The following is a 288,358-nucleotide window of genomic DNA, read 5'->3' as shown; positions in this document are numbered from 1 at the left end:
ACTGGCTTTGTACCTTAAAGACATAATAAAAAAGGGTTGTACAAAAGTATCCATAGCCATGCTTTTTGTGGTGTCAAAAAAATTGGAAAATGATGAGGTGTCCCTTGGTTGGGGAATGGATGAACCAATTGTGGTATATGATGGTGATGGAATAGTATTGTGCTATAAGGAATGATGAACTTCTTGATTTCTGTATGAACTGGAAAGACCTCCATGAACTGTTGTGGAGTGAAATGAGAAGAACCAAGAGAACATTGTACACAGAAACAGAAACATTTTAAAACAATCAATCGTAATTGAATTTGCAATTAGTAGTAATGCAATAATCTAGGTCAATCCTGAGGGACTCATGGAAAAGAATGCTATCCTCATCGAGCAAAAGAACTGTGGGAATAGAAATTAAAAAAAACACATGATTTATCACTTATTTGTATGGGTATATGATTTGTGGTTTTTGTTTTAAAAGATTGCTCTGTTAAAATATTAATATGGAAATGGTTATCAAGTGATAATGCATGTATCACCCAATGAAATCGCCAGTCAGGTCTGAGAGGAAGGAGGAAAGAAGGGAGAGAGAGAAAATCATGGAAAATATTTGGCAAATATTAAAAATATATAAATGAATAAAAATTAAAAAGAAAAGGAAAAGAACTGATATATCTTTATTATGGGAAGGAACCGGAAATTCAGTTGGGGAATGGCTAAATAAACTGTGGCATATGATAGTATTGTACTATACTATAAGAATTGAAAATCAAGTTAATTTAAAAAAAGCATTGAAAAACTTACAGGAAACCATGAAGAGTGAAATGAGTAAAACCAAAAGATCATTATACATAATCTATACAAATATATATATAAATATATTCTTCAAACAATATATGACATCATATATTGTTTGAAGAATGAATTGTGTATGTTCATCTCCAAGAGAAAGGACTGATAAATAGAAACAAGCAAGACATAGTGTTTTATATGTGTGTGTGTGTGTGTGTATGTGTGTGCACGTGTTTGTCAAGTGATGCCTTCTTTAGTGTGGGACTGGGAGGAACTTAGAGAAAAATATACTTTATTGGAATTTTTATTGAAACAAACAAATAAATATTTAAGTTAAAGAATATTTGATAAAAAGGAAAAAGACATATGGAAATTCACTGAGGAAAAAGACTCCTTAAAAAGTAGATTTGAAAAGTATTGCAAGCAGCCAAAAAGCGACAACTTAAATATTATGGAGCTACAGTAAGGATAGCACAAAATTTAGCAGCTTCCACATTCAAGGATCAGAGGGACTGGAATTTAATATTCTCTGAGGTAAAGGAGCTAAAATTACCAGTAAGAATTATCTACCTATTAAAACTGAGCATAATCCTTCAGGGAAAGAAGGGCATTCAATCAAATAGAGGACATCAAGAGTCCCTAGTGAAAAGGTAAGTATTGAACAGAAAAACTCTCAAATACAAGACTTATGATAAATATAAAAGTGAATCATGAAAAAGTGATAATAAGAGATGCAATAAGGTTAAACTCTTTATATCCCTCAGTGATAAGACGGTACTTGTATTTCCTAAGAATTTTATCATTATTAGGTCAATTAGAAAAAGTATACATAGACAGAAAGCAAGACTATGAGTTTAATATGGAGGATATCTGAGAAAATAAAAGTTAGGAGTGAGAATAGGAAATACACTGGGAGAATGAGGAAAAGATTATTCATAGAATTTGGTAAACTATTTCACATAATAGATGACTGAAAAAGCTTTTGCAGTAGAGGGGAAGTTAGGGTACTAAAATGATTAACTGAATATTACTTAGCTATCCTCAATAATACAATGATTCAAGACAATTTCAAAGAAGCCATGATGAAAAAGCATATTTTCCCAAAGAAATGAATGTGTCTAAATCCAGACCAAAACATTCTATATTTCACTATCTCTCTTGATTTTTTTGTTTTTCTTCCACAAGAGGATTAATATGGAAAATGTTTTATATAATTGTATATATAAAGTCTATATAAAATTGCTTAATTCTCAGTGAGTGGGGAGGGCAAGGAGAGAGGGAGGTATAGAATATAGAACTAAATTTTAAATAAAATGATAATTATTATTTTATATATAAGTTGTGGAAAGTAAAATAATATCCAAAAAACAATTCATGTTATTTGCAATAGTAGTAGTCTCTTGGTAATGGAGGATGACGATTGTTTTTGTGCTCTTTCATCTATGATGTAGATGAGTGTGCACAAAAACACTTGTGTGTGAAGGAGATTTAAGTGGAAAAGTCGATGCACAGTGACAGTCCCACTCTCTCGGCGTTGGAAGCCTGGGTCCAGTGGTACAAAAAATTGTTACGTCTGGAGACTTCCTCAGCTGCATTGGATGGCCCGGTTGTCTTCTATGCTCCAACAAGCCCTAAGCACTCCACAGTGCTTTGCTGTATCGCCCTCTCAGCCATTGAACCTTCTTATTGGTTTCTTCCATCTGTTAGGCCGAAGCAGTCTTCACATGCTAGGTGAGCAAAGCCTTAGTTAACCAGGAGTCTATGACCCAATGGCCACCCTCACAAGGTTTAGTTGGCCTGTCGAAGCCATTGACCAGGGTGTGGCCTCTGCCACATGCTAGCAGCTACTGGGAGCCACAAGTGAGAGCTGGGTGTCAGGTGAGGGTCAGAGGTTGGAGAGCTGCGCTAGGAGGGCACAACAAGCCCTCCATACCAGAGATACTACTCCTCCCTGACCACCCAATACAGTATTTAAATGGTAAAAGGATATGAGCAAATGGTTCTCAGATGAAAAAATCAAAATTATCTATTGTTTTCTGAAAAAAATGTTCTAAATCACTATTGACTAAAAAAGTTCAAATTCAGACAGTTCTCATTACCATATTATATCTATCAGATTAACCATTATGACAAGCAGGGAAAATGGCAAATGTTGGGAAATTCCAGACACTAAAGTATTGTTGGTAAAATTGTCAACTGATCAGACTTTTCTGGAGAATATTTGGAACAATGCCCAAAAGTCTATAAAATTATGCCTCTTCTTTGACATTGCAATGCTACTACTAGTTCTGGATGGCAAAGAGATAAAGAAAAATGACCTATATATACAAAAAATATGTATAGTATCTCTTTTATAAGAGACAAAAAAATAAGAAAGTGAATGAATGTGCATCAGTGGTGGAATAGCTGAACAAGTTGTGGTATATGATGAAGCAATGGTACTGTGCTATAAAAATGATGCTTAAATACTTAAAAATACCTGCAAACTTAAATGAATAATTTAAATGTGAGGTGAGTAGAACAAGAATAGTTTACACAGTAACAGCAATACTGTATCATAATCAACAATGAATGACAGCTATTCTCAGCCATACAGTGATCCAATACAGTCTAGAAGGATTTATGATGAAAAATGCTATCTACTTCCAGAGAAATATCTGATGGAATTGAAATACAAATTGACATATTAAAACATACATAAATACTTTTCTTCATTTTTATTTGTTTTTGTTCTGTTTTCTTTCACCTTATGACTAATATGGACACAGTTTGAATTACTGTAATATGTGTGTGTAATTATTTGACATCTCAATGAAGAGGGGAGGAGAAAGAGGAAGGAGATAATTTGGAATTTAAAGTTTTGATAATGAATATTAAAGTTATTTGTATATATAAATAGAGTACATATTAAAAATAAGCATCATGTTAAATAATAGAGGTAATAATGGGCATCCTTATTTCTCTCCTGATCTTTTTGGGAATGCATCTAGTTTATCCCCATTGCAGATGATGTTAGCTGATTTTTAAAAAGCAAATTTATAAAGAGCTAAATCAATTGTACAATAAAACAAACCATTCTCCAATTGATAAATGAGCAAGGGATATGAACAGGCAGTTTTCAGCCAAAGAAATCAAAACTATTAATAATCACATGAAAAAGTGCTCTACATCTCTTATAATCAGAGAGATGCAAATCAGAACAATTCTGAGGTACCACCTCACACCTAGCAGATTGGCTAACATGACAGCAAAGGAAAGTAATGAATGCTGGAGGGGATGTTGCAAAGTAGGGACATTAATTCATTGCTGGAGAAGTTGTGAATTGATCCAACCATTCTGGAGGGCAATTTGGAACTCTGCCCAAAGGGCGATAAAAGACTGTTTGCCCTTTGATCCAACCATACACTTCTGGGTTTGTACCCCAAAGAGATAATAAGGAAAAAGACTTGAACGAGAATATTTATAACTGTGCTCTTTGTGTTGGCTAAAATTTTGAAAATGAAAGGATGCCCTTCAATTGTGGAATGGCTGAACAAATTGTGGTATATGTTGGTGATGGAATACTATTGTGCTCAAAGGAAAAATAAAGTGGAGGAATTCCATGTGAGCTGGAATGACCTCTAGGAAAGTGAAAGGAACAGAACCAGGAAAACATTGGACACAGAGACTGATACACTGTGGTACAATCAAACATAATGGACTTCTCCATTAGTGTCAATGCAATGTCCCTAAACATTCCACAGGGATCTAGAAGAAAAAGCACTAGCCACCAGCAGAGGACAAATTGTGGGAGTAAAAACACCAAAGAAAAGCAACTGCTTGACTACAGGGTTGGAGGGGACATGACTGAAGAGAGACTCTAAATGTACACCCTAATGCAAATACCAACAACTTGAAAATATGTTCGAATCAAGGACACATGTGATACCCAGTGGAATCATGTGTCAGCTATGGGAGGGGTGGGGGGGGAGAGGAAAAGAAAATGATCTTTTTTTTCCAATGAATAATGTGTGAAAATGACCAAATAAAATATTGTTTAAAAAAATAAGTATCAGCATTTGCTGTAGAGAAGTAGAAAAGTAGAAAAGAAACATAAATTGCTAGCTAGGCAATCAGATTCAATGTATACTATGAATTTAAATCTAGTTTAATATTATGGAAACTATTAACATAACAATCCATAATAATAATAAAATGCCATGTTAAAAATGCAGAAAAATCTTCTTAAAATGTAACAACAAATAAAAAATAATGTTTGACAAATGTTAATAGAAAACAATCAATTTTAGAATAGATTTAACTAATAAAGAATTGTTCATTAATGTAATGTAAATTTATAGTAGCATAAGAAATAATGAATTTAAGAGAGTGACAAAAATCTTGCATAACTTTATTGAACTGATGAGTTGTGAAAAGTAATGTATCCAATAATCACCTAATAATGTGAGAGGAAACAGCTATTTTAGACCTAAGATTTTTTTTTCAAAACAAACACAATGACTTCAAAAGACTGATAAAGAGTTCTCATCTCTAATAGATTTGAAGCATACCTACATGCATTATTTTCTATTGTGCTAAAGAATAAATAAAAATGTATTAAGTACCTACTTTATGCTAGACACTACATTTAATACTAGGTACACAAAAAGAGGCAAATTCAGACAAGTGCTTTTAAGGAATTTACAATCTACGGAGGGAGACAATGTGCAACAAATAAATAAAAATCAAGGTATATAAAGCATGACCAGAGTATAAGGAATAGAGGGAAGGTGGTAGAATTCACAGACTTTGGGAAAGGCTTTCAGGAACAGTAGTGTTTTTAGTTGTTAACTTAAAGTGAGGCAGAGAAGTCAAGATGTGGACCAGTGGGTGGAAAACTTTCCAGGCATGTGGAAATGCCAGGGAATCCTATATCTAGTACTTCCTGTGTGGCTGAGCAAACTATTCCATTTCCCTGCAATATTTCTAAATATTTTTACATTGCCCCCTCTCCAAAAACTCCCAAAATTCTTTGTATTAATTTATTCATATACTTATTGTATCTTCCCAATAGAAGGCAAGTTGATTGAGCATAAAACACTGTTTCTTTTGGTAATTAAATCACCAATCTGATTTTAACAGTACTTTTTATCAAGGAAAAAATTATTTTGTCTGTGTGTATGTGTATGTGTGTGTGTGTGTGTGTGTTGAATTTTGTAATATTATGTTTTAGTTTTATGTTACATTTTCTCACATAATAACCATGGTGTTTCTTTGATTTTTTTTTCCCTTGTGGATTGAAGGCTCTTTTTAAATTCAGTTGCTGTACTTACGTATCGATCATATCGGGACTTAATAGATTTATAAAAACAAATCTGTCAGATCTCCTTGTCTTGAAAACCAGAGACATATTGCTGGAGATAATCTAAGCAAGGCAATAAATAGTAAGACACTTAGAACCTTGATAACAGGGATCCCTAGATCTCTGGATGACATTAAACCTTTTTGAAAACAAACCTCTCAGAACTATACTTTACTACTTTGTAAAAGAATTCATTTACTATTTACTTTTCCTATGGGAACACTCTTGAGCCAAAGAAACCATTAATGTTTCCCAGGGTTTTTTTTCCAAGTATTAAACATGAATTGCAGAGGGTAATAAAGATTGAAACATCAAAAAAGGATCTTGACTCAGACCCCATTGGGAACAATGGGTATCTATAAATAAGGTTAACTCAACAAAAATGTAGCACAGGATAACACCAAATTCTGACAAGTGTTGTTGGAATGAAGAAGAAACCCCATATATCTGCTTCTCAGTTTCTATCTTTGGTAATGCGTTTTATAATAGACAACTTTGACAATTTTATAGACTTTTTTGTTCTCTCCACAATCATAGTAAAGTTGATATTTTTGAAATTAAATTAAATAACTAGAATTTCAAGAGTACTATTTTTATTTGAAATATCATCCATATGTGTACATTCATATATATATATATAAATTCACTCAAACACAAAAATAGACCCATGGACATTGGTGCATATATGCATTCACTTATTGTGATCTTATTTTGTGGCATATATTGCATTGTGTTTTAAACATACATCACTGCATGTGATGCATACATTGGTACGTGTATTTATTTTCCAAAGATTCTAGGTTAGTGGTTAAAAATAAATATATAAAATTTGTTTCAAAAAGATAATTTTCATGTGTTGAAGGGAAAAAAGCCAAAGGAAATATATAGGTAACTAAGTGGAATAGTCATCTAGTTTCTAACTGGGGCTTGGTAGCAGATGGATAATAGTGAATGAAGTTCTGAATTTGAACTCATGAAGAACTTTATTGAAATTCAACCTTATACAGTGATTTTGCTGTTTGAACTCAGGAAAATCACTTAAGTTAAACCTTTATTTTCTTAATTGTAAAATTAGGATAATAGGATCAAACTCCCAGGTTTGTTATGAGGAGCAAATTAAATTTGTAAATAGCTTAGCACACTACCAGGCACAGAGAAAGTACATAATAAATCATTTTTATCCTTCCTGCCTGCCGTGGAATCAGGAAGATATAAACTGAAATTACTGCCTTAGACAGTGAATAAAGTGCCTGGGCTAGAGTCAAAATGACCTGAGTTCTAGCTTCAGACACTTGATGTCTGTATATTCTGGGCAAGTCACTTAACTCTGTTTGCCTCAGTTTCCTCACCTATAAAATGAACTAGAGAAGGAAATGACAAGCTAGCTACTCCTGTAGTTTTTTCTAAAAAAACAAAACAAAACAAAACAAACAAACAAAACTCTGCAAATGGGACCACAAAGTCTGGGTAAAACTGACAAACAACAAGAACTTAAGGAATAATTTAAATATGTAGAATATATATATATATGTATATATATATATATATATATATATATACACACACAAGTACAAAATATTTCTTAAGAAAAACTGTTCAATTTACCTTGTACATGTCTTTCATGTGCAATATTTGTGGGGTTTTTTGATAATTTTTAAGATCACAATAAAAAGACTATCCAATTTACATAAGTAAGTGACAAGGGATGTCAAGATGAATTGTCTGCTTCAGGAATTGATTATTTGGAGATCTCTGGCAAATCAGCAAAGGAAGCAGAAAACAAACAAAGAGCTTCCTGAAAAGTAGACTCTTCCACTCCTTTTGCCTAGAAAAATAGAAATAAATCAAAGTTGAAAAATATTTGTATGAAATTGACCCTAGTGCCTGAAGGCAGGTAAGTGTTTGAATGTCTAAATTTTCCAACATTGTATTTAGGAGTAAAAAGTGTTATTTACATGCTACTCTCAACTGTCATGGGCAGGGTCCAGCCTCACTCATGACTCCAGGGTTCCCGGCAGTGGTGAATGATCAGTCCAAATAAATAAAACAAAATAAATAACATACAGAAGACAGCTTAATCATAAAAGCCATGGGATTGCTTTGCATCTCAGCTGCTTCAATATTCCCAGGCTTGGGATTTATTTTTATATCCATATTCTTGGCATGCAGATACACAAAATCAAAGAGAGATAATTGGAAAAGTGATACATTAATTTAACAAATCACTTGATTAACATTCTATATTTTTGTGTTGTGATTACAGACAGAATACAAGATAAATGATTTCGTCACATGTGGCTTACTAGGGAATTTGAGTTACTGATTTGTGTAATTGAGTCACTGAGGGATATTGAAGCTTAGTGTACCTGTACTGTACCTGTACATATTGTATGAGCCTCTATGATTGATTTGTGTGCTGGTTTCATGAGAAAGTTTTGGGCTTGGCCTGTAGCTGCAGTTTTGCTGGGAATTATATACCTAAGTAAAAGTTAACCAATGATAGTCTTTTTGGGATTGGGTTTAAGGGTCTTATCTTTTGGTGATGTTTTAGGGAATTAGGGTTCAGGTGTTTTTCTCTTGCATTATTTCTTTTGAGACTAAGGGGAATAATCATCATGTCAATTCATAGGTAATAGGTATTGATGAAAGAGGTCATGCAAGGGGGATAGAGTGGGCAGTCACATCTTGCCAAGGACCACTCTGTGCCAAGGACCAGCTACCACACATGACTCTGTCAAGGCCTCTTGGACTGATGGGCCCCAGCACTCAACACCTAAAAAGAATAGTGTCATCTTCAAAGACCAGTCACTAAGAAGACATAAAGAGAAGGAAGACTCTCTTGTTCATTTGGCTTGTGAGCATCATTCTTTTACACCTTTGAATAACCTGTTGATATGTAAAGAAAGGAAAGTGTTTTATAGATAAGTCAACTATGGCAAATTCAGCCTCATTCACTTTTGTACATGTGACATTTATTATTTGCTGATTTCCCTAGCACTAAGACAATGACATTTAGAATTTTTGTTGTTGTTGTTTATTTGTGTTTGTTTTTATTACCCCATATAATAAAGCAGACAGTGTACTATCAGAAAAGAGGTTTCCATCTTATTTCCCTCATTTTTCCTAGCAACAAATAGACAGCACACATCATAGCATCCCTTATTCCCTGGTACTGCACAATTTACTAATATCAATGCTGAGTTATTTCTTTCATTTCCTAGGTTTCCAAGTAATAATTATAGCATTGCATTCTTTTGAGGGCTTTGTGTCATCCTTTAAACCTACTCTAAAAATAGCCAAAGCATCTGTTCTATCTTTTACCAGACATTTGATGCTAGAGTATCAACAGTTTGAATGAAAGGAACAAATAACACCAAAGGCCTTTAACTTTCTCTTTTCTAAATTCATCTTTCTCATTAGGTTTGAAAAATGTCTTGGAACCCATCAGCTTAAGGGAGTTGACTAGATAAAATTGCACTTAGATAGTACAAAAAAGGAAGGTGAGACAAATTGCAATGATAAGGTATGTCAGCAGAGGGCTGATGTAGCAAGAATATGGTCTCTTTGTATCTGTATCCATTCATTAAATAGGGTTATGTCAGCAAAGTTGGCACAGAGAGAGATGAGTCTCCAATGTTCCCAATATCCTGAAAATAATTATGTTACACTGGTCCTCTGAAACTTCATTCTCTTGTTATATCTCAGTACTAATACATTTTCTTTGTATTTGCTTGAGAAAGTCATAATTTTTCTTTAGAACATTTTTAGTACAGACTTGAAAATATTTCATTAATCTTCTTTGGCTTATTCTTCACATCATCCAAAGGAAGTAATGCTACTACAAATAAATATGCTTATTTTATTTTTTAAAAGAACATTATTGCCCAAAAAGAAAAAAAAACACAACTTAAAAATAAATTTCCATGCTTTCTGCCTTTAACTACACATAAACAAAAATTGAAAAATATATCTGTAATATTCCAGAAGCCAGATTAGAAATAATGAATTTATCATTATCCCTATCATTAGAAGATCATTGTATGGATGTGTGAAGATAAGATAACCCACATAATATGTTTTGGAGGGATAGATTTCAGGTAAAGAATGAGGGAAAGGCCCAGTGGTTTGTATTGTCCAATATATTTACTATCTTGATTGCTGCATCTCTGTGTTTGGGAGTGAGAACAGTGTAACTACCAGGAAGAAAACAGTTGTTTGATTTGTGGTTCAATAATGTGAGCTTCTGTCATTTCCCTTCAAATCTGTTTCTATTCTATCTTCAGATATTGCACACTAGACTTTCTCTCCTGATTATTCTCAAGAATGAATACAGTTATCTTTTCTAAAATCAATACAATGAAATAGAAAGTATGTGAAATTTTCTGAGCTATCATAATTAGTTTTGGCCTTTTTACAAAATCTATCACTGTTAGAGAATCATTAACATAAATATTGACTTAAAAATAAAATGCTATGTTGAGAGCCTACATGAAGTTGTAAAAATACACATGGAATTATTAGGTGTCTTCCTCTAACTCCAGAACAAATGATTCAGATTGTTGGAATAATCCAGAACTGATTTACAACATGCTTGACAAAAAATGGATGGCCATAAGTCAGTGGGAAAGGGATCCCAGAATAGAGAATAGTGAAGAGTAAAATTTGTGGACTGAAGTAAAGTCATAGTAGTGGCAATGACTTGTGAAGATATTGAAAGACAGCAGGATTAGAGGTTTAGAGGAAATCAACAAATAGATTTGGTAGCAGTTCAACTTTGGAAGAAATGAAATGTTATGAGGTTAAAGTAAGATTAGAAGAATGCTATGGTTTTTAAAGAAGGGAATGGAACATTTTGAGTTAAATGGTGAGCTACAATGTGTGTCCATACATATCATATAATTGAGGTAATAAGAAGGAATAAGTCTTGGGACATAAGGAGCCAGAAATAGTCAGATTTAAATAAGTTTGAGGCTATATTGACATGGATCTCATTACTATTTCTGTGAGAATATAAGCAACAGAAAACTCTTCATGTAATAAATAAGAGATGGAAAGAAAATGTCCAACCTCCCTTTTCCCCCAGTTCTTTTACCTCAGTTCCTGATATCTCTAGGAGGAAACTTTTAAAAAAATGAACAAAGATAAAAAAGTTTCAGTTAAGGAAATAATTTTATTTCTTCCCAAACAGTTTATTGCAAACAGGTCATCAGTCAACATCATTATTCTTAGGTTATTAGCAGCATGCCTCAAGCACAAGTCAAAGGTCATCCATTACATGTGTCTCACCAACAAATATCCTACCATTATATCATGTTAAGTACGCCTCGGAAGGATAAATTCCTTTAACAACATTCAGATAAAGACTGATTCTTCAGAAACTTTAATAAAGTTACATTTTCTTTTTTTTAAATTAAAGTGGTATGAGAAAAGTAAATGAACAAAACATACTACATGTGGAGAGAGAATATTATAATATCTGAGAAGGTAACAAAACATATGATTTCTATATTTAATAAACTCTCAATGGAAGAATTTACTTCTATCTCTCCAATCAGATCTTTTCTCTTTTTTTAAAACCTTACCTTCCATCTTGGTGTCAATACTATGTATTGGCTCCAAGGCGGTAGAGTATAGGGTTAGGTAAGGGTTAGGCAATGGGGGTTAAGTGACTTGCCCAGGGTTACAGAGCTGGGATGTGTCTGAGGCCAGATTTTAACCTAGGACCTCCCATCTCTAGGTCTGACTCTTAACCAATGAGTCACCCAGCTGCCCCCCAACAAGATCTATTCTTTGCAATTTATAGTTTGACTCAATTTCCTCAAGTACTGATGGGTTTAAATGCCTTGCCTGAGTAATAGAGCCAGCAAGTGTCAAAGATAGGCCTTGGCCTTGAACTTTACCCAGCCTCAAGGCCATTCTCTATCAATATCTCCATACTGCTTCTCTCTGGAAACTATATATCACTGAAATTAAAATGACTTACCAATTTCTTATTCTTTTAGCACATTTTATGTGGTGGTGAAGAATAGGTTCATTTATTTGAAGCTTTAGGAGTTTCTTATCATTAGAAGAAAGAAAAAGATAAAATCCTATGTAAAAATTTCTGAACTTGAGCCTATCTTCCAAATTGATATTTAAAATTCTCTTGGGTGTTTTTGTGTACAAGCTGGTGGTAGGTTGAGAGAAGACACAGGAAAAAAAATTTTTTTTCAAAAAGTGATTTAAGCTAGTTAGAATGCTTTGTGCCTGGCCTAGTTAGCAACTTTTTGCTGAGGTAGCATTTGTTAGAGTGCTCATTCTTGCTCGTACATACTTTTATATTTATTCCCCAGGTCTTCATCATTGAACTTTTACATGTTTTCCTGCTATAATTCCTCTGGGAGGACCTGGCCTCCTTTGCAGACTAGGCTGCTACTGAAAGAGAGAGTAAGTAGCCACCTGCTCTCTGATAACTTACTCCCTGAGCTTTCATAAAAACAGCTAGAGGGCTCACATAGCAATAAAACACCAACAACCACAGGAGGATAGATTTCTTATGTTTTCATTTAACTAAGACTGAAGAGGAATCTTTGGTCTTGTTCTTTCTTGGAAATATCAGGAAATGGTATGTGTTGCAATAGGATTAAACTGTCTCCCATATTGACCTAGATACCTCCAAATCTCAGTTTTACAAATATTCAATAAACAATGGTTAGTGTAAGAATGTTCATAAATGCATAGAAAATATGTGCATATTAGGTAAGTGGGGCCTGAGGGTACTAGCACCTAGGATGGGGACAAGGGAAGCTATATGCAAAATAATATCCTTATTCTTATAGGAAGTCAATGATTCTAGAAGATACAATGTGAACATTAGAGACAGCCACTGCAAAGGAACAGTAATGTGAGATGGAGCCTCTTTTTGAAGGATATTAAGATCTTTCCTGGGCAGTTCAATGGTGCAATGACTATAGTACTAGACCTGGAGTCAGAAAACTCATCATCCTGAGTTCAAATCTGGCCTCAAACACTTACTAGTTGCATAACCCTGGGAAAGTGACTGAAACATGTTTGTCTCAGTTTCATCATCTGTAAAGTGATTTGGAAAAGGAAATGTCAGACCACTCCAGTATCTTTGCCAGGAAAACTCCATGCAGGGTCATAAAGAATTAAACACTGGAAGAAGTGACCAAACAACAAACAAAAGGTAAGTTTACATGGTTTCACTCTATTTGAAGAAGAGAAAAATGTTTTAAAGTTGGAAATATTAGTTAGGATAATGTTTTGAAGTGCTTTACATGCCAGACAGTGTAATATTTTTTCTTCTAGTGACAATGGAGAGAGAGCCAGTGGACTGCCATGAAAGAGGTTTAACATAGACCTCCCATTTATCAGCAAATCTTTGACAGTCATGTGGAAGATGGATTGTGTTTTATCAGAGGAGTCTCTCTCTTTCTCTCTTTGTCTCTGTCTCTGGCACTGGTTGTCCCTCTCCCTCTGTCTCTCTCTCTCCCCATATATATGTATATATATACATATATATATAATATACACAAATATAATATGAAAAATGGGCATATGGTAACTTTTGGATGGAAGATGCTATGAAGGTTTTAGTTAGGAGATTTAAGAGAGGAATGAATTCATTTCAATGCAGCTTGCCCACAAGTATTAAGGAAGCAAATGGAATACTATATGTAAGGTACAATAAGTATGATACTTCAGGGAAATGAAGAATTAAAATGGAAATTTGGAAATGAGAAAAAAATTAAAAAATTAAAGACAGGTGTCTTAAACTGTGTCATTTTTAAAAGGAATATATATGTGGCAAATAAATAAAGAAACTGAGTATTCTGTATATTGTCTTCACTCATATACAGAGAGCATCAGGAAAGGAAGGATGTTTAGGAGTTGTTTTGATAGGAAAGATAAAGTGGTAAAGCCTTTTGTTCTTTCTTTGTAATAACAAGAAGATTTTAGGTCTGCTACGAATGAAGAAAGTAAAAAACTCCTTCATCCATCTAATTTGAGATTCCTTTTTCATTTTTAAGTCAAATTTAATTTAATTTTTAATTCATTTTAATAAACATGATAGAAAAATTGAGAATCTTTATTGATAACTAAGTAGTTATTTTTTGTTGTCCCGAGTAATCTTGAATATTAGATAGCATAGGACTATACTTTCTTTTAAAGAGCTATATATATAAATTATGATAAAAATCCTTTATCTCTTAATATTGTTCTCTCTGAATCACCTTTGATTCACATCCTCCTCTTCCTTACCCCATTTGGGTTTTTCTTGGCAAAGGTACTGGTGAAGATACTGGAGTTGTTTTTCATATCCTTCCCCATTTATCTTAGCTATTCAAATAAGTACATATTGAATAAATTTGACATGCATTTTAATATATGTATTGATCCATGCACTTGGAAATAAAGATTATCTAATTCATATTTTAGATATTCTTTTTTAAGAAGATAGCTCAAATGCTTTATTCATTTAAACTAAAAAAACTTCAAGATGAATATTTAGGTATATAGTTAAAATGAATAGTCTCATGCTGAAAAAAATCACATAATATATATGTAATACAAAGAAGCTTGAAAAGACATATGAATTCATGCAAAGTTAAATAAGTGGTACTAAAAACAAATATTTAGAATGAGAAAAAGATTGCAACTAGAAAGGACAACTATCACTCAAGACACAAAACTTAACAAATTTTGCAAATTTAAAAAGAGAAAACTTCTCCAAAGAACAGATATGAGACAATACCTTTTCCTGCTTCTTGCCAAAGTGGAGACTTTCATAGGTTTGGAATATTGTACAAAATGTTAGATTGATTTTTTAAATTTATCAGTTTTGATGTTCCTTTCTTCCTTTACTTCTTGTTATATTAAAAAAATAACATTCTATAAAGTTTTGCTATCTATAAGAGAGAGGTATAAAATATATTAAAATAAATAAAAGAAAATCCATATCCAGGCTATTGTGTGGCAAAAAGGAGTGAAAACTGGTTCTGGAGTCAGGAAGATATAGGTTTATATTCCTCATCATATACTTACCAAATATGTGACCTTGGACAAGTTACTTAGCTTCAATTTCCTCCACTATGGGAAAATGGAGATAAATTCAGATAATAATAACTTCTCACTCACATAGTTATTCTGAAATAATTTTAATAAAGCACTTACTATGTGTCTTTCATCTATAAGGTGTTAAATAAATATTATTTATTATTATTATGTCAAAGAGAAAATTTAGTGTATTATGATAAGAATATTTTAATGATAATGAATCTAGGTAGAATCATCTGTGGAACTCAGAATATGTTCATAAATATACATGCATTTATGTGCAAATATACCTTTCATATGTATATATGTATATATAAACAGGAAGCAAGGTCTTTATGAAATAAAGGATTGTGAGAGAATTAGAGTAGAGAAAGTAGAGAATTTGTACAAAGTAATTTTTTAAATGATTTGGTTTTTCATAAAAGAAAATAATGCAATTAATATTTAAAGGGAAATATATTTCTGGGCAAAGAATTCCTTAAAATAAGCCTCTCATTTCTAAGATAAGTAAGGAATTGAATCAAATTTATAATAATAGTGGATTTCTCAATTAATAAATGTTTAAACAATAGGAAAACCAGGATTCAGAGAAAGAAGCCCAAGGTATCAATTTTCACATAAAAATTTTCCAATTCACTAATTATTAGAGGACCATGAAGTAAAGAAATACTTCAACTATAAAATAGAGAATAATAGTATATACTTTACAGAGTTTTTGTGAAGATCATATGATATTTTATATGCAAGATCATATCTAAGGTTTTTATTTCCTTCCTCAGTGGATTAAGGAAAACAGAAATTCTGTATATTGTCTAGGATTATAAAGCTAGTAAGAGGCTGAAACCAGATTTGAACTGAAATTTTCCTGATTCCAATCATTCTATCCACTGACATACCTACTTTTACCTATAAAATGAGTTAAAAGCAGTGGAGCATATTAGCCTTTCTATGCTCATGATTTATCATTTGGCAATTGATACAATATATCAAAATGCTGCCATAACTTTTTTTTAAATACCAAATTTCCTTGTATGCATGCAAATCATGCAGATTGGACTGAAATATGGAACAACAAAAAGACATTCATTCAATAATTCTTATTAATTTCAAGTTAGAGATAAACCAGGGAAATTTTCCAAAGGTACCTACCACAATCATAGGCTCTGTGAATTGACTCTCCTCTTGCCTATTTTTAAATGTAATAAACCACAATCAAGATACCCCATACATTAAGAAGTGTCTGACTACCCACAGGGGAGTGCTAAGCAAATTAAAAAACTGGAATTGGTCCCCATAAAGTGAAGGAAAGGAGAGGAAAGGATATGGAAAAAAGGATTATAAAAGCCCCAAACTTCCTGCCCAAATATATTTTCTCCTTTGGACTTTGCCTAGGAGGAGCTCTATCTTAAGACTTTGGTTTGGACTGGGATTCTGACTCTTGAATTGCTTGCTCTTGCTCGGTAAGGTTGCTCTTGGATATTTTCCCTTTGTATTACAGATTGGGTGAGTGAAATAAAAACTGATCTTCCTTTCCTGGCTTCTGGAGATATTAGCATCTGGAGAGGCCTCCTTCTCAGAGGAGGCCACATGTGTTAAATCGTCACTTAAATCTCCACTGGGCCTTCTGGCTGGGGTTTCTGGAGCTTTGACAGAGTGGATCCAGGTGCCAGAGCAAATATTTAGTGTGTTAAGTTAGGTATTTTCACTACCTACTTCTATATTTCTCTATTTTCCCACTTTGGGTAAATAAAGCTACTAAAAATTCATTTTGAATTGAGCTATATTAATTTTTAAATTGGTGACCACATTCTCTTATATTTAGTCCAAGCATAAATTTAATCTCTATATACCCCAACATCCCAAATGGAAGAGGAATCTAATATAGATTTTGAGATTTGTTGTAGGCTCCTATTTGTAGATGATCTAGTTCCTACTTTCACCAAACCTGAAAACACTGAATAGATTTATAAATGAAATCAGTAATTACACAAACTAGTTCCACATTGATACCATTTTAAGGGACAATACACAAGTAGTTACAGAATACTTTTTGCCCAGATTATTGATATAGTGATGGATTAGCAGTCTTTAAAATTAGACCATCAATAAATAATCACTTCTGGGGTACTCCTCATCCATTTCACACATACAAGTTGAGTATCTTCGGAGGAATTCAGAATATTCTCTCTGTCCATGCTATTGAAACTACAAATTATAAATTTCAGGTATTAATATCCTATTTCTCAGGCCAAAAATAATTAGTTAAAAGCAATAATATCTAATGATATGATAGAATTAGAAGAAAAGAAGCAATGAATATCTCTTCTATAAACATAGGATTCACTCTCCCACAAATGCATGCAGTAACAGTAGAGAAATTGGACATTCACAGTATTCACAAATAGGAGTACGAGAAAGACAAATTTTCCAAGGGTAATAGTATTTCTAGCAGTACTGGATCTAATTAACTGTAAAGATTAAAATTTAGGGGAGACTGGGGAGACTGAGACAGGTGAGGCAGGTAGAAATTAGTTTCTGCAAGAAGTATTATATTTTTTAGAGTTTTATTAAAGGTTAAAGATTAAAAAATATACAAGTAAGAAACATGTGCCTAGGCCAGAGGCCTAGACAAAATAACCTCATATCACGCAAGAGACGTGCCTGCTCCAAAATGGAAGTCCAAAAAGAGCCAAGAGAGAGCCTCTCAAAAGCCGTTGAATCAGCTAAAATACCTTCTTGATCTTGGCCCAGGTGAGATTACAAGGCATTCTGGGGAAGTGGAGCAAAGGCTAGTGGGGATTGTAGTCCTGTATTCGAGTCTATTTTTTACATAACCCATGTCTGATCATGATGATGGACAGTATTCCTTCTAGGCAAGTTGTTTTGATAGACTTCTTGGGCCTACTATAGCAATTATTTTACTACTCATTATTTTACTACTCATTAGTATTTGCACTATCTTGAATATCCAGAATAGAAAATGTATTATAATTTGCCATGTATATAATTTGCCAATATCGAATTTGCCATGGTCAGATATTTATTCATAATTTTCCTGTGAGTCAGAAAGCCATGATAACTCATTTTCACCATGTTCAGGATAATGAAGATAAATTGTTACATATTATAACATTTCATATTATATTACTGATTCCTAAAACAATTTAGATTCATTGAAAAGCATGTATTTCCATGTATGCCTATGCATCAGGAATACATTTTAAATAGATATTCTGGTAAATAGTCAAACCTTGGAATTCATCTATTTCAGACTTTGTCAAATTTGGTATTTGATGCATTTTCATAAGAAAAAAAATTTACAGTATTCAATGCCCTTGCTTGAACTTTTTGGCATTGTAATCTTCAAGAGTATATGCATACTTCATCCAAAACAAAGGACCACATGTAAGTTTAGGAGCATAAAGAAGAGCTCAACAATCAAGAGTGCAGGTATGTAAAAGGGAGCAGGGACAGTTAGTGGCCGGAGAGTTTTCTTCAGGTGAGGAGGAGGTAAAGGAGGATTTTCCAACTTTATTAATCAAGGAAATTTGTTCAAAATGGATGAAAGGGCAAGAATTTGATGAAAAATATGACACTGATAAATGTGTGGTAAATAACAAGAATAATTATAAATTTGTTAAATGACCAAACCAATTCCGATGTTTTGAAAGTCAGACAAAGACAAACATCATTGGATAGGTTTATTTTGAAGCTTACACCTGGAAAATCTCAAGTAGAGTTCAGTTGTATTAAGGGGCAGAAAAGAGAAAGAGAAAGAATTCCAGCAGGGCAGATGGCCTCAGATATTATGGAAGGGAACTCTTTTTCAAATCAATAAGTCTTCTCCTTTCCTCTCCTCCCCACCATCTCCTTAAGACCTGAACTTCTTATAATACAGGTAAAATAAGTTAAAATATTTTATTTAATCCAATCATTGCTTTTTTATTCATGTCTATATATTATTAATGCTTATTTAGTAAAACACAACTCCATTAATACATATCATGCCTTATAAAATCTAGATTTTCTGGGTGTCTTGAATGGATTAATTAAATTTATACAAAAAACAAATATTTTAAGGGAAAAATTCCTTTGTTAATGTCAACTAGAAAAAACACAGAACTATTAAATAGTCAAAATCACTCTTTAATCAAGGGAAAAGGGGTTAGCGCTACTAATAGGACAACAGAGCTGCTTCCATGACTGCACAGAGTCACTAGTCCCTGGAAGTGCCACTGACTCAGAATGGACTCTGAGGAACAAAAGAACTTGGGGAACCTATATACCCTTGGGAAATCCAGGGGCAGGGAAAGATGATTGACATCACTATGGCTACAGGGAAAATGGGAGTGTTCAAACTACACTGACAAGATACAATCAAACTAGGGAAAAGAATCATAGCTAGAGGCTAGGGTGTAAGAGAAAGGGGCTGCTTACAATAGATACTAAAGGATGATTCCTGTCCAGGTGTGGATCTTCCTAGGAAAGGCTACCTAAAACAAAAGAAAGTCCTTAGCATATGCTTATCTCACCCAAGCAGGATTATCATTTCCCTTTAGGGTAGATTCTCATGGGAACAGGGAACAAGTACAAGCTTTTGGGGCCTCCAATCTACAAGCTAAATCTAAACTTGGGGTTCATCAGATCCCACTAGGCCACAAGTTTGGGATTCCTAAATTCCATGTTGACAGTACTCAACCTGCCTCATGGAACAAATTAATGATGAGTACCAAGCTACTGGTAAATTAGCAAATACTTCTCTGACTTTATCTACCCTTCAATATATATTGAATAATTGAGAATTGACTACAATTAATTAATATTGACCTCCACCCAGAAGTCCCAGATGGAAGTCAATGGAAATGACAATCTTCTTAAGGTCATTAGTCTTTCTAAGCTTATAACATCCATGCTCAAAAGCCTTCCCTGTCTGCTGACTCACTTCTAACTACAATTGTGTGCTGACATTTTGATTTATAATAGTGTCAGACTATTGAATGCTATGTGGTAAATACCCAAGCAAACGGTACTTTGCTATTTTTTTTTTCTAGAGTTAAGTCCATTTGGACCTGAACTTTAGAAATTAGCAGAAAAATTATGTGTTTTAAGATGTCAATTAAAGCCTGGAATTGTCTGACATAAACGTGAGGAGTCTTTTCTAAACTCCAGATACTTGATATAGAAGGTATTCTATAAGACTGCAGGATTAAACTAGGAGATGGGTTTTAGCTTATTAAAATAACTTCAGCATCTGTAATAAAATGCAAACCACTATGTGACCCCCATTGCCTAGCCCTTACCACTCTTCTGCCTTGGAGCCAATACATAGTATTGACTCCAAGACAGAAGGTAAGGGTTTAAAAAAAATGCAAACCTAAGTTCATCTTAGAGGAGCCCTAAAATTCTAAATTACTCCTGAAATTACAGGGTTTTTTTTTTTTTGGAAAGTTCATTCTCCTTAATTAGAAGAGAAAAAATTGCTTTGTATTCATGATTTAAAAAAAATGTAGCATCTGGCAGTCTTATCTTCATCATATCCATAGGGAAAACTTATGATGCTTTGTTGTCTCAGCTCACCCACTTAGTTTGAAGGGTGTGACTCTACTTGGGTTGGGCATTGTTATTTCCTTAAGCAATCAGTAAACCATATCAATGCAGGTAAAGATTGCCAAGTAGATCTGTCAAGAGAGGACCAGTTTGAGCCTTGCCCTATCTACATGGAAATAAAATTCTGGATTTATTGCCTTTAATGAATCATCTAACCTAGCCCATGTTGTAGGGGAGAGAGTGTGAATGTTGGTGAGTACTATTATCTCACTCATATCTCCCTACTACCTTTTTTGGCTTTCTTTATGTCGCAACTAAAATCTCATGTTCAACAGGAAGCCTTTTCTACTCCCACTTAAATCTACTTATTTCCTTCACTTAATTATTTCCAGTTTTTTTTTCTATATAGAAAGGATTTACATTTACTAGAGGGAAATTATAGATTAAGGCTATTTAGAAGAAAAAAATCTAATCCTAAAGAATGAATGGGTCAAAGGACAGATCATAGGAACAATAAATAATTTTACTAAAGAAAATGACCACAATGATATAACATTACAAAATTTATTGGATACAGAAAATCAGTATGTAGGGGGAAATTTTTATCTCTAAATTAATGGAGGGACGGAGAGAGAAAATGAGAGAGAGAGAGAGAGAGAGAGAGAGAGAGAGAGAGAGAGAGAGAGAGAGAGAGAGAGAGAGATGATCAATGAATTGGGGAAGCAACTAAAAAAAACTAGAAATAGAACAAATTTAAAATATCCAGTTTATATTCAAACAAAAGATATAGACTACAGCATATGAAATAGAATCTTTGGATTTCATGAAGCTAAACTAATTACATTACCAATTGATTGAATAAAGTTTTTTTTTTAATGAATGTCTGTGCTTATGTATATATTCCTTGTCTCCTCCAATAGATTTTAAGCTCCTTGGGAGAAGGGAATGTTATTTGCCTTTCTTTGTATCCCCAGAACCTAATACAGTGTCTGACACATAGTAGATGCAATTTGGTGGCAGAGTGGATAGCATATTGGGCTTATAGTCAGAAATATTCATTTCCCTCAGTTCAAATATGGCCTTAGACACTTAATAGCTTTGTGACCCTGGGAAAGTTACTCAATTCTTTTTGCCTCAACTTATTCATCTATGAAATGAGCTAAAGGAGGAAATGTCAAAGTACTGCAATATTTTTGTCAAGAAAAGTCCAATGGGGTCATGAAGAGTTGTACAGGAATGAAAAACATTTGAAAAGTAAATGTTTATGAATGACTGTTCAATACAATATGAAGATATAGTTCAGTAATCATATTAACAATTTATAAGTATTCAAGTGGTTGCTAAGCAACTGCTTAATTCATTGAGAGGCTTGGTAAAAATCTGCATAGCTATGGGTCTAATCAACAATTACATACCTTCCAGGTCAATCTTGCTTCATGAAAATAACATGCAGGTGAAAGTTCAATAAGAAGTAAAGCATTGGTCATAGAAAATGTCTTCCCTCTTTTTTGCACTTGAATATCCCACAACATTACTATTCATTTGTACTATATCATCTGCAAATTTCTTGTGGTTTACCAGTTAGGTTTCCTTAGAGTTTCAGTGTGTTAGAGTTCATGGACAGTAATAGATATGGGAACAAGTTCTAACTGAAATATTTCATGATTTGTGTTTGTTTTCTTCCTTTTGACATTCCTGTGGTTAGAAATACCCTTTCCTAATTGTAGCTAATCGCACAGGAATCTGACTCAAATGTCACTTCTTGCATTATTTTTTTTTCCTGCTTACACAAAGCTCAGGTGATCTTTTTATATTCTGAATTGGTATAGCATTCATTCACTTTTCTACTCATAAGGTGGCTGTTGTTGTTGTTGTTGTTGTTGTTGTTGTTGTTGTTGTTGTTGTTGTTGTTGTTGTTGTTGTTGTTGTTGTTGTTATATACAGGCATCCTGAGAGAATATTGACCTTGGCTTCAGGAAGACTTTCACATCCAATATCAAACCTATAATACATATAATACATATAAAATATGTATCTCAGCATAGGTGATAACCTATCAAAACCTCAATTTTTTTTAATCTGTAAAAGTGGGATAGTAATACCACCAAATTTACAGTATTTCAGAAAGGATCAAATGAACTAATGCCTATATAATAGTCTACTAATCCTAATCTTGAATTATTATATCAATGTCAGCTCTACTATTCCTTAAATAAAACAGTGAATAAATTGATTAATTTCTTTGAGGTATAAGTTAAAATAGAAGATAATTCATATCATGTCACTGAGAAAAGATTGTATTATGGATCAAATGGGCTATCTATAAAACAATGGGATACCCTTTAAATCAAGACTTCCTATTCTGGGGCCCATGAACTTTTAATTTTATATTTTGACATAATTATTTCAATATAATTAATTTTCTTTGCATTTCTTATATTTTTTATTTCATGCATTTAAAAAAAACATCATTATGATTAGGGGTCTATAAGCTTTATAAGACTTTCATGAAAAAAGAAAACCATTTAAAAATCCATACTTTAGAGCATAGTCACTGAAAAATCAAGGACTTCAATTATTACATACAATAATCCATAATAGTGGCAATTATCACTTATTTAGCACTTTTAGACTCACAGAGCATTTTCATACATTACCTCACTTGATCCTCACAGACAACCTCAAGATTAAAAGACTTGACCAGGATCATATACCTAGTAAGTGTCTGAATCAATATCGGAACTCAACTCTCCCTGATACCAAGTCCAGTCTATTGTATTATATTATCTAATTAATTATACACAGTATAGATAGTGCTAATCATGGCATTTTATTGTACATATTTTGGATCTCATTAAATTATTTTAATAAAAAATATAAATATACACAAGTGCAACATGCTTTCTTCATTCTATAATAGGGATCTTCCCACATTCTTTCTTCATTCAATAATAGTGATCTTCTGAAAGGCAAAATGCTAAACATTTTTGCAAATTTCCAACTTATGTTAGGATTGGTTTTCATATTTGAACACCCCTCCTCTTTTGATATATATTTCTTATGGATGGAAGATGGAACATTAAGTGTACTATTATCACAGTTATAAATGTAAATTTTAAAATAATTCTCTAGGTAGATTAAAAATATATATAAGCATTTATATATATATATATATATATATATATATATATATATATACACATATACATATATATTTATAAAACTCCTTACACTTGTTTCCTGGTTCCCTCTACAGCATGTTTGCCTCCTGATACTCTACCATAAAGGTCACAGGCAAAAATCCTTAAAATCATGATTGTCATGGTAACTACCAGCTGCTATTGTACCAGTTCCACCAGTAATACAGCTTCATTTTAGAAATTTCAAGGCTGGCAATGTGAGAGAGGAAAGAAAATAACTTCCTGCTGTAGCAGGAGAAGCATTTTTCATAGTAATGGATTTTCTAAAAAGAGCAAAATGATTAGTGTTTGGCTATTTTATTTTTATTTTTAGCTTTCTGAACTATTATTAGCATGATAGGCATCAAAAATATTAAACAAAAATATAATATGTATGCTAAAAGAAATTATGGTTCCAAAGAACATCAGTTTTAATAAAGGCTTTTAACTGCCTCAGTATGGCAATAGTCTGCAATCTGGTTGATAAATATGCAGCAAGTGACAAATTAATATGTGTTGGCCCTCATCAACAATGGAGACAAATGTTATTATAATATTTTGGACTCTACTCAGTTTTGTCTGTCTGGGGAAAGGCTCTACCAGTGGTAGGGAATCCACAATTCAGAGGGATAAGGTGCCCTCTATGTGACAAGAGTATGAGCTGCAGCATATAACGTAAGTGAACGTTTACAAGATTTTGAAGGAAATGGATTTTCTTAAGCTGCCAAGTCTATTAATACCTTTAAGTATAAAAAAAGGAGTATAGTAATGATGTCCCACAAATACTCCTGAAGTCTCAATGGGAATGCAAAGGATTCAACACTTCTAGAGGTTAAGTAGTCAAGTGAATTGATAACATAGAAATTAGGAAGCTATAAACAGTTCTAAATGTGATTGCTAATCACAAATCAATACCTACTAAGTCAGAATTAACTCTTTTAAGTTACAGTATAATCTACGCACATTTTAATTTAAAATAATAAATCAATCAGATTAATCCAAGGATTTCTTTCATATTCAGATGATTCTGACTAGGTGATTTGCTCATATTCCAAACAAGGAAAAAATATTTCCTGTTTGCAGTATGGCAGAAAAGATTAGCACACACCTTATAACACTTCCTGAATATCTGGTGTTTAGAGAAGTTCAATTCATTGATTGCATAAAAAACACAAAACTGTTATATATAATACTTTTCTTGGCATCTATGATTTTTCTTTTTTTTTTGTTCTCTCCCTCTAGCCCATTTGTTCATTCAATAGATCATCATTCATCTCTCTTCACTCTTAGGATGTATTTTTCTTTTATATTAAAATCAAGAGCCATGATGGAAGAGTGGATAAAAAAAGTTGATAAGAGTCAGGAAAGTCTGAGTTTAAAAATTCTCTGATGTTGCTCTGCAACTGTCACTTATGTGACCCTGAGCAAATCATTTAAGTTTTCATTGTTTCAGGCAGCTTCTAGAGATAAAAATACCAGTGTGTAGTAAGAAAGGGAATATCATCACCAGGGTTAACAGATTCCAAAGAAGAGACAGGTCTGGTCTCCCTGTCTCCCCGCCCTTTCACAAAAAAAAAAAAATAATAAAGAAAACAAAAATAATTATTTGGATTAATTTATAACTTGTTGAAATTTTCTCTTATTGTTTATATTATATGAAGCAAGCCACTTTACCTTGCTACTTTTCATATATGTCTTCTGTAAAACAAGGAAATTGAAGTAAAGAATCATTAATATTTTTTTCTTTTTCATTATAATTTTAATGATAAGATGAGAAATGAAGATTGTAGGTAGATACCTAAGGAAAGCTATTATTGTTTTGTCATTTTTCAATCATGTCTAATTCACTGTTATATCTTTTGTGGGTGTTCATGGCAAAGATACTGGAGTGATTTGTCATATCCCACTCCAGTTAATTTTACAGATGAGGAAACTGTAGCAAACAGGATTAAGTGACTTGCCTAGAGTCTATAAGTGTCTGAGGCAGGATTTGAACTAAGTTTTTCCTTACTCTAGGCCTGTCACTTTATCAACTAAACCACCTAGCTTTCCCAAGCAAAGGATTTTGATGCCCAAAATATGGAAAGGAAAATATAAAAATAAAAATGTTTAAATACCCCCTCTTGTTTTTATATCTAAATATGTGGTTCAGATTTAAGAATGTCTAGGTTTGTGGTCTGGCTGATCTTATGTGGTATCAAACAGCCCTCTTCCTTGCTTTTTATTTTTTTAATAAGTGTAAAATGGAGGATAACACTTCTAAAATTCATCTATAAAGTTGTTCCAAGATTACACAGTACCAAGAAGTGAGAATTTAAATCAGGTGCTTGACTGAACATGGCAGAGCAATGGTATAATTTTTTGGTTCAGTGAATATCACCTGTTCTCTTGGAGGTCAGAGGAGAAGGCAACAGAAGGAATAGAAACAGAGCAAAATCAAAATATATCAAATATACTATTTTAAATAAAAAATATTTTGTTATTTTTAATATGTAATGAACTGAAAATTTTATGCAGAAGCCAAACAGGTTAAAAACCAATGGGAATATACAAAAATATTTATAATAGCAATTTTGATGATAAAAAAAACTGAAAAGGGCATGTATGCCCCTTGATTGTTGAATGAATGAACAAAGTTTTCCATGTGAAACAATAGAATGTTTTCATTGTACTCTATTGGTAAGTATGATGAATTTGGAGAAATTTGGGAAAACTTAAGTGAACTGACTCATAACAAAGTAAGCATAGCTATTTACCCAGTAGCTACAACAATGTAAATAAAAACTACTTTTAAAGTATTCAGTACTCTGATGAGTGTACTGACCAACCTTGATTTCAGACAATTTGATACTTAAACATGTATCTTTCCATAAAGAAGTAGAGAAGACTGGTGCAGAATGAATCATATATTTATTAGACCATTAGACCATAAATTTGTTACTTAACTCTTTTTAATAGGGATGAGGACAAAATTGGTAAAGTGGTCTATAAGAAAAGAACATGATCAATTCATGTTTCTAAAATAAAAAGAAACAAAGAAAGAAACAATGATAGAAACAAACAAAGAAATTAGGCAGATAGACAGTAGATGGTAGATGGGAAATTAATGGAGAGAAAGATAAATATGAATATTTAGATGTTGATATAAATGAATACATATATATTTGCATGAATGAGTACAAAATTATGATATATAGATATAGATACATATAGCTTACAAAGCTTCTTCCTTTACACTTAAAATGATTTGCCATCAAAAGTTGCCCATCGTTATTGAAGTAAAACTATGAAATAAAAACACAAAACATAAAAATAGAACATATAGCCAAATGAGATTTATCATCTTCAAAATTAACCCTTTCAGCAGGACATAGTTAAAATGTTGACATTAATGAAATATTTTTTAAATTCTTCCATTGAAATTTTCTTGAAATTCTGAAATTTTTTTCTACCATGTTGTAAAATTTTTCTGTGTTCATACATGTCATCTCTTCCCCACCATCTTCAGAGAGTGTTTTAACTCTCTGGATAATTGTCACTTGTGCTTTTAATATTATGTCCATTCTCCTCTGAGATAATTTTCTATTGATCTCTCATCTTCATTGCCTTATATTTTTGACTCTTTTTACTGCTGCCTAAAAGTGCATACATATTCAGCACTCCTAAATAAAAGAAATTATTTTGTTTATAATTCCTTCATAATTCAACATATATCTGAGTCTTGTTAAATTTAATTGTGGTTGTACTGGAATAGTTTGATTGATGGTCAACAGGTATTTAGTTTCTAAATCCCAAAATGAATTACTAAAATAAAATGTAATTTATGGTAGTTTATTTATAATAGAGGGAAGATTTTAAAGAAGTGAGAAAAGGGAGAGAAAACTCCAGCTCCCTCTTTGAGCCAGGTAGAAATTCTAAGGTCCTAATCAGGGAAAAAGAGTCTCAAGATGATGGGCCTTTCTCAGATGTTCACACCTCCAGAAAGGCAAGGAAACTAAGTCAGCTTTTCACTCACCAAGGAGACCCTCTAAAAGGAAAGCAGTCTGAGGTCTCCTGAACAGGCTCCTCCAGGGTCTAGTTCCACAGCCAAGTCTGAGTTTCTGTCTTCCAGTCTCTCATCAGAGTAACTATTCTTCACTCTAATTCAACTCCAAGTCAGAGGATCTTTGATCCCTCTTTCTTGTGTGCCTCCATTTCCTCTATTTAAGGATCTTTTTCTCTTGTATCATCTCCCTTAAATTTCACATATACCAATCATAGCAGACACTCTCTCCAGTAGTGACCACTCTTTAGTTCACACCTTCTTTGGTTAGATTATACCTTTTTTGGTTATATCGTATTTTTTGTAGTTACTTTGCACCTTAAGTAGTTAGTTTTCACCTTTAGTGATTAGTTACTTTTTTGTATATTAAAATGGGTAGATTTACTTCGAATATTGAGTTAATACTTTTGGGGATTAAAATCTAAAAATAGACTGGGGATTATAATTCAATCTTCCAAAGAGCTAAATACCTTCATTGTTACAATTTAATTTTCACAATCAAGGAAGCACTAAGTATCTTCATTGTTATAATCAGGATATAGCCAAATTCAATCTGCATAGTCTCTATTACTATCCTTCTTAGAAAGGGTATTCTAATTTTTTCTACCTCCAGTTCTTCTTGCCCATTAAGTTCTTAACTCCTATAGAATGAAAATGCTAAAATTCTCCCTCCATCCCTCTGTCTGTCTGTCTGTCTCTCTCCATCTTAGCGTTAGGGTACTCAAATAATTTTTAAAATATATCTCAACAATCCATTTTCCAGTTCAGTTGTCCTTCCAATGATATATTTTATATTCACCTTCTATTTCCTTCTTTTGATTTGATTTTATTGTTTCTTGGTGCCTCATGGAGTCATCAGCTTCCACTTGCCCAAGTCTAAATTTTAAGAAACAGTTTTCTTTATTAATTTTTTGTACCTTGGCCCTAGATTGATCACTCAACAGAGGTAATCTATTTGGTCTACTGTGTAAAGGTTTGCAGTTATTTTCTTCAATGAATTTTTGTACCTCTTTTACATTTGGCTATTTGTTCTTTTAAAAGAGGTCTTTTTGATGATTTTTTGTAATTTTTAAAATATATTTGACCTCATGTGTTTTAAGGTATTTTCCTCAGTATTTTTGCTTCCTCAGTGAAGAAAACAGTGACAGCAATTCAGCTCTACAAGATCTAGCTTCAGTGGGATTGGGCAGATGCTAACTTAACTCAATGTTAACAGTATCTCAACTGAACAGGTGTAAACCTCCACCCAGAAGGTCAACCAAACCTGAAAATAATACAAATTTTTTCTCTGGGTCTTTGCTTTATCTCATTGTCTTCTCTTGAGTTTTCATTTTGGTGTTCCCTGTTGCCATGGTTACTTTATATCTTTTGGTTCTTTTTTCAATATTTGCTCATTCCCCCCCAGAATATTTCTTGACTTAAAACAAAGTTGAATTTAAACTCTGCTCTCAGGGTATAGGAGGCATTTTAACAAGCTTCAATTTCTTCCTGCTACTGGGTTTAGAGGTAATTCTGGAGTCAGTAAGTTTCAATTCTTCCAAAGTGATACAGAAGGGTGTGGTTAATACTCTTCTGTCTTGTGCTCTGGTTTGAGCTATCTCAAACACTTTTTTCTATCTTGGAATTACTACAGATAACTCTTACCTATTTTCAAATTTGTCTTAAGCAGAAAAAAATGTATCTCCCCTATCCTTTTCTTTGTACTGCCACTACAGAATTCATTTTGAAGATTTAAAAAATATTTTTAGAGGTGAATTTGGGAGAGTTCGGGGGAATCCATACCTTTACTCCATTATTTTGACTTGTAACAGGCCCTGTTATAATTAAAATTAATCTTGGACACATGTTAAGTTTTAACTTTTTAATAGAAAAAGAGAGAAAGGAAGGAAGGAAAAAAGAAAGAAAGAAAGAAAGAAAGAAAGAAAGAAAGAAAGAAAGAAAGAAAGAAAGAAAGAAAGAAAGAAAGAAAGAAAGAAAGAAAGAAAGAAAGAAAGAAAGAAAGAAAGAAAGAAAGAAAGGAAGGAAGGAAGGAAGGAAGGAAGGAAGGAAGGAAGGAAGGAAGGAAGGAAGGAAGGAAGGAAGGAAGGAAGGAAGGAAGGAAGGAAGGAAGGAAGGAAGGAAGGAAGAAAAAGGAAGGAAGAAAAAGGAAGGAAGGAAGGAAGGAAGGAAGGAAGGAAGGAAGGAAGGAAGAAAAAGGAAGGAAAAAACTAAAAATATCATGTTTTCCCTAAATATCATAATCTATGGCCATTTTTGCATGTCTTTAGCTCCTGCTTCCCAATTAGAATGTGGCAGAGGGCCCAGAAAGTTAGACAAGCTAAATAAATAATTTAAAGCCAGAAAGACCAGCCAAAGAGATAATTTCTTCTCAGAAAGAGACTCAACAAAAAAGAAGACCCCTGCTACTGCTTGATCCAATCTTTTATATAGGTAATTACATTACTCTTATAGATTCTCTGATAGGACAGTCTGATTCACAAGTTGTCTCCAAGTAATTCATCTACCAGCCCCTTCAGGAGGTTGGGTCTTCAGGAGGACATGTGGTCTCCCCCATCATATGACTTGGTACTCTTTCTTAATGTGCATGTGCCAGGTAAGGGATTATATTTTTATACTAATTTCACCCAGCCCTTTGCAATGCCTCATTTTGTGTATCTTCTGATAATACAATATTTGTGATTATATCTCTTCCTAGCACTTAGGATTAAGAAATAAAAGATATATTTCTTCTTGAAAGGACATTATTCAGAAACATTGTGGAATTAGGCTTTTGAGATGAAAATATAGAGAGTAATCCTATAAATAGCCTCACAATGATGTCAAAATAAATATAGGTTCATAAAACCTATGAGAAGGGAAAAGAAACCCTTGGGGGAAAAAAGTACCAAATTTGAAATCCCCTGATAACCACCCCATCATTGAGGAGGAAATGCACTTATATCTTTGAGGAGAGTAATCATTCTGCTGATGTCATGATTTCTGGAAATAATTAAATACATTTAAAAATGAAAATGTTTCCTTTTAAAATGCAAAAATTTTAAAGCAGTAATATCTTTGTTGAGGAAAATATTTATTTATTGTCTAATACATTGATGAAAATGTACAGTCTTCTTTCCCTTTATAGTGCTCCTCCCCCCATTATTTTCCAGGGTACCTGTGGATTCAGTTTTTAATAATAATTTCCTGACAATTTGCTATCAATTTCCTTTTACTCTCCACCAAACACTTCCCCTCTTCAAGATGGGAGGTGAAATCACATAGATTATACATGAGTTATTATATAATACATATTTAAATGTCTATCATATTGGGGAATAATTGCACCATTTACATTTACTAGTACATTACTACTATTGTCAATTTGCATTTATAATATTAAACATATTTACAGTATTTACCATTACAATGACAATAGAGAAAAATTCATGAAGGCAATAAAGTGAAAAATTATGTGTTTAAAACAATTTAAACTCTGTAAATTCATTTTATGATAGTGAATATCTTTTTATTGTAATGAGTACCATTGAGTTTCCCAAATCCTTGGATTGCTGATCATATTTAACTCATTCATAGTTCATTGCCATGAAATTATTGCTATTACTGTGTACAGTGTAATCCTGGCTCTGTTCACTTCATTTTGAAATACTTCATATAATTCTTTAAAGGTTTTGTGTGATGATCTAATTTATTAATTCTTATGGCCTGATAGTATTGTATTACAATCATATCCCAGAACTTATTCAGCCACTACTCTATGTATATTCCCTCAGTTTCTAAATATTTGACACCACAAAAAAGACATTATAAATATTTTTATGTGTTTCCTTTCTCTCTATCTCTGATCTCTTTGGAATATAGACCTAAAAATGACTTGTCAATAGATATGCAGAGTTTTGTGGTTCTTTGGCCATAGTTCAAAATTTATTTTCAAAATGGTCCTATCAGTTCATACCTCCACCAACAGAGTATTAATAGTGTGTTCATTTTTCTACATATTGTCCAAAATTTATAATTTTTCATCTTTGTCATATTATCCTGTCTTATAGGTATGAGGCGGTACTTCATTGTACTTTTAATTTGCATTTCTACAATTAATATTGATTTGGAGCAATTTTACAATGTCTAATGATAATATTGATTTTGCATTCTTATAAATATGACTAAGTTCTTTACATATTTCAGAAATGAAGCCCTTGTTGAAGAAATTATTAAAAATCACCCCAATACTGTTAAGAAAATTCAAAGTATCACTCTTTTCTATTTAAAAAAAATTAAGTAGGTTTTACTGAAACCAAGTTAGGCATAAAGCTTGGAAATTTGACATCAAAATCTGTTGATTTCTTATTTAGTTGGACTTTCATGATTTGAGATTTGAAATAATGTGTAACTTCAAAGGGAAAGTCAAGAAATCAGACAAAAATGGGAAAGTAAAATCCTCAAAGCTCTCCATATTCCTCCCAAAGAATACAGAAGGAAAACTGCTCAAAAAGAGTACAGGGGGGAGGCAGAGACAAGATGGCAGCATAGAATTAGTGAAAATTCAGACCTCTGAAAACCCTTCCTTACCAATTACATACTGATGAGACTCCTATGGGACTGTAAATCAAACCTAACAATAAGACAGAGCCAAGGAACACTCCTGGACTCAATTCAAAATGTATGCCCCCCCCAAGCCAGAATTCAAGAACACTCAAATTTAAGGGGAAGGGAGAAGGAAGGTCCCAGGACCTCCCACCCCACTTAGAGCACTAAGCCTCAGTTGACATCTGGAACTTCTGGGTGGGCAGAGGCTCTGAACTGGAAGGAGTACCTTCTGGGCAAAGTTGTGCCCAGGCTCAGAGAGTCAAACACAGGTGGTGGGGAAGGAGTGCAGAGTGAGCAGCCTAATTGCAGCAGCAAAGACCCTCCATATTGTTCCCCACTTCCAGGACATTTTGGACTCAGGACACATTCAGCCCAAACCAGCTGGCCTTAATCCCATCAGAAGTCTTCAGAGGGTAGGGAAGCTCAGGCTCCAAAACCCCTCCCACACAGACTGCTGGACTTTAATCCAATCAAAGCCTCTAGAGGGCAGGGAAACAAAAGCTCCAATACCCCACCCCCACAGACTGCACTGAGAGTTCTACTGACAAAACCCCAAGAGGTAAGAGTGACAGAAAATACCAACCCCCCTCCCCCAAAATGAGAAGACCAAGAGCATAGACAACTGCAGGGGGTAAAGAAGGGTTAAATATGAGCAAAAAACAGAAAAAATAAAAAGAAATTACAATCAATAGCTTCTATACAGGCAATGGACGAAGAGCAAATGGAACAGAGGAGGAGGAAACACCAAGCAATAAAACAGAAAACCCAGTGAATTGGACACAGGCTTTGGAAGAATTCAAAATACAATTCAAAACACAATTAAAACAGGCTGGAGTAAATTGGGAAAAGAACTTAAAAACTAAGATAAGTCATCTGGAAACAGAGGCACTTGAACTAAAATGAGAAAATACTGTCTTGAAAGCCAAAATCAGCCAGATTGAAAGTGAGGCAATGAAGATAAAAGATGAGGTAAAAAGAGATGAAAGATGACCTCCAAAGAAAATCAGACCAGAAGGAGAAGGATGAACAAAGCCAGAGATGAAATCCAGTCTTTAAAAACCAAAATACAATAAATGGAATCAATCGACTTCACAAGGCAGCAGGACGCTATAAACCAAAATCAAAAGAATGAAAAAATTGAGGAAAATATGAAGCATCACATTCACAAAACATAAGATTTAGAAAATAGTTCCATGAGAGACAAATTAGGAATCATTGGTCTGCCAGAAGATCATGACAAAAGGAAAAGCCTGGATATCACACTATAGGAAATTATCCAGGAAAACTGACCTGATGTTCTAGAACAACTTCCTGTACTTAATCTCCAACTGGCAACAAATAGGAATATTATAGCCAAATTCAAGAACTATCAGACCAAGGAAAAAAATATTAAGATGCTAAGAAGAAGTCATTCAGGTACTATGGAACCACAGTGAGGATAACACAGGATCTGGTTGCTTCTACACTGAAGGACCCAAAGGCATGGAATATGATATTCCAGAAAGCAAGGGAACTAGGTCTACAATCAAGAATCAACTACCCAGCAAAACTTACTATATTCTTAAAGGGGAAAGTATGGTCATTTAAAAGAATACAAGAATTCCAAGCATTTTTAAAGAAAAGACCAGACCTGAACAGAAAATTTGATGCCCAAGAACAGAATTTAAGAGAATGATCAAAAGATAATTAAAAAAGAGGGAAAAAAGAAAAACAAAAAAAACAATTTTTATGAGACCCAATGAGTTAAAATTATATGTATCTTTATAACAAAAGAGGTCATTGTTAACTCTTAAAATATGTTATTTTCAACTGGACAGGTAGAAGTATACATAGAGGGAACAGTTACAAACTGTACAGAATGAAATGACAGGACATAAATATGCATATAGATATATGTATGCATATATACATATATATGTGTACATACATGTACACATATATACACACACACAACTAGAACTATATAAATAGTTTAATACTAAAAGAAATGGGAAAAGAAACTGAAGGGGATGAATTTATATGTCACAAAGAAGCACATGGTGGGAGGGGGGAGAATATCAATACACTGGAAGGTTAAAGAGGTTGGAGATAGGAAATACTCAACTTGTTTGTGCATTGAAATTGACCCAAAGAGGGAGGAACAAGCCAATCCATTAGGGTAGAGAATTGAATTGCATCCTATATGGAAATAGAAGCATAACAAACAGACTGGTGGGGAGGGACGCAGTACAAGGGAGGGAGAGAGTGGGGGTAGTATAAAAGGACTATAAAGAAAATAAAAGGGGAATAAGAAGGGAGAGGGGTAAAAAGGAAACTAAAATAAGGGTGGGAATTAGGGGAACTAATTAAAAACAAAACATTGATGTAGAAGGAAAATAGTGAAAGAAGAAAAGGCAGGATAAGAGTAGAAATCAAAATGCTAGGAAATACACAGCAGGTAACCATAAGTCTGAATGTGAATAGAATAAAACCCATAAAGCACAAGTGAATTGCAGAGTGGATTAGAATCTAAAACCATACCATATGCTGTCAAAAAGAAACACACATGAGGAAGGTAGATACACATACGGTGAAAGTAAGAGGATGGAGGCAAATCTATTGGGCATCAAGTGATAAAAAGAAGGCAGGCATCACAATCATGATATCTGACAAAGCCAAAGTCAAAATAGATCTGATTAAAAGGGAGAGGGAAAGTAATTACATCCTGATAAAAGGCAGTATAGACAATGAAGAAATATCAGTACTCAACATATATGCACCAAATGGCATAGCATCCAAATCTGTAATGGAGAAACTAGTGGAACTCAAGGATGAAATAGATAGAAAAAATATACTAGTAGGAGACCTGAACCTTCCTCTATCAGAACTAGATAAATAAAACCAAAAAATTAATAAGAAAGAGGTAAGAGAAGTGAATGAAATTTTAGAAAAATTAGTTAGTAGATATGTAGAGAAAAATAAATAAGGAAAAAAGGAATATACCTTCTTTTCAGTAGCACATAGTACATTCACAAAAATTGATCATGTCTTAGGGCATAAAAATTGCAAACAAGTGCAACAGAATAGAAAGAATAAATGCAACAGTCTCAGATAATAATGCAATGAAAATAATAATTAGTGAAGGTACATGCAGAGGCAAAAAAGACCTAATTGGAAATTGAACAATGTGATTCTCCAAAATGTATTAGTTAAAGAACAAATCACATAAACAGTAATTTCATTGAAGAAAATAGCAATTATGAGACAGTCTTTCAAAATCTATGGGGTGCAGCCAAAGAATTACTCAGGGGGAAATTTATATTCTTGAGTTCATATATTAACAAACCAGAGAGGGTCAATGAATTGGGCATGCAAATTAAAAAATTTAAAAGTTAACAAATTAAAAATCCTTAGATAAAGACTAAATTAGAGATCTTACAATTCGAAGGATAAATTAATAAAATTAAAAATCAAAGAACTATTTATTAAAAAATAATACTAGAAGTTGGCACTTTGAAAAAACAAATAAAATAGACAAAGGACTAGTCAATCTAATTTAAAAAAGGAAAGAGGAAAACCAAATAGACAGTATCCAAAATGAAAAGGAAGACCTCACCTCTAATGAAGAGGTAATTAAGGCAATCATTAAAAACTATTATGCCCAATTATATGGCAACAAATATGGCAATTTAGGTGATATGGATGAATATTTACAAAAATATGAGTTGTCTAGACTAACAGAGGAAGAAATAGATTACCTAAACAACCCCATATCAGAAAGAGCAATTGAACAAGCCATCAAAGAACTCCCTAAGAAAAAATACCCAGGTCCAGATGGATTCACAAATGAATTCTATCAAACATTCAAGGAACAACTAATCCCAATATTATACAAACTATTTAACAGAATAAGGAGAAGAGTTCTACCAAATTTCTTTTATGACACAAATATGGTATTGATTCCAAAACCAGGCAGGTCAAAAACAAAGAAAATTATAGACAGATTTCTTTAATGTATATAGATGCAAAAATCTTAAATAGGATGCTAGCGAACACGAGGTTATTCACTATGCCCAGGTAGAATTCATACCAGGAATGCAAGGATGTTTAAATATTAGGAAAACAATTCACATAATTGACCATATTAACAAGCAAACTGACAAAAATCACATGATTATCTCAAAAATACAGAAAAGGCCCTTGAAAAAATATAACACCCATTCCTATTGAAAACACTAGAAAGCATCGGAATGGAAGGGTCTTCCCTAAAACTAATAACCAGTATATATCTAAAACTATAAGCAAAAATCATTTGCAATGGGGACAAACTAGAACCTTCCCAATAAGATCAGGAGTGAAACAAGGATGCCCATTATCACCCCTATTATTTGATATTGTACTAAAACACTATCTGTAGCAATTAGAGAAGAAAAAATTGAATGTATTAAAATAGACAATGAGGAGACCAAGTTATCGCCCTTTGCAGATGATGTAATGGTCTACGTAAAAGGTCCTAGAAAATCAACCCAAAAACTAGTCAAAATAATCAACAACTTTACCAAAGTTGCAGGATAGAAAATAAACCCACGTAAGTCATCAGCATTTCTGTATATTGCCAAAACATTTCAGCAGTAAGAATTAGAAAGCAAAATTCCATTTAAGATCACCCTAGACAAAATAAAATACTTAGGAATCTATCTGCTGAGACAAATACAGGAACTATAGGAACACAACAACAAAACACTCTCCATACTCTTAAAACGAGATCGGAGCAATTGTATAAAAACATTGATTTCTCATTGGTAGGATGAGCTAACATAATAAAAATTATAATCCTACCCAAATTAATTTACTTATTCATTGCCATACCCATTGAACTACCAAAACACTTTTTTACTGAATTAGAAAAAAAATGACAAAGTTCATTTGGAAGAATAAAAGATCAAGGATTATCTTGGGAAATCATGAAAAGATAAATGTGAAGGAAGGATGACTTGCAGTCCCAGATATTGTCAAAACAATTTGGTACTGGCTAAGACAGAGAGGAGGACCAGTGGAATAAACTTGGGATAAATGACCTCAGCAACACAGTCTATGAAAAGCCCAAAGATCTGAGCTTTTGGGACCAAAACTCAATAGTTGATAAAAAGTGCTGGGAAAATTGGAAGACAGTATGGGAGAGATTAGATTTGGATCAATATCTCACACCCTACACCAAGATAAACTCAGAATGGGTGAATGGCCTGAATAAAAAGAAGGAAACTATAAGAAAAATAGATGAGCAGAATAGTGTACTTGTCAGATCTTTGGGAAAGTAAAAACTTTAAAAATCAAGTAAGATAAAAAACCACAAAATGTAAAATCAGTAATTTTATTACATCAAATTAAAACATTTTTGTACAAACAAAACTAATGCAACCAAAATTAAAAGGGAGGCAACCAATTTGCAAACATATTCATAACAAAAACCTGTGACAAAGGTCTAATTACTCAAATTTATAATGAGTTTAATCTATTGTACAAAAAATCAAGCCATTCTCCAATTGATAAATGGTCAAGGGACATAAATAGGCAATTTTTAGTTAAAGAAATCAAAACTATTAATAAGCACCATGAAAATGTGTTCTAAATCTCTTATAATCAGAGACATGCAAATCAAAACAACTCTGAGGTATCATCTCACACCTAGCAGACTGGTTAACATGACAGCAAAGGAAAGTAATGAATGCTAGAAGGGATGTGGCAAAGTTGGGACATTAATGCATTGCTGGTGGAATTGTGCATTAATCCAACCATTCTGGTAGAAAATTTGGAACTATGCCCAAAGGACACTAAAAGGCTGTCTGCCCTTTGATTCAGCCATAGCACTCCTGCATTGTACCCCAAAGAGATAATAAAGAAAAATGACTTTTACAAGAATATTCATAGCTGGGCTATTTGTGGTGGCCAAAAATCAGAAAATAAGGGGATGCCCTTCAATTGGGGAATGACTGAACAAATTGCGGTATATGTAGGTTATGGAATACTATTGTGCTAAGAGGAATAATAAAGTGGAGGAATTCCAAGGAAACTGGAAAGACCTCCAGGAATTGATGCAGAGCGAAATAAACAGAACCAGGAGAACATTGTATACAGAGACCAATACACTGTGTTACAATCTAATGTAATGAACTTCTCCATTAGTGGCAATGCAGTGATCCAAACAACTTGGAGCAAACTATGAGAAAAAAAACACTATCCACATTCAGAGGAGAAACTGTGGGAGTAGAAACACAGAAGAAAAAAAAACTGCTTCAATACATGGGTTGAGGGGTTATGGTTGGGGATGTAGACTCTAAATGAACATCCTAATACAAACACCAACAATGTGGAAATAGGTTTTGATCAAGGACACATGTAATATCCAATGAAATTGTGCTTCAGAATATTTTAGCTCTTCTTTTTGATATGGGAAAGAATTAGAAACTAATGGGATGCCCCTATATTGGGGAATGGCTGGTCAAATTGTGGTAATGATAGTGATAGAATCTATAGTACTATAAAGAATGATGAAGAGGATGATTTCAGAAAGAGTTGAAAAGTTTGATGTAGAGTGTAATAAGCAGAGCTCGAAAAACATTGTATGTACCCCCAAGTGAGCAAAAGATGGAGAATAAGACCAATGTAAGAAAAATTTTAGCAACAAATATGACCAAATTAAAGTCTCAGAAGAGGGAAACAATACTAAAATGAGAATGTATGAAACTTTAAAAGAAATTATGAAATGGTTTCAAGCACAAAATGAACCCCTGTTAGAATGAAAAAAGATAGAAAAATAAATAAAAGTTCTTTTTTTAAAATTATGAAATAAAATGATAGAAAAATCAAAATTTCAGAATAAAAACTTACTGAGGAAAACATTTTCCCCATAAAGGAAATATAATAATTCAATAGGAAAATAATTTCTAAAGAAAGTACACATCTTTCAAGAAAAAAGTGGTTCCCTAAAATTATAATTGGACAAATAAAAGCTAATGACTTCATTAAACAGAAAAAAAAAATAAAACAAATTCTGAAGAATTAAAAATATTGAAGAAAATTTGAAATTTCTCAATAGTTAAATAATTGACTTGAAAAAAATCAAGAAGAAATAACCTAAGAATCATTGTACTACCTGAAAGCTATGATCAGTTAATCAATCAATAAATCCTGCAGAATACATTGACAGTAATTATCAGAAAAAACCTGACCTAAGACCTGATGGTTATGAACATGAATGGAAAATACAAATGGAAAGAATTTGCTGTTCATCTCATGAAAGAAATCCCAAATTTCAAAATCCTGTGACTATTAAGGCCCAATTCTTGAATATCCAAAACAAGAATAAACTACTATACTACAAGAAAAATTCAAATATTGCAGAACCACACTCAGGTATACGCAGGACCTAGAAGTATCTACAGTAAAGGATTGGAAGACACAGAATATGATATTTGGCAAGGCAAAGGATCTAGGCCTAAAACCAAAAATCACCAACCCTCTTAAAATATGTATATTTTACTCCAGCTTAAGAAATAGATATTTAATAAAATATATGATGTCTAGGAATTAATTTTTTCTCTTGAATATTTTTATTTAATTAGTTAATATAGAATATTTTTCTATGTTTACAAGATTCATGCTCTTTCCCTCCTCTCCCCACCCCACCCCACCCATTGCCAACATGCAATTTCACTCTGTTTAAACTCTTCCAGGCATTTCTGACCAAAGGAACAGAGTTAAAAAGAAAATTCAATGATTAAATTTGATAATCAGAAGAAACATAAATCATAAACAAAAGACTCACAGTAATCAGTTGGGGTAAAATATTTACATCTCTATGTGGTAAAATGGTAACTAGGATTCTTAAGATAGTTATGCTACAAGAATATGTGTTACTTAATATTCTTTAAGGAAATCAGGGGAAAATGCAGTTGTTTATTAAATTACTGGTAAAAAAGGCAATACATAACATACTTAAGACATCTATGATACATGAAGTACCTAAGATACCTAGAGTACCTAAGATACTTAAATTACCAAAAGTACTTAAGAATTTTATCTCTCAGGGCAATAATAGAAGCATATATAGATGGAGAAAATGAATAACTTGTATATAATGCAATATTATTTTTTATAAAATCAAAGGATAAGAAAGGGTAACACACTAGGAAAAAGTGAAAAGGAGAAAAGTTGGGGGCAATTACCAAATGAGAAGATATATAAGAATTAGCATAGTTGAAGGGAATATGAGTAGCTTGAAGGCAAAGTTTAAACCTTCGTCTTTCAGAAAGGTACCAAAGTGGGAATAACATCCACACTCAGGTAAGGAAATATATATCTTATCCAACAGACCAGTAAGAAGAGAATTGGGAACAAAAATGGAAATGCAACAAAGGGGAAGGGCAACATTTCCAAGGAAGTGCACAAATAAAAGGAAAAAAATATTTGTGAAGAGGTACAAACTGAAAAGAGAGAAAGAGAAGGATAAATAGGGGAAAATAAGATGGAGGGAAATAGTGCTTGTGATCATAATCCTCAGATCACTGGATAACTTAAATCTTTCTCACTGTTTTTTCAACTTTGTTAGTGAGTTTTCTTCACAATTAGATTGCTTGTTTTTTTTTTTTTTGTTTTGTTTTTTTTAAACCATCAGAGCATAAACCTTAACCAAAACAAATATTTACATTTTGGAGAGGGTTACCTTACTACCTCATATTCTTATTACCATCTGTATATATAAATGTATGTATAAATGTTTTGACAAGCCTCTCTCTAAGACACCCTATGTTCCCATTCACTTCATAAAATAGGTTTTGTGTTTTATTTTGGTTTAATGCAATTCTAACCACCATCCAATGCAGACTTAAAGACATAAGCTGGCACATACCATATGTTGTCCTTTGGCTTTGGCAGAATGTCAGAGAAGAGTAAAGAAAAAATATTTGATGATGATGATGCTCTGAGGTCATATCTCTTTCCTGTGTGATTCTGGTAAAATTTGGATATGAAGGAAAATAAATTATTTTGGAGGTCTTTCTATTGAATATCATTTTTAAAAGAACAAATTGTGGGATTATATTCCATTCTAGGAAATGTGGAATTGGAAGGATGCAAGCATATGGGAGCAAGTTCAGAAAAAGAACATCAGAAGTAATTAAGTGAATGGAGAGTTTGATTTATGAGAAAAGATTAAAAGAGCTCAATCTGTTTAGCTTGGCTAATAGACAACTAAGTGGGGGATATAAAAATTGTTTACAAGTACTTATAAGATATAAACATCAAAGATGGAGGAGACATGTTCAGGGTGAAATTAGTTAATAAAAGGAAAATTTAGGTTAACTGTCAGCCAGCATCAGTGATAACAGATGCCTCTTAAGCAAAAATCCACTTTCAAGAAAAATGGTAAAAGCAAAATCTTTTGAGACATTTAAATTTTGAATAATATGTATTAATCAATAACTTATTCACATTAATCAAAGTTTTTCAAAAGGAATAAAAATTCTAATGTCAGGCATGGCAAGAGAGATTAAATGAATTATTATTTTTCCTATTTCCTATTTTATTTTCCCAATTATGTTCAATAAAAATATTTTACATGTGTTTTCTGAAAGAAAAATATCCAAATTGTCTCCCTCCCTCCATTTCCTCCTCCCTCACTGAGATGAAAAATAATTTGATTTGTATTATACAAGAATGATCATCCAAAATACAAAAATACAAAAATGATCATCCTGGAGGTCTTTAGAGACCACATGGAATTTCTCCAGTTCATCATTCCTTTCAGCACAATAGGATTTCATCACCATAAGATATCACAATTTATTCAGCCATTTCCCAATCAATGGACACCCCTCATTTTCAAAAAATTTACCATCACAAAGAGTATGGCTATAAACATTTTTGTACAAGTTTTCTTTTTTTTCTTACCTCTTTGGGATACAATCTCAAAAGTGTGATGACTGGTCCAAAGAGTAGGCATTCTTTTAAAACACTTTTGGCATAGTTGGAAATTGCCCGCCAGAATTATTGGACCAATTCACAACTTCACATGCAGAGTATTAACTTTTCAACTTTGCCACACCCCATTTACCATTTATCACTTTACTTTGCTGCCATATTAGACAGTCTGCTAGGTATAAGATGGTACCTCAGAGTTGTTTTAATTTTCATTTCTCTATTCATGAGGGGTTTAGAACACTTTTTCCTGTACTTATTAATAGTTTTGATTTCTTCACATGAGAATTGCCTATTTCATATCCCTTGATCATTTATCAATTGGGGAATGACTTGATTTTTTGTAAAATTGCCTTAGTTCCTTATACACATTTGGGAAATAAAACCTTTGGCAGAAAGTTTTGTTATAAAAATATTCTCTTGGCTTATTACTTTCCTTCTAATTTTGGTTGTTTTGCTTTTGTTTGTACAAAACCTTTTTAATTTAATACAATCAAAGACATGCATTTTACATTGTGCAATATTTTCTATCTCTGGCTTGGTCTTAAATTCCTTCCTTTCCCACAGATTGGACAGGTATACTGATCTATGATCACCTAATTTATTTATTATTTCACTCTGTATTTAAGTAATTTGCCAATTTTGAATTTATGTAGTTATAGGGTGGAAGATGTTGATCTAAACCTAATTTTTCTCATACTGTTTTCTAATTTTCCCAGAAGTTTTTGTCAAATAGTGAATTCTTTTCTCTGGAATCTTTGGGTTTATCAAACATTGCCTTGCTGAGGTCATTTACCTCTAGAATCAGAAAAAGAGATTGATTGATCCACCCTTCTGTCTCAGCCAGTACAATATTGTTTCGATGACCAATGATTTATTGTACAGTTTAAGATCTGTTATTGCTAGACCCCCATCCTTCACATATTTTTCATTATTTCTCTTGATATTCTTGATCTTTTGTTCTTCCAGAGGAATGCTGTTATATTTTTTTCAAATTATATAATTTTTTTTTTATAATTTGATAGGTATGGCACTGAATAAGTAAATTAATTTGGGTAGGATAGTCATTTTTATTATATTAGCTTGCCCTACCCATAAGCAATTAATGCTTTTCCAATTATTTATAAGCAGTTGTAATTGTGTGCAAAGTGTTTAATACTTGTGTTCATATAATTCTTGTGTTTGACTTGGCAGATAGATGCCTAAATATTTTGTATTATCTAGAGTTATTTTAAATGGAGTTTCTCTTTCCAATTCTTGCTGATGAGTTTTTTTGGAAATATAAAAATGATGATGATTTATATGGGTTTATTTTATACCCTGCAACTTGGCTAAAGTTGTTAATTATTTCTACTAGCCTTTTAGTTGATTTTCTGTGATTCTTTAAGTATACCATGACATCATCTACAAAGAGTGAGAGTTTAGTTTGCTTACTACCTACTTTAATCCCTTCTATTTTTTCCTCTCTAATTCCAATCTCTAGCATTTCTAAAATAGTATTAAACAATAGAGGTGATAATGGGTATCCTTGTTTCACTCCTGATCTTATTGGGAAGGCTTCTAACTAGTCCCCATTTGAGATGATACTTGCTGATGGTTTTAAATATATACAGCTTATTATTTTGAGAATTGTCCCTCCCATTCCTATACTTTCTAGTGGTTTCAATAGGAATGAGTATAGTATTTTCTCAAAGACTTTTTCTGAATCTAATGAAATAATCATGTGATATCTGTTGGTTTGATTATTGATATGATCAATTATGTGGATGGTTTTCCCAATATTAAGCTACCCTTGCTTTCCTGGTATAAATAACACTGCGTCATATAATATTGTATGGCCACTATTCTTATAAACTTGACTCAGTTCTCTATGTATTTCAAATGAGAAAGGAGGCCTTTCTCAGAGAACTTTGTCATAAATTTCACCCAGTTTTTTGTTTCCTTTCTAATTGTCAAGAGTGAATCAAATTATCTTTGTCTATAAATGAGCAACTTTCAAGTTAATCAAGCAAAACTGAAGTACCCCAACTTAGTACCTTACCACTCACTAAGTATGAAAGTGGAAGACAAATCCAGAGGTCACTGCTTCACCCCTGGGCAGGACTAAGAAAATTGAAAGACTGTGATTGGTTCCTTTATATTGAGGAAATAACAGGAAGTGACATGGAAAAAGGACTATAAAAAGTCCTGAACTTCCTGTCAAAGGGATTTCTCCTTTGAACTTCTTTGGATTTCAACTTTGGACTCTCTGAATTGGTAAACTGAACTGCAGGAGGATATTCTTTCCCTGGATCCTGCATCAGCTTCCAAGGTGAGTAGCTGGCCTTCCTTTCCTGGCTTCTGGAGAGATTGGTTCTGAAGAGGCCTTCCTTTCCTTGAGAAGGCTGATTTGTTGGAACCCTTGATGAAGACACCACTGAGACTTTTGGCTTAAGAGACAACCACTATTCTGCATGGAGATTCAAGACTTGAGAGTCCTTATTGGGTGGAGAGCTGGACTTATTTAGCAGAAATTACAGGGTATCTAGCTAGGCAATACTTTCTACTTCCTTTCTACATTCCTCTCTTTTACTATATCTCTAAACTAAACTAATTTGTTTAAACTACTTTTAAATTAAATTGTTAAGAGCAGCTAAAAGACTCGTGTCTTAAGTGTTATTTTTTTAATTGGCAACCACAAAATTACTTTAGAACTTTCATATTAGCATAAAATATTAATTTTAAATTCTTACATAATCTTGCTTGCATTTGTTTTGTTGATACAAATCCTTTTAAATTTGATGTAATCAAAATGTTTCATCTTTCCCATTGTATTAATTGGGTATTCCCCTCCATTCTATTTTGTCCTTTTGTTCCTGCTCTTTCTCTGATGTTTTGTTCTATCATTTCTAATCTATTTATTTTTTTTGATATTGACAAATATTTATTATATGCATAAAAAAAGCTTTTAGACAAGGTAAGGTATACTTCTTAAGGATCCTCAACTCACTCAAGGAACTTTTTTCTATGAATGAAGGAAGGGGAGGGCAGCAAATTTCTCAAGAGAAAGGAATAAAGGTGAGAATACTGGTGGTCTTCAGTGGATAAGAGTAGCTGGAGTGACTGAGTTAGTGTCAAAATGTAGGGAGATGAAATTCAAGGTAAACAGATTGAAGTTTATCCTTCAAGGTAATGGGAAACCTCAAAACCTATTGAAGTAGGATTGACAGTAGCAGTAAAGAAAGATCATGGGGAAGAGTAAGAATCAGGCTTCTATTTCTTAAAAGAGGTGGGTTGGAATGGACAGAAAAGAACTAGAACCAGTGAGCCAAGTTTTGGAGATCAGACAAGTTATTGTAATGAAAATTTCCAAATTTCTATTATAACAAAATATGATGGTTTGGAAGGCAGGTTCTTAGTCATAAAACATCTTCAAAGACAATGTGAATTACAACTTGTTGGGGACTTTTAATTTTTATTACTAATAAACACAAAAAGCCCTTCCAAACCTAAAACAAAATATGTAAACACAAAAAAGTGGACTTTATATGAAACGAGGAATGCTAGCTTCATACCATTTTCTTTAAGTATAAAATTCTTTACTTTCATTTCAAAACATTTGTCATGCTATTTGAACTTCTCTTCCTTTGTGTGAATTTACAATATTGCAATGGCCATTAAGACTTCATTATTGCTAAACCCAACCTCTCATTTCTCCTCCAAAAACAGTGTTGAGAGGATTTTTAACATCACCAAAATTAATCCCCATATTGCGATTAATCACCGTAGTCTGTCAAAAAAATATAGGTTTCTTTATCCATTCAAGTCCATCTCTTCTGTCTCAAAACTTGGTTGTCCAGTTTTTTCATTACTTTCAGCATTATTTCTCTTTACATTGTTGATTTTAATTCTTGATTCTGCTCATTTCACTCAGCATCAGTTCACACTACCAGGATTCTTTCTACATTTCTCTGGATTCCTTTGTTTCTATTCCAAACTTCACACTCAGTTCTGGTCTTTCCATCAAGAATGCCTGAAAATCTTCTACTGAATCAAATGTCCATTTTTTCCCATACAGGATTATGCCGAGTTTTGAAGTATACATTATTCTATGTTGTAAACCCAGGTCTTTTGCTTCTCTAAATATTGTATTCCAAGATCTCCTCTCATTTACTGTTGAAGCTGCAAAGTCTTGTGTGATCCTAATTGTAACTCCTTGGTATTTGAACTGTTTCATTCTTGATTCTTGAAATCTTTTCTCCTTGATATGGGAATTCTGAATCTTAACTATGACATTCCTAGGAGTTTTCATTTGAAGATTTCTTATAGGAGGTGACCTATGGATTCTTTCAGTTGTTTTTGATACCAGATATCTTACATTGTCTTCTTCCAGTTTTTCAATCTTTTGATTTTGTTCCAATATTTCTTGCTGTCTTGAGGAGTCATTGATTTCTGTTTGATCTATTCTTGCTTCCAAGAACTCTACTTTTTGGGCAAGGCTTTCCACATTCTTTTCTAAGCTATTTAATTTACTTCCAATTCTTTCCTCTAGGACTCGTATTTCACTTTTTATCTCTTCTTTCATTTGTTCTAAGAATTGATGAAATTCTTGTGGAAAATTTATTTTTCCTTATAGTCTCTAGTTAGAATTGTTATAGAGTTGCTCATTCCTTCATCTTGAGGATCTCTGGTTTTGATTCTGGATGTTGTTTTCATCTTTAATTTATTGGTCTCTCCAGGTTTTGTTTCTGAAATGGGATTTTCTCCTGGAACTGAGTTATGACACAGATAGACCTTCTGGGTATGTTGACTGCTTATGTTGGGTCTTATCTTGGAGCCCATGTGTTCTGGCACTGACCTCCACATCCTAAGATTAGGCTTCTTTGAATTTTTAAAAGTTCAGAACTGGATCTAAAGGATCTACTTGTCAGGAACCTCAGAGTTCTTGGGACTGGACTATACTGTTTTGATAGCTATGGACAGCTACTTTTCTCAGTAGAGTAGATAGTTTGAAATTCTACGACAGTTTGAATCCTAGATGACAACTTTTTGGAAATGTTCAAGAAAGACTTCTTGTCAAGAAATGAGATGATATCTTCCAACTATGATTCTAATTTCACACAGTAGAAGCCAGAATTCCAACTCAGGTTTTAAATTTGATTTCCAGTCCTTCATCCACTTTACCATGTACTTGCTTCTTGCCCTCTCATTTTATAGTGACAAAAAGCACTGTTATTCAAGAGAAGTCATAGCCCTAAAAGTTCCTCTTGGGTGTCACTGGAATTCCAAAATTCACTTCACTCAAGAATCAGTCTATTAATTTCTGCAAGATTAGTTCAAGATTTGGCTGTATAGGTATTTGTCTCATTCCTAATCTATTTATTTCTTTCTAACCACTGCCTACTCCAAATCCTCTGCCTCCTATTAGACCCTGTTTTCCCTTTTAATATCCCTCTCCTATTTTCCTATAGAGTTAATTAAATTTCTATACCCTTTCTCTGAGCCAATTTTGAAGAGAATAAGGCGTAAGCTTGAAACAGTGCTTCTGTCACCATAGAATTAGAGCCTAATTTTAACAAACTTTTTTATTGTCTTTGTTTCATTATATATTTTTTAAGTGGCAAGAAAAGAAAAAAGATAGAAAATGAGTAAACAATAAAAAGATGAACTTGACATAGAAAGGTATTTTGGCTTGATTAAATACCAAAAAGCAAATTTAGAAGACAAAAAATTTGAACCTTTTGCAATCAAAAGCTCAAAAAAATATAAAAAATGATCTGAAGGTCAAAAAGTATGAATAGAGCAGCTTCAAAAAATATATTTAAACCTCAATAAAAGTGATAGAAGAAAAAAATCTAGGAAAGAAATGAAAATGATACAAGAAAATCACAGATAAAAAGAGTCTGTAGTTTGATGAAGGAACAAAAAGATTAAAGAAAATAATACCTTCAAAATTTCTTCCAGGTGGTAAATGGATTCCTTAAAAACTAGAATTGGCCAAATTGGAAAAAAAATTCACTGAGGAGAAGAACTCTGTAAAAGAAATCCATTTGGAAAAAGATTTACAAAAATTTGCTGAGGAAAATAATAATAACGTATAATTGAAACAAATTGTGAAAATTAAAATTAATGTCAATAATAAAAATGTTATATTAAAGGGATTAATTCAATGAGAAAAAAAGAATAAAAAAGATACAAAATAAAGACCACATGCCCATGGCTGATTAGGCAGTTCAAATGCCTACCTTACCACCACCAAGTTCAGGACAGGAGTTAAAGAGGTGGGACCCTCCATGTCCCCACCTAATATCCCCTGTCTACAGGAAGTATGTAATGACAGGAAGTCAGTGGGCTCCCAGGAAATGTAGTTCTTCTTTTAGGGTAACAGATTTTCAATTATACAAAATGGAAAAGAAGCCATAAAAGCTCATTGAAGAAAATAATGTCTTAAATTTAAAGCTGGACAAATAGATGAGGCTAATGACTCAATGAGACTTAAAGGAAACAGTCAAAGAAATACAAAAAAAAATTTGAAGAAAATGTGAAACATCTCATTAGAAAAACAATTTATCTAGTAAATAAATCCAGGAGAGCTAATGTAAGAATATTGGACTACCTGAAAGTCAAAAACAAGCTTAGACATCATCCTTAAAGAATTTATAAAGGATCATTAATAAATTAAGTGAAAATAGAATATTATATCTGTCCGATCTGTGGGAAAGGAGGGAATTTAAGACCAAGCAAGAGATAGAAAACATTACAAAATGTAAAATGAATGATTTTGATTACATCAAATTTAAAAGGCTTTATACCAATAAAACCAAAGTTAGAAAAATTAAAAGGAAAGCAACAAATTGGGGAAAATATTTATAACAAAACTCTCTTACAAAGATTTAATTTCCAAAATATATAAGGAACTAAGTCAAATTGACAAAAAAAATCAAGACATTCCCCAATTGAAAAATGATCAAGAGATATGAATAAGTAGTTCTCAGATGAAGAAATCTAAGCTATCATTAATCACATGAAAAAGTGTTCTAAATTCCTCCAGATTAGAGAAATGCAAATTAAAATAACTCTGAGGTACCACTTTACACCTAGCAAACTGGCCAATATGGCAGAAAAGTAAATTGATAAATGTTGGAGGGGGTGTGGCAAAGTTGGGACACAAATACACTGCTGGTGGAGTTGTGAATTAATCCAAACATTTTTGAGGGCAATTTGGAACTATGTTGAAAGGGCTTTAAACAATAGCCTGCTCTGAACCAGCCATGCCACTGTTGACTTGTACCCCAAGGAGATTTAAGGAAAAAGACTTTAAAAATGTTTATAACCACACTCTTTGTGGTGGCAAAAAAAAATTTTTTTGAAAGCAGGGGGGGGGCAGTTTCCATCGATTAGGAAATGACTGAATAAATTTTAGTATCTGATGATGATGAAATATTATTGTGCTGTAAGGAATTATGAACTGGAAGATTTCTATGTGAACTGGAAAAACCTCCAAGAATTGATGCAGAGTGAAATGAGCAGAACCAGGAGAACATTGTACACAGAGACTGATACATTGTGATACAATGAAATATAATGGAATTTTCTACTAGTGTCAATGCAATGATGAAGGACAATCCAGAGGAACTTGGGAGATAGAACACTATACTCATCAAGAGAAAGAACTGTGGGAGTAGAAATGGAGAAGAAAAACTTATAATTGATCAAGTGATTTGATGAGAATATGTTTGAGGTATTGGTGTTAAAACATCATTTTATTGTAAATATGAATAATATGGAAATATGTTTTGAACAATGATACATGTATAACCCAGTGGAATCACTTCTCAGCTCTAGGAGGTGGGGAGGAAAGAGGGGTGGGAAAAATCATCGATCATGTAACCATGGAAAAATACTCTAAATAAATAAATGAATTGTATATTAAATAATTTATAAAGGAACACTGATCTGATATTCTACAACCAGAGTGTCAGATAGATATGGAAAGAATTTGCTAATTGCCTCCTGAAAGGGATCCCAAAAGCATAACCTCCAGGATGATATAGAAATTTGAGAAATCACAGGTAGATGAGAAAATATTGTAAGTAGGCACAGGAAAAAAAACAAATTCAAATATTATGGAGCAACAGTCAGAATAACATATGATTTAGCAGCTTCTAAATTAAATGATTGTAGAATCTGGCATAGAATATTCCAGAGGTCAAAGGAATTTGGGCTTCAACTAAGAATTAAGACTTTTAAAGAATTCTCTTCAGTGGGTTGCTTTTACGATTCTTGCATCACTTTCACTTCTTCCCCCCTCCCTTTTCCTCTGTCCATCTTATTTGATTTTCAAAATATCTTTAGAGCTCTTCCACAGTATGAGACCAATTTCTTTTTTTCTTTGAAGTTTTGTCCATAGATTCTTTTATCTTGTTTGCTTCTGAGCTTAGGATTTTGCTTCTCTTTGACTTCATAATAATATTCTATGGTTTTGCATTTTATATGTTTATTCATTTTTAATCATTTCCCTTCACTTTCATATTCATTTTAAGAGGTGCTCTCTGCCCAGGGAATAGGGGAACTCTCTTGAATGTTAGTATTGTCTTTCTGCTACCCTCAGATCTAGTTCTAATTGTTTGAAAATTTCACTTCTTCTAAGGTCATATGATGCCCTGTGCCCAAATAGCTCTGGAAGCTCCTTTCCACTGCTGATTTAACCTTCCTCAAGGCCTGATATTGATTTTCAAGGCTATGCACATTTTCAGGTCTCAGGGAAGGCTTGCACTAACCAGACCCATTGTCATCTGCAGAGTGTTTGTGCTTGTGACCTTACCACAGACCTCAGTGCAGGCTTGTACCGGCTGGCCACACTGAGATATTGTCCTGCAGTTCATAACTTTGAGGTATGGGGCCATGAATGGTCTTTTATTGACTTAGGCAGTGTCACAAGATCTCACTGTTGGTCTGGGCTCAAACTCAGAAATTTGAGCATTGGGGAAGGAAGTACCTCATTGTTAAACTGTGTCATTGAAAAGGCATAATTAGGGACTATACTCCCCTCTTACTCTAGTGAAAGAGTTCTTTTATTCCCACTCCTTTGTTGTTTTCTGCAAGAATGTTGTCTCATTCCACCCCTTTGTTGGTTTTATGACTACTTTTTTATTGACTCTTTAAAGTTGATTTGGAGATGTTTTCAGAGAGATTCAGGTTTTCCTGCCTTTACACAGTCATTTTGCCTCCATGTTTTAGATGAGTTATTCTTCAATGAAATTCCAAATATCAAATAAGAGTAATGAATGTTGATAAAAATTTAAGCAATGTTTTATAATAAATCTGTATATGATGAATGTAATTTTCTGGAAGCTAAATATTTTTGTTTTAAAATATCAATTTATTAAACTAGACTTCTCACTACAAACTAAAAATTCATGGGCTCCTTCCAGTCCAAACTGATGCCAGAGAATTTGCAGCTGGGTGAGATGCACATGTGACCAGCAGAGAGCCAAGCCAATCTTGAGCAGCTGGATCCATGCTTCTAAGAAAAGCAGAGAATAGACTCTAGTATGAGCAAAATGATTAGCTAAGCAGCTGAGCTGTGCAGGACAGCTGAGTTGGCCAAAAAATGGTTGACATCTTATAGCACTGGCACTATATCTCCCTTCTGGCATGATCGTCTAATCTTCCCCCAGGACATCCTACTATGTTTCTCTTTGGGCAAAATTCACATAGTAAAGTAACTCAAGAGACTTCCTCCCAGGAAGTAACAGGTCTTATAGACACCAAATCACCCTAATACATGGTGGGATTCTCCACAATATGGTGACTGCCTAATTGACTTCATTATTTAATCAAGTGCTTGTTTAAAGATAAATAATGGAGCTCTACTCTAACAGTATCTAAATCTAGACAAAAAAAGGGGAAAAATAATTTGAGGTTTTAACAAACAAATGAAACTCTTTGAGCTGTAAAAATCAAAAGGTTTTTGGAGGGCCAAAAAGGGGTACAAATTAATATTAACTTTTCACATATATTTTAATATAGATCTTAGTCTTTATATTATATATATATATATATACATACACATTTATACAGTTTAAATATTGTATAAAATAAACATTTTTTTTCATTTTAAGAACTACTAAAAACCAAATAAGAATACAGTATTTCCATAACATAAATTCTTAGATGTTTTAAAAAAATTATCTGAAGTTCTAAAATGGTAATAACATTAACATTTTCTCATACACTAGTAGAGGTGGAATTATAAAACAAGTCTTCCTGATTCTAAGGTCCTTCCTATATCAACAATACCATACTGCCTTTCAAAGGAATTCTATTATAATAGAAGAGGAAGAAGATTGTCTAATGAGAATTCAGTCTTTGGAGAATGCTCAGATCTGCCATTTTTGATGCGTTATACAAATGATATAGAGATATTTCCTGGCTAGTTCCAATGTATTATATAGTAGCTTGGAAGCCTATTTCTAGATATGTATTCTAGAGAGGTTTAAAATTCACAACCCTTCACCACCTGGCTGTCCTTATAAAATAGTAGAATTAAAGAATATTTGTGACTTCCTCTCTTGTTAAGAAAAATCATAGAAACAAAACATCTGGCAGTTTAACAGATAAGGGAAATCAGAAACAGAAAAGTTAAGTGATTTTTCCAAGATCATATATGTAATAAATATTTAAGGTAAGATTTAAACCTCTGAATTCACAAATCCTATTCTTGTGTCCTCTATCCTTTGCCTATGTTGCTTCAAATAACTCAAACACTTTTTGTCATTAAGCCATTTCAGTGTGATACTGCTTTCCCACCATCTATTTTTCATGTGGTTATCAAGGCTATAGAAAATATTAATATTTTATTTTTTATTTTTAATTTATTTACTTACTTAGAATATATTTTCTATAGTTACATGATTCATGATTCCCACCCCTCCCTTACTACCATCTCCTGGGGCTGAAAAGCAATTGCACTGGGTTATACATGTATCATTGTTCAAAACCCATTTCCATGTTATTCATATTTGCAGAAAAGTGATCTTTTAACATCAAAGCCCTAACCATATCCCCATTGAACCACATGATCAATCCTATGTTTTTCTTATGCATTTCTACTCCCACAGATCTTTCTCTGGATGTGAATAGTTTTGTTTCTCCTAAATTCATATAGATTGTCCTAGATTATTGCATTGATACTAGTAGAAAAGTATATTATATTTGATTGTATCACAATGTATCAGTCATTTGTGTACAATGTTCTCCTGATTTTACTCATTTCACTCTGCATCAATTCCTGGAGGTCTTTCCAGTTCACATTGAATTCCTCCAGTTTGTTATTCCTTTCAGCAGAATAGTATTCCATCACCATCAGATACCACAATTTGTTCAGCCATTCCCCAATTGAAAGGCATTCCCTCATTTTCTAAATTTTTGCTACCATAATGAGCATGGCTATAAATATTTTTGTACAAGTCTTTTCCATTATTATCTTTTTTGGGGGTACACCCCTTGCAGCAGTATGGATGGATCAAAAGGCTGATACTCTTTTAAAGTCCTTTCTACATAATTCTAAATTACCTTCCAGAATTATTGGATTAATTCACAACTGCACCAGCAGTGTATTAGCTTTGAGACTTTGCCACACCCCCTCCAACATTAATTGCTTTCCTTTGCTGCCATATTGACCAATCTGCTAGGTGTGAAGTAATACTTCAGGGTGTTTTTTATTTGCATTTCTCTAATCAGAAGGGATTTAAAACACTTTTTCATGTGTTTATTGGTAGTTTTTATTTCTTCATGTGAAAAATACCTATTCATGTCCCTTAACCATTTACCAGTCGAGGAATGGATTGATTTTTTTTTTTTTGTAAATTTGATTTAGTTTCTAATATATTTTGGGAAATTAAATATTTGTAAGAGAGTTTGATTATAATTTTCCCCCAATTTTCTGTTTTCCTTCTAATTTGGGTTTCAATGGTTTTGTTTATACCAAAATTTTAAATTTAACATTATCAAAATGATCTATTTTACATTTTGTAATGTTCTCTATTTTTTGTTTAGTCTTAAATTCCTGCCTTTCCAACAGATTGGACTGGTATACTATTCTATGTTTGCCTAATTTATTTATGATTTCACTCTTTATATTTCAGTCATTTTATCCATTTTGAATTTATCTTGGTATAGGGTGTAAGATGTTGATCTAAACCTGATTTTTTCCATACTGTTTTCCAATTTTTCTTACCAGTTTTTGTCAAATAGTGAGTTCTTGTCCCAAAAGCTGGAGTCTTTGGATTTATTGATCACTAGTTTGCTGAGGTCTCTTCCTAGCCTCTTCCACAGATCCACCCTTCTGTCTCTTAGCCTCTACCATATTGTTTTAATGACCACTGATTTATTGTACAGTTTAAGATCTGGTACCGATAGGCCCCATCCTTCACAATTTTTTTTCATTTTTCCCTTGATATTATTGATCTTTTGTTTTTCCAGATAAACTTTGTTATATTTTTCTAATTCTTTAAAAAGTTTTTTGGTAATTTGGTAGATATGGCAACAAATAAGTAAAGTAAAAAAAAGATTATCATTTTTCAATTGTATTAGCTTGTTCTACCCATAAGCAATCAATGTTTTCTAATTATTTAGAACCATTTTTTAATTGTGTTAAAAGTGGTTTTTTTAAGTATTCCAAATATTTTTATAAGAGTACTTTGCACAGAATTTAAAGCATCAATTTGTGAGGAAAAAAATCCACTGGGGAGAGAGAATACAGAACACAGCCCCGGAGCTGAGGAATTTTCTTCATCTTGAGCAGGATCTGAGAGTCTACCACTTTCTGATCACCCTTATGCTACTCTGTAATCTCATATTTCTCTTTTTCTGTGTCAAAAATCTGTCCTTCTTGGTTTTAAGTTTATGCAGTCTCTGCTTCTTGAAGTAAGCATGAGTAAGATGATTTGGAAGTTTTACACCAGAAAGGTTATCCTCAGTAGAGGTGGCAATAACTAACTTCTGATGGGCCCTTCGCAGAAGAATATGATTGATGGTCAAAAGTCTAGTGACCAGTAGCAATCCACTTGCCAACTGCTTCAGGAAAAACACTTGCTTGTGGTGGCCAGTAAGCATGATCAGAACTATTCTTAGGATAATGTTTGAAAGGAGACTCCTTACATGCTGGATGAAGGTTGTTTTTTTTTTTCTTTCCCCCATGACTTAGCAGATGTCTAGGCACATCCTCATAATACCTAGGCATTTTCTGAATCTTTACCCCACAGGTTTCAATTTGGGATTTTTGGTGCAGCATATTTCCACTTGTACATGGCTCTCCAGGAATATATGGCAAACCTATCCCTCCTGCCAGAACTAATGTTTTTGAGGCTTTTCACCACCTTTTCAGTCACATCTTCCTTTTTGTTTTTCCTTGCCTTCTTTTCCTTTTTGATTTTTTTTTCCTTTTGATCATTCTGGGTATTTTCATCTGCCATATTGAGAGAAAGAGCTCTGGAATAATTTTAAATGCAGTTTCTCTTTCTAATTCCTGCTGCCAGGATGTGTTGGAAATATATAGAAATGATGATAATTCGTGTGTGTATCTTGTACCCTGAAATTTTGCTAAAGTTTTAATTATTTCCACTAGATTTTTAGTTGGTTTTCTGGGGTTCGTTAAGTATATCATCATATCATCTGCAAAGAGTAATAGTTTAGTTTCCGAATTGCCTACTTTAATCCCTTCAATTTCTTTTTCTTCTCTAATTGCAATTGCTACTGTTTCTAGAACAATAAATAATAGAGGTGATAATGGACATCCTTCCTTCACTCCTGATCTTATAGGGTAGGCTTCTGGCTTGTTCCCCTTGCAGATGATAATTGCTGATGGTTTTAAATAAATACTGCTTATTATTTTGAGGAATTACCCTTCTATTCATATACTTTCTAATGTTTCCAATACAAATTGATATTGTATTTTCAAAGGCTTTTTCTGTATCTATTGTAATAATCATGTAATTTCTGTTGGTTTGATTATTGATATGGTCAATTATGTGGATGATTTTCCTAAAATTTAACCATCCTTGCATTCCTTGAATAAATCCTACCTGATTATAGATAATAATCCTCCTGATAAATGCTGGAGTCTTTTTTCTAGTATTTTATTTAAGATTTTTGAATCTATATTTATTAAGGAGATTGGTCTTTAGTTTCCTTTCTTGGTTTCTGATTTGCCTGTCTTTGGAATCAGTACCATATTTGTGTCAAAGAAAGAATTTGTTAAGTCTCCTTCTTTGCTTATTTTATCACATGATTTGTATAATATTGGGATTAGTTGTTCTCTAAATGTTTGATAGAATTCACTTGTGAATCCAATAGTTCTGGGGAATTTTTCTTAGGGAGTTCCTTAGTGGATGGTTAAATTTCTTTTTCTCATATAGAATTATTTAAGTATTCTATTTCTTCTTTTGTTAACTTAGATCATTTATATTTTTTTCCAAATATTCACTCATTTCTCCTAGATTGTCATATTTTTTGCCATATAATTGGGCAAAAGTGTTCTTAATTATTACCTTAATATCCTCTTCATCAGAGGTGAAATCACCCTTTGAATCTTTGATACTGCTAATTTGCTTCTCTTTTTTTCCTTTTCTTATTAGATTAACCAACATTTTATGTACTTTATTTTTTTCAAAATACCAATTTGTAGTCTTATTAAAAGTTCAATAGTTCTTTTACTTACAATTTGATTAATTTCTCATTAAATTATAGGATTTCCAATTTAGTTTTATCTGGGGATTTTTAATTTATTGTTTTTCTAATTTTTTAAGTTGCAAGCCTAATTCATTGAACTCTCCACTCTCAATTTTGTTGAAATAGGCTTTCAGAGATATAAATTATCCCCTGAGTACTATTTTCTTGTATCCCACAGATTTTTATATGTTGTCTCTCATTGTCATTCTCTTTAATGATGTCCATCCTTATTTATATTACATGTTTTTGATCCTTTGATTTTGAAAAATTAAATAATTTAGTTCCCTATTAATTTTAATTTTGACTTTTGTTAATTATATTTTATCATATTATGTCTTATTTATATTATATTATATTATTTATATTTATTAAATTTATTTCTTAGTTATGCATTATGATAAAGTATATATAATATGTAATAGATATTTATTGTATTATTATTTATGATATATAATATTTTCCCAAAAAGTTCTCCAAACTTATAAAAGCATATTATAATTACTCAGTTATTTGATTTTTATAATACAAATCTTTATATTATGCATTTTATAATATAATATATACAAAATTAGAAACGGATTTTTGAGTGGTGAATATGTATTTTACAGATTCTACTATATATCTAACTTTATACTAAGCATTTTATAAACATTATTTTAGAGAAATCAAATTACTTGCCTAAGATCAGGTTGAAGGGCAGAAATAAGTAAAAAATTATCACATACTTTTTGTCCTAAATAGCAATTCAAAAATTTTGTAAGGATATTCATTGTGTATGTGAAGACTAATTTATAATCTGGCCTCACCCCTTTGGGTTCTCTCTCTCTCTAACTTGCCCACTATGCTCCAGAAGCTTAAATATTGGCATAATCTCATCATCCAGTTTGGAATTCATCAGCTCTGGTTCTCTACTCCATAACTACCCTTTACATTCTTTATTAGAGGGTGAAATCTTTTTTGATTGACTTCTCAACTCTTCCTTTCCTTAACTTTTCTCCACCTTTGCCTTTAAGTTTCCTCTTATTTTTTACTTTTCTCCATTAAACTGTAAATTCTTTGTAAGAAAATGTCTTTCTTTTTCATGTTTTTCTCCAGAAGTTAACACAGTGCCTGTGACTATTGACCAAATATGAGAATGACATTCATAGAAGCTTTTTGCCCAATGCACAAATGGTTTTCCAGTTTACATATACATATGTGTTATTAAAAATATATTAGAATTATAGGGATAGATTGTATGAAGTCAAATTTCATTACTTTTACATTGATACCAGCAATAAAAAAGAAAGAAAGAAAGAAGAAATTGTGACTTCCTAAATCAGAACTTAGTAAGGCATCCCTTATTGCAGTATTTGCCTTTGATATATGTCCCTGAGTGCTTCTGAAAGCTTTAATTAGAAGAGAATAAAATTTTCTACTGGTACTTTTTGTACAGGGTTTATTGCATCTCTGCTTCAGTTGTATCTTTTTTTTTTTTTAGCACAATTATAGGTACTGCATCTTTAATATGGAAAGGAATATATAGTTTGTGTCTGGGTCACTCTTGAGATCACTCCTCTCTCTAATTAAAACCTTTCTAACATTTTAATTACTAATATGTTTATGCTTGAGTATATGCTTCTTACAGGAAATCCTTTATACAGGATTCAATGTTAGTAAAGTTCAGTTTTATGTTCAAAATTGTGGATTACTGTCTTAGAATTGGCATTGAGGTAAAATGCATCTTTATATCTTGTTAGGATTCTTTAATTTAAAAAGTAATTATAATTTTTTCCTAGAATTTTAATTTATTATAGTAAAAATATTTCACTCCATAGCATGGCAGTTATTTCAATGATCATGGTTTTGTTTACAAGAACCATGGTTAATTCATTCTTGAAAATAGTATTCTCTTGTCAGAAAGAAGACAAATTGAAATGTAGTTAGAAAGGAAAATGAATAATATAGATAGGCCAATTGTATAAATGCTATTGATACATACAAGTGCCATGTGACCAAGAGAACTTAGCTTCTGGTTTTCAAAACAAAGAAAATGAACAAAAGTCATTTTTGCTCTCATGTTTTACTAAGAAACCAGGAGAGTCTCTAAATGCAAAGTAGGGTATGTAAAATTGATTTTTTCTTAGACATTATAAGCGTTTTGTAATTTGGATGCTTGGAAATGGGTACTCAACATATTCCTAATATTAACAATCCATTTGCTCTCCCTTCTGTTATATCCTTGAGAGTCACTTCAAATAAGATTACCAAAAGAATTCATTCATTTCTTCAGAACTAAGGTTATGAATTTGAAGCTTCCCCATTACTTCCTTCCTGAGACTATTGCTATAATGCCCAATCAAAACTTGATTTATGTGGAATTGTTTATACAGCAAGATTGTATAAATTAGAGATTGTATAAAGAATTTTGGATGCAATCATCTAAATGAATAGAGAAAAAATATCATCATCTTCATCCCACTGGGAATAAAATAAAACTCTGATTTGGAAGAAAATAATGGTTGATCTATGAAACTGGATTGCTTCTTGCCTCTACCTGATCACTACTTAATTCTAAAAAAAATCAAGACTTTCCTCTCATGTGTGGGAATACATATATCACTTGGGAAAACCCATAATTGCACTGTTGGTGGTGAATTTCAAGGTGATTAAGGTGGCCACATTATCTTTAATGAGTATATGGTAAACTGGTTATTAGTCTATGATGCATAAGGGTCACATCTATATCAACAGAATTCAATTTTCATTTCATGAAATGAGTCACAAAGCATGCTTTCAAAACATTAGAATGAAATGTTTCAGATTTAGGTATTAATAATAAAAAATGAAAAAGGGGGCCAGATAGGAATAATGCTAAACATATACTCAATCTTCATCTTCTGATGGGGGTTGGGTGGAATCCCCCTGCATGTTTATTCAAATATCTATTTTGATGTATTCACATCTCCTGAGGAACTTGATTTAGATCATCCCATGTGGAAAATACAATTAGTGTCAATAGGCAATACATACTCATATATGTGTGTGTTTATAAATATGCATATATGTTTATATATGTGTGTATATGAAATATGTAAGGACAAGAATATATCCTTATATTTTTATCATTAGATATCTATACATAATTATGAATGAAAACTTAAGAATTGCCATGACTTATGGTCCAGTATTCAGAGTGCTGGACCTGGCATTAGGACAACTCCTTTTTGTGAGTTCAAATCTGGCTCAGAAAATTATGAACATTCCATCCTGGGCAAGTCATTAAGCCTTTGCTTCATTTCCTATTCCATAAAATGTGCTTGAGAAGTGTAATGTTTTGGAAGAGAGAAAATAGGAAAAGTCTGCAGGAGAGCTGGAGAAGACTGCTGAACTGTCAATAAAAGAGAACATTCTAATTGGAATGGTGACCAGGAAGGACAGTTAAAAATGAACAGACAAACTGAGGAACTTGGTCTCTTGCCCTTGGGACAGAAAGGACCTGCTTTCGGATTTCTCCCTACAATATACAAGTGACTGAATTTTCAAACCTGTTGGCTAATTTCCCAAAAATCTAAATTATTGCACCATCCTCCAACTTCAATTTAGGATTAGAGAAACATCAAACCTTCTCTCCTCTTAACTCCTCTACTTTTTCCCTTCTCCTAAATAAACCCCTTTTTTAAAGTTATTAAAGAGAATTATCTGCCAGTTATATTAAGATACTCGCTTAAAGCAGATTTCCAGTGATACCAACTGTAGAACTAATATGACAGGGGAAGGGAGGAGGGAGGGAGGAAAGGGAGGAGGTTGGTATATCTGATCCTTAATTCATCACCTCCTTCTCAGAATAATTCCCTAATACAATTTGGAACCCCAGATGGTACATATAAACAAAGATTTGAAGACCCAGATAGGTAAACTCTGTTCAGAAACACACTTAAAATGGAGAAATGTTATACCTCTTGCTTTGTTTAACATAAGAACTAGACCTAGAACTGATTTGCATATATCACCATTTGAAATGCTATATAGTCAACCACTTTGGCATGGTAGGACAGTAAAGCCATCATATCTGACCATGTTAAAAGGGGAATGTGTACTTCATGCGTACATAAAACAAAAACAAGATAGATTAAAAACACTAAGGAAACTTTCTTCAAAGAATACCATTAGATTTTTCACTGCATAAGATAAAACCAGGAGACAAAGTATTTGTCAAGAATTTCAATAGAGAATCTCCTACAGAACCAAGATGGATAGGACCTCTAACTTTTGTAATGGTCACACCGGCATCTGTAGAGGTTGATCAAAAAGATCCTTGGTTCAACACTTTGCATGCAAAATTGCATCACACCCAAGATTACCATCAATGAAGATGCACAAAAATGACATCTGAAATAAATATCCCTAGCCATAATCAACAATCCAAATAACCCTAGCAATGATTAAAAACAGTCCCTATGAATGGAAAAGCTATGAAAGAAAACATCAAGGAAAGCACACAAGACTAAAAAATTGGAACAAACAAGCACTGAAAAAGCAAATGAAATAGCTCCAGATAGAAAGATTGACAGTAAAACAGACAGACAGAAAAAGAGGCACTTTAGAATTAGCTTCAATGAAAAGTCTCTACAAAAAGTCTCTATAAAGCCTCTGACAACAATTGTAACCTCAATTGTAAAAACAAAGTAAAAGTAACAAAGTTATTTGACTAAGAAAACATAACTCTATAAACAAAATGAAATACATTATATCATCATTCTATCTCCAAGAAACCTCAAAAAGTCAACATATCTTAACATGAACAACAAAGAGAGCAAACAATAAAACCCCCTGTGAAAACTCAAACATCAAAAGATAAGAGAATATCAAATTCATAATCATAATATGCATCTAAGAACTTATGCTCTACAACCTACTACATATACCCACTCATGAATATAATCATATGAAAAACTTACTTCCATGCATGAAGAACAACTCATGAATATTGACCAGCATATATGAAGAATTCTTACCTTACTTCCATTCACAGTGAAAAAATTCAATCTCACATACATGCACATGTAAAATCTTACACACATGCATGTTCCTTAATGTTCCTAAATATTAAAGAAAAAAGGACTACACTCAAGAGCTGACAACATGCAACAAGTATACCCAGCACAGATGAAAAAAACAAGACACATATGTTTCTACAATCAACAACAACAGACATGGAAGGACATTGAAATTTTATACTTGTGGTCATGAGGTCATGTAAGAATGAGACATACATGTTAATTTCACATATACAAATATGTGTTACACATAAATATAATGTGGAAGGAAATTTCATGGTCTGGGTAAGTATGTATCACATGCATAATTGCAACACACAAAATTCATATTAATATATGTAAAATTTCTATGGAAAAGTCAACTAGACAAAGGCATTTCTTATCTGCATGAATTTGCACAGAAAGCACATTGCATTGCATTCTATATTTGTACATATGTAAATCTATACAGATACAAACATATGTACATATGTAAATACTAATGTACTTACAGACTATATTAGAGTAATTTATTAAGGTTCTAATCACTAACAACAGGGACAGCTTAGAAAAATTGTTTATATTCTTAGGGAATGTAGGGAAAGATATAGAATTAAGTATAGAAGTTAGATTACATAATAATATGAATAATAATTATTAGTCATAGAAACTTTTATTTAGTATAAGTTATAGACATTAGGAGATAAGACAGTTTACATGTTCAAAATACTGTTGAAATTGTTCAAATTGTTACATGTTTTACTATTATGTTCAAAACTATATTCATGTAAATTCCCTGTTACCTAAACCATTTCCCTATACCCAAACTTAGTATAGAGTTAGGTAGACAGAATAATTAAGTCAAATTATGATTTATTGTTTTGGGAGACTAAAGAAATATTTAACTTAGTATAAGGTTAAGAATTAGATAGGAATTGGTCAAGACAAACTTAAGAGGCAAGTAATGTCAATACAGGATACAGGCTGCAGGAGAGAAAATGGGAAAAGTCTGCAAGAGAGCTGGAGAAGCTAAGACTGCTGAACTGTCAATCAAAGAGAACATTCTAATTGGAATGGTGACCAGGAAGGACAGTTAAAAATGAACAGACAAGCTGAGGAACTTGGTCTCTTGCCCTTGGGACAGAAAGGAGGAAGGACAGAAAAGTTCCACTCTCTGGTTTCTCCCTACAATATACAAGTGACTGAATTTTCTAACCTGTTGGCTAATTGCCCAAAAACCTAGACTCTTGTTAAATTTAAATTGTGGTTGGACTCTTTATACTTATATTTGGTCATCACCATGGATTTAATTTCTAAATCCCAAAATGAATTACTGAAGTAAATGGAATTTATGTTAGTTTATTTACAATAGAGGGAAGATATTAAGGAAGAGAGATAAAGAGGAAACTCTGGCTTCTTCTTAGCCAGGTAGAAATAGTAAGGCACTAATCAGCAAAAAGAGTCTCAAGTTTATGGGCCTTTCTCCAAGGTTTACACCTCCAAGAAAGGCAGGGTCACTAAGTCAGTCTTTCACTCACCAATGGTGACCATCTGAAATGGAAAAGCAGTCTGAGGTCTCCTGTACAAGTTCCTCCAGGGGTCCAGTTCCTCCAGTCCAACTCAGAGTCAGAGAATCCTCCATCCAACTCGAATCTTGAATTGAATATTTCTTCTTCTGGCCTCTTTTCCTCTTTTTAAAGATCTTTTTCCCTTGTGTCACCTCCCTTAAATTTCATGTCTACCAATCACTGCAGATGTTTTACTCCATGACTGCCCAATCTTTAGTTCATACCTTCTTTGGTTAGATTATATCTTTTGGGGTAACAACACCTTTTTTGGTTAGTTCACCTTTTGTAGTAACTTAACACCTTTTTGTAGTTAAAAAGAGTAGATCTACTTAAAATACTGAGTTATCACATTTTGGGGATTAAAATCTAAGAATAGATTGTGGATTATAATTCAATTTTCTCAATAAAGGAAGAGCTAAGTACCTTCATTGTTACAATCAGGAGATAGCTAAATAGAATCTTCACACCCTATTCCACCATCCTCCAATTTAGGAATTATTTTAGGATTAGGGTAACCTCAAATCTTCTCTCCCCTCAACTCCCCTACTTTCCCCCTTCTCCTAAATAAGGTCCTTTTGTTTAAAGTTATTAAAGAGAGTTAGCTGTCTGTTATATTAAGATACTCACTCAAAACAGATTTCGAGTGATACCAACTGTAGAACTAATTTGACAGGGATAGGGAGGAGGGACGTAGGAGAGGAAGGAGGGAAGGAAGGGATACCCATATTTGTATATGCAAAACAGAAAGATTTGTGTTTCAGAAAACAAAAACAAATATGGGAAAAAGACAAATATTCAACTTTCTCAACTTTAATTCAATTCTATAAAACTCAAAATAATTGATGTTATAATCAGTGACATGGTTCAAAGAAATATTATGTGCTAATTCATGCTGTATCCACATATGTGATTCTAACACTCTTAAACTTTTTAAAAAAATTATAAAAGTACCAAAATACAATCTCTATACAAATAGAAGAGAAATATCAATAATCTCTTGTTTGGAGACTATTCAGGACATTTTATCTACATTAATATTAAGCATTATTAACATAACAGCATTAAATTGACTTCATAGCAATAATTAGGAGACAAAATTAAGACATCATCAGAGGATATCAAAATTTACAGAACACTGACAGAATTTCCACCTCATCTAGCAGTGTTGAAAAATTGGTTAAAATAAGAAGGGGAACAGAATGTATTCTTCTTTATTATGTGCCCTAACTAATAGTAAATTCTTCCTTGCTGGCCTGAGCAGGCTGGCTGAACCCCCTTTAGCAGTCCCATCACCATCAGACATAAGGTATTTAAATGTATTTCCATTCCAAAAATAAATTTTTCTTTTAAAATTGCCTTGCAGGGGGCAGGAATGGGGCTGAGTGGATTGAGTGCCCATTCTAGAGACAGTATGCCTTAGGTTCAAATTTTGCCACAGACACTTCCCATGTGACCCTGAGCAAGTCACATGAGACACATTTCCTAGCCCTTACTGCTTTTCTGCTTCGGAACCAATACACAGTATTGATTCTAAGAAATAAGGTAAAAGTTTCTAAAAAATTATCTTGAGTATAAATTTTGCTTTGCCACCTAGTATGCTCTCTCATCTTAAAAAAGACTCAAAAACTAATATTTATTGTCCTACCTAGTTGAATATAATAATTTTCTTGCAGAAACTGACATAGAATATATTACATAAAACAAACCACTGACAAAGTCATGAAAATATGTAAAAGTTATTGTGAATAAAATGACATGGGAACTTCTGGGTTAAGATGGATGTAGCACAGAAGCAGGACCCTTACTTAGTAAGGGTACATGGATAGATAAATCAAAAATTAATTGGAAATTAAACAATATGATTCTCCAAAACCAGCTAGTTAAATAACAAATCATAGAAACAATTTATAACTTCATTGAAGAAAATGACAATGGTGAGACATCATTTCAAAACCTATGGGATACAGCCAAAGCAGTACTCAGGGGGAAATTTATATCCTTGAGTTCATATATAAACAAATTAAGAAAGGTAGAGGTCAATGAATTTGGCATGCAAATTAAAAAACTAGAACGTGAACAAGTTAAAAACCCTCAGATGAAGACTAAATTAGAAATCCTAAAAATCAAAGGAGAAATTACTAACATTGAAAGTCAAAGAACTATTGATTTAATAAAAAAAGACTAGAAGCTGGTACTTTGAAAAAACCAATAAAATAGACAAAGTACTAGTCAGTCTAATTAAAAAAAGGAAAGAAAAAACCCAAATTGACAGTATCCAAGATGAAAAGGGAGACCTCACCTCTAATGAAGAGGAAATCAAGGCAATCATTAAAAACTACTATGCCCCATTATATGGCAAAAAATATGGCAATCTAAGTGATATGGATGAATACTTACAAAAATATAAATTGCCTAGACTAAAAGAAGAAGAAATAAATTACCTAAACAACCCCATATCAGAAAAAAGAAATTGAAAAAGCCATCAAAGAACTCCCTAAGAAAAAATCCCCAGGTCCAGACGGATTCACAAATGAATTCTATCAAACATTCAAAGAACAGCTAGCCCCAATACTATACAAACTATTTGACAGAATAAGCCAAGAAGGGGTTCTACAAAATTCTTCTTACGACACAAACATGGTACTGAACCCAAAGCCAGGCAGATTAAAAACAGAGAAAGAAAACTATAGGCCAATCTCCCTAATGAATATGGATGTAAAAATCATAAATAGGATACTAGCAAAAAGACTCCAACAAATCATCACAAAGGTTATTCACTATGATCAGGTAGGATTCATACCAGAAATGCAAGGATGGTTCAATATTAGGAAAACCATCCACATAATTGACCATATAAACAAGCAAACCAACAAAAATCACATGATTATCTCAATAGATGCAGAAAAAGCCTTTGACAAAATACAACACCCTTTCCTATTGAAAACACTAGAAAGTATAGGAGTAGAAGGCCTTTCCTAAAAATAATAAACAGCATATACCTAAAACCATCAGCAAATATCATCTGCAATGGGGAAAAACTCAAAGTCTTCCCAATAAGATCAGGAGTCAAACAAGGATGCCCATTATCACCTTTATTATTTAATATTGTACTAGAAAAACTAGCAGTAGCAATTAGAGAAGAAAAATAAATTGAAGATATTAAAATTGGCAATGAGGAGACCAAGCTGTCACTCTTTGTGGATGATATGATGATTTACTTAATGAATCCTAGGGAATCAACCAAAAAGCTAATCAAAATAATCAACAACTTTAGCAAAGTTGCAGGATACAAAATAAATCCACATAAGTTATCAGCATTTCTATATATCTCCAACCCAGTTCAGCAGCAAGAATTAGAAAGAGAAATTCCATTTAAAGTCACCCGAGAAAATGTAAAATACTTAGGAATCTATCTGCTGAGACAAACACAGGAACTATATGAATACAACTACAAAACACTCTCCGCATATTTAAAACTAGATCTAAACAATTGGAAAAACATTGATTTCTCATGGTTGGGATGAGCTAACATAATAAAAATGACCATCCTACCCAAACTTATATAACTATTTAGTGCCATACCCATTGAACTGCCAAAAAACTATTTAATGAATTAGAGAAAATCATGACAAAGTTCATTTGGAAGAATAAAGGGTCAAGGATATCCAGGGAAATCATGAAAAAAATACAAAGGAAGTTGGCCTTGCAGTCCCAGATCTCAAACTATATTACAAAGCAGCGATCATCAAAACAATTTGGTACTGGCTAAGAGACAGAAAGGAGGATCAGTGGAATAGACTTGGGGTAAATGACCTCAGTAAGACAGTCTTTGACAAACCCAAAGATCCCAACTTTTGGGACAAAAACCCAGTATTTGATAAAAACTGCTGGGAAAATTGGAAGACAGTGTGGGAGAGATTAGGTTTGGATCAACACCTCACACCCTACACCAAGATAAACTTAGAATGGACGAATGACTTGAATATAAAGAAGGAAACTATAAGTAAATTAGGTGAACACAGAATAGTATATATGTCAGACCTTTGGGAAGGGAAAGATTTTAAAACCAAACAAGACGTAGAAAGTGTCACAAAATAAAGAATTTTGACTACATCATATTAAAAAGTTTTTGTACAAACAAAACCAATGTAACTAAAATTAGAAGAAAAGCAACAAATTGGTAAACAATCTTCATAACAAAAAGCTCTGACAAAGGTCTAATTACTCAAATCTATAAAGAGCTAAACCAGTTGTACAAAAAATCAAGCCATTCTCCAATTGAAAAATGGGCAAGGGACATGAATAGGCAATTTTCAGTTAAAGAAATCAAGACTATTAATAAGCACGTGAAAAAGTGTTCTAGATCTCTTATAATCAGAGAGATGCAAATCAAAACAACCTGAGGTATCACCTCACACCTAGCAGATTGGCTTACATGATAGCAAAGGAAAGTAATGAATGCTGGAGAGGATGTGGCAAAGTAGGGACATTAATGCATTGCTGGTGGAGTTGTGAATTGATCCAACCATTCTGGAGGACAATTTGGAACTATGCCCAAAGGGCAATAAAAGACTGTCTGCCCTTTGATCCAGCCATAGCACTGCTGGATTTGTAACCCAAAGAGATAATAAAGAAAAAGACTTGTACAAGAATATTCATAGCTGCCCTCTTTGTGGTGGCCAAAAACTGGAAAATGAGGGGATGCCCTTCAATTGGAGAATGGCTGAACAAATTGTGGTATATGTTGGTGATGGAATACTATTGTGCTAAAAGGAATAATTAAGTGGAGGAATTCCATGAAGACTGGAATGACCTTCAGGAAGTGATGCAGAGTGAGGGGAGCAGAAGCAGGAGAACATTGTACACAGAGACTGACACATTGTGGTACAAGAGAACTTAATGGACTTCTCCAGTAATGGCTTTACAATGTCCCTGAACAACATGCAGAGATCTATGGGAAAAAAAAAAACTATCCTCAAGCAGAGGACAACTGAGGGAGTAAAAACACTGAGGAAAAGCAACTGCTTTACTACAGAGGTTGAGGGGACATGATCGAGGAGAGACTCTAAATGAGCACCCTAATGCAAATACCAAGAACAAGAAAATGTGTTCAGAGCAAGGACACATGATACCAAGAGGAATTGCTAGTCAGCTAGGGAAGGGGTCAGGGGGTTTGGGGAGGGGAGAGGAAAAGAAAATGATCTTTTTCCAATGAACAATGTATGAAAATGACCAAATAAAATATTTTAAAAACTAAAAAAAATAATTACAGTTAATAGACATATGGAGAAAAATAAATAGGGACAAAAAAATACACCTTCTTCTCAACACCACATGGCACATTCACAAAAATAGATCATATACTAGGTCACAGAAATATGGCGCTCAAATGAATAAAAGCAGAAATAATAAATGCAACCTTTGCAGATGATAATAAATATAATATAAAGCAATATAAATATTGATTAGTATGGGTACATGGAGAGCCAAATCAAAAATTAATTGGAAATTAAATAATATGAAACTCCAAAATTGGTTAGAAAGAGAAGAAATCATAGAAACAATTAATAATTTCATTGAGGAAAATGACACTGATGAGACATCCTTTCAAACCTTATGGGATGCAGCCAAAGCAGTACTTAGAGGAAAATTCATATCCATGAGTACATATATTAACAAATTAGGGAAGGCAGAGATCAATGAATTGGAAATGCAAATCAAAAACTTGAAAACGAACAAATTAAAAAACCCCAGAAGGAAACCAAACTAGAGATTCTAAAAATTAAGGGAGAAATTAATAAAATCAAAAGTGATAGAACTATTGAGCTAATAAATAAGACTAGTAGCTGATACTTTGAAAAAACGGACAAAATAGACAAAGGACTGGTCAATCTAATTAAAAAAAGGAAAGATGAAAGGCAAATTAACAGCATCAAGATGAAAAGGGGGACCTTACCTCCAATGAACAGAAAATTAAATTAATCATAAAAACTACTTTGCCCAACTATATGGCAATAAATGTACCAACCTAGGTGATATGGATGAACATTTACAAAAATATAAATTGCCTAGTCTAACAGAAGAAGAAATAGATTACTTAAATAATCCTATATCAGAAAAAGAAATCCAACAGGCCAACAAAGAACTTCCTAAGAAAAAATCCCCAGAGCCTGATAGATTCACCAGTGAATTCTATCAAACATTCAAAGAACAACTAACCCCAATACTATACAAACTATTTGACATAATAAGCAAAGAGGGAGTTCTACCAAATTCCTTTTATGACACAAACATGGTACTAATTCCAAAGCTAGGAAGGCCAAAAACAGAGAAAGAAAATTATAGACCAATCTCCCTAATGAATATAGATGCAAAAATCTTAAATAGGATACTAGCAAAAAGACTCCAGTATGTGATCAGAAGAGTCATTCACCATGATCAAGTAGGATTTATACCAGGGATTCAGGGCTGGTTCAATATTAGGAAAACCATCCACATAATTGACCACATCAACAAGCAAACCAAAAAATTCACCTGATTATTTCAATAGACACATAAAATCATTTGATAAAATATAACACCCATTCCTATTAAAAACATAGAAATAGGAATAGAAAGCATAGGAATAGAAGGGCCGTTCCTAAAAATAATAAACAGTCTATATCTAAATATCTATATCAACTAATATCATCTGCAATGGGGATAAAGTAGATGTATTCCCAATAAGATCAGGAGTGAAACAAGGATGCCCATTATCACCTCTATTATTTGACATTGTACTAGAAACACTAGCAGTAGCAATTAGAGAAGAAAAAGAAATTGAAGGCATTAAAATAGGCAAGGAGGAGACCAAGTTATCACTCTATGCAGATGACATGATGGTCTACTTAAAGAATCCTAGAGATTCAACCAAAAAGCTAATCAAAATAATCAACAACTTTAGCAAAGTTGTAGGATACAAAATAAAGCCACATAAGTCATCAGCATTTCTAAATATTTCCAACACAGTTCAGCAGCAAGAACTAGAAAGAGAAATCCCATTCAAAATTACCTTAGACAAAATAAAATACTTAGGAATCTATCTCCCTAGACAAACACTGGAATTATATGAACACAACTACAAAACACTCTCCACACAACTAAAACTAGACTTGAACAATTGGAAAAACATTAACTGCTCATGGGTAGGATGAGCCAATATAATAAAAATGACCATCCTACCCAAACTCATCTATCTATTTAGTGCCATACCCATGGAACTTCCAAAAATTTTTTTAATGATTTAGAAAAAAAAGCATAACAAAGTCCATTTGGAAGAACAATGGAACAAAGATATCCAGGGAAATAATGAATAAAAATGCAAAGGAAGGGGACCTTGCAGTCCCAGATCTCAGACTATATTACAAAGCAGTGGTCATCAAAATAATTTGGTACTGGCTTAGAGACAGAAAGGAGGATCAGTGGAATAGACTTGGGGTAAGTGACCTCAGTAAGACAGTCTTTGACAAATGCAAAGATCCCAGCTTTTGGGACAAAAATCCACTATTTCATAAAAACTGCTGGGAAAATTGGAGGACAGTGTGGGAAAGATTAGGTTTAGATCAACACCTCACACCCTATACCAAGATAAATTCAAAATTGGTGAATGACTTGAACATAAAGAAGGAAACTATAAGAAAATTAGGCGAACACAGAATAGTATACATGTCAGACCTTTGGGAAGGGAAAGACTTTAATACTAAGCAAGACTTAGAAAGAGTCACAAAATGCAAAATAAATAATCTGGAATATATCAAATTAAAAAGTTTTTATATAAACAAAACCAATGTAACTAAAATTAGAAGGGAAGGGACAATTTGGTAAACAATCTTCATAAAAACCTCTGACAAAGGTTTAATTACTCAAAATTACAAGGTGCTGAATCAATTGTACAAAAAATCAAGCCATTCTCCAATTGATAAATGGGCAAGGGACAAGAACAGGCAGTTCTCAGCCAAAGAAATCAAAACTATTAATAAGCACATGAAAATGTTCTAAATCTCTTATAATCAGAGAGATGCAAATCAAAACAACCCTGAGGTTTTACCTCACACCTAGCAGTTTGGCTTACATGACAACAAAGGAAAGTGCTGGAGGGGATGTGGCAAAGTAGGGACATTAATTCATTGCTGGTGGAGTTGTGAATTGATCCAACCATTCTGGAGGGAAATTTAGAACTATGCCCAAAAGGCACTAAAAGTCTGTCTGCCCTTTGATCCAGCCATAGCACTGCTGGGCTTGTACCCCAACGAAATAATAAGGAAAAAGACATGTACTAGAATATTCATAGTTGCACTCTTTGTGGTGGTCAAAAATTGGAAAATGAGGGGTTGACCTTTAATTGGGGAATGGCTGAACAAATTGTGGTATATGTTGGTGATGGAATACTATTGTGCTAAAAGGAATAATTAAGTGGAGGAATTCCATGGAGTCTGGAACAACCTCCAGGAAATGATGCAGAGCAAAAGGAGCAGAACCAGGAAATCATTATACAGAGAAACTGATACACTGTGGTACAATCAAAGGTAATGGACTTCTCCATGAGTGTCAATGCAATGTCCCTGAACAACCTGCAGGGATCTAAAAAACACTATCCACAAGCAGAGGATAAACTAAGGGAGTAAAAACACCGAAGAAAAGCAACTGCTTGACTCCAGGGGGAAAGGGGATACGACTGAGGAGAGACTCTAAATGAACACTAATGCAAATACCAACAATATGGAAATGGTTTCAATCCAAGAACACATGTGATACCCAGTGGAATTGTGCATCGGCTATGGGAGAGGCAGTGGGAAGGGGTGGAATGAAAAGAAAATGATCTTTGTTTCCAATGAATAATGTTTGGTAATAACCAAATAAAATAATGTTTAAAGTGGAAAAAAAGAGAAATTATCCATGAAAACTGCCCTGATGTTCATGAAAAAGATGGCAAAATAGACATTGAAAGATCCCATAGATTAACCTCTACACTCAATTGTCAAAGGACAGCCCCCAAGAATAAAATTGTCAAATTGAAGAGCTTCCAAGTTGAAGAGAAAATATTGCAGGAAGCCAGAAAGAGACAGTTCAGATATCAAGGAACACCAATTGGGATTACACGGGATCTCACAGCCTCTACAGTAAAGGTCCACAAGGCTTAGAATAGGATATTCAGTAAGGCAAGAGAATTGGGTCTACTGGGTCTACAACCAAAGATTACCTATCCATCAAAATTGACTATATACTTCCAGGGGAAAGTATACACATTCAACAAAATAGATTTCCAAGTATTTGTAAAGAAAAGATCAAAACTAAATGGGAAGTTTGACATCCAAACACAAAAATCAAGAGAAACATGAAAAGGTAAATAAGAAACAGAGGGGGAAAATTAAATTTTCTTCTTTAAGTACTTCAATAAGGTCAAATTGTTTATATTCCTATGTAGAAAAATATTATTTGTAACTCTCAAAAATGTATTCACTATTATAGTAATGAGAAGTATTATTGATCTAGAGATACATATAGGTTGGAGCACTAAGTGGTCTAAGATGATATAAAAAAAAAGGATGGAATACAAGATGGCACCAATAGGAACGTAAAGGAATAAGAAAAATAGGATAATCTATACCACAAAAAGAGGAGCTGAGAAGGGGAGGGGAAGAATACTATTATAAGAAGGAGAGGAAGTACTAATAGGCACTACTTAAACCTTACTCTCAGTGAAACCAATTCTGAGAGGGAAGAACATCTAAATTCATTGTGGTATCAAATTCTATCTTACCTGACAGGGAAAGTGAGAAGGGAAAAAACAAGAGGTGGAATTGGGTGGGGAGTAAAAAAAGGGTAGGGAAAGGGGAGTAATTTAATAGACCCTAAAAAATAGTAAGAAGGGAAAAAAAAGTAAGAAGGGAACAAAAAAAAGAAGGGGAAAAAAGTAAAAAGGGAACAAAAAAAGGGAGGGAGAAGAAAGGAGCACCCTAAGAAAAAATCTGCAGTATTAGATGGATTCACAAGAAAACTCTATCAAACTTTTAAAGAACAACTAATCCCAATAGTATATAAACCATATGACAAAATAAGCGAAGAAGGAGTTTTCCTTTTATGACACAAATGTGGTACTGATTCCAAAACCAGGTAGATCAAAAACAGAGAAAGAAAACTACAGACCAATTTCCTTAATGAACATAGATGGAGAAATCTTAAACATAATACAAGCAAAAAGACTTCAGCAAGTGATCACAAAGATTATTCATTATGATCAGGTGGGATTTATACAAGGAATGAAAGGATGCTTCAATACTAGGAAAACCATTCACATAATTGACATAATATCAACAAGCAAACTGACAAAAATCACATGATTATCTCAAAATATGCAGAAAAAGCCTTTCACAAAAGACAAAACCCATTCCTATAAAAATCACTAAAATGTATAGGAATAGAAGGGCCTTTCCCAAAAATAATAAACAGTATCTATCTAAATCCATCATCAAGCATCATCTGCAATGGGGTTAAATTAGAAGCCTTCTCAATAAGATCAAGAGTGAAACAAGGATGCCCATTATCACCTCTATTATTAAGATAGAAAGAGAAATTCCATTTAAAATCACCCTAGACAATATAAAATACATAGGAATCTATCTGCCAAGACAAACACAGAAATTATACAAACTCAACCACAAAACATTTTCCACACAATTAAAACAAGATCTAAACAATTGGAGAAACATTAATTGTTCGTGCATAGGATTATCTAACATAATAAAAATGACAATCCTACCCAAATTTATTTACTTATTAAGTGCCATGACCATCAAACTACAAAGAAACTTTTTTACTGAATAAGTAAAAAACATAACAAAATTCATTTGGAAGAACAAAGAATCAAGAATATCAAGGGAAATAATGAAAAAAATTGTGAATGAAGGTGGCCTAGCATATTTTAAACTGTTCTATAAGGCAGTGATCATAAAAACAATATGGTAATGGTTAAGAGACAGGATGGAGGATTAGTGGAATAGACTTGGTATAAGTGATGTCAGCAAGACAGTCCATGATAAGCCCAAAGATCCCAGCTTTGGGGAAAAAAACACTATTTGACAAAAACTGCTGGGAAAAATAGAAAACTATATTGGAGAGATTAAGTTTAGATCAATTTCTCATACCCTACACCAAGATAAATTCAGAATGGGTGAATGACTTGAATATAAAGAAAGAAACTATAAGTAAATTATGCAAACACAGAATACTGTACCTGTCAGATCTATGGGAAATCTAAGATTTCAAGACCAAGCAAGAATTAGAAAAAATTGCAAAATGTAAAATAAATAATTTTGATTACATTAAATTAAAAAGGTTTTGTAGAAACAAAAGCAATGCAACCAAAATTAGAAGGAAAGCAACAAATTGGGAATCTTCGTAACAAAATTGGGAATCTTCATTACCAAAACCTCTTACAAAGGTCTAATTACTCAAATATATAAGGAGTTAAACCAATTGTACAAAGAAATCAAACTATTCCCTAATTGATAAATGGGCAAGGGATATGAATAGGCAATTTGCAGATAAAGAAATCAAAACTATCAATAAAGACATGAAAAAGTGTTCTATATCTCTTATTAGAGAAATGCAATTCAAAACTACTCTGAGGTACCACCTCATACATAGAAAATTAGCTAACATGACAGCAAAGGAAAGTAATAAGTGCTGGAGGGGATGTGGCAAAATTGGGACATTAATGCATTGCTGGTGGAATTGTGAATTGATCCAAACATTCGGGATGACAATTTTGAACTATGTGCAAAGCTCATTGAAAGACTATCTGTCCTTTGATCCAGCCACACCATTGCTGGGTTTGTACTCCAAAGAGATCACAGAAAGACTTTTACAAAAATATTTATAGCCACGCTTTGTGGTGGCAAAAAATTCAAAAAATGAGGGGATGCCCTTCAATTGGAGAATGGCTGAACAAATTGTGATATCTGTTAGTGATGGAATACTATTGTGCTTAAAGGAATAATGAACTAGAGGAATTCCATGTGAACTAGAATGACCTCCAGGAATTCATATGGAATGAAAGGAGCAGAACCAAGAGAACATTATATACAGAGACTGATACTCTGTGATATGATAAAATGTAATAGACTTCTGTACTAGCAGTAATGCAATGATCCAGGACAATTCTGAGGGACTTATGAGAAAGAACACTATCCACATTCAGAGGAAGAACTGTGGGAATAGAAACACAGAAGAAAAACAACTGCTTGATCACACTGGTTGATTGGGATTTGATTGGATATATAGACTTTAAATGATCACTATAGTGCAATTATCAATAATATGGAAATAGGTCTTGATCAGTGAAACATTTAAAACCCAGTGGAAATGCATTTCACCTATGGGAGTGGTTGGGAAGACAAGTGGGAAAGAACATGAATCTTGTAACTGTGGAAAAATATTCTAAATTAATTAATTAAATAATATAGCATACCACCTATAATAGCATCTTGGAAATATTGACATATTGATATTGTATCCTATGTATTAATTTACCAGACTCGTGGCCATGTTACTTATTAATTATTTGTTGCCAAATCTTTAGTTGAAAGGATAAAAAGAATTCCTGAGCAGGATATTATTTGCCACATTGTTAGACCACATGCCTTACTAAGTCACAAGCTTGATTAGCCTCTTCCTCTTTGATTATGTGATTGTCAATTAAACCAATATTAAAATCTATTCCAGGTCAAATGTTCATTAGTTACCTTCCACTCCACATTCCTAAACTCTCAAATAAAAGTTTGACAGCACTTGTAGAGCCCTCTCTCAATTCCATCAAAGGGGCACAGCAAAATGTAGCCCATATTTTTTAACTCCTTATCTCTGAGTCTTTATTCCTTTGTCTCTCTCTCTCTTCTCTATCCATTTTCCCTCAGTTTCCAATCTCCTTCTCAAGTGTCTACCCATAGGAATTTTAAGATGTAACTACAGGATGTTACATTATGGTGTCCAACATGATATAAATCACCTGAGAGGATGTATTGGATTCAAGATTGGAGACGGATCAGCAGACCTGCATTTGGCCAGTGAGGTGAGTTGCTGTTCCATTCTAGAATATGGGTCAAAAACCTGTCTTTTCATACTGTGAAGTCTTTAAAACTAGGAATTAAGATCTCAGAAGTTTAGCTCCAGGCATTACTTAAAGGTATCTTGAAATGTTGTCCTAACTATCCAGAAGGAGAAGTCTTTACTAAGCAAGAATGGCATTTAATAGGGCAAGCTATGAAATGAAGTAAAACAAAACAAACAAAAATGCTGACAGAATATTACCAGCAATTTGGATCACATGGAATCTAGTCAGAATACTGCACAAAATGTGGGAGTTGAGCTATTTTTCAGTTTCCACCCCCACCTTTCACTAATTCTACTAACACTTACATATCACTATTGCTCTTTCAATTTTTTGGCTTTAACTGACTCTATCTATTCATTCTTTTCCCCCTTAATGGAGGCTGTTGCAGAAGCTGAGAGTAAGTCTGACCCTCCCTTACCTTAGGAGGATTTTCTTTGTCCTCCCTTCCCCCCACTCCTCCTGAATTTCAACCTCCAGCTCCAGGAAAACCTAATGCAGGATTACAATCATCCTAACTCTAGAGAAGAAAGCAGGTAAAACACTTCTCCAACAGAAATTAGAGATAATTCTGAGAATGCAGAAGTAAATTTAGAACAGCCCAATCATGTTGCATTCCTGACTTGTAAAAAGATCAAAAGCAGGGTAATCCACTATGTGAATAATGCTCCCATCACCGTGCAACTGCTGGACAAGATCAGCAAGTAATCTCTAAAGCCAGATCATTGGTATCAATTGAATCTAAGCTTATTACAGAAGCTTTCTTCACTTGAAAACTGTTATTTCAAAAGTTATGCAAGGAACAAGATAGAAAAAATAAGGAAATTCATGTGCCCATTACCTATGATGAATTAACTGGCACAGGTAAATTTAGAAGTCTTAGTAAGTAATTGTTATATTCAAAACAAACCTTGAATCACATTGGGCTAGCTGCTAAAAGAGCATGGCAATTTGTAACTAAACAATGTAATGTTAAAGAGTTCTTTGAGGAGACAATTCCTCACAAAAGGGCTATAAGAACATGCCAAGACATAAAAAACTTTAGACCACAGGAATCCAAGGGCAGCTCAATTTAAAAAGGAGAACACGTGTTTGCTTTGCCTAATGCAAAGCCGGACATTTTAAAAGATCGTGTCCCAAATGAAAGTCCAGATGATCTCCTGAATTTTTTCATAGTGTCCCACAGAACAGCATTGGGTCATACCATGTCTACTGTCAACTAGAAAAAACACAGAACTATTAAATAGTCAAAATCACTCTTTAATCAAGGGAAAAGGGGTTAGCGCTGCTACTAGGACAACAGAGCTGCTTTCCAAGACTGCACCGGAGTCAAGATGCTCTGGTCACCAGCCCCTGGGAGTGCCACCGACTCAGGATGGACTCCGAGGAACAAAAGAACTTAGAGAACCTATATACCACTCTAGATGACCTGGGGGCTTTAGGATTAGAGGGACAGTTGATTGACTTTACAATGGTGAGAAAGGAAAATGAAGAGTTCCAGACAGGAATAATAATGAGGGGCTGGTGCCCTACAATGGACACAAAAGGGAAAGACTCAGCCTAGGGCTGGGTCACCTTGGTCATGGACTTTAGCCTAGGGGGAAGAAACCATTGGGACAAAAGGGATGTTCAATATTGGATGGGATTAGCTGTTCCCACCCAAACTACCAGGAAGTTCACTGTCTGGTGAAGAGGGACCTTCCCTCAGGGGGAAACCTCTCCTGTGACAAGGTCAAAACCTGGGGTTTCTACACTCAAACTAAATAAACTGGGGATCTCTATATTTCCATGTTGACACTACTGAGACCACAGGCCTAATTTGAACATTGGCAGAATAATCCTGAGCCCCTTTAAAATTCAGGACACCAAAGAAAAGGCTAATGATCCCCAAAAAAGTTAGAACAGGCAGACATTTTGCTATCAAGGAAATAGCCAGAGCCACAGGCTTTTCTTTATCAACAAAGCTCAATGCAATTTTAGCATATTGAAAGGTGATCTGGGAGACTACAATGAATTTCTTTAAAATAGTCCCAGAGAATCTAGTATGACTATTGTTTAAAAGCAAAAGTATCATTCCTCAGAATTTACAAAAATCACAACTAAAGTTTTTCACATTTTTGCAATTTGTAAAACAAAACAAAACAAAAAAAGCATATACCTGATTTTTTAAACAGATCTTTGCTAAAAGATGGAGTTACTGTGAATGCAAACTTAAAATCAAATAGCTCTAATTTATATTGGACACAGCAAATTAAAAATAAATATCAGATTATATTTCTTTCTAAGGAAAATAAAACAATTTCTGATATTTTCATATAACATAGTCTCTTTGGACAAGAGATATTTTATCTGTAATGAATTTTAGTCTAAATTTTAGTATAACTTTAGGTTAAGTACCACAGTGGAAATATAATTTTTTAAAGCTTTTAATTAGAAATGAAACTACATTGACTGATCCAGCCATGTGACTTGCTTCTAAATCTATTTGGATCTTAAAAAGAAAATTACTCAAGCAGATTGATAAATTAATCCTGCCACATGGATGGCATAACACCTTCACCTTAGGTTAAAAGTTTTTAACACAAATACTGGAATTAGTCAACAGAAAAGTTAATACTCAGTACAATTGTTTAGATGACAAGCCTAAATTGGTCAATGTTTCAGAGAAATTTCAAAAATATCCAAATTTTAAATATATAGGGACAATTGTTTTTAAACAGGACATTAGGTCACCAAGAATAGAAATAAATGGAAATAATATAAAAAAAACACCTGAAAGTTTTTCAAAAACTTTATATGAGGCACATTGAATTAAGTATTTAAAAAAAATTAAACACAGGAGAACTAGTATAATCATTAGTTATTTTGAAGGAAAATTATGTACTCTCCTCCACTAGAAAACTTACAATGGAGGCTAAGAAAGAAATGCAAAAACTTGTTACAACTTTATCCAAAAGTAAATTATTTACAATTAATTATTCTCAAACTGATGTAGCCTCAATTTTAAAGATTAGACACACTCTTATTGATGGATGGCATCAAAGTGGACAACATTATTGGATGGATTCAAATTTTAACCAGTAGTTATTTATTAACTTTATTAATTTTTTTAACTATTAGAGTTATTTATTATTTGTTTAGAATTGGCAGAATTACTACTTACTCAAATTACAGACATTGGTCCTGATATTGATGTTAGTCTAAACCCAATGACAAGAATCCAATTTCAAATGTTACTTGTACAGTATCAAACTTGGCGATTGGATTTTGCAAAGTTTATAGGTAAAATTGATAATTCTATTCCTAGTACCAAAATCTTTTTAAGTTATGAATTTATATATAATTGTTTAAAAATAATAACATCATTGTACTTTGTTTATAATGCTATAAATACTTTCACTGAATCAGGAAAAAGCAGAAGGTATATATCAGACAGTCATGTAATATTGATTACATACACTGTATAGTTTTTTGCAGAAAGCAGAGTTGACTACAGTTAGACACATGCTTATGATCATAGCACAGACTTGTAAAATCATAAGTGATTCATTGTATGTTGTTTATGTGGTTATTTGTTTAAAAGATGAATATTAAACATCAATGAATATTATCTTGCAAAGTCGGAGTGAAAATTTTATAACACATGTTTACTCTGACATGAACCTCTCTTAACCTATCTATGAGGGAATTTCAAAAGTAAATGGACTAGCAGCCACTGCCTTTTAGCAAGCAGATAATTTGCACTCACTACTATATCAGATTGCCAGATCTATTGAACCTCAATATTCTAAACCAACAAGTGAAATTACTTGGCAGTGAAAATTTTGTGGACTATATAATGTCACTCCTTCACTTCAAAGAGGTAATTGCAGAATTTTAAGAACTGCACAATTTTGGCAAAGGGATGCATTACAATATGCTCCTGTTGTAAAAATTGAAAAATAATATGTGATTGGAGATAATTACTATCATGATGTATGAGCTAAAGTTCAAAATGAAAAAGTATGCAAAGTTATTGCACATCTTTTAAATAATCTTGCACATTTGGCCATTCCAAAACAGTTAAAAAATTGGAATAACAGTGCTTCTACCAGCAATAGATCGGCTAAGTTGGATAAATCATGGAACATCTCTCATAAGACTGATAATCCAGAAAATTGTTAAAAACAAGCAGTTGGAGAAAGGGCTCAAAGAAATTTAAAAACCCAAATTCAAAACCAAAAGAGGATATATTTTCAGTCACTTTCTAACTGAATAAGACCCAATAACTCTTTCATTTGGGGTCGAGATTTTGCTTCTATTTTTGTAGATACCAGAAATCCAATAAGAAAACCAAAGTCATCAAGCATTTCCAAAGAAAGCCAACCCAGAGAGTGGAGTAAGCAGATGTCTATACATCACCAACCACAGCACAACACAGAGGCCAGACACCAGAAAAAGCAGCAGATGAACAAACAAGGCACAACCATTGACTTAGGGACAGGTCTGATGCACTATCCACACAAATGAACTTTTACTGAGAGGTAGTTTATCTACAGAAGAATATCATTAATTTGCTTACGGACATTGTATTCTAAAAGTATATGTTTATTTGTTGTAAGATCATTTTTTCTCATGTACCTGAAGACTTCAAATTGTATTTGTACAATATATGTAACTTGCAATTATTTTATTGGAATTGTTCCATGTTATCCAAATTTGACCAAAAAACAAATTGTACAATTGGAAATGTTATAACAGTACATTGAATGCTGTTCAATTACAACAGAAATTGTTTATATTATCCAAAATGTATGTATGATAATTGTCTTAAATGGTTCATTTTATATTTGCAAAAAAAAATAATGTCTTTATTAGAATCAGACTTATTTAAAAACCAATTTAGCTGGAAATTGCATTTAAGCTTTTAAATGAAAAAAAAGGATGTATTCGTATTCCTAACCATCAATCACTTCTCCATCCCAGAAGGGATATTGGCTAACCCTATGCAATAATATTTCTAGTATAATGATAAGGAATACACTGTATATAGTAGCCCTGGATTTTGTTGAATATTACCAGGAGATAAAGACTATAGGGGACCAAGACCAAACAGAATGATAACATTGGGTCAAGGGTTTCCTTGTATTTCTACAGATAATGGAAACATCTGGACACCCACAAAGCATATCATACCATGTGACACACGATCAGGAAGAGAAGCAGATGAACAACACAGATAACATCGATCACCAGCAGACGAGGTGCATTTAAGATACACTTGACAAGATGCTCACTGGTGACTACAGATATGTCAAAGACTGACATTACCCTTCTCTTAATTATAATCACTATCATTATCCTGATGGACACTTGTCATGCTGACATCTATTGGTCTATTATACCTAAAACCCAATATTAAGAATGTTAACTTGTATGGACAAGCCCCTACTTATATATGTTAATGACACCAGATAGATCCCATACCCAATTTTAGCCAAAGACATTACCATGGAATCAGAAGGGATTAGCTACAATTATTGAAACACTATTGTATAACCTTCATTGTGTATGTCTAAGCTATGTACTGACAAAAGGAATTTATTTTGTATACCTTGTAAAATTCAAACTTGGATTGTAAGAAATGCTACTGCTAACAAGTATATAGGTGTTGGTGTGGCTGTCATAGGAAGAAGGGATAGAATTTATCAACCACAAAATAGACCTAGTAGCCTTGACAACAACTGAAAAATATTGTGTTTTAATCAGGTAGAGACACTGCACAGGGATTTATCATGGATAGATTGTCCTGGTCAAACTCCTAGAAAGGATGAGATGACAAGTAGAATAGAGTTGGAGACTTTTAATTTAGAACCTAAATTACTTAAACTGTCATCTAAATCAATGTATAGATTCTATTCATGGCAATACCTATATAGTTATTATGTACCAACCACCATTGGTGTGGTTACATGTTAATCTTACACACATGGGCATCTACTCCAACTGTTCATTTTGTCCACAAAGCATTTACTAACATTATGCATTACTCCAAATGCTTTATATTGACAATTATAGGAGCAGTAGTTTCAATTATTGCTATAATTACAGCAACAATTGTGTTCACTGACTATACAAAACCAAATTTTTATACAAGAGGTTGTATCTAATTTATCTGAACTTTGACACACACGCAAAGTCTTGACCTTGCTTTTAAGGATGAATTAGAAATCTTGAAAGATGCTGTACTTTGGCTAAGAAAAGAACTTGAAGCTTTACACACTAGAATTACTTGTCTATGTCATTTCAACCAAACAGGATATTGTATTACACCTTTAAAATATGATAATGTTAAATATAAATGACAATGGATAGTAAATCACATTAAAGATGCTTGGGCACATCACAAAAGCACATTGGATATTATACATTAACAAAAAGAAATTAATGTTAGACCAAATTGTCTATGAGCAAGAAACTGTAGAAATTGCTTCTAAAAGGAAAGAATCTTAAGCTTCTATTAACCCCCAAAAAGTTGGTTTATTTATACAGAAGACTTTTAAATAAGGCTTCTATCAGAAATATGCAGCCGGAAGTTACAATGTCACTTCATTCTCATCATTCTTATTGTTTAAAAATGATAGAGAGCAACAACCAATCACAATGTAATTTTTATGGGAATATTGGTACTTTTAAAAATTCACATTAATTGTTGTATTAATGTTTTGGTAAAGCTTTTCATAATGAAACATTTTATACGCTTACATTGTGAATCTTGGTCAACTTAAATTAGGGAAATAGAAATCATTTTGGAATGAAAATTCTTATATTACACATTGGCATAGCTAAAACAATGCCACATGAAATGTGAACCATGAATTTAAAATTTTGTATTAATTTTATTTTTATTTTCTCCTGATTATTTTTCAGATTATTTTTCCATATATTTTCTTTTTAGAACTAGAAATACATTGAAAGTAGTATTACTATTATGATCCTGAAGTATGAGTTAACAATATCTTTAAGCTTTACTATACATGCTTACCCCAAATCTTGAGACTGTAGGAACCTGCAAGAATTTGTTAAACCTCATGTGACTAATATGAGTTATTTTGCCTGATTGTAGAAGAAGGGATAGCAATTGATACATTACACTTTGCCAGGAGGCCTAAGACTTAGAGAGGCCTATAATCCATATGAGATGGATAAACATTGGTTGCTACGGTTGGAGATAAAAGGCCACAGTGTTTTGACACCCTCAAACAAAGATCAGCCTGGTACCAAAGTTCCCATCAAATATCTATGTGGCCTGGCTTCAATATCCCAAAGAATATACATGATCAGACCAAGGGAAAGGAGGGACTTCCCTCTCATCTCAAACAATAGTCACTTTCTTTAGATTTAAAAGTCTGGCAACTTCTTACAGTCCTGGCTGAACATGGGTAAAATATTATATTAATGTACCTGTCCTACAGGACTATGGGAATGATCACTTTAATTAATTCAGGATGACTAGTGAGTTAAGGTCATTTTCATTTTTATTATTGGTCTTACATAATTTTTATTTAATTTTGCTATTTGATTTAGAATTCATTTTATTTATTATTTTGCTATAATTATTATTTTTGTTGTTGTTTTGGTTTAGTTTATAATTTCTTTTTACCATTATACACTCTCATCTTAACTTTTAAACAAAAAGGGGGAAATACAATTTTTCAAATAAAAAAATCAAAGTATACAATCATCTGCTACTCTCCCCTAGGCCAGTCTGACATATTCTATGGGTTTCAATGTTAAAGTTCTCCCAGAACAAGTAAAAGAGATCAAAACTCCTTCAAAATAATACATGTAAGAGTACAAGAAACACTGTGGGTTTTTCATTCTATTTTGCTGGGTTCTTGAGATCAAGGGCTATAATGTCTTTGTATAATATCTTTGTAACTCTTACATCCCTGTAGCTCTAGGCATAAGTTGGTTGCTATCCACCATATTCAAGAAGGACAAAAATTACAGTATAATCTGGGTTGAATATTCAGTGAATCCACTTGTGACTGTTCAGATCTTTATGAACTCAAAAGGAGCTACCAAGGTTGGTTATAAACTGTTCATATAAATACAATAAAGATGCATCTAAATTTGCAGATCTCACATTGCTCTTGATGTACAATTCTGCTTGACTCACAGGGACATAATGCACTCTTTGATTTAGGCATACCAGTCTGGACAATCCTGTGCCTCTGACAGCCATGTCTCACAATTGATATAAAAAAATGTTCCTTAGAGAAATCTTTATCTTTGTATTATTACTTTTGACCTCTGTGTGAGCAATTCCCTTGCATGGGTTCTCCATAAAATTATTTTTTAAGCAAACAATGCTTTTGGCACTCAAACATTGTGAATAACCCACTGAATTTGACCATGACAGTAGAGTTTGAATGCTTCGCAGTTCATCTAAAGAAACGATTTCAATGTTCTTACCCTCCCAGATAATCCTCAAAATGTTAATTGAAATGAAAATTATTCAATTTCCTAGCATGGCACATGCATTCTGTCTAGGTTTCACAGATTTACAACAATGAGGTGAACAAAATAGATCAGAATTTCAATTTGTAGGCAACCTAATATTTCTTCTCCTACATGTTCCTTCCAAGCCTCCTAAATGTTTAGCTAACTATGGCAATATATGAATCAACCTCATTATCTTTTTTTAGCTATTCAATTTTTTTCCAGATTACACATAGATAAATCTTAATAATGGTTTTCTGAATTTTGGTGACACTTGTTCTTTCCTTCTTAAACCTCCCTTTACCTTGAGAAAGCATGCAATATCATATAGGTTGTATACATGTCATCAGGCAATACATATTACAATGTACTTCTTACTATGAAAGAAAACTCACATTACTTATAATAAAGGTAAATTCTAGAAAGAAATAATAGTGAAGTATGCAGTGAAGCAGTGAGGTGAAGTAAGTTTCAATGTGCATTCAGACTTCATCAGTTACTACTATGGTGGTGGAAAGTCTTTTTTTTACTATGAGTCCCTTAGAGTTTGTTTGGAGTCTTACATTGCTGATGATAGTGAAATCTTTCACAGTTGATCATCATATTATTACTATTAGTGTACACAATATTCTTTTGGTTTTTGCTCACTTCACTTTGCATCACTTCATAGAGGTGATTCTGGGTTTTTTGTGAATATCCTATTTGTCATTTCTTATAGCTCAGTAGTATTCTATCACTATTGTATGCATAACTAGTTCAGCCATTCCTCAATTTATGGCTGTTGCTTCAATTTCAAGTTCTTCACCACCATGAAAATACCTCCTATGAATATTTTTATACAAATAAGTCAATTTCTTCTATTTTTGATCTTCCTATTTTCTGGTTTATGTTGGTAGTACTCCCAAGTATTTTTATATTATTTACAGTTATTTTAAATGGGATTTCATTTTTATCTCTTGCTGTTAAACTCTATTTGTAATATAAAGAAATGCTGATGACTTTTGTAGGCACTGGCAACTTTGCTAAAGTTTTGAATTATTTCAGTGCAATAAGCCATCCGTGAATTACCTAAGAAAAAAGCTTGAGGGCCAGACCAATTCACAAGTAAATTCAATAAACAATTAAAGAGCAATGAATAAATGGAGGGGTAAGTCGAATACCAGTTCCATTTAATCTTGAAAATCTTCTCCAACCAACTTTAAAATATTACCATAAAATGAATACAGGAGTGAAAGAAGCAACAAGGAGACAGAGTGAAACAACCTTCAATAAAAGAAAAACCCAAAACATAGGCAGAGACCAGTTGGAGAACTAAGGTGTGAGGGTTGCACATCTAACAAAAGGCTAGAGTAAAGATGGAAGAACAAGCCAAGAGCAAACCACAACCCCACACAAACACTACTCCCACACCACATCTGCTGTCACAGGTTCCAAACTTAATCCCTAGCTAACAGTCAGACCCTGAGATCCTGCCTGGGCAAATAGTGGTCCAAGCCAACTCACTCCCCTTGAAATATGAAAGAGAAATTTTAAGACTCTAATTAAAGTCAAAATGTTTATAAGTATATATGGAAAGAGGATTTCCGTAATTTGCAAAAATTACTATATATAGTATAAATCAAGGAAAGGCTAACGTTTTAGAGGTTACCCCAACATCTCAAAAACAGAGCCTACCTATTATTGGATAGGAAAAATGAGCAAACCAAAAAAGCACCTAACTCTAAAGAATATTTATGGAGACAAAGAGCAAGGTACAGACGTAGAAGAGGATAGTGAAAGCAAAGGAAACACTCACAAAGTCCAAAACAGAAATCTGGATTGGACACAGAATCTGAAAGATCTCAAAAAGACTCTAAAAACCAATTAAGAGAGGCAGAGAAAAAGTGGGGAAGAGAATAAAATAGGAAAATCTTCACATATATCTATTAATCAGTACAATTTGTATCTATTTAGTGACTAATATTCCGATCATATGTAGACCATATGTCTCTTAATTTTTGTAAAGACAATGGCAAAGACATTGAAATGACTAAATCAAATCCAGATTTGATATTTTATAAAATAATGGTGGAGGCAGAGTCAAGATGGAGGCCTAGAAGGAGCAGAAGTTCAGACCTCTGAATACCCTTCCTTACCAATCACAAACTGAATGTTTCTAGGGGACTGAAAATCAAACCTAACAACAAGACTGAGTCAAGGAACCCTTCTGCTGGACAAAATTCAAAAGGTATGTCATGCCAAAAGCCAGAATCTGAGAACACTCGGGTTTAAGGGAAAGGCAGAATGAAGGTCCCAGGACCCCTCCCCCCACCCACCTAGATCACTGAGACTCTAGCATCAGCAGGAACTTCTGGGCAGGCAAAGGTACTGGTCTGGACAGTATACCTTATGGGCAGGGCTGTGTCAAGCTCAGAGAGTCGAACACAGATGGCAGGGAAGGAGCTAGGGAGGGAGCATAGAGATGACAGTCTGGCAAGAGCTGTGGAGATCCTCCATATTTACTCCAGCCTTACAGGAGGTGTAGGTCTCAGAGCATACCCAGCCCAAACAAGCTGAACTTAATCCCATCAAAAGTCTTCAGAACTCAGGGAAGTTTAGGCTCCACAAAGCTCCCATATTGACTGCTGGATTTTAATCCAATCAAAAGCCTCCAGAGGACAGGGTAGTTCAAACCCCCAATAAACCTCCCCCAGAGACTACACCAAAAGATCTTCTGTCAAAGATCCAACAGGGGAAAATAACAGAAGGCCCCAAAACCTAAATAATGAGAGGAGCAAGAGCACAGACAAATATGGGGAGCAAAGATGGGGTGGATATGAGCAAACAACAGAAAAAGAAGAAAGAAATTACAATAGATAGCTTCTATACAGTGAACTGAACAGGGGGGTAGGGATCAGCAAATGATGAATCAGAAATCCCAGGGAATTGAATATAGGCTTTGGAAGAACTCAAAATGAAATTCAAACCTCAATTAAGAGAGGTTGAAGACAACTCCAACAGCAAGAAGAGTCATCTGGAAACAGAAAACAGTGTCTTGAAAGCCAAAATTAATCAGCTGGAAAATGAGGCAAAGGATATGAAAGATGAGGTAAAGAGGATGAAAGATGACTTCCATAGAAAATCAGACCAGAAAGAGAAGGATGACCAAAAAGTGTGATAGTGAAATCACTTTTAAAGACTAATATATATTAATTTAAGATCACCAAGGAATTCACTTATAAAATTCCTAAATTAAACACTCAAGTCAGAATGGGGTTTATGGCAATTTAATTACAAAGGGGGTAAGAAGAAAAAGAGAGAGAGAAGGAAAGAAGGGGACAAGGAAAGAGGTTAACTCAACCTTCTTGCAGAGCCAGAGGGAGTCTAGGCCTTGGAAGGCCAAGGTAGAGAAGTAAATCAGTTCTTTGACTCATGTGACCAATCTGTAGGAAAGCTGCCTGTAGGTCTCCTCCCTGCTTGAGCTCCTAGAATAAACTGATGCCTAGCCCTGTCCCCAGGAAGTGAGCAAATTCCAGAGGCTGTTCTCTACCTCACTTCCTGCTCCTCACACCTACCAATGGTGGCTCAAGCTTGGCTTAGGACAGCCCAGGTGGGCAGTTAGTTATTTCTCATTTGCCATTAACTAGCACATTCCCGTGTAGTGTGGGTGTGCACAATTTTGTGTGCTAGACCAAGCAAGATGGAGATTTAAAAATCATAATCCCCCCTGAAGATGATTGGGAAACTAGTCTCCCCAATTGATCACTAAACATAAGCATACTGCACCCAAAAAAATTCTAACTGTCGTGTATATAAAATTTTACCCTCTAAGGGGAAAACTACAATAGTTATAGATAAGGGGAAATAGAGGAGATAGAAAGCAAAACCAATGTTTTGCTTGGTGAATTGACAAAAGCCAATTAGGGGGCAGTCCACTTTGGCATAAGAGTGTACATTAAAAATAAAAGTTCAATTAACAGCACCCCAAGATTCATTCTGGATCTTCTGTAGTGTAAGGGTTTAGGTATCTTTCTACAAACAGTTCATTCTCTGGATTCAGTTAGTTAGCAAGCTTCTTTTCTGAAAATCTATCTCAAACAAAATTTAAATCTTAGATTTTATGAAAATACAATCCCCCTGGAAGAAAGTGTTGAAAAAACACCCTGTCCAGCTGAGGATGCAAGGTTTAGTTATGGGGGTGCATGAGTTAATTCAAAAGAAAAACAAAAACAAATATGAAAAGAAAATTAAACAAAAAACAAAAAACAAAAGAAAAAAGGGGAAAATTAAGGAAAAAATATAAACCCTTTATATATATATATATATATATAAAATAAGAATTCAAAATCAGTATCAAAATATCAAAATCTATGTATGCAAAATTTTGAGAAAGCAAGAATAAATTTCTCACAGGCCCCTGTATTAGGGTCCAGTTAAGTAATTTCTAATCCTACAAGTCTGTAGGACAGAATGCAGTAATATTTCACTTACCCATTTGCAGCCAAGGCTACAGGAAGTTGCCATACTATAGGAGAGAGAAAATGACCATATTTTTATTTTAATAGGGAAGTGTCATTCCCTGGTCTGATTTTACCTTCATTCTCAGGGATAGAGGGAGCCAGGATGATATCCAACATTTGGTACTTGTCTGTAATTATTTTCAGGAAAAGTGTGGGTACAAGGAAGGCCTACATCTTAACATTTGTCAAGTGTTGCAACCTCAAGTCTCATGCTCAGTTCAAGTCCTTAGTCTTAGAAGTGCATCAATCCTATCCAGATTGGTTTTTGATTTGTAGCCCTGTGAGCTCTTTTGGAATTATTCAGGTTATCTCTGTGCTCCTTTTTGATCCCATTTTCTAGAATCAGACACAAGCATTAATCATAGTCCCATAACAATTATAAATAAATGGCAATTGTGCATAGTCTAAAGCTGTTTGGGTATGTATTAATAATAAAGCAAGTATATATATTTAAACTAATATTATTGTAGAATAAAAAATTAATATTGATTATATGTACATTGAGTACATAAAAGTAAAAAAAGAGAAAAATAAAATATTTAAATTTAAAAAATAATAAAATAAAGGAAAAAGAGCAAATGAAAAAAAATAAATTCAGGAATTCAATGTGTTAAAACAAAACACTTCCACTTGTCAATGGGTAATTATCTCCAATGTATGTGACAGGATACAGTCAATCAGTCTCAACAGAAGATGCTCTCTTTACATGTGAACAATGAATCCAAGAGTCCTTTTCTCCAACCTTTATAGATGCTGGAGTAGTTAACAATATTTGGAATGGTCCTTCCCAGGAAGGCTGAGCTGCTCCCATGCACTGGAAGTTCTTTATATACACATTGTCTCCTGGGTTTAGGTCTTGAAGTGAGAAGTCTAGTGGTCCAGCTTGTACTGTAGCTATGGATTCATGTAGTTCACGCAGTTTGTGCTGTAATTCCTATATATAGGAAGCAATAGTAGTATCTCCCCCTAATAGAGATGTATAAGCTGGGGAGAAAGGCTTAGCCTGTATAGGTGGATGTCCAAAAAGCATCTCAAATGGAGAGATATGTAAGTCTCCTCTAGGCCTGCTTTTAAGACAAAATATAGCCAGAGGGAGAATTTCAGGCCATTTTAAATGTGTCTAAGTGCATAATTTTCCAGTCATAGTTTTAAGTTCTTTATTCATCCTTTCAATTTGGCCTGAACTCTGGGGATGATATGGAACATGGAATTTGGGAGTTATCCCCAAGCAAGAATATATCTGATTTAGAACAGAATCAGTAAAATGACTTCCCCTATTGGAATCAATACATGCTGACAGGCCAAAGCAAGGAATAATTTATTTTAAAAGCACCTTAGCAACAAAAGCCACTGTGGCTTGGACTGTAGGTAATGCTTCTGGCCATCTGGTCAATTGGTCTACTATGACCAGACAAAATTTATATTGTCCAGCCTTTGGCATCATTATGAAATGTACCTATAGGTGCTCAAAAGGTATGTAAGCCAGAGGATGCCCACCAAAAGCTTTTCCATGAAAGGAGTTTTGGTTATATACTTGGCAGGTAGAGCAGGCTGAACACACTTTAGAGGCTATGGTAGTTATACCAATGGTTATCCACACTCTCTTAACAGACTTCATGATACCCTGGGTACCAAAGTGGCCATTATTATGAGCAGATTGGCAAATTTGGTGATATAAACTTCTAGGGAGAAGGGGTTTTCCTTCATATGACACCCATACTCCATTGATCTGTTTTGCTTTGAATTTTTGCTTCCATTTTTCCACTTCCTTTTCATTATAGGAAAGTGATAAATTTAAGTCATCAGTGGTTGTTAATGTTAAAATTAATTCAGACCCTTCTTTGGCTGCTAGCTTTGCAGCAGCATCTGCTCAGTCATTTCCCCTAGAGACAGGGTCAGTGCCACCTGTATGGTCAGAACAATGAACTACAGCTAGAGCTTCAGGCAGGTGGAGAGAAGAAAGAACTTCATTAATAATTTCTGCAATACCTATGGATTTTCCAGTTGAGATTAAAAATCCTCTCTGGAGCCATAGCATCCCAACTGAGTGACAAATGCCAAAAGCATATCTAGAATCCATAAAAAATGTAGCCTTTTTAATGTTGGCAATTATTCAGACATGTTTTAGAGCTATGAGTTCTGCCCCTTGATCACTAATGTTAGAGGGCAGTGAAGCTGACCATTCAGTGGTAAATTCTGTGACTACAGCAGCTCCACTGTAGCAGATGCCATCCCTCATAAAAGAGGAACCATCAGTAAATAAGACCAGGTCTGAGTTTTTTAAGGGAGTGTCCAAGAGATCATCCTGAGGCTTTTCTGCCATGGACACCAGTGTTTCACAACTGTGTAATGGTTCTCCTGAAGTTGGTAAATCTGGAAGCAAGGTGGCAGGATTAAGGATTGTACAGCATCTTAGAGTAATATTTTCATTGTTTAGCAAGGTTATTTCATACCTTTTAATTTGCTGATCAGAAAATGCCTGTGTTCTATGCCTTAGCAACAGTGCTTCTAACTCATGTGGGCACATAATTGTTAATGGGCATCCTAGATAATGGGCAATACTAGATCAATGGTTTTTGTCACTAGTAAAGCTGCAGCAGCCATGCCTCTAAGACATCGTGGTGCTCCTGAAGCTATTGGGTCCAGCTAGGCTGAATAATAAGCACCTGGGCACTGAGAAGGCCCCAAAGTCTGAGTTAAAACACCTGAAGCTACTCCTCTTTGCTCATGTACATACAAAGTAAATGGCTTGTTGTAATCTGGGATGCCTAGAGCAGGGTCAGACAGGATAGCCTGTTTTAAGTCTGACAGAGCTGACAGGTATTCTGGCTCTAGTTTAAGTGGTTCAGGGACTGAATCTCTTGTTAGTGCTATAAGGGGCTTGGTAATTTCCCCATAGCAAGGGATCCATTGTCTGCAAAACCCTGTTGCTCCCAGAATTGCACTTAACTGTTTCTTAGTTGTAGGAGCACTCAATTTTTGAATATTCTCAATTTGCTTGGGAGAAATAGAAAGGGCACCAGCAGTCAGAATGAACCCCAAATATTCTACTTTGGAGAGACAACACTGAACTTTACCCTTTGAGATCTTATGTCTGCTTTTGTGCAATTTCAAAAGAAGGTGTTCACTATCTTCCTGACATGCGTCTGCATCTGTGGAAGCCAAGAGTAGATCATCTACATATTTTATTAATTTGATGTTTTTAAATTTTATATTATCTGTATCTTGGCTCAAAATTTGTGTAAATAAGCTCAAGCTCTCTATATAACCCTAGGGCAAACGACTCCAGGAGAATTGGGAGCCATTCCAGGTGAAAGCAAAAATATGCCTGGATTTCTCATGTATGGATATGGAAACGAAGGCTGAGCACAAGTCCACTACTGTAAAGTATGTAGCTCTGCTAGGAATGGAGGAAATAACAGTATTGATATTGGAAACTACAGAGTCTATAATGTAGTTGTTCACAGCCCTCAAATCCTATTTGAATCTATAGAGTTGCTTGCCATCAGGCCCCCATTTTGGTTTTTTAACGGGCAGGATGGGCGTGTTGTATTCAGATTTACAAGGGAATATTATTCCCCGGTCAATTAATGAGTTTATTATCAGAGTAATGCCCTCCTTGTATCCTCCTTGGAGAGAGGATACTGAGGAATGCAAGGAGGTGGGCAGGATTTAGTTTTTATTTTCACAGGAACAGCTGATTTAAGTAAGACTACATCAGTAGAAGATGTGGCCCAAAGAGACCCCAGTATATCTGTAGGTATTTCAAAGTTGGGAGGCTCTTTTGCCTCCTGGCTCTCTGAGAGCAGTACAGGGAGTAATTTAAGGATTCCTCGGGCACTTCTAAGGACAGAGAGCCATCTGGGGTGCACATTATTGTGGCTTGTAATTTGCATAGTAAATCTTTCCCCTGCAAGTTTGTGGGGGATACAGGCATTAAAAGAAAAGAATGTTCAACAGTTAGGGGTCCTACACATACCATGTGAGAAGAAAGTTTTGGGACCTTTAACGGTGTTCCTGATACACCTACTACATTTAGGGAGCCAATAGAATGACATTTTTCATCTGGTTTGCTTACCAAAACTGACCTAGATGCTCCAGTGTCCAAAAGACAGTCATAGTATGAATTTCCCACCTTTAAAGTGACATGAAGTTCCTTATTATTTGTGGGGGAATATATAGGGATTATTGGCATTAAAATATCAGGGTCTGGAAAATCAAAGGTTTCATATTTTGATTCCAAGTCCCTCACCCCCCCCCCCTTCACACTTTCAGAAAGATGCTTGGGCAGTTTTTTGGGATCCTCCACGCTGTTGGGGGTATTCACCTTGAGTGTAGTATGGTTGAGCTACATTCCTTATATATTGTTGTTGGGCATTGCATTGGGTACTATCATTATCCACATTTGGAGCACTGTCATTATTTTGATTGGCATTGCTATTCCTGTAGTTATCATTCCTAAAGTTGATATTATTTCTTTTTTCCCCATTGCCAGCTCCTACATATCAACATTGCATAGCCTCTCTTCCCAAAGAAAAGGCATATTAAAGATTCATCTGTGGATTCCTGCAAAGCGACTATGGTCTCTCCCTTATTTTTTAATTGTTCCTGTAGCCTTTCAATTTCTGTCATTAAGTCATTCACTGACTTATTGTGAGTCTCAGATCTTTTTGCATGACCCTTATAAACATAGGTTGCTACTTTCCTCAATTCTTCGAGGTCCATAGAGTCCCAATCAGGACAGCTAGTTTTAAAGCAGTCTTTTACTACTGAACAACAATTCTTAATGAATTGCCTGTGTATATGTTTAAAGTTTATGTTTAACTAACCAGTTGTGTATTACAATCTACAGCACGCAGCTTTCTAACGTCAAAACTTTCAAGTACCTGGGCAGCACCATCACCAAGGATGGGTCCCTAGACCATGAGATCAATGACAGGATCCAAAAGGCCAGCCAGGCACTTGGGCGGCTGGGCTGCAAAGTCATCCAACACAGTGGTGTAAGCACTGCGACAAAGATCAAAGTGTATAACGCAGTGGTCCTCAGCTCGCTCCTGTAAGGTTGTGAGAAATGGACACTGTACCGGAAGCAAATGAAACACCAGTCAATCATGAGGATCTGATGACAGAACCAAATCACCAATCAAGAAGTCCTCAACAGAGCCAACTCCACCAGCATTGAAGTAATGGTCCTCAAAACCCAGCTACAATGGTCTGGACATGTCATCCACATGGACCCACAGTGAATACCAAGACAGGTATCCTATAGTGAACTGTCAGCTGGACTCAGGAAACAAGGCCAACCAAAGAGAAGATACAACGATCAGCTAAAGTCAAACTTGAAGTGGGCTGGCATTACACCAAAGCAATTAGAACTCACTGCCTCTGACAGAAGCAGCTGGCGAACCCACATTAACCATGCCTCCACCACTTTTGAAAATGAACAACGTCGATGTCTTGCCGCTGCTCATGAATACCGACACCAGGCCACAACCACACCTCCTGTAACAACTGGTGTTCCATGCCCCATTAGCCACAAATTTTGCGCCTCAGTCTTTGGACTTCAAAGCCATATAAGGGTACACCATAGATGAAAATGCACAAAGACAATTGTCATTCTTGGTCACCAAGAGACTACTATTACTATGTTTAATGTCCTTTTCTCTGGTCAAATGCAACACTGGGGTTCCAGTGTGGATCTAGAGTTGGCCAGTGGTGTGCTCCTTTACCTCTTTTCTGATTATCTAGAGAGATGATATTATTTTTCTCTCTCTTTGTCAGAAATGTATCTAAGAAATATTCCACATCCAACTAAGGGGTCAAAGGTTCTGAATATATTCTCTAATTTTTTTCTATAATTAATATTGGTTCTGCCTCAAATGATGGTACATTTTGTTTGGATTTTTCTAAATCATTAGGTTTAAAAGGTGTATAGTGTCTTACAGACACCAAGTTCCCATCTTTATTAAAAGTGGGTCCTTCTCTCAATGGAAAATAAACTTCTATCCAAATTATCTAGTGTTCCTGTTTCTAGGCTTCTTGCTCAGTTTTCAATGGGGCAAGTAAGAGAAGGGAAAGGGTTCAGATGGTTGGGTGTCGGGGCAAGGGAGTTGGGGATGGGAGCATGAGTGGGGGAGGGCTGAGGGGGCAACATAAAAGGCATGGGTGGAAAGGACTGGATCTGGGGGGGGTGGCAGGGGGCGGGACATATAGGGGACAGGCCTGTGGGGGTGGGACATGGGACAGGGACAGGGGATAGGGGGGCTGCTGGTTAGTCTCCTCTCTGCTCAAGATTCTAGAATGAACTGGCACCTAGCCCTGTCCCCAGGAAGTGAGCGAACTCCAGAGGCTTTTCTCTACCTCACTTCCTGTACCTCACAAGTGCCAATGGTGGCTCAAGCTTGGCTTAGATCAGCCCAGGTGTGCAGTTAGTTATTTCTGATTAGCCATTGACTAGCAAATGCCTGTGTAGTGTGGGTGTGCACAATTTTGTGTGCTAGACCAAGCAAGATGGAGGAGATTTAAAAATCACAAAAGCCAGGCATGAAATCCAGTTTTTAAGAACCAGAATAGAACAACTACAATTAAGTGATCTCACAAGGCAGCAGGACATTATAAAGCAAAACCAAAAGAATGAAAAAATTGAGGAAAATATGAAGCATCGCATTCTCAAAACAGAGGATTTAGAAAATCATTCGAGGAGTGACAATTTAAGAATCATTGGTCTACCAGAAGACCGTGACAAAAGAAAAAGCCTGCACACAATGCTATAGGAAATTATTCAAGAAAACTGCCCCAAAATCCTTGAACAAGAGGGAAAAGTGGAGATTGAAAGAATCCACAGATCACCTCCTGTACTTAATCCCCAACTGACAACACCCAGGAATGGTATAGCCAAAATCAAGAACTATCAGACCAAAGAAAAGATATTACAAGCTGCCAAGAAGAAGCCATTCAGATACCATAGAACCACAGTGAGGATAACACAGGATCTGTCTGAATCCACACTGAAGGACCCAAAGGCATGGAATATGATATTCCTGAAAGCAAAGGAACTACTTCCACAACTGCATATCAACTATCCAGCAAAACTGACTATATTCTTAAAGGAGAAAATATGGTCATTCAACAAAATAGAAGATTCCAAGAATTTTTAAAGAAAAGGTCAGACCCGAAAAGAAAATTTGACATCCAAGCAAAGAACTCAAGAGAATTATCAAAAGGTAATTAAAAAGAGGGAAAAAAGAAAAACAAAACAAAACAAAACAAAACAAAATTTTAAGAGACTCAATAAGTTAAAATGATATGTATCCCTATAAGAAAAGAGGTCATTGGTAATGCTTAAAAACTGTTGTTGTCACCTGGGCAGCTAGAAGAATTACACTAGGAGGGAACAGTGACAAAGTGTATATAATGAAAGGACAAGACATAAATATGTATATAGATATATGCATGAATAAATACATAAACATGTATATATATATATATATACACACATCTAGAGCTAAAAATGAGAGGTTAATACTAAAAGAAATGGGAAAAAAACAAATGGGGGTAAAATCATTTGTCACAAAGAAGATCATGGCAGGAGGGTGGAGAGCATCAATACACTGGAAGTGTAAAGAGGAATACTTTCACCCTGTGGGTATCAACCTTCATCATGTTAGGAAATAGATAGGAAATACTCAATTCTTATGTGCTTTGAAATTGACCTAAAGAGGGAAGAACAATCCAATACATTGGGGCAGAGAACAGATTTGTGCCCTATGTGGGAGTAGAAGGGTAATAAATGGACTGGTGGGGAGGGAAGTAGTACAAGGGAGGGAGAGGGTAGCTGGTAATTTTAGAAAGACTACAGGGAAAATAAGGGAGGAATAAAAAGGGAGGGGGTAGAAAGGGAAGTAAAATAAGGGTGAGAACTATGGGGACTGATTAAAAACAAGCATTGGTGTAGAAGGAAATAGTTAAAGAAGAAAAGACAGGATCAGGAGTAGAAATCAAAAGGCTGGGAAATACACAGCTAGTAATCATAACTCTGGATGTGAATGGAATGAACTCACCCATAAAACACAAGTGAATAGGAGAGTGGATTAGAAACCAAAACCCTATCATATGCTGTCTACAAGAAACACACATGAGGAAGGTTGATACCCATAGGATGAAAGTAAGAGAATGTAGCCAAATCTATTGGACATCAAGTGATAAAAAGAAGGCATGATATCTCACAAAGCCAAAGTAAAAATAAATCTAGTTAAAAGAGATTGGGAAGGTAATTACATCCTGATAAAAGGCAGACAATGAGGAAATATGTATACTCAGCTTGTATGTGCCAAATGGCATAGCATTCAAATTTCTAAAGGAGGAACTAGTGGAGTTCAAGGATAAAAAAGAAAGAAAAACTATACTAGTGGAGACCTGAACCTTCCTATATCAGAACTAGATCAAAACAAAAAAAAAGTAAGAAAGAGGTAAGAGAAATGAATGAAATTTTACAAACATTAGAGATAGTAAACATGTGGAGAAAAATAAGGTACATGGAGAGGTGAATCAAAAATTAATTGGAAATTAAACAATATGATTCTTCAAAACCGATTCATTAAAGAACAAATCTTAGAAACAATTAATAACTTAATTGAAGAAAATGGCAATGATGAGACATCCTTTCAAAATGTATGGGATACAGAAAAGCAGTACTCATGGGGAAATGTATATCCTTGAGTTCATATATTAACAAATTAAGAAGGGCAGAGGTCAGTGAATTGGGCATGCAATTAAGAAACTAGAAAGCAAATGAATTAAAAATCCTCAGATGAAGACTAAACTAGAGATAAAAAAAAATCAAAGGAGAAATTAATAAAATTTAACAAAGAACTATTGTTTTAATAAATAAGACTAGAAGCTGGTACTTTGAAAAAAAATAAAATTGACAAAGTACTGGTCAGTCTAATTAAAAAAAGGAAAGAAAAAAATGCAATTGACAATATCCAAAATGAAAAGGGAGGCCTCACCTCTAATGAAGAGAAATTAAGGCAACCATTAAAAACGATTAAGCCCAATTATACAACAAAAAATATGGCAATCTAGGTGATATGGATGAACACTAACAAAAATACAAATAGTCTAGACTAACAGAGGAAGAAATAAATTACCTAAAAAAAACCTGTATCAGAAAAATAAATTGAACAAGCCATCAAAGAACTCCCTGAAAAAATCCCCAGGTCCAGATGGATTTACAAATGAATTCTATCAAACATTCAAAGAACAACTATTCCCTATATTATACAAACTATTTGACAGAATAAGCAAAGAAGGAGTTCTACCAAATTCATTTTACAACACAAACATGGTACTGATCCCAAAGGCAGGCAGGTCAAAAACAGAGAAAGAATACTATAGAATAATCTCCTTAATTAATATAGATGCAAAAATCTTAAATAGGATGCTAGCAAAAAGACTCCAGCAAATGAGCATGAGGATTATTCACTATGACCAGGTTGGATTCATACCAGCAATGCAAGGATGGTTCAATATCAGGAAAACCATCCACATAATTGACCACATTAACAAGCAAACTGACAAAAATCACATGATTATCTCAATAGATTCAGAAAAAGCCATTGATAAAATAAAACATTCATTTCTTCTGAAAACACTAGAAGGTATAGGAATAGAAGGACTTTCCTAAAAATAATAAACTGTATATATCTAAAACCATCAGCAAACATCATCTGCAATGGGGACAAATTAGAAGCCTTGCCAATAAGATGAGGAGTGAAACAAGGATGACCATTATCACCACTACTATTTAACATTGCACTAGAAACACTCTCTGTAGCAATTAGAGAAGGAAAAGAAATTGAAGGTATTAGAATTGGCAATGAAGAGACCAAGCTATCACTCTTTGAGGATGATGTGATGGTTTACTGAGAATCAACCAAAAAGCTAGTTGAAACATTCCACAAATTTAGCAGAGTTGCAGGATAGAATATAAACCCTCATAAGTCATGAGTATTTCTATATATCTCCAACCCATTTCAGCAGCAAGAATTAGAAAGAGAAATTCCATTTAAAATCACTCTAGACAAAATAAAATACTTAGGAATCTATCTGCTGTGACAAACCCAGGAACTATAAGAACACAACTACAAAACACTCTCCACACAATTAAAACTAGATCTAAACAATTGGAAAAACATTGATTGCTCATGGGTGGGACGAGCTAACATAATAAAAATGATAATCCTACCCAAATTAATCTACTTATTTATTGCCATACCCATTGAATAGCCAAAAAAGTTTTTCAATTAATTAGAAAAAAAACATAGCAAAGTTCATTTGGAAGAACAAAAGATCAAGGGTATGCGGGGAAATAAAGAAAAAATAATGCAAAGGAAGGAGGACTTGTAGTCCCAGATCTCAAACTATATTATAAAGCATTGGTTATCAAAACAATTTGGTACTAGCTCAGAGACAGAAAAGAGTATCAATGGAATAGACTTGGGGTAAATGGTCTCAGCAAGACAGTCTATAAGTCCAAAGATTCCAGTTTTTAGGACCATATCCACTTTTTGATAAAAACTGCTGGGAAAATTGGAAGACAGTATGGGAGAGATTAGGTTTGGACCAATATCTCACACCCTACACCAAGATAAACTCAGAATGGGTGAATGACCTGAATATAAAGAAGGAAACTATAAGAAAATTAGGAGACCACAGAATAGACCACAGAATGTCAGATCTTTGGGAATGGAAAGACTATAAAACCAAGCAAGATATAGAAAGAGTCATAAAATGTAAAATAAATAATTTTGACTACATCAAATTAAAAAGTTTTTGTACAAACAAAACTAATGCATCCAAAATTAGAATGGAAGCAACAAATTGGGAACTAATCTTCATTACAAAAACCTCTGACAAAGGTCTAATTACTCAAATTTATAAAGAGCTAAACCAGCTGTAGAAAAATCAAGCCATTATCCAATTGAAAAATGGGCAAGGGACAGGAATATGCAATTTTCAGTTAAAGAAATCAAGACTATTAATAAACACACCGAAAATTGTTCTAAATCTCTTATAATCAGAGAAATGCAAATCAAAATAACTCTGAGGTATCACCTCACACCTAGCAGGTTGGCTAACATAACAGCAAAGGAATGTAATGAATGCTGGAGGGGATGTGACAAAGTTGGGACATTAATTCATTGCTGTTGGAGTTGTGAATTGATCTAACCATTCTGGAAGGCAATTTGGTTGTATGCCCAAAGGATGCTAAAAGACTGTCTGCCCTTTGATCCAGCCATAGCACTGCTGGGTTTGTACTCCAAAGAGATAATAAGGAAAAAGAAATGTACAAAAATGTTCATAGCTGGGCTCTTTGTGGTGGCAAAAAAATTGGAAAAGGAGGGGATGCCCTTCAATTGGGGAATGGCTGAACAATTTGTGATATATGCTGGTGATGGAATACTATTGTGCTCAAAGGAATAATAAAGTGGAGGAATTCCATGGAGACTGGAACAACCTCTAGGAATTGATGCACAGTGAGAGGAGCAGAGCTAGGAAAACATTATATGCAGAGACTGATACACTGTGGTAAAATTGAAGTAATGGACTTCTCCATTAGTGGCAATGCAATGACCCAGAACAACTTGGAGGAACCTATGAGAAATACCACTATCCACATCCAGAAGAAACACTGCAGATGTAAAAACACCAAAGAAAAACAATTGCTTGAATACATGGGTGGAAGGAATAGGGTTGGGGATGTAGACTCTAAATGAATATCCTAGTGTAAACAAAAACATTGAAATGGGTTCTGATCAAGGACACAATAATACCCAATAAAACTGCATGTTGGTGAGTAAGAGTGGGTGGAGGGAAGGGAGGGAAATAATGTGATTATTGTAACCAAGGAATAATGTTCTAAATTGAACAAATAAACTTATTCAAATGGAAAAAAACCAAATAATATAATGGTTAATGATGGGTACATTAAACTGAAAAGTTTTTGTACAAATAAACAATGTTTCCAAAAACAGAAAGAAGACAGAAAATTGGGAGAAGGTGGAGGAATATGTTCTCAGAGAGAAGGTTCACATCTAAATATAGAGACAGAACTTTGTGAAATTAATAAGAATAAGAGCCATTTTCTAATTGATAAATGAGCAAAATATGTGAACAGATCATTTTTGGATTAAAAAATAAAAGCCTTACATAAATATATGAAAAAAATGCTCTAATTCACTTTTGACTAGAGAAATACAAACAAAACAATTCTGAGATAACTTCTCAAACCCATTAGATAGACTAAAACTACTAAAGAAAAAAATAACAAATACTAGAGAGCATATGAAAATCACCATCAGCCCAGTGAAGATTGTTCGGAAAATATAAAAGTGAGACAGAAAGACACAATTAGAAGGCTATGGTAAAAGTCCAGGCAAGATAGGATGCAAGCCTTTATAACAATAGTGTATATATGAGAAGAGATAAAGGGGTCTGTATTAGTGTTGAGAAAAGACTTGACAAAAGATTAGATATGTGGAGGCAGTGATAATGAGAAGTAAAGATGAAACTGCAAATGCTAGCCTGGGTGTCTAGAAGATTACATTGCCTTTAAATGTAATAAGAAAATTGATAAAAGTAGATGATTTTGTGGGAAATATAATAAGTTCTATTGGTTACCCTGTTTAGTTTGAAAGAATACACTATCATTAGTGTTTAAATAATGATTTAGTATTTAGAACAATCATTTTAAATAGTATATAAATTGATCCTTATGATAGCCCTTTAGGTGGCATATATTACTTATCTTTTGTCATTTAGAAGAATGAGATAGACAGTGATTAGGTGTCTTATACAGTGTCAAAGGGATAGTAAATGTTTGAGGTTTGAATTTTTCTCAGGCCTTCCAGGTCTAGTGCAATATTCTATCCTCTGAGTCTGGTAGCTGTCTCCTTCAAGATGAGATATCCAAAAGAAAGTTTGTAAAACAAACATCAAGATCAAGGAGATAAAATCTGGAATTTCAACCTATATTCTATCACTCTATATTTAATACTCTTTATATTTTGCCATGCCTCTTCCGTTTGGTACTTTGAAACACTGACAAAATAGACTTTTTCATCCTCTTCAAATGATATCACCAAAATGACCGGTTTCTCTTTTAACATATTGCAGGAAAAGAAAAAAAAATCAATGAAATGTTCATTTTTAATATACTTGAGAATGTAATGTGTTCCTCCACTTCTAAAATAGGTATGTTTAAGTATTTGACCTTTCCAAATAGATAAGTTAGAAATATATGTATTCACCTATATATTTGTGTTTCAATTTACCTTAGAAAAGACTTCACAAGGAGATTCTTTTAAATATAAATTTCCATTTGCTTTAAAAATGGGATTTAATCTATAAGAAAATTAATTTACACAGAGACTTTTCAGTACCTATCTGTTTTACAAGAGGGATAAATTACATAAATATAAAATATTTTATGTTAAACCCTAAACCCAAAGATGTTTCCAGCATTTTTCATATTGCCTCAAAATTCAGATGTTCTGTGCCTTTTATGTGCTAATATACTTTAATATTTTATTTTAAGAAATTGATAGAATGAAAGGAAAATAACTGTTTCTATCTCTAGTTTGCTCTCAGATCCCACTCTTGTTTTGAATCATGAGTAACACTTCATTTAACAAAAAATTCCTAAATCAACATGGCAACAGCTGTTTCCAGTATTCCCAAAGGAAGCCTGGCTATGGCTTTTTTTTTCTTCTTTTTCTGCAACAGACCTTCCAAGCAATCTCTCCCTCAGGTGCCCCTTCAAGAACCTTTCTTAAAAGCTCGAGCAAACAAGAGGGAAAATGTCAGCTTCCACGGTTGGCAAGACAACAAGGCCTGAAGAGTAGGAAACAGCTTCTCAGCAGGCAGTCGAGATAAACAAGACAGAGTTGGGGAAAAGGAGCTTTGTTCAATTTCCAACAGGTGCAAAAGAGTTCTGAAATCTTAAAACTTTCCAGATCATTTGTATTCATCAAATGGTCTCCTGTTCTGCTTGTTATTGTGTATATTTCTCAAAGGTTAGAGGCAGGCGGAGTCAAAGAAATCAATAACATGGAAAGATAGGGAAATGCATTTATAAATATGTTTACTTAGGTGCTGCCAAATTATTTACTGAGGCATTTCTTATCTTGAGTTCAGCATGATTCGATCTTATTAAAATTCACAAGACTTGATCCAGAAACTCTTTACAATGAGATCTTTATAATGAGTTTGATGATACCATCTTGTTAGCATGTTTCTGGGAATAAACAACTAAGTGAAACTAATCCTTAGTTGAGAAACATTATATTAAGATTTTGTTGAGCTGATTACTAGTGGAAGAGGGGATACATTATGAAAAAGATCTTCAAAAGTAAAATGCCTAGAAACATTGTCATGAATTGTTTTTCACTAATAGAATATACATAAAAGAGAATCTATTGAAATGATCATCATCATTATCAGGTAATATTTCTATAGCACATCAATATTTTCAGAGGTCTTTAAATTCATTATATCATTTGAATCTTAGAGCAGTATTGGGCCAATTCCACTTTCCCTTTAAAGATTTTTTTTTTATTTTAAAAGACTGAAGAACTTGTACAATTTTGCAACCATTGATCGGAATTAATATATTTGACATTCTGATGATTGTTAATTTTATGGTTGGACAGAATATTTAGTTGGTCACCAGGTATTTAATTTCTAAATCCCAAAATGAATTACTAAAGTAAAATGGAATTTATGGTAGTTTATTTTACAATAGAGAGAAGATATTAAGGAAAAGAGGAGGAGAAAGATGGGGGGGGGCCTCTGGTTTCCTCTGACCTCAGTGGCAATTCTAAGGCCCCAACCAGGGGAAAGGAGTCTCAAGAAGATGGGCCTTTCACAGAGGCTCAAACCTCTAGAAAGGGCAAGGAAGTTAGCCCTTATACTCACCACAGTGACCAAATAAAAGGAAAGCACAAGCTTCTCCAGGGTCGAGTTCCACAGACAAGTGTCCCTCTTCACTCCGACTTCAAATATTTCTGTTTCCACTTTTAAAGACCTTTTTCTCTTGTGTCACTTCCCCCAAATTTTACATCTACGAATCACAGCTGATTCTCCACTCCAGTACTTCCCACTCTTTCACATATGGGTCACATACCTCCCAATCAATGTATGAAATGGGTTTTCACACCTTTTTGTGGTTAAAATCCAAAATGGGTAGAACTTTAAGTACTGTGCTTTACACATTGGGGATTAAAATCTAAAAATAGACAGTGGATTACAATTTAATCTTCACAATAAAGGAAGAGCTAAGTACCTTCATTGTTACAATCAGGGGAGTGCCAAATCCAGTCTTCACAATGCCCCCTGATGATAATTGGGAGAACAATTATTTAACATAATTATCTTGTACCCCTATAAAATTCTAACTATAGATTTATATAATATTTCACTTTCTAAGTGGAAATTACAATAGTTAGATATAAGTTAGAGATAAGAGGGAAAGAGAAAAGAGAGAAAGCAAAAACAATTCTTTTCTAGATGCATTGACAAAAAGCCAAATTGGGCATAAAAGTGTAAATTTATAATAAATATTCAATCCCCTTTTGTTCAAGTGATTATACCAAAAAGTTCAATCTGGATCTTATTGATGCAGTGTAGGTTTCTGCAACCATCTTTCTTCAAAGAGTTCATTCTCTGAATTCAAGGAGTTAGCAAACCTATTTTCCTATAATTCTTCTTAAAGAAAATTTTAAATCTTGGATTTTTTTATAAAAATACAATCCAATCCCCCCTGAAGAGGGTGTTCACCAATACCCACTTCAATTCAAAGTAGTTGAATTATGGGTATATGAGTCAATTATTTTAAAATAAAAAAATGCATAAAAGAAATATAGAGGAAAAAATTTTATAGAAATAAAAAAGTCAAAATCAGAATCAAAATATCAAAAACTACATGTATAAAATTTCTTTTTAATTTTTTTTAAATTTAAATTGATTTATTTAGTCAATTTATAACATTATTGCTTGGTTACAAGAATCATATTATTTCCCTCTCTCCCCTACACCCATCTTTACCATAGCTGATGCACAATTTCACTGAGTATTACATGTGTGCTTGACCAACAGTATTTCCATGTTGTTGGTGTTTACATTAGGATGTTCATTTAGAGTCTACATCCCCAACCATATGCCCTCATTCATGTATTCAAGCAGTTTTCTTTCTGTATTTCTACTCCCATAGTTTTCCCTCTGAATATGGATAGTCATTTTTCTCATAGATCCCTCCAAGTTGTTCAGGTTCACTGCCTTACCACTAATGGAGAAGTACATTACATTTGATTGTACCACAGTGTATCAGTCTCTGTGTACAATGTTCTACTGATTCTGGGCTTTTCACTCTGCATCAATTCCTGGTGGTTTTTCCCATTCACATGGAATTCCTCCACTTTATTTTTCCTTTGAACACAATAGAATTCCATAACCAACATATACCACAAATTGTTCCAATTTTTGGCCACAACAAAGAGCGCAGCTATTAATATTCTTGTACAAGTCTTTTTCCTTATTATCTCTTTGGGGTACAAACCCAGGAGTGCTATGCCTGGATCAAAGGGCAGGAAGTCTTTCAGCACCCTTGGCATAGTTCCAAATTACCCTCCAGAATGGTTGGATTAATTCACAACTACACCAGCAATACATTAAAGTCTCGACTTTGCCACATCCCCTTCAGCATTCATTAGTTTCCATTGCTTTTTGATTGATTCTCTATGATTCTTTCAATAGACCACCATATCATCTGCAAAGAATGATAACTTGGTCTCCTCATTGCCTATTTTAAAACCTTCAATTTCTTTTTCTTCTCTAATTGCTATAGCTAGAGTTTCTAGTACAATGTGAAATAATAGAGGTGATAATGGGCATCCTTGTTTCACTCTTGATTTAATTGGAAAGGCTTCTAGTTTATCTCCATTGACGATGATGCTTGCTTATGGTATTAGATATATACTGTTCATTATTTTAGGAAAGGTCCTTCTATTCCTATAGTTTCCAATGTTTTCAATAAGAATGTGCTTTGTATTTTGCCAAAGGCTTTTTCTGCATTATTGAGATAATCATGTGATTTTGTCAGTTTGCTTGTTAATACGGTCAATTATGAGGATGGTTTTCCTAATACTGAACCATGCTTGCATTCCTGGTATGAAACCTACCTGATCATAGTGAATAACTTCATGATCACTTGCTGGAGTCTTTTTGCTAGCATATTATTTAAGATTTTTTGCATCTATATTCATTAAGGAGATTGTCATATAGTTTTCTTTCTCTGTTTTTGACCTACATGACTTTGGAATCAGTACAATATTTGTGTCATAAAAGGAATTTGATAAAATTCCCTCTGCTTATTATATCAAATACTTTGTATAATATAGGGATTAGTTGTTCTTTGCATATTTGATAAAATTCATTTGTGAATCCATATGAACCTGTGGATTTTTTCTTAGGGAGTTCTTTGATGGCTTGTTCAATTTCTTTTTCTGATATAGGGTTGTTTAGGTAGTCTATTTCTTCCTCTGTTACTCTAGGCAACTTATATTTTTGTAAATATTGATCCATATCACCTAAATTGCCATATTTATTGCCATATAATTGGACATAATAGTTTTTAATGTTTGTCTTAATTTCTTCTTTATTAGAGGTGACTTCTCCATTTTCATCTTGGATACTGTCAATTTGGTTTTCTTCTTTTCTTTTTATAATTAGATTAACAAGTCCTTTGTTTATTTAATTTGTTTTTTCCAAGTACCAGCTTCTAGTCTTATTTATTAAATCAATAGTTCCTCGACTTTCAATTTTATTAATTTCTCCTTTGATTTTTAAGATCTCTAACTTTATCTTCATCTGAGATTTTTTATTTTTTCCACTTTTTACTTTTTTAATTTGCATGCCAAATTCATTGACCTATGCCTCTTTAATTCGCTAACATATGAATTCAAGGATATAAATTTTCCCTTGAGTAACACTTTGGCTGTATACCATAGATTTTGAAAGGATGTCTTATCATTGTAATATTCTTCAATGAAATTATTAATTGTTTCTATGATTTATTCTATAACCTATTCTGGAGAATGCTACTGATTCATTTCCAACTAATTTTTTATTTCCCTCTCCATATAACTTTACTAATTATTATTTTCATTGCATTGTGATCTGAGAAGATTGCATTCATTATTTCTTTTCTTTTGCACTTGCAAATTTCTTTTTTGCTTTAGTACATGCTCAATCTTTATGAATGTACCATGTGCTGCAGAAATGTGGTATATTCCTTATTGTCCCTATTTAATTTTTCTTCACATATCTACTAACTCCAAGTTTTCATTCACTTCTCTTAACTCTTTCTTATTTATTTTTTGGTTGGATTAATCTAGTTCTGATAGAGGAAGGTTCAGGTCCCCCACTAGTATAGTTTTTCTATCTATTACTTCCTTGAACTCCACTAGTTTCTCCTTTAGAAATTCAGATGCTATGCCATTAGTGCATACATGTTGAGTATTGATATTTCTTCAGTGTCTATACTGCCTTTTATCAGGATATAATTACCTTCCCTATCTCTTTTAAATAGATCTATTTTTACTTTGGCTTTGTCAGATATCATGATTGTGACTCCTGCCTTCTTTTTATCAGTTGATGCCCAATAAATTTGGCTCCATCCTCTTACTTTTACCCTATGCCTGTCTACCTCCCTCATGTGTGTTTCTTGTAGACAGCATATGGTAGGGTTTTGGATTCTAATCCACTCTGCTATTCTCTTGAGTTTTATGGGTGAGTCCATTCCATTCACATTCAGAGTTATAATTACCACCTGTGTATTTCCCAGCATTTTGATTTCTACCTCTAGTCCTGCCTTTTCTTCTTTCACTATTTCCATCTTTACCAGTTTTTTGTTTTTAAACAGTCCCCTAATTCCCACCTATATTTTATTTCCCTTTCTACCCCCCTCCCTTCTTATTCCCCTCTTATTTTCTTCACAATCTTTTTTACTACCACCCCACTTTCTCTCTCCCTTTTATTGCTTCCCTCCACTCCAAGGTATTTGTAATCCTTCTACTTCTCTATGGGGCTGAAATCATTTCTCTGCCCCAATGTACTTGATTATTCTTCCCTCTTTGAATCAATTTCAGTGCATGTAAGAGTTGAGTATCTCCTATCTCCAACCTCTTTATCTTTCCATTCTATTGACGTTCTTCCCCCTCCTAACATGAGCTTCTTTGTGACATATAAATTTACCCCATTTTGTTTCTTTTCACATTTCTTTTAGTTTATCCTCTTTTTAGCTCTCTTTGTATATATATACATATATACATTTGTATATATACATAAATACATATGCATGTATTTACACATATATATGTATTTATGCATACATATATCTATATAAATATTTATGACTTGGCATTTCATCCTATACAGTTTGTCACTGTTCCCTCTAAGTGTAATTCTTCTAGCTGCCTACATGATAATAACATTTTTAAGAGTTACAAATAACCTCTTTTATTATAGGAATACATATCATTTTAACTTATTTTTTCTCTTAAAAAATTCTTTGTTTTTTTGGGGGGGATTGTTTTTCTTTCTTCCCTGCTTTTTAAATTATCTTTTAATGATTCTCTTGAGTTCTGTGCTTAGGCATCAAATTTTATTTTCAGGTCTGGTCTTCTCTGTACAAATGCTTGAAATTTTTTTATTTTGTTAAATGTCCATACTTTTCCCTTTAAGAATATAATCAGTTTTGCTGGGTAATTGATTCTTGATAGAAGACCTAGTTCCCTTGCTTTCCAGAATATCATATTTCATGTCTTTTGCTTCTTCAGTGTAGATTCAGCCATTCTCTCTTATCCTCACGTGTGTTTCCATGGTATCTGAATGACTTCTTAGCAGCTTATAATATATTTAGCTTGGTCTGATAATTCTTGAATTTGGCTATAACATTCCTGGATGTTGTCAGTTGGGGATTAAGTACAGGAGGTAATCTGTGGATTCTTTCAATCTACACTTTTCCCAGTTTTCTTGGATGATTTCCTGTACTATGATGTCCAGGCTTTTTCTTTTGTCATGGTCTTCTGGTAGACCAAGGGTTTTAAAGTTGTCTCTCCTGGAATGATTTTCTAAATCTTCTGTTTTGTGAATGAGGTGCTTCATATTTTCCTTAATTTTTTTCATTCTTTTGATTTTGGCTTATGGTGTTTGTATTATATGGGTTTGTAGCTTTGTGAAGTTGTTTGCTTCTAGTTGTATTCTGGATTTTAAAGACTGGATTTCTACCCTGGATTTTTGGTCATCCTTCTCCTTCTTGTCTGATTTTCTTCGGAGGTCATCTTTCATCTTCTCTGCCTCATCCTTCATTTTCTTTGCCTTATTTTTAAGTTGATTAATTTTGGCTTTCAAGACACTGTTTTCTGTTTCCAGATGACTTATCTTGCTTTTTAAGTTATTTTCCCAATTGTCTTCAGCCTGTCTCTTAATTTTGTTTTGAATTGTATTTTGAGTTTTTTTTTTCCAAAGCCTGTATCCAATTCACTGGGTTTTCTGTTTTTTTTTCCCTTGGTGTTCCCTCATCCTTCTCTTTTCCATTTGCTCTTTTTCATTGTCTGTTTAGAAGCTGTTAATTATAATTTCTTTTTTTCTTTTTCTGTTGTTTGCTCATATTTACCCCTTCTTTACTCCCTGCAGTGGCCTGCACTTTTGCTCCTCTCTTTTTTTTTTTGTGGTATATGGGCTTTTCTCTCAGCCTTCAGCCTTGGAGCTTTATCAGCAAATCTCTTAGTGCAGTCTGTGGGGAAGGGGTGTTGGAGCTTGAGCTTCCCTGCCCTTTTAAGGCTTTGATGGGATTAAGTTCAGTTGCATTGAGCTGGATGTGCCCTGATGCTAAAACCTCTGGAGGGGAGTGCAATCAGAGTGTCTGTGCTGCTGCAACTAGGCTGCCCATTCTGAGCTCTGAGCTTCTTCTCTAACTGCTTTTCTACCACATGTCTTTGACACTCTGAGCCTGGCATAGCTTTTCCTGCAAGGTACTCCCTCCAGACCAGCACCCTCAACTGCCCATAGGTTCCAGCTGCCACTGGAGGCTTGGTGCTCTAGATTGGGGAGGCATCCCAGGATCTTCTTCATTAACATTAAATATGAGTATTCTCAAATTCTGGTTTTTGGGGGTTTACCTTTTAAGTTGAGTTCAGCTATATGGTTCCTTGGCTCTGTCTTGTTGTTAGGTTTGATTTTCAATCCCCTGGGAGCATTAAGTTTATAATCAGTAGGAAGGGTTTTCAGAGGTCTGAACTTTTGCTGCCTCTACACCACCATCTTGATTCTACCACCTCCTGTATATAAAATTTCTGAATTAAAAAAGAATAAATTCATAACAGGCCCTTGATTTATGGTCCAATTAAAGTAATTTTTATCCCACAAGTCTGTAGGACAGAATATAGTAATATTTCAGTTACCCATTTGCAGCCAAGATTATAGGAAGTTGCCATACTATAAGAGAGAATAAGGGACTAGATTTTTATGTAAAAAGGGAAGTATCATTCCCTGATCTGATTATTTCATCATTTCTCAGGGATAGGGGAGCCAGACTAGTCAATTGCTAGGTACTTTCATAGGAAATATTTTATAAGGAGTGTAGTTCAAGGAGTCCTGCATCTTAACATATATCAAGCATTGCAACCTCAACTCTCAAACTAGGTTCAAGTCCTTTCATATTGGCATAGAAGTTCATCAGTCCCACCTGGATTAGTTTTCTATTGACTTGTGAGCCCTTTGGGCATTTTTTCAGGATAAATCTATACTTCTATGGCACTATGTAGATCTAGTCGCTGATCTCTTTTTAAATTCCATTTCCTAGAATAAGATATAATCATAAATCATAGTCCCATAATATTTTTCAATAAAAGGCAGGTTTCCATAGTCTAAATATTTTAGGCATGCATTTTTATTCTAAACAAATAGATATCTTAGCATATTGCAAAAATCAAAAATAGTTAAAAGAAAAACTTTTCAATAAAATTACATGTGCTTCAAATGAAAAAAATGAGAGAAGGAAAAAGAAGAAAAAAATAAAATAAAATACAGTATTGCACAAATAAAGTGCAATAAAATAGTACAGATCCATCAATAGGGAAGTCTTATCATAGTCAACAGTTAAATGCAATCAATGTAGTAAATTATTCATTATCAAAAGAAGATTGTTACCGAGGTATTTCATTAAAATCCATTTCTTCTTCTTTCCTACTATTTGGAGGGGAGAAAAAATTGAAAAGGGTTAATACCAACAAAAACAATAGAGTCTAATGGGCACCACCTTCCGACCCACATGGAGTGTTATTAGCATCCTGAGTATTTTTTGGATGAGCTCCACTTACATTCTACTATTGTGGAGTTAGTTGGTTTGAGATAACATTTTCCTAATTTCTATTTCTATAATTTTGATTTCTAAAATTTTGATTCCTATAGTCATTATAGTTATTTCTCAGTTCTAAAGTTGTGATTTCTATGGTCATTGTTATAGTTATTACATATAAAGTTGTTATTATTTCTTTTTTCCTGAAACCAGTTCTTACAGACCATCATGTTATTGCCTCTTTCCACAGTAAAGACATATTATTGATTTACCTGTGGATTCCTGCAAAGGGGCTATGGTCTCTCCCTGATTGTTCAGTTTTCTTTTTAATATTTTAATTCCTTTCTATAAGACTTCCACTGGTTTACTATTTTCCTCATATCTTTCTGTATGGCCCTTATAAATGTAGACTGCTACTCTCCTCTGTTCTTCAAGGTCCATAGCTCAAGCAGCTAGTTTTAAAGTCATCTTTTACCACTGAACAGTAATTCTTAATGAATTGCCTATGTGTTTGTCTAATGTCTCTTTCTCTGGGTAGATCAAAGTCCATATATATGTTCCCCACATCAATCTGTCTGTCCACAAACTGAGAGTCTCATCTATTTCTCATTTGGTGCCTTTAAATTTAGACCATGAATTTGGCCTTATCAGAGCATGCTCTGATGGCTGTCACTAATGCTTCTTTGGCCTGGCTTAGTTTTGTATGATCTAGTCCAACTTTGGGGTTCCAATGTGGATTTTCAATTGACCAATAATTTGTTCCCCTACCTCACTTCTGATTAGCCAAAGAGATGACTTTATTTTCTCGCTGTCTGAATTTTTTCTAATAAATTTTTGACATCAATCCAAATGGGGACAAAGGTTTTGAATATATTCTTCAATCTTTTTATAATTAATATTGGCTCTTCCTCAAATGAGGGAAGGTCTTCCTTGAATTTATTTAAATCCTCTCGACTTAAAGGTGTATGTTGTCTTATAGATATCAAGTTCCATTTTTATTGAAAATTGGAATTTCCCTTAAAGGGAATAAACTTCTGTCTGAATTCTCTCCAGTTTCTGTTTCTAGGCTTCTTGCTCCATTTTCAATGGGTTAGGTAAGAAGAGGGGAAGAGGTAGGCAAGCTGAGGGGGAAATGTTGTGGGCCCATAGTGCTAGAAGGATGAGAGGTAGGGATAGTATGGGAAATGATTTGGGCAGAGTGAGAAGGAGGGGCAAAGGAAGAAGGGGTAGGGACTGGGGGTGAGGAGGCAGAGGGGTGGGGTAGGAGGCATGGGGAGGGGTTAGGGCAGAGGGGGTGGGGGATTCAGTATGTGTAAGGGGAGTAGCCTGGGCAACAGGGGCTGGGCTGGAGGCATCATGTGTCATGGTGGGGGCTAGGGTCAAGGGGGCTGAATAGGAGGCATGGGCAGGTGGAATTGCCAGGGCAGAGATATTGGGGCAGAAGGCATGAGTAGGGAGAGGGGCTAGGACAGAGGGGGAGGGACAGGAGGCATGGGCAGGGGGAGGAGTGGGTTGGGTAGTAAGGGGAGGAGGAAGTTGGGTATAGGAGGGGGAAATTTGAAAACTAGGAGACAAATTGTGTAGAGCAGGGTGGGACAGAGATTCCAGTAAGGATGAAGTGTGGAGAGATGAATCACTCCTATTCTGGGATGTTATTGAGTCCCTTTTAATGCTTTTCATAAAAGCTATGAGCTCTCCCAAACATTCCTCTATAAACTCAAGCAAGTATTTTGTACCACATATTGTAGAATAGTAGAAGGAACAATTGGTTGGTTTTGCTGGGGAATAAGTTTTACAAGGGGAGACTGACATAATTTTCCTATTTGATTCTCTAGTTTATGTATGGCATTTTCCAGGTTTCTCAGGGAAAAATAGATTCAATATTACAGCTCCAACATTTAAAATCAAAACCAAGAAGAGCACAGAGCTTACCCATTGTCATAATTCTCAGGAATTATGAAATATACAAAGAAAAATGATTGTCCAATTTTGGTTATTTTACTGAGAAGCCTGTTGTTAATTAAGTTGTGTACTGGCTCTACCCACATATTCCTAAAGTCAGAAATTAAGTTGCCTATAATTTTGTCTTTTGTCAGTAGATATTGGGTGTGGTCCTATTCACTGCCTTAATCCAATTAATTATTTTGGGTGAAAAGGCAGAGTGAGACAAGGCTAAAACTTTAATACAATTACTCTCTTTAGGAGGGCTACTTTTCCAGGTCTTTCTCACAGTTAGTTAAGAACACTCCAGTCAGTTAGTATTACCAGTGAGGGTCAGCTATTTGGGTTGTTTGTTCCCTAGGGCATGGGAGAATTGAAAACAGATTCCCCAGCTAGGACCTTAGGGTCCTGTTGCTAAGATTAAAAGGGCTTTTCTATTTAATTTAAAGAGAAAAGAAAAACTTGAACTTACCTCTACAGCTGATCAAAAATAAGCTATTAAAAGCTGACTTAAGGATAGTCAGAATGAGTTACACAGTCAGCTGGCCCTCTTCACTCCAATTCTGAGTGTCTCTATTTCCACTTTTAAAGACCTTTTTCTCTTGTGTTGCTTCCTCTAAAATTTACATCTACCAATCATAGCTGATGCTCCACTCCACAACTGTCCACTCTTTTACACGTGGGTCACAGACCTCCCAATCAATGTATGAAATGGGTGTTCACACCTTTTTGTGGTTAAAATACAAAATGGGTACAACTTGAAGTACTATGCTTTACACATTGAGGATTAAAATCTAAAAATAGAGAGGGGATTACAATTTAATCTTTACAATCAAGTAAGAGCTAAGTACCTTCAAAGTTACAATCAGGGGAGAGCCAAATCCAATCTTCACATTATACTCATAGTAACATTTTTCACACTCAATGTCATTAACACCTTATAAACAGTTTCTATTAAAATTTCATTTGTTTCATTATGCTATTTTGTTAATGGTAAAAATGGAGGTCAAAGGTAGAGAAAAGAAAGGAAGGTACTTGGAGGTCCCCCCTTGCTCTGGTAAGGAAATTAACCAGGCTTTTCTTTTTGGCTATAATTATGACAGGAAATCAAATTAAATCAAGCCAGACTCTAGGGATGGTTAGATAGGTTTATTTGGCCCAGGAAAATAAATGTTTTGGAATGCTAAGAAAAATTAGATCTCCATCCTCAGGATAAAAGGGTCTTGGGGAAAAAGAGTCTTCTGAAGAAAAGGCCTAGAAACCCATACTTCTCTCTTCTTTTATACTTTGTCTGAGGAAGTTGGGGTAGAGATGCCTGGGAGATGTAGTCTCTCATGGTTCACAGCCATTTTATAACATACATTTTCCTCTGTGATCCTTTGGGAGACCAGACTCCCCAGTGGATCAAAACAAACATAAATAAATTTACAATCACAATCAAAATAAAGAGTATATACATGAATACAAGGGGAAATAGCAAAAATTTTTACAACAAAAGAAAATTAAATATTTAGCATTTTTTATAAAATATACTATATATGTATAGAAAACAAATCAATTTTTGACAAAACAAATGAATTTTAAACCAAAAACAAGTGAAATTTTTAACCAAAGAAGTAAATTTCTAACCCCCCAAAGTTCAAATTTGTGCATCCAGGTTTTCTCTCAGGATCTCTTGTAGTAGTGTGAGGTCTTTATGTGGTCTCCACAGGCATCTCCATCTGGATTATGGGAGTCAGTAAATATCTTTTCCTAAAATGACTTAAAACTTTTCTTTCATATGAAATAAAAACAGATCCATCCCCCAGCCCCCCAGGGAGGATATCAAGAAACATTGAAATCACACAGGAAAACATGTCTGAGGCATGAGGCATATGAATCACTGCCAATTAAAAACATCAGAAAAATAGAACAAAAGAGTCAAATAATTATTGGATGAAATTTCTGAACATCCAATCCTAAATTTTATATGAAAATACAACAAGCTGGCCAGCAGCCACTACATAAAAGGGAATATCTACTGGATTATGATTTTGAGGAGGAGAAAGAAGCCAGAGAGAGGGTGATAAACTAAGGCAGACACACACACATCAAATTGTAGGGAGGAACCACACAGATGAGCTCCTGTTATCTTTCTTTGTAGGGTACACCGTGAAGAAAGATAAAAATAACCAACAATGTGTGAATCAGGTATGAGGATAGAGATCAGTTAAGAGAAATAACTAACCGCTAACAGATTGAGAGCCTAAGCTCTGAGTGCAGTTTGCACTGGCCTGCGGTCAGGTGAGAAGGAAGGAAAGATTAAAGAAAGAAGATCTTTAGAGAGAACAATGGGGCTCCATAGAGGGAGCAATTCCTTGGAGCCAAGTTCCAAGTAAGAGAAAAGAAAGTTAAGAGGCTATTCCTCCTTTTTTATTAGGATAATGAGGTAAGAGGTATGTAATGCATATGCAACAGCACACAGTGGATTGCCATTATTTCAAATGTAAATTATGACAAGTTCCAGGCATGGAGTATTCTAACCAGGTGAAGACAAAGAAGCCTGGATTCCTGACAGAATGTTAAGAATGCTGAGATCAAAGGCTGAGACCTTTACTGCCATGCACAGGTCTGACCATGTGTTTCTTAATACAATCTCATAGATAAAACATCTACCTTATACATACACATGTATGGACTGTTACAGAAAAAAAAAATTCTAAATAAGAAAAAACACAAAATATAACTTTGCATGATGCCCAATTAAAGTAATCCATATCCAGCATCATGCACTTACCCACTCAGCAGCCAGGATCACAGTTAACTCTCATAACAAGAAAGTTAGGAAAAAGGGATTCACTTTTTATTCCTTGGTTCGATATAGTTCTCATTTTCTTCTTTCATCATTTCTTCTCAGGGATAGAATATGGAGTCAGAATAGCCTATTGTTAGGTACTTAATATAAATTTCACACAGAATGTGGTACAAGGAGTCATGCATCTTTACATATATTAAGATCTACAACCATGGATTCTCACACTGGGTTCAAGTTCTTTATTTTTTTATTTAGTGTAGAAGTTTTAACAAGTCTCAGCAATCCTGGCAGGACTGGTTTCTCCCTCTCTTTCTCTCTCTCTTTTATTTTTGACCTGTGTGCTTTTTTGGCACAATTCAAGTTAAATATGTGCTTCTGTGGCAATGTGTAGATATCCGTGCTTCTTTGGCACTGTGTAGGTCAAGACTGTGATCCTTTTTTGTTCCCATTTCTTCAAATTAGAAATATGTACTAAGTCCCATAATATTCAAATAATAATGGTAGTTTCAGTAGTATAAGGCTTTTCGGGCAGGCAGTTATAGTTAAAACTAATGGACATAATAAACCTACACTAATGTAATAATCTAAAATCTTTCAATTTAGGTAGATGACATGTGCTAGGAAAATTAAATTGCATGTGCAATTATAAGAAATGTGATAAAATTACAAATACACACACACACACACACATATATATATATATATATGTCCAATAATCAGTGACAATCAGAAATATCTTATAATCTGTGTCACTTAAAGAGAGGTAGAATATAAAGTTTCTTACCCAAGAATTTAGATGCATTTTTTCTTACCTTCGCCATGGTACACAATGTGAGTGCAAATGAGGTATAAAACCAATGATACATTGAAAAAAATACAGGAATTGCAAATCAAGACAATACAGGTCATTAATACAAGTCACTAATGTAGTTTTTATGCAAGGTAAAATAGGTACAAAGAAAAAAGCAAATATTGAAAATTCACAAAATATAAGTTTTCAAAATTATCAATACAAGTTGTTATGGACTTCCAGAAAGGCACAAATAAAGATTAGAGTCAAATTTAGGACAGCACAAATAAAGTAAGGGGGTAAACATGTTCTTTTTTTGCTATGGTTAAGGGGAGACAAAACTGAAAAGGGTTAATAGAAATAAAACAACAAAAGCAATGGAGTTTTAAGGGGCACCACCTTCTGCCCCATGTGGAGGGACAGTAACACCCAGAGCAGTTTGTGGACAAGGTCCACCTAAGATATATTGTTGTGGTGTAATTTGTTTTGAGTTATCTGTCTGATTAATGTTTCCAGAATTATCATTCCTGAAACTGTGATTCCTGAAAGTACTCCTGTTATTATTCAGATGTTGTTGTTCCTGAAGTTATCATTGGTACTAGTATTATTATTCCAGTAGGTATTATTCCTGATTGCCTGGAATAGATTTCTATAGTTCATCATTACCCTTCCCTTCTTTTCACAGAAGTGGCAGGTCAAGGATTGAAAATTAGATTCTCAGAAAGGGGGAAGTGGTATTGGTGAAGTATCATGTCCTCTTTCCTATTTATTTATTTTATTACATAAAGATTTCAGGTCCTTTTGTTTTATTTCCAATAAATCATTAATTTCTGCCAGTTTATTTTTTCTTGCATGTCCTTTTGAGACATACACAGCAGTCCTTCAAAATTCTTCCAGATCCATTTCTGATCATTTAGGACTATGTGTTTTAAAATAGTCTTGGAACATCCTGTAAGAAATATTAACAAATTGATCCTGTATTTGTCTGATATCCCTTTTAGTAGAAAGGTCCAGATTGTGACAAGGAAATCACTTTAAAAGACTGATATATATTAATTTAAGGTCGCCAAGGAATTCAGCTATGTAATTCCTAAATGAAAACTCAAGTCAGCAGTCAACCTTTTATGGAGTTTTTAATTACAAACAGGAGGAAGAAAGGTATTAGAGAGAGACAGACAGAGAGAGAGAGAGAGAGAGAGAGAGAGAGAGAGAGAGAGAGAGAGAGAGAGAGAGAGAGAGAGAAAGGTGAGAGAAGGGAATAGGGCTTAAATAACCCCTCTGTTTAGGCTGGGCCAAAAGGCCCAAGCCCTTAGATAGCTGAGGCAAAGAAAGAGATTAGTCCCCATTACTCACATGACCAAAATGGAGAAACAGCCTCAGGGGCCTCCACCTCTAGCCTCCTTCAGAGCAAAACTTCTCAGAGCACAACCTCTCAGAGCAAAACCTCTCAAACTCTTCAGTCCTCAGACCCCGCTATCTTTAAGGAAACCCTCCCCTCAGGTCTCACATCTACCAATCACTGTCCATGTCTTCCCTGTGCCAATGGTGGCTCTAGCTTAACCCAGGACCGCCCAGAGGTCTGCCCCTTTGCACATGTCTGTTGAAGGTCATATTCTCAAATAATTAAATCTTGATCCTTGCTGCAGCCCTTTCTAAATCCTTTTACTCTGAGTAGGGTGGAGATTGTAGTTTCAAGACCTGGTTCTGTCATTCCAAGTATCTCTATTGTATCAATTCTAAAATCAATCATGATTCAAAGAACTTCCTGTTCTATGCTTAAGCATAGGACAAAGCCCTTTCCATTGTTTAGCAAAAGGTTTCTGTCCTAAAGTAGTCTTAGGTAGGGAGGAGAAGGATCCTCCCATGCCCGGGGATTTCACATTCCAATAGAGTTCTTACTATCAGTAGGAAATTTTTTCCAGTATGAGATTTCCCAATGGGGAAATTTCCAACATTCATAAGTCTAAGAAATTTTAAGGTTTACAAGATCCAGGTACCAACCTCCCAGACAAATTAGCCAATCAAGAACTTAGGAAGGTGTCTTGTCATCAGATTGTGTAAGGTGGCCAAATTTTGTCCAAATATTTGGTCTTTCAGTACATTCTTGCATTGCCTTCAGAATGGCTTCCCTAACATTGTTAATTGTAAGTATTCTATGAGAACATTATAGTTACAATGAGGATCTTGAAGTGGCCAATGCACTGCATTGTGCCCTTGGGCTTTGTTAACCTGAGAGATGATGTTATTTATCTCACTTTCTGTCAGAAAGGCCTGAAGTAATTTTTCAACATCCTTATAAGAAGGATTATATTGAAAGAATATATTGACCATCTTTTTCAATACGGCAACTGGTTCATCTTCAAAGCTAGACATATCACTTTTTTATAAGGGGAAATAATTTATTTTGAAGAATAGGTATCAAAATTTTAAAAAATCACCATTAAAGGTTTAGAATCCTTGATCTACATGGTCCCATTCATCTTAGAACTCTAAAATGGTTTTCTGGAATAAGGCTGGGTTTCAAATTCTGTGTTCCAAGACCATCCATTAGTCTATGATGATACTATCTGTGTGGGCCATGAAATTGGTCTGAAATTGACTCTGGAGGTGGCCATGCCTCCATTCTAAGGCAAGAATATTTTATTGTTCTTTTTTTAAATTTTTATTTGGTTATTTGCAAACATTATTCATTGGAAACAAAGATAATTTTCTTTTCTTCCCTTCCAACCCTCCCACCACCTCTCCCATAGCCCACGTGTGATTCCACTGGGTATCACATATGTTCTTGATCCAACCCATTTCCATGTTGTTGGTATTTGCATTAGTGTGTTCATTCCGAGTCTCTCCTCAGTCATATCCCCTCCACCCCTGTAGTCAAGCAGTTGCTTTTCATCGGTGTTTTTACTCCCAGTTTATCTTCTGCTTGTGGATAATGTTTTTTTAGATACCTGCTGATTGTTCAGGGACATTGCACAGCCACTAATGGAGAAGTCCATTACCTTCGATTGTACCACAATGTATCAGCCTCTGTGTACAATGTTTTCCTGTTTCTGCTCCTTTCGCTCTGCATCACTTCCTGGAGGTTGTTCCAGTCTCCATGGAATTCCTCCACTTTATTATTCCTTTTAGCACAATAGTATTCCATCACCAACATATACCACAATTTGTTCAGCCATTCCCAAATTGAAGGGCATCCCTTCATTTTCCAATTTTTGACCACCACAAAGGATGCAGCTATGAATATTCTTGTACAAGTCTTTGTCCTTATTATCTCTTTGGGGTACAAGCCCAGCAGTTCTATGGCTTATTAATAGTTTTGATTTCTTTGGCTGAGAACTGCCTGTTCATGTCCCTTGCCCATTTATCAATTGGAGAATGGCTTGATTTTTTGTATAACTGATTTAGCTCTTTGTAAATTTGAGTAATTAAACCTTTGTCAGAGGTTTTTATGAAGATTGTTTCCCAATTTGTTCCTACCCATCTGAATTTAGTTACATTGGTTTTGTTTATACAAAACCTTTTTAATTTGATGTAGTCAAAATTATTTATTTTACATTTTGTGACTCTTTCTAAGTCTTGCTTGCTTTTAAAATCTTTCCCTTCCCAAAGTTCTGACATGTATACTATTCTGTATTCACCTAATTTACTTATAGTTTCCTTCTTTATGTTCAAGTCATTCACCCATTCTGAATTTATCTTGGTGTAGGGTATGAGGTGTTGATCCAATCCTAATCTCTCCCACATTGTCTTCCAATTTTCCCAGCAGTTTTTATCCAATACTGGATTTTTGTCCCAAAAGCTGGGGTCTTTGGGATTGTCATAAACAGTCTTGCTGAGATCATTTACGCCAAGTCTATTCCACTGATCCTCCTTTCTGTCTCTTAGCCAGTACCAAATTGTTTTGATAACCACTGCTTTATAGTGTAGTTTGAGATCTGGGACTGCATGTCCTCCTTCCTTTGCATATTTTTTTTTTCATGATTTCCCTGGACATCCTTCCAAATGAACTTAGTTATGGCTTTTTTCTAATTCAGTAAAGAAGTTTTTTGGTAGTTCAATGGATATGGCACTGAATAAGGAAATTAATTTGGGTAGGATTGTCATTTTTATTACGTTAGCTCATCACACCCATGAGCATTCAATGTTTTTACAATTGTTTAGATCTAGTTTTAGCTGTGTGGAAACTGTTTTGTAGTTGTGTTCATATAGTTCCTGTGTTTGTCTCAGCAGATAGATTCCTAAGTATTTTATATTGCCTAGCGTGATTTTAAATGGTATTTCGCTTTCTAATTCTTGCTGCTGAGGTGGGTTAGAGATATATAGAAATGCTGATGACTTATGCGGTTTTATTTTGTATCCTGCAACATTGCTAAAGTTGTTGATTATTTCGAGTAACTTTTTGGTTGATTCTCAAGGATTCTGTAAGTAAACCATCACATCATTCTCAAAGAGTGATAGCTTGGTCTCCTCATTGCCAATTTTAATACCTTCAATTTCTTTTTCTTCTCTAATTGCTAATGCTAGTGTTTCTAGTACAATGTTAAATAATAGAGGTGATAATGGGCATCCTTGTTTTACTCCTGATCTTATTGGAAAGGCTTCTAGTTTACCCCCATTGCAGATGATGTTTAGTGATGATTTTAAATATATACTGTTTATTATTTTTAGAAAAGGCCCTTCTATTCCTATACTTTCTAATGTTTTCAATAGTAATGGGTGTTTTATCAAAGGCTTTTTCTGCATCTATTGAGATAATCATGGGTTTTTTGTCAGTTTGCTTGTTAATATAGTCAATTATGTGGATGGTTTTCCTAATATTGAACCATCCTTGCATTACTGGTATGAATCCTGCCTGGTCATAGTGGATGACCCTTGTGATGACTTGCTGGAGTCTTTTTGCTAGTATCCTATTTAAGATTTTTGCATCTATATTCATTAGGGAGATTGGTCTATAGTTTTCTTTCCCTGTTTTTGAACTGCCTGGCTTTGGGATCAGTACCATGTTTGCGTCATAGAATGAATTTGGTAGAACTCCTTCTTGGCCTATTCTGTCAAATAGTTTGTTTAATATTGGGATTAGTTGTTCTTTGAATGTCTGAGAGAATTCATTTTTGAATCCATCTGGACCTGGGGATTCTTTGATGTCTTGTTAAATTTCTTTTTCTGAAATGGGGTTGTTAAGGTAATTTATTTCTTTCTCTTTTAGTCTAGGCAATTTATATTTTTGTAAGTACTCATCCATATCACCTAGATTGCCATATTTGTTGCATATAATTGGGCATAGTAGTTTTTAATGATTGCCTTAATTTCCTCTTCATTAGAGGTGAGGTCTCCTTTTTCATCTTAGATACTGTCATTTTGGTTTATTTATTTCCTTTTTTTTTAAACATCATTTTATTTGGTCATTTTCATACATTGTTCATTGGAAACAGATCATTTTCTTTTCCTCCCCCCCAAGCCTCCCTACCCCTTCCCTAGCCAATGCACGATTCATCTGGGTATCACATGTGTCCTTGCTCTGAACCCATTTCCTTGTTCTTGGTATTTGCATTAGGGCTCTCATTTAGCTTCTCTCCTTGATCATGTCCCCTCAAACTCTGTAGTTAAGCAGCTACTTTTCCTCGGTGTTTTTACTCCCTCAGTTTGTCCTCTGCTTGAGGATAGTTTATTTTTTTTCTCATAGATGACTGCAGGTTATTCAGGGACATTGTAAAGACATTACTGGAGAAGTCAATTTCGTTCTCTTGTACCACAATGTGTCAATCTCTGTGTACAATGTTCTCCTGGTTCTGCTCTTCTCACACAGCATCACTTCCTGGAGGTTGTTCCAATCTCCATGGAATTCCTCCATTTTATTATTTCTTTTAGCACAATAGTATTCCATTACCAACATATACCACAATTTGTTCAGCCATTCTCCAATTGAAGGGCATCCCCTCATTTTCCAATTTTTGGCTACCACAAAGAGCTCAGCTATTAATATTCTTGCACAAATCTTTTTCCTCATTATCTCTTTGGGGTACAAACCCAGCAGTGCTATGGATGGATCAAAGGGCAGACAGTCTTTTATCACCCTTTGGGCATAGTTCCAAATTGCCCTCCAGAATGGTTGGATCAATTCACAACTCCACCAGCAATGCATTAATGTCCCTACTTTGCCACATCCCCTCCAGCATTCATTACTTTCCTTTGCTGTCATGTAAGCCAATCTGCTAGGTGTGAGGTGATACCTCAGGGTTGTTTTGATTTGCATCTCTCTGATTATAAGAGATCTAGAACACTTTTTCATGTGCTTATTAATAGTCTTGATTTCTTTAACTGAAAATTGCCTATTCATGTCCCTTGCCCATTTTTCAATTGGAGAATGGCTTGATTTTTTGTACAACTGGTTTAGCTCTTTATAGATTTGAGTAATTAGACCTTTGTCAGAGCTTTTTGTTATGAAGATTGTTTACCAATTTGTTGCTTTTCTTCTAATTTTAGTTACATTGGTTTTCTTTGTACAAAACCTTTTTAATTTGATGTAGTCAAAATTATTTATTTTACATTTTGTGACTCTTTCTAAGTCTTGCTTGCTTTTAAAATCTTTCCCTTCCCAACGTTCTGACATGTATACTATTTTGTGTTCACCTAATTTACTTATAGTTTCCTTCTTTATATTCAAGTCATTCTTCCATTCTGAGTTTATCTTGGTGTAGGGTATGAGGTGTTGATCCAAACCTAATCTCTCCCACACTGTCTTCCAATTTTCCCAGCAGTTTTTATCAAATACTGGATTTTTGTCCCAAAAGCTGGGGTCTTTGTGTTTGTTCAAAACTGTCTTACTGAGGTCATTTACCCCAAGTATATTCCACTGACCCTGCTTCCTGTCTCTTAGCCAGTACCAAATTATTTTCATGACCTCTGCTTTGTAATATAGTTTGAGATCTGGGACTGCAAGGCCACTTACCTTTGTATTTTTTTTTTATTATTTCCCTGGATATCCTTGAACCTTTATTCTTCGGAATGAACCTTGTTATGGTTTTCTCTAGTTCAGTAAAATAGTTTTTTGGTTGTTCAATGGGTGTGGCACTAAATAGATAGATAAGTTTGTGTAGGATGGTCATTTTCATTATGTTAGCTCGTCCCGTCCCACCCATGATGGTTTTAGGTATATACTGTTTATTATTTTTAGGAAAGGCCCTTCTATTCCTATACTTTCTAGTGTTTTCAATAGGTATGGGTGTTGTATTTTGTCAAAGGCTTTTTCTGCAGCTATTGAAATAATCATGTGATTTTTGTCTGTTTGCTTGTTTATATGGTCAATTATGTGACCATCAGCAAACATCATCTGCAATGGGGAAAAACTCAAAGCCTTCCCAATAAGATCAGGAGTGAAACAAGGATGCCCATTATCACCTTCATTATTTATTATTGTACTAGAAACACTAGCAGTAGCAATTAGAGAAGAAAAAGAAATTGAAGGTATTAAAATTGGCAATGAGGAGACCAAGCTGTCATTCTTTGTGGATAATATGATGATTTACTTAAAGAATCCCAGGGAATCAACCAAAAAGCTAATCAAAATAATCAACAGCTTTAGCAAAATTGCAGGATACAAAATAAACCCACATAAGTCATCAGCATTTCTATATATCTCCAACCCATTTCAGCAGCAAGAATTAGAAAGTGAAATTCCATTTAAAGTAACCTGAGACAATATAAATACTTCGGAATCTATCTGCTGAGACAAACACAGGAACTATATGAACACAACTACAAAACACTCTCCACACAATTAAAACTAGGTCTAAACAACTGGAAAAACATTGATTGCTCATAGGTGGGACGAGCTAACATAATAATAATATTAGCACCTTGGCTAGGGAAGGGTTGGGGGGGCTTGGGTGGGAGGAAAAGAAAATGATCTGTTTCCAATGAACAATGTATGAAAATGACCAAATAAAATAATGTTGTTTTTTTAAAAGATTGGATTTCATCTCTGCCTTTTTGGTCGTCTTTTTCCTTCTAGTCTGATTTTCTTTGAAGATTGTCTTTCATCCTCTTTACCTCATCTTTCATATCATTTGCCTCATCTTTCATCTCCTTTGCCTTATTTTCCAGCTGGTTGATTTTGGCTTTCAAGACACTATTTTCTCGTTTTAGTTCAAGTGACTCTGTTTCCAGATGACTTATCTTATTTTTTAAGTTCTTTTCCCAATTGTCTTCAGCCTCTCTTAGTTGTGTTTTGAGTTCTTCCACAGCCTGTGTCCAATTCGCTGGGATTTCTGGTTTATTGTTTGCTGATTTCTCCCACTCTGTTCCATTTGCTGAATAGTAGCTGTCTATTTAGTTTATTTCTTCTTTTTCTGTTTTTTGCTCAAATGCACCCCCTTCTTTACTCCCCATATTTGTCTGTGCTCTTGTTCCTCTCAGTTTCTTTATTTTTTGGGGACTTCTATCAGTCTAACCTCTTGGAGCTTTAAGAGAAGATGTAGTCTCTGGGGGAGGGTTGTTGGGGGTTTGAGCTTCCCTGTCCCCTGGAGGCTTTTGATTGGCTTAATGTCCAGCAGTCAATGAGGATGGGTGGGGAGCCTGGGCTTCCCTCTATTCTGGAGACTTTTGATGGGATTAGATTCAGCTGGTTCTTTCAGAAGACTATGCTCTCTAAGGGGAAAGGGGTTGTGGCCTCCCTGGGCTCTGAGGGCTCTTGATGGGATTATGTTCAGCTTCTTTGTACTGAATGAGCCCTAAAGCAAAAAACCTCCTCCTCCACAATCTGTGTTGAATGCCTAGAGACTGGCCCAGGTTGCTTTCAAGGTTAGCCCTTCGCCAGACCTGTTTCTATTCTTTCAGAAGCTCTGAGGGCTCCTGATGGGATTAGGTTCAGCTGGTGTCCTAAAGCTGGAAACTCCATTGAGACTCAGTTGGAATGACCTTGCCAGGGGGCTACAGGCTTCCACCTTCTCTCTATGTTTCCCTGCAGTCTGTGTTGGGCATCCTGGACACTGGCTCAGATTGCTTTCAAGGTGAGTCCTTCAAAATAGCCAGCTCTTGGGCCCTTTTGCTGACCCTGAAATTCCCACTGCTGCTGTGGGCTCAGCACTCTGGGTTGGGGGGGATGGGTCCTGGGACCTTAATTCTGCCTGCCCCTTAGATCCAAGTGATCTAGGGTTTTGGCTTTTGGGGGGCCTTACCTTTTGATCCAGGTCCAGGATGGGGGTTCCCCAGGTCTGTCCTGTTGTTCAGCTTGAATTTCGGTGTCCTAGGAGCTCTCAGTTTGGGATTGGTAAGGAAGGGTTTTTGAGGTCTGAACTTTTGCAGCTTCTAAGCCACCATCTTGACTGGAAGCTTCTTTCCTTTTTTTTAATTAGACTGACTAGTACTTTGTCTATTTTATTTGTTTTTTCAAAGTACCAGCTTCTAGTCTTATTTATTAAATCAATAGTTCTTTGACTTTCAATTTTATTAATTTCTCCTTTGAGTTTTAGGATCTCTAATTTAGTCTTCATCTGAGGGTTTTTAATTTGTTCACTTTCTAGTTTTTTTAATTTGCATGCCCAATTAATTGATCTCTGCCCTTCTTAATTTGTTAATATATGAACTCAAGGATGTAAATTTCCCCCTAAGTACTGCTTTGGCTGCATCCCATAGGTTTTGAAAGAATGTCTCATCATCAACATTTTCTTCAATGAAGTTATTAATTGTTTCTATGATTTGTTCTTTAACTAAGGAGAATCATATTGTTTAATTTCCAATTAATTTTTAATTTACCTCTCCATGTTCCCTTACTAATTATTAGTTTCATTGCATTGTCATCTGAGAAAGTTGCATTTATTATTTCTGCTCTTTTGTACTTGTTTGCAATATTTTTATACCCTAATACATGGTTAATTTTTGTGAATGTACCATATGCTGCTGAAAAAAGGTATTTTCCTATTTTGTCCCTATTTATTTTTCTCCACATTTCTACTAACTCTAATTTTTCTAAGATTTCATTCACTTCCCTTACCTCTTTCTTATCTATTTATTTTTTGGTTTGATTCATCTAGTTCAGATAGAGGAAGGGTCAGGTCTCCCACTAGTATAATTTTTCTATCTATTTCGTCCTTGAGTTCCTCTAGTTTCTCCTTTTCAAATTTGGATGTTATGCCATTTGGTGCATAGATGTTGAGTACAGATATTTCCTCACTGTCTATACTGCCTTTTATCAGGATGTAATTACCTTCCCTATCTCTTTTAATGAGATTTATTTTTACTTTGGCTTTGTCAGATATCATGATTGCAACTCCTGCCTTCTTTTTGTCAGTTGATGCCCAATAGATTTGGCTCCACCCTCTTACTTTCACCCTATGTGTATCTTCCTTTCTCATATGTGTTTCTTGTAGACAGCATATGGTAGGGTTTTGGCCTCTATTCCACTCTGCTATTCACTTGCGTTTTATGGGTTAGTTCATTCCATTCACATTCAGAGTTATGATTACTAGCTATGTATTTCCCAGCATTTTGATTTCTACACCTGGTCCTGCCTTTTCTTCTTTAACTATTTCCTTCTACACCAATATTTGTTTTTAATCAGTCCCAGTAGTTCCCACCCTTATTTTACTATCCTTTCTACCCCCCTCCCTATTTATTCCCCCCCTTATTTTCACGGTAGTCTTTCTAAAATTAACCCCCCACTCCCTCCCTCTTTTGTACTGCTTCCCTCCCCACCAGACTGTTTGTTACCCTTCTACTCCCCTATAGGTTGCAAATCTATTCTCTGCCCCCAATGGATTGGATTGTTTTTCCCTTTTTGAGTCACTTTCAAAGCATGTAAAAGTTGAGTATTTTCTATCTCCGACCTCTTTACCCTTCCAGTATATTGATGTTCTCCCCCCTCCCACCATGACCTTCTTTATGACATATAAATTTACCCCCATTAGTTTCTTTTCCCATTTCTTTTAATATTAACCTATTTTTAAGCTCTAGTTATATATATATATATATATACACATACTCATGCATATGTATTTTTGCATGCATATTACCTATATACCTATTTATGTCTTGTCCTTTCATGCTATACAGTTTGTTGCTGTTCCCTCTAAGTATACTTCTTTTTGCTGCCCAGATAATAACAACAGTTTTTAAGAGTTACCAATGACCTCTTTTCTTATAGGGATACATATCATTTTATCTTATTGAGTCTCTTAAATTTTTTTTTGTTCTTTTTTCCCCTCTTTTTAAATTACCATTTGTTGATTCTCTTGAGTTCCTTGCTTGTATATCAAATTTTCTGTTCAGGTCGCGTCTTTTCTTTACGGATGCTTGAAATTCTTCTATTTTGTTGAATGACCATACTTTCCCCTGAAGGAATATAGTCAGTTTTGCTGGGTAGGTCATTCTTGGTTGTAGACCTAATTTCCTTGCTTTCTGTAATATTGTATTGCATGCCTTTCTTTTTTTCAGTGTCGATGCAGCCAGATCCTGAGTTATCCACACTCTGGTTCCTTGGTATCTGAATGACTTCTTCTTGACATCTTGTAATATCTTTTCTTTGGTCTGATAGTTCTTGAATTTGGCTATAACATTCCTGGGTGTTGTCAGTTGGGAATTAAGTACAGGAGGTGATCTGTGGATTCTATCAATTTCCACTTTTCCCTCTTGTTCAAGGATTTTGGGGCAGTTTTCTTTAATAATTTCCTGTAATATAATGTCCAAGCTTTTTCTTTTGTCATGGTCTTTTGGTAGGCCAATAATTTTTAAATTGTCTCTCCTTGAATGATTTTCTAAATCCTCTGTTTTGTGAATGAGATGCTTCATATTTTCCTCAATTTTTTCATTCTTTTGGTTTTGTTTTATATTGTCCTGCTGCCTTGTGAGGTCACTTGATTCTAGTTGTTGTATTCTGGTTCTTAAAGACTGTATTTCATTCTTAATTTTTTGGTCATCCTTTTCCTTTTGGTCAGATTTTCTTTGGAGGTCATCTTTCATCTTCTTTGCCTCATCTTTCATCTTCTTTGCCTCATCTTTCATCTGCTTTGCCTCTTCTTTCATCTGCTTTGCCTCCTTTTCCAACTGGTTGATTTTGGCTTTCAAGACACTGTTTTCTGTTTCCAGATGACTTATCTTAGTTTTTAAGTTCTTTTCCCAATTGTCTTCAGCCTCTCTTAATTGTGTTTTGAATTGCATTTTGAGTTCTTCCAAAGCCTGTATCCAATTCACTGGGATTTCTGATTTTTCCTTTGCTGATCGCTCCCCCTTTGTTTCATTCACTCTTTGCTCATTACCTGTGCAGAAGCTGTCTATTTTAATTTCTTTCTTCTTTTTCTATTGTTTGCTCAACTTTACCCCTTCTTTGCTCCCCATATTTGGCTGTGCTCTTGCTCCTTTCATTTTGTTTCGGTTTTGGGGCTGTCAGTCTCCCCTCTTGGAGCTTTGTCATATCTCTTGGTACAGTCTCTAGGGGAGGAATGTTAGCTTCCCTGTCCTCTGGAGACTTTTGATTGGATTGAGTTCAACTGGGTCGGGCTGTATGTGGTATGAAGCTCTGAGGCTCTGAACACTCCTGGAAGGCTGGGCCACCCAGGCTCTCTCCAGTTCTCTCCAGCTACTTCTCCCCTGTCCGCAAGTGCCTTTGTCTGCCTCCCTAAACTCTGAGGAGTTCTGATGGGATTAGGTTCAACTGGATTGGTCTGGATGTGCCCTGAGGCAAAGGTGAGACTGGAGCCCGATGTAGGGACCCAGCCACAGCCCCATCTCTCCCTGGCTTCCTCCCCGCTGTCCAAGCTGGATGCTCCGAGCCCGGCACCCCGCTGCTCACAAGGTAGACCCTCCAAACCAGCACCTTTGCCTGCTCAGAGGTTCCCACTGCTGCTGGTTGCTCAGCCCTCTGGTTTGTGGGGGAGGGGTCCTGGGACCTTTGCTCTGCCTTCCCCTTAGCCCTGAGTATTCTCAGATTCCAGCTTTTGGGGGGCATACCTTTTGATTTGAGTCCAGAAGCAGGGTTCCCCACTTCTGTCCTGTTGTTCAGCTTGAATTTTGGTGCCCTAGGAGCATTCAGTCTGTATAGGTTAAGGAAGGGTCTTCCACGAGGTCTGAATTTTGCTGCTTGCTAAGCCGCCATCTTGACTCTGCCCCTAGACATATCTCTTTTAAATTCTTTTATATCCTAGTTTTTGAAACGAGTATGTTGCCTTAAGTTACCACATCTATAGTTCATCCTATTATGGGCACTTCCCTTAAGGAGAAAAGAAAATATTAGGACTCAGTCTGTGGTCTCAGTTTCTTTTGAGTTGTTTGTGTGCTGACTGAGGCAGTACAGGGAGGAACCAATATAGTAGGAGTACAAGGTTTCTTTGGGGTTGGGATTGGTCATGGGATGGGAGAAGGGACAGGAGATGATGGGGCATCAGGAGACGGAGCAGAGGAATTGGGAGATGGAACAGGGGATGAAGGGTTGGCCAGGAGGTACACAACATGAGAGAGGAATTTTTTCCATCTGAAATATCTGAGAAGGATCCATCTCTATTTTAGGAGAAATAGGATCTTCTTCTCTAAGTTATTTGTGAACAGGTTTGCAAAAATTTAAATTAGACATTTCAGACTTGCAAACAATTTGAATTAGAATTATACATTTCAGGAATTTGAATGGGATCCTCCTTTTTACTGGACCATGCAAAGAGTGTTTGAAATTTCCCAATTGATTTTGTACTACTGCTTGTATTTTTGCTTGCATTTTCTGATTTTCAGCCTTTTGAATCTTAATATTAAGAATTAGGATCGATGGTTTATAGACTTGTCCAATTTGAACCAAATTGTTGAATTATTAATTAATTACTTAAAGTTATCAAAACAAACACATGTACAGACAAAAAAACACAGAAGAAAGATATAACTACACCAAGAAAAATGAAAAAGAGCAATTGACACTGATCTAATTGGGAAAATGGGAAGGAACAAGGTAACTTTTTAGCAGTTTGGATGAAAATTAATTTTAATATTTACAAATAATTTCTTCAGTTCTCAATTTCACTTTTTTAAATACAGAAAAAAGTCTACTATACCTTTAGATCCTGAATTTCAAGGATATTCTTTTGTAAGAGATGAAATGTAAGTTATCTGCGAAGAGTGCCATAATAGAATATTACCTTTTTTAAAACAAGTCTAAGCAACCCATTGATATATATTAATTTACTTATATTACTGAAAATTAAAAGCTATTATTCCACAAGTGCTCCATATTTACTCCACCAGACTATTCTGCCATCACATTACTATAGATATCATTTGAGCTAGTGCCAACAGTACTATAAATGCTTCAGACTATCCTTATTATTCAAAGTTGTCTCTTGGTTAAGAAAGATGAAATCATATAGAACATACCATAGCTTCTGTTTAACTGATTTGATATTTTGACTCATTATAGAAATAAATTTATGGGTAAGCATTTTGAATGTTTTGTCTTAATATACTAGTATAGTATATTAAATTTTCCCTTGGAACTCAAGTGGAAAAGAATGACCAGTGTAGTTTATATGGTATTATATTTTGAGCTTGGAAGACCTGGATTTAAATCATACCTTAATCAGTCATTATATAATTCTGAGAAAATCAATTAACCTCCTTCAGTTTTCCTTCTTGTAAAATAAAGAAGTTGTATTAGATCATTGCGTTGACCCTTTCCAGCTTTAAATTTATTATCCATTGGTATAGTTTGATCCACAGATGTTAGTCTAAACTCACAGGTTGTCCAAATCTACCTCCATTGGTATTTGAGGAAAATTTCCCAACAGTCAGGAAGATCAGATAAAATGAGTTAAAGCTATTTAATTGTTAAATATAATTTGCTACATTACCCTAACAACTATTTAGTACTGTACAAAATCACGATCCTTTGTGGCAGAGACCTAGCATTCTGTAGCATTTATATATCTATTTTCTTAATAAAATAAAGATCCTTTTTTCATGGAAAATTGCCTATTTTGTTTCCTTGAAGTTCATTCCTTGAAACCTGAATAAGAATGCTGTGATATATCAGTTGTCATAAGAGAATAAAGGATGAAAATCGCTTAAGATAATGATCTTAAAATACAAAAAAAGATGGACGATAGCATACAGATCTAGTCAAGGTGTGAAAGAGGGAGTAAACAAAGAAGGCATGTTTTCAGAATGGAAATAGCAGGAAATTCTGAACAGGATGAAAACACTGCATATTAGAACCATTCCCAAAATAATCAAATATGGTCTTCTAAAATTTAATTTTTGTACCTGAGAATCTTGCAATTATAAAGGTATTCTATGAGAAAATGATGTCCAAAACAGGAGAGTTGAAGATTTGGCTTGGGATTTTTAGGGAAAAAAGTCTTGGAGTGTATTTAGTAATTTTGTCTCTAGATAGTCCTGAAAGTAAAAGATTTACTGACTAGACAAAGAATAAACAGTTTGATTAGTACATTGGTAAGCTGAAGGAAAATAGTTCCTTAGGCTTCTACAACAAATTCCTTGAGAACCCCAACTTACTTTGTGCCCATGCTATATTCAAGCAGAATTTTATTCTTAATATAGTTTTCCAAGAATGTTCCCCAATTCTTAAGAGAATGACTAGGTGACATGAGTATACCAAGGAGTACAATTATTGATAATAGCTTATTGGTATTATTCAATTGTGGAATTTAGGGCACAATGAACCAGCATTCCAGTATTAAATAAATATATAATTATATAATAAATGCATATTATATATACTACAATATAAATAATATATTATGTAATAAATATGTGAAAATAAATTAAATAATCAGTATTAAAACAGAAAACTGAAGGAAAGTTATTATTCTGATAATCTACTCGAAACCCTTAAATCACACCAAACTTAACAAGAAATGCTTTATTTTTGATGGTTAATTGAGTGGGAATATTTTATCAAGCTTCTTGAAAAGCAGTTATTGACATATCTTTTTCTATCTTCATGCTTTTAGCATAGTACCTGGTACATAGTAGGCACTTACTGGATGTGTATTGATTGATAGATTGCACTGGCTGTATCCCCAAAACTAAAATATTCTGCATCCAAGTTTTAGTTCTTCTGTATTCTTCCATAATTTAGATTAACTCACCCTGCCTCTTCTTCATAAGAGGCCTTTCCAAATTCCTTCTACCATCATCTTTTAGTATCTTTCCTTCTTGGGTTATTTTCCACATAATATGTTTATATCTTGTATTTTCATACTGGTTATTTGAATATTGTCACATCCATTAGATGGTAAGAACTTGGTGGGCATGAACTTTGCTTTTTGCTTTGTTTCGTATTCTCTGTGCCTAGCAAAGTGTCTAACACACAGGAACAATTTAATGAATGCTTTTTGAGAGACTAGCAGACAAGGAAGGTTATACTGGTAGTTTAAGAGTCACTAGGAACTGGTTGCAATTTGTTTTAAGACATTAATAAAATATATTTAAAAGATAGGTCATCATCCTCACATTTCCACATTTCAAAAGAGCTATATTTTTATTAGTGTGACCCTCCGTTTTACCATTATAAACTTTAAATTCTACACATAATAGGTTTCATTAGTAATTGTAATCTTAGAAATCATCTCAAGAGGACTAATTTTTGTTGACTAACCTTTCTGACTTTACATAGGATAATCAATCATGGGAGAAATTCCATCTGGTTGCTGTAACTTTAATAGAAGACTTTTCCTGTCTGATAGAATCTGTCATGCCTCTGAGAATCTTCATCACTTTCATGGCACAAGATGCCATAAGCTTAAGTCTTGAATAAAGATAGGCTTATATGAACACAAACACATTCTTTCTCTCATACATATATGAGAGAAAGAATGTATTTGTGTGTGTGTGTGTGTACACACACATACACACACACACACACACACACACACACACATATATATATATATATATATATATATATATAATGATGACAGTGTAAAATGTCTCCTAACCATTCACTAAAGTAATATTCATGCTAGATATTGGGAAAATACAAAAAGAAAAATATTCTTTTCCAATGATGCCCTGAATAAATTTTTGAAAAGGGCTTTCTTGTACAAATATTCATTTATTCATATGTTGTGCTGATTTTTCAGACTTTTGACTCTAACCTGAGAAAAATGTTATAGCAACTACTGGCATATAAAACATTGATATAAACAATTACAAGGCAACCTGGGTGCCTAGGAGTACAGTATGCAAATAGGAGTATTGATTTCTAAAGGCCATCCATTATTTCAAAATATCTTAGGAGGAAAGAAAATCACAGAAGTCTTCCTTTTCTGTGGATGATGAAATTTGGTTAGTACTTATTTCTACATCTGAGCGTTCTGTTAGACCCAGCTTATTTCATAGGCACATTATATTGACAACTAAAGATGGGATATAGAAAGAAAACCCAAGTATAATTAAATTTTAACCTGCTTTTAAACAAAAATTCAGTAGCAGCCCCAATAAGAGCCACCTTAAAAATGCATAAACCTCAATGGGCTAAACAAGAACAAATAGTTTCCTTTCTGCATTTAATCCATGTTTTCATCTAAATCAAAATGCCATGCTTGTGCTCAGCATCTCAAATTTGATAATTATGCTTAAAATAATTTGAAAATATTTTAGAGGAAGTACTTGTGGACTGAAGAGTCTATTTTGTTTCGATCACATCAAGACAGAAAGAATTCATTCCTTTAGAAAATTCTTGTGACAAAATCAGATAAATAAAAGATTTCTCAGAAATTATAAGTGAAATTTCCCAAAGGTTTCTCTCTTCATATTAAATTACACAACTACATAATCACAAATGAAGAACAAGTAATTAATTATCTGGTTTTTTGATTACTGATTATTTTTCTTACTATTTTCTAGAGACTAAAGTTTGTATAAAGCAAATTATGCAAAGGGTGAAGTGATTTAAATTCGATAAACCACTGAACTGAGGAGTCAAAATACAGAATTCTAATTCTACCTTCATCTGTGTGTATGTGTGTGTGTGTGTATAGTACAATTAAAATTAAATATGCAATAATAAATTTATTAACCTTAAAGATTTATTAATGATCATTAGAAATAAAGGAATAAAGGGATACAAAAATAAAAAATCATGTGCCCATGGCTTATCCATATATTCAAAACCCTTAGTGATTTTCCATCTAAAACAGAAATGGTTCAAAATAATGCATTAAGATTTTGTCAAGTGCAGTGATGAGAGTCAATTCCATAAGCAAATGAATCTTGAAGTTAGTAGAAATGCTGATTTATAACTTATTTGACTGAAGATCAGGACCTTTATTGTTGTTCCTAGTTTTGTCATTGCTAGTTGAATAGTAAATAAAAGGCTAAAATTTCTGTCCTCTAGGTAATATGAAAGCGATATCAGATGGTCAACTTTTAATAAGCAGTAGATTATCAGAAATAATGAAAGATTAAGAAAAATAAACTTGATTCTACTCCTAGTTCTACTATTAATTCAACACTTAGCAAACTGAATGGTTTCTTATGTTTCCTTTATTTATACAATTTATAGAATTTTATTTATAGAATTTATTTATAGAATTAAGCTATTATATAAGCTATTATATTACAAGAGAAATAGTCCTAAATTGGAATAAAAATATTTTGGTCTAAATTCAAATTCTCTTCCTGTCCATTATTATCTATATGATCATGAGCAAGGCACTTAATCTTTTTGCTTCTTAGGTTCCACATCTACAAAACTGGTGAAACTCTTCAATCATGGGATTATTCTCATATCAAGATCTTTCTCATCCTGGAATATCTTTCTTTTAGGTCTGCCACTTTATGCAATTTTTGTATTCCTTCTGGAGCCTACATTTTGGGAAAAGGACCCAGTCAACTCTTGTTACCCAATTAAGTTCATGTTTGACACTAGGACTTAGACATTATGCCCCTTCATTGGTCTCCCTTATCCCCTATATTCCTTCCTGCTCTTTTTTTGAGTTATAAAACATCATGTAATAAATACATATGGTTTGTCATAAATATATAATAAATTAAAATGGATTTGGTTATTCAAGTGAAACAATATTTTTTTATCAGCTATATTTAAAATTCTACTTCTCATTCTTTTTCCCATCCCCAAGAAGGAAGGTAATATGATACATATTTTATATATTATCATATATCTCACATTTCCCTATTCATCATGTGCTGAAATAAGGTTTACAAAAGAGAAACATTCATGGATAAAATAAAATGAAAAAAGGATACTCTGAATCTCCATTGAGACTTATTTTAATGATTTTCCCCCATTTTAAATGGAAACTATTTGAGTACAGTGACTGCATTTCTTTTTATATATATTTTTATCCTCATTGGCATAATACCTAGCACATAGGGAATATTTAATAAATACTTGTTACCTGCTTGATTGTTGGACTAAAAGATTTCTAATACTGTTCACAAATCTAATTTTTTAATAAATGTCCCAAAGTAGAATCATTATATTTCCCTTTATCCATTTCTAGCTCCTACCTGTTCTTCAACTCCATCCTCCTGGTCCTGCAGACACATAACTCAAGTGTCTACCTTAGCTTCTCACTTTCTTTTAATTTTGTGCCAAAGTATATCAATTTCACCTTTACATTGTTTGAATATATACTCACTTTTTTCTGTGACACTGTCATTACTTTTATACAGATCTTTATCACCTGTGTGAATCTTGAAATTTCTCAGACTTGTGAATGTTAAAAATTTCCACATTGGGGAATTCTCCATTGGAACAGTTCCCTACTGGGAACATTCCCCATTTAAATGTGAGAACTCTACTTGGATCAAAAATGAGAGGACCTCTACTTCACCTGTACTTAGGACTGCTTTAGGGAAGAAAAACTCCTTGCAGAACAATGAAAGTACTTAAACCCATACTTATAATGAGGCAAAAAGTTCTTTAAGCCATGCCTATTTTTAGAAGAAATACAAAGGGATGCTAAGTACCTATTAAAGGTCAGGCAACTTGTAAACTTGCCAGGAGCAAAGAGGTGAAAACTTATTTGGAAGTTTTTTCTGGTACAAATTTACTAAAGGGATTAGTCTACCCAGCAGTGTTTTTAGAATGGGCTGTCCTTTGGAAAACATCTACTGTGATTGGTAGATGTAAGGATTTAGGGGAGGTGACATAGGAGAAAACCCCCTATATAAGAAAAAGCAGAATCTCTTGAAGGGATCTCTTGAGAGAGGCTCTGGAGAAGGGAAGCTCTTGGAGGACAATCTCTAAGGAGGTCTCGCTGGAGCTTCTCTGAGGGGACTCTGTCCCTCTGGAGGCTCTTGAGAGAGGCCCTTTGAAACAGTCTCTGGCTGGAAGGCTCTTTGATGAGGACTCTGGCTGGAACTCTCTCTGAGGAGACTCTGTCACTAGAATCCTTGCTTAGACAGACCTTGTGGTGAGTGATAAAAGACTGACTGACTGATCTCTCTCTCTTAAGACTCAGGTCTAGGCCATGTTGGCTTAAGGCCCTTCATACTTATTTCCTTTTTCTCTCTTTCTCTCTTTACTTTAATTCCTCATTGTATTATTAATTAAATTCTCTATAAAACCCAGTTGACTTGGGTATATTCACAATTGGGAATATTTCCTTGGCAACTACCTTATATTTGATTTAAAACCAAGACACTGTAGTGAAACATACTTTCTGAGGTCACAAATTTACTCACCCACTATTATATCTACTATAATTTATATCTTCAAGTATTTTAAACTCTTACAGTTTAAGACCCCAACTCTTTTAACTGCCACAGTTTATGGTAGACAACTTTTTAAAATATAACACCTGATAACTCAACAATTACACTAACTTGAGAGTGGATCTGCTTGCCTGAAATCTTCTGTTACTCCAATACATCTTCTATTCAGTCACCAAAATAATTTTCCTTTAAAAAAATTACCTTCCACCTTATAATCAATACTAGATAAGTTCAGCAAAATAGTAGTGATAAGTAATTTGCAATTTGCCCAAGGTTAAAAGCCCAGATTTGAACTTAGAACCTTACTTCTCTAGACCTGGTTCTCTATAGGCTGAGCCACTAAAATATTTTTTTCTACAGTAAAGATATTACCATTTCACTCCTTAATTTATAAACTTCAATATCTCCTTACTACCTCCATGATCAAATATAAAATTCACTGTTTAGTATTCAAAGACCTTTATGACCTAACTTTATGTTACCTTTTCTAATCTTATACTCCCTAACATATATCTTTTCATATAATGACATTAAATAGTAAAAGGCTAGATTATGAAATGATTTGAATGTCAGAAAAATTTGTATTTGGTCCTAAAGGCAATAGAGAGCTGTGAATTTTAAAATTACTCCACCCTAATTAGACATAATTTAGGGGAAGATAAACTCCTCATTGAACAATGAAGGTATTTTACTCATACCTTATAGTGAAGCTAGAACTTTAAGCTAAGTCTATTTTTAGATATAATACAAAAAGGTGTGTGGAAAGGAAACAAGACTGACAGTTGGTGGGGGAATGGGAAACTGGGAGTGATAATTGGGTCTTGTGACTAGTACTTCCTTCCTGTCGGGTTTGACTTCCTTCCGGGTGTTGGAGGAGGGAGGAGCTGGTTCAGCCCAGTCTGGTGTGGTATGCCTTTTCTTGGTTCAGCCTGAAGATTCAGGCCCAATTGCTTCTAAAGGTCAGACCTGTTCTTGTTTGCTTTCTGTCTACTGTTAAGATTCTGAATTAGACCAAGTGAGGACTGATATAGAGTAGACAAGAGTGGGAGAAACCCTCTGCCAGCCTCTGGGGCCTGGCCTCAGTTCTGAAGCTGAGAAAAATTCCAATCCCAACTGGTTATTAAACTTTATATTATTTGAATTTTCAGTCAGATAAGTGGACTATCTTTTCTGGGCATGGAGGGAGCTAAATATCAGTTCAGTCATTCAAAGACAAACAGACCTTGTTGGACCCCTGCTGCTTCCTCTGGGCAGGGGACATCTCTCTCCTTTGCCTCACTGAGCAAAATTCCCTCTCTCCCCTCAACTCCTCCACACTCCCATACAAATCTCCCATTATCCCCTGGTTTTTCATATACTCCCCATACTTTCCCAATAAATATTATAGGTGTTAAGTACCTATAAAGGCTAAATTAATCACAAAAAGTTCAAGTAACTCACAAAAGGTAAGTTTAACAAAGAAGTGTGAAGTACTCAGAAGATACAATCTAACCAGAGAAGGTGAGAACTAAAGGGTGCATAGTCCTGGAGAAAAGTATCTAATGTGATTGGTAGATGTGAAAATTTCGGGGAGATGACTTAAGAGAAAATTTCTTTAAAAGGAGACTAGAAAGGTCAGTTGAGGCAACTGAGTTTGGAATTGAGTTCCGTTGAGGACTGAAACTCAGCCTGGACAATCTCATGGTGAGTGATAAGACTGACTTCCTTGGGCTTAGGGAGGCCACTTTGGCCAAGACAAACTACTGCCTGGCTCAGCCTGAACCAGAGCAATTTAAATTAACTCCTTTCTCTCTCTCTCTCTCTCTCTCTCTCTCTCTCTCTCTCTCTCTCTCTCTCTCTCTCTCTCTCTCTCTCTCTCTCTCTCTGTTTTCCTAAATTCCTTCTTATATTAATTAAATCACAATAATTTCTAGCTGACTTGGGTATTTTATTATTTGGGAATTTTCCTTGGCGACCAAATTAATCTAGAATTTTCAAGTCACAACACTAAAATTATCCTTACAGAGCTATTGGAGTTTATTGAATAGGAGACTGATATAAGTGGAGCTTTAAGACGCAGTGATTCTCTATTGACTCCTATTAAGAAGAAATCTGTCAAGAATCTTGCCAGCAATGTTTAAGAGACACTCTTATGGTCATTATACCACTACCTATTTCCTTTTCTCTTATAGAGATGGACAATGGTGGCATCCTTGATCTCCCGAGAAAATAACTTCCCCTTGTCATATATCTACAAAGATTTCATTCATCTTTTGTGAATAGTTTACTCCCTGTCTTGTAAATCTCTGAAGAAATTGAATAAATACCAGGTGTTTTGCCTTATGAGAAGAATCTAAAGGCATTAAAATTTCTTCTTCTGTTTGAAATTTGGGTAAAGAGGGATTGACATCTACCTGAGGTTCATGGTCAATTGATTCAGCATTCGCTGATGACTGCTGAGTAAAGGATATGAGTGTTCAGGCCATCTTGATCATACCCTTATCATTAATCAGTATGGATTCATCAGTGTTGAGTAGTTATGCACCACAGATACTTGTTTCATAAATTGTTTTCTGAGCATAGAGAAACATTTGGTTGTTTCCTTCAAAGCAAAACTGAATTTCATTTTCCTTCTTAGGAAGTCAAGAATCTCTGTAATCCTTGCTTGTACTTTTCTTTTGATGGAGTTAAACTGCCTACTGTATAAAGGGAACTCCTTCCTCTCAGGGTCTTGAACTTTCTTCTTGTCTGACCCATCCCATTAGCGTGATGGGAATGCTCAAAACAGAGGTCAAAGGTAAAGAGTCCTAGGAACATGACCCAGAACTAAGGGATGCGGGTGTGGGGCAGATAATTTGATTGGTTCCTGAGATGTGATAGATTAGCTCAGGGAGATAGAAAGTGGCATGGAGAAAAGAGCTATAAAAGATGATGCCATAGAGGAGAACAAGGCCTTGGAGAGAGTTTTCTGGGATTGATTCTTTTACTCCATTTGGCAGTGGTGGCTCAGGGGGAAGACACCCTCATAGGCTGCTAAGACTCTTCCCCTGAAGAAACTACTGTAGGAATTTTTCCTGGGCAATGATGAACTATACCAACCATAGAACCCTATTAAATAATGAACATATCACACTAAAACACTGTGGCATTCTTAACTTACTCCCTAATTTGCCAATTTCCAGAGAACCTTTACATGATTGTATATCCTTAGTGTCCACTGTTGATAATCCTTATAATGATTTATTGAACATCCCTAGGATGATTCAGATTTAATATTATTTACAGATGGTTCTTAATTTATGAGGAATGGTATGTATTATACAGGAGCTGTGGTAGTTACTGAATTTGATACTCTCTGGTCGGCTTCCTTGCCCTCAAATGTAAGCACACAGGGTGCAGAACTCACAGTTTTGAAACAGGTCTGCATTATTGCAAAGGATAAAAGAATCCCAATTTACACAGACACCCACTATGCCTTTGGCATATGTCACGCCATTGGAATTCTATGGCTTTAGCGGGGATTCTTAACATCAGCTTGAAAATGTATTGCCAAAGAAAACCTTATTACTGAACTTGTTTCTTCCGTCCAGCTCCCCGAAGCTATAACTGTTGTTCATTGCTCTTCACATACAGGTTTCACTGACCCTTTCTCCAGGGGAAATAACCAAGCAGTTATCGCAGCAAAACTAGCAGCCTTAGAAGGCCCTGAATTAATTATGCCACTAACAATTACTGATGATTTGTATCTAACCTTTTCTTATAATGACAAGGAAGTGGAAGAATGAAAGCAGAAATTTAAAGCAAAACAGATAAATGGAGTATGGGTATCATCAAATGGCAAACCCTTACTCCTTAGAGCTTTCTATAACCAGATTTGTCACTCTATTCATAAAAATGGTCATTTTGGCACCCAAAGCATTGTAGAATTTGTTAAAAGATAGCTTCTGGAATACCTACAATTGTCTCCAAAGTATGTACAGCTTGTCCTACCTGTCAGGCCTTTAATTAACACACTTTTTGAGGAAAAGCCTTTGGTGGATGTCCTCTTGCTTACACACCATTTGAGCACCTACAAATTGACTTTATCTCTATGCCAATAGCTGGGCAGTATAAATATTGTCTGGTCATAGTTGATCAACTGACTCATTTTACCAATTTGATGTTATCACAAATTTATTCATATCTGGTAATAAATCCTAAATATCATATACCATATCATCCCTAGAGTTCTGGTCAAGTTGAACAAATGAATAAAAAACTTAAAATCATAATTTGCAAAGTATGCGCAGAGACTCATTGAAAGTGGCCTGAAAATCTAACCTTGGCCCTATTTTATCTCAGAAGCCAACCCAGAGGTGATTTACACATTTCATTATTTCAGATGCTATTTGGACATCCACCTAGTCAGGTACAACCATTTACCCCTGCCTATACCTCACTGTTAGGATATATTGCAATATATTGCTACATATATATATCAGACAATTATAAATAAAATTGAAAGAACTCCACAACTCCGTAACTGCTGTTCAAGCAGGCTCCATTGATCTCTCACTTCATGATTTGATCTTAGGTGATATTGTGTACATAAAGGATTTCAAACATACTGGGTCAACTGAGACTGCTAATGACAGACCACTTAAGATCCTATTAACTACAGCAACAACCATAAAAATTGGAGAGAGGGACTCATGGATTCATTGTAGCCATGTCAAACAAGTACCTTCTGTTGATGGTGAATAATTGCTTACACTGATTGTAGTTGACTATTTATTGTGATTAGACTTCTTTATTGCTAGATTTGTACTCTTTTGTTGCACTTTATTTGATTGATCCTTGTATTTGCACAAATCATCTTGTAGGGCAACACATGTACTACCTAATAGAAGAAAATTGGTATTAGTTACTTATATTGATCTGATGTGCCTTTTGTAACATTTTATGCACTTACTATTTTTTTCATTTTCTTGAATGTATTATTGCTTTTCCTACCTCATTGTTTTATCTGCCTTATTTGCATTCACACTGTACATCATGGCAAATCAAAGAGGATATGAATTTTATCTTTTGAAAATTAACCCCCATACTTTACCTCTGTAATTGTGAAATATACACAAATTTAACATTTTGTTTTCTTCCTACATATGTCATACAGTATTTTATTTTTTTCCTTCTTTTCTCATATTTTGCCTTTGAAACACATCACAAGTATTTAAAATGTTTATTTAAAACTATTTTTACTTATTACAATAGCATAACCTAAAATGTCCACTTATCTAACATATTAAAAAAAACATAACCAAAAAGCTTTGATCTATGGCAACTTGCCACTAGTTAGTTAACTATTATAAGACTTTTGCTCAATGACTTTGTCTAATCCAAGGACAAACGGACCACAAAGGAGCATAAAACTTGACTTGCAAAGTGCCAGATGAGCACAAAAAAGGTGAAAGAAACCAAACCAATCCTAAAGAAATGATGACATTCTGCACACAAAGCACAATGACTTGATCATTTGTGAAACTTGAGGTCACGACTGTTGAACATGTTTTAAATGCAGGACTTTCTTGTACCATGCTCTATATCAAGCATATAACACTGATTGTTCTGTATCCATTATGCCCCCCAAAAAATGAAGAAAGGGGTTGAACCAGGAAATTCTATTTCCCATCTCTCTCGAAATCTAGTCTCTTTTTTCTATTTTTTTTCTCATGATATGAAAACTTGCTGTAGTCCAGGCTGATAAATTGGATTAGTGACTAATTGTTGTTGTACGCTTATAGGACATGGATCACTACAAGAACCTGTTGTGAGTTGTGATGTTTTTTTCCTTTTTTTCTTTTTTATCCTTCTTCCCAGAATTTTTTCTTTCTTTTTCTTCATTTAAAATTTTTTTTTATCTGACTCAGAAGTTATTTCGTAAAATTTTAATTTCTTTGATTACTTGATGTTTTTTGATACTTGATTAATATGCCTCATGACTCAACCATGTATCCCTGTGTAATTCCTACATGCATCCCTGTATCCTGTAAACCTCAAAATTTCTTAGACTTATAAATGTTGGAAATTTCACCATTGGGAAATTTCATACTTGAAAAATTTCCTATTGATAGTGGGTCTTGACTATTGGAATGTGAACCCCATTGGCATGGGAGGTTCCTTCTTCTCCCTTCTTAAGATTACTTTAGGACAGAAACCTTTTGCTGAACAATGGAAAGGACTTTGACCTATGCTTAAACATAGAACAGGAATTTCTTTGAGTCATGATTGATTTTAGAATTGATACAATGGAGATACTTGGAATCAATCTCCACCCTATTCAGTGCTAACAGGATTGAGTAAGGGCTGCAGCCTAGATCAAAATTTAATTATTCCAATCTCTACTCTACTCAGGTTAACAGGATTTAGAAAGGGCTGTAGCAAAGGATCAAAGATTTAATTATTTGAAAATATGACCTTCAACAGACATGTGCAAAGCCAGAGACCTCTGGGCGGTCCTGGGTTAAGCTAGAGCCTCCATTGGCACAGGGAAATTGATGGACAGGTGATTGGTAGATGTGAGGACTGAGGGGAGGGAACTTGGATGGTTTCCTGGAGGATGGGGGGTCTGAAGACTCGGGGTGGTGGAGGAGTTTGTCGGAGTGGTTGCGGTGTGCTCTGAGAAGCTTGCGCTGAAGGAAGCTGAAGGTGGGGGCCGGGGAGACTGTTTCTCCATTTTTGGTCACGTGAGTAATAGGGACTGATCTCCTTTCATTGCCCCAGCTATCTAAGGGCTTGGGCCTTTTGGCCCAGCCTAAACAGAAAGGGTATTTAAGCCCTATTCCCTTCTCTCCCCTTTCTCTCTCCCTCTATCTCTCTCTCTCTAATTCCTTTCTTCCTCCTGTTTGTAATTAAAACTCCATAAAAGGTTGACAGCTGACTTGAGTTTTCATTAAGGAATTACATAGCTGAATTCCTTGGCGACCTTAAATTAATATATATCAGTCTTTTAAAAGTGATTTCCTTGTCACAATCCTCCTCAGGGGAGATGTATTATTATTTTCCTTAGGGGGACACTATGTTATCATTGTGAACTTTGACTTGAATTTGAGCCAAATTTAGAACAAGAGACTGCCTCTCAGAATCTAGAAGGCACCGTGAAGATGCCTGCAGAGACCACATGCCGTAGCAGAAAATCCAGAGTGAACTTTGAGATATGGCAATTTTTGAACTTTGGGGGCATTGAATGCTTTTGTTTTTGAATATACACTCTTATGCCAAAGTGGACTGCCCCTAATTGGCTTTTTGTCAATGCATCTATTATTGGTTTTGTTCCTTTTCCCTTTTATTTTCTTCTTATCCCAAATTTTTGCAATTTCCCTTTAAAAACTATAATATTTGTATATACTTCGAGTTCAAGTTATAAGTTAGTTATGATCCATTGGGGAGACTGGTCTCCCAAAGGATCACAGATGAATGTATTGATTTAGAATCTTGAACTCTAGAGCCTACATTTCCCACAATCCCCTTTTTTCCTTTTCCTGTTTATGCATCTCTTTACATGGAGGGACTTTTAAGTTTCTATTTCCACCCATGTGGGCTCTCTGGGCTTGTACTAGCCAGAAGGAGGGAGTTTTTGGGTGCTTCCTGGAGTTTTCTTTTAATTTCTCTTAGCTCTAAGTGGATTTTAATAAATAGTAATTATAATCTTCACACTACCAAAACTCCATATGGAGATCAGAACCTTGTTGGGGAGTGAGCTGAAATTCTATGGACCAGACTTTAGAATGACAGGCTCGAAAATAAATTTTCTACTTCCTTCCTCATTTCTTTCTTATACTATTTTTATATTAAATTACATTGTTAAAAGCTACTATCATTCTTGTGATCTAAGAGTTAATTTTATAAATGGAGACCACAATATATTTTACTCATATTACTTAACAAAATCAATTTCTAGATATTTCATTTAGATTTTTAATTATTACATGTTACATATATTTTCATTATTACATTACGCAGAGAATGACATATTACCTTCCTGTTAAGCTTATTGGATTTTTTGTTTATTTTTTGAGGGGGGCTTCTGATTTCCAACATTATTTTCATCAAACAAAACCTAGTGTTTCAGATATTCTGGCCCTGATAAGTAAATGTGGTACTCTATACCAAATTTCTGAAAGTTGCACAATTCTACTCTGCTGTTGCCAAATGCATGTTTTTTTTTACATTTTTATTTTTTTCATATTAAATTTTGGTACAATTTGAATACTTTTTGGGGGGCATTTTTCAATCCTTGTTCTCTCCCTCCTTCCCATCCTCCCCTTTTCCAAGAAGGGAGGCAATCTAATATAAGTTGTACAGGTATATAGTACATATTTCCATGTTCATCATATGGTGAAAGAAGTATATCACTAACATTATAGAAACATTATGGAGAAAATAAAGAATGGAATGCTTCTTATATGCATGCAACTCCAGTTCTTTCTATGGCAATGTACATCCTTTTTCACCATGAGATTACTACAATTTTCTAGGATCTTTGAATTGCTGATAATAGTTAAGTCATTCACAGTTGATCATTGTACTTTATTCTTGTTACTGGGTACAACCTCTTTTTCTTTGCTTACTTCATTTTGCATCACTTTATATAAATCCTTTATATAAATAAAGGTTTTTGTGTGTTTGTATGTGCATGTGAAGATCTTGTCTGTCATTTCTTATGTTACAACATCATTCCATTAAAATCATATAGCACAACTTGTTCAGCCATTCCTCAGTTGATGGATATTCCCTTATTTTCTATTTCTTTGTTACCACAAAAAGGATCTGCTAAAAATATTTTTTTAGGTAAAAGTAGGCTCTATTCCCCTACATTTTATCTCTCTTGGATAGAGATCTAGTAAATGGTATGGTGAATCAAAGGGTATGCTCAGTTTTATTTCCCTTTGGGCATGGTTCCAAAATATTCTCCTGAAGGGTTGTATCAATTCAAAGTTCCACAAACTGTGTATAAGTGCCCCATTTTTCCACATCCCATCCAGCCTATATTATTTTCCCATTTTATCATATTAATTAGTCTGACAGATATAGGGAAGTACCTCAGAATTGTTTAAATTTGCATTTCTCTAATTTAAAGTGATTTCAATCCTTTTTAATATGACTGAAGTTATTATTAACTTCTCCCTTGGACAATTGACTATTCATATCTATTGACTCTTTGTCATTTGGGAAATGCTTGGTATTCTTTTTTTAAATAAAAAAAAAAACCCCTTACCTCATCTTGGAAGGTTCCAAGGCAGAAGAGTGGTAAGAGCTAGGCAATGGAGGCCATGTGACCTGCCTAGGGTCACACAGCTGGGAAGTGTCTGAGGCCAGATTTGAACCTAGGACCTCCCACCTCTAAGCCTAGCTCTCAATCCACTGAGCTATCCAGCTGCCTCCATGCTTGGTATTCTTAATAAATTTAATTATATTCTCTATATATTGAGAATGAAACTTTGTCAGAAGCATATGCACTAATTACCCTGCCCCCCAGTTTCTTGTTTACTCTCTAACCTTGATTCTATTGGTTTGTTTGTACAAAACCTTTTTTAATTTAATATAGTCGAAGCTATCCTTTTTGTGACTCATAATATTCTCTATGTTTTTTGGGACATAAATTCTTTCCATTATTTGTGGATATGACAGGTAAATTATCCCATGCTCCTCCAATTTGTTTATGATTTCCCCTTTTATTTCTAAAACATGTATTAATTGTGACTTTACCTTGTTATATGGTGTGAGACATTGGTCTGTCACTTGTATCTCTCTTAATATTTCTTAGTTTGCCCAGCAGTTTTTTAAAAATAGTGAGCCATTTTTCCAAAATTTGTGTTTGTCAAAATCTAAGTTCTTGTGGTTATTTACTACTGTGTATTGAGTATCTAATCTATTCCATTAATCTACTACTCTATTTCTTGGTCAGTACCAGGTTGTTTTAATGGTTGCTATTTTAAAATATAGTTGGAGATCTGGTATACCTAAGCCTAGTTCTTTCATTTTTTCCATTAATTCCCTGGGTATTTGTGGCTTTTTGTTCTTGCACATCAATTTTATTATTTTTTCTACATCTATTTGTATGATATATATGTATACATACATATATATACATATATATGTATATATATATATATATATAGAGAGAGAGAGAGAGAGAGAGATTTATAAATGACTTAGGTAATATATAACTGATTTTTTAATAATTTTTGATTTATGATTTGTGTAAACATGTATTATGTAGATAAAATTGTCATTTTTATGGGGTTGGCTTGGTCTATCGAGGAGCAATTAAAGTTTTTCCAGTTGCTTAAATCTAATTTATCTGTGAGAAAAGTGTTTTGTCATTATTTAGTTCTTTTATTTATCTTGGCAGATATTTAGGTTGTTGACAGTTATTTTCAATTGGATTTCTCTTTCTATCTCTTGATATTGGACTTTACTGGTAGTATAGAATACTGATTATTTATGTGGATCTATTTTATATCCTTTAACTTTGGGAAAGTTGTTAGTTGTTTTGATTTCATATTTGGTTGATTCTCCAGGATTTTATTAAGTATAATATCAAATCATTTGCAAAAAAGCAATGACTTTATTCCCTCATATTCCTATTCTTTTTTAAACCCTTACCTTCCAGCATTGGCAATGAGGGTTAAGTGAATTTACCAGGGTCAAACAGCTGGGAAGTGTCTGAGGCCAGATTTGAAGTAGGACTTCCTATATCTAGGCCTGACTCTCAATCCACTGAGCCACCCAGCTACTCCCTTAAAAGAAAAACAAAACAAAAATCCTTACCTTCCATCTTGGAGTCAATACTGTGTATTTCATATTCCTATTCTAAATACATCAATTTATTCTTCTCTCATTGCTATAGCTAGTATTTTTAGTATTATATTGAATAGTCATGGTGCCAATTATATGTTGACTCAACTTCCCATTAATTTCAACAATAATCTGTTTATGCACAGTGAAGTAATCTTATGTATTTATATTAATTTTTCTGACAGCCAGCTTGTCTTGGAGCCTCTTCTTTTGTTGTATGTGAATGTTTTACTTTGAAAGGATAACTCTAAGTGCGGTTCAGTATTCAGTGCCACACATTGCCTTTGTCACTCAAGTTTCTTCTCCTCACATTGACTTGGATAACTAAATGTCAGTTTGCTGTTAGTATGCATCCATGAAGATATATTATATTTTGGTAAATGGAAGAAATAGTTGGATGTGATAAGAGCATGAGTCAGAAAGGTCTTCAGTACTTAGTGACAAAGGACTTTAATACTGATCATGAGACATGGAAGACATTAGCACAGTACTGTCCAGGATGACATGCCAATATCAAAGATGATATTGTTCTTGATGATCAAGGCAGAATTTCATTAAGTTCAAAAGAAAGACACATACATTTGGAGACATCTACATCCCAAATGTTCATATGGCCTATTGGTGTCAGACTTGTGGAAGAACCTTTGGGACTTTTATAGGTCTTATCAACTAAAATTGGACACCCTGTACATTGACCCCAGAATAGTGGCACTCCTCAAATACAAGACAAAAACCAGTCAATCATTGCTTCATACTCCTTGACATAAAAAATGAACTCCTCAGTCCAATGATATTAGCTTCCTTCTTGTCAACAAGAACTACCAATTTTTTTCAGATCAGGGAAATGTTCAGCTTCTCCTCATGCCTGGAATGCTGTCTTTCTTCATCTTTATCTCACAGCTTTTCCAATTTCCTTTAAATCTCTAAAATATTATCTTCTACAAGAAGATATTTCTAAACACTCAGTTCTAGTACCTTCTCTATGTTAATTATTTCATATCTATTTCATGTGCGTGTATGTGTGCATTTGTACCTGTTTCTTTTCTTGTCTTCTCCTTCAAAATATGATTTTCTTAAGGAAAAGGCATTTTTTCCCTTTTTTTGGTAATCCTCAGCTTTAGCATAGGTTCTGGTACAAAGTAGGCACTTATTACATGTTTTTTTTTAAATTAGTTGAGTGTTGTTCTTTTGAAGAGGTGTTACTATACAAGCTATTTAGAGTTTTAAAATTCTATATTTCTGTAGACATATTACTATCTATTGCCCCATCTCTTCCCATCAAAATTATACAACTTAGTTTACTGACAATACCTTATTTGTATCATTACTTTCACCTTCCATCTTGGTCTTGATTATCAAAATGCAAATTATACTTGCCATTCTTTCCTACCATAATGAATATGATAAAATGCAGAGATTATTTTTTTTGTTCATTATATTATTCCAACTAAGCACAAAAATGACACATAGAGGGGGTTAAAATAGTGAAAGAGAATATAAACAGTTATAAGTTTTCTTCTAAAAGTCTTAATTAATTCTGACTTTATATACAAACATGTACAAAAACTTGATTCTCTGTCTGTTTGCATAAATAATAGGCTTTAATCTCTCTTAACTTTCCTCCTTTTATTGTCAACTCCTTTTAAGAAGCAAGTTGGCCCCAAACTGTTAGAGTTTAATATTAGATCAAGTTCTAATTTCTAGCTGAGATAGATTTTGTTTGGCAAGTTTCCTCAATATTCTGGGTCCTCTATAATCTCTTTGTCTAACCTAATTCTGGGATAGAAGCCTCACATTTATGCAATATACTTCCTTTATTTTCTTCATTCAATGAAGTCTCCACAAAGCTTCTCTTTCCCTTCATCTTGCTGAAAAGTTGCTTTTTGGAATCTCGTAACTATCTATTATTAGGTCCCTGCATAAAAAATGACCTTTAGCTATCTACCATTCCATAGATGTTTTTCAACCTCTGAACTTTAATCTTCAGCATATATAATTTTATAATTATCAGGTTCCCTTAGTCTTAGAGTCATTCATATTCTCTGACTCTTTTTTTGTGTCTCTCTGTGTCTCTATCTCTGTCTCCCTGTCTCTGTCTCTGTTTCTCTGTCTCTCTCACTAACCTTTTACTCCAGTTGATTACTGGTCTATTTCACTTATATTTTAGAGTGTTTAGATATAATATTTATGCCACCCATTCAGAAACCATGATCAATTTTCCTTTGCCTTAGCTTAGACTTTTTAGTCTAGTTCTACAAAAATCCTAACCATATTAGCTTCTTTTGTTTTGATCTTGTCCTATTCTATTTCCTATTCAGAGAATTTGTTGTGATAGCCAACTACTTCTTGAAATCTTTCCCTACCACATCATTGGTGAAGCTTAAAATCATATACAGGTTGAGCCCAATTAATCAACAGCAAAAAACATTTATTATCTTTGTGACAGGAGCTTATTCCTATTGCCTTCCACTTATCAGTTTTGTAGGTTACATTTCCTAACCAAGAAATAATTTCCTACACAATTTCTTTGTTGTTTTTTTTTAATTTGTATTTATTTAATTAATTAATTTAGAATATTTTACCATGGTTACATGATTCATGATCTTTCCCTCCTCTATGTTATCCCCGCTCCCATAGCCAATGAGCAATTCCACTGGGTTTTATGTTTATCACTGATCAAAAATCTATTTCCATATTATTAATGTTTGTAATAGTGATCATTTGGAGTCTATGTCTCCAATCATATCCCTTTCGAACCATGTTATCAAGAAAATGTTTTTTCTTCTGTGTTTCTACTTCCAAAGTTCTTTTTTTTTGAATGTGGATAGCATTCTTTTTACAAAGTCCCTCAGAATTTTACTTATCACTGTCTTTCTGTTAATACAGAAGTTTATTACATTTGATTGTATCAAAGTGATTCAGTGTACAATGTTCTGCTGGTTCTGCTCCTTTAACTTTGCATCAGATCCAGGTGGTCATTCCATTTCCCATGACATTCCTCCAGTTCATTATTCCTTTTAGCATAATAGTATTCCTTTATCAGTAGATATGACAATTTGTTTAGCTATCCTCCAATCAACGGGCATCCCCTCGATTTCCAACTTTTTACCACCAAAAATAGTGTGGCTAAAATATTTTTGTACAAGCATTTTCCTTATTATCTCTTTGGGGTACACACCAAGCAGTGGTATGACTGGATCAGAGAGAAGGCAGACTTCTAATGCCCTTTGGAGGAAGTTCCAAATTTTCTACCAGAATGGGTGAATCAATATAACAACTCCAGCAGCAATGCATGATTCTCAATTTTGCCACATTGCCTCTAATTTTTATTACTTTCCTTTTCTGTAATGTTAGCTAATCTGCTAGGTGTGAAGTAGTACCTCAACATTGTTTTGATTTGCATTGTTCTAATTATGAGAGATTTAGAGCACTTTTCATGTATTTATCGATAGTTTTTATTTCTTTATCTGAATATTGCCTATTCATGCCCTTCCCCATTTATCGATTGAGGAATGGCTTGATTTTTTTTTTTACAATTGTTTTAGTTCCTTATAAATTTGAATAATTAGACTTTTGTCAGAGGTTTTGGCTATGAAGATTTTTCTCCAATTTGTTGGTTCCCTTCTAATTTTGGATGCATTGGTTTTGTTTGTACAAAAAATGTTTCAATTCAATGTAATCAAAATTATTTATCTTATACTTTGTAATGTTCTCTATCTCTTGCTAAGTCTTAAAATCTTCCCTTTCCCGTAGATCTGACAAGTATATTATTTTAGGTTCATCTATTTTACTTATATTTTCCTTCGTTATATTTAAGTCATTTACCCATTCTGAATTTATCTTTTTGTAGGGTATGAGATGTTGATCTAAACATAATTCCTTCCATATTATTTTCCAATTTTTCCAGAAGTATCCCAAAAGCTGATATTTTGGGGTTTATGAACATTACCTTGCAGAGGTTATTTATCCCTAGTTTATTCCACTGATCCTCCCTTCTGTCTCTTAGCCAGTACCATACTGCTTTGATGACTACTGCATTATAGTATAGTTTGATATCTGGTACTGCTAGCCCACCTTCCTTCACATTTTAATCCATTATTTCCCTTGATATTCTTGATCTTTTGTTTTTCCAAATAAACTTTGTTATTCTTTTTTTATAATTTAGTTAAAAAGTTTTTTGGTAGTTTGATAGGTATGGCACTAAATAAGTACATTAATTTTGGGTAGGATTTTCATTTTTATTCTTATAGTTCATCGTACCCATCAGCAATTAATATCTTTTTCCTATTATTTAGATCTAGTTTTACATTTTTGAAAAGTGTTTTATAGTTGTGTTTATATAATTCCTATGATTGTCTTGGTAGAAAAAAATTCCTAAATATTTTATATTTTCTATGGACTGGGATCCCAGGGTGAAACCTGACAGAATATCTTAATAACAGAGTGGGAAGCAGAGTTCCCTTCAACCTTCATATCTTTACCTACATCTTTAGCTTCTGCTGCCAGCTAGGGAAGATCTGACCTCAGGGCTCATTAATACTACATCAGTCTAATCTAGTAAACCAGCAGAGCAGAGAATACCCTAGAATAGCTCAATCTCACAGATCCAGAAAATGAAAAGAAGAACAAGTTTACAGCCAATGACAGGGGGGAAGAAGGAAAAAAAAATATAAGGAACCAACAGAAAAAGAAAAAAAATAATTATAATTGACAGCTTGTATACAGGTAAAGAACAAATAGCAAATGTAACAGACAAGGATCATGGAATACCAAGCAAAAACACAAAACCTTCAATGAATTGGACTCAGGCTTTGGGAGACCTCAAAACACAATTCAAATAATAATTAAGAGAGAATGAAGACAATTGGTAAAAGAATTTAAAAAGCAAAGTAAGTCATCTGTAAACAGAAGCATATTAACTAAAACAAGAAAATGGTGTCTTTTTATTGCTTTATAAGTAGTCAATTTTATGTAGCTTTTGTTTTTTATTTTTAAATTCAGTTTATTTACTAATCTTCATTCTCTCTCCCCATTCTCATTGAGAAAGTGAGAAAAACTGAAGTCATGTTATATAAACACAAAGTCAAGCCAAAAAAAAATTTCCACCTTGGTTATGTGGAGGGGGAAATGATTCGATCTGGACTTTTCAATCCATTACCTCTTTATCAGAGGATGGGGAGAATGTTTCATCAGGAGACTTTTGGAACTATGGTTAGTCATTGTGTTGATCAAAATCGCTAAGTGTTTCAAAGTCATCTTTCAAAGCCTTTTAAATTGTTTTTATGTTATTGTCACCATATAAATTATTTTTCCAGTTCTGCTCACTTCATTTTGTATCAATTTATATAGATCTTCCAAGGTTTCTCAGAAATGATTTCTTTCATCATTTCTTATAATACAGTATATTCTGTCATTCTCACACCATAACTTGTTCAGCCATTCCATAATTGATGGGCATGTCTTCATTTTTTAATTCTTTTTTAAAATTTGTTTTTCATTTTTTCCCTTTTAAACAATATTTTATTTGGTCATTTTCAAACATTATTCATTGGAAACAAAGATCATTTTCTATTCCTTCCCCCCCCCTCCTGACACCCTTCCCATAGCCAACACATGATTCCACTAGATATCACATGAATCCTTGATCCAAACCCATTTCCATGTTGTTGGTATTTGCATTAGGGTGTTCATTTAGAGTCTCTCTTCAATCATATCCCCTCAACCCTTGTACTCAAGCAGTTACCTTTCCTGGTGTTTTTACTCCCACAGTTTGTTCTCTGGTTGTGGATAGTGTTTTTACTCATAGATCCCTGCAGATTGTTCAGGGACATTGAATTGACACTAATGGAGAAGTCCATTACGTTCGATTGTACCATAGTGTATCAGTCTCTATGTACAATGTTCTCCTGGATCTGCTCCTTTCATTCTGCATCACTTCCTGGAGGTTGTTCTAGTCTCCATGGAATTCCTCCACTTTATTATTCCTTTTAGCACAATAGTATTCCATCACCAACATATACCACAATTTGTTCAGCCATTCTCCAATTGAAGGGCATCCTCTCCTTTTCCAATTTTTTTTTTTGCCATGACAAAGAGCTCAGCTATGAATAATCTTGTACAAGTATCTTTCCTTATTATCTCTTTGGGGTACAAACCCAGCAGTGCTATGGCTGGATCAAAGGGCAGACAGTCTTTTATTGCCTTTGGGCATAGTTCCGAATTGAGCTCTGGAATGGTTGGATCAATTCACAACTCCATCAGCAAAGAATTAATGTCCCGACTTTGCCACATCCCATCCAGCATTCATTACTTTCCTTTGCTGTCATGTTAGCCAATCTGCTAGGTGTGAGGTGATAGCTCAGAGTTGTTTTGATTTGTATATCTCTGATTATAAGAGATTTAGAACATTTTTTCATATGCTTATTAATATTTTTGATTTCTTTAACTGAAAACTGCCTATTCATGTCCCTTACCCATTTATCAATTGGAGAATGGCTTCATTTTTTTGTACAATTGTTCAATCTCTTTGTAAATTTGAGTAATTAAGCCTTTGTCAGTGGTTTTTGTTATGAAGATTGTTTCCCAATTTGTTGCTTCCCTTCAGATTTTAGTTACGTTGGTTTTGTTTGTACAAAAACTTTTTAATTTGATGTATTCCAAATTATTTATTTTACATTTTGTGTCTCTTTCTATGTCTTGCTTGGTTTTAATTTTTTTTCCATTCCCAAAGGTCTGACATGTTATGCTATTCTGTGTTCACCCAATTAACTTATAGTTTCCTTCTTTATGTTAAAGTAATTCACCAATTATGAGTTTATCTTGGTGTCGGGTGTGAGGAGTGGATCCAAACCTAATCTCTCCCACACTATCTTCCAATTTTCCCAGCAGTTTTTATCAAATAGTGGATTTTTGTCCCAGAAGCTGGGGTCTTTGGGTTTGTCATAGACTGTCTTGCTGAGGTCACTTACCCCAAATCTATTCCACTGATCCTCATTTCTGTCTCTTAGCCAGTACCAAATTGTTTTGATGACCATTGCTTTATAATATAGTTTGAGATCTGGGACTGCAAGGCCACGTTCTTTTGTATTTTTTTTTCATTATTTCCCTGGATATCCTTGATCTTTTCTTCTTCCAAATGAATTTAGTTATGTTTTTTCTAATTCAGTAAAAAAGTTTTTTGAATGATCAATGGATATGGCACTAAATAGATAGATGAGTTTGGGTAGGATGGTCATTTTTATTATAATCTAGGTGATATGGATTAATATTTACAAAAATATAAATTGCCTAGGTTAATAGAAGAAAAAATAGAATGCTTAAAGGATATCATCTAAGAAAAACAAATTTAACAAACCATTAAAGAACTCCCTAAGAAAAAATTCACAGGGCCATATGGCACAATCGATTGTAATAGACTTCTCTACTAGCTCCAAAGAAATGATTCAAGACAATTCTGAAGGACCTGTGAGAATGAACACTTTCCATATCCAGAGAAAGAACTGTGGGAGTAGAAAATGAGAAGAAAAAGAACTGCTTGATCACATGATTCAATGGGGATATGATTGGGATGTAGACTCTAAATGATCATTCTAGTGCAAATATTAATAATTTAGAAATAGGGCTTGATTAATGACACATGTAAAACTCAGTGGAATTACTCATTGGCTATAAGAGTTGGATTGGAGGAGGGGAAGGAAAAAACACAAACCAGGTAACAATGGAAAAATATTCTAAATTATTTACATAAATCAATAAACTAAAAAAAAATAGAGAACAACTTATCCAAATACTATCCAAACTATTTGACAAAATAAGCAAAGGAGTTTTAAAAAATTCTTTTTATGGCACAAATATGGTACTGTTTCCAAATCTAGACAGACCAAAAGCAGAGAAAGAAAACTACAGACCAATCTCCTTGATGAACATAGATGTAAAAATCTTAAATAGAATACTAGCAAAAAGATTCTAGCAACTTATCATGTGGGTTATTCATTATGATCAGGTAGGATTAATACCAGGAATGCAAGGATGGTTCAATATTAGGAAAACTATCTATATTATTGACTATATCAACAACCAAACCAACATAAATCAAAAGATTATTTCAATAGGTGCAGAAAACCCTTTGACAAAATACAACAATCATTCTTATTGAAAACAATAGAAAGTACAGGAATAGATAGATCTTTCCTAAAAATAATAAACTATATATATTTAAAACCATCATCAAACATCACCTGCAATGGGGATAATTTAGAAGCCTTCCCAATAAAATCAGGATTGAAGCAGGGATGTCCATTATCACCTCTATTATCTAACATTGTACTAGAAACACTAGAAGTAGCAATTAGAGAAGAAAAGGGAACGGAAGGGATTGAAGTAGGCTGTGAGGAGTTTCAACTATCACTCTTTGCAGACGATGCAAATTAGATGGTCTAATTAAAGAATCCTAGAGAATCAATTAAAAAGCTAATGGAAATAACAACTTTAGCAAAGTTGCAGGATACAAAATAAACTCACATAAGTCATCAGCATTTCTATATATTCCCTACACATCTCAGCAGCAAGAGTTAGAAAGAGAAATTGCCTTTACACAATTTCTTTGATTTAAAAACAATATAAAAGTAAAATAGGACACAGTTTTAAACAAAAACCTGAATCTCCATAAAATAAAATTGTTTCAAATATACATACCAATAAATGATAGGGTCATAGTTACCCCCTAATATGAAAAAAATAGAAAGTAATTTCTCTCATATGATGACTCTACATGGTCTCAATTCTGTCAATTTTAGTCATGCCTGTATTCTTTCAAGTGAGATGTTTTCTCTTATTGGCAAGCATTAATATTATAGATAATGAAATTGATTTCTACTGATAAAACATCTTTCTCCTTGAAAGCTCTAATATGTTTGAAAATGGAGAATTTACAAGGCCCAGGAAATTAGTAGGGAGGAACAACACAAAGCAATATTAATTCGATTACATAGGAAAGTAAAATAAAACTAGATATTGAGTAGGTTGCCAAACATGGTAGAGTATCAGCTGAAGAAGTCTTTTTTTTGTTCACTAATCCAAAACATTATCTCTTCTATCACATGAAATGTCAAGCATACATTTCTGGATTGGTTCTCAAAGGTGACTTGCTTTTAGATTGTATGTTCCTAGAAAACAAAACAATGGTCATTTGCCTCAAGATGATTCAGTAAAAATATACTATGTTGGGGTAAAGGAATTGAGAATGTTAAATAATGATGATGAGGTAAGAAACATCCCAAAGTTAGAATTATAAAGGAGGGTTTATTTTAACCAAAACATTCTATTTCCCCCCTTCTTTTTGTTCACATACCCATGACATGAAGCTATTAATTATAGAAAGTCTAAGACCATTACACTATGCATCTGAAGATGAAATATTTTATTGATATATTTTTTTATTTTTGAGACTATTTAACTACTCAGTGTTTCTAATTTTTTACCAACAAATTAAATGAAAGACATAAATAAAAAACTGTGAATAGACTAAACCAGATTGAGAGTAAGTGAAAGGGGATTACATAATAACAACTGTAATGATGACAATGACAACCATTTTTTTAAATTATCCTCTGTAACTATGAGGAAAAAAATGAGGTTTCCCTGAAAATCATTTTTTCAAAAAAAGAGGCCATCATGAGTTCTGGACTTGGAGTCAAGAAGGCCTGTGTTCAAATTTAGTCTCTGAAAGGTTGGGTAACCCCTGGCAAGTCATTTAATCTCTCTCAGCCTCAGTTTCATCTATAAAATTGGAAGAAACTATATTATCTATACCTCAAGATTGTTGTGAGTATATCTACTATATTAATACATGCATATATATATAAACAAATACATGTGATATATATGATCATAGATAAACATGTAAATATATATGAATATATGAACATAGTCACAAATATTATAGTGATATATAAATACTACCCCTGATTATTAATCGTGTGAATATGACAAAATAATTTCAAAAGGAAACCAACATAAAATGATATAGACTCTGACTATTTCTCACATTATTTTCACTTCAGTGTTTTGTTTCTTAGCAAATTTCATATCTTAAATAGTCTGTGATGAAGTTCTTCCAGAAAATAAATGATACTATAATAGCTAAAAGAGTTGAATTCAGGGGAAGGTTGATCAATTTCCTATTAACTACATAACCTTGAAATCTTTCATAAGATCCCTCAGGATCTCACGAAGTCAGTGTGTTTGAAAAGAATTTGTAGAAGCAATATCCTAAATCCACATCTTTAGGGAAGAAGTGACACCTTAATTTCATTTCCTGGAAGAATTATATCAGGAGAAAGATGAAAGAATTGATATAGGTACACAGAAAATACTCCTGAGAATGCTGTCTAGTTCCTCTTTTGTTATTGCCTCTGTGAGTTCAAGTATATTTCATGAAAGACATTACTTAAGAGGTTCAAAAGTATGACAACAATGTTTGTGAAGGTAGGAAGGAAGAGAGTGTTTATGAAACTATGTCCATTGTGTGTTAGACAGTATGAATGACTTGTTCTTTTTTTGTTGGTTGTCATTGATTAAAAAAGTTTTATCCATTGAAACAACCTGATGCAACCTTGATATTTACTAAGAATTGCCATAGCACTGTAAACAAATGCAAGTAGAAGTTAAATATGAAGTCAGGCCATTTTTGTTATAATTCTTTTCCTTCAAAAATTATCTATCATCAGGTATTTCCTGATTATTCTACACATAAATCTATATTGTTTGTAGCATTTTTTCTTCCTAAGATAAATTTTCAAGTAACTATAGGTAAAAATATTCATAGCAGTTCTTTTTGTATTGGGAAAAAATTAAAATTAAGGTAATGCTCAACAATTGAGGAATGACTATGATAGAGTATTGTTGTGTTATAAGAAAGGATGAAGGGCATGGTTTGAGATAGAAAAACATGGCAAAAGGTATAGAAATTGATGCAAAGTGAAGTTAAAAAAAGTGAGAGAGCATTGTGCACAATGACAGCAATATAATAATGATCAATTATTTAAGATATGGCTACTCTGATCAATAAAATGATCTAAGACAATTTTAAAGGACTCATGATGAAACAGTGCTATACCTCCAAAAAAAAAGAACTGATGAACTTGAGTGCAAATTGAAGTTTATTTTTTCTTTATTTTTTCTTTGTTTTGAGATGTTTGATATTGAAATACTGTGCACATATATATCTGTGTACAGATATATATATATATATATAAATTAATGTGTCTGTGTGATATTTTGTTTACTTTCTCAGTAGGTGGGGAAGAGGTCATAGGGAGAAGTAAAAATTTAAAGAAAGGAAAAACATGTTGAAAATAAGTAAAATAAATGTCCATGTTAGACCTGCTTTATTTACTAAAGCACCTCTTAATTTTACTCTATTTTGGTATTACTGATTCTCTACAATAGAAATTAGATGTTTTCATTGTCTTGAATGATTTAACCCTTTTAGACTTAAAATTGTGTCTGGAACTCTGTTGATTGGTGAGATCTTGCAATAGATATAAAAGTTGATTGTATCTTTGATGACTCCACTTCTCCCTCAGTTTAATGCTATATGGTGACTTAAAACAGAGAACCCAACCTGGAATACTTATCCTTTTAGGCAGCAGAGCTTCCTTCCTGAAACCACACTGTCTTTATTAAATAGATATCTCTAAATTGGTTTCAGAGATACTTTGGTTTAGTCTCAGACCATTTTCTCACTAGCTGCTTTGCTCCATAAATATCTACATATTCCCTTTGCCCTAAACACTTCTTTACAGTTCTTATCTAATAATCAGATAAACATTTTCATTGTCTACAGGAAGACAGCACTAATATATTAACCTATGAATCTCCTCATTTTCCCTGTATTTTTCAAAACACTCCATAGTCATTACCATATATGTTTTCTCTGCTCACTGTAATATAAAATCTTTGAGAGTAGGGACTCTGCTTTTGTATTCACATCTCTACTGTTTAGTATTGTACTTGACCTATAGTAGGCTTTTAAAAAATATAATTTTTTTCATACATTCACCCATTCATTTGGGCTCTTTAATAATTTCTTTCATTGAAACAAGCTACTTTTATTTTCCATAAGTCATGATTCTTCATGTCAAAAGGATTAATCAATTTTTCATCTCCTTTTACCAAATTCCTTTACATGATTTTTAGAAAATCTGCTTAACCTTCTTGAGTATTTGAATTGTTTCCTGACTAGCTATACTTGGCAATAAACAGTTTCCCTATCTTTTATTTTAACCCACTTTTTATCCTCAAACAATTTGACATCATTACTCACTCTCTCCTCCTTTTCATCTATTTATGATCACAAATTAATCATTCCACTTGGCAATACTGACATTGCTAAATTTGCTTTTTGTTACTTCTTTTCCCATCTACTCCTACAGATTGCCATCTCAATTATTTATTTTCCCACATTTTCTGTAAATTTCTCTATTTCATTGACTTTGACTCGTGCGAACTTTCATTTTTATTTATTTTTTTCTTTCTCTTTCTATCTTTCATCTTCATTTTCTTCTCCTTATATGCTGTCTATTATTTTCTTCCCAGAAAAAAACTGAAAATTAATTTCATATATTTTCAATATTGAGTCTATTTTGATGAGGCTTATCTTTTTAAAACATTTATTTTTCTACCAATATATCAATTCTAGATGACCATTGAAAAGAACTGATGATTTGGGAACAGGAAAAAGATTTCATCATGCTAGAGTTTTGAGCTTCTGTGGGCCAATTATGATAAGATCTCTATAAGAAACAAGAGAAGTCTAAGATTATTTTCTCACTAGTGTCACCTAAATGGAAGCAATTAGCTTGGTGTGGGAATTATTATTTCAGAAGTCTTTAGGATAATATCTATCATGGTCTTTTGCCAATATACACAAAGTAAAGTGGTGGACAGCAGAATTGTGTAGATAAATCAAAAAGAAAGAAATTGCTTTAGGGCTCTTTTTATCATGATGTTATTCTTTTTATCATAATTTTTTAGGTGAAAATGAGTTTGGGGGAATAGCATAAGGCATGGAGTCAATATTTAATTTCATTCCAGGCATTTAAGCAAACAATATTATATATTTAACATGTCTAGGGAACTGTAGAAGCCACTGAAGGAGATACAAATTCAATTCATTTCATCCAATGAAAACTTATTAAGCACATTTTGTGTCTTCAATAAAGGTTTTCCCAAATTGCTAGTCCCTTTCTCTCTCACACCTTGTATTGAACTACCCTGCATTCATTTGTATTCCATCTCTATACCTATTTGCCACATATACTTACATAAGTATATGCTATTTTCATGATCAAATTTAAATTATTTGAGAGCAGTGACATAGCGTAGGAGAATTATATTGAAAAATATAATTTCATCCAGAAACTCAAACAAACTTTATTGCTACTCACATAGAGAAAAAGGAAACATGGTGCTAGAAGGGACAATCTCTGTTGCTGCCTCTATATCAAGATTGGGAAACAGATGATGGATATGCAGATATGGAATTGTATCTATATTCCATTCAAAGACCCAGTACCCTTAGCAAGCAACTTTATATACAATTCTAGACAAAGAACTAGTATAAGACCAATGGGAGACTGTCCTTTTATATATAGGAGCAAGAGAGTAGAAATGAAGAATAGGGAGTCTACATTCCACTAAGGAATACAGCATATAAATAGATAAATAAATTAAAGCTAACTTGCATATGGAATGTGTATACTAGGACCTCATTTTATATCAATTCAACATAGTGTGATAGAGGAATGATCCAGAGACTTTGGAGGACAGAGCCTTGAAGACGTGCAAAGGTTTACATCCACAGCGGGGGATGGTTGAAGAGGCTTGGAATCTTGAGGGAAGAGAGACTTCAGGTGGGAGGCAGTTCATCTCTCTCTGTGTCTTGAGATAGAAAGGGTGACAGGCTGATCAGAGATTTCTCTCCTGAGCCATACAAAATTCCTCATTGAATCTAATCCCCATTTCCCCCCAAAGATACCAAAAATTGTGGCAGAAACTGAAAAGAATAAGAACAACATAAGAATATCTCACATAACTTTCATGACACCCCAGCACTGGACATTAGCACTGCTGTGATAGTCCAGGAGTCACAAAACCCAGAACCATTTAGAGACCAGGCTGGCAATTTTAGGTATCTCAACATTGGAGGGAGGGGAAAAGATGTTTTTTTTTTTTTCATATTTATTCATAGAATTAATTTATTTAGTCAATTTAGAACATTATTCCTTGGTTAAAAGAATCATATTATTTCCTTCCTACCCCTCCTCCCACCAATTCCACCCCCAACAAGTAATTTCTTTGGGTATTACATGTGTCCTTGATCAAAACCTATTTCCATGTTCTTGGTGTTTGCATTAGGATATTCATTTAGAGTCTACATCCCCAGCCATATCTCCTAAACTGATTTATTCAAGCAGTGGTTTTTCTTCTGTGGAAAAAAAAAAAACTCCCACAGTTTTTCCTCTGAATGATAATGTTTTTCTTGAAGATTCCTCCAAGTTGTTCAGGATCATTGCATTGCCACTAATGGAGAAGTCCATTACATTTGATTTTTACTACAGTGTATCAGTCTCTGTGTACAATGTTCTCCTGGTTCTGCTCCTCCTCGCTCTGCATCAATTCCTGGAAGTCATTCCAGTTCCCATGGGATTTTTCCACTATATTATTCCTTTGAGTACAATAATATTCCATCACCTACATATACCACAATTTGTTCAACCATTCCCCAATTGAAGGGCATCCCCTCATTTTGCAATTTTTCCCACCACAAAGAGCACAATTACGAATATTCCTGTACAAGATTTTTTCCTTATTGTCACTTTGGGTTTCACACCCATCAGTTCTATGGCTGGATCAAAGGGCAGACAGTCTTTTAGTACCCTTTGGGCATAGTTCCAATTTGCCCTACACAATGGTTGGATCAATTCACATTCCCAGCAGCAATGCATCATATCCCCATTTTTCCACATCCCCTCCAGTATTCATGACTTTCTGTTGCTGTCATGTTAACCAGTCTTCTAAGTGTGAGGTAATACCTCAGAGTTGATTTGATTTTCATCTCTGATTATGAGAGATTTAGAACATTTTTCATGTGATTATTAACGGTTTTGATTTTTTAACTGAAAATTGCCTATTCGTGTCCCATGTTCATTTATAAATAGGAGAATGGCTTGATATTTTTGTACAATTGCTTTAGCTCTAAATAAATTTGAGTAATTAGACCTTTGTCAGAGGATTTTGTTATGAAGATTGTTCCCCAATAGGTTGCTTCCCTTCTCATTTTGGTTGCATTGGTTTTGTTGTAGAAAAGCTTTTTAATTTGATGTAATAAAAATTATTGATTTTATATTTTGTGATTTTTTCCAGCTCGTGCTTGGTTTTAAAATCTTTCCTTTACCAAAGATATGACATGTATAAGATTCTGTGTTCATCTAATTTGCTTATAGTTTACTTCTTTATATTCAATTCATTCACCAATTCTGAATTTATCTTGATGTGAGGTGTGAGATATTGATCCAAAACTAATCTCTCCCATACTGTCTTCCAATTTTCCTAGCAGTTTTTATCAAATACTGGGTTTTAGTCCCCAAAACTGGAATCTTTGGGCTTATCATACACTGTCTTGCTGAGGTCACTTATCCCAGTCTGTTTCACTGATCCTCCTTAATCTCACTTAGCCAGTACCAAATTGTTTTGATGACCACTACTTTATAGTATAGTTTGAGATCTGGGACTGTAAGGCCTCCTACATTCCCATGTTTTTTTCATGATTTCCCTGAATATTCTTGAACTTTTGTTCTCCGAAATGAACTTTGTTATGTTTTTTTTTTTCCAATTCAGTAAAAAAGGTTTTTTGGTAGTTCAATGGGTATGGCACTAAATAAGTAAATTAATTTGCATAGGATTGCAATTTTTATTATGTTATCTCATCCCACCCATGTGCAGTTGATGCTTTTCCAATTGTTTAGATCTAGTTTTAATTGTGTGGAGAGTGTTTTGTAGTTGTGTTCATATAATTGCTGTGTTTATATTGGCTGATAGATTTCTAAGTATTTTATATTGTATAGGGTGATTTTAAATGGAATTTATCTTTCTAATTCATGTTGCTGAGATGTGTTGAAGATATACAGAAATGCTAATGACTTATGTTGGTTTATTTTGTATACTGCAACTTTGCTAAAGTTGTTGATTATTTTGAGTAGCTTTTTAGATGATTCTCTGGGGTTAAGTAGACCACCATATCATCTGCAAATAGTGATAGCTTGGTCTCCTCACTGCCTATTTTAATGCCTTCAATTTCTTTTTTCTTCTCTAATTGTTACAGCTAGTGATTCTAGTAAAATGTTAAATAATAGAGATCATAATGGGTATCCTTGTTTCACTCCTGATCTTATTGGGAAGGCTTCTAGTTTGTCCCCATTGCAGATGATGTTTGCTGATGGTTGTAGATATATACTGTTTATTATTTTAGGAAAGGCCCTTATATTCCTATGCTTTCTAGTACTTTCAATAGAATTGAATGTTGTATATTGTCAAAAGGCTTTTTCTGCATGTATTGAGATAATTATGTGATTTTTATCAGTTTATATGTTAATATGGTCAATTATGTGGATGGCTTTCCTAATATTGAACCATCCTTGCATTCCTGGTATGAATCCTACCTGGTCATAGGGAATAACCCTAGTGATCACTTGCTGGAGTCTTTTTGCTAGATCCTATTTAAGATTTTTGCATCTATAGTCATTATAGAGATTAGTCTATAGTTTCATTTCCCTGTTTTTGACCTGCCTGGCTTTGGAATCACTACCATATTTGTGTTTTAAAAGGAATTTGGTAGACCTCCTTCTTTGCTCCTTTTGTCAAATAGTTCATATAATATTGGCATTAGTTGTGCTTTGAATGTTTGATAGAATTCGTTTCTGAATCTTTTTGGACCAGCGGATTTTTTCTTAGGGAGTTCTTTGATGGCTTGTTCAATTTCTATTTGTGACATGGGGTTGTTTAGGTAATCTATTTCTTCCTCTGTTAATCTAGGCACTTTATATTTTTATAAATATACATTGGTATCTTGTATATTGCCATATTTATCGCCATATAATTGGGCATATGATTTTGAATGATTGCATTAATTCCCTCTTCATTAAAGATCAGGTCTCCCTTTTCATCTTGCATGCTTTCAATTTGGTTTTCTTCTTTCCTTTTTTAAATTAGAATGTCCAGTACTTTGTTTATTTTAATTTTTTTTTCAAAGAATCAGCTTCTCATCTTATTTCTTAAATCAATAGTTCTTTGACTTTCAATTTTATTAATTTCTCCTTTTAATTTTATGATCTCTAATTTAGTTTTCATCTGAGGATTTTTAATTTGTTCGCTTTCTAGTTTTTTAATTTTCATGGCCAATTCATTGGCCTCTGACCTTCTTAATTTTTTAATATATGAACTCAAGGATGTAAATTTCCCCCTAAGTACTGCTTTGGCTGCATCCCATCGGTTTTGAAAGGATGTCTCATCATCATCATTTTCTTCAATGAAGTTATTAATTGTTTCTATGATTTGTTCTTTAACTAACTGGTTTGGAGAATCATATTGTTTAATTTCCAATTATTTTTTGATTTACCTCCCCATGTTCCCTTACTAATTATTAGTTTCATTGCATTGTGATCTGAGAAAGTTGCATTTATTATTTCTGCTCTTTTGTACTTGTTTGCAATATTTTTATGCCCTAATACATGGTTAATTTTTGTGAATATACCATATGCTTCTGAAAAGAAGGTATATTCATTTTTGTCCCTATTTATTTTTCTCCACATTTCTACTAACTCTAATTTTTCTAAGATTTCATTCACTTTTCTTACCTCTTTCTTCTTTATTTTTTGGTTTGTTTTATCTAGTTCTGATATAGAAGGGTTCAGGTCTCCCACTAGTATAGATTTTTCTATCTATAAATCATCCTTGAACTCCACTAGTTTCTTCTTTAGTAATTTGGATCCTCTGCCATTTGGTGCATACATGCTGAGTACAGATATTTCCTCATTGTCCATAGCACCTTTTATCAGTATATAATTACCTTCGCTATCTCTTTTAACTAGTCTATTTTTATTTTGGCTTTGTCCAGTATCATGATTGTGACTCCTGACTTCTTATTATCAGTTGATGCTCAATAGATTTGGCTCCATCCTCTTACTTTTACCCTATGGGTGTCTACCTTCCTCATGTGTGTTTCTTGTAAACAGCATATGGTAGGGTTTTGGATTCTAATGCAATCTGCTATTTGCTTGTATGTATGGGTGAGTTCATTCCATTCACATTCAGAGTTGTGGTTACCAGCTGTGTATTTCTCAGCATTTTGATTTCTACTCCTAGTCCTGCTTTTTCTTATTTGACAATTTCCTTCTATATCAACGTTTTGTTTTTAATCAGTCCCCTAATTCTCACCTTTATTTTACTTCCCTTTCTACCCCATTATTTTCTTTATAGTCTTTTTAAACTACCCCCATCCTCTCCCTCCCTTGTATTGCTTCCCTCCCCACCAGTCCATCTGTTACCCTTCTACTTCCCTATAGGGTGCAAATCAATTCTCTGCCACAATGTATTTCATTGTTCTTCCCCCTTTGACTCAATTTCAATGTGGTTAAGAGTTGAGGATTTCATATCTCCAACCACTTTATCATTCCTGTGTATTGATGTTCTCCATCCTCCTGCCATGAGCTTCTTTGTGACATAAATTTACCCCCTTTTGTTTCTTTTCTTTGAAGGTACTCATCACAACTTTTGTGGATTAGCCAGACTGTAAGGGGTAAATTTTATTGTTGGATTGAATATATATTTTAGTTCATTGCCAGGGATTTAAATTCTAAATCCCAATAAAATACTCAAATCAGAATGGAATTTTACAGTGGTTTATTTACCATAGAAGGAAGAAATAGAGAGAGAGAGAGAGAGAGAGAGAGAGAGAGAGAGAGAGAGAGAGAGAGAGAGAGAGAGAGAGAGAGAGAGAGAGAGAGAGAGAGAGGGAGAGAGAGAGAGAGGGAGAGAGAGAGAGAGAGGGAAAAGTGAAGAAGATCTGAGAAGATCTGCTCCAGCCTGGTCTGAGCCTGGCAGGAGTTCAGAGGCTTTAGCCAAGGGGTCTCTCCAAAAAAGCCAAAAAAAGGAGTCCCAAAAATGGGCCTTTCCCAAGGCTGTTGCCTTCAGAAAAGCCAAGTAAAGAGCAGTCAGCCTTATCACTCACCATGAGATCATCTAAGGGAAACAGTCTGAGGTCTCATGCTCGTGCTCCTCCAGGGTCCAGTTCCAAGGCCATGTCCCTCTTATAGGAAGTGATGTGAAATATAAAGGCAGTTCTTTACATCACTTCTTGTGTCTTACATGTACCAATTGTGGTTTAAATTTGGTTTTGGATGGCTCAGGGGTTCAGTCAGTTGTTTCTGATTTGTCACTTGTTAGCACATGCGGGCCATAGACTTTTCTCCCCCACAATTAATCCTTAAGTGGGGGTTTCTACAATCCTGGTTGCTAAAATTCTAAATACTAAGCAGGGTGGAGTAAAACTAAAATTCACAGCACACTCATTATCACTTTGAGAAATGTTAGTGTAAGTAATTAAATTGTTTTACACAAAATATTAGATCCTAAATCAGTCTTTGTCCAGAGTTCAAAGTTGTAATGTCATGTCTGCTTCAGAGCAATGAATTAATCTCTTTGTTTCATTAATACTATTTAGTTATTTGTAATGACCCCAAAGTATGAGTCATCATGCTTAAAGCCCGAAAAAGTCTAAGAATAGTCATAAAGTATTTAGGAATGTTTATATAAAAATGACTGTTTAATAATGGGGTTTGCTATGCCCAGAGGCCTATAAAACTGTACATACCCTTAGACACTATAATACCACTACTTGATCTATATCCCAAAAAGGCCATAAAAAAGGAAAGGACCTACTTGTACAAAAGTATTTGTAGCAGCTCTTTTGGGGATGACAAAAAAAAATGGAAATTGAGGGAATGTCCATCAATTGGGGAAAGGGTGAATAAATTATAGTATTTGATGGTGATAGAATACTATTGTGTTATAAGAAACAATAAGCTGGATAATTTCAAATTAAACCTCGTTAGACTTACATGCACTGAAGCAAAGTGAAATAAGCAGAATCATGAGAACATTAAACACAGTAACAACAATATTGTATGATAAGCTGCTGGATGACTTAAATATTTTTAGCAATACCACGAACCAAGAAAATTCTGAAGGACTTATGACAAAGAATGATATTCTTATGTAGAGAAAAAGTTTTTAGAGTAGGAATGCAGATCAAAGTATACTATTTTCATATAAGTTTGTTTGCATTTTTATTTTGGGAATTTGTTTTTATAATTCATGGCCCCCATTTGGGCAACAAAATTGATGTTGTTAAGGTGATTGGGTCTCATTCTATGTTCAGAAAAGGTTGGGGCAATGTTAACAGGATCTTATACACAGGATGGTTCAAACTGACTACATTTTGAGTTTTTAATAGGAATATTCCCTTATAACCATTACCAATATGTAACTATGTATTACATGAAAAACATTCCTAAACTGAATCAAATTGCTTGTCATCTCCAAGAGAAGAAAATTTTGAACCTATAATTTTGGAAAACTTATACTAAAATGTGTTATTACACAGAATTTGAAAAATAAAATATCTCTTAAAGTAATAATGGTGTTCCATAATATGTACAATTTTCCATTAATGCAAAGGGTTTTGTAATATATTGGTTGAGTATAATGACATTTTACTGTACAAAGAAAAATGGATTGGTGAACATCAAGAAACATTTGGTATAATAATTGGAACTTTAATAAAATCTTTTTTAGGTTTTAGCTTTATTTTACTTTAATAACAAATTTCCACATTTTCAAAAGTTATATGACTCTTGTTGTCTCGCTTCCTTCTTCCATCCTCACTCCTGGAGTTGACGAGTAATTCAGTCTGGGTTGTACATATATTATCAAGCAAAACATTTCCATCTTATTCATTTTTTCTAAATGAATAGTCTTATAAAATCAAAACTCCAAATCATATATCCATTTAAACAAGTATCAAATCACATGTTTTTATCTGCATTTATATGTCAATAGTTCCTTCTCTATAGGTGGATATCATTCTTTTTCATAAGTCCCTCAGAATTGTCCTGGATCATTGTATTATTGTAGCAAAGTATATCACATTTGATTCTCTAACAATATTGCAGTTATCATGTATAATGTTTTCCTGATTCTACTTTCTTCACTCTGCATCAGTTCAGGTAGGTCTTTCCAGTTCTTCCTGAAATCATCCTGTTCATCATTCCTTACAATCATACAGCATAGATTGTTCAACCATTCCTCAACTGAGGAACATTCCTTTAGTTTTCAATTCTTTGCCACCACAAAAAGTGTATCTATTAATATTTTTCTACAACTTTCTCATTTGTTTTTCAACTCCTTAAGTTACAGAACTAGTAATAGTATTGTTGGATCAAATGGTATGCATTTGTTTATAGCCTTTTGGGCATAATTCCAAATTTGCTCCAGAATAGGTGAATCAATTCAAAACTCCACCAGCAACGTATTACTGTCCTAATTTTGCCACATTCCCTCCAACATGTATTATTTTCCTTAAATGTCATATTTACCAACATAATAGATGTGACATGGTGTCTCAGAATTGTTTTGATTTACATTTCTCTAATCAGGAGGGATTTAGAACATTTTTTCATATTATTATTGATAGCTTTGATTTAATCTGAAAACTGTCTATTCATATGCTTCAACCATTTTTCATTTGGATAATGACTTGGATTCTTATAAATTTTACTTAGTTGTTTATATATTTGAGAAATAAGAACATTTTCAAAGTAATTTTTTTTTTATAATTTTCCCCTAAGTTTGATGCTTCCTTGCTAATCTTGGTTGCATTGGTTTTGTTTGTACAAACCTTTTTTAATGTAATATTATCAACATCATTCATTTAATATCATACTATTCTCTATCTCTTGTTTGGTCACAAATTCTTCTCTTCTCCATAGATCTGACAAGTATTGTATATTCCCCTCGTTAACTTATCATATCATTATTTTAATTCATATAACAATTTTGACCTTGTCTTGGTATCTCTATCCAATTGAGATAAAAAATGGGAAAGAACCTTTTTGTAAAAAAATATAGCTGAATGATTTAAAAAACAAATGTAAAGACCTACATGACCTGATACATGATATCTGAAATAGCATAATCAGGAGAACATTATATATAGGAACTGCAATATTGTTGAATGATCAAATGTGATAGACTTTGCTACTAATAGAAATACAATGATCTAAGACAATTCTGAAGGACTTATAAAATGAAAGCTTTCCATCTCCCAGGAAAGAACTGGGAGGAGAAATGAAGATGAAAACATGATGCATCACTTGTTTATTTGGTTGTATGATTTGGAATTTTGCTTTTATTAGATTATTCACTTACATAAAATAATAATAAGGAAATAAGTTGTGTGAAAATATATTTATAAATCTTAGAAAAAATTAAAATTAAAAATAAAATGAATAAGACAATCTAATTCACAGGGATATAAAAGTAATCATTAAATTTCCCTTTTATTTTGAAAGACCATTAATGTAATCATAATTTTTTTTTTCTTTCTGAGAACCTATCTAATTTGTCACCATGGAAACTTGATTTTCAAGACTAAATACTATAAGATTATAGGATCACAAATACATTAAAATTATTTTCCCCCTTTCTGCCTATTTTCAATGTCTTGTTATGCAGTATTTTGACTCATGAATGGCTCTAATAGCTGTGATGCAAGTGTATCTTCACTTCTATGTCAGCCACACTTCCTAATCTGTCACTGTTACTGACAGTGTCCTTCTCTTTATATATATTTACAAACCATATTGTAGATATTTTAACTTCATGTTCTCAACAGACTTGTGAGAGGTGACATATTTCTCTCTTTTTAATTATCATGATAGAAAAGTGACTCTAATCACATCACAGAGAAAAAAAATCACAATAGTTCCTTAAAGATTCTTCCACTCTAAGTAAATTCCTCATGCGGCTACTAAAGCTCTTATAAAAATGTTGTGGAAAACTCTGGTCATGATCTTTTCTCATTCTTTGTTATTGAAGTTTTGTTTTTATTGTTGTTGTTAGTTTTTTCTTTTTTCATTCTTGTTTATTGAGGAAGATTAAAATGTCTTAGCCTGAAATTCAAACCCTTTTGGAGAATCAATTAATTTACCTTTCCTTTATTATTTCATTTTCTTTCTAATGTATTAGTCAAGTGTCATTATTCACCCCTTTTTCTCTCCTCATGCACACATAACATGATACCATTGTTTCATCCTTTTCCTATTATTCCCTATGTTTTAAAATTTTTCTCTGATTTCTATTCTGAGTTGCTGAATTCTTGATCTTCCTTTATACAGCTATTCAAGTGTTATGACCACCATAAAATTAATTCTTCAAGTTGGAAATATTTTTATCCATTTAGATTTTACCTAGAAATGTATGTATGTATGTATATATGTATGTATGTATGTATGTATGTATATAAGTGAATGCATTTTTCCCTTGACACTTGAATATTAAAGGGGGAAATTTACAAAATTTAAGTAAGATATCCTCTAAAAGACCCCATCCCATAGAGTTAAAGGCTAGTAGGAAGATAAACTATATTTCAAAATAACTATTATATAAGCATGAAAGTGGTTGAAGCAAAATGTTAAGAAATATTTGAATATATAAATGTTATTACTAATCTGCACATAAACATACATAAATATAAGTATATATTATATATTGGTTCAATTTAATAAACACTTTTTAAAAGCCAGGCACTTTGTTAACATCTAGAAATATAAATAAGTAAAAGAAAGAAAATTCTTCCCTTTAAGGACCTTAAATCTAATGGAGGAAGACAAAACTTGGAAGAAATAATAGCATACAATGGAGTAATTATTTGAGAGGCATCTTGTGCTATGGAGTTCAAATCAAGGAAACATCCTAATTGGGAGTTTGGAAGGTCTAGATCCTGCTCTCCACAAAGAAAAGATTGGAGAGATTTTTTAACATTCTATTCTCAAACCCTCCTAAAAGAGAGGAGATGTGATTGAAGGAGTTGAGAAGTTATTTTGTATCCAAGGTTGAGCTAACCAGCAAAATAAGATTTCAGGAGTTCAACTTATCCTGGAAGGTTTAACTTTTTCTCTGTACATCAGAATAGTTAGAGCTACAGAGGAAAAAAATTTGTACATATTTATACATGTGATATGAGTATATGCCATACTCATATGTACATATATGTATATATCCAAGTATTGATATTACATAACATATCCCATTACATGAATCTTTTGAAGTTCCTAGAGTGGCACGTTCTATATAATCCACCTTGATTTGTTTTGTTAATTTTATTTAATTAGACAATTTAGAATATTTTTCCTTGGTTACAAGAATCATATGCTTTCCCTTCCCTCCCGCCACACCTTCCCATATTCAACTCATAATTCCACTGGGTTTTACATGTGTCTTTGATCAAAACCTATTTTGATGTTGTTGATGTTTGAAATAGGATGATCATTTAGAGTCTACATCCCTAATAATATCCCCCTTGACCAATGTAGTCAAGCAATTGTTTTTCTTCAGTGTTTCTGCTCCCACAGTTTTTTATTGAGATGTAGATAGTGTTCTTCCTCATAGATGTATTTTGTGATATTTTTCTAACTCTTGCTTGGTCTTAAAATCTTTCCTTTCCCAAAGATCTGACATGTATACTATTCAGTGCTCACCTAATTTATAGTTTCCTTCTTTATATTCAAGACATTCACCCATTCTGAGTTTATCTTGGTGTAGGGTATGAGATATTGATCCAAACCTAATCTCACCCATACTGTCTTCCAATTTTCCTAGCAGTTTTTTATGAAATGGTGGATTTTGGTCCCCAATGCTGGGATCATTGGGCTTATCATAGACAGTATTGCTGAGGCCAATTACCCCAAGTCTATTCCACTGGTCCTCCATTCTGTCTCTTAGAGCCATAATGATTTGATTACCACTGCTTTATAGTATAGTTTGAGATCTGGTACTGATAGTTGCCTTCCTTCACATTTTTTCATTATTTCCTTCGATATCCTTGATCTTTTGTTCTTCCAAATGAACTATGTTATTTTTTTCTAATTCAATAAAAAAAGGTTTTTGAAAGTTCAATGGGTATGTCAATAAATAAGTTATTTTGGGTAGGATTGTTATTTTTATTATGTTAGCTCATCCAACCCATGAGAAATTAATGTTTTTTCCCAATTATTTAGATCTAGTTTTAGTTGTGAAGAAAGTGTTATATAGTTGAACTCATATAGTTCCTGTGTTCGTCTTGGCAGATAGATTCCAAAGTATTTTATATAGTGTAGGCTGATTTTAAATGGAATTTCTTTTTCTAATTCTTTTTGCTGAGATATATAAAAATATGTATAGAAATATATAGAAATGTTGATGACTTATGTGGGTTTATTTTGTATCCTGTGACTTTGCTAAAGTTGTTGATTATGTTGAGTAGCTTTTTGGTTGATTCTCTAGGATTCTTTAAGTAGACCATTATGTCATCTGCAAACAGTAATAGTTTAGTCTCTGCATTATCTATTTTAATATCTTCAATTACTTTTTCTTCTCTAATTGCTACTTCTAGTATGTCAAGTAAAATGCTAAATAATAGAGGTGATAATGGGCATCCTTGTTTCACTCCTAATCTTATTGGGAAGGCATCTAGTTTATGCCCATTGCAGATGATGTTTGCTTATAGTTTTAGATATGTACTATTTATTAATTTTAGGAAAGGCCCTTCTATTCCTATACTCCTAGTGTTTTCAATAGGAATGGGTGTTGTACTTTGTCAATGGCTTTTTCTGCATCTATTGGGATAATCATGTGATTTTTGTTGGTTTGCTTGCTGATGTGGTCAATTTTGTGAATGATTTTACTAATAACGAACAATCTTTGCATTCCTGGTATTAATCCCATCTGATCAGAATGAAAAACCCTTGTGATCACTTGCTCAAATCTTTTTCCTATTATTCAGTTTAATATTTTTGCATTAATGTTCATTAAGAAGATTGGTCTATAGTTTTCTTTTTCTGGTTTTGACCTGCCTGGTTTGGGAATCAGTACCATATTTGTATCAAAAAAGGAATTTGGTAATTTGGTAGAACTCTTTCTTTGCTTATCCTGTCAAATACTTTGTATAATATTGAGATTAGTTATTTTTTGACTGTTTGATAGAATTTATTTGTGAATCCTTCTGGTCTCTGGGATTTGTTCTTAAGGAGTTCTTTGATGGCTTGTTCAATTTCTTTTTCTGATATGGAGTTGTTTAGGTATTCTATTTCTTCTTCCTTTAACCTAAGCAATTTATATTTTGGTAAATGTTTATCCATATCACATACATTGCCATATTTATTGCCATATAATTGGGCATAATAGTTTTTAATGATTGCCTTAATTTCCTCTTCATTAGAAGTGAGATCTGCCTTTTCATTTTTGATACTGTTCATTGGGTTTTCTTCTTTTGTTTTTAAAATTAGATTGACCAGTAATTTATATATTTTTTTTCAAAGTACCAGCTTCTGGTCTTATTTATTAAATCAATAGTTCTTTGACTTTTGATTTTATTGATTTCTCCTTTAATATTTAGGATCTCTAATTTAGTTTTCATATAAAGATTTTTAATTTGTTCACTTTCTAATTTTTTAATTTGTATGCTAAATTCATTTACCTCTGCCTTCTCTAATTTCTTAATATATGAATTCAAGAATATAAATTTCCTATTTTGTTGAATGATGATACTTTTTCCTGTAAGAATATAGTCAGTTTTGCTGGATAGTTGATTCTTGGTTGTAGACCTAGTTCCCTTGGTTTCTGGAATATCATATTCCATGCCTTTCGGCCCTTCAGTGTAGATGCAGGCAGATCCTGTGTTATCTTCACTGTGGTTCAATGGTATCTGAATGATTTCTTCTTGGCATCTTGTAATATTTTTCTTTGGTTTGACAGTTCTTAAATTTGGCTATAACATTCCTGGGTGTTGTCAATTGGGGATTAAGTACAGGAGGTGATCTGTGGATTCTTTCAATCTCCACTTTGTGTTTAAATTTAAAATCCAAGATTTTTGATTTTTTGTTTGAGATTCTATTTTTATAAAAATCCAAGATTTTGAATTTTTTGTTTGAGAAACGATCTTCAAGGAAGACGCTTGCTAACTCATAAATCCAGAGAAAGAACTGCTGCATAAAGATGCCAAAAAACCCACACCACATCAAGAAGATAAAGAATGAACTTTGGATATGGTTGATTGAACTGAAGTTTGATTGAACATTCACTGTAAATGAACACATTTATGCCAAAAGGGACTGCCCCTACTTTAGCTTTCTGTCATTGCGCCTAGCAAAACATTGCTTTTTATTTCTTTCTTTCCTATTCCTCCCTCACTATTCTAATTTCCTCTTAGAAAATTGAATGTTGTATATATGTATAGTTAGAAGTGTGTTTAGGACTACAAGATGATTATGTTAAATGATCAATGGGGAGATTAGTCTCCCAATGATCATCAGGGTGGATTGTGAATCTTAAAATTTCTCAGATTTGTGAATGTTAAAAATTCTCAGACTCTACCTTAGAACACTTGGTTAAGACCATTCACCATTTTAAACAATGAAGATACTTGATCAGGAATGTGAGAACTCTAACATTACTCCACCCATACTTAAGCATCCTTTAGGGGAAGATAAAGTTGTAAACTCTTTACTGAACAATGAAAAGAACTTAGCCCATACTAAAAGTAAAGCTTAAAAATCTTAAGCTGGGTTTATTTTTAGATCTAATACAAAAAGGTCCTAAGTACCTATGAAGGTCAGGCAACTTGCAAATTTGCAAGGGGAAAAGAGGTGTTAAGTTTTAGTCTATTCAGGTGTGAATTACTCAAAACTTTAGTCTACTCAGATGTGAATTAAGAACGGTCAGTCCTGTGAAAACGTCTACTGTGATTATTAGATGTGAAAACTTAGAGGAGGTGACATAGGAGAAAATTCTCTTTAAAAGGAGGCCAGAAGGCCTTTGAAGGGGGAGAATTTAGCCTTGGAACCTGAAGTAGAGCTCAGGAGCTGAACTGGTGGGTCTCTCTGAACACTAGAATCTTGCTTGGGACAAATCTTGTGGTGAATGGATTAAAGACTGACTGATCTCTCTCTTAAGGCTTAAGCCTAGGCTGACCTAGGCTGACCTAGCACTTTTCTCAATATTTCCTCTTACTCTCTCTTTCCTTTTCATTAATTCCTTAATTTGTATTAATTAAAATCTCCACAAAACCCAACTGACTTGGGTATTTCATATTTGGGAATTTTCCCATGGTGACCACTTATTTTTTATTTAAAATCACATTGTTTGTGGTCACAGTTTAAGGCAACCACTCTTTTATCAGTAACAACTTTTCCTTCATGTTCTAGAATATCAGGGCAGTTTTCTTGAATAATTTCCTGTAGTATTATGTCCAGGCTTTTTCTTTTGTCATGGTCTTCTGGCAGACCAATGATTCTTAAATTGTCTCTCCTCAAAAGATTTTATAAATCTCTTTATGTTTTGTGAATGAGATGTTTCACATTTTCCTCAATTTTTTCATTCTTTTGGTTTTGTTTTATAGTGTCCTGCTGCCTTGTGAGGTCACTTAATTCCACTTGTTGTATTCTGGTTCTTTAAGACTGGATTTCATCCCTGACTTTTTGGTCATCCTTCTCTTTCTGGTCTGATTTCCTTTAGAGGTCATCTTTCATCCTTTTTGCCTCATCTTTCATCTCCTTTGCCTCATTTTCAAGCTGGTTGATCCTGGCTTTCAAGACACTATTTTCTGTTTCCAGATGACTCATCTTAGTTTTTAAGTTCTTTTCCCAATTGTCCTCAGCCTCTCTTAATTTTGTTTTGAACTACATTTTGAGTTCTTCCAAAGCTTGTATCCAATTCACTGGGATGTCTGATTTTTTTTCTGATCCCTCCCCTCTGTTTCATTCACTCTTTACTTGTTATGTGTACAAAAGCTACCTATTGTAATGTCTTTCTTTTTTTCTGTTGTTTTCTCATAATTACCCCATATTTGCTCTGCATATTTGTCTATTCTCTTGCTCCTCTCATTTTTTTGGTTTTGGGGGTTTCTGTCACCTCTTGGAGCTTTGACAAAATGTCTCTCCCATATGTAGTCTGTGGAGGAGGGGTAAAAGAAAAGGCCAGACCTCAACAGAAAATTTGATGTCCAAGCACAGAACTCAAGAGAACTATCACAAGGTAATTAAAAAAAGAGGGGAAAAACAAACCAAACAAAAACAAAACAAAACAAAAACCCTTTTTTAAAAGACTCAATAAGTTCAAATGATATGTATCCCTAATAGAAAAGAGGTCATTGGTAACTCTTAAAAACTGTTGTTATCACCTGGTCAGCTTGAAGAATTGCACTTAGAGGGAATAGTGACATACTGTATAGGATGAAATAACAAGACATAAATAAGTATATAGATATAAGTATGCATAAGTACATATACATGTGTGTATATATATGCATATATATACAAGAGCTAAAAAATGGTTAATATAAAAATAAATGGGAAAAGAAACAAAAGGGGGAAAATTTATATGTCACAAAGAAGCTCATGGTGGGAGGAGGGAGAACATCAAGACACTGGAAGGTTTAAGAGCTTGGAGACAGTAAATACTCAAATCTAACGTGCATTTAAATTGATCCTAAGAGGGAAGAACAATCCACTCCATTGGGGCAGAAAATGGATTCGTGCCCTATAGGGGAGAGAATAATAACAAATGGATGGAAGGGGAGGGAAGTAGTATAAGGGAGAGAAAGGGTGGGGGGAAGTTTTAAAAAGACTGCAAAAAAGGGGGAATAAGAAGGGAGGGGAGTAGAAAGGGAAGTAATATAAGGGAGGGAACTAGGAGGGCTGATAAAAAGCAAACATTGTTGTAGCAGGAAATAGTGAAAGAAGAAAAGCTAGGACTAGGAGTAGTCATCAAAATGCTAGGAAATACACAGCTGGTAATCAGAACTCTGAATGTGAATGGAATGAGTTCACCTATAAAGCACAAGTGAATAGCAGAGAGGATTAGAATGAAAAACCCTTCCATATGTTATCTGCAAGAAACACACATAAGGAAGGTAGATACGCATAGGGTGAAAGTAAGAGGATGGAGCCAAATCTATTGGGCATAAGTGATAAAAAAGAAAGCAGGAATCACAATCATGATATCTGACAAAGCCAAAGTAAAAATGAATTCAATTAAAAGAGATAGGGAAGGTAATTACATCCTGATAAAAACGGTACTATAGACAATGAGGAAATATCATTACTCAATATGCATGCACCAAATGACATAGCATCCAAATTTATAAAGGAGAAATTAGAGGAGTTGAAAGAGGAGATAGATAGAAAAACTATACATAGGGGTGACCTGAACCTTCCTCTATCTGAACTAGATAAATCAAGCCAAAAATAAATAAGAAAGAGGTAAAAGAAGTGAATGAAATCTCGGAAAATTTTGAGCTAGTAGAAATGTGGAGAAAAATAAATAGGGACAAAAAGGTATACACCTTCTTTTCAGCAGTATAGGGTACATTCACAAAGATTGTCCATGTATTAGGGCATAAAATCATTGCTAACAAAACTGGTTAGGTAAAGAACAAATCATAAAAATAATTAATAATTTCATTGAAGAAAATGGCAGTGATGAGACATCATTTCAAAACCTATGGGATGCAGCCAAAGGAGTACATAGGGGGGAATTTTATATCCTTGAGTTCATATATTAACAAATTAGGGAGAGCAGAGGTCAAGGAATTGGACATGCAAATGAAAAAAAGAAACTAGAAAGTGAACAAATTAAAAATCCTCTGATGAAGAGTAAAAAAAAAATCCTAAAAATCAAAGGAGAAATTAATAAAATTAATAAAATTGAAAGTCAAAGAATTATTTATTTAATAAATAAGACTATTAGCTGGTACTTTGATGAAAAAAATAAAATAGACAAAATACTGGTCAGTCTAATTAAAAAAAGGAAAGAAGAAAACCTAATTGACAGTATCCAAGATGAAAAGGGAAACCTTACATATAATGAAGAGGAAATTAAGGCAATCATTAAAAACTACTTTGCCCAACTATATGGCAATAAATATACCAACCTAGGTGATATGGATGAATATATACAAAAATACAAACTGCCTAGACTAACATGAGAAGAAATAGAATTCTTAAATAATCCCATATCAGAAAATGAAATCCAAAAGGCCATCAAAGAATTTCCTAAGAAAAAATCCCCAGGGCCTGATGGATTCACCAGTGAATTCTATCAAACATTCAGAGAACAGTTAATCCCAATACTATACAAACTATTTGACATAATAAGCAAAGAGGGAGTTCTACCAAACTCCTTTAATGACACAAACATGGTACTAATTCCAAAACCAGGCAGGTCAAAAACAGAGAAGGAAAACTATAGACCAATCTCCCTAATGAATATAGATGCAAAAATTTTAAATAGGATACTAGCAAAAAGACTCCAGCAAGTGATCACAAGGGTTATTCACAATGACCAGGTAGGATTCATTCCAGGAATGCAAGAATGGTTCAATATTAGGAAAACTATGCACATAATTGACCATATTAACAATAAAACTGACAAAAATCACATTATTATCTCAATAGAAGCAGAAAAAGGATTTGATAAAAATACAACATCCATTCCTATTGAAAACACTAGGAAGTATAGGAATAGAAGGGCCTTTCCTAAAAATAATAAACCTTATATATTTAAAACCATCAGTAAACATAATCTGCAATGGAGATAAACTTGAAGCCTTCCCAGTAAGATCAGGAGTGAAACAAGGATGCCCATTATCACCTCTATTATTTAACATTGTACTAGAAACACTGGCAGTAGCAATTAGAGAAGAAAAAGAAATTGAAGGTATTAAAATTGGCAATGAGGAGACCAAGCTATCACTCTTTGTGGATAATATGATGGTCTACTTAAAGAATCCTAGAGAATTAACCAAAAAGCTACTAGAAATAATCAACAACTTTAACAAAGTCGTAGGATACAAAATAAGCCTGCATAAGTCATCAGCATTTCTATATATTTCTAACCCACTTCTGCAACAAGAATTAGAAAGTGAAATTCCAGTTAAAATCACCCTGGACAATATAAAATATTTAGGAATCTATCTGGTGGGACAAACACAGGAACTATATGAACACAACTACAAAACACTCTCCACACAATTAAAACTAGATCAAAACAATTGGAGAAACATTGATTGCTCATGGGTAGGATGAGCTAACATAATAAAAATGACAATCCTGCCAAAATTAATTTACTTATTTAGTGCCATGCACATTGAACTACCAAACAATTTTTTTACTGTATTAGAAAAAAAACATAAAAAAGATCATTTGGAAGAACAAAATATCAATATTCAAGAAAATAATGAAAAAAATGCAAAGGAAGGAGGACTTGCCATCCCAGATCTCAAACTTTACTATAAAGCAGTGATTATCAAAACAATTTGGTACTGGCTAAGAGACAGAAAGGAGGATCAGTGCAATAGACTAGCGGTAAATGACCTCAGCAAGACAGTCTATGATAAGCCTAAAGATTCCCATTTTGGGAACCAAAACCCACCATTTCATAAAAACTGCTGGGAAAATTGGAAGACAGTATGGGAGACATTAAGTTTGGATCAACATCTCACACGCTGCACCAAGATAAACTCAGAATGAGTGAATTTCCTGAATAAAAAGTAGGATACTATAAGCAATTTAGGCAAAGACAGAATAGTATACTTCTCAGATCTTTGGGAAATGAAACACTTTAAAACCAAGTAAGAGGTAGAATAAACCACAAAATATAAAATCAATAATTTTGATTATATCAAATTAAAAAGGTTTTGTACAAACAAAACCAATGCATCCAAAATTAGAAGTGAAGCAACAAATTGGGAAAAAATCATTACAAATCCTCTGACAATGGTCTAATTACTCAAATTTATAAAGAACTAAACCAGCTATACAAAAAATCAAATCAATCTCCAATTGAAAAATGGGCAACAGACATGAATAGGCAATTTTCAAATTGAGAAATCAAAATTATTAATAAGCACATGAAAAATATTTCTAAATATCTTATAATCAGAGAGATGCAAATGAAAACAACTCTGAGGTATCACCTCACACCTAGCAGATTGGCTAACATTACAGCTATGGTAATTAATGAATGCTGGAGGGGATGTGGCAAAGTAGGGACATTAATTCATTGCTGGTGGGATTGTGAATTGATCCAACCATTCTGGAGGGCAATTTGGAACTATGTCCAATGGGCGATAAAAGACTGTCTGCCCTTTGATCCAGCTATAGCACTGCTGGGTTTGTAGCCCAAAGAGATAATAAGGAAAAAGTCTTGTACAAGAATATTAATAGCTGTACTCTTTGTTGTGGCAAAAAAAATTGGTAAATGTGGGGATGCCCTTCAATTGGGGAATGGCTGAACAAACTGTGGTATATATTGGTGATGAAATACTATTGTACTCAATGGATTAATAAAGTGGAACAATTCCATGGGGAAGGGAACAATCTCCAGGAATTGATGTAGAGTGAGAGGAGCAGAACCAGGAAAACATTATACATAGAGACTGATATACTGTGGTACAATTGAATGTAATGGACTTCTCCATTACTGGCAATTCAGTGATCCTGAACTACTTGGAGGAATCTATGAGAAAAAATGCTATTCACATTCAAAGGAAACACTGTGGGAGTAAAAACACTGAAGAAAAACAACTGGTTGAATACTTGGGTCGAAGCGATATGGTTGGGGATGTAGATACTAAATGAACATCCTAGTTCAAACAACAACATGGAAATAGGTTCTGATCAAGGACGCAGGTAATACCCAATGAAATTGTGCATCAGCTGTGGGAAGGGTGGGTGGAGGGGAGGGAGAGAAATAAAGTGAGTATTGTAACCAAAAGAAAAAAAAAGAATATAATTTCCCCCTAAGTACTGCTTTGACTGTTTCCCATAGGTTTTTAAAGGATGTCTCATTATTATGATTTTCTTCAATGAAATTACTAATTGTTTCTATGATTTTTTCCCTAAAGTAACTGATTTTGGAGAATCATATAGTTTAATTTCTGAGTAAATATTGACTTGCTCCTCCATACATTCTTACTAATTATTATTTTCATTTCATTGTGGTCTGAAAAGGTTGCATTTTTTATTTCTTCTCTCTTGCACTGTTTTGCAATTTTTTATGCCCTAGTATATGGTCAATCTTTGTGAATGTACCATATGTCACTGAAAAGAAGATGAATTCCTTTTTGTCCCTATTTATTTTTCTCTTCAACCCTACTAATTCCAATTTTTCTAAGATTTCAATCACTTCTCTTACCTCTTTCTCATTTATTTTTTGGTTGGATTTATCTAGTTCAGATAGATGAAGTTTCAGGTCTCCCACTAATATAGTTTTACTATCTATTTCCTCCTTCAACTCCCCTAATTTCTCCTTTAGAAATTTGGATGCTATGACATTTGGTGCACACATGTTGAGTACTGATATTTCCTCATTGTCTATACTACATTTTATCAGGATGTAATCACTTTCCCTATCTCTTTGGACTATATATATTTTTTTACTTTGGCTTTGTCAGATATCATGATTGAGACTCCTGCCTTAGTTTTCTCAGTTGATATCCAATATATTTCACTCAATCTGCTTATCTTTAACCTATGGGTATCTAATTTCCTAATGTGTGTTTCTTGTAGACATCATATGTTAGAGTTTTGGTTTCTAATCCACTCTGCTATTTGCTTTTGAGTTGTGAGTTCATTCTATTCAGATTCAGAGTTATGATTACCAGCTATATATTTTCCACCATTTTGATTTCCACTCCTAGTCCTGCCCTTTCTTTTCACTATTTCCTTCTTCACCAGTGTTTTTTTAATCAGTCTCCCTAATTCCCACTTTTATTTCACTTACCTTTCTACTCACACCTTCTTATGCTCATCTTATTTTCTTAAACTACACCCCTATCCTCTCTTTCCTTTGTACTGCTGGCCTCCCCTCCAGTCCATTTGTTACCCTTCTAATTCTCTATAGGGTACTGATCAATTCTCTGCCACAATGGATTTCATTGTTCTTCCCTCTTTGAATCAATTTCAAATCACATAAGAATTAAATATTTCCTGTCTCCAAGCTCTTTACCCTTGCAGTCTATTGGTGTTCTCCCCCTCTCGCACCATGCACTTTTTTATCACACACACACACACACACACACACACACACACACACACACACAACCATTCTCTTATTTATGTCTTGGCATTTCATCCTAAAGAGTTGTTCCCTCTAAGTATAATTCTTTTAGCTACCTAGGTGATAATAAGAATTTTTATGAATTATGAATATACTCTTTTCTTGTTGGGATACATATTAATTTTACTCATTGGGTTCCTTAAAAAATATTTTTTAGTTTGTTTTGTTTCATTTTGTTTTTCCCCCTTTTCTTAATTATCTTTTGGTGATTCTCTTGAGTTCTGTGCTTGGATATCAAATTTTCTGTTCAGTTCTGGTCTTTTCTTTATGAATGCTTGGAATTCTTTTGGGTTGAATGACCATACTTTCCCCCTGTAAGAATATAGTCAGTTTTACTGGATAGTTGAATCTTGGTTGTAGACCTAGTTCCCTTGCTTTCTGGAATTTCATATGCCATGCATATTGATCCTTCAGTGTGGATGCAGCCAGATCCTGTGTTATCCTCACTGTGGTTTCATGGTATCTGAATGATTTCTTAGTAGCTTGTAATATTTTTTCCTTGGTCTGGTAGTTCTTGAATTTGTCTATAACATTCCTGTCTGTTGTCAACTGAGGATTAAGTATAGGAGGTGATTTGTGGATTCTTTCAATATCCAGTTTTCCCTCTTGCTCTAGAATGTAGAATGTGCTAACATTTAAAATCTAACCATCATAAAAAGTGGAAGAGGATTTTTCACTCAAACTGAGAGGATACACACTGTCTAATACAAGGTGGATTATCTTACCTGGAGCAGTGTCAAGATGGCGGCTTAGAGAGAACAACAGCTCAGACCTCTGTAAACCCTTCCTCATCAATCAAAAATGCAATGTTTGAGAAGACTGAAAACTAAATCTAACAAGAGGACAGAACTAGGGAACCCTTTTCCTGGACCCAAATTAAAAGATACACCCCCTAAAAGCCTGAACTCTAAAACATGTGGGTTTAAGGGGAAGGAAGAAGGAATGTCTCAGGACCCCTCCCCTCACCTAAAGTGCTCAGCCTCCAGCAGTGGCTGGAATCTTTGGGCAGGCAAGGACACTAGTCTGGAGGGATTACCTTTACCTTGTCAGCAAATCTGTGCCTGGCTCAGAGAGTAAAACACAGGCAGTGTAGAGGCAGCTGGAGGAGAAGAACAGAGGAGGCAATCCAGTCACAGACAAGATTTTCCATCTTGCCCTCCCCATCTTCTGAAGGTTTTGACTTCATGGCACATCTAGCTTCTATTTTTAGTTAAGTGTAACTTCTGTCATGGATTATTTTTGTACTGGTATATAAGATGTGATATTATTGGGGTATAAAGGAAGGTGTCTCATAGTGCTGTGGGTCTTTTTGTCTTCACCAGAAGTCATGCTTTATTGAGAGATAGGTCCTCTCTCAATAAACATATTTCTTTTTGGCTTGGCGACTCTGTTTCTCTTATTTCATTTTTCTGCTAGGAGAATTTTTCTCCATATCAGACCACTAAGAAAATATTTTCTGGAGTATTAATTCTATATCTACCACTCATACTCATCTTATTTAGGCTATAAATATGACTTCAGAAAATATTTACTTGATACATTTCTTCTTTTGTATATTTTAATTATATTTTTTCAGTTGTGAAATTCATATTCCTTCACATTTTTGTAGTCATTGTAAAAATATACTTTTGGTTCTATATCAGGAATAATATTATTTCAATGTAAAAACATTTACCTTCTTCCTGTTTTCATCTCTGGTTCTTTTTATCCCTTGAGACATAATAGAAAAATCATTTTCATTGCCATAAGGGTTTTATAAGTCTGTATAATAATCACACATGATATATTAAGATGCCTTCAGGCATGCCTCTGGAAAACTTGAAAAATTTGTGTTTTTTTAAGCAGGATGTACAGTTCCACTAACAACCCAGAAAACAGAGTAGGTAAGTCTTATAATGTTATCAGAAAGCAAAAGTAATATTTCTTTTTCCCCTCTGGGTTTCTGATTAGTTGATAAGACTTCATATAAGTACACACACACACACACATATATTCAGCTTGTGTTTTAACTAAAACTCTGAATGGCCCATTAAGAATACTCAGAGGATTTACTCAAATATGAAATAGGTCAGTACTTCAAAGGGATGATAAATTGAGGCCAAGTATTCCAGAATCTCAATGTTAAAAATTGAAATGAAAAATATAATTCTTGATTCATATACCAATACAAGACTGTTTTATTGTGTATACTATTAATTATTCACATATTTTGAATAGGAATACACTTTTTGCATAAAAGAGAAATGACATTTATTGAAATAATATTGTAAGCAAGTGGAAAATTAGGTCTTGGTATGAAAATAGAAGAAAACACATAAAAAATTTCCAAACACTTCAGGTTCAAAATGGAGAACTGCTATCAATATGAAACTCAACATCAGGAGGTAGAGGATTCCACCAAAAAAAGTCACAAAATGAATATATTAGTAAAGTTGGATGTTGAAAGATTATCTGTAATTAAAAAATATTCTATTGCCCAATTATATTTAAAAATAATTTTAACATTTTTTGATTTGCCAATTATCTCCCTCCTTTCCCATGTCCATTGTTGAGTTGGTAAGCAATCTAATATAGATTTTACTTATGAAATAATTAAAAACATTTTATATCAATCCATTTTTGAAAGACACCTTAATAAAAATTAAATGAAATATGTTATGCTTTCTTCTGGGTTCATAATCCTCTTTCTCTGAGAGTAGTTGGCATTTTCTATCAAGAGACCTTTGGCATTGTCTTGGATCACTGTGCTGCTGAGAATAAGCTATTTATAGTTATTCATTGTACAATATTGCTGTTACTATGTGCAATGTTTTCCTGGTTTTGTTTACTTCAATCTTCATCAATGGGAAAACAACTCCGTACAATGTGTTACTTTAAAGAAAGAAGAAAACATAAAACCAAAATCATATATAAGATAAAAATAAAATTCTAAAACAAAATTTACTAAGCACCAAATGAATATATGTAAGAAGTTTCAATTCTGCTATCAATTAAAGCAAAAACCAATACAATATAAAACTATAATCAAGGAATTAAATCAACCTTAAAACAATGATATAGTTTTTATAGTTATATTTAAGGTTGTATTCTTTACAAGAATAGATAGATAAAATTCAGAAAGGTAAAATAGATAATTTTGATTCAATTCAATTGATTGCAAAAATAAAGGCAATAATCTAAGATAAGTGCTGTTATTAAAAGTATTCTTATCAAATATCCAAGATAAATTTCTGATAGCCAATATTTATATGGACAAGAAGCAGAAATATATATCCAAAACAATCCTATTATGAAAACCCAGTAGACAGAATGTCAACGAATATGAATGAACCCATAAAAATGATGAATATACACTATTACAAAATATAAGAGAATCCTCCAATTACTTGTTTATAAAAGACAAGCAAATCAAAATCACCCCAAATTATACTTCTCTCTCAAAAAACTGAGAAAAATTAGAAAAATGTCAACAGTAAGTGTTGAAAGGTGTGAGAAAAATAAATGCATTAATGTTTTATTGGTGAAGTTATGAATTGGTACAACTATTCTTATATAATCATTATGCAAATGATGGGCTTAAATATTAATGTGTTGTGTGTTTTTTTCCTAGAGACCCCACATCTTTCCATACACCCGTAAGAAGGTTATTGACAAAAATGAAGATTTCACATTTTCTAAAACTTATACCAGCATTTTTATAATAGCAAAGAACAATGAATAAAGTATATTTGAGGAAAGGTTAAAGAAATTTTTATACATAAAGGTAATATGTTATCTTAATATGTTGTTAAAAATGATTAACAGAATTACTATAAAGAAATATAGAGCACATTAGGTACTCCTACAAAGTAAAATAAACAATGTTGGAGAAATAATATGCATAATGGCTATAATCATTTAAGTGGAAAGAACCATAAAACAATCAAAATCTCATGATTCCAAATTATGAAAACACTTTCTGTGCCCCTTTTTGAGAGATTTTTACATTGTCTTTCAATGTAGAACATTGCTTGTAGATTTATAATTTTTTAATGTTTTTACTTGTTTTAGTAATAGATTTTTCCCCCTTCTGTTTCCCTGTCACCTTCATCTTCCTTTTTAGTAAGGAATAACACAATAACACTTTGGATGGGAGAAAAAGAAAATATATGAGGCAATTAGAGGTGATATGAAAGTGAAAAGATATAAAAAAAAAAACTTTTAAAATAGATCACTGTTACAAGGGAATCACTTTAAAAGACTGATATATATTAATTTAAGGTCGCCAAGGAATCAGCTATGTAATTCCTAAATGAAAAACTCAAGTCAGCCGTCAGCCTTTTTTGGAGTTTAATTACAATAGGAGCAAGAAAGGAATTAGAGATATATATAGAGAGAGAAAGGGGAGAGAAGGGAATAGGGCTTAAATACCCCTTCTGTTTAGGCTGGGCCAAAAGGCCCAAGCCCTTAGATAGCTGGGGCAAAGAAAAGAGATCAGTCCCTTTCACTCACGTGTCCAAAATGGAGAAACAGTCTCAGAGGCCCCCACCTTCAGCTTCCTTCAGAGCAAGCTTCCTCTGAGCCCAGGAACCACACCGACCACAAACTCAATCCTCTCTCTCGAGTCTCCAGACCCTCCTATCTTTAAGGACACCATCCAAGTTGCCTCCCCTCATTCCTCACATCTACCAATCACTCTTCATCAATTTCCCTGTCAATGGAGGCTCTCGCTTAACCCAGGACCGCCCAGAGGTTTCTGGCTTTTGCACATGTCTGTTGAAGGTCATATTTTTCAAATGATTAAATCTTTACTCCTTTGTTCCAGCCCTTTCTAAATCCTGTTAACTTGAGTATGGTAGAGATTGGAATAATTAAATTTTGATCTAGGCTGCAGCCCTTACTCAATCCTATTAGGACTGAATAGGGTGGAGTATCTCCATTGTATCAATTCTAAAATCAATCAAGACTCAAAGAAATTCCTGTTCTATGCTCAAGCATAGGTCAAAGTCCTTTCCATTGTTCAGCAAAGGGTTTCTGTCCTAAAGTAATCTTAAGAAGGGAAGAGAAGGAACCTCCCATGCCAATGGAGTTCCCATTCCAATAGACTATCAGTAAGAAATTTTCCAAGTATGAAATATCCCAATGGTGAAATTTTCAACAATTATAAGTCTAAGGAAATTTGAGGTTTACAATCCCCCCTGATGATCATTGGGAGACTAGTCTCCCCATTGATCATTTAACATAATCATTTTGTAGTTCTAAATTCACTTCTAACTAAAGATATACACAATATTCAATTTTCTAAGAGAAATTAGAATAGTGAGAGAGGAAATAGAAAAGAAAAGAAAGCAAAACCAGTGTTTGCTAGGCGCATTGACAGAAAGCCAAATTAGGGGCAGTCCCTTTTGGCATAAATGTTACAATAAATGTTCAATCAAAAATTCAGTCCAATCAATCACATCCAAAGTTCATTCTTGATCTTCTTGATGAAGTGTAGGTTTTCGGCATCTTTCTGCAACAGTTCATTCTCTGGATATAAAAGTTTCAAGCTTCTTTCTTGAAGATCTTTTCTCGAACAAAATCAAAATCTTTGAATTTTTTTATAACAGTAAAATCTTAAACAAAAGTCTGGGATTTTTATAAAAATACAATCTCAAACAAAAAAAATTCAAAAATTCTTAGATTTTAAATTAAAATACAATCCCCCCTGAAGTAAGTATTTAAAAATATATATATATATATCAAGTTTAGCTCAGAATGCAATGTTCAGTTATGGGGGTGTATGTGTCAATTATCAAAAGAATAGAAAAATAATCAAAAACATAAGAAAAATTCAAAATAGACCTTGTATAGGTCCAGTTTAAAGTAATTTCTATCCCACAAGTATGTAGGACAGAATGCAGTAATATTTCACTTAGCCATTTGTAGCCAAGACTACAGGAAGTTGCCATAATATAAGAAGAAAAGAATTAGAATTCTATTTTGATGGGGAAATGTCATTCCCTTGTCTGATTTTTTTTCCTTCAGAGATATAGGGAGCCAGCATGATAGTCAAGCTTTGTACTTGTTTGAGTACTTCAAAAGGAGTGTAGATACAAGGAAGTCCTACGACTTAAACATAAGTTAAGCATCGCAACCTTGAGTCTCACTTTAATATTTCATGTGTGCTCTATTGGCACTATTCAGGTTTAGTCTGTGCTCCTTGTTTTTATCCCTTTTCCTGGAATCAGACACAAACATTAATCACAGTCCTATAATATTTTATCAATAAATGGCAGGTTCCCATAGTTTAAAGCTTTTAGGCATATATTGATATTATAGCAAGAGTATATATATTAACTTGTATTACTGCAGGGAAAAAAATATTAGTATTAATTATGTGTACCTTCAGTACAAAAAATGAAAAAAAAATCAAATATTCTGATAAAAAATAAAAGAAAAGAAATAAGAAAAAATAAGAAAAAAAAATCAGTAATTCAATATATTCTTGAGAGAAAAAAAACCAGCATCCATTTGTCTATGGATTATTATCTCCAATTCTTATGAAAAGATAGAGTCACAATTCATATGATAAGATAGAGTTAATCAGTCTCAGCAGAAGATGCTTTCTTCACATGTGAGCAGTGAATCCAAGAGTCTCTTTCTCCAATCTTTATAGATGTTGGAGTAGTTAATAATATTTGGAATGGTCCTTCCCATGAAGGTTCAGTTGCTCCAGTTCGCTTGAAATTCTTGATATAAACTTTATCTCCTGGGTTCAGGTCATGCAGAGAAAAGTCTAATGGTCCAGCTTGTACTGCAGCTCCGGATTCATGAAGTTCACGTAGTTTGTGCTGTAACTCCTGTATATAGGAAGCAATAGTAATATCTCCCCCTAATAGCGATGTATAAGCCGGGGAGAAAGGCTTAGCCTGTATAGGCGGATGTCCAAAAAGCATCTCAAACGGTGAAATATGTAAGTCTCCTCTAGGCCTGCTTCTAAGATAAAATAGGGCCAGAGGGAGAATTTCAGGCCATTTTAAATGGGTCTCAGTGCATAATTTGCCAATCATAGTCTTAAGTTCTTTATTCATCCTCTCCACTTGGCCTGAGCTCTGGGGGTGATATGGAACATGGAATTTTGGAGTTATCCCCAAGCAAGAATATATTTGATTTAAGACAGAATCGGTAAAATGACTCCCTCTATCGGAGTCAATACGTGCTGGTAGGCCAAAACGAGGGATAATTTCTTTTAAAAGTATCTTTGCAACAAAATCTGCTGTGGCTCGGGTTGTAGGAAATGCTTCCGGCCATCTGGTTAGTTGATCTACAATTACTAGACAAAATTTATAACGTCCAGCCTTTGGCATTGTTATGAAATCTATCTGTAGATGTTCAAAAGGTGTGTAAGCCAGAGGATGTCACCCAAAGGCTTTTCCACGATATGCGTGTTGGTTATATGCCTGGCAAATAGGGCAGGCTGAACATACTTTAGAGGCTACAGTAGTTATACCAGGGGCTATCCATACTCTCTTGACAGAGTCCACGATGCCCTGGGTGCCAAAATGACCATTTTTATGAATAGATTGGCAAATTTGGTTATAGAAACTTCTAGGGAGCAGGGGTTTTCCTTCAGGTGACACCCATACTCCATTAATTTGTTTTGCTTTAAATTTTTGTTTCCATTTTTCCACTTCCTTTTCATTATAGGAGAGTGATAAATTTAAATTATCAGTGGTTGTTAATGTTAAAATTAACACAAGTCTACTACTGTAAAGTATGTAGCTGTGCTAGGAATAAATGAAATAATAGTATGTATGTTAGAAACTACGGAGTGTCTCTTTATAACGTGATTATTCACTGCCCTTAGATCCTGTACGAATCTATAGATGTGCTTGCCATCGGGTCCTTTTTTTGGTTTTTTAATTGGCAGGATGGGCGTGTTGTATTCAGATTTGCAAGGGATTATTATTCCCTGTTCTATTAATGAGTTAATAACTGGTGTAATACCCTCAATTGCCTCCTTTGAGAGGGGATACTGAGGGATAGAAGGAGGTGGGCTAGATTTAGTTTTTATCTGCACAGGAACAGCAGATTTAAGTAAGCCTACATCAGAAGAAGATGTGGCCCAAAGAGACTCCGGTATATCTTTAGGTATTTCAAAAATGGAAGGTTCTTTTGTCTCCTGGTTTTCAGAGAGAAGTACAGGGAGTAAATTTAAAGATTCCTCTGGTACTTCTAATGATAATGAGCCATCTGGGGAGCAGGTTATTGTGGCTCTGAGTTTGCATAGAAGGTCCCTCCCCAGCAAATTTAAAGGGGAGTCAGGCATCAAAAGGAAGGAGTGTTGTACCTCTAGGGGTCCTACAGACACCATTCTAGGAGGAAGTCTTTTAACTCTTTGGGTTATTCCTGATACTCCCATTACATTCTCTGAGCCAATAGAATAACATTGTAAATCAGGTGTTCTCTTTAATACAGACCAGGAAGCTCCGGTGTCTAATAGACAATCATAATAGGTGTTACCCACTTTTAAGGTAACATGGGGTTCATTAGTATGGGGAGGGCAGTGGATAGGGACAACGGGTAGTAGGACATCAGGGTCTGGGAAATCAAAGGTTGTATCCTCTGATTCCTGTGCCCCAGCCCCCCCCGGGCACCATCATTGTGTTTGGGATATTCCTTGGGCACCCCCCTGAAGGGCACCTCTCTGAGGGTCATTAGTACCTCGAGTAATTTTTGGACGAGCGCCATTTCTCATATATTGTTGAGTATTATCATTAAAATTTTCTTCAATTTGAGCATTGTCATTAAATTCCCAATTCCTATTTCTATAATTCTGGTTTCTAAAGTTCTTATTTCTATATTCATTATAGTTATTTCCATAGTCATTATTATAATTTCTAGAATTTTGGTTTCTATAACCATTATCATAATTTCTATAGTTATTATTTCTAAAACCATTATTAAACTGTGTATTCCTTCCAAACATCTTAAGAAAGGTTCTATATTCCATCATTTTGTGGCCCTTCTTCTCACAGAAGTGGCAAGTAATGGATTGATAATTGGATTTCTGGAGAGGGGCAATTGTCGTTGGTTCATTATCATGCCCACTTTCTAATTTAGTTATCCTATCTATTACACATCTCATTTTTTTCTTCATTTCCTCCATGTCATCATTATTCTCTTCCTCCTTTTCTTCGTTTCCCTTAAAAACATATATAGCTGTTTTTTGCAATTCTTCAAGGTCCATATCTGACCATCTTGGGCATTGTGTTTTAAAATAATTTTTAATTACTTTGCAACAATTATTTACAAAGATTCTTCTAACTTGTCTTAAACTATTCTCTTTATTTAAGTCCCAATCTAAGTATCTGTCCCCAAACTCGATAATTCTGTCCATAAATCTGGAGGGTGTTTCGTTTTCCTTTTGCTTAATTTTTTCCAGTTCCATCCACTTATCTGTACTGTCCGCACATTCCTTCATGGCCGTGAGGATGGCCTCTCTACAACGGTATAGTTGTAGATAGTCCTCAGGATTATTATAGTCCCATTCGGGATCCTGAGATGGCCAATGTGCTGCATTACGCCCCCGGGTTTTGTTGACATGAGCAATTATTTTATTTTTTTCACGTTCACTTAAAAAAGCCTGTAGTAAGCTCTCAACGTCCTTGTAAGACGGATTATATTGAAAAAATATGTCTCCCATCTTTTTTGTTACTAGAAAAGGATCTTGTTCATATGTGGGGATATTTCGTGTAAATTCATTTATTTCTTGGGGAGTAAACGGTATCCTATGTCTTAAAGTCACCACATCCCCATTTCGTCCTATTTCAGGTACTTCTCTTAGAGGAAACAGGCCTCTAGTTGAATTTTGCACCTGTGGGTCAGTTTGACAAGGACAGGTTTCTCTAGGAGGACAAGATCTCCCTTGCATTGGAATTTGGTTTTCTGTAGGAGAAGGAACATGAGAAGCTGGGATTGCAGGGGAAGGATTTTGGGGATTAAATTCAGACAAGATTTGCACTGCACGAGAGAAGCAGTCTGTTAACTGGGCTATAGGGAAGGTGTTTTTCATCTCTATTTCAGGGAAGGAAATTTCCTCATTCAAAGGTTCAGAAACAGGTCTGTTTCTGGTAGAGTGGGTGTTTGCCCATTGATCCTGTAAGAAACATTTTAGATCTTCTAATTGGGCTTGCATTTTATCCTCAATTTTTCCTATTTTATCTTCCATATCTCCCATTTTATCCTCAATATTTCCTATTTTATTCTCAATATTTCCTATTTTATCCTCAAGTTTTTCTATTTTATTCTCAATATTTCCTATTTTATCCTCAATTTTTTCTATTGTATCCTCAATTTTTTCTATTGTATCCTCAATTTTTTCTATTTTATCCTCAATATTTTCTATTTTATCCTCAATATTTTCTATTTTATCCTCATTTTTTTCTATTTTATCCTCAACATTTTCTATTTTATCCTCAATATTTTCTATTTTATCCTCATTTTGTTTTATTTTATCCTCATTTTGTTTTATTTTATCCTCATTTTGTTTTATTTTATCCTCAATATTTTTTATTTTTTCATCTCTAAATATAGTATTGAGGAGTACAAAAATGACAGTACCTATTAATATAAAAATTTGGAGGTATCCTTCATTCCTCAATGCCCCTACTTCTTCAGCTGCCATATAATTGTCAAAGAATGTAGTACTCATTTTTATATGTATATTTTGTAATTTCACAAAACACGTGGGGAGCAGGGCAAAGCAACAAACTTTCCACAGGGTTTTTTTTTTTTTTTAATCCAGGAAGTTGTTCCTTAAGGGAAAGGATATTTAGAAACAGTTCTTCCAGCCAGGACTTTAGAGTCCTGTTGCTGAGATTTAAAAACAGCTGTTTTCTGTCTATCAGAGTCACACAGCTGGGAAGTATCTGAGGTCCGATTTGAACCCAGGACCTTCTGCCTCTAGGGCTGGCTCTCAATCCGCTGAGCTACCCAGCTGTCCCTTAAGATTAAAGGGAAGAAAAAGAAAAAACTGCTGATTCCAATTTAACTTAAGGAGAAAAGAGAAAAAGTTTTCTATACTCACGTGTTCTAGCAGCTGTGTCTTTAAGCCAAGTTTTTTTTTTTTAAAAAAAAAAGGACTAAGTGGTGAAACAGTATAGTAAAAAGGCAAGGAAAAAGTTTTATTGAGAGGATTCTTTAGACTCCCGTGTGGTCAGCCACAATGTTACAAGGGAATCACTTTAAAAGACTGATATATATTAATTTAAGGTCGCCAAGGAATCAGCTATGTAATTCCTAAATGAAAAACTCAAGTCAGCCGTCAGCCTTTTTTGGAGTTTAATTACAATAGGAGCAAGAAAGGAATTAGAGATATATATAGAGAGAGAAAGGGGAGAGAAGGGAATAGGGCTTAAATACCCCTTCTGTTTAGGCTGGGCCAAAAGGCCCAAGCCCTTAGATAGCTGGGGCAAAGAAAAGAGATCAGTCCCTTTCACTCACGTGTCCAAAATGGAGAAACAGTCTCAGAGGCCCCCACCTTCAGCTTCCTTCAGAGCAAGCTTCCTCTGAGCCCAGGAACCACACCGACCACAAACTCAATCCTCTCTCTCGAGTCTCCAGACCCTCCTATCTTTAAGGACACCATCCAAGTTGCCTCCCCTCATTCCTCACATCTACCAATCACTCTTCATCAATTTCCCTGTCAATGGAGGCTCTCGCTTAACCCAGGACCGCCCAGAGGTTTCTGGCTTTTGCACATGTCTGTTGAAGGTCATATTTTTCAAATGATTAAATCTTTACTCCTTTGTTCCAGCCCTTTCTAAATCCTGTTAACTTGAGTATGGTAGAGATTGGAATAATTAAATTTTGATCTAGGCTGCAGCCCTTACTCAATCCTATTAGGACTGAATAGGGTGGAGTATCTCCATTGTATCAATTCTAAAATCAATCAAGACTCAAAGAAATTCCTGTTCTATGCTCAAGCATAGGTCAAAGTCCTTTCCATTGTTCAGCAAAGGGTTTCTGTCCTAAAGTAATCTTAAGAAGGGAAGAGAAGGAACCTCCCATGCCAATGGAGTTCCCATTCCAATAGACTATCAGTAAGAAATTTTCCAAGTATGAAATATCCCAATGGTGAAATTTTCAACAATTATAAGTCTAAGGAAATTTGAGGTTTACATCACTGATGTATTTTACTGAGTTAATTCTGTCATGGAAAATAAAACCTATAATAGATTCCTTTTCACAAAACAATAATTACTAAACTATGATATTTCCATTTTAAATATTAACCTTTAGATGCTTTATTTACTTTCAGTAAAACATTATTGTATGAAATCAATGTTTCAGCAATTCAATGGTAAATCTTTTGAAAAACTAGATTTTCATTTTTATATTTTAATGAATTCTTTTAAATCAATGAGTAATCTTTAGGGCACATTTTCTGCTTTAGAAAAAAAGCATTACATCTATGATTATTTGACATAGTTGCCTTTTGAAGACCAATATTGTCAATTTCATTAGTTGTTTTTACAACTAATAAACAATAATACTGTTTAAAATGTTTTATTATAATTAAAAACAACATGCAAAATCATTATTTTGAGAGACATTCCCATTTCTATTATACTTCAAATGGAAAAATCATAGGACATTAGATATATGAAGCATAAAATTATATAATTAGAGAAATTAATCTTTATATAATAAAATAATAATTTAATAGTTTTGGAAATCAATAAGAAAATATACTCAGATCAATTAAATTACACATGTATACATACATACATACCCATGTTTGTACATGTTTTATTAATCTCTAAGGCATAAAGCTGTCTTTAAACTTAAAGTATTACCTTATATTTTACTTTTCTTTGATTACTCCTCTGAATGACTTATGTATTGAGCATATAATTCAATTTCATTAAATTCTCTATGTATTTATTAATTCCTCACTAAGTATGAGGAATATTGGCAACATGGTGGAGTGTACTGATTGTCAAATGGACTTGGTCCAATTCCTGCTTCTGACTTATACTTATTATGTGACCATAGAAGTTAATTTCTCTCTCATTCTTATAGATATCTCTTAATTAATATAATATAGCAGAGTTTCTGGTCTCCTTAGTGAAGAGAGTTTCCTTTTTCAAAGCACTAAAAATAATAAATAAAAATAAATTAGCAAAATCAGGGACAAAAACATATAAGGCGCTATGCAAGGAGCTGGAAATAGAAATATACAAAACATTTCCTGGTCTGTATGTATTAATGATCAATGAACTAAGCTAAACTACTAAAATATCTAGAATGCTTCCTTCCATCCCACCCTTCCTTCCTTCCTTCCTTCTTTTCTTTCTGCATTACTAACACTTTTCAGGTTCTTTCTAAAGTCTAGAAAATTAATAATATATTAAATTACACATTGATTTGTAATATTTACTAAATTTTATTGTGTAATTCTCAACCTAAATATTTACCAATCAGATTCCTCTAGTTAGTATGACTTAGTTTTATGAATATAACTTCACATTTAGTTTATTTGCAAGTATATTGGAGGGCACATTTTAAAACGAAGAATGGGTTTTGACTACCTATACTTACAGCTACTTAGGTGCACACACATACAGATATATATTCACATATATATCAAATAAATATCACATCATAGATGCACACATACATACACTTATATTCAGACATACATAGATATTGTAAAGGATAATTTTAGCGTTATGACCTGAACTATATTAATTATTAGTCGCCATGGATATCCCAAATAACAAAAAGAAATTACCCAAGTCAGTCTGGAAATTTATGGTGATTTAATTAATATAGTGGAAAGAAATTTAAGAAGAAGGGAGAAGGAAAAGGGTGTAGGATTTCTCCCGTGTGCCACAAGCCAGACTGGAATATTAGAGGCTCTAGAAGGTAAGGTTTTGAAGAGCAAAAAGAGGAAGGAATCAGCCTGAACTCCAAGAGGGCTCAGCCAAGATGCCTGAACCTGAATTAGCTCAAGGGCAAACTCACTGCCAAAACCCAGACAAATAGCTGCTACTATGCCAAGATGTTGGAACACTTAGCACACTGCCAGCTAGAGACACCTCTCCGGGAAATAGATCTGAAGAGATCAAGTGACTTGCCTTATATATACGGTTTTGCATCATTTTCCTGCATCTCATCTGTACCAATGTTAGCTTAGCTTGACATAGGACAGCCCAGGGGTCTATCCGCTGTTTCTGCACCTGTCTGTTGAAGGCCATTTTCTCAAATACTTAATCCTTGAGTATGGTGCAGACATTCCTGACCTTGTTAAATTAAGAAGGATGAAGAAATGTAGAGTTCCCAAGACTTGATTCTGTTAAACCATGTATCTCCATTGTTACTAATCAGGAAATAGCTAAATCAGATCTTCTAAAGTACAGTATGAGTAGGGTGGAATTGTTTTAAAATTCACACATATATGGGTATATACATACATATGTGCTATACATGTTTGTATTAGGGTTATGAACAAGTAGTTAAAGAAAAAAGGATGGACTTAAAGTCTGTAGACATCTTTTAGCTCACTTAGCCCTATTAAAGGCTTGGTTCCTAGAAATAAGGACATTCTTTTTTAGATAATCAGAGGTTCTACTTGCTTTAATTCACATCTTCTAGCCTATTTAAAACTATGTCATCCTTTAAAGACAGGCAATATTTGGGGATTTCCATGCTATAAGGGGGTGAAACTACACTTATTAAAGTGAGCTGATCACCCCTCCCCATACCACCTAACATGGCAGAGCCAGAGTGAGGGCCTGGCAATCTATAAATTCTCAGGGGCTGGTTGATCCCAGCCTTACCTCTGAGGGCAGTGCAACTTCTTGGCAATGAGATTTAGGACCCAAGACTGAAGACCAAGTAGCCTGGGAAGCAGAATGAAGAGATTGGACAGAAACAAGGCTGGCCATGGCATAGATAGCAAGGACTAGAAAAATAGCTTCAGGGTAAAACACTTTAAAGTACACTACATAAAGAACAAGAACTGCCTGTAAGATACTACCAGGGCAAATCCCCATGAGACAGAAGCTAAGAAAGCAAAATCCACCACTGTGCATGAACTGCAATCCAAAAGTAGCAAAAAAAAAATAAGCAGTAGAAAATACTTTTGTTGGTGGATAATTTCTATGGACAAAAAAATAAAAACCTAACAAACAAACAACAAAATACAGAAGTAACATCAGAGAGCGATAAACAAGCAAACACATCCATATTTTCCCAAAAACCTGAAAATTGGTCACAAGTTCTTGAGGAACTCAAAAAGAAGTTCAAGAACCAAGTAAGAAAGAAGAAAAATGGGAAGAAAAGAGGGGGGAAAGAAGTGAAAGTAATTAAAAAAACAGTGGAAAAGACAAAATTGACCACATGAAAAAAAAGAAACAGAAATCAAATGAAGTAATAAGCAAATTGAGATCAGAATTGAACTGCTGGAAGCCATGAAAAGCAAGATGTACCAAACTGAAAAGGAAATTTAAAATATTATAGCTGAAAAATCACTCTTTAAAGACTAGACTAGGTCAAGAAGAAGCTAATGATCTTACAAGACAGCAAGAATTAATAAAGCAAAGTCAAAAGATTGACAAAATAGAAGGAAACATGAACTAATTTATTGAAAAGAAACTGCCCTAGAAAACAAATCCAAGAGAGACAATTCAAGAATTATTGGTCTATTGGAAAGTCTGAAAAAAATAAAAGCCTTGACATCATATTACAAGAAATTATCCAAGAATACTGCCCCTGATATTCTTGAACAAGAGGGCAAAACAGAGTCCATAGGTCAATCCCTATATTAAATCCTCAAAAGACAACCCCCGGAATGTAATAGTCAAATTCAAGAGCTTCTAGAATAAGGACAAAATATTTTAAGCAGCCATAAAGAGACAATTCAGATATCAAAGAGCCCAAGTCAGGATTACACAGGATATGACCACCTCCACACTAAAGGACCACAAGGTTTGGAATATGATTTTCAGGAATGCAAGAGTATTGGGTTTATAATAAATAATCACCTACCCATCAAAACTGACTATATACTTTCAGGGGAAAGTATAGGCATTTAAGAAAATAGATTTCCAAGCATTCCTAAAGAGAAAACCAGAACTAAATGGAAAATTTGATGTTCAAGTACAAAATTGAAGAGAAGCATAAAAAGGTAAACAAGAAAGAGTGAAAAAATTAAGGGCTTCAGTAAGGTTAAATTGGTTACATTTTTATAAGGAAAATGATATCTATAACTCTTAAAATTATTTTTATTATCATAATAGAAAAATTATTCATAGGTAGAGATTGTGGTACTAAGTTGTTTAAGATGATATGTAAAAGAGGGGGGTCACTAAAGTATGGAACTAAGAGAAATTTGAAAGAAGAAGAAAATAGGATATATTATACTACATAAAGAGGCCCCTTTTGTGCATGTGTGTGTGTGTGTGTGTGTGTTTGTGTGTGTGTAGAATACTATTATAAAAAGGGGGAGAAGAGAGAAGTAATGGGTAATACTTAAACCTTACTCTCAGTCGAATCAGTTTTGATAGGAAAGAGTGTCCAGATCTATTTGGGTATATAATTCTTTCTTATTCTACAGGGAAGTGGAGAGGGAAAAACAAAGGGGAGGAGTGGGATGGAGAGTATTAAAAGAGAGGGAAAGTTTCATTTATGGGGGCAACTAATAGACTTTAAGGAAAAATGAGAGGGGAATAAGAAAGGAGAGGGTAGGAAGGAAAGTGAAATAAAGGTTAGGATTAGGGGGACTGATTAAAAGTAAAATTAAAATGATGGAGAATACTCAGGTAGTCATCATAACCCTGAATGTGAATGAGATGAACTCACCCATAAAATGGATACAGATAACAAAACCAACATCCTACCATATGTTCTCTACAAGAAATACACATGAGGCAGGTAGACACATACAGGAAAAGGGTAAGAGGCTGGAGCAGAATTTATATGGCAGCAACTGAGAAAAAAAGGCAGGAGTCACAATCATGATATCTGAGAAAGCCAAATTAAAATTGATTTGATTAAAAAAGATAAGGAAGGTAATCACATCCTGATAAAATGCAGTATAGACAATGAAGAAATATTGCTACTCAACATGAATGCACCAAATGTTATACCATTCAAAGTTTTTTTCTCTTTTCCCTTTTTTTATTAAGAATATTTTTCCATGGTTACATGCTTCACGATTTTCACACACACACACACACACACACACACACACACACACACACACACACACACACACATTCTTTCCTCTCCCCTCCCAAAGCTAACAAGCAGTTTCAGTGGATTATACATGTATCATTGTTCAAAACATATCTCCATTAATTCATATTTTCAGTAATCTTTTAACATTAAAACCCTAATCATATCCATATTGAACGATATCATCGATCATATGTTTCCTTCTGCATTTCTGTTTCCACAGTTCTTTCTCTAGATGTAGATAGCATTCTTTCTCATAAGTTCCTCTGGATTGTCCTGGGTCATTGCATTGTTGCTAGTAGAAAAGTTTATTACATTCAATTGTGCCACAGTGTATTAGTCTCTGTGTTCAATGTTCTCCTGGTTCTACTCCTTTCACTCTGCATCCATTCCTGGAGGTCTTTCTAGTTCACATGGAATTCCTCCAGTTCATTATTCCTTTCAGCACAAAAATATTCCATCACTATTAGATGCCACAATTTGTTTGACCATTCCCCAACTGATGAACACCCCCTCAGTTTCCAATTTTTCACACCACAGAGAGTGTGACTATAAGTATTTTTGCACAGGTCTTTTTCTTATCAAGTCTTTCTCTTATCTCTTTGGGGTATAAGCCCAATAGTGCATGGCTGAGTCAAAGGTTAGGCATTCTTTTAAAGCCCTTTGGGCATAATTCCAAATTACCTTCTAGAATGGTTGGACAAATTCACAACTCCACCAACAGTGTTCATTAATGTCCCAATTTTGCCACATCCCTTCCAACATTTATCACTTTTCTTTGCTGTCATATTGGCCAGTCTGCTAGGTATAAGGTGGTACCTCAGAGTTATTTTAATTTTCATTTCTCTAATAAAGAGGGAATTAGAATACCTTTTTATGTGCTTATGAATAGTTTTGATTTCATCATATCGAACCTGCCGATTCACGTCCCTTGGACTTTTCTCAATTGGGGATTAGCTTGATTATTTCTAAATTTGACTTAAGTTCTTTATTTATTTGGGAAATTAAACTTTTGTCAGAGTTTTGTTATAAAAATGGTCTCCTAGTTGTTTCCCTTCTGATTTTGGTTGCACTGGTTTTATTTGTACAAAAACTTTTTAACTTGATATAATCAGTCAATCATCTTACATTTTGCAATGTTCTATAACTCTGTCTTGGTCTTACATTCCTTCTTTTCCCACAGATCTGACAGGTATGCATGAAATAAAGATTTCACTCTTTATATTTAAATGGTACCCATTTTGAATTTACCTTGGTATAGTTTGTAAGATGTTCATCTAAACCTAATTTTTGCCATACTATTTTCTAAATTTCCCAGCACTTTTTGTTAATAGTGAGTTCTTGTCCCAAAACATGGGGTCTTTGGGTTTATCGAACACTAGTTTGCTGAGATCATTTACCACTAGTGTATTCCATTGACCCACCTTTCTGTCTCAACCAGTAAGTACCATATTGTTTTGATGTCTACTGCTTTATAGTAAAGTTTAAGATCTGATATTGCTAGGTTCCCATCCTTCACATTTTTTTTCATTATTTCTCTTGATGTTTTGTCAAAGTAGTATTTCTGAATCATATGGCAGTTTTATAGCCATTTAGGTATAGTTCCAAATTTTTCTCCAGAATGATTAGATGAATTAAAAAAAAACTTCATGTCAATATGGGAAATATATTCATTTTGGATTTACACTCATGTAATCAGTTGGTCAGTCAACAAGCATTTTTTAAAAGAGATTACTATAGTCCAGGCATTCTCCATAAAACTAAAGATACAAAGAAATGCAAAAAGAGAATGGGCACTATCCTCTAGTTGATCACATTCTAATATAGGAGAGCACAGACAGCTATGTACATACAGGCTATAAACTCTGTCAGTGTAATATAATCTCAGAAGGAATTTAGTAGTTTTTTGGGGAATTTGGAAAAAAAAAAGTCTCCTACTGATTGTAAGCATAAGTTGAATTTGGAAGGAAGCCAGGGTGAAAATTGAGGAGGGAAATCAGCCAGTGCAAAGTCAAAATGCATCAAATTAGGAGATAAAGTGTTATTTGTAAGAAATAATAAATTGGTAGCAATTAGTTTAACTTTAGTGTAGATGAGGAAATGCAAAAAAAAGACTTGAAAGTCAGGAAGGGACAAAGTTCTGAAGGACTATAAAAAATATTTGATATTTGATCCTGGAAATAATAGAGAGAAAGCATGTAGTAGGGGATGACATAGTCAGACCTCTTTTTAGGATAACCAGCTTGACATCTTAATGGAGGAAGCATTTGAATGGGTAAAGAATTGGGGCAGAAAACTTAATCAGAAAGTTATATTGATAGTTTAACTGAGGCGTGATGAAGGTTTGTGCAAAGTTTAGTTGGAAAAAAAAGTGTAAGAAAAAAAAGTTATGAAATAGAAACACCCAAACTAACAGCAGATTGGATGTATCTGAAAGGAATATGTGTATTTGATAACGATATCAAGGTTCTGAACCTGTTGTTGCAAAGAACATAGGAACTTTAAGAAGAAAAAATGTGTCAAGAAGTGGGGGTTTTTATAGGGAAATAATGAATTCTATTTGGCAAACACCCCTTTTGAGATACCAATGGGACATCCAATTGGGAGTGTCCAAATGATACTTGGTGATTCAAGATTGACACTCAGGAGAACGATGAAGGTTAGTTATATAGATTTGTAAATTATCTGGATAGAAACAATATATTTAAAATATCTAAACTCTAATATTGGGTGAGTTACTTATTTCCTATATGTCACTGGATAAGTAATTAGTATCCTTGGTTAGTTGTAAAATGAAAGATTTGGCTAGAGATTCTAAATCTTATAATATTAAGAGAATCAAATCGTATGTTCCCCAAACCTTGCCAACTAATTTCAACAGTGATCCAGAGAATAAAATTAAATTACAAATATTGATTTTTAAATAGTAATCCATTAGTATTAAAGGTATTATATTTATTAAATGCCCACAGTTATCATAAAATTTCAATGTTTTAGGAATATATATATTTTAGTCTGCATCCTAGATGTATCTTTCTTTCTTTCTTTTCTTTCTTTTTTTCTTTCTTTCTCTTTTTTTCTCTCTATATCTTTCTGTTTCTATTTGTCTCTCTCTCATTCTTCCTATGTTGGTTGTTGTCCTTTGTAATATAACTATGTATCTTCTCTCCAGTGACAACAAACTGCTTTGTGGTATCAGATTGTGTAGTATTGAATGACAGAGATGTGGATTTCTATTTGATGTACTGAGTCTAAAAAATTCTATTCTAAGACTATCTTAAACTATTGTGATAAACAATGACTAAGTAGTTCAATATTTCTGTAATAATTCAGTCTCTTAATTTTGCAATGAATTATCTGAAAAAAAAGAAGCTGTGTCCTGTTTCTGACCTGAGAGATCTATCAACTTATTACAATAGATAGTTCTAACTTTCCATAATTTTATCTTTCTACAGACCTTTACCTAAGTGTATTTGTTACATATTTGCCTATGGATTTATAGAAGCAAAGGAAGCGAAAAGGGAGTAACACCTGCAGAGATTTAGGGCAAGTAGCACATGGTTCAAGGACATATGGAAGCCAAGACACAGATAATATAACATTTAAAAACAATAAATTCATCAAATACATAGATGATCTACCCTTGGCTTCAACAGATGCAGAAGCATGTCAGGAAGATATTAAACACCTTCTTTTGGAACTACACAAAAGAGGGCATAAGTTCTCAAAGAATGAAGTTCAGTGTTGTCTCTCCAAAGTAGAATATTTGGGGTTCATCCTGACTGCGGGTGCCCATTCTATTTCTCCCAAATGATTCTAGATATGCTTTTAGCATTTGCCACTCTGTAGGGATGCTATGGCTCCAGAGAGATTTTTTAACCTCAGATAGAAAATCTATAGCTAATGCAGAAATTATTAATGAAGTTCTTTCTGCTCTCCAGCTTCCTGAAGCCCTAACTATAGTTCTTTGCTCTGCCCATACAGGTGACACTCACTCTGTCTCTAGGGGAAATGGCCAAGCAGATACCACTTCAAAGCTAGCAGCCATAGAAAAGCCTGAATTAATTTTGACATTAACAACCACTGATGACTTAAATTTATTACTTTCTTATAATGAAAAGGAAGTGAAAAAATGGAAGCAAAAATTCAAAGCAAAACAGATGAATGGAGTATGGGTGTCATCTAAAGGAAAACCCCTGCTCCCTAGAAGTTTATTTCAACAAATTTGACAATCTGTTCATTAAAATGGTCACTTTGTTACTCAGGGCATCATGGACTCTGTTAAGAGAGTATGGATAGCCCCTGGTTTAACTACTATAGCCTTTAAATATGTACAGCCTACTTTTCTGCCAAGTATATAACCAAAATGCCTTTTGTGGCAAAGCCTTTGGTGGGCATCCTCTGGCCTATACACCTTTTGAGCACCTGCAGATTGATTTCCTAACAATGCCAAAGGTTGGATATCACAAATTTTGTCTAGTCATAATAGATCAACTGACCAGAAGAATTTCCTGCAGCCTGAACCACAGCAGCTTTTGTTGCTAAAGTGATTTTAAAATAGATTATCCCATGATTTTCAGCATGTATTGATTCAGATAGGGGAAGTCATTTTACTGATTCTGTTCTAAATCAGATATATTCTTGCTTGGGGATGACTCCCAAATTCCATGTATCATATCATCCCAAGAGCTCAGGCCAAGTTGAAAGAATGAAGAGAGAACTTAAAACTATGATTGGCAAATTATGCACTGAGACACATTTAAAATGGCCTGAACATTTCCCTCTAGCCCTTTGTTATCTTAGAAGTAATGCCCAGAGGAGACCTATACATCTCACCATTTGTGATGCTTTTTGGACATCCAACTATACAGGCTAAGCCTTTCTCCCCTGCATATACATCACTATTAGGGGGAGATGCTACTATTGCTTCCTACATACAGGAATTACAGCACAAACTGTGTGGACTCCATGAATCTGGAGCTGCAGTACAAGCCAGACCACTAGACTTTTCACTTCATGACCTGAACCCAGGAGACAAGGTGTATATAATGAACTTCCAGTGTACTGGAGCAACTCAGTCTTCCTGAGAAGGGCCATTCCAAATATTGTTAACTACTCCAACATCTATAAGGATTGGAGAGAAGGACTTTTGGATTCATTGCTCACATGTAAAGAGAGCATCTTCTATTGAGATTGATTGACTGTATCCTATCACATGCATTGCATAGAAAAGTGGATACTGTTTGGGGGGAATACATTGAATTCCTGATTTTTTCCCCTTATTTTTGTTATCACTTTTATTTTGATTAAGAATATTTGATTTTTCCCTTTTTAAATTTCTTGTACTTAAGGTACATGCAATCAATTTTAATTTTTATTCTGTAGTAATATAAGTTTAATATATCTGTGTGTGTGTGTGTGTGTGTGTGTGTGTGGTATAATATTAATGCATACATAAAAAGCTTAAACTGTGGGAACCTGCCATTTATTGATAAAATGTTATGGGATTGTGATTAATGTTTGGATCTGATTCTAGAAAATGGGATCAAAAAGGAGCACAGACTTAATCTAAGTAGTGCCAAAAGAGCACACAGGTCAAAAAGAAAGAAACCATTCCAGGTATGATTGATGCACTTAAAATGCATTTTAAAAGGATTTGAACCTAGTGTGAGACTCAAGGTTGTGAGGCTTGACATATGTCAAGTCCTAGGCCTTCCTTGTTTCCACACTCTTTGTGAAATACTCACAAATATGTACCAAAGTTTGGCTATTATCCTGGCTCCCCCATCTCCCTGAAAATGACGAAAGATCAGACCAGGGAATGACACTTCCCTATCACATATAAAAATCTAGTACTTTTCCCTCTCTTATAGTTTGGCAACTTCCTGTAGTCTTGACTGCAAATTTTCTTCAATTTTTTTTTCTTTATGTTTTTGGTTTTCTTTTTCTCTACTTTTGATAATTGATTCATACACCCCCATAACTCAACCTTACATCCTAAGCTGAACTGGGCATTTCTCAACACCCACTCCAGGGGAAGGATTATATTTTAATAAAATTCCAAGATTTGAAATTTTTGTTCGAGAAAGATCTTCAAGGAAAGAAGCTTGCTAACTCCTAAAATCCAGAGAATGAACTGTTGCAGAAAGATGCCGGAAAACCTACACTACATCAAGAAGATCCAGAATGAACTTTGGGTGTGGTTGATTGAATGGAAGGTTCTTTGAATGTATACTCTTATGCCAAAAGGGGACTGTCTCCTAATTGGGTTTTGTCAATGCACCCATCAAACATTGGTTTTGCTGTCTCTCTTCTCTTTCCCTCTTATTTCTAACTATTGTAATTTCCTCTTACAAGGGAAAATTTTGTATGCACCTGCAGTTCAAAGAATTTAGTGGTGGAAGATGATTATGTTTAGTGATCAATTGGGGAGACTAGTCCCGCAATCATCATCAGGGGAATTGTGAGTTTTAGATTTTCTACATCCTGATTAGTTTTAAAAATCCTAACAAACAGGAATGTAAACACCCCTACTTAAGGATTAAGTGTTGAGGAGAATGGCCTATGACAGACATGTGCTAGCAAGTGACAAATAAGAAAAGAACTGACAGACCCCCTGGGCTGTCCTAAATCAAGCTTAAGATACCATTGGTACATGTGAGCACCAGGAAGTGATGTAAAAAATAATGTATACATTTCAAAGCTCTTGCTCTCTCTGTTATTTTTTGAGGTGGAGGCATTTAGCTCTGGGTCTCTTTCGGGGACAATGGATTTGGCCGTGTGGCTCGTGGAAGTGTGCTGGGCTTCTGGGGGTTTTGGCATGCTGGCAGCTCTTGTCCAGGCTTTGCAGTGAGTGTCCTTGGTGAGGTAACTAGGAAAAGCTCAGTAGCATGGGTCAGGTGAGGCATCTTCCCTGAGCTCTCTTGGAGTTTAGGCTGATTCCTTTTTTCGTCCTTTACCTTCCCAAAACACTATCCTCTTAGGAAGTCGAGATAGTTTTTTTTATCTTCTGAGGAGGCCTCATGGCCAAGTTCTCTGAACTTCCCTTGGCTTAGGCTAGGCTGGAGAAATCTTATACCCATTTCTCTCTCTTCTTCTTCTTAATTCCTTCCCTTTATATTAATTAAACCACCATAAAATTCCTAAACTGACTTAATTATTTTTTATTGGGATTTAATTAAATCCCTGGTGACTATTAGTATAATATATTAGTCAAAACTCCCTAAATTTACTCCTAACAAGCCTTATCTGAATTCAAACTCTAATTTTGATGCTAGCTATGGGGTAATAGTCTCTCTTAATTTTGTTTTCCTTAAGTGTAAATTGTAGGTAGATGATCTATACCTATCTATTTTTTAATTTTGTTTTGTTCTTAAAGAATGTACCTTGTAAATCTTTCTATAGATATATGAATTGTTTCTGCCAAATAGCAAAAGTTAGATATTCTTCAAATCATCCACATGCCAAAACTTCAATTCATTTTCCCTCCAGAGTCCACAAAGCCTAAAGTCCTATTTTTGTTGATTCTATCATTCTTTTAGTCATCCAGATTTTAAAAAATCGATTATTTAAAAAAAAAAAAAAACTTCCTTCATGTGCATACCCAAAAGTCAAGTCCTAACATTTCTCAGTTCTATCTTCAAATATCTCTTCCACATGCTTCTTCCTTTCCACTCATGGATTATCTCTTTAATAATGCTTAAATAATCCACTAAAATTATTTCATATCCCTATTCAAAACTGATTAGTAAAGGATTGCACCGTGAGACCTCCTAATAACTCCAACCTTTCCCCTCCCCCAAACCCCACAGAATCAATGCTAAAAGCAACAAAAACAGACTTGGGAATTGGGAGTGAATCTGAATAGTTAGAGATAGAAGGGAAGATTCATGATTTCCTATACCTCAATTTCACCTCCACATATCCAGATCAGAACCAACAAGGGGTAGAGACATTTGGTAGGGACAACTAACTTATTTATTTTCTGAGTCCCTGAGCTTTCATCCCTGAGGATACAAATGGAATCTGTAATCAGAAGACTCTGGTAGTAACTGTGTCAGTAGAGGCATTTTGGTTTCAGAAACCCTTTTGGGCCCACAGCTGGGAAATGAGAGAGTGAACATCAGAATCAGATCATGAGGGCAGGAACTCAAATCTTGCTGTTAACAAAGGAAAGACTTTGGAGGTCCAAGGAATAGTGAACAGACATCTTCTCTATCCCAGGTTGTGTCAACAAGGAAGGAACACAAACTAATGAATGTGATTGCTAAGGGATCATCATCCTATTTCTGTGGTCATTCTCAGGCAAGTAGAATCTCACCTTCATTGGAGGAAGTGGGTGGTCAGCTTTCTCTTGCAGTGGCAGAACTTCCAGTCGACTCTTGGTGCAACAAAAAAGGTTAATCACAAACTAGGACTTGAGCAGGGAACCTGGAAGTACATTAGGCCCTGACATAAAAATTGGAATAACTAAATAGGTTTCAAGAAAAAAACAAACATGAAAATATTCTAAAACCTAAGGTAGTATATCCCAGCACCCTAGAAACCCTGGGACTCCACCAAAAAGTCAACAATTAAATCTATTGGCTTCACCACTAAAAACTTTTTTTAATAAACAAGCAAAAAAGAAAGAACCTAACTATTTATAGCTATTATGAGGACAGAAAAGAAATCAGTTTAAATTCACAGGACACTAAAGTAAAAATGTCTATTTAAAAATAGCAAATAAATACAATGGTCATGAATTAGAGAAAAAAAAGCTATAAGAAGCACTTAAAAGACCTCAACAACCAAATGATAAAGTTTGAGAGAAAATTCGGGGAAGTGGGGAAATCATCCAAATAGAAAAAGAGATCCAGAAACTCACAAAAGAAAATAATTTATTAAGAACTAGAATTATACAAGGGAAGCTAACAATTTTCCAAGATAATGAGAAATAAGAAGTCAAAATCAAAAGAATGAACCAATAAAAGAAAATATGAAGCATCTTATTGCAAAAACAACTCCCTGGAAAACAGATCATGGAGAGAAAATATGAGAATAATTAGACTTTTGGAAAACTTTTATCAAAAATATTTTAGACACCACACTCCAAAATAATCATCAATGAAAATTGAATAGAAGTTCTAGTATGAGAGACTAAAACAGAAATTGAAATAATACACTGTTCACTACCTCAAAGAGACCACAATATTAAAATGCAGAGGAACATCATTGCTGATTTCTGTAGTTGACAGGTTAAGGAGAAAAAAAAATTACATGCAATAGGGGGAAAAACAATTTATATACTGTTTAGCTAGAAAGAACAACATAACACGCATTAGCCACAACATTAAAAGAAGACAGGGCATGGGATGCTATATTCTTACAGCAAGAATATTGGCCTTACAAACAAGAATAACAAATCCAGAAAAACTGAGCATAATTATAAATAGGAAGAAATGAATATTTAATAAACTAAAGGAGTTTGAACTGTTCCTGGGGAAAATCCCAGAACTCAGTAGAAATTTTGATCTATATGTGCAAAGGCAATGAATAAAAAATAATCATAAGCAACTCAAAAGTTCAAATTATTTGAGTCCTATATGGGAAAATGTCATCTATGTCCTCCAGGAATGGCATGACTGATTGGGTAGTTTGAAGGTGTGTACATGTATGGAAGTCTTGAGGTCCAGGTGAATTTAATTTAATGAGCCAAAATGGTATTAGATTAGACCAAGAGGAGGTAAAATAGATTGGTATTCTCATTTGGAGGAGGAATGAGTGAAGGAAGTGCCACAGGTAAGGGGAGAAAGAGTTGGAGGAATAGTAGTAGTCTCTCAGAAGCCGAGAATGACGATTGTCTTTGTGCATTATCATCTATTGATGTACCCTCATGTGGCTTTGAAGTCCAAAGGCTGAGGCACAAAGTTTGTGGAACATGGGGCATGGGACGCCAGTTGTTACGGGAGGTGTAGTTGTGGCCTGGTGTCAGCATTCACGCGCAGCGCCAAGACGTCGACGTAGCTCATCTTCAAAGGTGGTGGCGGCATGGTGAATGTGGGTATGCCAGCTGCTTCTGTCATAGGCAGCGAGTTCTAGTTGCTTTGGTGTAATGCCAGCCCACTTCAAGTTTGACTTTAGCTGATCCTTGAATTTTTTCTTTGGTCGGCCTTGTTTCCTGAGTCCAGCTGACAGTTCACCATAGAATACCTGTCTTGGTATTGGCTGTGGGTCCATGAGGATGACGTGTCCAGACCATTGTAGCTGGATTTTGAGGACCATGGCTTCAATACTGGTGGAGTTGGCTCTGTTGAGGACTTCCTGGTTGGTGATTCGGTCCTGCCATCGGATCCTCATGATTGATCGGAGAGAACATTGGTGGAATTGCTTCAGCTGTTTCATGTGCTTCTGGTACAGTGTCCATGTCTCACAACCATACAGGAGTGAGCTGAGGACCACTGCGTTATACACTTTGAGCTTCGTTGCAGTCCTTACACCGCTGTGTTGGAGGACTTTGGAGTGCACCCGCCCGAGTGCCTGACTGGCCTTTTGGATCTTACCATTGACCTCGTGGTCTAGGGACCTGTCGTTGGCTATGGTGCTGCCCAGGTACTTGAAAGTGTTGACGTTAGAAAGCTGCCTGCCCTCAATTGTAATGCATGGCTGTTTAGTTGGCCTCCATGGTGCAAGTTGAAACAGCACCTCTGTTTTGCTGAGGCTGATAGTCAGGCCAAACATTTTTGTTGTGGTAGAGAACCTGTCCATAATGGTTTGAAGATGATTTTCTTGTTGGGTCATGAGAGCACAGTCATCTGCGAAGAGAGCTTCCAGGATGAGTCTCTCTGTTGTCTTTGTTTTTGTGGTCAGGCCGCGAAGGTCGAATAGTGAGCCATCTAGTCGGTATTTGATGTAGACGCCCAGATTTAGATCCATCACAGCATGTCATAATACTTGGGAGAAGAATAGGTTTAATAGCACCTGAGCAAGGATGCAGCCTTGTTTCACACCATTGGAGATGTTGAAGCGGTGGGAAGTCTCTCTACCAGATAGGACTTCCCCTGTCATATCGACATGAAAGAGCTGGATCAGTTTGAAAAATTTTGCTGGGCAACAGAGCTTGTTGAGTATCACCCACAATGTGTCCCTGTTTACTGGAGAAATAGTAATTCTTAAATCCTATTATCATCAGATCTGTGATTAAGAGAGAAAAAATGTGTAATTAGAGTGATAAAAATCTTAGTAAGTAAAGATAAATAGAAAAGAAGCAGGAAGGGATAAGGGAGTGATTGGGAATCTGCCTGCAACAGAGAGAGACTAATATAAAGAAAGAAGTGTTAAGAGAATGAAAAACAAAGGGATAAGAAAAGGGAGGGACACCTACAGGAGAGTACCTTACAAAGATTATGGGGAGAAGATAAAGGAAGAAACACTTAGGACAAGATAAGAGAGGGATTTTTAGAATAGAACTATATCAAGAAGTAGGAGGGCATAGTTGTAGAGTTAAAAAAGGAATTTTGAGTAAGGTGGATAGAATAAGAATCAAAAGGTAAAGGGGAATAGACAAAGGAGGGATCTTTGGAAAAAGGGCCAATTTTCAATAAGGAGAGCAAGGAGAAAGTATAAGGGAGGATTTGGGGGAAGAGGTTCAAATTGGAGAGATAGTGGTCAAAGGAATCTGGACATCTAAAGAGAAATATAGAAATGCAATGAATGAGAGAAATGTCTCAATAGATTGTGACTTTTGAATGTAATTGATTGTATTGTGCCATTAGAAATGACAAATATTGGAATGAAAACATATGAAGAGATGAAAAGAGAAAAAGACAATACTAGTAATATATATTATGATTATATTAAATATAACAGCCACAAACTTAAGAGAAAAAACAACATCCAAGTAAAAGAAATTCAAAGGGAGCTCAAATGATGAAGATATTTAAATTAATATATACAAAGAACTCACATATTTTAAAACAAATTGTAAAAAATGTAGAGCTGTTGTTTTGTAAATATTTTTTTGCATTTTAATTATTTTTGTTGATATTGATGATTACAATATATATGCTAAAAATCTCTAGCTAATTAAAAAAAAACTGTTCAGTGAATAGTGAATAACATATAAAACTCATTCCCTCATTCTAGATCCTCCAAAATAAACATTTAGCAGACCCTACTATTTCATTTCATACTACTTCTTTACAAGTAATCAATATTTCAGTCTTATTAGGATCATTCCTCTTTTTTCATTGTTATCTCACCCTCTTTTACATCCATATATAAGAGCATGTCTTCCCTCTGTTGTGGAAGAGCTTCCTCCATTCCATACTTCATTCTACTGCCTCTTGAAATTATACTTTCTCCTTCAGCAACCAGTCCCAGAAACCTATTCTAAACTCCTCCTAATCCTTATCTCCCCAGATAAAATTAGAAAGCTATTTCTCATATCTCTGATATCATTCTGCTATCTTTTGCCTACTTGCTTATAAAATGGGTTGTGTATGTGTCTATGAAATCACTGATGGAGATTTTGCTTTATAATTCAAAGATAGTAAATGAACAAAAGTTTAAATAAATTGTAATATAAAAAAATAGAAATCTCTTTTGGTTTTCTATTGTACTTTTCTTTTTTAAAATACATTTTTTTTAGTTTCACTTTACAAGTAAAAATGCTTTTAACATTTAAAAAATTTTAATTCCAAATTCTACCCTTCCTTTTCTACCATAAAACCCCATTGAGAAAGCAAGCATTTTCAATATTGCTTCTATATGTGCAGTCATTTAAAACACATTTCCATATATCATATTGTGAAAGAAAACACAGATATTCTTCCCCCAAAAGGAGAAAAAAATAAACTAGGATAAAAAAATCTACTTACCTCTACATTCAGATTCCATTGGTTTTTCTCTGGAGACAGGTAGTATTATTATATAATAAGTCCTTCAGAACTGTAAAATCACTGTGTTTCAGAGAATAACTAAGTCTTTCAGAGCTGGTCATAATACAATATTGATTTCACTGTGTTGAATGTTCTTCTGATTCTGTTCACTTCACTTTGTGTCACTTCTTGTGCATCTTTGCAGATTTCTCTGAAAGCATTCCTATCTTCCTTTGTTATAGCACAATAGTATCTCCTAACAATCATGTGCCACAACTTGTTCATACTTGATGGGTTAGATCAGTTCACAACTCCACCACCACTATAGTAGTGTTCTAATTTTCCTATATCCCCTTAAACATTTGTCATTTCCTTTCCTGTACTATTAACTAATTAGCAAATTAGAATAAATTATAATAATATTAGAATATTCTATATTCTATAATATCTGAAAGGTATGATATTCTATAATATCTGAAAGGTATGAAGTGATGCCTTCATATTATTTTAATTAGCATTTATTTAATTAATAATGAGTAAGAGTAGTTTATATGATTATAGATATGTTTGATTCCTTCTGAAAACCACTTGTTACTTTCTTTGATCATTTATCAATTTGTGGATAATGGCTATACACATAAATTTGAGTCAGTTCTCTATACATTTGAGAAATGAGGCCTTTATCAGAGAAATTGGTTGTAACATTTTTTCTAAGTTTTTGTTTTCTCTCTAATCCTGGCTGAATTATTTGTGTTTGTGCAAAATCACTTTAATTTCATATAATTTGCTTGCTAGTCTATTTGTATTATGCATGTTTAATATTGATATAATATCACTGTCTCTGATAACTTTTAGCAAAATTTAGTTTCTCTGCATATCTCTTTTAAGTAGGTCTATTTTTTTCTTTTCCTTTATCTGAGATCATGAGTACTTTCCTATTTTTAAATTCATCTGTAGCATAATATATTCTGATGAATCCCATTATTTTTATTCTGCAATGTCTTCCTACTTCAAGTTTATTTCTTACAAACAATACATTGTAGGATTCTTTTTTTAACCCATTCTGTAAACCACTTCTATGTTATTGGTAAATTAAACTTAATAACATTCATATTAATTATTTGTATATATTTCACACAATTCTACTTTCCATCTTCCCTCTCTTTCAAATATTTATTTATAGGAAGAGGAAGAGGATAATTTCTATTGTTCCAGATGTCATTGAGAGAAAATTAATAAGCTATTACTGTGATTGATTAGAATATAGAATCTACTATGCCATTTAATGGGATCGCCATTAAATGCTGAGTTGCTAAGCTTGATATTATGTCATTATTTCATTATTATCCAAAGGCAATCTATATTCTGTGTTATAGTGTCAGTTCAAACTAGAATGAGTATAATGAATATTGTGGGTATTACATAACAACTTATATTAGAGCAAAGGTAATTATAGAATTTATGCCATCATGAGACTACAATCATAATGAGTGCATATATTTTAAAGGATTTGCTTAGATCTTCATGATATAACATAATTTAAAATTCTATAATTCCATTTTCTTGCTTTTGGCTGTTATTTAATGATATGGTACAAGAGGGTATCTTCATTTTAATGGGTCATGTTCTTGGGGTTTGTTAATTATTTTTATTAATTACTCATTTTTAAAAGTCTACTTCATCCTTGAAGGGTATTTTATTAACTTTTTAATATGTCTTAAGAACATCTGTTTTCTGAATTGATGGACTCTGAATTAAAACTGCATTATCTTATGAGCATTTGTAATGATTGAGGAATGGGAGATAGGTCAAAGAGGGCTTAAAGCAGCACAGAATTTTAATTAATGACAAGATAAATATTTGAATAGCTCCAAATGTTTATTTGCTCATAAAATTTAGATACATTATAATATGTAACATAATTACTCAATTTCTATGATCGTTACCTAAAATTTTCCCCAAATATAAAAGATATGTTATTTTCAGCTATGTTTTATTCGACATGCTCTCCCAATAAAACAATTAATGAGGTGGATTTAATGGTGCTTCCAATGAACTAATAGAGCAATCTGATGTTTCTCTTTTCTTATTTTTAGATATTCTAATTAAATCAGTCATTCTGGTCCCATCTGTTATATATTTCTCTCACAGGGTGTAGCTGCTGGATTCTCTCCAGGGCAGTGGCTATACTTAGATCCTTTCATTGTTTGGCAAATGCCACATATAAGAGCAGTAATATATTCTTTTTGATAATATGGCTAAGACTTCATGTCGGAATTTCATTGAATTTAATATGATGGACTCATTCTTAAACTATCAAAATGACTAAACATCAAATAGCAGGCATAATTGAACAAAGTTTGATTTCATACATTTTCTAGAAAATCTACAAATGCAATTGATTGTTTAAATTTAAGCCTAAGGAATAGGCATACAAATAAACTATGCAAATAATGCACTAGTCCAAAGTTACTAGTAGCCTGGAAAAGCCACAAAGATCACTAGAAACATATAAAAAATGTGGATGGATATTAAAATTCCAGTTGAATTTCAGAAGTTCATAATATAATGTAATCTGAAAGCATATTGTAATAGGTTTGTAAAAGAACATAAGAGAAAGAATCAGTGTTCTATAATTTTAAAGTCTTTGCTTTTAACTCACATAATTCCACATTTGACACTTCCTTTACAAGATAATGTTACAAAAGCTTACTTAGACTTCAATGTCTTGAATTTCTCACATATAAAATGTGAGTAAAGTGCTTCAAAAACTTTAATACATAGCATAAATGTTAATTGTCATCATCATCATCATCATCATTGTCACAAAGAAGTATTGAGAAAAATATCTAGGTTTTTCAACATCTAATTTTCTTTTTCACTATAATATTAGAAGAATTTAACAAATCATGGGTATATATAGGTATTTTATATTGGGAGCATGAATTTATATTTTCATGGACATACATATATTTGCAAATATGCATACATATATGCATATATCAACAAACATTTTTTAAAATTCTTACTTTGAACCAAATAGTATGCAATGTACTATAAATATGAATACAATAAATGAACAATTCTCTACTATCAAGGAACATTGCATTGAATTATGTTTGTGTACATGTAACATGCATATACAAAATAATATATGAGTGCATCAATATAATACATGCTATATATTTATAATGTAAGTTTCTTGAGAGTAAGTATTGTATCATATTTTATATTCTTATCTGCAGTGTCTACCACTGTGGAATGCACATATAAAACAGGTAGTCAATGTCTTTAATAGATTAATTCATATTACTTATACTGATTTTTTGCAAATATGATTATTCAAGAAATTAAATGTTAGGCAAAAGATAAAGAGATCTACACTTAGTCTTTTTTTTTATCTCCACTAATGAGACTAACCAAATTAATACTGATATGGTACTTAATATGTGTCAGGCTAATCACTTAGTAACTATTGTTATAAGTAACCAAGTGTGCTAAACAATACACTTTCTAGGAAATCTACAAATACAATTGAATGTTCAAACTTAGACCTAAGGAATAGGCATACAAACAAACTATGTAAATAATGCACTAGTTCAAAGTTACTATTAATAGTACGAAGTAACTATTATCTCATTTGATACTCAAAATATTTAACCATGATATTTATACATGCGTATCTCATATATATGTGCATGAAAATACTAGCTAGATAACTAATTACATTGGCATTTATCCAAGTGTCTACAATGACATGTGAAGCATTTATGAAATGCTCATTTGAAGTCAAACACTATTCTAGATACTAATTTTATATGAAAAAAATTCCAAATCTTGAAGTGCTTTTATACATGGATATAGGAAGGTTCCAATTGAAGAAATTCCCTCTGTCTATGGTGATAAGCATCTACCTGATTGAATGAATAAATGCTTCACTCAGCTGACCTATCTAGTATGAGTGAAAGGCAGATATTCAAATTAGGTTTTTCTAACTACAACATCAATTCTCTATCCCATAAAGCATTCAGAACTTATTTAGCAGGATATTTGTGGATACATCATGCACACATCATTCATTCATTGCTAAATTCTTCTACATGACAATATACACAAAGGATTTTGAAGTAGTATTAGCTGCTTTTTCGGAGGGCATACCATTTAAATATGGAATCTAGTTGGATTTGCACAGTCATAATGTCTTGAAATAACACAAAATATATTGTAAAATTTTATGCCAAAATGGGGCAATTTGTGTATATTTGTAAAAAGTTTACAAATGATATATACTGTTTGGTAATGTAAATATACTATAAAATTCATGAAATTAAAAAAAAAGCAAAACATGAAACAAATCCGAAGTCTTCCTAAACAAAATATTATAAGTTCAATCACCAATTGCTTAAAAAGAATAATGACAAGAATGATTATACTTTGGGACTGTTGGTGCCATGTAGTGATGCATTTCTACTAGGAGAAGAGTAAAATGAAAAATGACACCACTTATTAGTATTAGCTGACAAAGCTTACTTTTTCATTGAATTTGTTTTTCTGTAAATTTTATATATATTATCAAACAATCATTGAAGCATATATATAATATTTACTGTAATGAAGTACTAAATATTGGAGACACAAAGAAAAAATCCCTATTTTCAAGGAGCACACATTTTAATGGAGGAGATAAAATGTCAATACTTGGAACTTAAAAGATATATGCAATATAAATGGACAGGAATCACTTAGAGAAAGGAAAAAAAAGTTGGAATGAAGGGGTTCTAGAACAGCCACCCAAAAGATACCAAATTTAAGGTAAGTCTCAAAGGAATATGGGAAGCCAATAGGTGATAGTAAGGAATGAGAACAGTCTAGGCCAGGAGTACAATTTATGGAAATACATTGAGTTGGAAGATGGAGTTTGGTGAACGATGCACAATCTATAATTAAATACATAAGTATTTTTGGAATCCATGGAAGAAAGTAAATCAAGCATAAGATTATAAAGACTGAAAGAAAAAATATGAAGAACTTTTTAGGCAAATTAGAGTATTATTTTTTTTACCCTGGTGGTAGCAGTGAGTCGCTGAAGTTTGAGTATGAAAAGAAGGGCACATATTCAGCATGGGATCTGAGTAGGTTATTGATTTAAACTGAATAGAAAGTTGAGACAAGGAGACTAATTAAAATGCTGTTTCAATTCTCCAGATAACAGATGATGTGTACCAACCTACACCAGGGGGCTAGTTGCATTAGTGTAAGGAAAATTACTCAGTCTTCACAATTTATCAGTTTTATAATGTTGTTATTACTGTGTACAATGTCCTTATGTTTCTGCTAACTTCCCCTTGCATTAGTTTATGTAAGATGCTCCAGTTTTTTTTTTTTCCCTCAAACGATCATACTCCTCTTTTCTTATAAAACAGTAAGTAGTATGTCACTGAAATCATATATCCCATTTGATGGAAAATTCCAATGCTTTGCCACCACAAAAAGACTTTTATAAATGCTTTTATACAAATAGGTTATTTTTCCATTTCTTTTATCTATAAAGGAATTCTGACCTAGTGGTAGTATTTCTAGGTCAAAAGGTATTCATAGTTTTATAGTAATTTGAGAATAGCTCCAAATTGTTCTCCTGAATGGTGGAATATTTCAAAACTCCACCAATATACATTAGTAATCTACTTTTTTTTCCACATGTGAAGATTGAATTTAGCTCTCTCCTGATTTTAACAATGAAGGTACTTAGCTCTTCTTTTATTGGGAAGATTGAATTGTTATCCACAATCTATTTTTAGATTTTAATCCCCAGGAAGGTGGTAACTCAGTATTTGAAGTAGATCTACCCATTTTAACCATAAAAGGTGCGAACTAACTAGTAAAGGTGTGATATAACCAAAAAAGTATAATCTAACCAAAAGAAGATGTGAACTAAAGAGTGGGCAGTCCTTGAGAGGAGCTACTGCTGTGATTGGTAGACGTGAAATTTAGGGGAGGTGACACAAGAGAAAAAGATCTTTAAAAAGAGGACCACAGAGGCCAGAAGGATTATTCAATATTTCGATAGATATTCAAGCATTTGATATTCATGATAGAGAGAAAAAGAGTCACTCAGAGGAGAGACTGGAAGACAGACACTCCAACTTGGCCATCGAACTGGTTGCCTGGAGGAGCTCATGCAGGAGACCTCAGACTGCTTTCTTTTTAGATGGTCACTGTTGGTGAGTGAAAGGTTGACTTAGTGACCCTGACTATCTGTAGGTGTAAACCTCCAAGAAAGGCCCATCATCTTTAGACTTTTTTTCCCTGATTAGGGCCTTAGAATTTTTACCTGGCTCAGAGGAAGCCAGAGTCTCTCTCTCTCTCTCTCTCTCTCTCTCTCTCTCTCTCTCTCTCTCTCTCTCTCTCTGTCTCCTTAAATATCCCTCTATTGTAAATAAGATATCATAAATTCCATTTAATTTAGTAATTCATTTTGGAATTTAGAAATTAAATCCCTGGTCACCACCAATTTAAATATTCACAATTAAATTTAACACACATCACCTTTATGAATTATTGTTTACCTTTTCTGTCATGTTATCCAATATGATAAGTGAGATGGTACCTTAGAGCATGTTTAATTTGAATTTCTCTAATAAGTAGAAAGTTAGAACATTTAAAAATAATGACTCTTTATAGCATTGATTTCTTTTTCTTAAAACTTCCAGTTTATATCTTGTTTTTCACATTATTTTAAAAATTTACTTTCCTCAATTACATGTAAAAATAATTTTAACACTTATTTGTTTAAATGGAGTTTCAAATTCTCTGCTTTATTCCCCTCTCCCTTCTTGGATACAGGAAGCAATTTGATACATGTTATATTTGATTATGAAAAATATATTTTCATATTAATCATAGTGGGAAAGAAAACAGACAAAGACTAGAAAAATAAAGTTTTAAAAAGTATGCTCTGATGTGCATTCAGATTCAATCATTTCTTTCTCTGTAGATGGAAACATTTTTCATAAGTCCTTCACATTTCTCTTGAACCATCCTATTAGTGAAAATATTCATTCACAATTGATGATCAAACAGTATTGCTGTTGCTATGCACAATAGTCTCCTGGTTTTGTTCATTTCACTTTTCATCAGTTAATGTGAGCCTTACCAGATTTTTTAAAAGCATCCTATTCATCAGTTTTATAGCACAACAATATACCATCACAATCATAAACCACAACTTGTTCATCCATTCCTCAATTGATGGGCAATCTCTTGATCACTAACCTTGTGCCAACACAAAAACAGCTGTTAAAGTATTCATATAATGTAGGTCTTGTTCTTTCCTTTTTTTTTTAATATACGTGGAATACAAACCTCGCAGCAATACTACTGACTCAAAGATATCATTCAGTTTTATTGCCCTTTCGGTACAGTTTGAAATTGCTTTCCAGAATGGTTAGATTAATTTCCAACTCCACCAATAGGGTATTAGTGTCCTAATTTTCTCAGATTTTCTCCAACATTTATCACTTTCTTTTTCTGTCATATTAACCATTAAGATAGGCATGAGTTGGTACCTCAAAATTGTTTTAATTTGCATTACTTTAATCAGTACTGATTTAGAGTCTTTTTCCATATGACTATAGGTACTTTTCTTCATCTGAAAAGTGTCTCTATATCCTGTGAACTCAGGGTGGAGGTGGTAGGGTTGGAAGCATGGGTGGGATGTGAACTCAGAGTGGAGGGTGTGGGATCAGAAGCATGAGCAGGGAGAGGAGTGGGTTGGTTGGAAGTAGGGTTTCCTGAGGCCGAGGGGGCAAGAGGAGGGGTGGGTTGATTAGAAGGATTAGTGTCCAGAGCAGAGTGGGACAGAGATTCTGATAATGTTCTTAACTCTCTTTTAATGCTTCTCATAAAAGTTACCATCTCCACATGACTTCCCTCTATAAGCTCCTGCCGAGTATTTAGTTCTACAATTTGTTAAATATTAGAGGAAGCAATTGTTTGGTTTGACTGAGAAATGAGTTCATCAAGGCGATCTGATATTACAGTTACAACAATCAAAGACTCAAGGGAAAGTAGTATGTCGATTAGATTTTGCCATAAGTTCCATGGGATAAGCCCTTTCAGAGAGGCAAGGAATTCTGTATTTACAAGTTTGGTCATGGAACTGATGAGCCAGCTGTTAAGTAAGTTGCAGACCAATGCTTGTACTAAAAAAAGAACAAAGTATTTACTGAAAATCCAGTTGTTAACTAAGTTCTGAACTGACTGTAACTCCATATTTCTAAAGCAAACACATGGGAAGCAGGACAAGGCCAAAACTTTTCCCAGGTTTCCCTTAATCCTAATTTAGGCAGTTGTTCCCTAAAGGAAAGGATATTTAGAAACATCTCTCCTAGCCGGACCTTAGGGCCCTGTTGCTAAGATTTAAAACAGCTGTGTTCTATTCAGTTTAAGGAGAAATCAAAATGTTTTTACTCACCTGCTCTTGCAGCAGTGTTTTTGAAGCCAAGTTAGCATGTTTTAAAAGACTGACTGATAAAGCAAGTAATAGAGAAAGGAAAGAGATTTCACAGAAATTTTTGAGGGTTTTTTCACCAACTTTGTTACATTCATAAGGTTTCTCTCCAGTATGAAGTCTCTGGTGTACCAGAAGTTGTATCTTTCTGAAGGACTTGCCACATTCTACACACAAATAAGGTTTTTCTCCATTATGAATCTACTGATGCCGGGTAAGTTCTTTTTTCTCAAAAAAGGCCTTACCACATTCAGTGCATTCATAAGGTTTCTCTCTGGTGTGAATTCTCTGGTGTCGATCAAGTTCCTTTACATGAAAGAAAGCTTTTTTACACTGTGTGCATTGGTAAGGTTTGTCTCCAGTGTGAATTCACTGATGCTGAGTAAGGTGTGTGCTCCTTTTAAAGGCCTTCCCACACTCCTTACATTCAAAAGGTTTCTCTCCTATATGAATCCTTTGATGTTGAGTAAGTCATTTTTTCTGAACAAAGGCTTTCCCACATTCATTACATTTAAAGAGTTTCTCTGCAGCATGAATTCTCTGATGTCAGGTAAGATATGCTCTCCAAGTGAAGGTATACCTTAAGGGAAGGTAAAGTTGTAAAACTCCTTACTGAACAATGAAAAAGTATTTAACCCATACTTATAGTGAGGCAAAAGCCCTTAGGCTAGGTCTATTTTTAGATCTAATACAAAAGGGTGCTAAGTACCTATGAAGGTCAAATTAATCACTAAAAGGTCAGGCAAATTGCAAACTTGTAAGGGACAAGCTTAACAAAAGAGGTGTGAAGTTTAGTCTACTCAGGTGTGAATTAAGAATGGTCAGTCCTGTGAAAATGTCTACTGTGATTGGTAGATGTGAAAACATAGGGGAGGTGACATAAGAGAAAATTCTCTTTAAAAGGAGGCCAGAAGGCCTCTGAAAGGGAACCGGCTTGCCAGAGCTAAACTGGAGGTCAGGAGTCAGAAGAGGCTGCTGGGTCTCTCTCTCCGTGCCTGAATTTAGTTCAGCTCAGAAGCTAAACTGGAGGGTCTCTCTGAACACTAGTGTTTTGCTTGGAAAAGATCTTGTGGTGAGTGGATTAAAGACTGACTGGTATCTATTTCTCTCTCTCTCCTTTTTCTTAATTCCTTTATTTGTATTAATTAATATCTCCATAAAAACTCAGCTGACTTGGGTATTTCATATTTGGGAAATTTTCCCATGGCGACCACATTATTTTTAATATAAAATCAAGACACAAAAAATTATCTTTACAGTTTTGGCAATTCAAAGTCTTGAAACCATATTTTCGTGGCCACAGTTTAAGGAAACCACTCTTTTGTCTGTAACTATCAGTTGGGGAATGTCTTGATTTCTTATAGATTTGACTACATTCATTTTATGTTGGTGAAATAAGGCCTTTTTTAGAGAAATTCACTGTAAATTGTTTTTCACATTTATTAATATAAATGTATTTCCTTCCATTGTGTTTTCCTTCTCTTTATACTATTTTCTGCTGCTTTTTACCCTGTCCATTCTCAAAAGCATTTTGCTTTGAACTCCTCAAATATACCTTTTCTTCTAACAGCCACATCCCTTTCTATTATCCATTTTCTTTCCCACTTTCCTGTAAGTTAAGATAGAATGTATGTATATGATATTCTCTTTGAGCCAGTTCCAAAGAGAGTAAGACCAAACCTTCTCCTCCTACCTCCCCCATCTTCTCCTCCAGTGTAAAAAGCTCTTTCATATCTCTTTTATGTGAGATAATATACCTCATTCTACTTCTCTCTTAACTCATTTCCCAGTGAATTACTTTTATTAAATCTTAATTTTATATTTTTGATATCATCATGTCATATTCAGTTTACATCTATTTCCTCTGTCTATGTATACTATTTCTAATTGTCATAATGATAAGGTTTTTAGGAATTACAAGTATCATCTTTCCACATAGGAAAGTAAACTGTTTAATCTTAATTAATCTCTTGTGATTTATCCTATTGGTTTGTCTTTTTGTGCTACTCTTCTGTTTATATTTAAAAGTCAAATTTTATATTAAGATGTTTTTCCCCAAACAGGAATGCTTGAAAGTCCTCTATTTAATTTTAAATATTCATCCACCCCAAATCATTATGCTCAGTTTTGTGAATATGAGATTCTTTGTTGTATTCCTAGTTCCTCTGTCCTCTGGAAGTTCAAAATCCAAACCACATAGATCATATAGACTGAGGTGTTGATCTATACCTACTTTCTGCAAAAATACTTTTGAGATGTGATCATGGATCAGAAAATATCAGAAAATGATTATTAAAAATATACCAATATGTAATCTGGAAAAGTAAGGATAATGTATTATTTTAGCCAAACTGAAAGGTGTAAATAGTATTTGAACAAAGGTATTTCAATAAATCTTTTAAATATATATATATTTTACTTTTCCAAACATTTTTTTCTCATACATAAATTCGGGATCCCCTAATTTAAATCTTTGTAATTCTCAAAAGCAACTTTACAATGGGCATTAATGACTGCACATTATGTACCTGATCTATGTCTCTGATCCATCACTCTATTTCTTATTCAGGAACAGATTATTTTAATGATTTTCAATTTGTAAAATCAGTTAAAATGTCAGCCTCCTAAGCATCCTCCCTTAACATTTTTTCTTCATTGATATTGTTTTATTTTTAAATTTAATATTTTATTTTCCAAATTATATTTAATAATGATATTTTGCATATTTTTCCAAAATTGTAAGTTCCAAAATGCCCCTCTCTCTCCTTCCCTTCCATCTCTGCTTCTAAGATGGTGAGCAATTTGGTCTGGGTTATACCTGCATGATCTGGGAAAACATTTCCATATTGTTCATATGTAAGCAACTATATAATACATACACACATACATACACACAAATACTCAAACAAAGTGAAAAACAGTATGCTTTATTTTATGTTCAGTTTCCATCGGTTTTATTTCTGGAGAGCATTCTTTGTCATGAGTCCTTCAGATTTGTCTTCACTCATTTTATTGTTCATAATAGCTAAGTCTTTCATCATTGATCATCATACAATACTGATGTTACTGTGTATAGGGTTTGTTCTGCTAATTTCTCTCTCCATTAATTCATATAGTTCTTGCCAGGTTTTTTTTTAAATTTCTGAGATCATCTTAAGAATTATTTCTTATATATATATATATATATATATATATCATAGTAGTATTCAATCACAATCATATTTCACAATTTGTTCAGTCATTTCCCAATTGATGGGTATCCCTACAATTTCCATTCTTTTGCCACCATAAAAAAAGTTGATATAAACTTTTTATACCAATAGATATTTCCCCCTTTTTTTCTTTTGGTGTACCAACCTCATAGTAGTATTACTGAATCATATTGTATGTACAGTTTTATAGCCATTTAGGTATACTTCCAAATTTTCCTCCAGAATGATTGGATCAACTTACAACTTTGCCAACAATGAGTTAGTGTTTCAATTTTGCATCATCTACTCCAACATTTATAATTTCCATTTATGTCTTATCAGCCAATCTCATAGATATGAGAAGACACTTCAGGTTTTTATTTGCATTTCAATAAAAATAGTGATTTCTATTTTTTTTTCATATGACCATAGGAAGTTTTCATTTCTTCATCTTAAAAATACTTGTTCAAATCCTTTAACAATTTGTCAATCAGGAAATGACTTCTATTCTTACAAATTGAACTCTGTTTTCTACATAGTTAAGAAATTAAGCCTTAATGATAAAAAATCTTATAAAAATTTCCAACTTTCTTCTTCTTCTTCTAATACTGCTTGCAATGGTTTTGTTTGTATAATCCCTTTTTAATTTAACACAATAAAATATTAATTTTATATTCTGTACCCTGTATTCCTCTTTATCATATTTTCTCTTTTATTTCTGTTTTAATCTATTCTATTACTCTCTGTCCTCCCAAAAGTTTACTTTTTAACTACTACCTCACCTAAGTTACCCTCCTTTTTACATTCTCTCCTTCCTTTCCACTCTTCCCCCATCCTAAGACAGCAGTGCTTATGATATAGGTTGTATGAGTGTGTTCATACAAAAATATTTTCATGTTTGTTATGTTGTGAAAGAAGATACATATTACTAACTGTAGAAAAAGTATATGGAAGAAATACAGTGAAGAATGGTATGCTTTGATAGCATTCAGTCTCTATCAGGTCCTTTTTATGGACAGCCTTTTCCATCATGAATTTCTTGGAGTTGTTCTGGATACTTGCATTATGTCATTTTATCCTTCAACAACTCTGGGAGGTTAGTGCTTTCATTATCCCTATTTATACATAAGGAAACTAAGGCAGATTCAGTTACAGTCCTTTCCCAGAGTCATAGTGCTAATATGTGTTCAAAGTTATATTTCAGCTTAGTTCTTTCTGACTCCTGGTTGTACTCATTTTTCTGTGTAACCTAGCTGCCTTTCATCCATAGGAAAAAAGTTTATTCAATTATCTGAAATATTCAGCCATTAATTTGTGTTAAGGATGGTTCAAAAGAAATACAAAACTTTGTTTCTAACAGTAGTATAGTCAGGGATATAAAACATCTTTAAAATATTTTCACATGTGTTGTGTTGTGCTATTTTTTAGTTATTTTCATGTTTTCTGATTCCCAAGAAAGAATAATATCACTATAGTTTACAAAAGTCAGTTTCTCCTTTGAGAAACTTGAGATTATCCCAAAAGAATGGAAAATATCTGATAAAATAAAGGGAGAGGGAAAGGCATTTCACATGCTAGTGTACTGATGAAGGAGTAAGAGTGAGAATGGAGTGAAAAATGAGAGAAAAACTTATATTTAAACCTTTATAACTACTACTAAACATTGTGAAATATATACATGAGGTTTTACCTTAGGACAGAATGTGAAACTGCATTAGATTTCAAATTTTGACTCTCCTTATTACTTATACAATTTGGTCAGGTTACAACCTCTCCAGGTTTTGGTATCTTCTGAAAAATTAATATTTCAGACTGACCCAGAGGTTCTTTACATTTTATGGGTCATTGGTCACTTTATAATATTCTGGTGAAAACTCTTAACCCTTTCTAACAATATTGTTTTAAAAAGAATAAAATAAAATATATAGATCTATAAGAGAAATCAATTTTATTTAAATAGTGCATACATGCATGTATATACACAAATATTCTCTTATGTATTTTATTATATGTGTATACACATATTTACTTTATATATATATATATGTATATATATATATATATATACATAGTCAAAGATCTATTGTCCCATATGTATATGTAATAGATTAAAAACCTATAATAGATGATCTGAAAGATCCTTTCTAACTCCAACATCATTAGTTATATCATTATTTAAGGTCAATATTAGTATGCATTAACAGCACTATTTGCCAAGAGTATAACATTAAAAGCCTACCCTCCAAGAAAAGACAATTGCTTAGAGAGAAGTATTTTGGTTGTGTCTCTATGGAAACATATTCTGGGAAATACAAATATTACCTTGGAAGACTTTAATGCTAGTGTAGTTGGCATGAGGTCTTCAAAATATTAAAACAGAAATGTTTCTACTGTTGGATCTGAAATATTTTTTAAATCATTGTGATATTCAGATATATATTGTTCATGAATGTCTTCAAATTTCAGATTCGAAATAATAAAAATGTGATATGAAATTTGTTTAAAGTTTTTAAATATCAATGACAAACAAATTGACTTTCTAAAACCATGCTTTTTGCCTCATAGATAATGTATGAATGGATACAAAGACAGATTTTAGTCTTTTAATTATTTTTTTAAGTATACCACATACTAGGGACATAATCTAGCTCAGTACTTTAACATGGCTGCATGCTTGTAATACTTTTTTAAAGTTTCAATGATAGACTTACCATGATAGTGATAAAATTTTTAACATGATGAAAATTTTTTATCTTCAAAAAGTCAGATGAGATATAATTGATAAGTTTTTGTTAAATAATATACTTTTTTCCAATTTGAAAAAAGTTATGAAGATATGATGGAGTCATTTAAAGCTTTTGAATTAATATCAGGCACTTTTTAGAGAAATTTTAAGACAAAAGATTAATTTTTCTTATACGACAAATAGCTTGTCATCTCTCTTAAATGCACTGTATTTTCCATCTATTTTTTGCTCATTCAACTCCCCATGTCTGACATACCCCATTTCAAACCACTTCATCTATTAAAAAGCACTTCTTCAAGGATGTTTTTTTCCTGCTTTATCTGACCAATAATAAATTATCTTTTAAACTTCATTTAATACTTGATCCAAACTTCTCTGAGCAAGTCTTTTGATTTACATATGTGGCAGTTTCCTGCTACAGTGCAAGCACCTCAAGGGTAAATAAAATGAATTATTAAATTTTATATATCTTATGGGTCCTACTATAGATAAAATTAATTATCACTTTTGTATTAGATTTAATATATGCATGTGTGTTTACTTGTTTGTTTATTTTCAGATGGATGGGAATTATAATGAATTAGAATGGATTTGGAGCCAAAGATATCAGAGAATATGATTCCTGGAAGAGAACTCAGAAAATTCAAAAAAGTGGTCATTTAGTTTCCCTTTTTAAACTATGGTTTTCTGTAGTATCTAATTCCTCTTTTGGATGACTATAACATTTAAGAAATTAGACCTCATCGTAAAACTAAAAGTGTATCTTTTCAACCTCAATCAATTATTCTCATTTCTGCTTTCTGTAATTAAAAAAAAAACAAATCTAACTCCCTGCATAAAAGTTACTTATGTATTAAAAGACAGTAGTCTGAAATCTATTTTCTATCTTAACATTTTCATTTGTGTTAAATAGATATTTCTATGGCATCTCCACCCCTATTAGTCTTCTCACCATCCTTATTATTCTCCTTTAGAATTGCTTCAGTTTGTTAATATTCTTAATAAAATGAACATGGTACTTCAAATGGAACTTGACTAGGGAAAACTACATTTTGATTTTATCTACTGGACACCATGTTCTCATGTTAATTTCCTTCTCTGAATACAACATCACACTGTGGACTCATTCTGAACTTGCTATTCATTAAATTCTCAGATCATTTTCATTTATTAATCATTTTCAAATACTGTTTTTGTTCTTACACTTATGTCATTGAATTATTTTAAAATTCAAGCAAAGGCCTTTACATTTATTCCATTAAATTCATTTTATTAAATTTGGTCCCATTTTTATTAATAGATTTAATACATTGTTCTAATGTGCCAATATTTTTATTTATTTTTTATTCCTCCATCTAACATGAATGGAAAATATTTTTTTCCTATTCAAGGTTTATTGTCTATTTAGTCTATTGGGTTTATTCTCATGATCACAATTGGGATAATCAGAGGTATGAGTGTTAACACATAGTTATTTGTTCTCCTTTATGATAATGTCTTAATTCCCATGACATATCTTACCTTTGACATTATGCTACAAAGTACTGAAAAATGCCAAGAAAGAAGGGTAAAATTTCTAATTAAGATATTTTGCTAATGGGTGAAAAATAACTGAGAAAATTTAAATATTCCTAATGTTCCTAACACATGGTATCAATTCAAAAGGGGCTTGGAAGAGATATCAAGCAAGAAAACTAATAAAGGATAATCTTGGGAACTGATTACTTAAATGTTATTTTAATATACTAGCTTATATTCATTATATTATCTTAATATGACAAACATAATGCACATTTTAATACTTAATTTAAAAGTTCACTTATGACTTTGATTCTAGAAAGTAGAAAAATAGAGATTAACCAGAGACTTATCAATGTTAAAGCAAAGCGTTGAAAAGAGAGACTGATTTTTTTTCTTTCTTTTTTATCTTCTCCTAATCAAAAACAGCTATCAATGATGGGGACCTGTATTCTCTGGTTTCCTTTGCTACAGTCAATTGACAACTTGATATGTGGGATAGCAGTGAGAAAGTGGAAGTAGAGGACATTATATACATATATTGTTGATTTTCATTTCATGCATGTGTATTTATCTTATTTTTCTTTTTTCAACTTTCTCTTATTTTAGTATTAGAATGAAGTATTCCAGAATTACTAGTTGAGCAGAAACAAAGAAATTCAGTATTGGGGGCATTAGCAAGGTATATGTTCTTTGTGTGTGTGGTTATTATTTTAATTGAGAATAATTGAGAAATTGAGAATAAAAATATATTTACTTTGGCTGTTTGTTGGAAGATGACATTTGATGGATGGATAGATAGATGAATATTCAGATAAATAGATATGTGTGTTTTTCTCTAAAATAATTCAAAATTGAAATTTTGTCAGGAAAATTTTATATAAGTATTGCCCTCCTAATGAATATTTCCCTTCCTATTTTCACTAAAGATAATTTGTTCATATAAATAATTTCTCTGACATGAATCCAAAATTATAATTTCATTTTATTTATAATGTACTCTAATCTTTCACTGGCTAATAATTGTACTCCTAGCTAACACTGAAAAATGTCCCTCTTCAATTTTCTTTTCTTTCATTATTTTTCTATACTTTAATGTATTATTTCAAGTTGTATTTCAATTTGGGAATTAATATGCTGTATAGTGGAAGATGTCAGTATAAATCTATATTTTTGGAAACACTTTGTAGCTTTCATAATTTCTGGTTAACTAGAGTGTTATTTTTTCAGGTGGTTTCTATTCTTTTATTTACCAAACATTGGAATTCTGAGTAATTTACTGATGACTTTTGTTATCTAGTCTTTCTGTAATTTTTTTAATTTGCCCACTAGAAAACAGCTTTTGCAATTCCTACTATATAATTCAACCTGAAGAATGATACTGTCTCTCCTCCTTCATAGCTACCTTTAAATATTTTTTCCTTAAGTTTTTAAAACTTTTCTTTCTCCATATAAATTTTGTTATTCTTTTAAGAGGTCTTATAAAATATCCCTTTGATAGTCACTTTTCATAGTTCTACATCTCTTAAATAAGTTAGGTTGTTGTTGCATTTTTATATTGTCAAGTTATTCCAAGGAAAATTGAATATACCACCAATTATTTACTCAATATGTTTTAAAAAGCATTTGATATTAAAGAATAGATGAACAAGTTGTGGTATATGAATATAATTAAATATTATTTTGTTTTAAGATATGAAAAGCAAAATGATTACAAAAAAATGGAAAGACATATCAAGTGATGCAAAATAAAGTGAGCAGAAACAGGAAAATGCTATATAAAATAACAACTGCTGAAGAAGGGAGTCAATGAGGAATTTTAAGATACAATTTTTCATCTTATTTCCTCCATTGACTATTCTTTTTTAAAGCAATATGTTTCTTGTCTCACAATGTGACACAAAAGGAAATACACATTTTAAGATATTATAGGTACAACCTGTATCATATTCCCTGCCTTCTAGGAGAGGGTGGAGATATGAAAGGGAGGGAGAGAATATGGATTGCAAAATTTCAGAAAAAAAAAACAATTTTTAAATTCAATAAAATAAAACAAAAAAGTATTTGATAATCACATTTTATGTTTTGCTTTCAATATATTGTCAGATATTTCAAGAATCCAAATATACAATTTATTTATAAAATGGAATTTCTGCATAATTGAACCATTTTCTTGAGAATGTCTTGGTTATCCTAATTTTTATTAAAACTATTAATAGAATTGATTAATTAGTTTGCTGATTTTGGTCTTTTTAATATGAAATAATGTGATTTACAAATAGAGATAATTTGAACTCTTTCTTGCTAAAGCTTATAAATTTATTTTATATTTTCTCATTGATTTTCCTACAATTTCCAAAATATATCTCATATCAGTGGGGAGAAGGAACATCTTGGTTTTACCTATGATTTACTAAAGAAATCTCTATTTGTTTTCCATGTGAATTATTTTTTCCTTAAGTTTTTCAAAGGTCTGACAACATATCAGATATGATCATTCTTTGCTTATCCTCTTTACACTTTATCAATATAGATTTCTTTTTAAAAAGACTTTCTGCTTTTATTAACAAATTCATTTATATTTAAACACAATTGCTAATGTTTTGCCATGTTGAATTTACCTTATGTCTAGGAAATAAACTCAATTAAACTATAATGACAATTTTAAATGAATTGTTGGATACTTATAGTTTTTTTTTAAATTCATCTCTATTCCATATTAAAATTGATATATATTTGTTTCTCTCTGATTTATCCTTCCAAGTTTTATGTATTTGAGCTTATTCATTTCAAAATAGGAATTTGGCAGAGTTCTATTTTTAGCAATGATTAAAAATAACTTTTGCTACTTAGTAGTAATTATAGATTTGATATAATTCACATGTAAATTACCTTTAAAATCTTTTTTTCATTTCTCCTTTTGTTACTTTATTCATTTGTTTCATTTCACTTTGTGAATTGTTACCTCTCAAGGAGAAAAAATGTAAATGAATTAGTGGGACCTAGTATTTTTAGAATTGAGGTTAGAAGAATAAAATTTGAAAGATTTTTTCATTGTTTAAAAATTACGTTTTGTTCAGAAGAGTAGATAAAGTGTTTAGTATCTTAATGCTCTCTGATGTGGACTATAGGCAGTATTCAATGAATCTAAAGTCATCAAGAAGTTGATTATTTTCTTTGGAGCCCAGTCTATTAGGAAAATATATATGTAGTTTGCCACAAATTATAATTAGACCAACAGCTTACATCCTGTGCACAATAAACTTCCCATTGCTATACAATTAAAATATGAAAGATGAAAATAAAAATTAGAAAATAATGTAGTACTTCATACTAAAAAGATATAGAGGTGATAATGAGCAAATTTAATATAAGTAATTTAATTTTATAAATTTATAAAGCTCTTGATTAATTAATCTCATCAACCTAGAAAGAGAAGAACAACCATCAAGGACAAAAAATACTTTGAATTAAACATCTTTGATAAATATCTTATATAGCCTATATTAGCTATTTATAATATACATAAATAGCTATATATGATATATAGCACATATATTAGAGATTAATAAAAATATAAAAACAAGAGCAATTTTTCAATGATATAGTAAAATGCAGATGAACAGGCAGCTTTCAGAAGAGATAAATCAATTCATGAACGACTAAAGGAATTCTCAAAATGAAATTTAAAAGCAACAAAAGGAATTCTCAAAACAATAATAAAAATTTAAAAATAAATAAAATAACAGATTTCATCTCATTACCATGAGATTGATGAAGATAATGATATTCCATAGAGAAATTTAGGGAAGGACATTGAAAATAAAAACCTGTTATTTACTATGAGAGAATGATGAAATAGTCCTCCTGTTTATATTCCCACACCTTATTTTCAGGTGATTAGACTGAGTTGTGATTCACTAGAAATTGTAAAAAAGATACTAAGTTGAGGGGAAGGACAGTTAACATTGGAAGAGTTTGTAGCAATGGGAAAACCTCTTGAATGGGTCTTAAAACACTAAGTCACACCATTTTGGGTACTTTGATAGATCATGGAGTCTGGTGGGGGAGGGGTGCTATATGAATACTTTTAAAATCTACTCTAATTCATTTATATGAAAATATTTCCTCTATCTTTCTGTGTCTGTGTCTATCATTCTTGCTCTTTTTAGTTTGCTCAGTCTATCTTTCTTTCCCTCCCTCTCTCTCTCTTTCTCTCTCTCACACACACAAAGACAGTAATTTGTACATATGACTTATATTTTCTTCATATCACATCCTATATCATAATATATATTTTGTACAAAGTATTCCTGAATGACAAGCATTGAGATAAGTGAATTTGTTTCAAGAATATATTTTAGACACTAAAATGGATTCTGATATTATACATAACAATGATTCATCATCATCAAGTAGAAAGGGAACAAGTATCTGATGGTGAGTGGAATTACTGAGATAGAAACTTCTTGAAAAGATAAAAGTATAAAAAGTACTAAATATGTAATTAATTATATTTAACAAAGGAATAGTGGCAGAAAACCAAAATAATAGTTTCAGAAAGACCAACAATAAAAATTAAATTTGGAAAATTCTAAAGGTAATGAAAGGGAATGCATTTTCTAATTACAATGTATATTCATTTAATATATCTGTGTTTTATATATGTACAATTCATTTATATGAACATGCACATATACATTCAAGCACCATGTGTATGTGTACATGTACGTATATATGAGTGATTGAGTACAAGTGTACATATATGTGCATATTGTTCATATATGCTCAAGGAAAATGTGATCATGATATTCAGTTAAGAACTAAAACTTGTATTAGAAATGAAATTTGAATAAGAGTAAACAATTTTATATGATGAAAAATAAAAACAAAAAACTAGTTCAAATTTTTTTAAAAAGAAGCACAATATCTAGAATGAGAATGGTGATAGTGTCACTTTACTCTGATCATGATGGACCTAATAGTTCCTGTTTTGAAGAGATTTTAAAACATGAAAATAATATTTATAAAATATACAATCCAGAGTTATATTGAGAATAAAGTTATTTGTAAAATAAAATGTTTTCTATGAAAGTGAAATTGTTATTATAATTTTATATGGTATGCTTATCAAACTTATGGATGGTAAAAGCTTAAAAGCATAAATGATATATTAGATGATGCTCACCATTCAAAAAGGTCCCATTAGACTAGAATGGGTTGGCTAATATAATCATATAAAATATGATGGGAATAAGTGTAAGGTCACAAGCATGGCTTCAATGGAGTCAGGTTATATTATTGTATTATTCTTCAGAGGATGTGGATATTGTTACATGTTACTATATATCAGTGATTATTTCTTAAAATTAAATTGAATTTATTCCTACCTTAAAGGGTCTGAAATTCTTTATACTAAACTGAAAAGATTTTGATGAATGATCCTTAGTTTCTTCCAGCTCCAATGTTCAAATGTTCCTTTCATTTCAATGCCTCTGATAATACAAATAATATAGTAAATAGGGAAGATATAGATCACAGTATCACATATAAACATAGTATTTAAAGAATTTACCAATCAATTAAATTAGCATAATAAGGGAATGAGAAACAGAATGAAAGAAACCAAAATAAGTAAAATCCTAAAATCCTACAAATAAGTAAAATCCTAAAGATGACTTTCTAAAGTTTCCTAGAAATCTATAATTTTATCAGTGCAAATTCTCTGCCAATTATTTTCATTATGATGACCCCATATGCTTTAGTAGACAGTTTCATGAACTATTATGGCCACATTCCTTCCTTGCTTATATGACTCCTCAACACAATCCACTTTTTCTGATAAAGGTAAATCTAAATTCACACTGCCATTCAAAATTCTCTCAAATCTTTCCTTTCCTCTACATCTAAACTTCTCTTTTACTTCTCCCCAATAAAAATTCTACCCCACAGTCAGACTGGTATCTTTTCTATCCTCTAAACATGTCATGACTTGGGCTCTATTTTATTTCCTCATGGCTGCACATTGCTATAATTAAGACATGAAATTCTCAGATTGTAGCATGTAAGCCTGTTCTCCTGCTGCTATCCTTCTCTGAAATCAATAGCTATGTTATTTTTCTTCAAGTTGCCTCAGCTTTTTTTTTCTTTTGCCCAAGTTGCCTCATAACATCATTTTTTAAAGCTACATATAACTGTAAATCTATCTCAACAAAGCCAAAAGCAAATGAACTTCTAGGATAAGTTTTAGGAAAAAAATACTAACAAGGAAAAAAAAACCCTGAAGTTTATATACATTAAAGCCACGATGTACTTTCCATTTAAAAAAAAAAAAACTTAATTCTGAAAAAAAGAGATTAGATATCATCTAGTCAAACCTGCCAATTTCATAGCTGAGAGTAAAGGTTTAGAAATGCTCATTCCCTCTGGTAACTCACGTTTTATCATGCCATTATTTAGTGGCAGAATCCAGGTTAGAACTCTGTTCTCCTATCTCAAAATCAGCTGTTCCTTTCTATATAACATAATGCTAATCATTAATATTTTCATTGTTATCTATTGATGCAATATTTTGGGGGTATTTTGGATCTCTCTAAAGGAGATGCACATATATTTTATCATTTCTATGGTGCCTCACAACTCCTAGATGCTATAATTTACTACATGCTAAATATTTAAAGCAATCACTCAAACCATTGTTCTTTGGAAAAACCTCAAAATGAATTCTATAAAATTTAAACTGGCCAAATTTAAAATGTATTGATGCATGCAAATAAAAAATTGCAAAAACCCTAAAAGTTAAATGTTCAAAACATGCATCATGTAATTATATATTAAATTTTTCTATTTCTATTGTTTAATGTGCTAATTATTATGATGTCTGTAATTAGGTATTATATCCATTATCCGAGATCCTCATTTGCTTTATTCCCTAAAAGTTCTTGAAAGAAATTGATGCTTGCTAATGATAATTAGAATAACTCCGAAGGGACAAGGGAATGATAGTTTACACAAGAAATCTTGGAAGACAAAATTCTCAGTTTCAACTCAAGCAAACTTTAATTTAATAAACTTCAGGGCAGGTACAACATATATAATTTCAGCTTGGCGTTTATTTAATTGATGGTGAAAGTCCTTTTGTGCCAATAGTGACCTGTTTGTAAGATTGACATTTGTTGGTTTTTGCTTTTTTAGCTTGTGACCTTAAGACTATTTAAAATAATGCTAATAAAAGCTCATAGTTGCTTCTTTAATTGAAAAATAAATAAATATATTTTTAAAACTGAAAACTACATTAACCACTAGACTCTAATAATTAAGTTAAATGCAACAAATAGTAGTTAACATTCCTCTGCACTCTAAAAATAAAATTTTAAAAATAATCTCATTTGAACTATGAAAATATTATAATTTTACACTATTTCATTTTCTAATGTTATTTAGAATTATATGTATTAGTTAATTTTTACTCTGGTTTCAGTCATTGTTTCCTGCTCAATTTGCCACTTAATATTATTAGCTATTTGTACTAACTAATTTGAACTGCTTTTACCCTCTCACCAAAAAAATATATATATATATTGTTGGTACTCCTGCTTTTTCAGAGATTGTTTTAGCTGCTGACATAGATAAAAAGTCTTTGGGATATTTTTCCTATTGATCCAGATGATGTAGTAAGCAGCTGGGTGAATAACAGAACCACATACAAAGAGTGGGCAGCCATGTCTTTAATAGAACGACACACCAAAAACAAAGTCAACTCCAGAGATTAAAAACTGACACTGTGCAACAAACATAAGTCTCAGAATGCAATAAATGACACACCTTTTTTAAAAGAACATGGGGAGGCTTCCAGTAGCCAAGATGGTGGCTTAGAAGCAAAAGTCAAGTCCACTGTGAAAACCCTTCCACACCAATCAAGAACAAAGCACTTTGAGGGGGACACACAAACAAATTCAACAACAGCACAGAACTGGGGACCCTCCTACTCGATTCAACTTAAAAGGTACTCAGAGAAGGTTGAATAATTCAGTTTAAGGAAAAGAAAGAAGGAAGGACCTTGGAACCCTCCCCCACCTACTCTGTTGAAACACTTGCATTTTGTAGGAGTAAAAATAATTACTCCTAGTATTGAAAAATATATAGAAATTTTAATAATAAATTAAAAAAGAGAGAGAAAAGGAAAAAAAAGGGTTCTTTCAGTGAAGTAAGCAGAGCAAAGAGAGACAGACTCACACCTGCAGCCCTTTACCAAAAGCACAAGCTCCGAAAAAAGAACCCCTCAGTGTTGGCTCAGGCAAATTTATCTCCCAAGGATCCTTATGTAAAATGAAGACCTAACTTAAAAGGATGCTGGGAATGTAGCTAAGCTGTAGCAAATTTTCCACCTGCACAGTTTGCTGCTGGTTTCTCGGGTCTCAGGGCAATAGCTCCAACCTAGAAGGAGTGCTTTAAGGAGGCTACATGCAGAGCTCTGGCCATGGCTGGCAGGGAAGCAGCTGGAGGAGAGGGGAAGAGAGGAGATGAGCTTGATCTCATATGCTTCAACCACCACACCTTCATCTTGGGTTTCAGCCTCTGAAGGCTTTTGCCTAAGGGCACATCCAACTCCACCAGTACAGCAGGGCCAAGATTAATCCAATCTAGTAATAGTGCATATAAGAAGCCTTCAGAGGACAGGGAAACTCAACCTCTAGCACTACTTCCCCCATCTACAGTGCTCAGACCCACATAAGAATCCAGCTGACTGGGGTCCCAGGGACAAGCCTGCACCTGCAAAAAAGTATCTTAGTACCAGGAATGAAAGGTCAGAGCTCTGACTGGGAAGCCAGCAGGGAGGCAGTTGGAGGAAAGGGAAAGAGAGGAGAGCAGCTTGGTTGTTTATGGCTTCTGCCACCATTCTTATATCTTGGGCTCCTGCTTCTAGGGGCTTTGACCTCAAGGCACATCCAGCTCCAGAGGACCAGGCTTAATCCAATCTATTAATAATGTAGATAAGAAGCCTTCAGAGGACAGGGAAGCCCAATCTCCAAAACCCCACCTACATCTACTACACTCAGACCCACAGTAAGAATCCAGTTGACTGGGATCCCAGGGTAAAGCCTGTAACTGCAACTGAGTACCTTAGTGTAAGAACCAGAGACTAGAGGCCTACAGCAAAGTAACTGGAAAGGGGGAGGAGAGGAGGGCAAATTTAACTGCCCTTCAGCCTCCATGCCTTCACTTTTGCCTTGAGCTTCTACTGACAGCTGGGTAAAATCTGGCCTCAGGGCTTATCAATATAACAGGCAAGTTACTTCAGCCTAATCTAGTCAGTCAGCAGAGCAGAGAAGAAGCCCCTTCAAGACAGAATAACTCAAACCCACAGATCCAGCAAATAAACAGAGGAGCAAGGATACAGTCAATGACTGGGGGAAAGAAAGAAAACATATGAGTAAACATCAGAAAAATGAAAAAAGAAATTACAAGTGATTACAAGCTTCTATCCAAGTAATGAACAAACAAATGGAACAGAGGAGGACCAAAGAATACCAAGCAAAATCTCAGGAACTTCATCCAGCAAATTAGACACAGGCTTTCTAAGAACTCAAAACACAATTAAAAAAAATTAAGAGAAGCTGAAGAAAAGTGAGAAAAGAACTTAAAAATCAAAGTATGTCATCTGGAAAATCATGATGAAAGAAAAGGACTGGACATCATTCTACAGGAAATCATCCAAGAATATTGCCCCGATATTCTTCAACAAGAGTGTAAAATAGAAATTGAAAGAATCCACAGATCACCTCTTATATTAAATCCCCAATTGACAATGCCCAGGAATGTTATAGCCAAGTTCAAGCACTTCCAGACCAAGGAAAAGATATTACAAGCTGCAAAAAAGAAACCATTCAGATATCATAGAGCCACAGTTAGGATAACACAGGACCTGACTGCATCCACACTGAAGGACCAGAAGGCATGGAACATGATATTCTGGAAAACAAGGGAACTGAAAGTATGGTCATTTAATAAAATAGAAGACTTTCAAGCATTTGTAAAGAAAAGATCTGATTTAAAGAGAAAATGTGATAGCCAAACACAGAGCTCAATAGAATCACCAAAAGGTAATGAAGAAAGGGGAAAAATATTTTTTTTGGATTAAGGATTGGATTAAGGAATCCAATAAGTTCATATGATTTTTATTCCTATAAGAAAAAATTATGTTGGTAACTCATAAAAATTGTTAGTATATGGTAGATAGATGTATATTTAGGGGGAATAGTGATAAACCATATAGGATAAAATGTCAAAATACATACATACATATATAATATATATATATATATATATATATACAAACATATATAACTAGGAGTAAAAAGAGTATAATATTAAGAGAATATTAAGAGAAATGGGAAAAGAAATACAATGGGGTAAATTTATATTTCATAAAGAAGTGAATGGAGGAAGGGGAGAGAAGAATAATACAATGGAAGGATTAAAGAGATTGGAGACAGGTAATACTTAAATCTTACATGCATTGAAATTGACTCAGAGAGGGAAGAACAATCAGATCTGTTGGGGCAGAGAATTATATTGTGCGCTATAGGGAAGTAGAAGTGTAAAAAATGGGTTGGTGGGGAGAGGAACAATACAATGGAGGAAAGAGTGGGGGGGTCTTTTAAAAGGCACTACAGTAAGAAAGGAATCAATAAGAGGGGAGGTGCTGGTAAGGGGAGTAACATTAGTGAAGTGAAAGGGGAAAAACTGAGTAAAAACAAAAAATTGGAGGGGAGGGTAAGAGGGATAAGAGAAAAGACAAAATCTAAGGAGCAAATCAAAATGGAGGGAAATACATAGACAATTATAACTGTGAATGTGAATTGGATGAACTCACCAATAAAAAGGAAACAGATAGCAGAATGGATTAAAAATCAGAATCCTACCATGTGTTGGTGGTCTACAAGAAACACACTTGCAGCAGGTAGACATACACAGGGTAAAGGTAAGAGGGTAGAGCAGAATTTACTGGGCTGCAACTGAGACAAAGAAGGCAGGAAAGCAATCATGAGCTCAGACAAAGATAAAACAAAAATAGATCTCATTAAAAGAGAGAACGAATGTAACTCTATCTTGATTAAAGGTAGTAAAATAAAAAGACATATGAACACTCAACATGTATACATCAAATGGTATAGCATCCAGATTTCTCACATACATACATGTTTTTTTATTGGCCTATAAAACACATTTCCATATTGGTCATCCTTGGAAGAGCACATTCATACATAACCCAAACCCCAAAATAAAACCCAAAAAATACACTGATTTTCATGAAAGCCAACCCCAACAAACAGTTCTTTTTTTATTAAGTTATATTTTATTTGATCATTTCCAAGCATTATTCATTAAAGACATAGATCATTTTCTTTTCCTCCCCCCCTACCCCCCCACCCCCATAACTGATGTGCAAATCCACTGGGCATTACATGTTTTCTTGATTTGAACCCATTGCCATGTTGATAATATTTGCATTAGAGTGTTCATTTAGAGTCTCTCCTCTGTCATGTCCCCTCAACCGCTGTATTCAGGCAGTTGCTTTTCCTCCGTGTTTCCACTCCCATAGTTTATCCTTTGCTTATGAGTAGAGTTTTTTTCTCCTAGATCCCTGCAAATTGTTCAGGGACATTACACCACCACTAATGGAGAAGTATTTGATGTAGTCAAAATTATTTATTTTACATTTTGTGATTCTTTCTATGTCTTGCTTGGTTTTAAAGCCTTTCCCCTCCCAAAGGTCTGACATGTATACTATTCTGTGTTTACCCAATTTACTTATGGTTTCCTTCTTTATGTTTAAGTCACTCACCCATTTTGAATTTATCTTGGTGTAGGGTGTGAGGTGTTGATCTATTCCTAGTCTCTCCCACACTGTCTTCCAATTTTCACAGCAGTTTTTATCGAATAGTGGATTTTTGTCCCAAAAGCTGGGATCTTTGGGTTTATTGTATACTGTCTTGCTGAGGTCTCTTTCCCCCAGTCTATTCCACTCATCTTCCTTTCTGTTTCTTAGCCAGTACCAAATTGTTTTGATGACTGCTGCTTTGTAATATAGTTTAAGGTCAGGGACTGCAAGGCCCCCATCATATGTGTTTTTTTTTTCATTATTTCCCTGGATATCCTTGATCTTTTGTTCTTCCAAATGAACTTTGTTATGTTTTTTTCTAAATCAGTGAAGAAGTATTTTGGGAGTTCAATGGGTATGGCACTAAATAGTTAAATAAGTTTGGGTAGGATGGTCATTTTTATTATATTGGCTCATCCTATCCATGAGCAGTTAATGTTTTTCCAATTGCTCAAGTCTAGTTTTAGTTGTGTGGAAAGTGTTTTGTAGTTGTGTTCATATAGTTCCTGTGTTTGTCTCGGGAGGTAGATTCCTAGTTATTTTATTTTGTCTAAGGTGATTTTGAATGGGATTTCTCTTTCTAGTTCTTGCTGCTGAGCTGTGTTGGAGATATGTAGAAAAGCTGATGACTTATGTGGGTTTATTTTGTATCCTGCAACTTTGCTAAAGTTGTTGATTATTTCAATTAGCTTTTTGGTTGAATCTCTAGGATTCTTTAAGTAGACCATCATGTCATCTGCAAAGAGTGATAACATGGTCTCCTCCTTGCCTATTTTGATGCCTTCAATTTCTTTTTCTTTTTTAATTGCTACTGCTAGTGTTTCTAGTACAATGTCAAATAGTAGAGGTGATAATGGGCATCCTTGTTTCACTCCTGATCTTATTGGGAATGCATCTAGTTTATCCCCATTGCAGATGATATTAGCTGATGGTTTTAGATATATACTGTTTATTATTTTTAGGAATGACCCTTCTATTCCTATGCTTTCTAGTGTTTTTAATAGGAATGGGTGTTGTATTTTATCAAATGCTTTTTCTGCATGTATTGAGATAATCATGTGGTTCTTGCTGGTGTGCTTGTTGATGTGGTCAATTATGTGGATGGTTTTCCTAATGTTGAACCAGCCCTGCATCCCTGGTATAAATTCTACTTGATCATGATGAATGATACTTCTGATCACATGCTGGAGTCTTTTTGCTAGTATCCTATTTAAGATTTTTGCCTCTATATTCATTAGGGAGATTGGTCTATAGTTTTCTTTCTCTGTTTTTGACCTGCCTGGTTTTGGAATCAGCACCATGTTTGTGTCGTAAAAGGAGTTTGGTAGAACTCCCTCTTTGCTTATTATGTCAAATAGTTTGTATAGTATTGGGATTAACTGTTCTCTGAATGTTTGATAGAATTCACTGGTGAATCCATCAGGCCCTGGGGATTTTTTCTTAGGAAGTTCTTTGATGGTTGGTGGATTTCATTTTCTGATATGGGATTATTTAAGAATTCTATTTCCTCTTCTGTTAGTCTAGGCAGTTTGTATTTTTGTATATATTCATCCATATCTCCTAAATTGGTGCATTTATTGCCATATAATTGGGCAAAGTAATTTCTAATGATTGCCTAAATTTCCTCTTCATCGGAGGTGCTGTCCCCCTTTTCATCTTTAATGCTGTTAATTTGCTTTTCTTCCTTCCTTTTTTTAAATTAGATTGACCAATACTTTGTCTATTTTGTTTGTTTTTTCAAAGTACCAGCTTCTTGTCTTATTTATTAAATCAATAGTTCTATCACTTTCGATTTTATTAATTTCTCCCTTAATTTTTAGGATTTCTAGTTTGGTTTTCTGCTGGGGGTTTTTAATTTGATCGCTTTCGAGTTTTTTCATTTGCATTTCCAATTGATAGATCTCTGCTCTCCCTTGTTTGTTAATATAAGCATTCAGGGATATGAATTTACCTCTGATTACCGCTTTGGCTGTATCCCCAAAGGTTTGGAAGGATGTCTCGCCATTGTCATTTTCCTCGATGAAATTATTAATTGTTTCTATGATTTCTTCTTTAACTAAACGGTTTTTGAGTATCATATTGTTTAATTTCCAATTGGTTTTAGATTTGGTTTTCCATGTACCATTACTAATCATTATATTTATTGCCTTGTGATCTGAGAAGGCTGCATTCATTATTTCTGCTTTTCTGCATTTGTGTGCTATGTTTCTGTGACCTAATGTATGGTCAATTTTTGTGAATGTGCCATGTGGTGCTGAGAAGAAGGTGTATTCCTTTTTTTCCCTATTTATTTTTCTCCATATGTCTATTAATTCTAATTTTTCTAAGATTTCATTCACTTCTTTCACCTCTTTCTCATTTATTTTTTTGATTTGATTTACCTAAATTTGATAATGGTTGGTTTATGTCTCCCATTAATATGGTTTTACTGTCTATTTCTTCCTTCAATTCTCCTAGTTTCTCTATTAGAAATTTGTGTGCTATATTATTTGGTGCATACATGTTGATTAATTATATTTCCTCATTGTCTAAAGTCCCTTTTAACAAAATATAATTACCTTCCCTATCCCTTTTGATCAGGTCTATTTTTGCTTTGGCTTTATCAGATATCATGATTACTACTCCTGCCTTCTTTCTGTCAGTTGAGGCCCAGAAGGTCTTACTCCATCCTTTAATTCTGACCTTGTGGGTGTCAACCCGCCTCATGTGTGTTTCTTGAAGACAACATATGGTAGGGTTTTGGATTCTAATCCATTCTGCTATTCATCTATGTTTTATGGGTGAGTTCATCCCATTCACATTCAAAGTTATGATTGTCATTTGTGGACTCCCTGGCATTTTGATAGTCTTCCCTAATTCTAACCTTTTCTTCTTCGGCTCTACCTTTTAGTCCAGTGATTTACTTTGAATCAGTCCCCCTTGTCCCCTCCCTTGATGTTTCCCTTTTTAGTCCCTCCCTTTTTGTTCCCTCCCCCTGCCCCCTCTCTTTCTCTCCCTTTTTGTTTTCCCTCTCCCCCTCCCACCTTGGTTTTCCCTTCTCCCTACCCTTGTTGGGTAAGATAGAATTCAAGATCCCAATGGATCTGGATGTTTTTCCCTCTCAGAGTTGATTTCCCTGAGATTAAGGTTTAAGTAAAAAACCCTCTCTTCCTCTCCTTCTTATAGGAGTTTTCTTCCCCTCCCCTTCCCATGTGAATCTTTGTGTGAGAAAGATTATTCTATTTGGTCTTTCTTTATCCCCTATTTATACATTACATTTTCCCCACATGTTAGTATACATAGATTGATAAAAATGTTGTCCATATAGAAGAGAGTTTGAGTAAAAGAAGAAGATAACATTTTTCTCCTTTCCTTAATATTTACCTTTTCAGGTATTCCTTGCTCTTTGTTTTTCGGTATAAAACTTTCCACAGAGCTCTGGCCTTTTCTTTGCAAAAAGTTGGAAGTCTGCTATTTTGTTGAATGCCCATACTTTCCCTTGGAAGTATATAGTCAGTTTTGCTGGGTAGCGGATTCTTGGTTGAAGACCCAGCTCTCTTGCCTTTCTGAAGATCATGTTCCATGCCTTACGATCATTCAGAGTAGAACTTGCAAGGTCTTGTGTGACCCTGATTGGCATTCCTTTATATCTAAATTGTCTTTTTCTGGCTTCCTGTAGGATTTTTTCTTTAGTTTGAGAGCTTTGGAATTTGGCAATTACATTCCTGGGAGTTGTCTTTTGGGGTTTTAGTGTAGAAGGTGTTCTGTGAGCTCTGTCAGTGGCTGTATTGCCCCCTTGTTCTAGAAACTCTGGGCAATTTTCTTTGATTATATCTTGTATCACCATGTCGAGTTTGGTGTTTATTTCTGGCTTTTCTGGGAGTCCAATTATTCTTAAATTATCTCTTCTCCCTCTATTTTCCAGATCTGTCACCTTGTCAGTGAGATATTTTATGTTCTCTTCTAATTTCTTGGTATTTTGGCTTTGCTTTATTAATTCTTGCTCTTTTACACGATCATTGTCTTCCAGCTGCCTGATTCTGGCCTTTAAAGCCTGGTTTTCCTTTTCAGTTTCATCACACCGGTTTTGTAGATGCGTGAATTTCTTTTGCATTATTTCCCACTTTTCCTCCTAGGAGGCTTCTATCTTTTTGGTCATTTCTGATTCAAATTCTTCATGGGTTTGTGGAGAGTTTCCATTTCCTTTGGAAGGTTTCGGAGCATTTTCTTGTGTTTCCTCTTCTATCTCCTCCGTATTTTGTATTTTGGCTCCATAGAATGTGTCCAAAGTTGCCCCTTTCTTCTTGTTTTTCTTGGGATTTTGGGGCTTCTGTGCTTCTGTGGAGTTTGCCATCTCTGAATGGGGAGGATTTGCTTTTCTTATCTCTGTCTGGTGTTCAGAGGCTTTAGTCCTGGGCAGATTGTCGGTTCTATGAGCTTTCCCTGGGTTAAATTGAGTATGCCTTCAGGCAATGACTTTCACTGGAACTGGAATGGAAGGGTCGGACCAGGGGGACACACTCTCCCCCAGCTCTATCTGCTTCCCTGCAGGGGTCAGGTTGCTTTCCAGAAGTTGCCTTCAGAATAGCTGGCCGTGAGGCTGTTTTGTTGGCCCTGAGGTTTGCTGTTGTTTCAGAGGACCCTGCTCTCTGCGGGTGGATGGGCCACGGCTTCTGGGAGCTCTGAGGGCAGTGACTTTCACTGGGACTCCAATAGAAGGATCCAGCCCGTGAGGCTGTCTTGCCCACCCTGAGGGTTGCTGTTGTTTCAGACGACCCTGCTCTCTGCCCGGGTATGGGCTGCGGCTTCCCGGAACTCTGAGGGCAGTGACTTTCACTGGGACTCGGATAGAAGGCCCTGACGGTTGCTGTTGTTTCAGAAGACCCTGCTCTCTGAGCGGGGAGGGCCTGTGGCTTCCAGGAGCCTTGCACTCTGCGCTTCTACCCCTTAGGTCCGAGTGATCTCGGGTTCTGTCTTTTGAGGGGGGCCATACCTTTTGATCCAGGTCCAGGTCCAGGAGGAGGATTCCCAGGATCTATGCTGTAGATCATTTTGAATTTCGGCGCCTTAGGAGCTTATAGTTTGAGATAGGTCGGGAAGGGTTTTCCAGAGGTCTGAACTTTAGCTTTCTCTAAGCTGCCATCTTGACCCGCATCCAGATTTCTAAAGGAGAACCTAAAGAAGCTGAAGGGAGAAATAGATAGTAAAAGCATAGTCATGGGGGACCTTAAGCATCCTCTATAAGAACTAGATGAATTAAACCAAAATATAAAGAAGAAAGAAGAAAGGGAAGTGAATGAAATGTTAGAAAAATTAGAACTAATAGATATTTGGAGAAATATAAAAAGTGATAAAAATGAATATACCTTCTTTTCACCAGCACATGGCACATATACCAAGATTGACCATGTATGGGGTCATAAAAACATTTCAAGCAAATATAAGAAAGCAGAAATAATAAACACAATTTGTAAGACCATAATGCAATAAAATCATAATTAATAAGGGTTTGCGGAAAGGCATATTCAAAACTAATTGGAAAATAAACAATCTAATTCTTCAAAACTGATTGGTCAAAGAACAAATTAAAGAGATAATTACTGATTTCATTGAAGGGAATGACAATTAAGAAACAACATATCAAAATCTATGAGATGGAGACAAAGCAGTACTCTGTGGAAAATTTATATCCCTAAATACAGATATAAACAAATTAGGGAGGGAAAATGTGAATGAATTGTTCATGCAACTTCAAAAACTAGAAAGAAAACACATTAAAAATCCTGAAATTGACAATTACTTGGAAATCATAAAAATCAAAAGGGAAATTAATAAAATTGAAAGCAAAAGAATTATTGAACTAATAAATAAGACTAGGAGCTAGTACATTGAAAAAAATAAAATAAATAAAGTACTGGTTAATATAATTTAAAAAAAAGAACCAAATTAAAAGTTTCAAAGATGAATAGGGCAAACTCCCCTGTAATGAAGAGGAAATTAATGTAATTATTAAGAAACATTTTGCCAAGTTGTATGGCTATAAATATGACAATCTTGGTGAAATGGAATATTTACAAAAACAAATAAATTGTGTAGATTAACAGAAGAGGAAATTGAATACTTAAACAATCCCATCTCAGAAAAAGAAATTGAACAAGGCTTCAAGGAACTCCCTAAGAAAAATTTCCAGGGCCAGATGTATTCACAAGTGAACTCTATCAAACTTTTAAAGAAAAATTAATCCCAATATTATACATACAATTTGACAAAATTAGTAAAGAGGGAGTTTTAACAAATTCCTTTTATGACACAAATATGGTACTGACACCAAAGCAAGGCAGATCAAAAACAGAGAAAGAAAACTACAAACCAATCTTCTTAATGAATATAGATGCAAAAATCTTAAATATCAGGGGCAGCTGGGTAGCTCAGTGGATTGAGAGCCAGTTCCAGAGATGGGAGGTCCTAGGTTCAAATCTGGTCTCAGACACTTCCCAGCTGTGTGACCCTGGGTAAGTCACTTGATCCCCATTGCCTAGCCCTTACCACTCTTCTACTTTGGAGCCAATACCCAGTATTGACTGCAAGATGGAAGTGTGACAAGGAAATCACTTTAAAAGACTGATATATATTAATTTAAGGTTGCCAAGGAATTCAGCTATGTAATTCCTAAATGAAAACTCAAGTCAGCAGTCAACCTTTTATGGAGTTTTAATTACAAACAGGAGCAAGAAAGATATGAGAGAGAGAGAGAGAGAGAGAGAGAGAGAGAGAGAGAGAGAGAGAGAGAGAGAGAGAGAGAGAGAGAGAGAGAGAGAAAGGGGAGAGAAGGGAATAGGGCTTAAATACCCCCCTCTCTTTAGGCTGGGCCAAAAGGCCCAAGCCCTTAGGTAGCTGAGGCAAAGAAAAAAGACCAGTCCCTATCACTCAGGTGACCAAAATGGAGAAACAGTCTCAGGGGCCTCCACCTCCAGCCTCCTTCAGAGCACAACCTCTCAGAGCAAAAACTCTCTAACCCTCTCAGTCCTCAGACCCCGCTATCTTTAAGGAAACCATCCAAGTTCCCTCCCCTCAGTTCTCACATCTACCAATCACTGTCCATGTCTTCCCTGTGTCAATGGTGGCTCTAGCTTAACCCAGGACTGCCCAGAGGTCTGTGGCTTTGCACATGTCTGTTGAAGGTCATATTCTCAAATAATTAAATCTTGATCCTTTGCTGCAGCACTTCCTAAATCCTGTTACCCTGAGTAGAGTGGAGATTGGAAGTTCCAAGACCTGGTTCTGTCATTCCAAGTATCTCTATTGTATCAATTCTAAAATCAATCATGACTCAAAGAATTTCCTGTTCTATGCTTAAGCATAGGTCAAAGCCCTTTCCATTGTTCAGCAAAAGGTTTCTGTCCTAAAGTAATCTTAAGTAGGGAGGAGAAGGATGCTCCCATGCCAAGGGGGGGTTCACATTCCAATAGACTATCAGTAGGAAATTTTTCAAGTATGAAATTTCCCAATGGTAAAATTTCCAACATTTATAAGTCTAAGAAATTTTAAGTTTTTCAGAAGGTAAGGGTTTAAAAAAAAACTTAAATACCATCTAGCAAAAAGAGTCCAGCAAGTGATCATGAGGCTTATTCATTATGATCAGGTTGGATTCATACCAGGAATGCAAGGATAGTTTAATATTAGAAAACTATCTACATAATTGATGATATCAACAACCAAACCCACAGAAATCACTTGATTATCTAAATAGATGCAGAAAAAAAACTTTTAAAAATACAACACTGAATTCTATTAAACACACTAGTAACTATAGGAATTGATGGGTCTTTCCTAAAAACAATAAACAGTATATATTTAAAATCATCAGTAAATTAGGTGAACACAGAAGAGTATATATGTCAGATCTTTGGGAAAGAAAAGATTTAAGAACCAAGCAAGAGTTAGGAAAAAAATCACAAAATGTAAAATCAATAATTTTGATTACATCAAATAAAAAAGTTTTTGTACAAACAAAACCAATGCAACCAAAAATAAAAGGGAAGCAACAAATTGGAAAACAATCTTCATAACAAAAACCTCTGACAAAGGACTAATTACTCAAATGTATAAAAGCTAAATCAATTGTACAAAAAATCAAGCCATTATCCAATTGATAAATGGGCAAGGGACATGAATAGGCAATATTCAGTTAAAGAAATAAAAAAACTATTAATAAACGCATGAAAAATAGTCTAAATATCTTATAAGAGAGATGCAAATCAAAAGAGCTCTGAGGTATCACTTCACACCTAGCAGATTGGCTAACATGACAGCAATGGAAAGTAATGAATGCTGGAGGGGATGTGGCAGAGTTGGTACATTAATGCATTGCTGATGGAGTTGTGAATTGATCCAACAATTCTAGAGGGCAATTTGTAACTATGCCCAAAGGGAGATAAAAGCCTGTCTGCCCTTTGATCCAGATAATAAGGGAAAAGACCTGTACAAGAATATTCATAGCTTCAATCTTTGTGATGGCCAAAAATTGGAAAATGAGGGGATGCCCTTCAATTGGGGAATGACTGAATAAATTGTGGTATATGTTGGTGATGGAATACTATTGTGCTCATAAGAATAATAAACTAGAGGAATTCCATGTGAACTGGAATGACCTCCAGGAATTGATGCAGAATGAGTAGGAACAGAAGCAGGAGAACAATGTACACAGATACTAATACATTGTGGTACAATGGAATATAATGGACTTCTCCATTAGTGGCAGTGCAGTGATCCTGGACAACTGGGAGGGATCTATGAGAAAGAAAAATATCCACACTCAGAGGAAAAACTGTGGGAGTAGAACCATTGAAGAAAAACAACTGCGTGATTACATGTGTTGAGGGAAATTTGACTGGGGATATAGTCTAAACGAACATCCTAGGGGATACATTAACAAATGGGAATAGGTTCTGATCAAGGACACATGTAATACCCAGTAGAATTCTGTGTTGCTATGGGAAGGGTGTGGGGAGGGAAGGGAGGGAAAGAATATGATTTTTGTAACCAAAGTATAATGTTCTAACTTGACTAAATAAAATTAAAATAAATACATAAAATAGAAGCTAAAAATTAAATAAATATATAAACAAACAAACAAACAAGCAAATAAGTAAAGATGTGCCCAAGACTGCATGCCTTAACTCTGAATGTTTGATCCCTCAAAGAGTAATGGACCAGCACAAGCTTTCCAGAGAACAGTGTAAGGCCCAGATCCATGTGTGGCATGCTGAACAACATGAAATGCTTAAAGATAATCCCATGCTGGAATATCTGAAGATTTCTCAAGTCTTAGAGATATATGGGATCAATTATTTTGAGGTAAAAAACAAAACAAAACAACAAAAAAAGCAACAGACCTTTGGATTGGAGTGGATGGCCTGGGGCTGAATATTTATGAGAAAGATGATAAATTGATCCCCAAAACTGGCTTCCCTTGGAGTGAAATCAGGAATATCTCTTTCAATGACAAAAATTTTATTATCAAAACCATTGACAAGAAGGTACCAGACTTTGAATTTTATGTGCCTTGCTTCTGGATTAATAAACCGATCCTTCAGGTTTGCATGGGGAACCATGAGCTCTACATGTGCCATAGGAAGCCAGATACCTTTGAGGTACAGCAGATTAAAGCCCAGGCATGGGAAGAGAAGCACCAGAAACAGCTGGAGAGGCAGCAGTTGGATACTGAAAAGAAGAGAAGAGAGACTGTGGAACAAAAGGGGCAGATGTTGTGAGAGAAGAAGGAACTGAGGATGAGGCTTCAGGACTATGAACAGAAGACCAAGAAAGCAGAAAAGGATCTCTCAGATCAGATCCAGCTGTCTATTCAGCTGGAAGAAGAGAGGAAGTGAGCCCAGGAAGAGGCTGAGCATCTTGAGGCCATCCATGTGGCTGCTCTCCGAGCCAAAGAGGAACTGGAGAGACAAGCTGTAGATCAAATAAAGAGACAGGAGCAGCTGGTTACTGAACTTGCTGAATACACCACCAAGATTGCTCTCCACAAAGAGGCAAGGAGGCTTAAAGAGGATGAAGTTGAAGAATGGCAGATGAGGGCCAGGGAAACCCAAGATGATCTTGTCATCAAGACCAAGGAAGAGCTGATGATGACTGCCCCTCCACCACCCCAACCTCCAGTGTATGAGCCTGTGAATTACCACGTGCAGGAGAATTTACAGGATGGAGGGACTGAATACAATGGCTACAGAGCCAAGTTTTTCACCGAGGGCATCAGGAATTACCAAAATGAAGAAAAATGAATCCCTGAGGCTGAGAAGAATGAGCATGTGCAGAGACAGCTTCAGACACTGACAAATGAGGTGTCCTTGGCCAGGAATGAGAATAATAGGACCCACAATGACATCATCCACAACGAGAACATGAGACAAGCACCAGACAAATACAAGACTCTGAGGCATATTTGACAGGGGAACACAAAAGCACAGAATTGATGAGTTTGAAGCTATTCAAAAATGTACAGCTAAGAGGGCAGGATTATGGGAAATGGCACATATGAACACATTGACTTTTCTGAGGGGGTCATTGTATGACACACACTATGTCTATTTTTAGTATTCTATAAATCCAGAAACTCCCTACAATATTGGGTTCTCTGACTGAGAGAGAATAATTATTCAGTGGGAATATTCTGGGGGCTGGGAAGTGGTGGGGTTGGGGGGATGTCTAGAGAATTTCCCATTTGTATCCTAGTGCCAAACAGGCCTGGATCAGAATTGATTGAGAATAAGCTCCTATAAAGCTTAATTAAGGAACATCACTTCATGCTGGCATGTGTGATGCATCAGGATTGAGTATAATTAAAGAAAACCACATTGTGTCTAGTCATGGTGCCATACTTGATTCTCTTTATTTTACTTCTTGTTACTTACTTCTCTCTCTCTCTCTCTCTCTCTCTCTCTCTCTCTCTCTCTCTCTCTCTCTCTCTCTCTCTCTGTCTCTCTCTCTCTCTCTTTCCTTCCTTACATCTCTCTTCCCTTCTTCCTCTCCCTTTCCTCTTCTTCTCCCTTTCTTCTCCTTCTCCTTTTCTCTCTTCAAAGAAATTAGCCTAAGAACTGCCTGATTCAGTTTTCATTCTATGCAAGATCCATCTTTGTAAATGTATGATCCTAAATTGCTCATTTTTAAAAGATTGGTCTTAAAAAGAAATAAAGGACCCTCCTCCTCCTACCCCATGTTGGTCTCTTTTTCTCCCTTCTTAGTTAAAAACATTCCTGCAGTGATCATGCAGAAGAAATAATATAGGAACACACTCTGATGCCTTATTTTGCATGACAGCTAAGTTTACTTTGAACTTCTATACACATAATGTGTTATGCTCTAACTTAATTAATGATCAGCTATAGAGTGTAGTATTTGTATATAAATATAAGTAATAATAAATATGGGTTGTAATGTTAGTTTAAAAAGGGAAAGTTTTGTTCTGTATATTTTGTTCCCTTTTACAGAATAATAAAGGAATTAATATTATAAAAACACAAAGACAAGGCACTTAATCTAATATACTGTGATGGCAGTCACAAGACTGATTACTTGATGTGATCATGTTTGTAAAATGATTTTTTTTATTTGTGCTTTTCTTGCATGTAATTCAGTATACATACATGCATATATATAAACACTTCACTTTTTTTCTAACAGATCTTCTAATTTTTTAAAAAACTATGTTGATTAATAACAATTCAGACTCCAATCATGAAGGGACTGTTGAATCCACTTGTCATCTTTGTATTGTCACAAGGAAAATGTTGCTATCTCCTCTTTTCAAATCCATCAGTGTGTCTGCTGGGGTACACTGACTGCCCTGCTTCCTCACCAAGTTACTCCTTATGCTTTGTCTTCTTTCAAGTTAAAACATTGTATACAGACATCTTTTGCACCATGTACATGAAATAAAAGATCTGAAGGGTAAAAAAAATTGAGTAACACTACCTTCTTCCCTGGGTGAGTATAAGCCTCAAATTAAACAATGTATACAAAAATTAAAATCTAAATGCTAAAGAATTATTATCAAAAACAGAAATATTACTTGAATACTCATAGCAACAAAAAAAGTTAGTCTTAAAAGTGAAATCACTAAAGTCCCCAAATTTTCAAGATAGAAAAACAAAATTGAACCTACCTAGACTTTACCCTAATTTGTCTTTGTTTATAATAGAATATTTCAAACACAGGATTCACAAAGTAGGGTTCCTTACAGGAAATTCATGACAGTTATGCATGAGGCTTTCTTAAATAAAATCCTGCACCTACTTCTTTTTATATTTATATTAATCAATAGTCCATTAAATAGGGTACTTCTGTAAGCAACAACATGAATATAAGACACATCTTTGAAGAGCAGAGAGCCAAGTCACTGATAAACACCAATATATGCTAGCTAATATGATGGGTTTTTTTCCCTAACCATTGAGAGAAAGAAAAAAATAAACAAACATTTGAGGTGATTTTTCTTTACCAGATTGCTTTTAGCTTCTGTCCAGATAGTGATGGTAAACCCCTGACATTATCACTCAAACTATTCCAAGCCAACATACAGACCTTTAGACCCTGCCTGGGCAATTAGCAGTCCAAGCCAGCCCATATCACTTGAAATACCTGTGGGGTAGTCTGGAGCTCCAGGAACAGGGATTTAGGCTGGGCTTGAGATAAGGACTTAGTTCAAACTTTGCAGTGGTTGATATTACTAAATACTAAGTACTGATACTTTGGACTAAAGCTCAGAGTGGTTTCTAAGACAGGTCATTCAAGGGTATGCCTGATTGAATCAATTACACAGTCCCATGACCTGTTCACTACCACAAAAGCTTTCACCTAAGCCTGAGGTAAGTCTTTAAGTCTTCAAGGGTCATTTGATTCAGCAGGAGGAAGGGGATCTCAGAGCTCTCAGCACTCAGACCATTACATCATCCTCCCAAGCTTACCTATAATTAGATGGTAAAAATGAGCAAAACAAAAAAAGCACCTAAATCTAAAGAATTTCTATGGAGACAAAGAGCAAGGTACAGAGACAGGAAATTGAAAGCAAAGGAAACACCCACAAAGTCCAAAAGAATAATATGGATTGGAAACAAATTCTGGAAGAGATCAAAACAGACTTCAAAAAACAATTAAAAGAGACAGAGGAGAAGTGGGATAGAGAAATGAAAGTGATGTAAGAAGAGATGGATCAACAGAAAAAAGGAGAACCAAAAACTGACAGAGGAAAATCAGGTCTTACAAATCAGAATTGACCATCTAGAAACTAATGTTTTCACATTAAATCAAGAAACAATAAAGCAGATCAAAGGGATTTAAAAAAAAACAAAGGAAAACATGAAATATCTTATTGAAAAAGTAAATGACCTAGAAAATAGATCTAGGAGAGACAGTTTCAGAATTATTGGACTATCTGAAAGCCATGATCAAGAAAAAAAAAAAAAAACCTTGGACATTATATTATAAGAAATTATCAAAGATAAATGCCCAGAGATCATAAAAAAAATTGAAAGTAAAAAGAATTCACAGATCACCTCCAGAAAGAAATCCTCAAAAGACAACTTCCAGGAATGTAAGAACTAAATTCAGGAGCCAATTAGCCAAGGGAAAAATACTTAAAACAGCCCGAAAGAAATCATTGAAATACCAATGTCCTCCAATCATGATCACACAGGACCTAGCACCTTCTACTTTATTTTTATTTTTTTTATTTTTTTAAATCCTTACCTTCCATTTTGGAGTCAATACTGTTTATTGACTCCAAGGCAGAAGAGTGGTAAGGGCTAGGCAATGGGAGTCAAGCGACTTGCCCAGGGTCACACAGCTGGGAAGTGTCTAAGGTCAGATTTGAACCTAGGACCTCCCGTCTCTAGGTCTGGCTCTCAATCCACTGAGCTACCCAGCTGCCCCTGCACCTTCTACTTTAAAGGAGTAAAAGGAACAGAATTTGATATTCAGGAAGGCAAAAGATTTGGGTTTACAACCCAGAGTAATGTATCCAGCAAAATTGAGTATATACTTTCCAGGAAGAAAATGGGCATTCAACAAGACAGTAGGTTTCCAAGCATTCCAGAGTAATAAGTCAGACTTAAACAAACCATTTGAAGTCCAAACACAAGATAGAAGAGAAGCTCAAAAGGTAAATTAGAAAGAGAAAATTTAAGGAACACAATATGGTAAAAATTTTTATAGGTCTACATGGAAAGATAATTTCTCTAATTCTCAAAAATTGCTCTCAGTAGTAGAGAATATAGAAGGAATTTAGTAAGAAAGATGGTGGAGAAGTAAGGTAATTATGATGATATGATGTATATGAAAATGTGATGATATGTAAAAAATAAATCAAGGTCTGATTTGAGGTTTTGGTTTTAAAAGATTACTCTATTACAAAAATGAATGATATGGTAATAGGATTTGAGTGATAATGTACATCTAACCCAGTGAAATTGCTTGTCAGTTTCAAGGTGGGAGGAAAGAGGAGAAGGAGACAACAAGAATCATGTAACCATGGGGAAAATTAAAAATTAAATTAAATTAAAATAAGAGTAATGTATAAGATGGAGAAAAACATTTCCCATAAATTGTGAGTTTTATTCAATGTTCATCTATTTTGGTCAATTTTATTTGGTTCTAGGTTGGATTCATATTCATCACAGATGAATAAGAGATGAGAACATTAAGTAGCAGTCGCCACTTGCTATAATGTGCCATTATTCTTCTGAGAAAAAGTGGGGAACAGAAAGTTACTTTTATTTTCAGATAGATCTTTTGGGGTTTCTGAAATTGGTCTCCAGGTAAAATGAAATTGAATAGTCAATGTGAATAAGAGAACAAAAAAAAACCAAGTTCATCATGAAATAAAGTAATAGAAGTTAAATTTTCAAATCTAAATACAGGATAGAAACTTTCTTTTCTATACTATTCACATGAAAATAGGTTTTTAGTTTGGGGAGTCACACAGTCAACATAGAATATATAACAGAGAAAGCTGATAATAAGAACAACAATGAACATTGATATAGTGTTACTATTTGTCAGGTACTGTGCCAACTAATATGCTAAATGCTTTGCAAATATTATCCCATTTGAGGTAAATACATGCAATAAAATCAGAGAATGAAGGAATTAGCTCTGTGTAACCATCATAAAGGGAAATGTAGAAGGGACATATTAGGTGTTCTCAGGTACATCAAAGGATGTCAAGTGAAGAAATCATTTTTCCCCATTTTGGCTCCATGGAATAGAACTTGGAGCAGAAAAGATGGTACATGTTATCTCTCAATATAAGGAAAACCTTTTATTTTAAAGATTTCTACGTGAGGAATGGGCAGTCTTAGAGCAAAGAAAATTACATAGAACTCGTGAAGGGCAAGTTTTATCTCTACTTTCTAAGGACATTGGAAAAGGGACTCTTGAATGATTGTTCTAAATGTCTTAAACCTGTAACAATTCTTGATTATCTAATTTTAAGTAACCAAAGAATTAATTTGGTGGATTAAATAGAGACTGAATAAACATGAATGTAGTCCCAAATTTGCTTTTATCTTCAAGAATAGTTTTACTTGCCTATCCCAAACACATTAAACACAATTAGTAAAATTATATGCATTTTCATTTTTAAACTTATTTTCAACATTTTTATTACATTGTGCATTTATATTTTCCAAAATGAATAAGTCTTACCTGGAATTTTACATGTATCAAATGGGAAATGCAAGATAAATTTAATAGAAATAGCATGCTAGATAACACAATTAATTCTGAATCTAACGTTATTTCCAAAATTTAGACACATGATTCATAGATGCTTAACAAATGTTTGATGAATTGAATCATATTTTATTTTACTTTTGCCTCTTTTCATCAAAAATGAGAAAATAATGATTTACCATTTTAATATGAAATAATTAAGAATCAATAGAATAAAATATTAATGAATTTCTTTTCTACAATTTTAATTTTTTGTTACTTATCAGTACAATTGTCAATAATTTTCTGACATCTTGTAATCTATGTTCTCTGCATCTCCACCCCTCTTCAATTCCCAAAATGACAAATAATATGATATACATTGTACATGTGTTAATATGCAATGCATAGTTCCATATTCATTATTATTGAGATCCATCCAGCAGTCTCTCTGAGGGTCCAAGTTTATCTCCATCTAGGTGTGATGATCTGGTTGAATAAAAGAGATGAGAAACACTGTGTATTCAAACTCACATATACAGGCAGCACACACAGTTCTCTTCCATAGTACCATGGTTCATTTATTATATAGGTTTTTAGGTACATACTTCTTTGACACACAATCAATTTTCTAAATATGTGACATTTTGCTTTCTGACTGGATATTATCAAATCACCTAAAGAATACTCTTGTGATGTTACTACAACAAAGAATTCTGTGATCATTTACTATGTTTCTACAACACTCTGTTATGTATATGAATAACATGAATAAAGTTGTTTGTAGGTTAGTACCCCTTGATCTACTGAGAGGATCATTGTACTTTTGATTAGCTTTCACTATCAATCACAATTTCTTGGGAGATGAATAACAAAACATTTTCATATCTATGTACAAAGTTAAAAGATCACTTAGAAGAGACTCTTTTGGGGGTTTTCCTCAATTTACAAGTTCTGTTTTTCTTGTGTTATTTTGAAGTGCCTAACAATGCTGCCTGGTTTCTGTTCATCTACAAATTCATTGGAGTGTGATAACTGAAAGGAAAGATTTATTATCATGCTAAAGCATTTGGCCAGTGTTTATTGTAGGGCCTTGAAGCATATCTGTACTTGAGTGAGAGAAGGGAGGGATGATGGGCAACAATCTTTGGACTTTGATTCTGTAAATGCAATTTTTGGGGGCAATAATCTAGGGGGATTAAAGTGGGATATATATACATATATATATGTATATAGAAATATAAAGATAGAAATATATAGAAAGTGGGATATATATATAAATATATATATACACACACACACACACATATATATATATATATATTTCCTATAAGTATTTGCTCTAATATTATTTCTCCTGTATTGGGGAGAGAATAATAATCATAACAAGTTCAATAGTAGGGAAAGTTGGAGAGAGAAGTCACAGAAGGGGGTTAGTGGGAAGGGGGGGTATTCTGGGGGGAGAGAGGGGGAGACTGCCTTGTAGCTTCCAGCTTCCCAGATTGTGACCATATCACCAGTGTGTGTGGGGGGGTCTGTTGGCTCCCTGCACATCATGATGTTATAGAAGACAAATATCACACAAGAAAAATACAAGGAAGAAATATAATGAAGAATGGTACATAAATTCCCCAACTGATAGGCATCCCCTCATTTTCTAGGTCTTCGTTAAGACAAAAGAGAGAAGCTATAAATATGTGGAACATATAGAGTAATCTCCATTTTTAAAGCTTTCATGAAATTTTAAATAATTATGACATATACATTGGAGACAAACTGTTTAAAGATATTTTTAAGGTGATATACTGTTGTCTTAGGGAACCAGGAAGTATGGGAGGGAGGGAGAGATCATGAATTGCAAAATATCAGACTGATTAAATTAAATCTACATACAATCTAGAAAAATATAAAAACCATGAAAAAGGCAAGATTCATTATTCATAGGCATGAGGTTTCTAAATAGAAAATATATTTCCTCTATCTTTTGCTCAATTTGTAATATTTTCTCAACTTATCTTTGTCTCTGCACTAAAGCCACCAAGCAATAAAGTATATGTTTCTTTAATATGAAGAAGTAAGTCTACAATAGTAAGTTCATATGTCTATTGTAGAAAAATATTACATTTGTAGTATTAATGTTTTACCTTAAATAAATAAATAAAACCAATGATTTTGAAAATATTGGTTAAAAATTATCTTCAGTTTCCTTTTCTGACACTTTGCCAGCATCACTACAGACACTGAAGTGATTTCCAGAAGGGTTTAGGATTATTTAGTTTTTGTTTCCTGGGTTGGAATTGCCCAAGTAATCATTACTATATCCAGGTAATGAATTATTTTTCATTGAATTTAGCCAATAAAGAAAAATAGACATCAATAGCAGTAACGACTCAAAACCATTCTATTATTCTAGGTTTGCTAAAGTTTGTATTCTATTGCCCTAGTAGTTTCAGTCAAAATCAATGTCTATGACACATTCAAGAAATGAAGGAGGACCTTCATAGTGGCTTTCATAATGATACAGGTTAATGTGTCAAATTAATGTTCAATCAATACTTTCCCTATCCATAAGCATGACTCTGTTTCCAAAATATTATGAGTCGAATGTCCTTGAGCTGCAAAAGAGCTACACAAGGAGACCTTTGGTTAGGAGTCATATTTTTTTTCACATATGTATGGAATTTATAATTAAACAATGTTTAAAATATCATTTAGAAAATTAATTTTTTAAACATTTTAAAATAACATTTCCAAGATAATATTCCCTGTGAACATATTATGTTTCTGAAGAAATCATAGCAATGTGGTTTAAAGGATCTGATGTGCTTTCATTCACTGAATGTATTAAAATATTATTCAGGAATTAAGGTACAAAATAAACACACACAGAGACATACACATATGTGTTCTAAAGCTTTTAGTGAATATCTAACCTATTAAGCTTATAATTGAACTGTACATACATATCTCTGCCTTTGAACACATATATGAATGTACATGTATACACACATATGTATATTCACACATATATATATGTATATGTCAAATCAGGAAAAAATCATACTCTCAAGACTGTTTAACAGAAATGTCAATACTATCAGTCAATTTAATAAAATTACAAAATAAAATGCTGTTAAACCAGTCATATGATATTTGACCATTAAAAAGTTATAGCTATTAGGTTGAATTTATTAAATATTCCTAACAGTTGTTTCAAAATTGTGTAAATGAAGCCTTAAATAGGCAAAAAATGGAAAGAGGCATAGGATAGTTTGTACTTAGTGAAGTATTATGTAACCAATAAATACTCAATAAAAGTGTGCTAAAAGAATATGTAAAATTGTGAAAGTACCAATCAATGAAATTTAAATTTTCTTTCTTCATAAACACAGCAAAAGTAGAAACTCCTAGTCAATTTTGTACTTCATATACATTTGACACATTCTTTACCATTTTATCTATTACTATTATTATTCCAGATTGTTACAATTTCCTGATCACCAGTTTCCTAGGACCCATTACTACCTCATTTCTATTAATTCTACATGCTGCTGCCAAGGAAATCCTTCTTGTCTATAGCTACCATCTTTTCCTCAGAAGGCCACAATTACATACATGCATAACTAAATGCATTCCTTAGAAGGCCACATATGTTATAACTAAAAGACACATTGAGAAATTGACAGGGCTTATTCTGTTTCAGGAAGAATCAAATTTAAACTTCCTAATATAGATGACATGGTAATATAAAGAGCTTCACAAACCTACTAGAAAAGGAGAAACCTTTCAGCTTTTAGTCCTGACACAGAAGACCTAGGGCTCTTCAGAATGCCCCCCAGCAACAGTTCTCTCCCATAATCCCTTGCTGTTCAAACTGCCACTCCAGCTCCTGTCAATCAATCCATAGGATTCCAAAGCCTTCCTTGCTAATCCCAACAGATCCCACTACTTGTCTTGTGCATTCTTAGCCAAAGATGCACTGGGATTAAGTAACCTAAAATCTAATTCTTAAATCTAATTCTGTTTATCTAATGCTCTTATCCTTCTCCCAAAGCTTATGGAGGAAATAGTAGAAGGGTTTCTTTGAAGGGAAGTAGGGTAAATAGATCTATGATATAAAGGATAGAGCACTGAACTTGGAATAAAATTTTAGATGCCACCTCAGAAACTTATGAGATTATTTTTAACATTGGGCAAGTTATTTAACTTTTCTGTTTTGTTTTGTTTTATTTAATTTCCACATCTCAAAAATTTAAGAAGGTGTGGGGATATTGAAATTAAGGCCCCATAATCTATTTTGACTAAGTGGCCTATATATTCTATTCTTTCTATTCTATTCTATTCTATTCTATTCTATTCTATTCTATTCTATTCTATTCTATTCTATTCTATTCTGTTATGTCATGTCATGTCATATCATATCATGTCATGTCATATGATGTTATGGTATGGTATGTCATGCCATATCATGCCATATCATATTTATTTATATTGTATCATATCATATCATATTATATTATATCACATCATATCATATCATATCATATCATATCATATCATATTATATCATATCATATCATATCATACTCCATAATATTTCTATGATCTCATCTCCAGAACCATAATCAAAACCCTTTCTTCTTCTTAATATTTTCCAGAACCTATATAATATTCAAGAATTTCTGATCACTTAATAATCATGATGAATTATCATAGATGGAGTAATTTTAGCTCTCACATTTAATTTTCTCTTAAAAATTATTTTTTCTTAATTGAGAAATATTTTGAAACAAAGAGTAAGTGATGCAGAAACACAAATTTAGATGCAGAGAAATTTGAAATAAAATTGCAAATATGATGCTCTTCCTCTAATCTTCTGAGCCTATATGTGCAAAATGAAAAATGACAGCTTCCAAAGAATGCCCTTTTTTTCTTCTTTCTTATCTCCCATTAATTCTAGTGAACTAATAAGACTTCTGAATGATCCCTATTAAGTAAAGCTGATTTCAGAAACAGTATTTATAAATATTAGAAACTGAAACTATCATACTAAACCAAGGAAAGTGACTCCGCACAAATATTGTCTGTCAGTGACCTAATTAGAGTCATTTGCATACTAATGAGACTTTGGAGGAGATAAGCAATAGCATGCTTGTAATAGATAATTAATTTGTGTTTCAAAATAAGCTATGGATATTTAACAACAATTCATATGACACATTGAATTAAAAGAGTTGTTCAAGTTACCTCATAACAATAAACTACTGCCAAAGCTTTTCATTTCTGATGAAACTCCAATTGAACAGGGCCTCTGTAGATATGGTGATTCCCCATTGAGTTTTTCCTTCTAAATCAAAATTTCAAAAGTGAAAAATATTAACCAAAAGAAGAGGTAAGTGTTACTTTCCAATGACAAGAAATACAATGTGTTAATTAAAATACTTTATAGATATTTGGTAGTTTTCATATAAGTAGCTCAAAAATCCTTTAAAATAGTTTCACATTTTTCTTAAGTCTCAATATGCCCTTTCTTCCTGCTGATGAAATGGAGTCACAAAGAGATGAAGTGACTTTGGTACAGAAAGCAAATGAAAATATTAAACATAAGGGCCTTCAGCACTCTTCATACCACTTTCTAAAATGGAATAATGACATATAACTTCGTGTAAACTGAACAGAACAACTAATAATAAGTTCATCGGCTAACCATTATTGATCATGGAAATGGTGAGCATCAAGAATGTTTCTGCCAATTTGCTGCATCTGGATTAGAATAAAGAGTTTAGAAACAATTTATAGAATGTCTTCTACTTAGGGGTTATTAATCTCTCTTTCATTTAAAGTTGACATTATATTGTGGTTTATTTTCATGAAGATAAGTCACTCCACAGAATGACTATTCTGTTATCAATTACCATAAGCCTTGGCAGCCTGGAATTTAGCACTGATGACATAATTGTTAGTGCATAACCACCCAAAATATCTTTATCCAAGAATATGTCCAATATTAATATTAAAAAATTACCCTCAATGATCCCAAAATTATGTTCAATATAAACACTAACAATTGCTTATATCTATAGTAACTGGCACATGATGATCCAGGTTTACTGCCATTTGGATGGACAGGTATATAAAAGGGAGACTGAGCTATAGACTGAGAAGAAAATGATGACAAGGTCACTGTCAAATATTGTCTGACAGGCAAAAAGAGAGAATCAAGAAGGAAGTAGACCACATTGGGTATACTACTGTTGTTTATAAGACTAATTCTTGTGAAGTTAAAGACACAAGTTAAGTAGGTTTGTGTCTATATAACATATATATATATAAATTATATCATGTAATTTTATAAACTTTAGTCTAAGTACATAAAACCATTGTATTAAAATAAAATAAACAAAAAATTAAAGTGATTTGTAGAAATAATGATGGATTTAATTTTAGAATTCTGTGTTCCTATCTTGATTTTAGCCATTTCTACCTCTACAACTATGGTGTATGTTCAGGTTCATATCTCTATGATGAGGGCTTACCAAACCCTTTTCAAAGCTGCACATCCATCTTTGGTGTTCACCTTCACTCAATTCATCTATGTCTCTAAGAATCTGCCACCAATCATCATGGCTTTTGTCTTGCCACACAATTGAAATTTGATTACTCTGGAAGAGAGAGTGAATCTGACTACTTTTTTCAACTCTCCCTCACTTAAATCTAATTTACTTACCAAAAAAGATATAATCCCACAATAGAAAACAAAGAATGAACAAACACTTTATCCTGAATATCTCTGGGCTTTAGTTGCATTACTTATAGAATGAGGATTTGGATGAAATGGATTCTGTTGTTCTGTTTAGTTCTACATTGATGTTTCAGCTTCTGTTGATAAAGAGGATGGAGATGATTAAGAGAGCAAGGATAACCTTGATGACAATGACTTCTAAGTTTCTTTTCTATTTTATTCTACCTTCAGTTGCAGTTCTATAGTTGTTTCATTAGGCAATTGGAGTTAAGTGACTTACCCAGGGTCACACATCTAGAAAGTGCCTGAGGCCAAATTTGAACCCAGTACCTCCCTCTCTAAGCCTGGTTCTCAATCCAATGAGCCTCCTACCTATCCCTTAATTGACTGTATTTCTTCAATAATTTAGTTTCTTTGTTCAGTTGCATTATTTGTTAGAAATGAAATCTAGTTCTTCTAAAGTAAGAAAAATGAGATTTTTGGGAAATATAAACACTTTGTAAATGTAGGGTAACATTTTAAAAATCTAAAATCTGCTTCTCCAAACACTATGTTCATTATTTTCAATTTTTTCTCATCATTCTTATATGTAAAGGAATTATGTGTCACTATCCTTTTTTTTTGTTTTTGCCAACTTTTCATTTTTGTCCAAAAAATCTTTTCCAGAATGTAAACAGGCCACTGTTTGGTGAAATCTATGTATGAAGTCTGTCACTCAGCTCCTATGTTCACATACAAATTTCCTTTTTCTAGACACAAGGAAATTTTCCCACATGAATTGGAAACCTTTTATGTAATTGACAAAACAAACTGCTAAAGAAAAAAAAAAGCATCACCATCTTGTGAAAGGAGTACTCACAAAATTCTTAGCAATTGTTAGCATTCAAAAATAAACCTACCTACATAAAATTTTGACATTTCTTGGCAAAGTCTATTTGAATTAAAAGCAGAAAATCATCTGAACTGAATACTTTGAAGTGATTAATCTTGACCTAAATCAAATCACAGTGTTTCCAATTCACCTACATGCAGTTTATTATTTCACATCATTTCACATCCTTTCAGATCACACACATGCAGACTGTCTCTGGGCCAGGCAAACACATTTGAACACTAGCTTTTTTTGTTTATGCATTTATTTATTTTAAAGAATACATATTTTTCAGCTGCAAGGAGACAATTTTGCTGTGTGGTCTATCAGCTGAGGAAATATTGTTCCAATCATTAAGTGAGCATCTTGCAGAAAGCAGCATATTCTGACTTGCCTAATTTATCTGTGCTCTCTAAGGTAGTGCTCTAAAAGTCACCTTGGATGCATGTGATAACAGCTAGCAACATATTACTGAAATGACATTTCCTTTAAAAAAAAGTAGTACTTTCTGCTCACTTCAGATTAAAATAGCCAAGGCCTCCAGCAGTGTTCCACTTTTTTTTGGTCTCATGGCCAAGCAGAGGGAGATTTATTGAAAAGCAACACCAAACCAAAGAACTTCCAGTTGATTGTCAGTGATCCCAAGGGCTTGTAGAGTAGATTCCAGTTTATTTTAAAGCACCATTATCCTAGTCTGGATATGTTATGTAAACATGTCATTCTAGGTATAATGGACACATTAATCCTCAGGGTGAGGAAAAGATAACAAAACTGCCCCAGCACCAATTACAAGTCAATGTCTTGTCTTGACCTCCTTTATTCTTCATGGGTAGTCAAGCCATCTATATAGATTCTCACATATCAGTACCCCTTCAGAAGTTGATATGATAACTTCAACATATCAATCTATGTTTCTGATTTGCCCTTTTCAGAGGGGTTGGGTGGAAAAATACATTTTATTGATGAATTTTATTTTCATAAACACCTATACCCATTCATCATTGTGGAAAGGAAAACTGAATCAAGCTCTGGATTTTATGCCACTGAGGTGGAGCAAACAGCAGTTGGAAGGTTAGAGTAAAATTGATGAATAGTGATGACAGTTGGTGGGGGGCAGGGGTGACTTGGAGAGTGACAGTTACTCTAAATGGGCTCTTTTTCTTGGTCCTTGGACTAGAAGGAGCACTCTCTCCCTGTCGTGGGATAGAAGTACCTCTGTTCCTGAATTTTCCCAATTGTGCTCTACCTGGATTCCTGTGATCATGTCATCAGAAAAAAGAATTTAGCAGGAGCAGTTTGAACTGTAAGGCCAGTCTTTAGGGGCATCAGCCTGAAGATACAGGCTCAACCAGCTCTGAAGATCATAACCTTTTCTTCCTCTTGCTGTCTACTGCTATAGACTTTGAACTTAAGAAAATTATCACAGATTAGCATAGACAGGAATAAAAGAAACCCTCCACCAGACTGGGAAGCCTGGCCTCAGCTCAAAATCTGAGAGAGACTCAAACCCAATCAGTGAAATCCTGATTCCCTCTTCCCCAATATCTTCTCAATCCAAACTTGTTATTAAATTCATCTTGAGTTAAATAAACTACAGTCAGATAAGAGGACTGTCATTTCAAGGGGACATAGAGGGAGCTGAACCTATTCAATCATAAATGGTCCTTATCAGACCCCTGCTGGGTCTGCTTGGTCTAGGGTGAGGCTTGTCCCTCAGGGGGGTCTTTGCTTACCTGCTCTTGGGTATCTTCAACATCAATCAATATAAAAGACATCCCCCCAGGTTATCATGGTTGGCCCATTTCTCAGGAACCCCATTTTTCAATGATAGCCTCTCAGAAGGGGGTATCTCTCTCCTTTTACCTCACAGGCATCCATATTCCCTCTTTCCCTTCAACTCCTCCATTCCTTGTTACAAAACCTTCCCTATCCCCTGTACTTCTTCAATCCCTATGATTCCTTTAACTATTACATCTTCCTCCTTCCAGAGTCACTCTACACAAAAATGCTTTTCAATAAAGAAAAAATTCAACAAATCTCTCTATTTATACTTAAATCCATCTATCACTATCTGTCTCTGTTTCTCTGTCTCTCTGTCTCTCTGTCTCTCTCTGTGTATCTCTGTATCTGTCTCTGTTTCTGTCTCTGTCTGCCTGTCTCTGTCTCTGTCTCTGTCTCTGTCTTTCTTGCTTTTTTTTTAAATCACTAATCTGATCCTGCTTCCTTAAGACCTGGCATAAGAAATGATGTGACTTTAGATAAGGTCCTTCTAGTCTCTGGGTCTAATTTTCATTATTGATCAACATGAGGAGGTAGACCAAGATGAATATCACAACAAAAATCTAACATCAAATGATCATGAAGTATCTCTAATCTAGTAGCTCTTAATCCTAAATTTTTTATAATCTTGTTTGTACTTCACTATGAATGAACTTTGTTATCTTCAGCTCTGCCTAACTGTTATAAAATTTTAGAATTATACTCATCAGTAGTTCACTAGTTCTACACAGGTGAGGGGCAGAGATCACATGGTATTCTCATCAAGTCATGGGAACTCATCATCTCCTGTCACATAGAAATATGGAAAAATTGTGAGGGGAGAATTTATATACCTTCATTTTCAAATCATTTTTATGTTCTCTTTAAGTGTGTTTTCAAAATTTTATTATGACACATCTTGAATTTTAGGTTGTTGATCTTAGCAAATTGAAATCCATCAACAGAAAACAGTTTTTACCCAAACCTGTGCAAGTACACTTAAGTACATGTACCATATGGGAGAAAGAATAGTGAGATATCCTCACAAAGGAAAAGACAGAGAAGAAAGCAGAAGGAGAGGAACTTCTGTTTGGGGAAAAGACAATCACAAAGGAACATAAAGTCAAGGAGTTGTAATGCCTGGCTGATCTTTATTTTTAAGCACTTTCATGGATCAGAAAGTAAGCTTCTTCTTGAACTACGAGACAGGAAACAAAAAAATATTCAGTGAACTAATTAACAAATACTTAATAAAAACACTCTGGATTTTGACATTTAAAGAAAGTAGTCAAGTGGTTGAATATATTATAATATATTATATACATATATAGCTAACTGTTTATCTTCTTCCTTTTTATGAGAGAAAGAGAGAGAGAGAAAGAGAGAGAGAAAGAGAGAGAGAGAGAGAGAGAGAGAGAGAGAGAGAGAGAGAGAGAGAGAGAGAGAGAGAGAGAGAGAGTGAGAATAGCAAGGACCAGCAATAATTCTGGTATGAGGGTTTACTGAGTCTTTTTCAGGTTTTCTATGCATTTACACTATTCACCTTCATTCAGCTCTCACTTGTTGTTCTGATAAGCTGTAGTATGCCCAATGGCTATACATTAGTGAAAACTGTCTAGTCAGACAGGTTAAACCTTGGTTAAGTGTGGTCAATAGGCCTCAAACCCCTCTTTGAGCTAGGGGCATACCTAGCCCAAGCATGTGAAGATTTAATTTTTTTTCAGTGATCATGAAGCCAACTGAAGCAGGTTCTGTGGACTACTTAGAGCTTGGTCATATATCAAGGATGCTAAAGTCATTCACTGAATCCTAGGTCATTGTCAGTCATTTGACTTCAATAACTGGAAGAGAAAATCATGTTGATGATTTTGAGCAACTCTGACTTAATTTACTCCAATTCATACACAAGTCAAGATATCACCATGCTATGATGTCATTGGTACTCTTCAAAATGAAGAACCAGTAACAATATATACATAGTTAGGTGGTACAGTGAATAGAATGTCATATATTTGAGTCAGGTAGACTCATCTTCATTAGTTCAAATCTAACTGCAGAAAATTACTAGCTGTGGGTACCTGGGCACATCACTTAGTCATGTATGGTTGATTTTTATACTGTAAAATGAGCTGAGGAAGGAAATAGCAAACCACTCCAGAGAAGTGGGGATCACAATGAGTCAGACACAACTCAAAGAAAAACAACAACAACAAAAAGAAATATATATTTCTTTTATATATATATATATATATTTATATATATATATACATACACACCTACATATATATATACCTACATATATACATATATGTGGAATATATATATATATTATACACACATACATATATGTATATAACAGACACATAATAAATGTTTGTTTATTTCTTTCCCTATCTTTCCTTTCTCTGAATCTTGCTTTGTGGTTTAGTTTTAGTTTTAAGGAAGGGAACTGCAGATACACTGAGGCTTTCGGTTGTCATTGGAAAAACCTGTCACCTCCCCCTTCATTACCTGTCCTGTTCCCTTTTCCTAAAATCTTTCAAGCTCTTTATGATTTTATATTAGCTTCTCCTCTTTCTGTATTGGGAAAAATGTAACTTTCTAGGTTCTTCAGTAACTCAGTTCCCCTCAATTGAAGTTTTTTTTTTAGAAGGAATGTTAAAAGGCTATTCTCTTTGAACTGTTCATGTCCAAAGAAAACTTAACTGACAGGATCACAAGACAGCACTGTTTATCCAATAGAAACATTACCTAATTACTTTCCAAAGACCTCAAAAGAAAATTGTTGGATATTTATTGCTATCTTGGCAAGACTGACATTAAAAAATGTTAGAGAAGTCTCTAATCATGCTTCTATCAGTATGGTTATTCACTGAAAAGGTTTGGGTAATCATTTCATTAATGGTATTACCATCCCCAATTATTTAACCTTGAATTTTTTTCTAGCACTAATTGTTAAGTACACCTAACTGTCCCAGCATAGAGCCCTTCTAAAGAAAAAAACAAACAAAAACCCCAATATTTACTCTTGCAAATATTGTATCTGTGGTGATTCTGATTGAATCGATTTCTTAATTACCTTTAGAATGTGTTGAAATCTAATTCCTGGGACATTATCTGCTTCAACAGCTGCATTTTCTTTGAGAACTATTGCAAAGTCACAGTGAGCTATAATGGGGAAATGTCCTACATTTAGAGGAAGAAACAGAAATAATGAAACCAATGCCAAAACTTACTCTACTTTTTTAATGAATCTGGAATTATATGAAGAATCTGCCAAACCAAAAAAAATGGTGTGAAATGAAATTCTTCAGCAAATTCATATTTCTTGTTCTGTTAATTCCTTGTATATAGTGATAGTAATTTATTGAAATCAAGATGTTATGGGTGATATTTATGAAATAGAGATGGAGAAATATTAAAATAATGTCATTTTAACATGTTGATGAACACCCTCTTCAGGGGGGATTGTATTGTATTTTTATAAAAATCCAATATATTTAAAATTTTGTTTGAGAAGAATTTCAGGAAAAGATGTTTGCTAACTCCTTGAACCCAGAGAATGAACTCTTAGAGAAAATATGCTTGCAGAACCTACACTGACTCAAGAAGATCCAGAATGAACTTTTCAGTGCAAATCAATTGAACAAATGGGAATTGAACATTTATTGTAAATCTATACTTTTATGCCAAAAAAGACTGTCCCCTAATTTGGCTTTTTGTCAATGTGCCTAGCAAAACATTGGCTTTGCTTTCTCTCTTTTCTATTTCTCTCTAACTATTGTAATTTCCTCGAAAGGGTGAAATATTGTATACATCTGAGTTAGAAGTGTTTTAGGACTACAATATGATTTTATTAAATGAACAATGGGGAGACAAGTCTCCCAATGATCATCAGGGGGGACTGTGAAGATTGGATTTAGTAATCTCCTGATTGTAACAATGAAGGTACTTAGCTTCCTTTATAGTGAATCTAGAATTTTAAGCTACAATCTATTTTTAAATCTTAACTACAAAAAGGTATTAAGTAATTTAACAATCTGTATACGATACAAATTTCAAATTTAATCCTGGACCTGTTTGATGTGTCAATAGATTTGAAAAATTATTTAGTCTCCCTCTCTAACCATAAAGGAATGTCAACTGTTGTCAGGCAGTGGAGCTAAATGTTGACTAGTCATTTGGAATCCTATTTTCTAACAAGATTTCATTGAATTTCTTTTCAAAGTCATAAAACCAAACTCCTTTACTCTTGCCTATATTGACTACTAGGTGATGGACAGTGCTTCTGTTTTCTATTATCTATATCTGGAACATCTGACACATATTCAAATAGAGGTTATGAAGGAAAAGCTCTATTTGTCAAAACTGCCTGGGAATTGGTATAAATGTGATTAATTTTAAATTCTTATTTTGTTTCTACTTACATGACTTTCAGAAAGTCAGTTACCTCATCTGATTCTTATTTCCTCATCTTTAAAATTTGGAGTTTGAACTTTATAACCTCTGAAGTTTTATATATATATATATATGTATATATAAAATATGTATATATGTATCTATGTATCTATATGTATATATATACATATATATATATATATATATATATATATATATAAAACCTAGATGCAATTAAAATAGAATTTTATTTAACTCTAGATCAATTGTCTAATTTAACACAATGCTTAGTATACAAGGCAGGGCATATGATAAATATGTATTGAAAGATGGATTGCAGGGAGACTAAAACACACCTATTACCTATTGCTTCCTACAAAATTATTATCTTTCGTTAATACAGTTAAACTATTGAGAAACTATTTAATTACTATTTTCAAATACCAGAATTAAAATGTTAGTTCTGAAACTTACTTTGGATATTTCAGTTAATGTTTGTAAGCTTGTTTTATTTATATGTAAATTAGTGGATATTAAGTGCTTAGAATAGAGCTAATAAATAATAGACTTAGTAAATGTTTACTATTGATTGATTATTTGATAGTCCAATGTGGACCTCTGATTTCATTTATGTAGGGTCTTTCTGGAATGAAAATTTGCTCCACAAATGGTGATCTGCAATTTGTTTCAAATATAGGTATCAGAGATTTTGGACTATTCAGGATTTAAATGAATTTTTCATGTTTATAATCACATATCAGAAGTGAAGCTTTAAAATTAGTATTTTTAATTCCAAGATAACTTTTTATCTACTCTGCTATACCACTCTCCTAAAACAATCATAAGACAAATCCTTATTTTGTTATTGTTGTTCATTTATTCAGTCATGTTCAATTTTTTTATGACCCAATTTGTTTTTGTGTTGTTGTTTCTTTTTTTCAGCCAAGATCCTTGAGTGGTTTGTCTGTGCTTTCTCCATCTCATTTTGCAAATAAGGAAATTGAGGCAAACAGGGTTAAGTCCTTTGCTCAAAGTAGAAAAGCTATTAAGTGTCTGAGGCCAGATAAGAACTCCAACCATTGTGCTATCTAGCCGCCCAGACTCTATTATATACAAAGAGGAAATGTTGGTTGCATGGTTGGTTATTGTGTTTCATATTAGAAGACCAAACTGTCACCACAATGATGGGGACAAAATCCAATATGTTTAGCTATGGCAGATCAAACCAATAGGACCTCTGAAGGCTCTACAATAGGTTGGGTACAAGTATTCTAATAAATATACCATTAAATTTTTTCATCATAAATTTCTGTTCAGCTACTGCAATTCAGTTTTGTCATAGATAACATCATCTTTTTTTGATGTGGACACACCATGAAAGATAGCCCTGTGCCAGTGTCTCTCATGTTCCATAATCTATATTAAAATTCTTCAGAAAAATCTTGAGTGTCCTCATACTGCTTCTTTTGGCCTCAAGGTAAGTACTTATCTTCTGTGAGTTCTTTCTAAAATAGTCTTTAGGTAAAGATGGATTTAGCATCCAAACAGCATGGCCAGCCCATTGGCATTGTGCTCTATATATAACAATCTGAATGCTTGGCAGTTCAACTTAAGAAAAGAATTCAATATCCTGCAAAAATCAATGGAGAAATTAATAAAATTAAAAGTAAAAGAATGATAAAACTAATAAATAAACAAATAAGTCTAGGAGCTGGTTCTATGAAAAATAAATAAACAAAATAGAGTATTGCTTAATTAGATTTAAAAAAGAAAGAAGAGAATTAAATTACCATTATCAAATGTGAAAAGGATAATTTTACCTATAATAAACAGGAAATTAAAGTAATCATTAGGAGCTATTTTACCCAATTATATGACAACAAATGTGATAATCTAGATGAAATGGATGAATATTTATAAAAATGTAAATTGCCTCCATTAACAAAAGAGGAAATAAAATACTTATATAATCCCATCTCAGAAAAATGAAATTGAATAAGCTAACAATGAGTTCCCCAACAATAAACCCCCAGGACCAAATGGATTCAAAAGTTAATTCTATCAAATATTTAAAGAACAATTAATCCCAATACTATATAAACTATTTATCAAAATAAGCAAAGGAGGAGTCCTACCCAATTCTTTTTATGACACAAATATGGTGCTTATACCTAAACCAGGAACACCAAAAAAAGAGAAAGAAAATAATAGACTGATTTCCTTAGTGAATATTGATGCAAACATGTTAAATAAAATAGTGACAGAGAATACCATAGTATTACACAAGGATTATTGACTATGATCTAGTGGTATTTATGCCAGGACTATAAGACTGGTTTAATATTTGGAACATTATCAGCATAATTGACCATATCAATAATCAATCTAACAGAAATCACATAATTATCTCAACAGATGCAGAAAACCTTTTGACAAACTAGAACATACATTTCAATTAAAATTACTAGGAATCATAGGAATAAAAGGGGCTTTTTAAAATGATAAGTCATTTTTATTTAAAACCATCAGTGAGTATCATCTGCAATGACTAGTTAGAAAACTTCTCAAAAGGATTAGGAGTGAGGCAAGGATGCCCATTATCACCATTATTCTTTAATCAGAAATGCTAGTTTCAGCAGTTAGAGAAGAAAAATAAATTGGAGGAATTAAAGTAATGTAAGGGGTAAAACTATGGGTTTAATATAAAAGGTTGGACTAGATTATTTAAGGGTATGGTCACCAGGAATTTAATCAATTCTAAATGATTCTTTTAGGAATTTATTATAAAATAAAGAAAGAGTAAAAGTAAGAAAATTAGAGAGAGGATAGGGTAAGATATCTAACCTAACATACTAAGTAGTTTTCTCTGGCCCCTGGCTCAACCCAGGCCAAAATAATTAGTCCTCAGCCAGAGGGTCCTCTGCCTTGAGTCCACAGTCTGGTGATGAATAAAGCAAGAGATTCAGTCATGAAGCCTCTCTCAAGAGGGGAGGTCTCTCCTGAGGCTAGTCCCTTCAGAAAATCCAGGAAATGAGTCAGCCTTTTTTACTCTCCCATTTGGTAGTTGAAAAGGGAGAGATTTAAGAACCCTATCACCAGGTCCAAGGTCTCATGTCCACTAAGCAGATTCTCAACCAACCTCCAACTCGAACTCAGAACTCCAAAGAATGAAGAACTCCAGAAGAACTCCCCACAGTTAATTGTAACTCCTTTTTAAAGACATGTTTTTATGTCGCTTCCTGTGCCTTCCTCCATTTTTATATGTGCCAATGACAGCTAAAGCTTTACTTAAGACTGCCCAGGAGGAAGTCAGTGGGTTCTGATTCATCACACACTATTGAACACCTGGGTCAGAGACATCCCCCACTTAAGTATTAAGTGAAGTGTGTACACTTCTGGTGATTAAATCTAAAAATGGGCAGGGAAGAGTTAATCTTATCTTCACAGAAGGCAATGAGGAAATGAAACTAGGGCTCTTTGCAGATGATATGATGGTATATTTAGAGAATCCAAGAAAATCAAATAAAAATCTAATTGAAATAACTAATAATTTTAGCAAAATTGTAAGATACAAAATGAACCTACAGAAAACATCAGTTTTTTAAATTTATTTCTAATAAAAATCAGAAGCATGAATTACAAAGATTAACTCTAATTAAAATCTCATAAAACAAGATGGCAGCATAAAGGCAGTGAAAGTTCAGACCTCTGAAAAGCCTTCCTTATCAATTACAAACTAAATGCTACTAGAGGACTGAAAATTAAATTTAACAAGGGAAAGCCAAGGAACCCTCCTGCAGGACTCAACTTAAAAGATAAGCCTCCCAAAAGCCTGAATTTGAAAAAAACTGAGGTTTAAGAGGAAGAAAGAAGGAAGATCACAACCCACTCTCCAGGTAGAGCTCTAAGCCTCCAGGACAGCTGGAACCTCTGGGCAGGCAAGGTCTGGAGGGAATACCTTGTGGGAAAAGTTGTGCCAGGCTCAGTGTTGAACACAGTTGGTGGGGAAGCAGTCGGGGAAGAAGTGCACAGCTCAGAGCACAGAGTGGGCAGCCGAGTTGCAGCAGGATAAACACTCCATATTTATTGCCCCCCCCGGAGGTTTTGGCCAAACAGCACACCAGCTCAACCCAGGTGACCTTATTCCCATAAAAATCTTCAGAGTGCAAGGAAGCTCAAGCTCCAACCCCCTCCCCCACAGACTGAACTGAGAGATTTGTTGACTGAACTCCAAAGGTGAAGGCTGACAGAAAAGCCCACAGATCCAACAAAAAAAAATGAGAGGAGCAAGAGTGCAGGCAACTGCAGGGAGTAAAGAAGGGTTAAATATCAGCAAACAACAGAAAAAGAAATTACAATCAACAGCTTCTATACAGGCAATGAAAAAGAGCAAATGAAACAGAGAAAGATGAGGGAACACCAAGCAAAAAAACAGAAACCAGCTAATTGGATACAGGCTTTGGAAGAACTGAAAATACAATTAAAAACACAATTAAGAGAGGCTGAAGACAACTTCAAAAGCAAGATAACTCATCTGAAAAGAGAAAACAGTGTCTTGAAAGCCAAAATTAATCAGCTTGAAAATGATGCAAAGGAGATGACAGATGAGGGAAAGTAGATGAACAATGACCTCCAAAGAAAATCAGACCAGAAGGAGGAAGATCAAAAAGCCAGGTATGAAATCCAGTCTTTAAGAACCAGAATACAACAATTACAAGCAAGTGACTTAACAATGCAGCAGGACACTATAAATCCAAATCAAAAGAATGAAAAAATTGAGGAAAATATGAAGCACCTCATTCACAAAACAGAAGATTCAGAAAATCGTTCCAGGAGAGACAACTTAGGAATCAATGGTCTACTGGAAGACCATGACAAAAGAAAAATCTTAGGCATCCAACTACAAGAACTTCACCGGGAAAACTGCCCCAATTTTCTAGAACAAGATGAAAAAGTGGAGATTGAAAGAATACACATATTGCCTCTTGTACTCAATCCCCATCTGACAACACCCAGGAATATTGTAGCCAAATTTAAGAACTATAAGACCAAGGAAAAAATATTGCAAGTTACTAAGAAGAAGTCATTCAGATACCATGGAAACACAGTGAGGATAACACAGGATCTAGCTTGCATCTACACTGAAGAACCAAAGCCATGGAATATTATATTCTGGAAAGCAAGGGAACTAGGTCTATAACCAAGAATCAACTACCCAGAAAAACTGACTATATTCTTACAGGGTAAAGGATGGTCATTTAACAAAATAGAAGAATTCCAAACATTTGTAAAGAAAAGGCCAGACCTGAACAGAAAATTTTCTGTCCAAGCACAGAACTCAAGAGAATCATCAAAAGGTAAATAAGAAAAAGGGAAAAAAGAAAAAAAAACTTTTTTTTAAAGAGACCCAATAAGTTAAAACGATATGTATCCCAATAAGAAAAGAGGGCATTGGTAACTCTTAAAAATTGTTATTATCACCTGTGCAGCTAGCAGAATTACACTTAGAGGGAACAGGGACAATACTTGTTTTGTTAATTTCAGAATCTTAGCAGTAGACAGAAAGCAACAAGAACAGTTCTAACCTTAAGAACTGGTTGGGCCTGTGTCTTCATGCTGAACCAAGTAGAAGCACTCCACTCTAGACTGGGCAAAATGAGCTCCTCCCACCTCCAACACCAGGAAGAAAGTAAGGCCGGCAGGAAGTACTAGTCACAAGACCCAATTGCCACTCCCAATTGCACTTTCTCCCACCAACTGTCAGTCTTGACAATTTCTTCTCTCTTGATATTCCCAATGGTGCTTGTTCCAACAGAGTGGCAGAAAGTTCAGAACTTATTTCTAGTTTCCTTCCCACAGTGATATGGATGAATATTTACAAAAAATATAAATTGCCTAGATTAACAAAGGAAGAAATAGACTACGTAAACAACCCCATATCATAAAAAGAAATTGAACAAGCCATCAAAGAATTCCCTAAAAAATATCCCTAGGTCCAGATGGATTCACAAATGAATTCTATCAAACATTCAATGAACAACTAATCCCAATAACATACAAACTATTTGACAGAATAAGCAAAGAAGTAATTCTACCAAATTCCTTTTATGACACAACTATGGTACTGATTCCAAAGCCAGGCAGGTCAAAAACAGAGAAAAAAACCAGAAAACTATAGATCAATCTCTTTAATGAATATAGATGCAGAAATATTAAAAAAGGTACTAGCAAAAAGATTCCAGTAAGGGATAAGGAGGGTTATTCACTATGACCAGGTACGATTCATACCAAGAATACAAGGATTGTTCAGTATTAAGAAAACCATACACATAATTGACCATATTAACAAGCAAAACAACAAAAATCAAATGATTATCTAAATAGATACAGAAAAACCTTTGACAAAATACAGCACCCATTTCTATTGAAAACACAAAAAGTATAGGAATAGAAGGGCCTTTCCTAAAAATACTAAATAGTATATATCTAAAAATCATCAGCAAACATCATCAGCAATGGGGATAAACTAGAAGCCTCCCCAATGGAATCAGGAGTGAAAAAAGGATGCCCATTATCAACTCTATTATTTAACATTGTATTATAAACACTAGCAGTAGCAATTAAAGAAGAAAAATAAATTGAAGGCATTAAAATAGACAATAAGGAGACCAAGCTATCACTACTTGGAGATGATATGTTGGTCTACTTAAAGAATCATAGAGAATCAACCAAGAAGCTATTAGAGGAAATCAACAACTTGAGAAAAGTTGCAGGATACAAAATAAATCCACATAAGTCATCAGCATTTTTATATATTTTCAACATATCTCAGCACCAAGAATTAGAGATAGAAATTCCAGTTAAAATCACCCTAGACAAAATAAAATTCTTAGCAATCTATCTGTCAAGACAAACAAAGGAACTATATGAACACAACTAAAAAACACTCTCCACACAATTAAAACTAGATCTAAACATTTGGAAAAGCAATAACTGTTCATGGGTTGGAAGGGCTAACATAATAAAAATGACAATCCTACCCAAATTAATTTATTTATTTAGTGCCATACCCATTGAACTACCAAAAAACTTTTTTACTGAATTAGGAAAAAAACATAACAAAGTTCATTTGGAAGAACAAAAGATCAAGGATATGCATGGAAATTATGAAAAAAAAAATGGGAAGGAAGGAGGTCTTACAGTACTAGATCTCAAAATATACTATAAAGTAGTGGTCATCAAAACAATATGGCTAAGAGACAGAAAGGAGGATCAGTGGAATAGAGTTGAGGTAAGTGAATTTAGCTAGACAGTCTATGATAAGCCCAAAGATCCCACTTTTGGGACCAAAACCCATTATTTGTTAAAAACTGCTGGGAAATTTGGAATACAGTATGGGAGAGATTAGATTTGGATCAACATCTCACTCCCTACACCAAGATAAACTCAGAATGGGTGAATGACTTGAATATAAAGAAGGAAATTATAAGCAAATTAGGTGAATACTGAATAGTATACATGTCAGATCTTTCAGCAAGGAAAGCCTTTAAAACCAAGCAAGAGCTAGAAAAAAATCACAAAATGTAAAATCAATAATTTTGATTACATGAAATTAAAAAGTTTTTGTACAAACAAAACCAATGTAACCAAAATTAGAAGGGAAGCAACAAATTGGAAAACAATCTTTATAACAAAAACCTCAGACAAAGGTCTAATTAGTCAAATTTATAATGAGTTTAATCTATTGTATGAAAAATCAAGCCATTCTCCAATTGATAAATGGGCAAGGGACATGAACAGGCAATTTTCAATTAAGGAAATAAAAACTATTAATAACACATGAAAAAGTGTTCTAAATCTCTTATAATCAGAGAGATGGAAATCAAAACAACTCTGAGGTATTACCTCACACCTAGCAGATTGGATAACATGACAGCAATGAAAAGTAATAAATGCTGGAGGCAAAGTTGTGACATTAATATACTCCTAGTGTAGTTGTGAATTTATCCAACCATTCTGGAGGGCAATTTGGAACTATGCCCAAAGGGCTCTAAAAGACTGTCTGCCCTTTGATCCAGCCATAGCACTGCTGTGTTTGAAACCCAAAGTGACAATAAGGAAAAAGTCTTGTACAAGAATATTCATAGTTGTGCTCTTTGTGGTGGGAAAAATTGCAAAATGAGGGAATGCCCTTCAATTGGGAAATGGCTGAACAAATTGTGGTATATGTTGGTGATGGAATACTATTGTGCTGAAAGAAATAATAAACTAGAGGAATTCCATGGGAACTGGAATGACCCTCAGGAATTGATGCAGAGTGAAACGAGTAGAACCAGGAGAACATTGTACACAGAGACTGATACACTGGGGTACAATTGAATATAATGGACTTCTCCATTCAAGGCAATGCTGTGATCCTGATCAACTTTGAGTGATCTATGAGAAAGAACACTATCCATAATTAGAGTAAAAACTGTGGGAGTAGAAACACAGAAGAAAAAAAAAAACACTGCTTGATTACATGGGTTGAAGGGACATGGCTGGGGATGTAGTCTCTAAATGAACATCCTAATGCAACACCAACAACATGGAAATAAGTTTTGATCAAGGACACATGTAATACCCAGTAAAATTATGTTTCTGCTACAGAAAGGGTGAAGAGAGGGGAGGGAGGGAAATAATATGATTCTTTTAACCAAGGAATAATGTTCCAAATTGACTCAATAAATAAATAAGTTTAAAAAAAATAAGTCTGGTTTCTTGTACCTAGTAGAAACCTCCCTTGCAAAAAAAAATTAATTAGATAATATGAAATATTTGGAAATATATTTTTCAAGAGAAATGCAGGAATTATATAAATACAATTAATTTTTCACAAATAAAATAGATCCAAACAAGTGAATCATAGTAAACAATTAAAAAACATTAATTGCTCAAAGGTAGGCCAAGTTAATATAATAAAAATGATAATATTACCTAAATTAATTTATTTATTCAGTACCATACCTATCAAACTACCAAAGATATTTTGCAGAATGAGAACAAATAATAACAAAACATATCTTGGGGAACAAAAGTTCGAGGGTATCAAGGGAACTAAAAAATTGTGGAGGATGGTGACCCTGTAGTACCCAATCTTAAAACTCTACTATAAACAGCAACCATCAATAACAATCTGGTATAGGGTGAATGAATGAAATAGACTAGTGGTAAATGACTTCAGCAATCTAGTGTTTGATAAACCCAAAGTTCCCAGTTTTTTTTAATACTATATCATTATTTGAGAAAACCTTCCTGAAAAACTGGAAAATAGTATGACAAAAATTAGATTTAGATCAATATCTCACACTTACCCAAGTTATGGACAAAATGGATATGTAATTTAAACATAAAGAATGATATTACAAATAAATTAGGGGAACAAAGAATAGTTTACCTATCAAATATATGGAGAAGTAAAGAATTTATGACCAAACAAGTGATGGAGAATTTTATTAAATTTTAAATGAATAATTTCGATTATATTAAATTTAAAAGGTTTTATACAAACATAATGAATGCAAAAATATTGGAACAGAAGCAACAAACTGTGCAAAAAGTATAACAAATTCCTTTGATAAACTTCTCATTTCAACCATATAAAGAACTAAGTCAAATTTATAAGAATTCAAGTCATTCCCCAATTTATAAATGGTCAAAGGATATGAATAGGCAGTTTTCTGATGAAGAAATCAAAATTATCAATAATCATTTGGAAAAAGGTTCTAAATCTCACTTGATTAAAGAAATGCTAATATAAACCACTCTAAGGTACTAACTTATACCTATCATATTGGCCAGTCTGACAGCAAGGGAAATTAATAAATGTTGCAGGGAATGTGGCAAAATTGGGACACTAATGCATTGTTAATGGAGTTGATTTTATTTTGTTTTTTTAAAGTATTTTTCCATGGTAACATGATTCATATCCTCTCCCTCTTTTCTTCCCTCCTCTACCCCTCCCAGAGTTGACAAGCAATTCCATTGGGTTATATATGTATTATAACTCAATACCTATTTCCATATTTTTCATTTTTAATAGAATAATCTTTTAAAACCAAAACAACAAATCATATACCCACATAAACAAGTGGCAGAGCATATGCTTTTCTTCTGCATTTCTACTCCCACAGTTCTTTCTCTACATGTAGATAGCATTCTTCCTCTTAAGTCCCTCAGGATGGTCCTGGATCATTGCACTGCTATTAGTAGCAAAGTCAATTACATTTGTTTGTTTCAAAATGTTTTAGTGTACTATGTACAAGGTTCTCCTTATTTCACTCCACATCAATTCATGGAGGTCTTTCCAGTTCTTATAGAATCAAGCAGTTCATCATTCCTTATAGCATAACAATATTCTATCACTATCATATGTTAAGCCATTCCCAAGTCATGGTACAAACCCTCATTTTTCCAGTTCTTTGGGTTGTGGAATCATGAAGTGATTTAACTATTCTGGAGGGCAGTTTGGAATTATGCCCCCAAAGCTATAAAGTAATGTATATCTTTTGATCCAGCAATACCCTACTAGGTCAGTATCCCAAAGAGATAAAAAAATAAAAGTTTCTGGTTAAACAAAAATATTTATAGCTGTGCTTTTTGTGGTGACAAAGAACTTAAAACTGAAGGGATATACCTCAATTGTGCACTGGCTGAACTAATTATAATATGTGATGGTGATGGAATGCTATGGTTCTATAAATAATGATAAAGATGATGATTTTAGAAAGAACCGGAAAAACCTATGTGATCTGATGCAGAGTGAAGTAAGCAGAACCAGGAGAGCATTAGTAATTATAACATTGTGAGCCAATCCAATGTGATAGACTTTTCCTACTAAGAGCAGAACAATGATCCAGGACGATTCTGAGGGACTTATGGAAAAGAATGTTATCCACCTCTAGATAAAGAACTGTTGGAGTAAAAATGCAGATGAAAAACACATGATCTATCACTTCTTTATGTGGATATATGATTTGGGGTTTTGGTTTTGAAAGATTACTCTATTATCAAAATGAAAAATATGGAAATAGGTATTGAGTGATACACATCTATAAGTATGTGAAGGAGATTTACCCTCCCCCTTTTCTGGGGTGGTACAGTTGACATCAACATCTGTTGACTCCCTGCAGTGAACTTGAACTTGACTATGTTAATTGGGTCACACCAATAGAATGGCAGCTGTAAAAAGGCAACAACAGAGTCAAGAGATCATGAGACAGGGGCAGGGCAATGTCCCATCCACTACCCCTGGGATTGCCCCCTTGGGAGGCCCAGGCAAAATTGGAAGCCACAGTTGGCTAAAGAGATGTAACATGTAAGAGTTATTGGGCAAACAAAAAGTTTGATTATCTGAGGCAAGAGAAAATTTTGCTCTCTTCTCTTCTGCTCCTTGCTGGCTGGACTTCCCTATTTGGTATGGCCATGGGGCCATAATGGTGACCACAGAATAGTAAGCAAAATGGAACAACAAGGAAAGTAATCTATATATCTCTCCAATTTTCCCATCTTTTCCCCTTATTACTTTTGATTTAATACAATTATTAATTTACTGTCAGTATCATAATTTTCCATCTTTCTTAACCCAGATTGAATTGTTTGTCAACTCTAGGACAGGGAGGGAAGACAGAAGGGAGACAACATGAATCATATAACTTTGGAAAACTTACCTGTAAATGTATTATTAAAATAAAGGTAAAATTTAAAAAAAAGAAAAAAATTTAGTGGATGTCAGTTTTATTCTATAAATAAAATATTTTTAAAATATTATATATTAATAAGATATTTAAATATACTTGCTAACCACTATTACAAAAATATCTTATTTTTACTTGATATTCATATTTAAATTATAATGAAAATGAATGTAATATGTAATAATTAAAGTGCTACATGTCATATTTAGAAATTTGTTTTGTTAAATTATATTAGTAAAAAAATTGTTGTTACTGTTTATAAAATTAACTCTTGTCACAAAGATGATATATATATAGTAGTAGTCTCTAGGTAACTGAGGATGACGATTGTCTTTATGCGTTTTCATATATGATAGATGAGTGTGCACAAAGACACTTGTGCGTGAAGGAGATTTAAGTGGAAAAGTCGATGCACAGAGACAGTCCCACTCTCTCAGCGTTGGAAGCCTGGGTCCATTGGCACAAAAAATCATTACACCTGGAGACTTCCTCAGCTGCACTGGATGGCAGTGTTGTCTTTTGTGCTCCAATACACCCTAAGCACTCCACACTGCTTTGCTGCGTCGCCATCTCAGCTGTTGAAACTTCTTATTGGTTTCTTCTCTTTGTTCCGCCGCGAAGCAGTCTTCACATGCTGGGTGAGCAAGGCCCTGATTCACCAGGGGTCTATGACCCAATGGCTACTCTCACAAGGTTTAGCTGGCCTGTCAAAGCCATTGCCCGGGGTGTGGCCGCTGCTGCATGCTAGCAGCTACTAGGAGCCACAAGTGAGAGCTGGGTGTCAGGTGGGGGTCAGAGGCTGGAGAGCTGCCCTAATAGGGCACGACAAGCCCTCCATACTAGAGATACTACCCTTCCCTGAACACCTCATACACCCAGATGATATATAATTTAACATAAACATAGATTAAGAAAGAAATAAGGAAAGAAGGAAATAGAAAATTTGTTGCTTAGCCTACCACTCTAACATCTGGTCCATCAAATTTCAGCTCGCTCCTGGATATGGTTCCAATCTCCATGTGAAAGTTCAGTAGCCTCTTCAGAGCAAGAGTCTTACCAGCCCATGAGGATGTCTTATGCCAGAGTCACCAATGCCAAACAGAGTAGAAGAATCAGTCCCATAAAGCTCATGCCAAAGAGACTTGATCTCCTCTATGGTCTCATTTTTCATAGCCCCTTTTTCCACGTTCCTTCATTTCTCTCTGAGATGGTCTATCACGTCTCAGGAAACCATCAAAATCTCTCTGTTGCAGAGACTCATAACCTTAGTTTCAAGTCACATTCTTATGACTCTTAACTTGTGAGCTCTGTTTGGAGCATTCCAGCCATGCTAATAGAATGGGTCAGACAATAAGAAAATTCATGACCCTGGGAAGAAGGGGTTCCCTTTACACAAAATGGACATCATTCCATACTATGTCCTAACATAGTGTTGGCAAACCTCTTAAAGATTACAAGACCAAATTGTACCTTTAAGCTGCCAGTGAATCCCTTACATTATCCCAGACAGTGAAGGAAGGAAATACTCAGATTGGACTTCTGGGCAGAGGGGCAGGGTATATGAAAAATGTCTTCAGGTGCTATGGAGCAGGGAAATAGAACAACACCCTTTGGCAGGCTGGGGAACATGTGCCACATCTTCATGAAAATGGTCCTAACCAGTTGATATTAAAAGACCTTCAGGGCAAAACTAAGCTATGTAAAATTATGGTGATAAAAAAAATCACAAATGTTTGTTGTCATTTTTTTTACTGAAAACCATGTAAACCTTAATTCTGTCTTCAAACACTAGCATGTTACTTATTATATATTTTTTTAATTTGTCTTTTATTTTTCCCCAGTTATATATGAAAAGGTCTCTAATATCTTAAAATTAATTTTGAGTCTTGAATTTGCTCCCTACCATTCCATCTCTAAAATGGAAAGTAGTAACATAAATTGATTTTAAATGTGCGCAATACTGAGATATTTTTCCATATTAATCCTTTTGTGGAAGAAAACTTGAACAAAAGAGCATTTTTAGGAAAAAAAAAGTTTGGTTTGGTTTGAATTCAAAATACATTGTTGGTTCCTGCTCTCTGAAAGCAGATGGCATATTTCATTATGAGATTTTTATATCATTTTGGGTCACTGTATTGCTGAGAATAGCTAAATTATACAAAATCATTCATTGTACAGTATTTTCACTTGATATAGTGTTGATCTGGTTCTCTTCATTTCTCCATGCTTCAGTTCATTTAAGTCCTGTCAGTTTTTTTTTCTGAGTTCCTTGTACTCATAATTTCATTTTTTTAACCCTCACTTTCTGTCTTAAAATCAATACTGTGTATTGGTTGCAAGGCAGAAGAATGGTAAGGGGTAGGAAGGCAATGAGGTTTAAATGATTTGCCCAAGATTACACAGCTAGGAGGTGTCTGAAGTCACATTTTAATCTAGGACCTCCTTTCTCTAGGCCTAGCTCTTAAAACATTGAGCAACCCAGATGTCCCCAACTAATCATAATTTCTTACAGTACAGTTGTATTTCATTATAATTATGTAATATAACTTACTCAACAATTCTCCAATTGATTAATATCACCTCATTTTCTAATTATATGCCCCCCCAAAGGAACTACTTAAAATACTTTTCAATATATAGGTCCAAATTTCTCTCCAGAAAGAAAGGGTTGGTTCACAACTTGCCAATAGTCAAGTTTCTGAATTTTCCTACATCCCCTATAAATTTTATCATTGTCCTTTTCTGTCATAAAAACCAGGTAATATGTAGGGTGGTAACTCAGAATAGTTTTAGTTTGCATTTCTTTAATTAATAGTGATTTAAGCAGTAATGTGTATATCTCTTTGTGTATGTATATGTGTGTGTGTTTGCATGGAAAAATAGAGCTTTAATTACTTTGTCTGAGAACTGTAGGTTCATATCTCTTTACCAGTTATCAATTGGGTAATGACTTGGATTCTAATACATTCAACTCATTTCTCTGTGTAATTAAGAAATAAGGCCTTTATTTCAGAGATTTGTAAAAAAACCCTCACTATTATGATTACTGTATATTACTTCCCTTCCTATTTTCTCCTATTCTGTTTCTGACTACTTCTCTGAATTTGTCCTCTTCTATCAGCACCAATCCCCTCTCTGAAGACCGTCACCACCTACTTTCTCATAAGGCAATATAGATTTCTATACCCAATTAACTGCATTTTTTCTTTCCTCATGGAATCAATTTTGATAAGAGTAAGGTTTCTGTGCTTCCCACCCCACCTTTTTCATCTTTTCCTCCACTATAAAAGCTCTTTCATGCTTCCTTTTTGGAGATAATTTATCCTATTATATTTTTTTCCTTTCTGTACCTCCTAATGCATTTCTCTTTCTCATTTCTTAGTTTTATTTATTTTTATATCATTCTGTTATATTCAACTCATAGTCTTGCCTTCTATGTATATTCCTTCAAATTCCATAATAATGATAAAGTTCTGAGGAGCTACAATAATTAACTTGCCTGTGGATATATAAATAATTCAACCGTATTAAATGTCTTTTCATTTCTCTTTCCTGTTAACATTTTTATCTTTCTCTTGAGTCTTATATTTGAGAGTCAAATTTTTCACTCAATTCAGGTTTTTTTTTTTTTTCACCAGGAACATTTGAATGTCCTCTATTTCACTGAATATTCATTTTTCCCCCGAAGGATTGTGTACACTGTTGCTGGATAAGTGATCCTTGGTTGAAATTCTAGATTTTCTGCCCTCTGTAATATCATATTGGAGACCCTCTTATCCTTTAAGGCAAAAATTGCCAAATATTGTGTTATCCTGAGTATGACTCCATGATATTTTAATTATTTCTTTTTTGCTACTTGCAATTGGAGATTCTTTTTACTTCTATTTTACCCTCTGCTTCCAGACTATCCAGACAATTTTCCTTGATAATTTCTTGAAAAATGATGTCTAAAACTCTTTTTCTCATCATGGCTTTCAGATAATCCAATAATTTTAGATTATCTCTCCAGAATTTTTTCCAGATCAGTTATTTTTTTCCATGAGATGTCATATTTTCTTGAGTGAGCTTTAGTACTTTCTTTTACATTTGGCCAATTGAACTTTTTAAAGAGTTCATTTCCTTGGTATATTTTGCATCTCTTTTTCCCATTTGGCCAATTTAGCCTTTTAATGATTTCTTCTCTTAAGTGAATTGTTGTATATCTTTTTTTTTTTCCATTTGATCAATTCTGCTTTTAAAGCAGTTCTCTTTATGTTGAGTTTCTTTTTTTGTCTGCTCATTTTCCAGCTTTTTCATTTTCTATTAATTGAAAAAATATTAATGTTAGTCTATCTTTGGTGAGGATAGCACTGTTCCAAGTTTCAGATTTTTTTTTTGTGTAGCTGCCTTCAGAGCTAGCTCTAGTGATCATTA

General features: G+C 34.0%; 2 pseudogenes; one reads left to right on the top strand and one right to left on the bottom strand.

Moving 5' to 3' along the window:
- Window positions 1-55,175: 55,175 nt before the first annotated feature.
- LOC100025147 (60S ribosomal protein L6-like) lies at window positions 55,176-56,537 on the bottom strand (annotated as a pseudogene).
- A 20,251-nt stretch (window positions 56,538-76,788) lies between these two features.
- LOC100025168 (ezrin-like) lies at window positions 76,789-253,329 on the top strand (annotated as a pseudogene).
- Window positions 253,330-288,358: the final 35,029 nt, after the last annotated feature.

This window comes from Monodelphis domestica, chromosome 8, assembly GCF_027887165.1.
Source record: "Monodelphis domestica isolate mMonDom1 chromosome 8, mMonDom1.pri, whole genome shotgun sequence".
Taxonomy (NCBI): Eukaryota; Metazoa; Chordata; class Mammalia; order Didelphimorphia; family Didelphidae; genus Monodelphis; species Monodelphis domestica.
Note: the sequence above shows the minus strand (reverse complement) of the source record. Positions and strands in the feature narration are given on the sequence as shown.